The sequence below is a fragment of the Perna viridis genome, chromosome 1 (genome assembly GCF_037379345.1).
Source record: "Perna viridis isolate PV_CMFRI_1.1 ecotype Kerala chromosome 1, ASM3737934v1, whole genome shotgun sequence".
NCBI lineage: Eukaryota > Metazoa > Mollusca > Bivalvia > Mytilida > Mytilidae > Perna > Perna viridis.
In genome coordinates, this window is record NC_142445.1 from 66,283,045 (window position 1) to 66,523,168 (window position 240,124).

General features: G+C 33.3%; 9 protein-coding genes and 2 long non-coding RNA genes across 31 annotated transcripts; 6 read left to right on the plus strand and 5 right to left on the minus strand.

Moving 5' to 3' along the window:
• Positions 1-10,280: 10,280 nt before the first annotated feature.
• LOC148629922 (dynein light chain Tctex-type protein 2B-like) lies at positions 10,281-11,678 on the plus strand. Its single transcript, XM_088559787.1, has one exon. It carries the CDS (start codon positions 10,522-10,524, stop codon positions 11,140-11,142), a length of 621 nt encoding a protein of 206 aa, XP_088415913.1. The 5' UTR covers positions 10,281-10,521; the 3' UTR covers positions 11,143-11,678.
• A 12,443-nt stretch (positions 11,679-24,121) lies between these two features.
• Positions 24,122-28,375, plus strand: LOC148629923 (uncharacterized). The gene is made up of 4 exons (XR_015919370.1): positions 24,122-24,281; positions 26,994-27,037; positions 27,533-27,593; positions 28,122-28,375. It is a non-coding gene; the product is annotated as an uncharacterized LOC148629923 (long non-coding RNA).
• Positions 28,376-37,958: 9,583 nt separating this feature from the next.
• Positions 37,959-39,855, plus strand: LOC148629924 (sex peptide receptor-related protein 2-like). Its single transcript, XM_088559800.1, has one exon. The coding sequence runs from the start codon at positions 38,397-38,399 to the stop codon at positions 39,576-39,578; it is 1,182 nt and encodes a 393-aa protein (XP_088415926.1). The 5' UTR covers positions 37,959-38,396; the 3' UTR covers positions 39,579-39,855.
• A 448-nt stretch (positions 39,856-40,303) lies between these two features.
• LOC148629925 (uncharacterized) lies at positions 40,304-46,419 on the minus strand. Its single transcript, XM_088559869.1, has 3 exons — positions 46,068-46,419; positions 41,869-42,024; positions 40,304-40,822 (listed from the first exon to the last, which is right to left on the minus strand). The coding sequence occupies exons 1-3, from the start codon at positions 46,288-46,290 to the stop codon at positions 40,596-40,598; spliced, it is 606 nt and encodes a 201-aa protein (XP_088415995.1). The 5' UTR covers positions 46,291-46,419; the 3' UTR covers positions 40,304-40,595.
• Positions 46,420-47,722: 1,303 nt separating this feature from the next.
• On the minus strand, positions 47,723-95,506 carry LOC148629926 (uncharacterized). 7 transcript variants are annotated; one of them, XM_088559868.1, is made up of 3 exons: positions 95,165-95,503; positions 91,674-91,814; positions 47,723-47,751 (listed from the first exon to the last, which is right to left on the minus strand). In XM_088559868.1, the coding sequence occupies exons 1-3, from the start codon at positions 95,370-95,372 to the stop codon at positions 47,738-47,740; spliced, it is 363 nt and encodes a 120-aa protein (XP_088415994.1). In that variant the 5' UTR covers positions 95,373-95,503; the 3' UTR covers positions 47,723-47,737. The 7 variants fall into 7 exon arrangements, with proteins under 7 accessions (XP_088415994.1, XP_088415980.1, XP_088415991.1 ...); XM_088559854.1 differs by lacking the exon at positions 47,723-47,751 and adding an exon at positions 54,254-54,506 and having other exon boundaries at positions 95,165-95,506; XM_088559865.1 differs by lacking the exon at positions 47,723-47,751 and adding an exon at positions 69,906-69,958 and having other exon boundaries at positions 95,165-95,505.
• Positions 54,415-78,457, plus strand: LOC148629927 (sodium- and chloride-dependent glycine transporter 2-like). 2 transcript variants are annotated; one of them, XM_088559823.1, is made up of 16 exons: positions 54,415-54,521; positions 54,629-54,765; positions 57,551-57,703; positions 63,871-64,039; positions 64,708-64,839; positions 66,325-66,616; positions 66,947-67,079; positions 67,410-67,544; positions 68,339-68,442; positions 69,346-69,470; positions 69,785-69,897; positions 70,389-70,520; positions 71,083-71,182; positions 74,111-74,211; positions 74,758-74,925; positions 75,377-78,424. In XM_088559823.1, exons 4-16 carry the CDS (start codon positions 63,925-63,927, stop codon positions 75,503-75,505), a joined length of 1,779 nt encoding a protein of 592 aa, XP_088415949.1. In that variant the 5' UTR covers positions 54,415-54,521; positions 54,629-54,765; positions 57,551-57,703; positions 63,871-63,924; the 3' UTR covers positions 75,506-78,424. The 2 variants fall into 2 exon arrangements, with proteins under 2 accessions (XP_088415949.1, XP_088415938.1); XM_088559812.1 differs by lacking the exon at positions 57,551-57,703 and having other exon boundaries at positions 75,377-78,457.
• A 16,948-nt stretch (positions 95,507-112,454) lies between the features above and the next one.
• Positions 112,455-113,988, minus strand: LOC148629928 (uncharacterized). 2 transcript variants are annotated; one of them, XR_015919372.1, is made up of 3 exons: positions 113,451-113,988; positions 112,918-112,999; positions 112,455-112,506 (listed from the first exon to the last, which is right to left on the minus strand). It is a non-coding gene; the product is annotated as an uncharacterized LOC148629928 (long non-coding RNA). The 2 variants fall into 2 exon arrangements; XR_015919371.1 differs by lacking the exon at positions 113,451-113,988 and having other exon boundaries at positions 112,918-113,444.
• Positions 113,989-119,953: 5,965 nt separating this feature from the next.
• LOC148629929 (required for excision 1-B domain-containing protein-like) lies at positions 119,954-129,851 on the plus strand. The gene is made up of 4 exons (XM_088559870.1): positions 119,954-120,120; positions 126,439-126,643; positions 127,026-127,114; positions 128,356-129,851. The coding sequence occupies exons 1-4, from the start codon at positions 119,996-119,998 to the stop codon at positions 128,459-128,461; spliced, it is 525 nt and encodes a 174-aa protein (XP_088415996.1). The 5' UTR covers positions 119,954-119,995; the 3' UTR covers positions 128,462-129,851.
• A 7,206-nt stretch (positions 129,852-137,057) lies between these two features.
• LOC148629930 (regulator of G protein signaling 17-like) lies at positions 137,058-178,461 on the plus strand. 13 transcript variants are annotated; one of them, XM_088559918.1, is made up of 8 exons: positions 154,905-154,963; positions 158,443-158,587; positions 158,943-159,042; positions 162,760-162,941; positions 169,169-169,240; positions 174,517-174,578; positions 175,614-175,780; positions 176,533-178,461. In XM_088559918.1, the coding sequence occupies exons 3-8, from the start codon at positions 158,947-158,949 to the stop codon at positions 176,707-176,709; spliced, it is 756 nt and encodes a 251-aa protein (XP_088416044.1). In that variant the 5' UTR covers positions 154,905-154,963; positions 158,443-158,587; positions 158,943-158,946; the 3' UTR covers positions 176,710-178,461. The 13 variants fall into 13 exon arrangements, with proteins under 13 accessions (XP_088416061.1, XP_088416034.1, XP_088416081.1 ...); XM_088559935.1 differs by lacking the exons at positions 154,905-154,963; positions 158,443-158,587 and adding an exon at positions 137,058-137,458 and having other exon boundaries at positions 174,517-174,572; XM_088559908.1 differs by lacking the exons at positions 154,905-154,963; positions 158,443-158,587 and adding an exon at positions 137,075-137,458.
• Positions 178,462-188,137: 9,676 nt separating this feature from the next.
• Positions 188,138-191,233, minus strand: LOC148629931 (uncharacterized). Its single transcript, XM_088564787.1, has 5 exons — positions 190,776-191,233; positions 189,509-189,679; positions 189,089-189,184; positions 188,547-188,631; positions 188,138-188,273 (listed from the first exon to the last, which is right to left on the minus strand). Exons 1-5 carry the CDS (start codon positions 191,167-191,169, stop codon positions 188,210-188,212), a joined length of 810 nt encoding a protein of 269 aa, XP_088420913.1. The 5' UTR covers positions 191,170-191,233; the 3' UTR covers positions 188,138-188,209.
• A 22,692-nt stretch (positions 191,234-213,925) lies between these two features.
• Positions 213,926-215,929, minus strand: LOC148629932 (uncharacterized). The gene is made up of 5 exons (XM_088564789.1): positions 215,611-215,929; positions 215,389-215,514; positions 214,971-215,081; positions 214,595-214,679; positions 213,926-214,085 (listed from the first exon to the last, which is right to left on the minus strand). The coding sequence occupies exons 1-5, from the start codon at positions 215,870-215,872 to the stop codon at positions 213,992-213,994; spliced, it is 678 nt and encodes a 225-aa protein (XP_088420915.1). The 5' UTR covers positions 215,873-215,929; the 3' UTR covers positions 213,926-213,991.
• Positions 215,930-240,124: the final 24,195 nt, after the last annotated feature.

The following is a 240,124-nucleotide window of genomic DNA, read 5'->3' on the forward strand; positions in this document are numbered from 1 at the left end:
CTATATAATTTCTAATAATAGCAGTGATAAGACCTATACTGCTACCACTCTCTCCGAAGAAGAGATTGTGGAAAACCATAAATCTGTGATATCCTCTTATAGTCTCTCTACCAAGGACGATGATTGTGATTTACCGTCTATGTACTGGATTCTTAAACTCCACAAGAACCCATACAAACAACGTTTCATAGCTGGATCTGCAAAATGTAACACCTATACTCACAACTGTCAAAGAGGGTCTGCAGTCCTACCACAACATTTGTTACTCCCGTAGCGGTATTAATTCAATGTGGATCCTGAAAAATTCGAAAGATCTTTTGGAGACAATCAGTTCAATACTATTATCTGAATATAATAGCATTAAAACCTATGATTTTTCAACACTGTATACTTCTATTCCCCATACTCAGTTAAAGTCCCGACTTAAAAACATTATACATCGTTGTTTTTCCAAAAAAGATGGTACACCTAGATACAAATATATAGTTCTTATTAAAGATTCCTCATACTTTATAACAAATAATTCCAAATCATCTTCCAAAATATACAGAGGAAGATGTTTACAAAATGCTGGAAATTGTAATCGACAACATATTTGTCCAGTGTGGTGGACGTGTTTTTCAACAAACGGTCGGCATTCCAATGGGAACAAATTGTGCTCCTCTACTTGCTGACCTATTCCTTCACTCTTATGAGGCTGACTTTATAGCTGATCTGATCAGAAAGAAAGAATATTGTTTGGCTAGATCCTTCAATCTCAGTTTCCGCTATTTAGATGACGTATTATCTTTAAACAATCCTAATTTCGGGGATTTGATATATCGCATCTACCCAAAAGAACTTGAGATAAAGGATACTACAGACACTGTGAAGTCAGCCTCATATCTTGACCTACACTTAGAAATCAATGGTAAAGGAAAACTATTGACCAAACTTTACGACAAACGTGAAGTTTTTTCATTCAGAATTGTCAACTTTCCTTTCATCTGTGGCAACATCCCTTCAGCACCTGCGTATGGAGTGTTCATATCACAACTCATACTTTATGCCAGAGCTTGCCGAAACTACGCAGACTTTTTGTATCGCGCTAGAACTCTAACAAATAGGCTTCTGGAACAGGGTTATGTTGCTACAAAATTGAAGTCATCACTACAGTAGTTTTATGGTCGTCATCATGAACTCGTGGATCGTTATGGGTTAACCATCTGCACCATGAAAGCTGATTTATTCAACGGGTCATAGTTTTCCTTTCCTCCTTTGTCTACCCCGGACTTAACTTTTTATGAGCAACTCGGCGGGTTGAGAAAAGCAGAGGACGCTTACCCTACCGGTGCACCTGGTCCATGCTACCAGTTTTTAGTGGAGTCCGAGTTGCTCATTTGCTTCTGTTACTTTGTATGTATGATTTTAGTTACTTTATGTTCTTTGTTGTGTAATATTTCAGTAATATCAATGATTTCGTTCTGGAAGTCTGAAAGACTTGGCATTGTAGAAAGATGAAAGTTCAGTACAAGAGTATTTTCTGCTTTCCAATGAATGAAACAATTAAAATTTCTCACATTTAAAGATTTTACCCCAATTGTGACCTCGAAACTTAATGTTTCGTTGACCCATTACCAAAATGACATAGATGATAATGTGAATAATTTTCTGTTTTTGTTTGTTTTTTTTTACAACGGCAATTATCTGACTCTTATTTCAGAGTAGCATACATGTAGTTTGACTGTATAATTACCAAATAGTTTGGCTAAAAGCTATACAAAGGAAGGGCACAAAATGCAGCATCCATAGAGCATAAATATCTTGCCAATCGATTTTTTTCTCCCTTGTGTGTATTATATCTTAGACCGTTTGTAGGAGGGAAAGACAGTTTTGTTTTATCTGGTGTCCATTTCAAACCAAGAATTTTTTTCTGCGAATTATCCAAAGGTTTCCCAATAAATATAATGGGTCTGGGGGTGCTTTTCTGAAGGTGTAGATAAAGGTAACAACAAAATTACTGAATACTAATTGATCCATAATCAAGTCACCGGAGTAGAAGGTACCGCAATGGTCCTGATTTGGTATTTATACAGGCATTCCGAACGAAATAGTCCCGATTTGGTATGTATACAGGCATTCCAAACGAAATAGTCCCGATTTGGTATGTATATAGGCGTTCCAAGCGAAATGGTGAGTTAAATATAGGTTTTACAGCGCACATTCGTGTGAAGTTTGGGAATCCAACCCAAGTAAAGTAAGTCCTCACATTTTGTTTCGATGTTGTGAGAAGACATAAAGGACTTATAGTTGTCTAGGATTTACATCTTTGTCATCATTAGTGCTTTTGTATGTGGCATTACCTGGGGTGTTACTATCAATGCCCAATTCCTTGATAAGGTAATGGACTTAATTACAAACAAATACAATGTTGTTTGAAGCTTTGTCCGCAGGTACGACAAGATATTCGTCATGCAATGAGGAAAGGCATCTAAGTTTAATATATATTTGATTAGCTTGTGGATGAATTATCACCCTGTGTTTCAGTTTGGTCTGCAATCCAGAAAATATTTTTTTTAAAATAATACAAGAGCGATATACAGGGACAAGGCCTAATATATGTGGATGGTGTTGGTGACAGGTACAAAATCATTCTGTGGTAACCGGTTTAACTTTATCTAGAAGCCAAGACGGGAAATTATGATAAAATAGAAAATTTGACCGACAGATGAACTATTGTCATAGGGGCATCAAACTGGATTAGTTACATCAATGAGTGAAACAATTTTGTTACTATTAATCGTCTATCCAGCACGGTTTAATTACAACACTTAAACATTAAACATGACATTTCATGTCGGCAGAAATGTTACGGAATATCAAAGTGCAAGTCATAAATTAGCACTTACCACATTGGCGGATGGTCAATAATTATTACTAACCGAATGCAAGTAATGCAAATTATATTTGTCATTCATAAGTTTGACAGACTGGTTACATGCACATAGGTTTACCACAAACTAGGAGAATGAAAACCAAGTAACACGATAGACAATGACCTGTCATCGGAAGAGAAGCCACAGACTGCAGTCTTCCTTTTTATCAACAAATTTGTACATTTTCTACTTATAAATTTTTAACACTAGACAACTTTCTTCTGGTACAATTAAACGACACAGCGACTACCGACAGTGTCTGTAATCGGTAAATTATATATTTTATACAGGAAACGTTTCATCCTCCAGGTTGGTATTTTTCATTGATAAAAGACAGTTATAAATATTTAAAAAAAAATAATAATAAAACTAGTAAAGCAGTTGCCTCATTGTCTCAAGGAAGCTGTTTTCCAGTAATCTATTTCATCCATTCCTACAATGTTTCCCTCGTCAGACAATGTCAGTGATGTTTTCATATCAAGTTTTGATGAAAAATAAGAAAGGATAGTTTGCATATTTATTGTAATATAATTTAATTGTCTCTATTTATTAAGACTTCGATGCATCGGTACCTAAACTTTATATTCATCATGCTCGTGTTGACTTTGAATATTCGTTCAGATTGAGAAAACATTATGTTGAATCAGCTGTTTACCGATATATACATGTATGTCTGATAGATTAAAAAAGGCTGCTGTTTGTATTAAAAATTAAATGTAATGGTACAGACGTCATCATTTAATTCAAAAACCTATACGAAAATAACTGATACCTTTAAAATGAAATATTTCCTAAGTACATTGTAAAAATCGAAATTTGTTTTCACTTAAATTTACCTCATATATATGCAATAAAATGAAGTTTCTATTCTAAAAGCTCCATATAGACAATTCTCTACTTTGTATCATCGAACTAATGAACTCCAGCTGATAGTAAAATGTCTGTATAACAAATATCAGGGGGAATATCACCCAGCTGAAGAAAGTTAATGTTCTTTTTTTTTAATTCTGCTTCATCACGTGCACATTCCTTGGCTTTTTTTATGAAGTCATATAGGAGGGATATAGCGCCATCGTTACTTTGTCATAACATTCAAAAGAAAGTATGCCCCTCTGCTGTTGGTGTTTAACATATAAGGGCTCCAGCTTTAAAATTTAATTTTCATCAAATTTGGAAAAACTGAATTTACGTGTACTTAATTGAGGTCTTCGTTATGTAATGGACACCGTAGAAAAAATTTCTGTATGTAGCTTTTAAAATAGGAACTTCATTTAATTGCATATAGATGCAGTTAATTCAAGTGATAACAAATTTCGACTTCTACTTAAAAAATATTTCATTTCAAATCTTTATTTCTATGAAAAGATATCAGTTATGATTAAATGTTTAAATTAAATTATGACGTCTGTACCTTTATATATAATTTTCAATGTAGACATCAGGTCTTCATCGATGACCACGTTCCTCGCAGATCTTCCAATGGTTACAACATTGATGTATTGGATGATTTCTGTCTTGGTGACCAAAAAAAAAAAAAGAAAAAACGGACAGGATATGTACCTATGTATTAGAAGTAGGGAGCGACCGTTTGCATTTTGTTTTATTGTTATAGAATGTGTTTCTATTGATCAAAACCCGTCGTAATCCAATTTCAATATTCATCATGCCTATTGGCTTTATAGATCAGTTTAGATTGAGCGCACATGCCTTTGAATCATTACATATCATGATGAATATAAATTCTACTGACGATATTGAGAATTAAATTTACTGGCACATTCTTCATCATTTAATTTAAAAACGTATAAAAAAGAGAGAGAAAAATGAAAAGAAATCTGATATCCAACGTAGAAATCGAAATTTGTTATCACTTAAATAAACTAATTTATATGCTTAATATTAAAGTTTTCCTTTTACAACCTACAAATAAACAACTCGATAGTTGGTCTATACAATATCTTATAATTCACATTGATGATTACATCAGACATTAGATTGTTAATAGCATTAGAAAAATACAGTTAACTTCTATCATATATTAAGCACAAAGACATCTGATTTTGTGATGAAGATTTTCATGTCTACTCATGTAACTGATTCGTCGTAACTTAAAAGAGAAAAAATGAATGGGTATGAAATATATAGCTTTATAATTAGCAACCAAAATATCTAAAATATATACTGAATATTACATGTCAAAATCTGTATCACATCCGGTATCAACCCGAGACTCTTATATCACCCAAAGGGCCACCGCCGATTGATATAGGTCAAGGGTTGATACAGCATGTGATACAGATGTTGACATTTCATGTTCATTGTATCATATATTTTAACTATACTTCAAGTGTATTCTGTGTAGGGGTGCGATATTGGGTATGCGATATAGGTCTAGAGGTGTGATGTCGGATATGCGATATAGGGTTAAAGATATAGGGTTTAAACAAACACTTATAATGGATATACAAAAAAGGTATATTTTAATCTAAATATATGATATACGGAAATCTCATACACTCTTGGATTGGATATAATCCTTAAAATTTTTGTTTACAGGGAATGGCATTCCTTTTATGACATAATTCTTATAAACAAAAATATATTATTTGTTTGTGCAGTCCCTGGGTAGAGCTGGTGTTGGGTATGATACAGGAATCGTTGCATTTGTTATCATGTCTATTTTCACATCCACAAAAAAAGTAATTATCATTCTCCCTCCCGCAAAATCTAAAATACGGGGAGGGAACATTCTCTATTATTATTTCTACTCGACACTCAGAACTACCAAAATAATAATGGCCGGGTTCTTGATGAAATCGACACTCAGTACTACCAAAATAATAATGGCCGAATTCTTGACTTGATGAAATCGACACTCAGAACTACCAAAATAATAATGGCCGGGTTCTTGATGAAATCGACACTCAGTACTACCAAAATAATAATGGCCGAATTCTTGATGAAATCGACACTCAGAACTACCAAAATAATAATGGCCGGGTTCTTGATGAAATCGACACTCGGTACTACCAAAATAATAATGGCCGAATTCTTGGTGAAATCGACACTCAGAACTACCAAAATAATAATGGCCGAATTCTTGATGAAATCGACACTCATTACTACCAAAATAATAATGGCCGAATTCTTGGTGAAATCGACACTCATTACTCCCAAAATGATAATGGCCTCAGTAAGTAAGTACTACCAAGTAATGATGGAGCACTCCATGAAATTAACTTTCTAAGGTGTTTCATCCGTCAAACGTTACTGGTAGAATAGTTATGTTTTTCTCTCTGTATAGTTGTTAACAGATCTGAGTTGCTGTTTTGCAGTATGAAATTCTTTAACCTTTGAAAAAAATGATTTTTTGAATTTGTAATTTATGTGTTTCTTAATCATCTCTAACTATAGAGTTTTTGTTTGTTACGTAATTTGTGTAGGTTTACATGAGACGTACATCATTTGAACATATCCGATTTGAGAAGGGTTTAATCGACTTTAATTTGATCTTTAAAATAGTGGCATTAGAGTACAATTTTTAATTACAATAACCGGCTGTATTATTTACTTTTTTTAGCATCGGGTGGAACAGCGTATTATATGTATTTGTGAGTTGTGATATATTTAACCTTTTCTCCATATCTCTCTAAATTATTCTGAAACGACTGGACTCATCATCTTCGAGAGCGAAATCCATGTACATCATAGAGTGAATTTTTAATTTATAAGGACATACAACTTTATAATTTATAACTTTTAGCACTTTGGTATATTGTGTGTCGTCTAGAAGGTATAATGCGTGATTTCTTGGTATATTGTGTGACGCCTATTCTATTTGTAAATATATAACTTAGTGTCGTTTTTTTTCACACTTTCTGTACTAAATATGAAATCTAAGCCAAATATGTTTACACTCTTAAATGTAACAGACATAGATATCAACGGAAGGGTCTTACATGTGATGAATACTTCTATATTTTCTTTTAAATCTATTTAGAAATTATGAATCTCAAGTGTTTTAGTTGTCAGATGTACACATCTACTTTACACTAGCAACGTATGTGTTAGATTGACAGTTATGACAACTACCGAAATCTTATTTAAAAGAACACCAATTTATAGTTGTCAAATACATGTATTCTCAATCTTTACTGGTGGCTTTATTGAATTTCATGGCCATGCTTAATGGTAGATTTGATACAATGACATGCACATTAAAATTTTATAAACCCTGCATGTGCTATTGGGTAATATAATTACAAACTATTCAAATACTATATATATACATGACACATAATTTAAACGCAGCCTTTCTCCAAAATCAGATAACGTAAACGATCTTAAACGGACTAAAGACTAAGGCATTAGTTATTAAAGAATTGTTTCCATTTGTGGTTAGTTTTCTTTTGATAGTTTCGATCACCATTTATATCTCCCACAAATTATGTAAGTTATAGGAAGACATATTTCACGTACTTGACGTTTCTAAAATCAAAAGAAACATAATCCAATCCACAAGTAGCTAAATTTAAAGGCCTATTTCTATGGTAACATAGATATAATGCCATGGTTGCAGCAATATTTTGAAATGCTTTACCTTTCGTTATATTGTCAGAAACAAAATACTTGATTGATTTTAACAAAGTACAACCCCGTGTGGAATAGTCTCGAAGCAAACTCATCTAATTGCCGAAGAGTACTAAGAGTACTTATACATCTGGCCAATAAGACTTATACCACTGAACAACTAAGGTGTAAGGAAGACTGATACAGACTTAAGGGTTAGACAAAACGTCCTTAAAGAAATACAATTCTTTCTGTGAGGCGGGGAACTTCAACACACAAAAAAATACAAGCCGGGAAACGATGTGAAGATAGATAACTTGGCTGGTTGTTAAGAAAAGTGAAACAAATAGAGGAAGAATTTGAAGGGATTTTTTTTTAAATTTACGTATGAGAAAATATTTCCGTCACGAAAGATCTGCACTATACAGTTTAAATTCATGAGGAAAGTAATAATCTGGTCTCATCTAAACAATACTGACCTATTCACAATATTCATTCTGGTCATATTATTGTCATGACCAAAAAAAAAATAAAAAGTGAAAAACAAGAACAAATACAAAAAGAGCACTTAAGATAAGACTTATGCCAACACCATTGAATACTTTCGTATAGCTCATCATAAGGGAATATTTCACCAACTACAATATCAGTGTGATGGTTTCGAGATTATGGCTGGAAGCCTTGTCATGAGTACCATTTCATCAACTCAAATTTTCTACCTGATACATTTTGAAAGATATCAGCTAAAATTTTAAAACTGTCCATTTGTGTTTGTCAAGGGACTACTACTTCGACCCAATGGAGACTTTTGAATCTAATGAATGAGAGTCGCCTTAATTCTTTTTATCTATCTCTCATACATGTACATGTACTTTTTATACTTTTAAACGAGTTGGTGGTATTAAAATTACCTTGACCGTCATTCCGTCCGTCTGTCCGTCCGAACTTCGTCGCAATTATATCTGCCCTTAGTGGATGGATTGATTTCAAATTTGATGTGAAGCCTTCGATTAATGGGGTATATGTTGTAGACAATTTCGGTTACTTTCGGATATCAACTTTCTTTACGAGTGGAGATAAACCTAGCACGATGACGCGTGTCACTTCATGTTTGCGAGATTTTTGAGATATGATTTGGAATAAGTGTTTTGACTACTGTGATCTGTATGTTGACATAGTGGCCATGTTTGAAGAAACCACTTTATGAAAGATGTCCAAATATGAAGTTAATCTTTTGGGATTTTCAAAAGTTTACGACAACGTACACCAAGTAATGACAATAGATCACCCGTGCCGATGAGTTTATATGAAATTCGATTAATTAAATTGCTTGGATAATATTAAAGTCCATTCAAACGTCGACAAAAATTAACGATTTATCCCCTTGTATTTGTATAGTTCTACGGTGAACCTGTGAACTTTAGTTTTACAATGACCACAGCAATAGCGTCATGGCAAGGGACAAAACGAAGCAGAGAAACTAAGATACAAACAACGCTCGACGGATATATAGAATAAAAGGAAAGCTCAAATGAGCAGTCTGGATTTTACCCTAAAACGAAAAATACGATTCCTCCGCATAACGCCCGTTAAAACACCACAAGGGAAACAAGACAACGAATGGAATAAATCTATGTTCAAATTGATACACACCCGTATCAAAAAATGACGGCTGAGCGAAGTTTCAGTTCTTCAATGCACAGTTTTTAGACTAGCCCGTGAAACAATTATGCATACCGGTTCAGCGAAATGCCCATTACACTATATTTACCCTAAACATTAAAAAAAAAAAAAAACTCAAACTCGTACAAGATTTACAAAGGCTTTAGGTTCCGGACTTGGTTTAGGTTCCGGACTTGGAACAGGTGTAAACGATTGTGCAACATGCTCTTGAAACTAAAGGTACAAACTGGGGAACGGGTTGAATGTGTCAACAGAGGAATGGCGGCCATTTACTCTGTGAAATGAAAAATCTTCATTTTCAAGTTTGGTCATTATACAAGGAAAATTATAACATGAAAAAGATGACTAATAAAATGTGAGCAATGCTAACTAAGTAAAAGCCCAGTCACGTCCCCAAAAACCATATAAAGAACCCCTGAAGTCATTTAAATAAAAATTCATTATAGGATACAATTGCAATCAGTTGATGTAGAAAGTGTACAAGTTTCGTCGAATTCTATTCAGCGGTTTCAGAGATTGGGAAATGCCCCCTTTAACGATGAATGACCAAGTCCGTATTTTTCACCAGGAAACACCAATATTTATTCAGATTGTAATGAAAAATGGAAGGTGCACAATGGCTTCTTCTAAAATAGATACAGAATGTGTAAGTTTCTTCGAAATCCATCAAGATGTGTGAATAGAAACCGACACGGACGGACAGACAGCACAATCACTATATAAATTTGTACGCAGGGGTATTCCAAAAACTGAAATGTATAAATATCTAATTCCAAGGATTGCAAATCTTCGAGTACACTTATTAAGTCAGTCTACTGTTTAAAACATGACTACTGATTCGTACAGTACAAACTTTTGAATGTGTCTCAGATTGAATTTTGTGTTTAAAGGGATTCCAATAGACACAACTGAATAAATGAAGGATAAGTTGTATACAATTTCAATAATGGACGCATTTACCCATGTATTTAGCTTATTGATGGTATTTTAAAAGTTTATCAAATAGGTTTTAGATTGATCTATATGCATTAAACAATAATTAAAATCAATGAGGGGTTTTAGATATAAAAAAACACGTGACTTAATGTGTCAATCCTATCAGTTTTAAAGATAATGTTGATATTGGGATCCACTGTTGTCACTACTGGCTACTAGTATCTGAAATATTACTGATCAGATGAAGCGTTTTGGATTGGATGAGCCGTGCACGGAGATTAACTTTTAAGGGTTTTAAACATATTAGTTTTCATAATTCAAGGCAGGTGCTTTAGGAGGATATTTAATAATATTGGTTTTTAGAACAATTGCTTAAGAAGATATTTGTTTAAACTTAAGCTTAAGGTGTGAGGTGAAAATGACATCTGTCGACAAAAAGAATGCTATGGCACGGAAAAAATCGATAGCGCCACCGGATGTGGGTAGAAGAAAGTCGATAGTACCTCCAGACTTCGATAAAGAACGGAAGAACTCCCAAGACTTTGGAAGAAAACATTCAATTTCACAATCATCTGATATCTCTAGGAGAATGTCAATGGCACACAGGAGACAATCTGTTGTAGAATCAATAACGGGAAAATCTACGCTAATTCTTACGTCTAACGCTACTCAAAAGAACATCAAATACGAAAACACATACAAACTTGAACCGGATGTAAAGTTCCAGACAGAAAAAATCAAGGGAATTGTTAGAGATATATTTGAAAATGACTTGTCGGACCAAACATACAAGCCTGAGAACTGCATTAGTCAATCAAAACTATTGGCAGAGAAAATAAAACAAGCCGTGAAAGCACAAGACTTCGATAGATACAAAATAGTTGTTATTGTTGCACTGGGAGAGAAGGAAGCAAATCCCTCTGTGGCATTCACTAGTAGATGTATATGGAACGTTTCTGCAGACAATTATTCGGAATATGTTTACCATAACAAGTCATTGTACGCAGTTGGTATGGTATACGCCGTATCTATAGATTGATTAACTCTATTCAATTTTAGTACTATTCATCCTTAAATTTAAAGAAATAAACATCAAAGTTGTGGCTTTAATATTCTCTTATTGAGAATTATCTACATATGATCTTCTGTACCCGATTACTGTGTATTTTTAAGCCAATAATGGAAGCATAAACCGATGCTGGGTTTGGACAATGGTTTTCAACAAAATTAATGGATTTAAAATAACAATGGATTTTTCTTACACAAAGGGGTATATAGAATTTAATCATTATTGAGGTATTCAAATTAAAGCATTCTAGTATCTGTAATTTGTATTCATGTATTTTTAAACAGATATACAAGATAAATATAACCATTTCAATTAAAATATAGAACCACTATGAATATTTAACTATGTCATTCCTTTTCACAAATTTGAACGAATATGCAAACTGAGGTTGAATTGTAATCTTACTGGATCGTTTTACTGGTATATTAAAAGGTATAAATTAACATTGATTGGCATATTGTGTACCATGTTTGCTCGGAAATCAATAAATTTCTACATATACAAAATACCTGTATGCTTATATAACAGGGACAAGAAATGACAATGTTGTTATTCCTTAGTTACAACGTCAAATGAAAGCGTTTTGTCTGTAAACTATTCCCTTTGAATACAAAAAAGACCTCTGAGAAGGGTTATAAAGTACTAGAAAATTGAGTTGAAAAGTTCAAAGACTAGCATATTTCAACCAGTTTGTATTGAATTGTATAGATCAATGTTTAAAAATCTGACAGAAAACACATTCAACAAGACCATTTATATAGTGTAGGCTTTCATAACGTCTTACATTTATTGATATAGCTTCACCAGTATATGACGTATATCTCTTTCAGGTGCAGTACTTAGGGACAACATTAGTATGTTTGTGTACACTGTAGCATGTTTGTTATTACCAACTTATCATTTTGGTTTTTGTACACTTAAACAACGAATTAGTAGATACTCGGTCTTGAAAATTGGTCCTTATTCTTATGTTCGTCTGTCACTTTAGTTTACAAGTTTTAAAGAATTCAAGCATTGTTTTTAAAGAGAATTTAAGGTCTTTTAGAACTTGGTCGCTTGCTAATGTTCTTGAAATGAGTTTTACCATCCCGGCGTAATGCTAGGGTATGTAGAAATGTTTTAGGATGTTTCATTTACTTAATCACTTCAGCCTTCTTTATTGATTTGATCTTTAAGTGTATAGTGTCGATCCATAGAGTTGGAGGGCATATTGAAATATGCAGCAACACTGCGGCCTATGTCTGGCACCAAGATTAATGTTACCTCAACGCCAAGATTAACAAATAACCTATGCAGAATCAACAACTATCCATAAATCTTATTCACACATATGGTGCCAAGTGATTTTCAGCTTTAATGTTTTTTTACTTTTAATTCTATAATGTAATTTAAGGGCTTTAAGTGCAATGCCAACTCCTCAAGGTCTCGATTTGCATGTACATGTATTTGATATTTAGGTCTGAAATCCTTATTAATCAGTTAATATCTTCGTTGCCAACTTTACTTAATCCCCGATCAATGTATGAACAATTCTGTATTTGACGCAATCAAAATTTGATCAACTTGAAGTTAATGATTTTATATTATTGCAATATCTTGACCTACATTTGGACGTACAAATTAGACTAAAACAATGGTCTAGGAAAATAAAAAGTTTGCTTGGGGATTACACATGTCAGACAGTGGGATATCTTACATATTTACATTTGTCATGTCTAGTGAGGTTTTAATACCAGTAGTGTCTCTTCTTTTGGGAAGTTTGACATGTAAAGACACCAGTCGCAGTAGGGTATCGATCATGTGTCATATCAATTTTAAATGTTATATACAATATGAATGTACGACCTCCAAAAAAAGAATGCTATTGAATTAAGATATCGATGTCCGGTCGTCTGTTATATTTTATATGATGATTGATAGTTGTGTATACTCTACGGTTTGTACAATTGTTCTCCTTGTTTGTTCTTCGCTATTTGTTTATAGTTTGGGACTCTAGTTTAAAAGTATAATTATAATGCATGTATTGCACAAAAACAAGGTTGAGTAGTTTGGTATTTCTTTTTTCTTCTAAAGTGTTAAGTGGCTTGCGAAATGATATTTTTATTCTTAAGTCCAGTCATGCTATGACATATTTAGATTTTATGAGAAAAATATGTCGTGGAGTGTGCAGTGTAACAAATATTCTTTTGAACCAAACTCTGTGTAAATCTGTCTTCAACCGGAAGTCCAATACAGAGGTTGTTACATATATCTAGTTCTATGATTTACATCCTACAATAAACCGGTCTACTTCGTCCGTCCGTCCATCCGTTCGTCTTCTGTTGCGTGATAAAAGTGTTTGCCACGCCGAGAAAATAAATTTTAAATAAATATTTTTAAACAATTATGAAGACATGTTCTTAGATTTGCTTCCCTTCACTGGACATTGCCTTCATTCACTGGACATTGCATGCCTGTAACAGGTATAGTATGATGTGCTTTTTAGACTGTTTCTGATCAAATATTACTCAGTTGACTGTCATACGATAATATATGATTCGACTTCTTTTTAAATGATCATTTCTTTATTTATTTATTTATTGTTTGTCGAAAATATTTAACTAATTGATCTCCTAGTGACACACACAAGTTGGATTTTCATACAACATTAAAGTTACGTTTTAGTCATAAATTTTATACAAACCACTTATGGAATTGAATTTTTCGTTTCGGATGGATTTTAATATCAAAATTATTTAATGTTAAAGATATTTCTAGTTTGAAAATTTTGTGGAAATAAAAGAATTTAACGAGCTGAATATAAATTTTAACGTGTTACGTGCAATATGTACAATAAAAGGAAAAAAAGACTATCAATCATACACATATAAAGAATCGTTTAAAGGACTTTTAATGTTCAAAAGCATTTAAATTCACATTTATTTCATTAATAGGATACGGATTAAAGGCAAATTATGCTAATGTGTGTCATATCAATTAACGTCTAAAGACAGACATGGCATGGGGTAATACAGTCAAGAATAAAATGGGAAGAAGACCCCAAGGCTGTCAGCCTACCCGCCTGATAAAATTAGAAAATTAGAGGACTAGACCCCTAAGCCCAATAAATGAGTCTGTGCCCAATCTCAATTTACTGAAAAAGGAATATGAAAGCTGTTGCCTTTCCCAGTATGCTATAAGAAGGGGAAGGGTATTATCGACGGTCCATCGGCTTTAAAGATTTCTTGCAGTTCACTGTGTGCCTGTGTGTGTTATATGTATGGGGTACCAGCACTGCCTATGTCTGTTACATGTATGGGGTACCCCTGCCTGTGAGTGCTATATGTATGGGGTACGAGTGTGTCTGTGTGTGTTACATGTATGAGGTACCAGTTGCCTATGTCTGTTACGTGTATGGGGTACCAGTATGCCTATGTCTGTTATGTGTATGTGGTACCAGTGTGCTGTGAGTGTTACATGTATGTGGTACCAGTATGCATGTGAGTGCTACATGTATGTGGTACCAGTGTGCCTATGTCTATTACATGTATGGGGTATCAACTTGCCTGTGTCTGTTACAATGTGCATGTATGGGGTATCCACTTGTAGAAATAATGACTTCAGTACGGCACAAACCGTATACAATAATGTGGGAGCGTTTTTAACCAAGTTTTATATACCTTTAGAAGTCTTTAACAGATAAATCAACAAATTACACCATTAACATTGTATGAACATAGCTACATAATTTAATAAATTACAAAGTTATCTCCCTTAATAATGACTTTTACAGTACATTCTATATATATTTTTCTCCTAAGAACAAAGGTTATATGAAAAGGCATATATTAATTTCTGTTTACAATAACATTTTTAACAAAATGTCAAAAATAAAGATATGTAGGATTTCCAGCCATGAATGACATTTTGCATGATTCTTATCTGGAGTGCTACTTCAGAAGTCAAGTACCACTCAAGTCAACTGGTATTTCTCTTGAATGTGTCAATGTTTTCATTTAAATGACAAAACATCTTCTCTCTGCACGAAGTGTTACTGTTCAGTAATTTGATTTCTACTTTAATACCACTTAAAACATTTGTTAATAGTATCTTTGAATAACAAGAGAGGTATATAAATTTCTCAAGGACATCTTAAATGCAGGCACTTTAACATATCCTTGTACTCGTAAAGGACCCCCGCCTCGACTAAAAAACATTAAAATACTGAGTACTCGAAGAATAATATAGTATCAACTGGTCAAGAAATTGTCCTTAAATCATGACAAACTCTAAAGCGACACAAACTGAACATATTCAATATCAGTTCTGCTGAAGGATAATTACCATGCCTTGGAGTAGTGACCTACGCCTGGACAATATACATTTTGCAACTAGAAAGAGATTTGAAAAATAGCAAAACTCACGGATTTAAAAACATGATAATCGAGACGTTATAGCGTGGTAATAGTTATTTTCAACATTATTTCAATTTTAAATTATACATTTATACCTATTTTGTCAAACGTTAATTGTCTTAACTTTGTTATGACCTCTGGTCTAATATTCATTTAATCATTTAAAAACCCATTTGGCAAAGAGCACACATTTAAAAGACAACACTTGATACACTAAGTATAAAACGTCCTAGATCTTGGATAAGTCCGAACATTCTCATACCTACAATATACAATGTGTTAAAATCAGATGGTGGAATTGATTTCACGTCTTCTCAGTTATAGAATATATTAACATTTTCAGACAGAAGAAAAATCCTACAATAACGACTTAAGAGAGACTAAAATTAAGTACCTTAGAATTCAGCAAGCTGATGCCAACGAGAGAACGCGTCAGGGGACTAGAACATTCCGCATACTTTATTTATTCAAATACACCTGCTAAGCATCACACATACAAAATGTACCACATTTCAACTTTTAATTTCAATTTTACAAATCAGACCGGTCAGTATTGTGTCCGAATAAAACTGTAAAGTGTATCTATAAATCTAGTCATTCATGTAATTCCGCTCAGAACATCATTATTGTGTCAATAAATTGCATGTATATTAGCCCCTGGATAAAGAGCTTTGAAAGGTAATCACACTTACCAGATTATTAGATTATTTTTTCATAAAACAGAAACTAAAATCAAATCAAATTCACTCGAATAGTTTAATAACTGCAGAATAACAATGGAATGTCTTCTACACAATACGCAAGCTTTAAAATTAAGATTATGGGGAAACTAATATTTTTACTCCGTTGTAGAGGATATTTATTACCCACCGATCTATCTCTAAAATAAAAAAAAGATATACAATTATGTATGTCCAAACTAATGCCTATTTTAAGAGACGACCTTTATTGTCCTGGTTATTTGAAAATTTAATTTAAAATTTTGCAAAACTGCAAAAATTGTCTTTTTTGTAACTGCTGCCACCAAATGGAGTAATAACCTAACTAGATCAAGCGTATGTAATAAATGTTTTTTTTAAAGCTATGTTTATTCCATTCGGTACCCAGTGGATCGATGTTAATTTCATTCGGTACCCAGTGAATCTAAGTTTATTCCATTCGGTACCCAGTGAATCTGAGTTTATTCCATTCGGTACCCACTGAATCTCTGTTTTATTTTTTAGGTTCCCATAGGATCTACTTGTATGTTTATTCCATTCGGTGCCCAAAGGGTTTAGTTCAAGAGGTTACGTCGGTAGTTTGTGTAGAAATTCAAACGAAATAATGGTCATTTCAATTGTAAGCACATGTACACGACGCATTTAAAATAGAAGATCATGCTAAATAATGTACCGAGTACACTCCTTGAAACGTTCACGTTTCCCATTTTAGCGTTCGTGCATCGTTTATCGTGCGTTTACACATCGTTATGCGTTCGTTTAAACGCACGATAAACGCACGATAGAAGCGTTCGTTTAAACGCACGCTAGGAGCATTCGTTTTAAAAAACGCACGATAGAAGCGTTCGTTTATACGCACGATAGAAGCGTTCGTTATTTTTGTACTTTGATTATTTCCATGATTTAAGGTAGGAGTTACGTAAATGAACGCCCCTAGCGGATTACGAAAAAAAAAAAAAAACGTTGTCGTTGCCGTTACTATGCGAGTTATTTCCCTTTGACCACTGACTAAAAATGTTCGACGGCAATCGAAATTCCCGTGAATATTTCGTTCGTAAACTGTACTATACTAAATAACATAACCTTTGCGGAAAAGAGAGGCCAGAAGATGTTGACGAGAAAGAAAAAAATAATGCACACGAAAGTAATAACTACAATTTGGAATGGAGACAGAATAGAAAAGTATATATACTGAAAGGGTGTAAAAACTGCATATAATTCTCCTCTAGCTGTGTTCGCATAATTGCGAAGATATGGTCTTAGGAGCATTCTTATGAAAAAAAATGGAAATATCCTCCAAATGAAATAAATGACCAGTCTTGTTTCGACGAATAAAATATATATGAAAACAGTATTTTCGGTCGTTCTTGCATGTATGAACGACCGAAAAAGCTGTTTAATTCTTATAATTCAATCCCGACATTTGGAATTTTTTGTTGAAATGTGTTGAACCGGTAAATGTATTTATAGATTTAGTTCTGGAACGAATTTACTTGTAGTTAGATTTTAAGCATTTGTAAGTTTTTCCCCGAGCTGTAAATTACTGTCTGTAAACAAACTGTATCGGTAAAATTAATGTGGATGTAATAAACTATTCTTACGGCTATATTATGTCGTTTAGTTCGTTGCCATACTCTTTCGAACTACGCGGCCGCCATATTGGTTTCAAGTTGACTAGCGTTCATGCATGTATGAACGAACTGGCGAAGTTCATGCAAGTATGAACTTTCTGGCAAAGACGTTCTCGACCAATCAAAAACGGCTATTACCATGAAGAATCTTATGATTAGAATTATACAGTGATATACATACAAAGTTATTATGTATATTCACCGCGCTTCATAGGAATAAATAGGAGACCGAAAACCACAAGATATATGAGACCAGGGTGGATTCACAGATATTGAAAAGTGGGTTGCTCTTGACAAAACATTGCGTGAAATTTTTTATCCGACTTTTGATCCACCGCTGGTATAAGAAATCAAACTCAAATAATGTGGTAATCGGAAAAAGGTGGGGGTCGAGGGAAAAAGCACAAGATATCGACATCCCAACAACAAACTATCAAATAAATCAAAGTACTCTTGTACTGAATCTATTTACATCGATTGTTTAAATTGATCGTCAAATTGCAAAAATAGGGTTAAGAAGGAAAGAATCTAAATCGTTAACACAAGCTTGATGTTGTGTAAATTGTCAAAATTAAACTCATTTATTTAAATTCACCATTCTGATTACAAATGACGATTAATTTGTCTTTAAAGTAGCACAATAAAATTCAATTGGCACCGTACCAGTGCGCCAGTTTGTGTGATATTCAGGTTCGTTGTCAGTTTACATGGAACACCTATATATATAGATGAGTGAACACAAAACCTACTGACATCTTGCATAGTTGAACTACAACTACTAGTTAGCCTTTTTTTAGTTTTTCAAGTCAAAATTCAATTTAGCGAACTCTAGATGCCCTTTTTAATATGTACTTCTCATAATGCAACTTGTTATCAGTTGATAAACTATAACTTAACTGCTACAAATAACACCATCACATAGACTGCCACCATTCCTTAGAAAACTGCATAATCAAAATTAATATGCCCCATGAAATGACAGTTGCCTTTGACAACGGTTTGCAAAAGAGGGGAAGTGGACGGGGTTACAGTAGTTTGACAGGTGCACATTACACAAGTAGAATGCATTTTTTTCAAGCCCTGTGTCAGAAAACAAACCCGAGACCCAACGTGAAAAAATGACATGAAAAGCTGTTATTATGATGTATTTCCAACAAGATTGCTATAGTAGCTATACGTCCCCTGTCGCCGCAAAAAAAAATGACCTGCAAAAGTTCCATAACTCCCATAAAATTTGTTGAAATTAAATGGCGGCGCAATGATTAATTACATGTGTTGGTAAACAATCCTAAAAAGGGGTGACGGACAGAAGATTTCCCATCTTTCCTATCACTGTCAGCTGGTGTCTCCTTCAGTAAGAATACAATGACTTCATTAAATATCACGCCTGCCAAAAATCACATATATTCATTGAGCATTTTTATCGTTGAATATACAGAAAATGCATTCATAAAATATAGCAATCTGAAATAGAATGGTTAGACAATGCTACACGTATTTGTAAATCGCCTTCTTGAAAAACTTTGTTTCTCAGACTTTTCGGTATTTAAAGTCCCTTTTCCAACATATTTGAAATCATTTGAAACTGAAGTAACTGTGTCCAGGTCCTTCCGTTCACTAATTTTGCTACACGTAGTATACATGAAGCAAGTGTCGTAGCAAGCCTAGCGTTTCATTTACAACCTTATTACATGTAAAGATAGGTGACGTCGCCGAAATAAAGTTTGACGTTACCGAAAGAAAAAAAAAACGAAAAAAACGGTAAATACTCCCACTTAAGGAGAGCATGACGAGTTAACGAATCCCGTTGTCATGTGATTTTTATACATATTTCGATAGCTATTACAGCTGATAATTATATTCTATTTTTTAAAGAAAATTCTAGACACCGTTATTTCACAATAATAAGAAATGATTTAATACCTGCCGCTTTTTAACAATTTCCCTACTTATCCTAGTATGTATTTTCATCATTGTACTAGTATATTTCAAATATATGTACTCAGAAAACGAAATCCGATACGATGTAATTTTTTTCTGTCATATGATTACATTTGAGTCGATCTTTCCATATGCAAATTTTCAGAAAAATTGTAGGACGCGATATTTACATATCTCCTACCTTAACTGTTATTTTTTTATATATATTTTTGCTAATATCAATTTATATAATTTCATTAATTTTATTTTCTATTTTTCCTGTTTTCATTATATGTCAATATTATTATTTTTCGTCGTTCGTCTATCGTGCGTTTAAACACACGCTGGAGGCGTTCGTTTATCGTGCGTTTAAACGCACAATAGAAGCGTTCGTTTATCGTGCGTTTGGTGACCGTTTAGCGTGCGTTTGGGTATCGTACGTGCGGGAAACCTAAACGTCTCAAGGAGTGTATGAATAATATGTCGTGTGTATATATAGTGTCTTGGCACCGATCCACCCCTGCATTAAGACATTTTATTGCATTTCATGAAAGGTCCGATGGAGGAAACACTTTTTTGTGTTATCAGTATCATATTACGATATCTGTATTTGTAGCTGGAATAAAGGATACAAATGGATGGAAAGTCTATAAATGGATGGAAAGTCGGAAGAATCATGTCATCATTATTTGGTAACGGATTGTTACTTAGACTCTGGACCATAAGAACTAGTCAGGTAGCCAGGACCATAAGAACTAGTCAGGTAGTCAGGACCATAAGAACTAGTCAGGTAGCCAGGACCATAAGAACTAGTCAGGGAGCCAGGACCATAAGAACCAGTCAGGTAGCCAGGACCATAAGAACTAGTCAGGTAGTCAGGACCATAAGAACCAGTCAGGTAGCCAGAACCATAAGAACTAGTCAGGTAGCCAGGACCATAAGAACTAGTCAGGTAGCCAGGACCATAAGAACTAGTCAGGTAGCCAGGACCATAAGAACTAGTCAGGGAGCCAGGACCATAAGAACTAGTCAGGGAGCCAGGACCATAAGAACTAGTCAGGTAGCCAGGACCATAAGAACTAGTCAGGTAGCCAGGACCATAAGAACTAGTCAGGTAGTCAGGACCATAAGAACTAGTCAGGTAGCCAGGACCATCTGGGTTTGGCATTTAATAAAACATTTGGAGTTTTTGTTTCTTTCTCCTCAGCCAAATATTTCCAAGCAATGATAGAATATAATATCTTTACTTTTTGGAAAAACGTAGCCCTATTACAATGGGCGCGGCTTCTGTCTGAAGTTGTTCAAGTTTGGAAGCATAACCATCCTGACAATCATCCCAGATATCAGAGGTAGAGGCATATTCAGAGATTATTTAAATTTTGTTTGTTTACTATTCGTGTTTTTGTGGGTTTTTTTGCATCCTTCTTTAAACAGGTTTACTCGTTTTTTTTTATATAAAGGTAAATCGTACTTTTTCCATTGCTACATGTACATCGATGTTAATTATGTAAAATCTATCAAAGTGCATGGAATACCCCGTTTAAAGAAGTGAGACAAGTAATTTGTACCACTGAAAATAATTTCTGACACAAACAAATGTTGAACTTTTGACTTACGTTATCCATAATATATTTTTTTAAATGTCTTATGATGATTTTGTTTAAATTTTATGTGTTCTTTTGTCAACGTGATTTCAAGAGTTTATTTTATGCCAGAAATGATGAAAATACAATGCAATATTTGTTAAAAATCTAAAAGTATTGGTATAAATTTAGGACAGGTGAAAGTAAAGAGAATTCTATATTCTGTCTCGTAAGTAATTGGGGATAGAAAAACGTCTTTGAACTTTCTTGCAAATGTGAAATATTTGGTTTTGTATTGCAGTTAGCAAACATGGGTCTATTGTTGAAACTGAACTTGAAATGCAGATACACGTATCATTTAAATTTAATTATGAGATGTGAAGAACTAAAACAATTAATCTTTGCTTAAGATGTCAATTTAAAACTTTATATTTGATCAAAGTCTATGTATTACCATTAGAACTGTGTAGTCCCTGATTAAATAGAAAGGCCTAGAAACATGTTAGATTTCTACCATAGGGAATCATTTTATGTTTTAGACAAAGGCATTGTTGTGTTTTGAATATAAATTACGTCGTGTTCATCGAATTCAGTTTTAACACATATTTTATTTTATGTATTCAAAATATATTTTTGTATGTTATTTGCCTTCGAGCATAGACATGTGTATGTTATCTGCCCTAAAAAATGTATTTGCCATGTTACAAACAACACGCGAAAGGAAAGTAAAACATGCTGAAAACAGGAAACTGAAGTATGCAGACCAATTCGATTTTTGATATTTTGATTCACACATTCCTTTGTCAAAGAAAAAAATCATGATCTCTATTCGGTGACAAACTTTAAAAATATATATAATTCACTTTCCTGTTTAATCGTTTGATTACATCTATTGAGTTCGATTTCAAGATCTTGATTAAAAACCAAATGTAGAGCAGTACATGAAAAGGTAATGTTCTAAAAATTATTCTTATAACTAGATTAAGTGGTTGTACATCTTAACTCTGGATGGAAGAGTGGGGAAGCAAACAGATGAAGCTTCTGGTCGGATATGGAGGAAGAGAGTGGAACTGTGGAAGAGGATATGGAGAAAGATAGAGGAGCTGTGAAAGAGGATATGGAGGAAGAGAGAGGAGCTGTGAAAGAACTAGCTGGTTCCTGACTGAGCCTGATCAACTCAGTCGATGCACCCCCTACAGATTGTCGAGGACAGTGCCGAAATAGTCGAGAAGACAGGGATCCACCAGATGATGAAACCAGTTCAGCATTGTGAACACTGTATTAAGGTATATCCCTTAACCTTTCTGACTTTGTATGTCCGTCGAGTAATCTTCGGACATAGCACACCACATCACCTTACCATAACCAAAAGGTGCCTGACTTTAGATTTTAGATTTTTCTTGAGGTGTATACTTTAATCACAAGAAAGAAAAAAACCTAACGATCTGCAGATCGGGACAATATTTGTAGCAGCATAATAGCAACACAAAGATAAGATAACAATGTTTTGTTCGTCAAATACAAATGTATCAACAACAAATGATCACTTTATGTCGATGCCCTTTTGTACAAAGAAATACAAGAAAGCCACACAGTCATCATGTTAAACGTAAAAAGTGCCATTTCCCATAACTCCGTAAGTAATCGACCTGCCTTTACCAAGTCAGGATCATAGTTTTATGGTGTTTCCAGCTATCCGGCTTTTACTTTTTTTACCATTCCTATTGACTATTGCTTTTAGTTTATTAGTTCGTAAATTGGTAATGTTTGAATGTTGAATATCGAACATCGAATATCAAACGCACTTGATCTCGTTTAGCATTTTTTTTTATTTGACTGTAGACGGTTTAATTTATCCATTAGATCATTTGGTTCTATGGTCTACACGTATCATTCAACAGAGATCATCTAATGAACGGCTTTTAAGGGGGGTCCACTCATATCAGATATCACAAACATTTTTCATGAACATTTAATCGAAATTGGATATTAACTTATATTACTAAATATCTTTATGTTCCAAACTTATCTGTGATAATGATTGAATTACTTTCTAGGGTTTAAATACATGTACTACTATTTGAACATTAAAGTTCTGTCTTTAGAAAATGAAACCAAACGAAATCATATTTTACTTCAGTAAATACCGTAAAAGACAACACTATATAGGCTAGAAACCACTAATTCCACTTCCCATAGGTTTCTATGCAAATTTCACAATATTCAATGGCTTCTCCGGACTTCACCTTAACTTTAACCTGCAGAGGACTATATATCAGCATGATTCTACATATGTCAGCTCACAATCTTCACAATGGCATGAGCGGTTAGCAAACTTGCAGTGCAGTACTGGTCACCGGACGTGAAGTGTCTATAAATAGCATGGGAAATCCCAGTGTTTTCACAAGATAGGGGTATACTTAGAAATCATTATGCAGATTAGGCTTCACATCACAAGAAGCAAAATGCACCTATAAAATACAATGCTTACTATCTAAGCACAGTAAGCATTTAAAAATTGATTTCCTCAAAGAAAATCTGCTTTATTACTTTCCTTTAAAGAAAGTCTTATTTCCTTTGAGGAAATTTAATTTTTTTGGTTCGACTAGTGATAGACTGTGGTTCCCTATCGCAATATTCAGTATGTTACACATATTCCCTACCTGCGGAGCTCGGGTCGCAGCCATATTTTACCCTGTTTTTGCAGAGTTACCTCCCGTAAGAGCAGGTGTAATTTCGAAGTCTCTCTAATCGATGTTCGGATTCGGGTGCAGAAAAAAGAGGTAACTCGAATGAAAATGGAATCCCCAGCAGACAAACACAACGGTGTTTCTAAAATTTACAGGGTGTTTCATTTTGTTGGTAGGTTACATAAGGATGATTTTCATTTGTATCCCGGGTAAAGAAAATTTATGGCTGGCTTAGTAGAACGAGAAGTTCCCTTTTGACTTTCGAGATTTTCTAAAGTATCGTTGATATCGGATGGAAAACCTTACGTGTTCTGAATAGACATCTGCTCCAAAGGGAAATAAATGTTGGCAAAATGTTGGTCCGCAAGTCGGGAATACAAATATCGTGACACTGTATGGCTAGTGGTTAATACCTAGAACGTAGTCCCGGGGAAACATGATAACCTTGTGACCTTTCAGAAAGGTCAAGTTGCTCTGGGGTACATAGCACCGAGTAGTTTCGTGTCTCTTCCAGTATTGCTCTAAAATCGCATTGCTTGTTCACGTATTGTACATGTTCTACAGATTATCATACAGTTTACAGATTTATTCCCCCAAAATGGGTTGAAAGAATCTAGTCAATGAGATGAAAAGTCGTAACGTGTGCATTTCAAATATAATTATAAAATTTCATTTTACCTAAAAGGATCTGTTTGGGGTTTATAAGTGCAAAAAGCTAAAATGTGTGAATGGTTGCATCAGTTCAAATATATAAGGCCATCAATTGCAAGTGCACATTACCAATATAACGAAAACCGTGACATTTGCATTTGACACGGTCAACAAGTACAAAAAAACAAAAACAAAAATGTTTTAATGTGTTAGGTTGTTATATATCTAGTTACTATTTATTTGTTTGTTTGTCATTTTTGTTTTTGTTTTTGTTTTTGTTTTTTTTTTTTTTGGGGGGGGGTGGGGTGGCTGGGGGGATTTCTTCCTTCTTGGTGTGGTTTGGTGTGTGTATGTTTATGGTTGTGATGGGTGTGTGGGTATATGTGCGGGTGGTTGTGGTCATTTTAAATTAAATGAACGGACTTCTTAACGTTCCTTTCACTTTTTTTATTGATTTATCTTTAAAGCGTGTTTAATCCAAAAACTTTATGAACAAAAGTCTATAAAACAATATAAAGCCTATTCGTTCCACTATGAAAATGGTTTTCTTTCCTAAAATAAATAGTGTATGAAACCTTTGACTATAATTAAATCATAAGTGGGTATTCTGCGGAACTGATTGTCTACTGGTAATCTTTTAATTGATATACAATTGTGTAATTATGTAATATAAGTAGGAAAGAAGCGACGAAACTAAATCATTGTACAATGTAAATGCATCACTGAGAAGAATACTGCACTCAATTAAAACCTGTTCTGATAAAAGGCATTTTAAGGTCACCAAAGTCAAAAGGAGAGAATATCCATGATTTTAAATACCACACCCAGAGGTAGTTCAGCTTACTTTAATGAGCATGACCATGCACCTTACTTGAATAACAAATACTAAGATTTGTATTTTATTTCCCTTTGCAGTAAAATAATGTAATATATAAAACTGGAGCTGTGCTGATCAAAATATAACCCATTTGTCACGTAGCGAATGGGAATATTTGGTTTAATACTGCAGTTAAAGTCTTGTAATTATTGACTTTTAAGTCGAACCATCGGATACAAGAATACGTATCAAATGATCAATAAATGAGACTAACATCCGCGAAGGATATAGAAGCTACCTATCTATGCTAAATGGTGCTGACAGGGTATATCACTGTTTCACCCCTGCTAAGCATTAAGGAGTTGTTTTGAAAAATCGATACGTCGAAAAGAATAAAAAAAAGCATTTTTCTTTTATACCATTGTAATAATGTATGGAAGACAACTGCTCATCTGTGTTTTGAAATAAGTTATATACTACATATAATACTATGTTATAGATTAACAACTAAATTTATTACATGTATAACTGTAACAGTTTCATTCCTTTGGGATGACTATCACGCTGATTCCTCCTTCCGATAGAATATTACGCCGGCTATCCCCTTCCGATTGACTATATCACCCGGCCAGGCTAACTCCTTTGGCATCACGCCGGCTCAGGTTCGCCCCTATATTCCCTATACATATGTAATGTTTCCTGTATTAGTTTATCGTGTAATAAAGGAGACACATTTTATTCCATTTAACAAATGAATGATCTAGTAAGTATGAAAAAAGGGGGACTGCCCAGACTCTATCGACCAAAATTGGAGAACTACCTAAGGCATATAATTGTGAATTGCCCGAAAATCAATACACATAGCTCAGTTTGTCATTCTCGATACTATATATAATACAATCTAATAGTGATGAGTTCGAATTCTTTGCTTCTCAGAGCCCTACAGCTCGTCACAATTAATCCAGCCTAAATGATAACCCTTTGAACCAAACTCCAAAGCAGCTCCAGGTCCGAACCGTTGACGTTCCTCCACTAATCACTGCATTCGGCTTTTTTCGTTTGTCGAACTTCGCCGAAGTGAGCTCCAAGTTGAACTCGGGTTGCCAGTGAAGCCAACATGGCTGACGACGTTACAGGCAATACATCCTAGCTTCAATATTACGATTTTGATTGTATTCAAGAAATGTAAAGTGTTACGAATGTTTGACGATGACGAATATTCGTTTTATAAAAATCTTTTAAAAAAATCAATTATACAGATTAGCGTTCTTGATTGAATACAGCACATGATGCATCGTCTGCTCGACTCTAATGCAATATGCAATAAATAGTAGTCACGCCAATGTTAAATTCAATGCCAATTTATAATTCAGTTTTTTTTTTGTCATTTAATTTTATTATATTTTTTCTTCGTAGGACAGATATTATGCAGCAGACGTGTAGCTATTATTTACTTGATTGTAAGTATATAAGCTTGTATGGTACACTATTTTTTATAAGAAAATATGGCCTAGTGAGAATCTGTTGAAAGTCTTTAATTTTTTTTTACTTTGTTCTGCCAAGTTTATAATATGGCTAAAAAATATTGCAAAACCTTTGATATGAACATACTTGTATTGATTTCTACAAAATATAAGTCAGTGGCAGATCTAAAGGGTAGCAACTGGCCCCCTATTAATTTAGCAAGCATGAAATCAAGCCTGGCTCTGCATTGAATAATATTTACATCCCTCTAACCAGAAGTCAAACTTCGCTCTGCATTGAATTAAATTTACATCCCTCTATTAGAAGTCCTGGATCCACCCTTGTTTATTTACTATTGATAATGAACTTAAAAGTAAATTGTCTTTACAGATTGTCCTAATTTTGACTTAAAAGTCATGTAAGAGTATGTAGTTGGTCACAACCTTGAATAGTAGCATGTGACCAATTTTTGTAATGCTTCTCTGTTGTAGATACTATAGGAGACAGGAGTGATGAATATTTCTTGAATGACTTCACAATAGACATTTATTTGTAAGCAAAATTTACTTGTTCATATCAAAATAATGAAATAAATGTTCAAAGCTGAATTAGTTTGATTTGTTTGTACAATGTGTTATGTTTCTTAGATGTTACTCTTCTTAAATGAAGGAAATAAAGACATATATACATGTATATTGTCTATTGATCTGCAGACCACTATTAACATACTCCTAAATGAAAATAAGATTTGATTACAAGTGAATTCTTCACATCTGAAATAGAATTCTTTACAATTTAAGGAGGAACGATTCAAATTTCTCAACTGTTTTATCGTTTATCTTGATTTGAACCAAGTTAAAATTTGTTTCGATTGCTTCAACTCTGAAAAAGAATACAACAGCGAATATTTTCTTTTTACATCAGCTTGCAGTTCGACATGCAAAGTAAAGAGGGTTGAACAGGTCTTGTATTTCGAAATCTTTGTAGAACAGTCTTATAATATTACACTTTGAAAGCTTTAAGAGCAGAATGTCTACAATATTGAAATTAATTTAGTAATGTAAGTGTACATTTTTGTAGGTTTCAAGGATCTAAAGGTAACACAAAGAATGGAATGATGATTGAATTGGCTGTTGAGTTATTTCGTTTTGAAACCAATTGACATTTCAATGTTTTTTTCTTTTTTTGTTTTTTTTTGTGAATGCAATGCTTATGTTATGTTAATGAATGTAATGGATGTAAATTTAGTTTTCTTAGTGAAGGCAATTGCCATACTTTACAGATTAATTGTGAAATGAAGAAAGTCAAAGTGTAATTAAATCAGGACTTCAATATTTACTTGAATCTTTAAACTCTGATTGCCATTAGACCAGAGAATATGAATTTTACTAGAATCAAAGTGGGGCCTAATTCCTAAATAAATGGTTCCAGTAACCTCTAAAATCACTGACGTTGGGCTGTACACATCAAGGTTTAGACAAGAAAAAAAACCCTGAAATGAAAATAACTCAAAAACAAACTCATTAGTTTTAAAACATAATTCTCCAATTACACATTTGAATTTGGGAATGCATTGTAATGCCCTTTCTACATTTTTACTCAAATCGCCTGCACTGAGTCAAGTTTCCTAGACCAGACTAATTGACCAGCTGAAGGAGGTAGACCTAGGTTAAGGGACATAACTCATGAAATCAGTAATATGTTTGTATCAAATTAAATTTCACTAAAATCTTTCAAGCTTTCATTTGAAACAGAATGAAATCAGTCCAAGTTACTTTGATGCTTACATGAGATTGTTGTAAAACGGTGAATAGAATCTTTCCAATGATTTTTAAGAGTTGTGTCCCTTACCCTAGGTCTACCTCCATAAAATATAGATCCAATTTAAGTCAAGTTATTGTCTGCACAGTTTCTGGCCCATCACAATATTTCCTTCCAAAACTGTTATATAAATAATTCTATAGAATGCTTACCAGTACATGTTTTAGGCCCACAAAATCAATACCAACCTTTCTTGTTTTGAACAAATATTCAAGTAATTGCACGAACATAAAGTATCCACAGATGACGAAAGTGCTATATCATCAGAAATGCATTTTTCCCCATCATATAAAAAGTATATGAGCAATCTTGCTCTACTGAAAAATGAGAGCATAGACCCTGTACACTAATGTCATCACTATATGCAATCCATCATTTTCGGTTTCTGTAATTAAATTCTACAGAAAATATGGTGTAACAGTCTCACAAAATAAATTAAGAAATCCATATGAATGTTAAAAAATTATATTCTTGATTTTATAGTATTACGAAAAACTTAAGTAGCACTCCAGCTAAGGATCATGCAAAATGTGATTTATAGGTAAAAAGCCTACATATTTTTATCTTTGATATTTTGTTTGAAATGTCATAGTAAACAGAAATTAGCATGTGGTTTTCATATAACCTGTGCTTTTTAGGAGATAAAAATTATATAGAATGCACTGTAGATTTCAAAATTAAGGGAGATAACTCTGTAAATGACGCTGAAATACAAAAGAATCTACTGGATTTCCAATGTCGATTACCGCCTAAGAGCAGGCAGATTTGAATGAATAATTACACATTTCATAGTATAGACCCATAAAACAACTTAATTACAAAAATAAAAATATGTAGCCTTTTTTTGGGGTGTATCACATTTTTCAGATTTTGCATGACTCTTACAAAGACAGCTTCTTAACATTTAACCCGATGGTCAAGGTCATCTGCAAGAAAAAAATGGCCATACATTTATAATTATAAAACCGAAAACAGGTCTTAACCTGCGTCATAGTCATATATTTTTCTGCACATTAATACAATGTATAAACACTATGCAAGTTAAAGAAAACTGTGCGTTACAAATTATATTAAGTATCTACAACAGCATTTATTGTATAAAAAATAGCTAAGTTCATGAGGTAAAACTCAAAATATTATTCATACTACAAAGGAGGTTCACAGTGCATGGGAAATTATTAATTGTACAGCACACTTTAATTACATGTAACAGGTCATACAAAATAACCTGCAGCCATTTTCACAAAAAAATGTAAGTGTGGAATCAATTGTAAGTTTTAACATCACAATACATTCTTTCATTGTTCTCTCAGAACTTACCATTGATTTTACACATACTCATTTTTGTGAAATTGACAGCTGCTTTGGAACAACTTACATTTATATTGTAAGATTCATCACCAAATTTTGATAAATACAGGCTTTTCCCTCTTTGACTGTTGACAAACCTATGCACTTTGGAATAATACACAGCATGGCTGGACATAGATAATTCAAATTAAAACTCATTTCTATCTAGACATATTAAAAAAGTAACTTGTTTTTGCTGCGCATTTTTTCATTTATTATGCAGATAGTGCCAAACTGAACAAAGTTGGGGTAGTGATTTGAGATTTCATCACACATTAATTCTCTATTCAAATAACTGTGCTGATCAATAGAAGAAAAATATTCAACCATACACAATACTGTTAAAGTACTTGTATTTGTGGTTTCCAATTTTCATGGTTCAGGAGAAAATGATTAGTTCGTAAATCATTGATTTCATGGATTTGAGAATTGTCAATGGAAAATGTCCTTTTTGTTGGGAACCAAAACCATGAAAATTGGTACCCCACGAACAATAATACTTTCACGGTAGTTGATTTAAGCTGTGAGAATGAGTTGACCACATCAAGAGAAACTCATGTGTTTATTTTGTCGGCATTGAACTAGATGTCTGCACGACACAAATGCCTCCACTTGCAGTACAATTTTTCGAAGTTCAATGGGCATTATTACATACAAAAAAAATAAATAAACCAGAACAGAACTCAACATATGTGTATAACTTATCAATATAAATCTGCATACCAAACATCATGTCAATACTGTTAAAGTACTTGTATTTGTGGTTTCCAATTTTCAAGGTTCAGGAGAAAATGATTAGTTCGTAAATCATTGATTTCATGGATTTGAGAATTGTCAATGGAAAATGTCCTTTTTGTTGGAGCACAGCATGATAAGACCACAGTGGTAGAATCCGTAACAGTTAGGGCAAGTGTGGACACTTTCAGTTTTTCAAACACATAAGCATACTAGGGACTTACAATACAGTTCATTATGGAAACAACAACTAGTTTAGACACAATATAGTACAAGATTTGAAAATTAATTACAAATTTGAAAAATCGGACCAAAAAACAAAAGTAAAATTACCTTTTGCTAGAGTTAAATAAGTTAAATTCTACAAAAAGCTATTTTTCTTCAAAATCCATAACAGTTGAAGCAATAAACCCCTAAAAATCAATACCAATAAAAATGTTATTTAGATAAACGGTTTAAGTAAACAAGTTAACCCATGTACACCACATTTTTAAGAAAAAACCCTTTTGTTAATAAATAGTTTTGCAATCACTGCATGGTAAAAACACAGCATCTTGAACTCAGTTCATTTGGGACAAGTGAATAAACAGTATTTATTTTTAGTAAAGATAACTATAGGAACTTACAGTCCATTATAAAAACAATAAAAGAACAGCGAGCAATCTCGCAAAAAAGTGCTAAAAACTTCGGAAAAAACATTCAACGGTGACCAAAGGGAAACTTAAACTTTAACTTCTCATAGCAAGACCACATACAAAATATACAATCAACTGATAGAAGCACTACAAAAAAGTGTAGAAAACTGTAAATTCACTGAAAATGTCTAAGTCCAAGGACTGTAACTTCTGTAAAAATCATTCAAAGGTAACCAAAGTTGAACTTAATCTGTAACTCTTCATAATAAGTCCACACACCAAAAACAAACTTATTTGGTAAAAACACGGACGGACGGATACCCGGCATTTGGGACCCCTCGAGACGCGTCTTGGGAAACTATAACTTCTTTCTATCAATATAGCACAAATAATAGATACAGATGAAATAGAAAAAAAAAGTCTGCTTAAAGGGTGCCAAGCAAAGAACTTTGCGTTTGATCCTTAAAACTAAAATAAAAAAAAAAGGAACACAAGAAATGTAATTTTCATAGTAAGAAAAACACATGCAAGTATATTTATGAGAAATTTGATTATAAAGAATGCAAAATCTGACCAAAAACCTGCAAAAAACTATATGACCCTCTGTCATGTACAGAGGTTTTCAAAAATGAAAAAACCTATACTCAAGTTATCATAAATAAATAAAAGTTAACAGATAGCAATAATGATGAAGACGTGATATTACCTTATTTTTTCATCTTTAATTGTCATTAAAAAAATTGAATACAGACCTATTCAATTTTTTCTGACAGTTTTACAGAAAGTAATAAAAAATGATATTTTTACCACTCATGTTGCTACAACTATTAAATGGTTTAAAATTCCATTTTAGCTTGTCAGCAGTGATGTCTCTGAAATCATGTATTCTTTGTCTTGACTCTGAGAGACAGTCATTTCCTCTCGCTGGAAAGAAAATAGAAGACAGTTCCTTCATTAAAGACATAATAAGAAAATTCTGCTGTCTATCAGAGAACTGGATAGATCATTTTGACTAGGACAGTAGAATATGTAGAGTGTGTTTCAACAAACTATCATTTTTTTATATTTATATTTCAAAAGCAGAAGAAAATCTAAAAGAAATTTTGGCTAAACAGAATTTAGAAAAATCTCAAAGTATACCTGAAGCAACAGGTTCCCAAGTAGTAACAACTCAAAACACAGCTTCCAAAAGGTCACATCCGCCATCACCACCAGTTTCAATTTTAGATGATGGAGAGTCTTCTATGACACCTTCAAATGGTAAACCTTCTGTACATAGAAATTTAAAGAAAAGGAAACTAGTTTTCCCAAATGCCTCTAACCAAGAACACAGTTATTCAACAAAGCCTTTATCAGGTAATAATTTAATTTAATTTGTAATAAACCAAATTGGCTGCACAATATTATCAACTACGTATGGTGACTAACACTCCTACAAAGTTTGAACAAAACTGTTGGACGCTTTCCAAGGAGTTGTGTGCATTAAGTGTGACGATCGAACACAAAAACACCAGTATTTCTATATCCCCTCTACATCTTCCAAGCTAAGACTTCAGGATGAAGCTGCAGTTGCAAGTAAAGAAAAGATTGTGCAAATGTTAAAAGAAAACCCCATGCCAAAGATTACTGGAGACAACCTAGATGTCTATATTAGGAAAGACATTGTAACTTCTACCAAGAAAAATTTGGATCACCATTTGTTTGCTTCCAATATTATCTTTTCTAGGTTGGCCAATTAATCCATATCTAATATTCCACCAAATATTGCTGAAATAACACCAGACAACATTTCATTGAACCGTCAACAGAAAGCAAACATTGTAAACTATCATAAGGTGTGAATGAAAGAAAAGAACAGATACATTAAGATACTTTGAATATTTCATAATGCAAATAATCGGAAATGGAATTATAAATACGTTTTCTCTGCATTTATAAGTAACTTTTCTCTAGTGACACTGTCATCTTTTGATCAGATGAACATATTTATTTTTAAGTTATAAAAATTTTCATCAGAAAACCAAATGTGGCAAAAACATGAGTTAAATATTAAATACACTAGAAGAGTAGTCTGATGTCCAAGGCCAGTTGATTTCGATTCGGACTGGCGATTTTCTTTTGGACTAGTAGAGAAATAATACCTTTTCTTGATAAATAAAATATATATAATATTCATCATTCAGTGCTTATTTATTTCGGAAACAATTCAATAAACTTCTCGCAACTTTTCCTAAAAAATAAAAATAAATTATAAATGTATAGTCTTAGTAAATGAGATTTGGGACAGATGAAAAATTTTGTATACTAGCCCTTTAAACTAGTTTCTTAAAAAGTTTTTGGCACAGACTGAAAGAATTAAACTTAGATCAAAAAATTATTTTTTCACATGTTTCAGTCAATTATCGCAGGAATATTAAGTGAACATTTGGAAGATTGTAAATGGATGGCAGACGTCAAGAGAAAAAAAACATGAGTATTACATCACAGCTGCCCATAATAGATGCAAATGAGGCAAAGCATGAAGACTGTCTTAAGATCATGGATGAATATGAAAAGATAATCACACAATTATTCACAGAAGCCAATGGTAATTGTCACAACTACAGACATCTAAGTTTTATTTTCCAAATGCTTAGTGATGTTTTGATTCACACATTTTTTATGAGTCAAAACAAAATGGTACAACAAAAATGTTCTTTTTCTCTTTAATAAGAATTTCTTCAAGCGGTCAAGGTGTTGCATCCATGAAGTGTTCCTATACTGTTGCATGAACATATTTAAAAAGGTGTGAATCGCACCGTGGTATTTCTATCTTCATCTGCATTGTGGTTCCAAAAAGATCTAGTGGTCAAAATAATTTTCACTAATCCATTAGCCGTTTAATTTGTTTTTATTACCTCTCAGAATAAATCTAATCTGGTAGAAAAAAATTGAACATAAATTTTTTTTTCAAAATTAAATTTCTTTAAAATACTGATTCGTTTTTGTCTTAAATCGACAACAACTTCCTGTTTACCGAGGACGTTGTTTATTTCTGACTTTTACATTATATTTTGTCAGTTAAAATTTTCGTCGCTCATTTTTAAGTATCAACTAATCACAGCTGTTTGAAATTTAATATATTCTTCCTGTAGTTATGCCATATAGTGGGATCTATTTTCGTATATTCCTGTCTACCGAGGACTTTGCTTATTTTAACATTATATTTTGCAAGTTGAAATTTTCGTCGAACTTTCTCAGCAACTACTCATCAAAGTGGTTTGAGATTAAACACAATATATTCGTACTTGGGTATGTCATATGGTAGGATATATCATCGGAAAAATCGACAACAACTTCCTTTTAATCGAGGACTTTTTTTTACTTTATATTTTGAAAGTTGACATTTTTGTCGCGTTTTTCTCTGCAAGTACTCATCACAGTGGCGTTTACCGAGAAGTTTGTTTTTTTTTCTTTTTACTATATGGTATGATCCTTTTTTGAACAAATAAATCGACAACAATTTCCTGTTTACCGAGGACTTTTTTATTTTTCTTATATCATGGTTGAAAGCGTGGGTATCACTAGTGAGCCATCGATCACAGATTTCTTGTTGAAGTTTTACTCTGTTAGGCACAAAGCTTTTTTTTTTTAAAGATGGTTTATAAACCGAGCAGTCAAGACCCCTAGACAAAACAAATGAGAGAAAATTACCCACAACTTTTTCAACTTTTCAGACACATGATTTGATGATACAAATTTCAAAATATACATGTTAAATCATCAATCTCCCATGTTTTTTTCTGTTACACTAATTTCACTACAAAACATTTGCTACTGCTTATCATAGGATTGAACCAAATTTTTTTTAAATGTATGTCTAAAAGACTTTAAAATTGGTGTTCTCCCAAAGTCATATAAGTGCATTGTAGACTTTTGTAGCTAAACAACTGTTGATTCCAGTCAAAGCAAGTCCCATTTTAATTAACTGCATTGGTGTGAAATATTCCAAATGCACATAAACTAAAGACTTTTGGTGAATGAGATCTTTACAAAATAAGATAAGGACTAATATGTTGCACATTTTGCAACGGGTGTTGTTAATTGTTAGGTGTTAATAGGCAATAATAATAGGAATATAATTATAGAAACTGAGCTTGCTACAATGATTTTGATACTGTTTACAAGTAACAATATGTAATAAAGAGCTTTGTGCAGCATGTTCCTTGGTACATATGTATGATATACAATATGTTTAAACCTTCTTAAGTTAGTAACATGACTTTATTCATGTTGTAAACAGCAAAGAAAAAAGGTATTTGAAAAAAAAAAGAAATGGCACATTTGTTCAAAAGTATGAAATAACAGTACTATCTAGTGAAGTACACATTTTTTACAGAAGCATATATGCTGCATCATATTTCAACAATTTAGCATTACATTTTCGCAGAAATAATGGTACGTTTCTGCATAAGAACCTTTGTTTAAGGCTGTTTAACATCTACATCTTGGAATAATCCGGCAAATTAGAAAAAAAACATATCAAAATTTGACATGATGCTCATCTGGTGAAGGGTGACGCGAAGGTACTAATTGACGGTTGCCACAGGTGTAGAAATAAATTTAGATAATCAAAACTTATTCGCAACTGATGCAGGATTTATGAAGAAAGAATGATGTCTACATTACGGGATGCTTTTGTGAAGTTACCCATCTTCAAATTGTAGCAACTTCTCTCCTTAACCTGACAACCCGGTAATATTTTTGTTCCACAAGTTTCTCTCAAATATATATATATTTAGCAATCCTAGGGTCGCGTATGATATTGATCTGCAGGGAACCAGTGAGATTACTTTTCTCCTAAGGTCACGTGTGAAATTAATACGCATGGGATTGTTGCGTTCGACTGTTCGACTGTCACCACGTGATCAACAGTCCGATGAAATAAGTCGTAAATTAGTGCTAACATATTATATGGACTTCTAAATGAAATGAAAGATGCGGAATTTCTCTTGCATGCTGGTTTTGATAAACTATGTATTTTATGGTTATTTTTAATCCTTCCCATTTCCCGTTTCACTCCTTTCCACTGACTATGGTCTGTGCCTAGAAACTTGATCGCGGATACATGTGAGTGCTACTGTAAAATACCTGAAGTACAACAGACCAACGAGTTATGATGGGTACAAAGGGAAGGGAACATGGAACTTCTGAATTCTGTTAGCCGAGCAAGTTGGAACAATGCAAGGCTGCTGGTCGTCCCTTCCAAAGGTCTACACAGGCAAATATATTTTTTAAATAATTTATTCTCATGCGTACAGTTCGTCTGAATATAGCTGAAATATTGCTGCTCGGACGTTAAACCCCAACTAACATGCGTACAGTTGTGACTTTTGTGACTTTGAGGTCAAAGATGACGGTGGTCGAGTTTGTAGATGTTTGTAACTTAGAGGGCATTTACCTTTGAGTTGTTGCATCTTTTGCGAGCCCTCTACGATTTCTTTTCGGTGAATTAATAGTAAATTGAAGGGTCGATTGCTCAATTCAGTCGAATAATGTTAGATTTTGAAATGGAATTGAAAAGGGATGCAATGGCAATTTTGTTTTCAATCGTTGCAGTGTTGTAACGCTCACGTATAAAAAAAAAATAAACGCATTTCTGGAACAGGTCAAATAAAAATTTCCGGAATTCTCTTTTATTTAAATGGTTTATCGCTCAGTATGATTAACCTGAGTATCAGATAGGATTAACCGTCTTAAAGAGGGAATTCAGCGTCAATTTTTACAAAAGAACGAATAAGTAAGCCTGTCAACAAAGACTCATAGCATATGGATACAAGACGTGTATATTGCATTAAATGTGTATGATGGATATCATAGTAATGCATGCAAGAGGAAGCGATAAGTATATTTTTATAGTGGTTATATTTGTTTTAAACTGAGGTCAACAAAAAGCTATCAAAGAAATGTTAACTATGGCACTTTTCACAGTTTCCTAAAACCACTATAACCAAGCGATCTTATATGAACAAAGTACAATAATATAGGTTGATCAATTAACAGAAGTTCACTCTTAACTTATTTGCTTTCAATTTCAAGCAAATATATTATCATAAAATGTTTCACATTTGCTATCAAAATTTCTCAACTATCAACTAAACAATTAAAAAGTAGATATAAACAGACCCAAGAATTCGTAATGAAATTATTATCGGTAACCACTTACACTATCTAGCCACTAACGAGATCAAAATTATAATGGTATCAACAAACCCATGGCATGTCTTTTGTTCAAAGCATGTTTCTATGTACAAACCAACATTTATGAGATTGTACAGTCATGCTCTTTCAGATTCATTGCAAGTTTGAAAGTTGTAGAATTGACCGTGGATTTAAAAGTAATTTTGCGCTTTGAAATAAACATGTTATGAAAGGGTGCAGACGTCGTAAACTAATTTCTTATTTAACATGGATTAAAAATCATAATTCATTTAAGTTGTGTATACTTGTAATTGTATACGTGCAAATATTTAAAGTGTGGAGACGGTTTATATAGATATATAAACTATCATGCACGTTTAACAGCATCCTTTTGAAAGCCATGTTTAAAAGTACAAACTATGGATAATATTTAGTACTATATAAGCGTGTACCTGCATGTCTACAAGAATCTCTTGAAAAGGCCTGTTAAAAGTACACATTATGGATTGTTTATACGAGTGTACGAGAAGCGATATCTTTGGAGTTTCTTTATCATTGTAATTGGAATTAACCGTGCAGAGTGTATGTTAATTCAATTTGAAAGGATTACAAAAACTACACGTGTCCCAGAAAAATGAACGCCACAGCTCACGTACTTGGACGCTTGATAAACAACTATACGGAATGTGACCTTGGCCATACATCTACATGTAACAATAGTGACATGTATTACTATGAAGATGAACCTTACAACGTACATGCTCTTTCCAAGCACATTACAGTACTTGCAGTAATCTTCCCCTTGATCGGTTTACTTACTATTTTGGGAAATATTCTTGTAATTTTCATTTTTTGTAGACAGAAGTTACGGACACCAACGTCAGTGTTGCTCATAGAGCTAGCTATTGCGGATTCATTGGTGTGTCTACCGATAGTTGTACTACATATATACCTCTACTCCATGGGTAATCATAAAACCTATTTGACATATGAATGGTGTCTGGTTCATCATGTAGGGTATTTAATTCAGCAAGTGTTTCGGTCCACTGCTAATTGGCTTACTGCTATGTTGGGAATACAACGATTCATTGCCGTTTCATATCCATTTCGTGCTCAGAAAATTTGCACTGTCAAAATGTCAATTATTTCGTTTTTTGTTTTTATTGTCGCTTCAATGGGGTTGTACGCCAATGAAGCTATTTCTATTGAAATTAGTCCTTTTGTAGTTAACACTACACTTCCAATAGGGTGCATTCGGAGCATACCGTCCTGGTATGAAAAAAGCATAACCAATTTGCGCCTCTCTGTCATGTTGTATTATATATTCAATGGAGTACTGACCAGACTACTGCCATGTTTGGTTTTACTTTTCACCACGATATCTTTAGTGAGGTATCTATGTTTTAAAATGGCAGGACTAGTAAAATCTGTACAAGACTCATATTCCTCCAATCACAAGCTGAGACGAACAAACGTACTTGTACTTGTAATACTTATAGTATTCCTCATTGCAGAGCTACAAGATGCCGTTGTCTTTTGTATATATGCGTTCGAGTTAGCTGTAGATAAACCGCGTTCAGTATTGTCCGTTGAGGTAGACGATATCTGGGACGTGTATGGTATGGTCGTCACTTTGTTAGGCTACCATTGTATATTCTGGATCTTCTTTAGTATGAGCTCACAGTTCAGATCAGCAATGAAGCAGGTGTTATGTAGATGCAGATGTAAAAGAGCACCGAAAGAAGACTCTGTAGTGCGAATATCATTTCTGAGAAATAGTACTCGATCTGGTGGAACTAGTTCGTCACAATTATGAGTAAAACTTGGGCATGATTGTCGATGGTGGGGTGCTGTAATTTCTTTGGAAAAAATCTTGCCCTGATTTTATCAATACAAATCATGAAGAAAAACATATGTGCTGGCCGCATTTTGCACCTTGGGGAAAATTAATATTCCAAATAAAATTTCTTGTCACCAATTCTGGTCTGCACGAAAATTCCTCCCATTTTAGAAAATCAAATCATGGCCCGTGCCTTACGTAATGTTTATATGTTGATGTACTACATGAAATTTTATTTTAAAATAAAAGCAATACTACCGTTGTTATAATCAATGGGTTACACCAATGTTACGCCAATGTCTTTAACAATATATATCATGGTGGCGGTTAATGGAGATTTTCACGATGTAGCTTTTTTTAATACTTTGTAATGTCGTAGAACACTATACATGAAGGACACTTTCTTAATTGTGTAATCTTAATCTATCTTTTTACAGTTGAAGTAAAGACAGATATTTGAGTATGGGTGACCTCTTAAAATGACTACAAAATGTATGTCCCAGGGCGAGCTAACAAAAAATATTTTAAAAAAAAACATGTCTTGTTGTGCACTGGAGAAGCAATGAATGCTGTACACGGTTTTTATTGGTATTAAAAATTTGTAACATGCATTGGACTCCAAACATTTTAGTCTTCTAGCAAGAAATTACTTGGCTTTAAAATATTTCAAAACTCTGAATTGCACACGAAATAGCAGAGACTCAGTTTTGTAAAATTTATTGAACATGATTGTCTTACTATTAAAGATGAGTCAAACTATTCATCAAATTGTACGGAAACACATTTACTTAAAAGAACACAAAAAACTAGTACAAATGCTTTTGCTGTAATCAGATGCATTCCAAGGAAGTTATTGAGGCTCGCCAATTGCAAAGCAGTTACTCGAAGAAGACTCCACTTTGCAGTCAGCTTCAACTGCAAGACAGAAATAAATGCGTGAGCAGTAAGTACTCGAGAGCTGTTCTATAAAGCTACATGTATTGAGCCGTCAATCTAGAACATGGCTGGAGTATTCCCAGATGGTTGAATTTCAATAGGGTGTATTCTGTGTTGGTCCTGGGTGTTGTTTGATATGACAGTGCATAAAAATGTGGTTGTGACAATGTCCAGTACAGCACACGCACAAGCTAGGTAAAATGACCACCCAATACCTCCGTCTATACTTACATCATGGTAGTTTCTTACCATGTAGTAGCTTAAACCAAAAGCTATGGTAAACACTGGAAAATAGAGAAAGAAGTGTTAGTATTCACAATATAATTATATTATTAACCAACTACCCAAAATACGCTAAAATATGTCAAAAACTGACCAATTGATATGAATTCAAACCAGGCATCTATACGGGGCCAATATGGATCAAACCTGGGCCAATACAGCATCATAACTTCCGGTCGTTTGACACCGCCATTTTGAGAATTGGATTGAATGAACTTTGATCATCAGGACTAAAAGCTGCAGAAACACAAAAAAAATCTTCCATTTTATACAAAAAGGATATTTATAAGACTGATTAATGCAAAATAAACCTACATGTTTTTGGTAAAACATGAAAACAACTGTGTACAAATCATCTAGTTGAGTTGGTTAATAAAATTGTCAATAAATATGTAATTTCATATTGGCCCTGTTATAAGTTTCGGTCAATCATATTGGCCTCGAGAGCCGTATTGGCCCTCGACGATGCCTCGGGACCAATATGACAGACCTCAAACCTATAATAGGGCCAATATGAAATTACATATTTATTTACATATAGCATAGGTTGGCAAACACAATATGAATCAAAGGTGGACCTAGAACATCTCAATCTTTCCGTTTAAAAGCTTCTGTATCCGCCTCTGTCTTCATGTTCGAACGTTTCAAATGTCTGATAGATATTTTCTCTTAAGATAATGAAGTTATATAAATGCAGAGCTTTGTTCTTAAAAAATAAAGAAAATGAAAAACAATTATCGTACCTACAAATAACTGATATAAGTAATAAGTCCCAATAAATTTGAGCATTTTGTAAAAATGCAAACATGTCTTAGTAACAAATAATCAATGAAAGATTTCAAAATTTTGAGCACCAAATAACTATTGTAAAAAGGTAAAACTTCATAAAAACAATCTATATACATTTTCTAACGTTCTCAAATGTAAGTTAATATATAATATAGTATATTCAGCAATTATTGGCTTGCATATTTCTAGGGAATTAAAACCAGCATTTTAGAATAGAGAATACTTTTTCGTATCTCCATGTTTCCAACACAATACATACGTCTTCCAAACCCAATGAGTCCTTGTGTCTTTATTACAGCGTAAACTGTGACATTATCTGCGCTCTGCAATTTCATTAGTCCGACAGCACTCGACACAAATAAAAGCATACAGTTCACACAAAGAAATGCTCCTGGCACGAATTCCATAACTGATGCTGAAATGGTGAAAGAAGCCGTTATTCTACCATCATCCATTTCGGTTTAATGTCAAATTTTCAAATGTAGTAACTTGTAGATTTTTTTCATGATGCTAGATTTAACTTTCGTACGTATATACACGTCATGACAAGAGTTTTTTTTCCACATACAACGGAAAAAATGCAACATTTATTTTTTTTTAAACACCTGAAAACAGATGTTTAGGACTAGCGGATCATTTCATTGAAAGACAAGTTATTCATGTCTTTATTTCCTCTAGTAGAGATTAAAACGTGTGTAGCTATATACAAGAATATACAGCTACATGTAGCAGTTATAACATATATCAAATGCATCAGATACATTTTAGCACCATGTATTGTCGACAATTACGCCTGTAGCGATCGAGCACGAGATCGACTTTATATAGAATTCAACATATGGTTTTAGTCTGCGGCAGATCAAACCACATGCGTGAAACACAATGTACGAAAATCGTTCAGTTCAGTAGACGGTTGTTTCCCAAGCATAACACGTACAGTATACACTTGGGTCATAATAACTCAACTCAATATATAGCTCTAGAGAAAAAAATTCGATTATTTGTTTAAAGAAAATATTAAGTTGATCAGCAGTATGACTACATTCGCATGATGAATACATAATTACGTCCAAAAATGAACGGTGACATAGGTTACAGCCTTTAACTTCAGTATCAGGTACTGTGACGATTAATTTCGCAAACAAAATTTCCGTTCTTAGATCAAAGGATGACGTCGGCCAACGCCATATATCAGCAACAGATATGTTCGAATGCATTTGATGGAACCGTGTGATTTTACGATCAGAAATCACACGGTCATGCCACGAATCATATTGGACAGAGTTAATACGGCAGTCACTATGTTTCTCCATTGATATTTACATTGAAAATTAGCGAAGTTCAGATACACAGAATTCACAGAGATTGTATTTCCGTATAGTCTGTAAAGCGTCCGGAACAAAGGCATTTCAGGGGTTGATATTTGGTAAACCGGTAAAAGTCTAATTAGAAAAAATTGTTTCGATACGCTCTTTGGTTCCATTCAACAAAGTTTCGTAAAAAGCACACTATTCGTTTTTCCACCTCGCATATTAATGGGTTCAGTCCTAGCATACTTTCACACATATCCGACCTTGTTCGAGGCTTGAGCCTCTGAATGTTCTTTACAATGAAATGTTAGAGACGATTGAGTTGAGCAATGTCTTGATTTTTCAAACCAGATCAAAATTCACAGCCATATCAGCATGTAGAGACAACAACAAGTATTGCTATTGGATCGATGTATTCTGTTCGAATGTTTGTGATTGCAAAGTACGAATTGGGACCGGCCTTTTCTGCAGGCGGAATTTATTCTAGCTGTAGATTGCCAAGATAAGTATGTGTATCCGTTATAGGAATGCATTGTTTGTTAAGTGTCAATTGAAAGTTCGATTTAAATCTATTATTGCTGAAACACATAATGCATGATTTTGTGGCACTAAACTGGAATCTCCACTTACTGGCATAATTAGAACATATATCAAGCATCTGCTGGAGCTTAACCGGCGAATTGCTAAGCAAACGATATCGTCAGCAAGACATTGTGCACAAGAAGGTACATTGTATAAAGTCAACACCCATTTTTGGATTTGATGTTTCAAGTTCATTTAATAAATTATTAATGAAGACAAAATTTAACATGCCAGATAATACTCCCCCTTGACGCAATCTAGATTTGCATTGATTCATTACATCTGCACTTTCAGTTTTTGAGTACAAATCATTAATGATATACCAAGCTTTGCCCCTTACTTTCATATTATATAATTTATACTTTAGGGCTTTACGCCAGGCTGAACATACTGTTTAATTCCATATTGTGGAATATAGTTTCCTGAAAAATAAAAGAGGCTGTCAGACATCCTAAACCGCTCTGAAATCCCTGTTGGAGGGGGGTAGGAAATATTTTAGGCGAAAGAACATGGCACTGTTAATGAGATAACAACAGTTTCTCAAACACTTTCAGTATACAGGAAAGAAGACATACAGGTCTACAACTGTCAGGAGAAGATTTATTCTTATTCCCACCTTTTAGATCGGTACAATGAAACCGTTTTTTTCCCACTGCATTGGAACGTGTGTTTGAGACACTATATTATTAAACAGCAAACTAAATGTTTTTACAATTTGTCCACCATATAACAAATGTTCGTTGTGTATCTTATCGGGACCACACTCCTTCATTAATAATCAAAGCTGTTTCATCTTCAGTTATAATGCCTCCCGGAAGTAAGTTATGACCATTATTATAGATATTATGCAGACCGTTGTAGGCACGAGACCGCAATTAATTTTAAAGTGCATTTCAATATACACATTTGAGCAGATTAAAAAAATTCCACCGGCGCAAACTGAATAAAACTTCTCTGGCCTAAAGATATGTACATACAGGATTTTATATATAAATTGTAGAAAATTTTACCATCATTTTCTGAAATTAATACATATAATTCGGAGATGGGGTAAACATGACAAATGAACTGAGTTAAAAGTCCTAAACTTTAACCTTCTTCCACTGAACCAAATCACAACTTTTAGTCAGAATTGATTAATGAAAAAAAATCCCATGTAATTTTTCTACCAATTAGAGGCAAAACTTCAGCAAATAAGTTTCCAGTAAAAATATGAAAAAATGTGGAAAGTACCTACTACCAAAGTTGGAACTATATTCGAATACAACGAAAACCAAGGGGAATTAATTGTGTTCTCGTACCTGTACTTGTTCAAATGTCTTGGAATGTTTCATCATCGAAAGATGGATCGTTTGATTATGTATATAATTGTTCAAAATACTGAGCGAATTCCTCTGTCACAGATTCAGGGTTCTTATACGTAACGTCAGATATGATTATCTCGGATACATATTGTCTTCGTTTATATAGGCTTTTGGCGATTTATCATTTCCAAAAAAGTCTAATGTCACATTCTGCTGCATGGTTAATGTTATCGAGCGTCTCGTTGGTAAACTTTTCATACGCTGCCTTCTGAATATTTTGAAAATCACGTTTGATTCGTTTATAATAAAAACAAGTAGTAATAATATGTTTTTCATATGCCCTTTTACATTTGTATGATTTTGGAAATCAAATGTTTTTATGTGTTTTTTTCCTTCAAAATGTGCACAAAAACGAATATTTCAACATTGATTTTTCACAGAATTATGTTACCATGCATGTATGTTGCATTTTTTCTTGCGTAAAATCAACTGATGGTAAAAAAAAATTAACTCGACGTGCAAAAATATACATGTATGTACGGATTAGCTTTGTGTTAACATTGTTGACAAGGGGAACGTATTGTATGGTAAACTTTATCTCACGGAATTTTTAGTTCCAATGTAATATTCATATCATATATACGTGCAATTGTACAAATATATTTTTTAAATCTACAATGGCTGGCCCAGAAAATGATTTTACAGTTCCCTAAGAAAGGGACCAAATTTTGCATAAAATTAAAGAGTTATCTCCCTTGTTCAATGCATTTCAATGCTTCCTACACTTTATGTAATTTATTTTTCTTCAATCGTTGCAGCTAATCAAAAACCAACATGAGAAATGATACATTTACGATATGAAATACAGGAAAATATTTTGAAAACAAAATTTTTCATGTGCCACCCATTGCCTGGTTTTTGCGTGGACGCCCTATTAAAATGTGATCCAAAACTTAAATCATACATACAAAGTAATAAAAGCAAATGAGCAACTCGGACTCCCCTAAAAATGGGAGCATGGACCAGGTGCACCGGTAGGCTTTTCTAGAAACACCCGCCGATGTGCTCATAAAAAGTCAAGTCCGGGGTAGACGAAGAGTTGGTTTTGCATAGCCAAGTAAAGGTTTTTATATATGTATAGGGGTAATAATACCTTTCGATGACTGCACGGGATGTTATATTGGGAAAATCTTCCACACATCTTTACCTCACTTATTTTGTTTATGATTTTGTTACCTTTGAATACAACTTAGGGATCATACCTGGGAATTCCAGATTCTTGAGAGCAGACATTGAGACGCAAACTGTATAACCGGTGTCTAGGTGGGTTACACAGCCTCTGAAAACTCCTACGTGCCATTTCATGTCTTCATCTTCAGAAACGATGTGTCCATATATCCAATGCGTTGTTCCAATAGCAACACATAATAATATAAAACATACTCCATAAATACCGGTGCTTGCAAAAGCGATAGTTTTCGACATATTCAGGTGTATGTGTACATGCACTTCCGAAGTTCCATTGCAGTGCTTACCTGACGTCACGATGTCTTTGGAGGGAAACAAATGTGCAACGTTCAGTGCGCATTCTATGCGAACCAAACACAAATTATGATGGATAAATCCACATTGTAACAGACGTTTGAGGTCGTTTCCTTAATTACTTACATCAACAGAAAGGACTGGTGAAGTGTTAAAACTTTTTCGAGCTTAAATTTTTAATTCTAATTTTTGCAAATTCCAAAATCCCCACTTTCAAAGTTAACATAATACAATTGTAGGCTTTGCTTATTTGGAGACGGAGCTATTTGTATTTGTTTCTCCTGGGATTATTTAAAAAAATATATATTAATTCCAAATTTGAGCAAACATTTTCTTCTTCTCAGCCATGACTCCTATTACTTAAAAATGTAAATTTTCACATTTTTCCAATGTGGCCAATTTAAAAAGGGGAGGGCCGCATGCAGTACTTTCACCCTTACTATGCCGAAAACCGATATATCGGCTTTACATCGGCTTTTTAGACGGTCTCAAGAAGTGCCATGAGTCATTTGTCGAATTTGTTTTTTTTTTCTTGCCCGGTCGATGGTCGACGTCATAAAGGCGATTTTGTGGTCATGGCGTCATATAAAGCCCACCTGCAGAGGCGTCAGCGGAGATGGCGCCCGAAAATGGCAATCAGGACAACCGGAAGTGCATTTTAGACCAAAATGTGATCCGTCCTAATCAGTGACCGTCTGCAACGTTTGGACTATTTCGTGTTTATTGGCCATTCGGAAAATGTCGTTGAAAATGACAATGTCATGTTTAAGCGATTACTGTATTGCATCCACTTGACGGAAAACTATGATTTTTTTCGCCATGGAAAATTTTGATATTTTGAAAGTAGTCTCTCTACTTTTCTTGTCTAGATTTGAAAAAAAAAACATATGATAACAATTAAATTTGTTTTCGTGCAAAAAATCCAAACACTTCCCTACATGATCAGAAAATAATTTACGCAAATTAGGTACAAAAAAAATTACCTCCTGGATTTAAGCGATTATGGGCTCATTAAAATCTTTGGAACCAGAAGATTTCATTGCGAATACACCTTACGAGAGTCACAAAACTTCGTCGCTTCGATTTTTGCCAAATAAAAAAAACTATTGATTTTTTGCACGCAATTTTAGCCAGTTATTAAAAGATCATTCTTATGCTACTGGGTTAATACTGACCTAGTTGTGGCTCTCTGGTGTCCCATGTTATGATATTCTAGCAGGCACAACCAATTTTCTATCTAAGCAGTAACAGTCTGGGAATTTGGAAAAAGGTGGGTTCCGAAATTTTCCTCGAAAACGCCGCCATATTGGCTTCCTCAGGAACCACATGTGATTAGATATTTTCCTACATGGGGGCTTCCGATTGTCCTACTGAATGGTTGGTTTTGTGTCTATGCCCCTGAACCTGGAGATGATATAAATAAACACAGAGATGCTCCGGGTGTGAAAAATATGCAAGACAGAAATTCCATGCTTATTGCTTTCTTTTACCTAATGTTCTCCATAAATTTGTTAGAATTAAAGAAACAAACAGGTTAGAAAAGTTACTGAAAATAACGTTACATGTAAACAGATTCGTTTTATGTCCATATTCGGGATTCTTCCGTTACTTTCATATACGGTCCCTATTTTCATGCGATATTTTTTTTCCGACGCAGTCGGTATTAGTTTCACTTTTTACCCTTTCACCTAAAAGACGCTCTTCCATGGAAACCCAAATCACCTGATCGCAATTCTGTTTCCCGATTGGCCAATTACTGATAACTTAGTGGCTTCGAAAAAACTGTTTCGAAATTGCGTGCCGTGCGTTATTTTCTTGAATGAATTGTAGAAAATTAATAGTAACAAAAACAAAATTTTACTGCGTCGGCTATTTTTTTTTTAAAGATAGCACTTGTTTAAAGACGAAATTCACATACGATATACAAAAAAAAAAACATTAATTCTATAAGAAGTACTGTCATAACGATACATAGATCCAGCAAGAATCAGAACTCAACAAATGCTGGAAAAAACATATGAAATTTCCGCTCATAGAAATTTAAAACCAATTTGCAATTTAAATACGTTTATTAAGTGTTAGGATAATTTATCTTAGAAATAGGATATAGCTTATAGGGAGTTGAGCATTTTCCTCTTCATATGAACTTCCGTGAACATGGATATTACCTACATGCAACATCAAATTGACGGCGATTTACATATGCGCGGATTTGTCATACATCTGCGCAGATTTATTTTTACTTTTTCGCGGATTTTTGTTTACGTTTGTGCTGAATTTTATCTGTTGATAACTAACACATAGTAAAATACTTACAGTTAAAAGAATAGATATGTTTTTTTCTTTGTATTATAATATATAAATAAAATAACAAATGACAAGGATTTTCATTTCCCGTTTTTACGGATAGATAAAGATATACATAATGTATTAGTGATTGGATTATGGCCATCTGGTATATTACGGTTTTATTAGTGTTTTTTTTATCAACTTAATAAAATGTTTTAATTAATTGACAGTTTTATTTCAGAACAGATTATTTTTCCCTATCATGAAACATTTTAACAATTTGATTTGTTATACTTAATAAATTATTTTTTTTTTATAAAGAAAGATTATTTTATCAAAATTATGTAATTGATATTTACATTAAATCTCAGCAAAAGCTACTGGTAATATACTGGTAAACAACAGGTAAATCTGCGCAAAAGTATAGACAATAACATTCAAAATCCGTGCAAATGCCGGATGTCCGAAACTGATTCGAAAAGACCGGAGACTGAGAGAATAGGTAAGGTTGTATCTAATTTTAGCTCACCTAACATGCCATGTGAGTTTTTTCATCACTTTTCATTTGTCGTCCGTCCGTCCAGAATTACAAAAAAATCTCATCTGAAACTGCGTCTTATCCATTGTGATTAATATTTGCTTAACTTCAAAATACAATATCTTTTTGTGTTTTATATTTCCAGATATGCAGGACAACTTATTCAACAAGAACGCCGCGTGCACCAACTGCACAGATCATCTAGGTAAATGTTTTGGCAGCCTACGACAGCATCCAAGATTAAAGCTTTTTTTGGCTCTTATATTCAACATGGGCCCCATTCGTAAACCACATATTAAAGATTATTGGTCTAAAAATACAAAAGTCAAGTTACACCCTGGTTTTAGAAAGTACTGTCAAGGAACAGATTTTAACCCTTATTACGATGTTTTCATTTGGTAAACAACAAAGTTGTTCCACATAGTTTGTGTCTGTCCAAATTCTAGTTTTCTGCCCTCTGTTTATCTTGTTTCGTTTTCACTTTTAGTTTACTATATGTTGCTGGAGTATATGGAGCCAACTATTTCGCAGTACCTGCATGTGTAGAATGTTATTTTTGGACCTGCCCAGTTGTGTGAGGGTTTCCTCGTCGTTCATTGAAGACCATGCATGGTTGGCATTGAGCTGACATTTTTTTTTCATCTGGGTAGGGTTGTTGTCCCTTTTATATATGACAATATCAATTATGCTTATATTTCAAATAAAATCTGTGGCTGCTGCTAATAAAATGAACTATTTTTGCGCTTGCTATCTCAACAAAAGATCCCAACCCCTCCCCCTTCGAAAAGAAAATGGTCTGTTCCAAAGTATTTATTTTTGTGCACCAAATATAGGTAGTGATAGAGCAAGGTTACAGAGAACATTAATCCAGAAAAATAAAACGTGGTGACTTGCGATTTTTGCGGTCTATTTAAAGGGTGCTAACTGATTTCTATAGCAAATTATTTACATCGAAGGGGGGATAGACATGCAACAAACGGAGTATTACAAGATATAAATTCCTAAGTAGAGAACATGCTATAGCGTGTGAAGAACCTATCAGTCGCGAGGAAGTAAAAAAAAACGTCACAATGCTGAAATTAGATAAATCGGCAGGTGAGGGAATTTTATAAAGTTATTGGTACTTATTAGCAGATGACTCTACGAAAGTCGTCCAACATAGCTATTAATGATAAACTTTCGGACTCTCAATATAGTGGCGTGATAATCATTGTAAAGGAAAGATATAAAACATTGGCGACCAAATATTGTGTTTAATACTGAATACAAAGATTACAAGTACTTGTGGAGAGATTAAATTGGCACTGCCATTCACAAAGGGTTTGTGAAAGGCAGAAACATATTTCAGAGGAATAGATTATTACAAGACGCAATCGGTTGTGCAGAAGTAGGGAATGGAGAAGGAGCAATTACATGTATCTTAGAAGACAATAAAAAGCCTTTGATAGAGTAAAATGGGGGTGAATTGATTTATGTTTAGAACAATTTGGATTCGGGCCAAAATTTCGAAATTGGCTATCGCTAAGGGTAAATTAATGCTGCATAAATTATTAGCCCGTGGTAAAACAATGATGAAGTGGGGTTTCCGTGATTTATTTCGATTCTGATAGAACAATTACGGTCCTTTTTTACATGTTCATGACCTATTACGGTAACCTTATACCAGCCACTTTGTGCTAGCTGTGTCAGTTGAAATGGTCGGTAGTGAAACTAATTAGTGCTTTAGTGCTTTGTATTATTTATAATGAAGGAAAGGTCGAATTAAGTAGATACACTTTGTATCTAACTGTCAAACTAAACAGAACAGAAAGTAGCATGTGGCTTTTCATATATGTATGAGACAAACTCTGTGACAAACGTATATATAGAATGTATTGTATAATTCAAAGTTAAAGAAGGCAACTTTGTAAATGACACTAAAATATGATAGAAACGATTGGATTTTTCATGTGGATTGTCTTCTACGAGCAGACAGATTTGAATGAACAATTATATGATTCATTATATATACCTATAAAGCAACTTAATAACTAAAAAATATGTAGCCTTTTTTGGTGAATCACATTACAGAATTTGCTTGATTCTTACAAAGAGTGCTACTTAAATATTGCTTTATGAGAGATAAGATTTATTGGTACAACTATTGGTAAAACCAGTGAAAATATATATACAATATAGGTACACTGTCGAAAATTATTGAAGATATGTGATGAGGCGACGGAACGGGTAGGAAATGCGAGGCTCCGTCGAGCTATTTCCCCCGTTCCAAGCCGAATACAGAGAAGAACATTAAGGTTTTGAATTTCGCGAGGAAGGTGGAAGCTGACTTGTTTCTGTTTGGTATATGGCAGTAGATTTCAGGGGTGAAATTTGTGCAATAGTTTCTTTGGGATTTGAAATATTTGTTTGAGATTTTTGAAAAAGAGGAGGCAGTTGTATGTTCAGATCTATAATGTAGTGTTCCTCTGATTCATTATCTTGGGGTTTAGGCAGTAATAAATCCAAGAGCATAACAGTTTCCTGGTCATTTGTGTCTTCAAGAGTTTTATCATATTGTAATGCTTCAATTTCAAAAAGTGGGGACCAGTTTATGTTAAATTGTGACGGACACTCTGGCACCGAGTCCGACATGACTGAAATGACAGGGGAAGTTGTCGGCAAACTAATAATAATCAAATCTGAACGAGATTTGGGATATGCCATATGTATGGCGGTGAAAAAAATACAAACAAAATAATAATTTGGTTTACATAAAATCTTTTATTTCATTCAGCTAAAAAAAGTGAAAACGAAACAAAACAGCGATAAAAAGATTAACCGGATACGCAATCGCAATTTGTTTATAGGTGTCATACCACTATTTCTGGTCTCCATTACTTTCTATGTTAAATTCAGGTTTTTATAAGGCTCAAAAATTTTTTTACATTAGTACTGATGGTGCTAGAGGGGTATCATTATGATGGTCACCCTTTACCTTAACTCTCCTAAAAATATCAACATACCTTATGTGCCTTCTAAGAAAGAACGGTAAAGTGAAATTTGACAGGTGCAGAAATCACTACTTTCGTTTTGAAATTTAGCCATATCAAGGGGCCTAGAGTTCTTGTTCAGAATTGTTTTACCCTACACTTAGTAAAGAACATGAAGTTTTTAGAGTATTGCCGATTCATTCAGCTTTCAGATGACACCAAGTTTGTATACCTCTACTAAACAAAGAGAATGATAGGGTGCAATATTGACTACTTCGTGTCATTACGAACTACTTTCTTGTATGTTTAGTCGACTGGTTTCCGAAATAGTGGTATTACACCTATATTGTATCTATGGTGGTGGCCATGATTAATTTATGCATACCAGAAAAAAAGTAGCTCCGCCGATCACGTGAGTGGGAGGAGCCAGAAAGTCGATAACCTGCTAATGTACGGATACAGGTACGAGACCCCAATTGTCTGCCCTTAGCTTTTCGTTGTATATAGTTCCTATAATGATAGGGGATTTTTCAAAAAAATTTTAGAAATACTTCCTTCCAGAATTTTTCATACTTTTTGTGCTCAAACGGAAGAGGAATAATGAAATTATTTTAGTGGATGTGTTGAAATGAGAAATTTGACATTTAGGTTGTGATTTGGTGAGGTCAAAAAAGGTCAAGTTTGTGACATCCGGAAGTCATTTTGGGTCATTTTTTAGGGTATCTCTGTGTTTATGCATATAAATTGAAAAAAATAATGGTAATTTTTTTATATATTTTTTTTATAAGTTGTTGGAAGGTTCAGATTAACATCCCTGAAAATCTGAATTGAATTGCGCCGGTGGAATTTTTTTAAATTACAAAAAGGCCATAAAAAAGATAAGTGGGAAAATTAATTGTGGTTTCGTGCCTACAGCAAAAAATAACCGTATACCTTTATTCGTTTAACAAATAGCCTCATCGCAGGATAAAAGTATATTTCTGTCCTTGAGCGAATTATATTAATTCAATTTCACACGAGCTTTCAGGTACATGCAGACTATTTTCTTTAGAATTCGTTTACACAGTTATGGCCTAGTAAGGAAGCGCAATGTTAGTTAGTCAACCTTGTAAAGTCGATCCAGACATTAAATTCAAATGATTATTCTGTTCATTCTGCAGCTTTTAATTTACACCGCTAATCAACCGTTCCTCCTTTTTCATTATGTATGAAGTAAATTTTTCATAACTTACGATTGAGGTTAGAAATATTCCATACGTTATTGGAAAATAATGGAAAAATTTCAAACATTAATTATATATAAGGTAAATATTCCTAATGTCTTAAAGAATGATGTCCACAATGACATTCTTTTTACTGGCCTGTTCCTAACTTTATTTTTTTATAAATGTTGTAAAAAATCACTTTTACAAAGTCTTGTTTGTTATGATGTTGAAACTAAATAACTTATTTTAAAAAAAATATTTAACTTTGACTCATTATGAAACCTGTAAATCCACACACGAGGATTTGTTTTTCGAGTACAAAAGTTGATATACATAGAAATTTCCCAATGGTGGATTATTTTTTATAATGCCTAGGTAGGACCCACTCCGGTGATTTTCAGAGGTTTTCTTTCACACCAAACAAAATTTTGACACCCGGTCCCCCACCCTCCTTGGATCTTTCTATGTCTAATAGCACCTCGAAAAAAAAACATACGACAACTGTTTAACTGGGCGACAAAGCAATATTTTATCCATCGGAACGCGGGAGATGAATTGAGCTTAATAGCATGAGAAATGGGAAGAGAGATGTATAAAACACCAAAAGACTAGTATACCAAATATTGAGTTGTGACTGAAATAAACAAAGTACATTGTCATGCTTGAATTACAGTAATTAGTAATGATTATTATATCAGAATGATTCATTACTACTGAAACATAATTCACTACACCTAAAAGTCCGAATATTTAATCATAAATAAAAATGTAAAGCTGTCTGGATACATATTACAAATACAGATTAATAGTCACATACTAAAGATAATGAGTTATGAAAGAATTCGATAGAAAAAAAATATTTTAAAAAAATATATATTCAAAAATGAAGAGAAAAAAAATGCCTATTGTTATGGATAACCAAATGCACATTTATTTCACAATAAACTATAGCTGACAAATCATAAATTAACAATAATCATAATTCAATACACATATACACACTGTATTTTATTGTTTTGTATTCTGATTAACGATTTAAAATTACGTCCCAGTCTATGAAACACACATGGCACGCATCAGATAGAATAATTTTAGTGAAGTTGCTTTTTCATAGAGCATATCCTGTAAGCCATTGTAAATTGTTGTACTTTCTCATGTCTAGAAAAAAAAACGGTAAGATTTTGGTAGTTTTTAGATTATGAATGACTTCGTCATATATTAATAGAACCATTGATATGGGTACTATTTTATTGTTAATCGGACAATGTATTAATTTCCAGATCCCGAAGCCAAGATTTTGCATCATTGACCAACCGTTACTTCTGTGATAGGCACCTTGACTCGTGTATTTAGGTTGGAAATATTCCATAACTTTCTCAGTCAAGGTACAGACGTGAGAAAAATAGAATTCTAAATGGTAAGATCGTTTATATTTTTCAAAATGACTAATTAAGGCTTAATTAATCTGATTAATAAAACCATCTGTTGTAGGAACTCTTGTTTTTGTTGACTCTGTTTATATCTCTGACACATAATCTTCTCGACTCTTTTACATTATATATCTACATTTTGATCCAACAATCTTTGTATCTATGAACAAAGATTCTTCAAATATATATGTAGTTTCAAATGACATATATATGTATATATATATATATGAGGGTCTGAAAAATTCCCAACGGTGTTAGAACTGTCAAATTTGCGAAGCAAATTTTTGGTCTTCCCTCCGCGGGACTCGAACTCGTACCGCTGTGACATCTATGGCAACACCGCCTGCACTAAGTCCAGCGCCCTAGCTTTCGCTGACCGGGTCATTCCTCCTCGTAGGATTAATCTAGGGCTGTATCTAAGTACACGATGTATGGTAGTACGGGACAGTTCATCTAGGTGTTATTATGTAGGATAGAGGATCAAATTAATGATGCATGTCACAACAAATCAATATTATACAACGTCTCAGAATGTGACGACTCTATTCACTACACTGCTCCATCGGATCAAATTGATACAGGGAAGATAACGTAAACTTATAGCTGGCCGAGTGGTCTAGGGCGCTGGACTTAGTGCAGGCGGTGTTGCCATAGATATCACAGCGGTACGAGTTCGAGTCCCGCGGAGGGAATGACCAAAAATTTGCTTCGCAAATTTGACAGTTCTAACATCGTTGGGAATTTTTCAGACCCTTCTATAAGTTTACGGTATATATAGAGAAGATATCACTCTGCCTTAAACTCATCTGTAAGAGTAATCAAGGGAACAAGGTTATAGTGGTAATCAACAGAATGTAATCCAGGGACAAAGACCAGACATGGAAAACAGACATACACAACAAAGAACATAAAGTATCTAAAATCATACATACAAAAGCAAATGAGCAACTCGGATTCCACTAAAAACTGGGAGCATGGACCAGGTGCACCGGTAGGGTAAGCGTCCGCTGCTTTTCTAGAAACACCCGCCGAGTTGCTCATAAAAAGTCAAGTCTGGGGGTAGACAAACGAAGAAAGGAAAACCATGACCCGTTGAATAAATTAGTTTTCATGGTGCAGATGGATACACCATAACGATCTACGAGTTCATGATGACGACCATAAAACTTCTGTAGTGATAACTTTAATCTTGCAACAACATAACCCTGTTCCAGAGCCTATTTGTTAGAGTTCTAGCGCGATACAAAAAGTCTGCGAAGTTTCGGCAGGCTCTGGCATAACGTATGAGTTGTGATATGAACACTCCATACGCAGGTGCTGAAGGGATGTTGCCACAGATGAAAAGAAAGTTGACAATTTTGAATGAAAAGTCATCACGTTTGTCGTAAAGTTTGGTCAATAGTTTTCCTTTACCATCTATTTCTAAGTATAGGTCAAGATATGAGGCTGACTTCACAGTGTCTGTAGTATCCTTTATCTCAAGTTCTTTTGGGTCGATGCGATGTATCAAATCCCCGAAATTAATTTCCGGGTCCAGCAGTTTTGAAAAAGGGGGTCTGGATGGTTTCCCGAAAAAAGGGAGTTTCCACGCTATTTTTTTCATTTTTGGCGAAATTTTGCACGGAATTAACGAAATTCTCCAACGAATAGGGGATTCGGCTCCATCCTGTGGATCTACTACTGACTATAAGATTTAATTTCCCTTGTTTTGGTTACTCACCGTCATACAAATCAACTTAACAAAGTCCGATTTAGAATCAAACATCCAAGTACGTGTTGAAATTGATAGTCATAGATGTATGTACAATGTACATGTAAACTGAATTGGTGGATATTTGGAGCTTCAAGAGTGATTCATGCTTGATTGTGTTCTTAACTGAGAGTTTAGTAAACAGTTATTAGTTACCATTTAAATGGTACTAAGTTTTTTTCGATGAAAAGTTTTTCATTCAATAACATAGTCTTTACACGGAGAAATAAAATACTATATATTTTGCAAATTGTTTATCAGTAGTAAATCAGTGGGAATCGATAGTCCTTAAGTAGGCCTAAAATCTCATCCCAGTCCCAAGATGGACTAATAGACCATGGTCCCAGCCACCGACACAAAGTTGGTACATAAGTGGGAAGTGGCCCTCTTTTTTTTATTTTCTCAAATACAGAGGAAGATATGAAAATTCCCAATATTTTGGGAATCGATAGTCCTCAAGTAGGCCACAAATCTCATCTTAATCTCAACGGGACTTTTGGCCCCTAATGTTTTCGGAAAAGGGACCAAAAAGAGTAAAAATATTATTTTTTTATTAAAACCCTTGTAGAATATTTGTTTTATTCCGATTTTGATTGTTTTTATTGTGTTCTTTATAGAATTATTGTAAACAACGCCCAAAAAATTCAACTTTTTTTTTAAATCCGATTTTAATTTTTTTTTTTTGATTCCATATAAAAAATCTTGCCTGCATTTATCAATCAGATTTCAGATGTCTCTCAAGGTTTTCAAGTGATATGGGGCCTAATTAAGTGCCCAACCTTTCACGGTTCGAACGCTGTGGTCGTATCATGCTGCGCTTGGTGATTTAAAAAAAATTGTCTAAAGGACAAAGAAAGATATGGAAATTCCGAATATTTTGGGAATTCATATTCCTTAAGTATGCTTAAAATCTCAGTCCCTAGATGAACTAACGGACTAATAGACTTTGGTCCCCCAGGTTGACTTCGAATTTGGTTCATTATTTCATTTTCGAAGTTTTTTTTATTTTTTTTTTTTTGCAGAAGCGATACAAGAACTTACTCCTTTTTACAAAACGAGGCGAAGTACATGTATCTTTGGTTGCATTATAGGTCACCAGTATATGGAAGCTTAGCCCTAGTAGGGACCCAGGGGTTAAATCCTAAGCCCTCTGTATAAATTGAACTTGAATAAAAGTAAGTATCAGAATGAACCAACTCGTTGTTTTGACTGCAAGAAAATATTGATACAGATTTGTATTAGAAAAAGGAATTGAAAAAAAGCTACACATATTTAATTTGTCATGCTCGAGATTTCAACTGGATATTAAAAGGAATTATTTTGGTAACAAATGTGTATCTTTTGTCAAAATCTCCGCCTCAATACATGTACAACCGAAAGTCTGAAATGCAATCAGGACTGGAAAGTATCTTGAATAGTTTACGTTTCTATATATTCCAACGTATTTAAAGAGTTACCATCCAATTTTATATGTCTCATATTATTGAAATCACAGATCTGCCCATGTAACTTGTACATGTAATTTTTTGTTTCATAAATTTTATTTATTAGACTTTTTTTTCTATTCAAATATCCCGTAAAACTTTTCAAAACGTTGGTACTATTTACCCTTTCCCCTGTTTCAAACCGTGGGGAAAGTTCAAAGAAAATAAATTTATTAACTGTGAAAATTTATGTCTACATCTTAACACGAGATGAATCAATATCAGACAGGTGTTACTTCCACATACATGTATTAACTTCATGCAATAAATTGTAATGTTTATTTTTGAGGATTTACAGCTCTGCCAACACAAATTTAGTTGCAGAAATGAATACTTCCTTAATACAATCATTTTGAACACTGAAGTGCATGAAAACTTTAAATCTTCCAAATATTTCAAAATTACGGCTAATTTCATGTAGAGTACTTTATTATTAAAAAGACATTATTTCTCTTTTAAAGTTTTCAAAGAAATTTTGAAGTTTATTATTAGTGACAGGGTTTTTTTTTCTATTAGCATAATGACCTTTAAGGGAGACAATAAGCGAAATTATCATAGTTCCCAAGATCTAAGTATTTTGTTTATTATCATTCAAAACCAACAAGATATTGAATATTGTTTAGTTTACTTAATAATCTAATTCTTAGGATTAAAAGATAATTTTCAGAGAAATATACACGACTTTTTAAAAACTCTAACCAACATAATTTTCTTACTTAGCGTTCTTATTATGCTCCTAACCTGAAATCCTGGGTCAACCTCTATTGCGTATTCGATACATTAGTTTATTATACTTCATAACATCATTACAAATGTATAAGTACGCCATTGTGAACAGATTTACACGTACGTTCTATCATTATTTTTATTTTCTGCACGCAAAATATTAAGAATAGCGAAATCGATTCGCGTCTTTCAAATTTTAATTTTTTTTGTTTGAACGCACCCAAATCTTATGAATATCCATGGCTATTATTGACGGCTAAGTTATTGACGGCTAGCTTCCATGCGGGCTGGTATTGACGGCTAACTTCACCCTGGTGAGACGGTTTTGCTATGACTTAGATAGCTTTGTTTTGTTTGTTTGTTGGGGTTTAACGTCCGAGCAGCAATATTTCAGCTATATTCAGACAATGAACATGAAATGAATGATAAAATGAACATGAAATGAAAAAAGAGGATGGGTCACAAGGATAATAGGGTCGACAAATTTTGATTGCCACAGAGCGCCTAACCCCCGGCTAGGTTTCTGAGCACTATTTAGTCGCCTTTTACGACAAGCTTAGCGCTGCTGCAGGCCTATTCTTTTAACACCCGGACCTGCACGGGGCTTTTAGTTAGGAAAATGAAGACTTTACTGGAAAAAGGCTGTTTATAGCTCCGTCATTGTTTTAAAGGTGTGAATTTTTCAAAAGTTTCACTATGGTCGCCTATGGGAAATAAATAGTACTGTTCTACTTATATAGTGGTCAGGAATTATTTGATATACATGTATGTCATGAATTGTTCGAATCGTTCTAAAACGGGTATAACTCAATCTAATATTGTCTGGAATGTTTCTAAAAAGGTCTTGAATTTGAAAAAAAAATTCAACAGTTGTTCTTGAAAAGTGCAAAACATTTTTTACCTAATATGCAAAACATTTTTAACCTAATGGTAAAGAAATCGTTCTACCTAAATTATTATGCCGGGATGTTTTAGTAGAAATGTCAAAAAGTTGTTTTAGTAGCCTAGAACTATTGTCTATTGTAATGTGATCTGCATGGGGTAGAATGGTCAGAAAGGAAATCAACTTAGAACTTTCAGGAATTTTACAATTTAACTCCGAACATTTCTCATTTTTAAAAGAAGATGAAGTATGAATTGTTTTGTCGTGCGCGTCTAAGTGTGTTGTTTTTTTATGATTCAAATGATATATTTTTTTCTTAAAACAGATTATTTTCAAAGCTCAAATTACAATTCAAACACAAAACTAAACGAGCGTCCATCGATTTTGGTGTCTGAATACTCGAAATAGCCGATTAAAATATGTATGCATCATACGAAACGTTGCAATAATTTGAAAGCTGGCTGAAATGACAATAATTATTTTAAAAAATCAGTTTTTTTTATCGTAAATCTCATTTAACTGTCGACAGTTGTCATCTAGTGTCTGTATGCTTGGAAATTACTGGTCACATGACAATATATTAAAACGAGGACAATGTACGTTGACATCAATAACCTTTTCTGACTGGTCCACATTATAAGAGAGGTAATTATACATAATACGGTGGTAAATTAAACCTATAGGTTCAAGTTGATTTCTAAATCAGAACTGTTTATTTCTGATCGTCCGAATAAAACTGTCTTATTTGGTCATGGCCAGATCTGTATCCTTGAAATGCTTATTGAACGTAGAACTGTAATGAATCATCACTTAGTAGTCATTTCTCACCTTGAACACGATGACATGGAAACATCTGCATACATATAATAAATATTTGACAGATGATTCAGATAATGATGGAAAATTCCACTTCTTTAGTGTTAACTTTTAAATAGAACAGGTTCACATTGGTAAATGATCCATAGCAAAATAGAAAAAAAAGATTTAGTATTCTGCAACATATCCACTTCTGCATCATTGCACAATATCAGAAATCCTTCACCGACTAAGTAAAGGAAATTTAAAATTAATATAATTTTATACTGTGATATTAATTGGAAGAGGGATCAATACGTACTCTATAATATTGAACTCATTGTGAGCGCACATAACTTACCAATGATATCTTTAATATGATTTTCCGAATTAGTTCGAAATCGGCATTCTCATTTCTTTAAATTTGCTAAAAAAAATCATCAATTAAGTACATGTATACAGCATCTAAACAAAATGAAATATCTAATTAAAGAACGCTCGCAGTTACTGGAAGTTAGGTCAGAATGTATTTAAGAATGACAATGCGACGAAAATTACAAGCATTAAGAATAAGTGATAATTACATAAATCAAAAGAAGAAGCAGTGTACATCGATATGGACGTAGATATCTTGTGTCAGAGATAAATTCCAATACAGAACTTTAACTTGATACTGTCAAGTCGGATTTGAAGTAAAAAAAAAAGAAAAAAAAAAGCAGAATGTACAGTTCAAGATTATTGTTGTACACCGGTTGGATATAGTATTTGTCGATGAATATGATGGTCTTCTTTTCGTGAAAAGTAATTAGTATTGTCCATATTTGTGTCTGAGTTTTGTACGTGATATGTTTTCTTCCTCTTCACAAACTGATCCATTGAAGATGGTTCTGTATTCAATTCTCTATGTTTAAGTTGATTGAGTCTATTATGTCCAGTTCTGAGTGCTCAGATTTGCTCAGCTGATATTAAAGGTCACGTGGTTGAGTGCTTTGTTGGTTATGCTCAATGCTTGGTTATGCAGTATTTCTAGAGTAGTTATTTGGGTTTTTTTTACAGCGATCATCCAAGTGCTGGATCCCTACTCCTGGTTTTCCTGGTAGACAGTTTTTTTAATATTTTCATTTGCACCCCATTTATGATTTAGGTCCATCCAGTTTTCTCATAATGTTTAGTTTAAGTCTTGATTTAGTCTCTGCATTAGACATGTGATGTTTCCATGTCACACGCTTATAGAAGGTTACTCCAAGGTAGCTTCCTAGATGAACTATAGACTGTATAGAAACTAGTTAAATGATGAGCAGACTAATGAATTATCACCCTCCCCTTATCGGCTTGCAATACCTGGTAAATGGTAAAGCCCAGAAATTAGATTATTTCCGTTTGCAGGAATATGAAAATAACTATCTTGCTTTAAACTCATCTACTTACTGGGCCAAACTTTTTAAAAGGGAAGCACAGCACTCTTCAGTTCAAAACCTTAAAACATTTTGGTCGATTCTAACAACGTTAGAGACAAGGATGACGTGGTTATTCCTATACACTAGTACCCCGGTGTTTGAAAGTAATAACAATTTGAACATGTTAGGCTTAATGAAAAATTTAGGTTTAGAAAAGTCTGAATTTACCATCGTAGATTGAAATATTGTTCTCTAGAGTAATGCAGTCTACGCTGTATAACTTTGAAATTTAAGTAGATCGATATTTTTTTTTTTGTATTTTAATTATGTTATCGCGATCTACATTTTTAATATTAAAGAAATATGACATTATATTTCGGCGCAAATATTTGAAGACACAATTTTGCTTGTATAAGCTCGCAAAATCTATTCGTCGGTAAAATGATTTTATGTCCCAGTTAAATTACCGAAGTTAAAGTACACGTGCACCTATAAGACACTTTCAATCAAAATGCTTCGTGAAATACGCTTAATTGTCACGTTAGTTTGATTGCTTGTTTTTGTTTGTTTTGTTTTGTTTTGTTTTGGTTTTTTTTTGGGGTGGGGCGGGGGGCGGGGAAGGTATTTTGGATTTTATATGGAAAGATATACAAATGTATGATGTAAAGTGAAAGTAAATGATCGTTATCTTAGAATTGACACATATACATTGAAACTTTATAAGACATCTCAACTATAGTGTTGTTAAATGTTTATAGCATTCCTCAAATTCAGTTGATGAGAAACATTTCATTGTTTATTGTCCTTTATATATAACGACCTCAGAAGATGGATTAAGTCAACAGTTTTTGTTCTTACGTCAATGTATTACCCAAAGAGTCGAAATACCTCTTGCTATTAACACACATCAGCATTCACTAACGCTCGTATGCTTAGGAAATCACTCAATTGGAACATCACTCTGCATGCCTATTTCCGGGGGAAATTTATTATTGTTTCTTATTTTTTCACTTTAAATCATATTAACATATTTTTTGTAAAACAATGCCCTTTTATGGGTTTTTAATTAGAAAAAACAAAACTGAGTGTTTTCAAATCATCTTATTTTATGCATCTTTGAACGGATACATGCACCCAATCTCATGATTAAACCCCTTATTTTTTAAATATATTAACATGGTTTTCCTCCTAAAACCTGCCTTTTATTTGAAAATACAGTTTTCTTCTCACTTACCCATATCCTTTAATTTGTCCGTATTGAAGTTTTCTATGGAAATTTCATCAAAAAGTCCATTTTGTCTCCAAATTCAAATGTAACATAGTTGAAGTATCATATAAAACATTATTAAACCATAGCATATCTTAGAGTTTATTAAATATCATACCTTTTTGACATTTTCAATCTGTCGTACCAATCAAATGGCGGTATATGTACTTACAGTGTAAGTTAATATGAAAACTTTTTTTTCATTTTATTATAGAGTAAAAACTGTCGAAACGAACCCTGAAAGCCCGAAAATCTGTCTAGTAAACTAGATACATTTTAAATTCCTTTTATTTTAGTTTAAATGAACTTTGAACCCGGGTAAACCGAACGCCTGTTTTAACCAAACATTTTTTTTAATCCAAAAGAGATTGTTTGGGACAAGTTTTAATGTACAGATGAGATCTGTCCTAACCTCTCAAGGGAACTGTCAGAAGAGCCGGCTCCAGAGCAGTTCTAAACGTGACAAAGATCAGTTCCAGATCCAGCTCTCCTGATATTTCTAGTAGAGCCGGTTCTATGAGAACAATTCTACTGGTAGAGTCGCCTCTGCTAGAACTGTCAGAAGAACTGGCTCTAGAATTGTCCGAGAACTGTTTTAAATCTGTCATATAACTTCTTCTGACAGTTCTAGGACAGTTTTGTGAGAGGTGAAAACTGATCTTATCTGTATATGTTGTAAGCTTAAACAGGTTCTAAAGTCCCTAAACTCTTTTAATAAACTGACCATTGCATGCAAAAAAGAGGGTCGGGAACACCCTTTCTTTCTAAATTAATATTGGAACAATTTTAGGATAAAAAAGCACGTTGTGAGGTACAGTCGTCAACCGACACCAATGAGGAAGACATGGAACATGAGACATGGGGTGGGCGATTGGACTTTTTATTTACGTCTATAGGCTTTGCTGTAGGTCTGGGAAATATCTGGAGATTCCCGTATGTGTGTTATAAAAACGGTGGTGGTGAGTTTAAAATGTTTCTTGTCGCAGTAAGTAAAGTATTCAGCACACACCCATTTAAAATAAGTATATTATTTCTCGTTCGTTGTGACTGTGGATCACCTTTTTCTATAAACTTCACATTTTGCTTCTGCATACGTGATATAGTAATACACTTTCGTCTATATCATTACGAAACATTTGTGAAATCGTAAATCTACAATTTTTGAGTTTGTACAGAATACTAAACCTTTTACATTCTTTCAAACTAGGTATTTTTATAAAACCACAACGAGTCACAAAGAGGTATTCATACAGGAGATTCACAATTGATTTTTAGAAAATGTGCGTACTGTCTTTTAAGACAATGAAGTTGCATGTACGCATTAAGGAGTCCCTACATGGTCAGTTGGACAGAAGAAAACAAAATTGAATTAAGAAAGATGAGCATTTTCCACCAAACATCAAAAGACAAACACTTTACTCCTCTCCCAAAGATAAAAAGAAAAAGCCAAACAAAACAAAACAACAAAAACAAAAAACAAAAAAACAAAAAAAAAAAACAACAACAAAAAACCAAAAGCTACCACTTACAAAAGTAAGAAACAAAATAAACCTTAGTTGCGAAGCAGTTAATTTTTTAATGCTGTTATTCGTAGGTTCGTTTTTTACACCATACATTGTATTTGTAGGTTCGTTTTTGATACCATACACTGTATTTGTGATACTGGGAGTTATACCATTGTTTATGTTGGAGTACACTATCAGTCAGTACTCAAGTCTAAGTTCAATCAGAGTTTGGAACCTTTGTCCGTTAATGAAAGGTAAATAGTAAAGCAAATAAACTAAAATCTACAAACAAATAAGATATCAGAATATGTACGTTAGTAACCATAGCAACACTTGAACTAATACATATTGTATTGAAGCCCCCCTTTTTTAAGTCGCCAATATTGTTAGCGACTTCTTGCTCTTGTAATTTCAATACTTTAGCATAATTATATATTACTACTCCACGTTATGCTGCAGATCTGTGCCGTATTTAACGCCACAGCGTCTATGTTCTAGCTTCATACGAAATAAAATTGTATCTCTTAAATATCATACATGTGGGTTCTACTTGAGTTCTTATTTGTACGAGAACGGGATGTTCACATGAAATGATCGGTTAGCATTGAATATTACCCAGTTTGTGATTCATGCACAGGGGCTCGTTACAAGACTATATAGGCCACATTCATTAGCAGGACCCGATATCTATATATATGCATTACTATTTGTTCAATCTGGTTCCTAATCTCGTTCCCTGGTCTATATCATAAGCGACTTAAAGATCGCCAAAATGTAACCTCTTTAAAAAAAAATGTTACACATGTCTATGTGTGCATTTTTGCTTGTATGAGAAAGGGAAGTTTACATTAAAAATGAAATGATCGGTAAGCATTGAATTTATGTAATATTACCCAGTTTCCGTTTCAGACACAGGGGCTCGTTACAATTGAGTATATATGTCATATGCATTATCAGGGCCCCATATCTATATATAGCCATTTCCAGTTGTTTAATCTGGTTCCCGGTAACCAGTTTTATTTATTGAAATCATTAGGTTACGAAAGAGTAATCAAATCAAGGGAACCGAGATTCTAGAGGAAGTCACTTGACTTTAGAGCATATCGGATGTTAAAAGTAAGCCAAAATCAGTGGCAGGAAATATTTGATGATTAGCGACTTTGAAGACTTCAGTCTTTGATTTTAATTCTGTAAACCAGCTTATGTTTATTAATTCGTTTTTTTTTCTTCGCAATCAACGTCCTGTTTGACCCGTAACACGGTGATGTATTCTTGTTCGCAAAATTATCGAACAAATCCCTCGGGAAAATAAGTTGGTTGATTTACATTTTCCTGTTCGTATACAAGTACCAACCGCAAAAAAGATCCAGACTTTACCTGTGAAGAAATAGATGATGAATACTGAGATGTTTGAACGTTAGTGTTCATACTAAAATAAATTTAAAACATTCACATGAATTTTGTTACGATTATTGTACATGTGTGTGAACAGTTCCTTTTTGTTATACCGTTGAAATGTGACGAATCGGTCGAACAGTAATGGCTAGATCAATGAGGCATCAGCGTGATATAAACTGTTTTCTGTTTAATTAGCCATTATATATATACAAGAACAATACCGAATGGCCAGCACTTGAAGTTAAGTAAAAAAGAACGACATTTGCAGAAGTAACTTTATGAATACTATTTGACAACAGTTTTATTTTTAATTTAATCAGTAATAAAACTACTTATTTTAGGTTTGGGTTGGAGTAGCGTTGTTGCTTCCGCCATAGTTTGTACTTATTACAACGTTATCATGTCCTGGGTATTATATTTCCTCTATCAATCATTTACGTCCGTCCTTCCATGGAGCACCTGTGATAACCCTTGGAACACAGCAAACTGTTACATTAGTGGTCAGTTAAATGTCAACCAAACTGTATACAACAATACTCCAGTGGATAATGTGACTATTAGTTCAGGTCTTTCACACATTACCTCAAACGTTACCAGTGTCTTGAAAGAAACTGCTAGTGAGGAATTTTGGAGGTATGGTGACAAGAAAAAATATTCTATATTCAACAATTCGAGACAGGATATTCCTTCAACTGCACTTACATTGAATGGAATGTAATTATAATATTGGTCCGATTGCGTTTTTTTTTGTTTTTTTTTGTAAATTTATGATAAATAAAGCCTGATAGCTGGTTGTCTTATTTATTTCTGGTTTTCTTTTGTTATTTCATTAGTTGAATTTCGGCGTAAACAACCCAAATTAAAGTTATAGAATTATAAACGGTCATAACTTGGTAATTATCATTTACATATATCTACCAAAATAGGACATGGATATGTACATGTAATCATTTGTTATTGCAGATATAAAGTGTTGCAAATAACAACTGGTATAGAGAATCTTGGTGGACTGAGGACAGAACTGTTGGTTTGTCTGTTAATATTTTGGACTATACTATTTATATGCCTTTGCAGGGGCGTAAAAGTCGCAGGGAAGGTAATTTAATTAATCATACAAATATTTCATAGTTTTAAACACATTGTTTCATCCATACTGTTAAAAAGAAATTAGGCATAACTTACGCATGTATAGCATTTTGGGAGGCCCTACCTAAACACATATCCTTATAAATGTCATCATTGAAGCGTGTTTGTGATATTGTTTAACAGTTTAAGATACACTATACATATAGAAGCACAATTTACTCTTTAACATACATGAGCCACCCATTGCCTGATTTTTACACTAATAGTACTTCATCCGATTAGAAAGCGTGTTCCTTCAGATATTATTTTCTAATTAATAAATGCCATAATATTTTCGCAGATTGTATATTTCACAGCATTATTTCCATATGTTGTTCTTACGGTTTTTTTGATTCGTGGAGTTACTCTGCCTGGGGCAGTTGATGGACTTGTATTTTATCTGAAACCTCGTTGGGACCTGCTTCTCACGACTAAGGTAAACGACATAGCAAAAATGTGATATTCATATCAAAGAGCATGCATGAAACGTCAAACTCACCAAAACAAATTTCTATATAATTATACGTCTGCCATTGTTATAATTCTTAGAACTGCTGTAGATTTTAACATCAAGACATATAATAAAAATGAATAGGGATGCATCACCTGTTACAGTCAGGTATCTAACAGACACATTTGTACCAGCAAATTGATCAATATGGCGATTCGCGAAAAAGTGAGTTGTAATTGCAGAGATGGAGAAACTTGTATGAGTTGATGCCACGCGCCGAACAACTTTACATCCAGGTTTATAGACACTGTAGGCCACAGAGACTTCGTCTAAAACCAACACTTTTTAGAGACAAGAAAACAAAAGTGAAATTAAATTCCCTACCGCCGTTATGGTATGTAAAATTACAACGCGAAAACTTGTACAATCTGGGTTTTGAGCAAGTCGAAAAATGTCTTCTATATTGGAACGGAATCTTCAGTTCAAATATGTTGAATCAAAAAGGGTTAGCTGTAATTTCAAAACGTGCGCTTTAAGGTAAGAGAAAGTGAGAGATGGGATCAAACAATAATAAAAACCTCACTCCGTGAAGTTAATTGCCCGTAATGTACAATGTATAATTCAAGTGTTTTTTTAAGGTGAAATCGATTGCTTTGATCCTTCTTTTATAAATCTGTATTTCTTAAGGTATTTCTATAAGAAAATCACATCGATAAAACAGTTGTACTTGGAATGAGTTTCTTGACCTTGTATAAAGAGTTTGTAGTGACTGATTTTAGGTATGGGGAGAGGCAGCACTACAAGTATTCTTCTCGTGTTCTATCGGATGGGGTGGCCTCACTACATTTGCAAGCTACAACAAATTTCACACGAAATATCACAGGTATACAAAGAATATTCAACCATAAAATTTTAAAACAATCTACTCACCATTTTACTCATGTCTGTCATGGTACAGAAAGGGATCGAGATTTTTCTTTAAGTGGAGGGGCTCCAGAAATTTATGAAAAGGGTTGACCTTGGCTATCATTTGTTTTTTTTTTAACAAAATTTTGCCTATAATCACCCCCGGACCCCTGGATCCGCCACTGTAGTTGCCTTGCAGGTTTTTCAGAACAAATTTAAGCCATGAAGATGACTGGTATTCATTTGTATTCTAATTATAGCGAACGAATTTAACCTTTGACCTAATGAAGCTTTGAGTCTGACAGGTTTACTCATCTTTACTAGTTCGGTTTTTTTAACCAAGCCAAATATATATACACATCTAAAAGGTTTGTTAAACTATGAAGAAAAGGAAATCCTTTTTTATGTAAATCTGTAGAGGCCCAATTATTTATAAAATATGTGTATATGTCAATGTAAAAAATACAAAGGTCTGGGCGCAAAGAAAAAAATGAATTGAATGAACTTTGATCGTGAAGCTACCATATTCAATATACAAATGTACATGGCTGTCAAAAGTATACCGAGTGATGCTGCTGACAAGGGATGACAAGTATTTACTTTTACAATGTACTTGATAACAGAATAGATTTCTTTGACAAAAAACTGACAATACATGGTAACCATGGTTACAAAGATAAACATAAGTTTCTTGCGATAAATGTATGTTACAGAGAATTCATATTTCATCAGACATCAATTAAGGACAGAGAAAATTATTATTAACAAATATGTAACTAATTTGTTCTTAATAACATTTCAATAGAGTAAAATCTTCTTGTAGAACCCTGTCTCTGATAACGCACATGCACGTAAGTCTATGTTCATATTTTCTTTACAGGGATGTTTTTATTGTTCCTGTAGTAAATGGCCTAACAAGCTTCTATGCAGGGCTTGCAACATTTTCTATTGTTGGCTTTGTGGCAAGAGAAAAGGGAATGTCAGTTGACACGGTTTTCAGACAAGGTAGGATCACATGCTCGTATAAACATAAGGTATTTATTGGTCCACAAAACGCAACTTTCATTACTTTTGACCTCTGCATTAAGGCTTACGTGTATATACATGTAATTTTCACAGCTGCAAGTGAATTTGTGTTTCCAATTATAAAATAGAGGGAAAGTCTGTTCAACTACATTGTGCAGGTACACGCAGTGTACTCTTTCAGTTTTATCGTTCTTAACAAAATGTCAAGAAGTTTAATCAAAAGGAAACTGCGTAAAGAGTCATAACTCCTGTGTAATTTTAAGTACTAATTCAATGACTTGCTGTTACAACAGGGCCAGGATTGACATTTGTAACTTCTCCAGAAGCAATAGCCAAGTTACCGGTGTCACCGTTATGGTCCATCCTATTCTTCCTGATGTTACTAACTGTTGGTATGGATTCCTCGGTGAGTATTGTCTAACCAGTACACTACGTCCCAGCTTTACAAAACTTGAAAGACTGTAGACCTAAGATATAATCATTGTGATTGGAGTTACCGAGAAAGTTCAGAATATTTTTTGGCTTAAATATTTTGGTATTCAAATTTAATTCGCTTTGAAATACTTTATTTACAACTTTTTTTCAAAGGATCCGTCTGCAGCCATTCATATACAGAGCTTCAATTACGTTTCATTGTTCTTTATTTAATTTGAAAAAACCTCGATCTCCATAGAAAATAAGGAATATAGTATCACGATAAGCACAATGAATGAACTTCGTGAATATTTACGCTTTGGCTGTAATCCAGTAACAATACAATACTAAGGACAACATGGAAAAGTTAGTTACATTTATACGTGATACAAACAAAACCATACAGTGGTACAGTGTAATAACAGTAGACATGAACTACATAATAATGTATTGAACTAGTTAACATTTTATGTACTCTTTTAGTTCGGTTATTTGGAGACAATAATTGCTGGGCTGACGGATGAGTTCCCTCGGACTCTGAAAAACAGGAAAGTCTTCCTTACAGGAACAGTGTGTGCGGTAGAGTTCCTCCTCGGTATCGTATTTATAACACAGGTAAAGTCATATAACACAGGTAAAGTCATATAAGAGCTTATAGTTTCTGTCAGTACAAATATACGTAGCTGTTTTCGGTGTACTCTACTACTTTGGGATGGGATTCGGCACTGAGTGTGGCAGGGGTGTAAGTTTTTGGGATAGGATTCGGCACCGAGTGTGGCAGGGGTGTAAATTTTTGGGTTATGATTCGGCACCGAGTGTGGCAGGGGTGTACTTATTGAAATAGCGAATGTACCGTCTGTACTGGAGAGTGGGGTAAAGCTTACTTAAATTATGGGTATGTTCTTGTACTATATATGTGTGTTCTCTTGTCGGATTGAAAATTTATATTTTTCACTTTATTTGTATGGAAAAGTATGTATTTTGAAGACGACGTTTAAAACTTATTTACCAATATTAAGATCAATATTCCAACGTTTTATGTATTTTATTCTTATGTTCAGTATATAATATGAAGAAAATTAAGTTTATTTATGCCTTTGACATGTGAACATGAAAAAAAAACGGTCACACTATTTTTTGGGTTCTTTAAAGTTAACTATTTTTATCTTACATCTAGGGTGGAGTTTATGTTCTACAACTAGTGGATTGGTATGTTGCGATGTTGAGTATCATGATGGTATGTGTCCTGGAATCCCTAACTATTGGGTGGATATATGGTGAGTTTCATGATGGTATGTGTCCTGGAATCCCTAATTATTGGGTGGATATATGGTGAGTATCGTGATGGAATGTTTCCTGGAGTCCCTAACTATTAGCTGGATATATGGTGAGTTTCATGATGGAATGTGTCCTTGAATTCCTAACTGTTGGCTGGATATATTGTGAGTGTCATGATGGAATGTGGCCTGAAATTCCTAACATTGGCTGGATATATGGTGAGTGTCATGATGTAATGTGTCCTGGAATCCCTAACTATCGGATGAATATCTGGTGAGTATGATGGAATGTGTCCTGGAATCCCTAACTATTGTGTAGATATCTGGTGAGTGTATGACGGTATGTGTCCTCGAATCCCTAACTATTTAATGGATATCTGATGAGTGTATGATGAAATATGTCGTGGTATCACTAACTATTGGATGGAAATCTGGTGAGTGTATGATGGAATGTTTCTTGGAATTCCTAATTATTGGCTGGATATATGGTGAGTGTCATGATGGAATGTGTCCTGGAATCCTTAACTATCGGATGGATATCTGGTGAGTGTGATGGTATGTGTCCTGGAATCCCTAACTATTGCGTAGATATCTGGTGAGTGTATGACGGTGTGTGTCCTTGAATTCCTAACTATTTAATGGGTGTCTGGTGAGTGTATGATGGAATGTGTCGTGGAATCCCTTACTATTGGATATCTGGTGAGTGTATGATGGAATGTTTTCTGGAATTCCTAACTATTGGATGGATATCTGGTGAGTGTATGATGGAATGTTTTCTGGAATTCCTAACTATTGGATGGATATCTGGTGAGTGTATGATAGTATATGTCCTGGAATCCCTAAGTATTGGTTGGTTATATGGTGAGTGTCATGATGCTATGTGTCCTGGAATTCCTAAGTATTAGTTGCATATATGGTGATTGTCATGATGGTATGTGTCCTTAAATCCCTAAGTATTGGTTAGACATATGGTGAGTGTCATGGATCGATGTATTGTGAGTGGATAGGTTGGACACATATTGGTTACATGGTTGGATACATGTATATTGCTAGTGCGTTTAAACAGGACGAGTTAAAGTGTGTACAGCAATATAAATAAGTTGTTTACACTTTTGTGCATTAGGAACATTCTCCTTGGCTCAAATTGAATTATATAAAAAAGGCTCTAAAATCATTTGTAAACTGCGTAAAGATTTCGTATCTTTAAAACCAAAGATACAAACATGTATGTATGTTTTCGATCACACTATTAAACCAATACTGTGGGATCTTTTAAATGATTACTAGCAAAAAAAGGTGTCCAAACACTATTAAATAAAATATATGCGAACTTGACATGTTAAAAACTACATTCCAAATTTTGTAAGCACTTGGTGTTCACAGGAAGCCCACAAACTTTGCAGTACTTTCGGAGCATGGAAGATTTTCACTTCATTTTGACATTTTTATTCATTATCATAAAAAAATATTGTCAAAGATTTGAACATCTTCAAGAATATTCCTCTTATATTAAAAGATTCCTATTAAAAAGTCCAACTCAGCAAAAAATTAATTAATAGACTGTTAAGAAATGCATATATCTAAAATTGAAGAAAAAAATCGACCAGTAAGGAATTATGATGGTAAACTGAGAACCTATTTGAAATACAAATCTACATGTAATTTTGAGTATGAAAAGTATCTCGACATTACTAGTAATTTTGAGCCCTGGAGAAGTGTCGGCAAACTCAAAAAAAATTCTCACTACTTTGAAATAGAAAGAAGCAGATACCAGTGTATACCTCCACACGTCAAGCTTTGTACCAAGTGTGGTTCGAGCGAGATTAAAGATGAGTTCACTTTATTTTCAAGCGTTCAAAGCAAAATGAGGAGCGGAGAGCGAATACCATAACAGATCATGCTCCAACCTTGCTTATCTAAACAACTCAACAAAATGTGTTTGGCTGATGTCATGTGAAAATGCAGGAATACTGAAAATATTGGGAAAATTTATTGCAAAAAATGAGAGCTGTTGAACGTTTTTAAAATTTGAAAACAGTAATTTTATGAGCTTGTTCATTGGTAGTCAAGAGATATTTTTGATAATAAATACCGCTTGTTCAAAAACGCTCCTCGGTTCATGAGGCGTAAATTGTCTCAAAGTTGCTTATTTCGCATAACCTTGTCAAAAATTAAAAACGATCCTAAAGTAAACTATGTGATACATTTTGTACGCATTACATGAGACTCGATGAAGTATACAGTATACAAAAAAAAAAAAAAATGGTATGGCATGCTAAGAACCCTCGTGTACACGTACTGTTAATGACACTTTCCAAATTCAGAAATTGCATCAACACATTCATCAGAAGAATGTAGGAGGGCTTGAAGTATGTGAAATATAGCTAATGTGTTTTATTGTGTATGAGCATTAGTTGGTGTCGGTTTTTATATATTGGCTGAATGGTAAAGAGTTGATACAGAGCAAATTAAAAAATACAAGATTTAAAGTGTTCAAAGTCATTTCTATAAGGAAAAAAAACCCATAATATTAGATTGTAACCGTTTAAACAAATATGCCTTTGATTGTATACATCTCTAAGATTTGCATTATTTAAAACGTACCAGTACTGACTGCAGGTAAAACGTACCTAATACTGACTGCAGGTAAAACGTACCAATACTGACTGCAGGTAAAACGTACCTAATACTGACTGCAGGTAAATTTTCTTACATTGGCAATTATATACTGAATATTTGTATTAATTTTATTTCTTTTTAATGATGTAAGTGATGTAAGAAGACGAACGAAAAAACAAAGTTGAGGGTGATACATTAATACTGCTATAAGCATATTTCTTTGAATTTAGATTTTCAATTAGTCATTTTTTGTATTACATTACACTACATTGTAAGTCTACCATACTTTGTTTATATGTATTTCTCCAGGTATTGATAGAATTAACAGTGATATAAAAATGATGTTAGGCTACAGACCAAGTCTAGTGTGGGCTATCAGTTGGAAATTCGTCACTCCATTGGTGCTTGTGGTGTGTATTCATTCTACAACTTTGTATGGCAAAATCTATTACATTAAATCAATTATTGCATTTCATTTTATTAATTAAAGTAGAAACTTGTTTTCAACTATGTTTATTTGTGCATTTAATTTATAAGACAGCTGTTCTTTTCTATTGAGTAAGTTAAATGGGATAGAAAAGATAAAATTCAAAAATTAAAAACAAAATATAATACAACCCTTCCACGCAAGGTTTATTTAGTACATGTTTCTATTAAGGACATTTGAATCCTAGTAGAAATAGTTATTTCTTAGTATGCGTTTTTAGAATGCCTCTTATTTCCTACCGTTCTCAGTGGGTATTCAGTTGTTAACCTCCTGGCAGTGATAAAAGGTTTCTCGTCATTTCATATTTTCCGAGTTTTCTACTGTAACAGCATTTCCTTGATTTTAAATGAATATTTCTTCCCTCTCTAAAGTAAAATATAAATTTTTAAAATGCCCACTAATTTAAAGAGTTCGTGTTGTAAAAACTATCCCCATACCAGGAGAAATAATTTTAACAATACAATTGTAGGTAGTATTGGTGTTTAACATGACCCAGATCAAGCCTGTGTCATACGGTGATTATCAGTATCCATTATGGGCTATAGGTATTGGATGGATTGTGGCCTTAGCCTCCGTTTTACCAACACCAATTAATGTCACCTACAAAATATTAAAGGCACAGGGATCATTTATTCAGGTATTTTTGTTAACAATACTTGAACTGTCAACTCATTGAATCAAAACAAGAAGTAGGTCCTAATGGTATTCAACACGAAGTTTTATATGTCGTTTTAGAAGTCTACTCATCGATGAAGAAATCTTTCGTCCGGTGCTTCTTTTAAAGAAAATCAGAGGGCGCCTACCATACCTGCGCAAATGGTCTCTGCTGTAGTTAGATTGACTCGTCTACCTTAAGGCTAACATGGAAATATGTTTCCGAATAGTTTCTATGTGGTGTTGTTCTTTTCCCCGTTTTCATTGCATTTGAATCAATTTATTTTTAATTTAACAGACCAAGCATGTTCGTTATTTTTTTAAGTAAATAGCATAAACCCTATCTGACTTGTTCTGCAAATTGTTATGATCATTATAAAAATAGTTTTAACAAATTTTGTAATATTACTTTCTGATTTTTTATAATGTTTTAGCGAATAAAAAACCAGCTTAAACCCGAATTGGATTGGGGACCTTCGTTACAAGTGGAACCTTGTAAACATTTGGCTTTGGATCAACTCGGTAAAGATGTTTTACACGAAGAAAAACAGAACATGATATAAATCTCATTTCAAAGTGTACTTTGAAATTGTCTTGCAACTGGAAGTATTTGTCAAATCGCTGTTATGAGATGTTTAACGTTTGACTCTTAGTTGTTAAGACAGTTACCTATACGGATGACAACTAGTTTTATTGTGTTTGGTAAATGGAAATAGGAAAGTTTTAACAGCATGAGAAACGTGACAAAATGTTCCATGTGGCCTTCAAGTTGTTTGTTTATGCATGTATCCGTACCACTTTATGAGATACAAATTGTAAATACACGTGTGTAAAGTAAGGTCGTTTTATAATAAGCATGCATTAAGTTTTCATTGAAACCTTTTTACGTATTGCAGATTTGAAATGCACTCTTAAATATATCAAGGCTCCTTGAAAATTGGTAAACCCGCTTCAAATATGACCCTAGTTCACCCTCTCGAATTTTGATCTGGTTTTCTTTTACTCATTTTTAAGTAGCAATCTTTGTAAGAGTCATGCAAAATCTGTAATATGTGATACACCCCCCAAAATGCTGCATGTATTTTTAATTTTGTTATCAACTTGTTTTATACACATGTAAGTCTATATGATGAAATGGATAATCATTCATTCCAATCTGCCTGTTCTTAGGAGATAATTCACTAACTCCTAACAACTGGGGTTATATGAAAAGCCACATGTATAAATTTCTGTTTACTATAACATTTTAAACAAAATATCAGAAATGAAAATTTGCATCACATTTTGCATGATTCTTAGCTGGACTGCTACTTAAATATATGTATAGTACCGGGTCTACTTTGGTTCGTTTGTTTGCTTCTTAAAAAGAAATGCATTGAATGGTTTATGTGTCTTGGTTATTATTTTCAACTCACAAGGAAGTATCATCACTTATCCATTTGTTTAATAAATTTTCTTTGTTTTTTTTTTGAAATTGTGTTAAAATTTGCAATTTTTCATTGGGATTAATATATAACTCTCAGTTTTCATATATTTGTGCTTTAATTATATTTTCTATTTTGAATTCTATTTTGTACTTGTTTTGTTAGTGTCATTGTGGGCTGTATTCTAAGTAGTTTTGAGTAAAACGAAAAATTGACAGAAGTAATTTGTTTGCTTGCAATTCTAGTATCTAAATTTCAACTGAAGATGCAGTATTTTAATTTTATTCCAAATACAACAAGAAAAATCTTACTATTAGCAACAGCTCTAGACGTGAATTTGTTTTAAGTAGCACTCCAGCTTAAAAACATGCAAAATGTGATTCATGGGTAAAAAGCCTACATATTTTTATTTCTGATATTTTCTTTAAATTGAAATAGAAAATAGATATTCAGTTTTTCATATAAACCGTGTTCTTAGGAGATAAAAAATATATAGAATGCACTGTAGATTTCAAAGTTAAGGGAGATAACTCTGTAAATAACACAAATACAAGAGAATCAATTGGATTTTCAATGTTGATTACCTCCTAATAGCAGACAGATTTGAATGAATAATTATATATTTCATAGTACAGACCCATAAAACAACTTAATTAAATAACACTATAACGATAAAGTTGAAAATGATAGCTCTTCCCGTATATCCGTTACATCCTTCATTTCGTGCATTATAAAGCTAGAACAACGTTAATTCTAGAAAATAATTCGATTGTCTTTGTGGATATAAACTATTAAAATCTAAAAAAAAAACATATTTATTTCGTAATGCAGTGTTAGCCAATCATTTGCACAATATGAGTGACGTTGGCAATCAGCTGACTGTTCCTATATGCTTGGTTTAATCTCTGTTTTCGTGCTAACATATAATTATACTTAATACTGATAGACCCGGTTTGCACTCATATGTGCAATACATGACGGACTGAGGTGTTTCTCAACTTCCTTAGCTACCGTTTGTAGTCTCTCACGGACGGTGTAAGACATCAAAGCGTTTACACAGTCCCCGGGCATAGTCAAACCCGTGAATGTGGGTCATTGTGTATTCCGGGAAATTAGTTGTCATGTGACCACGTTCATTCATTAAATTCATTAAAATTAATGCATTATCAGGTGATTTAATGTTGATCCGATTTATTATGTGCACGCTGTATAAATAATACAGCCTTGTATAGCCTGACACAGCAAATTTCTTTTTGGAATAAAATCAACACTTTCCAGTGCATGTAAGACAGATATTTGGTGCAGTGCCAGTCAATTGATGAGAAATTTCCAAGACCGAAAAAATAATGTTATGTTTCCGAGCACTATTCTAAAATTTTGTAGGGTCGGTAGGTAGGGATTTTTATTTCAATTTGATATTTTTGAAATGAAATAAGTCATAAAAATACAATGAAAACCAAATATGCAAAGTATTTTTTTTTGTTTTGACGGAGGTGGCAAAAGCTAAAAATATCTCAAGTGCCGAATTCCAAAAAGAGATTATCCACGACCAAAAGCACACTCATGGCATGGGTGTTTTCAATTTTCTTCTTTTTTTTCTGAAAGACAATCGGCAGAATTTTCACGTTATTTTTTTTTCTTCAAAAATTCAAATAAAAACTAATGAGTTAGCGGTCTGAGGGTGGTTCAGTAGGGTGACCGGAAACATTTTTTTAGGCCTAAACGGATGGTCTATTTATTATTCCAGAAGTCCTAGCGATTGTCTGGCAAGCTTTTTTCTGACTTGGCTTGGGGTATGAAAGAACGAAATTCCAACCTCTTACATCAATTGTCCTAATATATAAAAATAAAGATTCAAAAAATAAGTTATTGGCAGTGTTGTGAAATGCTGAATGTACATACACGTTATGTTGGTTCTGAAACCAAATGATACTGGCAGTGCCTCTTGATATATTTTATACAGCTGCAAAACAAGTATACAGTTTTTGTCTAAGGAAATATTTTTCAGGCTACAAATGAATGTGACTACTTAGAATTAGATAAAATTGTTTGATACAAGATTTAGTTGAAATATTAATTTTGAAGTGTTCATTGTGAGTCAATACCGATGCATTTAGCCTTGAAGTCCTTTATATACCGGTATTGTATTTTTGTTTCATAAGAATTTCGAATGATTTTCGTTGAGTATATAAATGTAAGTGGGAAATTTTTCCATTATGCAGTTTTATTCTCCTTTGCTAGAGAACTGTTTAACTAGGACTAAATTAAATATAAAAACAAAGACATTATAGATGTAAATTCTTAGCAAATTATTCACTACTACTTTGGTCCTAAGGTTGAAAATGGTGCTGACAGCGACGTCATCGTCGGCGGCGGCGTCCGTGTCGTCGTCGTCTACATTCACTTGATTTTCATGCTATGACTTTATGGTTATAGTTGACCAATTGTTATGAAATTTTTACTAACTACTAATTAATGATTGGCCCTATTCAATTTTTTTAGTTTATGCCCCCTACAGTCATAAAATTATTAACATGACATAGCAAGTTCAGCACATTTATGCAAGTACGACTTCAAGGAAGAATATGTAAATGACATGCCTTATGGTTGTGGCAAGTCGTTGTGGAATTTGTTCCTCATTTGTCGATATTAGTAGATATTTAGTAACACATATTAATATATATTTATAAACATGCATTATGCATAATTCAATTATTTATTTCAGTAAATGGAGGAGTTTTCTTGAGGATGCAAACACGTTCATCCTACCGCGGTGCACCTGGGCCATGATACCAGTTTTAAGTGGAGTCCGAATTTTTCATTTACATTTGTTACTTTGTATGTATTAATTTAGGTTACTTATGTTCTTTGTTGTGTATGTCTGTTTTCCATGTCTGGTCTTTGTCCCTGGATAACATTCTTTTGATTTCCGCTAGAATCTTGGTTCCGTTGGTTACTCTTTCAAGACAAAACGTATGTATGTTCAAATTTGCTCTTTTGGCAATACAAGTCTGGGCCCATACTTGCCCCTCGGGCAATATCAGTCTGTGTCCACACTTGTTACAAAAATAAAAATATGTAGCCTTTTTGGTGTGTATCACATTTTTCATATTTTGAATGATTCTTACAAAGGCAGCTACTTAAATGCTGAATGTTTTAGATTTTGCCCATGAGATACATTGTTAATATATTAATAGAACTAGTGAGTCATGCATGCAAATTACCCAGTTATTCCCAGTTAAAAGAGTTCAAACACTTTTAGCAAAAGAAATTATATTAAGTGGTTGTTATTTTCACTCGTACAAACTGAACTTAGATAATTGTAGTTTTAACAAGGGTCGGAATTATATCCAAGACTTAAAGACGTTGGTCCGATGTGTCGCCTTTTTGCTGTGATTCCGCTAGACGCCTGCGTTAAATCTGAATTACACGAAACACACCAGTTTTAAGCCATTCATTTTTCAGACCCGTATACACATAAATTAAATATGTTATAATAACATTTGAATTTTTAAAATTTTAAATGTTTATATAATATGTATATATGACTATATATGGCCTGTACAAAATCTCGTCTTAACAGTAAATGGCTTTTTAAAAGCACATCTGTGATAAGACTGGCACAAGGTTTTCCACGATATTAGTCATTCTCTGTAGGGGCGCGTCGGTAAGGAACTTGATCTTTTTTTAGCCCACCCACTTTGAAAGGAAACTAGACAAATATCAATCTTTCATCATTATGGTCACTCATTATAAGATTAAACACTGTATTTCCAGAATTTATCGATGCGTAAAATCGAACTATTCACTCACAAATCTGACATTTATATTACTTCATACTGAAACGACTTGAGTGTTGAATGAACTGTAGTATATTTTTTTTAAGTTTGTGATACTTGAGTTTGTTTATAGTATAGACCTTCTTAAGAGAATGACAGTAATTTTGTCCTCATCCGTGTCTGGAAGAGTATCTATGTATACTTGACGCTGCTCGATGTATAATGGGCATCCAATTTTACACTGTGACTTTTATTTCAGGTTTATGAGTGAATAGTCCGAATTTACACATCGATAAATTCTGGAAAAAAAACTGTTTAATCCTTATAATTCCAATCCCTAACTTTCTGAAATACATAGTTTGTCAATCAGTGAAATTGGCACCCGAAATTGACATTACAAATGACTGCATTCAACTGACAACTTCATATGGTTGTCAATTTCAATATACAAAGTATTTATAGGCTACTGATAACTTTAATTTGCTCTTTCAAAACATATTGTTTTGCATACACAATGCCGAAAATTAATATTATAGAGCAGATAATACCGGTCTAAGCCTCTAAACGGCTCTTATGTTTTGCCGAAGTGATGGTACTATCCATGTTGTTTCCGATACATATAGAATGATTTATTAAGGTACAACTAGGTTTCGCCAACTCTGCAACAGTACGTGCTAATAAATTCTATCACCCTGGATATGTTCAAATTCTTTACGTACTTTGAATGTTTGTATCACATCTACTCGAGGCCTTCGATAAACTGTACTGGATAATCTAGATGACTAATATCTAAAAGAAGCTTTATTGTTCTATTAATTCGAACTTTTTTCTACGGAATCAATATATTTACGTATATGAGGATACCAAATTGTATTTCCATATTCAATAAGTGGTCGTACAAGTGACGTATAAAATTCAAGAAAAGAGAAACTATCTATAATTCACAAAACGTTCGGCTTATTTGCAAGTACACCCATGACTGTTAGCTCCATTTTTGCAGATTTTTCACAATAAACCATAAGTCCAAAGCCCGAAGTTAAAATGCTGGTATGACTATTAAAGATCCACTCACAAGATGGTAATACCTATCTCCTTAATATAATTTTGACCTGTTGATAAAAGAAGTTAACCGTGCATTTAGCAAAGAAAAAATGCCCAGGTAAAGGACGATTGTAGGTTTGGGTTGATATCACCTCAATACACAATAATAGAAATGGCAATATCAGCTGCACAATTTCCAGTAATTTCGTGTGAAATTTGTGAAGCATCATGCGGAAACAAGTATTGTAAGAACTGTGAAAGAGTAATTAAGGGAACCAAGGTTATAGCGGTAATCAAAAGAATGCAATCCAGGGACAAAGACCAGACATGAAAAACAGACATACACAACAAAGAACATAAAGTAACTAAAATCATACATACAAATTAAGTAACAAAAGCAAATGAGCAACTCGGACTCCACTAAAAACAATACTTTCGTATCGATTGTAAACTTTCACATCTCGAAGCAAATATTAGTAAAAGTCACCTCTTCGAAGACGCAGATAAAGTAAACCCGGAAGAAATCAAAGACTGAAGTCTTCAAAGTCGCTAATCGTCAAATATTCATTCTCACTGGTTTTGGCAAACTTTAAACATCCGATGATACAAAGGCGATATGTTCTATAATCGGGGGACTTCCGCTGAAATTTTGGTTCCATTGATATTATTGCGAACTATTTCGTAACCGTTTGGACCCGAATGGCTATTTATAGATATCGGTGTACTGATAATATATATGAACTCTATATAATCAATAGTAACGAAGACCTGTATTTGAATCGGGAACTGGGTAATATTACATAAATTCAATGCTAACTGATCGTTTTATCTTTTAATGTAAATTTCCGTTCTAATACAAGCAAAAAACACGCAAAGACATATGTATATGTTTTAAAAAGGTACGTTGTAGCAATCTTTTGGTCGCTTATGATATTGACCGGGAACCAGTGTATGAACCAGATTTGGCAGCTGGCAATGAATTTCATAAATATAGGGGCGTGCTAATGTATATGACCTATATAGTCTAGCCTCAGTGCCTGAATCGGAAACCGGGTAATGTCCAAAGCTTACTGATCATTTCATGAAAACTTTCCGTTCTCATACAAGCAATAAACACACGTAGAACACACGTGTAGGATATTTAAGAGGTACATTTTTATCTCGCATGAATCTGGAACTACGACACTTTTGTGGTGAACACGGCGAAGATCTGCTGAATTATGTGGCGTATGATTACACATTAATGCAAATCAAATGCGAATATTAAATAAAGAAATTACGCGTGCAAGAAGTCACTGACCGACAAATATTTCACTGACAAAAGGGAATCTACTGGATTCAATTTTACTTTTGGAGATAGGAGATAACTAAGAAATACAAATTGTATACATTGTAATTCAAGAAAAAACTTTCTTAAAGTACGATAATAACAATATGAAGGTGATGAGATCCTGATTTTGCCCAGGCTCGCTCGTTTTGTAAGCCTTTGTATATGTTAGTGTAACAGTTGTCTTCCTTGTGGTGACACTAGTACTCCATTGTCCATAAGCATGTGTATTAAATTGTTCATAGGTGATGTTTATTGCCATAGTTTCTTTCTTCAGAACATGCTTGTATAAATGAGCAATATATATAGTCATACAAAGGACGCACTGTTTAGGTATCAGTCGATATTTTTTTTCAGTTTTGCTTCTTTTTTCATGTTTTCAGTTTCATGGAATATTCTGTGGTCACAAGGATTCGTTTTCCTGACTTACAAAATTCAATTTAATAAAAAATGAATGTTTTTTTAAATTCAAGGCACGTATAGCCTAGTATGCCCAGTTCCTTTTCATGTATTGATGATCTGTTCGCCTGTTTCTCGATCAACTTATTTGGTAACTCAAATGCTTTCTTGTTCTATATAGTATTCTCTGGTGTATTTGGTTAGTGCTTAATTTTGCTCGGTAACGTTTACGCACTCAAAAATCTAACAAGTTCATAACAATATTCAGAAAATACAGACACTTCCGCTTTGGACGCTATCTGGTAAATTGAAGAAAATTTCCCTAATCAACTAAATTATGGACAGTTCACAGTCCATAATCATTTAAAAGTTTTTAATTTGTTTTCTTCTTACCATTTCAGTAAAATTCAAACCAACATTCATGTTTTACAACAATGAGATATCTAACGAAATAAATCAAATTAAAAACATTTGTTTTTATCTGCCACCCGCTGCTTGGGTCTTACGTTGACACCCTCTTAAGAAGCCTCCTTCAAGACAAACATTATGTCATTCAATGAGTTCTGTTTGACTATAAGTACTAATGCATAAATGATACTTAGCACGAAAATTATAAAAAATGAATACTTTATTGTCTGTTTTGGTGAATTAAACAATCAAAACAAATACAATGAAAAGTAAACTGTCAATATGGCAAAGTTACGTAACTACGGCCAAACACTTTAGTACCTCAATCACTGACATGTAATAAGAGTGCAAGAGCTTTCGTACTAATAGATATTACTATATTTACATCTAGTTTTGTTACATTGTAATATATTTGATTTTCTTTGTGATATTTCAAATATCTATAGTAGCGTGATTTTAATCAGATTAACCTGTCGAGGAAAGAGTAATCATGGGAACCAAAATTCTCGTGGAAATCAAAGAACATATTCAAGGATGAAGATTAGACAGGGAAAACAGATACACACAACAAAGAACATGATATCACCAAAATAACAAGTACCGAAAAATCAAAAGTAACTTTGACAACCTGAATTCCACTAAAACTAGAAGCATGGACCAGGTGGTGCAACGGCAGGGTAGGCGTCCTATGCCTTTATAGACACACCCACCAGGACACTGAATTAGCCGATAGAAGTTAATGAGTCTGGTAAATAACGATAAATATCAAAGATTTATCTTGCATTGGAAAATACATCATTATTGTAATACATACACTGTATGAGTTTTGTTTTTATTTTAAAGAACTGCTTTAATGGCTAAAATACAGCTTGTAGTTTAAAATAAAATAAACAGAAAGCAATATTTTTAAGAAATTGCTCTACTCCAAAGATCAACTTCTACCTGACTATTTCTGGACACTGAATTAGCCGATAGAAGTTAATGAGTCTGGTAAATAACGATAAATATCAAAGATTTATCTTACATTGGAAAATACATCATTATTATAATACATACACTGTAGGAGTTTTTTTTTATTTTAAAGAAATAAATATAAAGAACTGCTTTTTTGGCTAAAATACAGCTTGTAATTTAAAATAAAATAAACAGAAAGCAATATTTTTAAGAAATTGCTCTACTCCAAAGGTCAACTTCTACCTGACTATTTCTGATTATCCACGCTTAAATGCCAGCCTTCTTTGGTATGTACACGATAGACAAAATTTATTTTGAACAAGTTTCAAATTTAAAAGTACACGAGAAAAAATTATAAAGAATGCTGTAAATGTTAAAAAAGGACTTTGGACATTTCTGCTGCACTTATCCTGATTGCATAAGCATTTTACTGTAACTTAGAAATTATAAGTAAAGTATTGTTGTTCTTGTATGTAAATGTCCTTTAGAAATGTTTGTTCAGTTGTTGCATGTTTTTGTGTTTACACAGGCAAATGTGCCACACATGAGAATCATATGGTTTACATCATATGATTATCATATAAATCGAGTACCATATGATAATCATATGTTTTTCACAAATATATGATTGTCATATGTTTTTAAGCCAAAATTACCATATGAGAATCATATGATAATCACATGACTATCATATATTCAATATTATATGATTGTCATATGATTATCATATGATTATCATATGAATCGAGCACCATATGATTATCATGTGTGGCACATTTGGCTGTGTATATTCAACCGACCACGTAATTCGGAAAATTGTGTTCTATTCGCGTTTGTTCTTTGAGCGAACAAAAGTCGTTAGAACTTGCAAGTTGCTCATAAAATATCACGTCCGAGGTTGACGAAAGAGGAAAAGGGGTGGTAATCTAAAATCATCCATGCCTAAAGCTACGGTATTTACTTACTTATGTTTACAAACATGCACTTAGGCGCATGAATTTATGAACTTGTGCGTAACAGTTTTCACTTGTGTGTATGGATGAATCATTATACCATATTGACTTAAGCTCTAACTTTAATACTCGTTCGTTACAACTTGTGTAGACCAATAACTAACACATGGATTCCAGTTTTTTTTAATTCGTGAACGAATATCACGATACATAATAGTAGTCTTTTATCACAAGAAGGGTCCAAGTGAAAAGGGAAATTATTATACTTTTTTTGTATTAACTTAGTGTTTTTACCTTGAAGGAGATCAACATCCCATAACTGTAATATGCATGTCAAAAACCCAAGTTCTTTGCGATATGTATTTACTGTTCAATCAATTCTTTGGAAAAAAGAACACTCATTTCATCTTTACAATATTAGCAACGAAAAAGGAAATTATGTAATGGTTAAATAACAGAATCAGAACTAAGAAATTACAACGTCAAATTATGTATTTATTATTCTATTTCAATATTCGAATGTAATAGAGAGTGCTGTTAAAAACAGCGATAAGTTTATCTTGGCAAAAAATTAACGTAGAATACGTCACCACTGTTTCTGAGTTTCTCATTTTAAAACCAACTTTGGGACAATTTACGTTACAGTACCATGAAGTGGTTTATGCACAAGCATAAATTGTCCAAAGTTGGCTATGCAAGCATAACTAGGCAGATCTGAATGTAACACAACAAATTAAAGAGTGAATTCATACAATGCAAAGATCCAACAGTTAATAAAACACAAATTACAGCTTTTAATTTATTTCTTCACGAACTACATTAAAATGTAAATAAATCTTGACTTGAGTCATTGTTAAAGGGGAGTAAAATTCCATCGTTTACATGGTATTGCGTCGTATTTAATTTTCTTCTTTTTATTTCACACAAAAGCCATGTATTTATTCTGAAAACATTTAGTTGAAATAAACTGAATAGTGTCGGTTACGTCTCCGCCTATTTGCTTTAACATTTTTAATATCATTATGTACCTAACGACTAAAACATAATAGTACACTCTTTGAAACGTTCACGCTTCCCATTTTAGCGTTCGTGCATCGCCTATCTTGCGTTTATATTTGTTTTGCGTTCATTTATAAATGCACGATAAACGCACGCTAGAAGCGTTCGTTTCAACGCACAATAAAAGTGTTCGTTTATTTTTGTATATTCATTATTTCCTTTATTCAACTGTTACTTTGATATTTTTTGCTATTATTATTTTCATTAATTCTATTTTCCATTTTTTTCTTCATTATTTGTCGACATCATTTTTCATCGTTCGTCTATCGTGCATTTAAACGCACGCTGTGATCATTCGTTCATCGAGCGTTTTAACGCACGCTTGGAGCATTAATTTATCATACGTTCCAAAGCACAATTGAAGCTTTCGTTTAAGGGGTTAGACCTAGGGTAAGGGACATAACTCTTGTATCATATTAATTTCAAGCTTTCATTTGAAACAGAATGAAATCTGTCCAAGATACTTTGATGCTTACATAAGATTGATGTAAAATGCTGAATACAAACGTTCCAATGATTTCTAAGAGTTGTGTCCCTTACCTAGGTCTACCTCCTTAAACGCACGATAGAAGCTTTCGTATATTATGCGTTTGATTAGCGTTTAGTGTGTGTTTCGGTATCGTGTGTGCGGGAAACCTAAACATTTCAAGAAGTGTAGCATTCAAACAACAATCCCTCTTGAGCTGTAGACAGCCTTAATTTAACTGGTCATCGTCGGAAATCTTAATTATACTTGACTCCACTAAGCTTTCTTGTAGTCTAAAACCAGTCATACCAAAAGTAACACAATTCTTGCAATGTCGGGGAAGTCTAAATGAATGCATTAAATATCCGATCAATTGATTTGAATACTGTCCAAAATACTGACAAAAGGGTCTGTCTGCAGCGACAAGTAAGAAAGGAAACGAACGTCCGTAGATGTATGGAACTGAGAAAACATAATGCAGAAACCTCTGAAGATAAGATATGGACGGAATGAGCATAATACTGAACAAAATCATATACAATATTTATGTAAAAGTCTTTGTGAGAAGCAGGCAACAATATTGAAATCTTACACATTCATGTCAAAAACCCAACAATACAAGGGTACAATCTCACTCATAATAGTTCAATGTAATTTTGACCGACATGTTAATTGCTTCTGTTCCTGTTTCAAGTAATTCCGAAATTTTGCATTTCCATAAAGTTAGATATACTTAAAATGTTAATGCCATTTAATTAAATTCTAAATCATAATGGTACTGCAAATCTGAAAGAGTCGTAAGTTAAGTCGTCACAATTTTTTTTTGCTATGATGACGTAATAACGAACGACTATTTATTTGTGTATGAAATCAACCGCCACACAGTATACCTTTGTTCTCATGGAACAAATAGTGGTGTTATAACAATGTTGCCCACTTCTTATAAAGACTAGTATTTAAGTATTGTTCTAGCCTCACTTTCTAAGTGATTTGTAGCATGAATTTTGATGTCTAAAAGAAAACAAAAGCACCGTTCAACTGTAATGGTGTTGATCAAATATTCTTTTTTCAATGTTTTAGTTGTTGTTTCTGGGCTTGCTAATTTTTCACTCCAACCCATCAACAGAATTTTGTCAGGTATATGAGGAAGTTTATATTTGACAGCATCAGATTCTCTTCTAAACTCGAGGTTAATGTCATGAACGTTGGGGACGAAATATAAAGACTGGATTATTCTGGTTCAGATCATTGAACAAACTGTCCATCATTGTCTTTTTTTCACTGTGATTTATAACTACGTTTCAAGACAAATTTGATCATTTCTACTCTTAAAAACAGCATTTATGTCCGTGAATAAATCTAGCAAGCAATGAAAGCACATTAGTCAAAAATAATATACGACCACTTCAGTGGCTTTCAGCTTCTTGTATGTAAAAATCTTTCCTTAGTAAAAGCCTTGTTTAGGATTCGGATCAAATGGGTCGTTGCACGCCGGATTTTGCATGTTATGGGCTGTGGACGGATATTGATGTTGCATTTGCCCTCCATTGACAGCTATGACATTTGTTGGTTGTAAAGGAGCAACCATGCCGTTATTCGAAGGCATATTGCAACCAATTACCATGAGAATTATAGAAAGGATTAATGAAGCTCCTCCTGCTGCGCAACAAAGATAAAAGGACCACCCTGGTCCCATATCAACGCCAAAGTTGGCAAGTATACTGGAAACATCGCCAAATGTTCCTCGTAAAAAATACAAAAAGTACCAGCCAGCACCGGCACTACAAAATAACCCTGAAAGACATATCAATAAGGTTAAGAGAATGGCGTTTGTTTTGTATGATGAAACCTTAAAATTCTTTATCTGTTTAAGTACCAGTCAATGTAAAAATATAGACACTGCCAAAGTTAAAGTGATTCATGGTGTAGAAAAACCCACCAAACAAACGATTCTTTTTCAGTGTAAATATGCTTTACTTTCACATAGCGGTTATCATTTATGAATTCATATCTGCACTTTTGGAAAATCATACATTCATCTACCACAAAAATCAACCAAATGAAACCAAATCAAGAACGATGACTCTTGCAAAATGCTAATTTCATGTACAATCTATATGATTTTTATCTCAAAAGCGCAACAACCAACTGAAAAAGTAAGACTGGTTATGTGATGAGCAACTGTTACTGAACAAGAAATGAAAGTAAATTCAGTGGGTTTTTGACATGCATGAATCACCTTTTGTCTGATTATTATAAAGACTGCTACGTAATACGCCACACCTCTGCATCTTGTTATATCGTTTATTTAAATGGTTTAAATATACAATATTACGTAATATGAGTATGCTAGAAATCAAATTAAAGAATTAATGATTTTTTTTCTCCAATCTAGACTTTGTACTGATGCATACAAAGCTGCGTATCCTTTGCGTTACGTCATCATTGAAATTTTGGCTGACAAAAAAATCTTTCTCTAATAAATATACAATTACGGTTATTATTGTATATTACAAATTACCGCAAGGAGTTGTCGCTTGAATATTCTTAACTTAAAATGGTTTGAGCTGTTGATATAGACAGCTGATTTTCTGTTATAACTTAAGCACTCAGTTTATGTATAGCAACAAAATTACCACAAAACTCCCCAACCACTAAAAGTAAACCATTTCAGAGTTAGGGTCAAAACTGTATTTTAATATAAAATAGTCCATGGGCTAGGAGGATTCACCAAAAACGACAAGATTTCTGTGACTCAATCGGTCAAGCGTCTAAGTCTTCTTAGTCCCAGGACAGTACGTGTATGGAAACTAAATATTCATATGAATCATCATATGTCTCAGTTTTCCAAAAGTACAAAAAAGTTGCGATAGCACGTTAGGCATTGGAGTAAACTGAAAAAAACGTATCCCTACCCAATCAGAAAAACGCATTCACATAATTTTCCTAATTTATGCAACTTGTTATGGGAAAATCAAATAATTTATTTATCTGCGATTGTCTTTATACATTCTTACTATGAAAATCACCACAGTTCATCAAAAGAACACCAGAAGTATTAACTTTGATACATGTAGTCTTAAACAGAAAATGCCATATAAGCCGTTTCTTCACTGATGCACAAATACTCTAGGGGTTTTGACATTGAAAAATATGTCAATTTAAGCGATTTATCGGGGAGTAGGGGTACATTTTTTTTTATATTTTACTCCGAAATCCCAAGTCGTTAGTGCAATTGGTTTGGTACCAAATGGAAAGATATTCCTTTAGTCGCTTGATGATACCTAATTATGTAAATTTACTTCGTTTTGTAAAAAAAATAAAAGTTGGGAAAATAAAAAAAAAACAAAAACAAAATTTTTATCTTTGCCTCAATGAGGTTAAAAAGTGACAAAAATACCAAAATGCTTCAGTTTATTTTTGGCGACAAACTGATTAAAGAAATTGTGATCATCATTTTATTCTTTACTTTTTCTGCTCGGACAATTTCATTTACTAAAAAATTTAAAAAAAAAAGATGAATCAGTTGTCCTTCGAATTTCATCATCAAGCATCGAAAATTGAAACTTTAATTTCAAGTCAGTAAATATACATGCACATTTTGCAGAGGATGAAACAATGAGACACATAACAAGTACTGACCTACGTCACATATTTCCAATATATATGAACACTATGTTATCGTTAAACAATTATAGTTTCGGGGATTTGATACATCGCATCTACCCCAAAGAACTTGAGATAAAGGATACTACAAACACTGTAATGCCAGCCTCGTATCTTGACCTACACTTAGAGATCGATGGTAAAGGAAAACTGTTTACCAAACTTTACGACAAACGTAATGACTTTTCATTCAGAATTGTCAACTTCCCTTTCATCTGTGGCAACATCCCTTCAGCACCTGTGTATTGAGTTTTCAGATCACAAGTCATACCTTATGCCAGAGCTTGCCGTATCTACGCATACTTTTAGTATCGCCATAGACTTCTTACATGTACAATTAGGCTTCTGGAACAGGGTTATGTTGCTACAAGTTACAAGATTGAAGTCATCACTACAGAAGTTTTGTGGTCGTCATCATGAACTCGCGGGTCGTTACGGTGTATCCATCTGCACCATGAAAGCTGATTTATTCAACATGTCATAGTTTTCCTTTCCTCTTTCATCTACTCCGGACTTGACTTTTTATGAGCAACTTGATGGGTGTTTCTAGAAAAGCAGAGTACGCTTACCTTACCCGTGCATCTGATCCATGCTCCCAGCTTTTTAGTGGAGTCCGAGTTGTTCATTTACGTTAGTTACTGTGTGTGTATTATTTTAGTTGCATTGTGTTCTTAGTTGTGTGTGTCTGTTTTCCATGTCTGGTCCCTGGATTACATTATTTTAATTTCCGATTCTTGGTTCCCTTGATTATTCTTTAATAATATCTAGATGTACATTTACTAAGAATAGCATATACTGCTGAAAATGGACAAGTTTAACAGGTACATGTAAAACATTATATTTCTTTTTAGGCGTTATCCACATCTTCAATATATAACTTTGGAAGGATTGAACATTTATTTGTTTAAAAATTTTTAGCTACATATTTCACAGAGTAAACACTTTAAGGTGATTGTCGGACGAGCTGACGAACAGACGGTGGAGTCAAGTGACTACTAAACCTGTTTTCACCGTTGATAACGAATGTAAATGCACAATCCTGTCCAATACTTGTGTAGTAGTTTGTTACAATAATTGAATTAATTAATATGATTAGAATTTACGAGAATTTATTAAAGTTCTGACAAACTGACTGCAACATTTTTTTTTAGTTTTGAACTTTTTTTCTTGGTATACATAACATGTGACTGTGGTTATACTGGTTCAAAGCATATTAATTATGTTGGCCAATCGAAGCAATTTATATTGCACTTACCCCCGAAAAGTCCTACGCCAGATATATTTTGGACTGTTGATTTGGGGTTTGGATTACTACATCCACAGAACCCAATAATACATGCTATGAATAGCAAAAATGTTCCCACACAGGAGCAGCCGACAATACCAAAGTAGTGGACTGAAATAAGGAGAGTAATAAAATTAGATAGCATATAACTGGAATTTATCACCATAATTTGTGAAGTTTAATGCACATGATTGTATATATGAAATATTTCTTATGACATTTTAATATTATCAACGAACTCCTGTCGATATCACCGCTATTTTATTACATGTAAGGAGGAATGAGGGGGTTGAAGAATACATGAAATACTCAGCCACAGACAGAAAAAAAATATACTTCAATGTTTCCCAAATTACTTAAAACTGTGTAGATCTTCAATTTTAAAAAATGGCTCAATGACTCCAGCTGCATGCTGCTGAAAGAAGAAAAATATATTAACGCACAACAAAAACATCCGAGCCCCCTCCACGCTAGTTAAATTGTCAGTGCCTGAAATTTACTTGGGCGTATGTGCCGGGCGAAAAAAGAACAACTTTATAAAATATCAATCTTCATGTGTGGTTCAGGCGTCATGCGTAGCGTAAATGTATCCATAACGACGCAAACAAGACAGCTTAAAATCGTTTGAATAATTTCAGGCTGACATAACAGCAGTGTTACCTTGCAAATAGTCACCAACAAAATTTTCATATGACCCACCATGCTCATTAAAATGACGGGATAAAAAATGAATCCATCAATATATTTAACAAGTGCTTAATAATCTTCCATGTCAAATGACCAGAAAAATATTGTTTATTGATATTAAGTATTTGATAAAGGCAATGAGTGGAGTATCAATGTAACAGATCGATATCTATCCGCCAGAGAATGTTTCCACTGCGTCGCCTTACATTACATACCTTACATAGAAACACGTCTTAAGTACTACATAGTTTGGTCACGTTTGAAAATTTTATCTTATTTTTTAAAATAAAGCTTTTTACATATAGTCATTGCAAAATGACATTTTCCCTTAATATACTTCTGATATATATATTTTGTAATTGCAGCTAAACATGTCCATTTTAGAGTGTGACAGGCGAACTTGCTCCCTAAAATGGCTTATTTCTATTGATATCCTGATTGATATTTTGGTTTTCACAATGCCCCACGCCTTAATTATCAACAATACGATACAGACTTTAGAAATTTTATCAATTATATGCTGCATTCAATATATAAATAAGAAGTCAGTTTCCAAAGGCAAAATGTTATTTAGTTAATGCAGGTATTTGTATGCATGGTTTTACCGCATCAATACTATATAGCTCCTTTTATACATTAGCAATATTAAAACTACTTGTGCATTGTACATGTATTCAAATCCAGATATTGGACTAAAGAACCTTCTAATAAATTATGTGTCTAGAGGCGAGAACAACTTTTTAAATTTCATTGTAACCATCTGATGGTTGTGATCATTCAAAGTTATTCAATCAGAATACGCTGGGTAATGTTCCCAAGCGCAAATTGTCATCACTGTGTCAATCATTTTTGCAACAATCTATGTTTATGAATTGTACCAATCCAAGGTATTTTGATGATTTTTCCCCAAAGCATCATAAAAATGATCATTGTAAGAGTTGTTCTTAGACCTAGATAAGAAACTAATTAACAAAAAAGACACGTACCGGAGTAGATAAATACATAACTGATTTTCTGAAAACTTCAATCGATTAAGAATTCTATTTTCACTTTACAGTGTACGTTCTTTTCAGCAGTTTCACTCAAACGTGCGTAGTTACATTTAATTGCATGCTCAGGTTATTGTATGCAAGTTATCCTGAGCGACTTACTTCTAGTAATATGATAAGATTAGCATTTTGTTATCTAGTAAAAACTTGTATTGCTGGAAAATAAACACTTATCACGTTTAATTTGGTGTCTAAGACAGCTTTATACGTATATATTAGTACGTGGGCGAATACATGAGATACATGTAACCCCCCGTGCTCCCCCCAATCATCAACCAAAATATGATTTTCAGGTACCCTATAACCTTTATCATGTTTAATTTATTATCTACGACAACTTTATACGTATATATTAGTACGTGGGCTAATACGTGAGATACATGTAACCCCCCTCCCGCCCCCACCACTCATCAACCAAAATATGATTTTCAGGTACCCTTTAACCTCTCATTAACGAATCTTGTCGCCAAAAAATAAGCATTTTGTATTTTTTGGCTACTTTTTATACCTCGTTGAGGCAAAAATCATGCAATTTTTAAAGTTTTTTCTACAGAACGAAGTAAACTGACGTGTATTAAACATCATATAGCCCAGTGTCTCAGCTTTACAATGGTTCCAAGAAACACTTCGGGTTTTGTGGTAAAATGAAAAAAAAAAACTGCCCAAAAAATCGCTTAAATTGACATATTTTCAATGTCAAAACCCCTGTAGTATTAATGCTTCAGTAAAAAATGGCTATTTTGTATTTTCTGTTTAGTATTATCACGATTTATACTTCTGGGGTTTTTTTGATGAATTTTGGCGATTTTCGTAGTCAGAATTTATCAAAAAATGCAAAAAATGGGATTTTCGATTTTTCGGTCAAAAGTCACATAAACTCTACAAGTTATTGCTCAACTAAAACGTCTCAAATTTGGTATCATTCGATAGATAATTTAATTTTCTATATAAATAAACATTGAAAAACTAATGTTCAAGAAAATATTTTCAAAAAAATGTTTAAAATATTACCCCTACCCCTAAAAAACTGGTCTCAGTATCAAACAGAATTCTCATTCACAGCATTCTGACACCATAGAATTCATATTTTAGGCATTCATAATTAAGATATCAAGTAAATCAATTTTTGGCAGATACAGGTTTTTTTTTATTTTTACATGTCTCATGTATATCCTTTGAATTGTTCGACGGGAAGTATAAAGTAAGACCAACTTAAATCTTATTTGGGGGCAATTTATGGAAGCTAGGAGAAAAAATCCACGATCATCTTCCAATTGTTATATCTAAATTCTGAACTTTTATTTTTCATTATAAACGTTTTGAAGTAAACTGGATCCCTAGTTTAGAACTTTTGTCCATGAGTTTTGCCCCGCAATATTCCTCCCTTCTTTTCTGTGTTATAGAGCGATACATATAATGACATATCTAGACTGAAGTGCAATTTCAATTTAAAAATTGAAACAAACAGAAAAAGACGGTATATATAATATGAACTACGACAATAAGGTGATTTATGGCAAAGTTTGTGTACTTCTGAAGTATCTTGAATTTGATATTAGGATACTTATTTCTACTAAAGCCTGTTGGTTCTATGTCTGTCCAATAAAATACATACCATTTGTATCTTTTAAATTGGTGTACATTTATAATGTAACAATAAATTTTGCAAAATGGAATACAAACGCTTTGTTTAAAGTTTCAATTTCAATGAAAAAATGTACTTACTATTCCGAAAATTTTCACTGTAGGTGATATATAGGACACATGATTTCACGGAAAGAACCTCGTAGCACATCTTGAACAATCCAGCGTGTGATTTCACTGACCCTGTAAAAACTGACACAACCATCCAGTATTCCGTTGCTACTCCAACACATTGCATAATAAAGCAAGCAACAAGCAGAAATGTTCCTATAGGCACCGCAGACGACATTTTGTGTTCAAAGAGACGGTCCACGGTAGTTTTTCGGAAATCTAGTTTATGCGTCTCAACACATTTACTTTAGTGCGCAAGCTTCAAATTTTAAGTTACATCCGCGTTTGATTCAAGCTGTGAATATGCGTGCATTCTTTTATAGGGATTGTAATGAGAATTTAAATAAATTTTCTATCCCTTTTAACTCTCGATATTTATTCAAGATATCTTTCCAATCGATCGATTGACAATTGACAAGAAAAGTATCCATCAAAGGTGAATATCATGTTTATTATTCAACAGTTGTATGTTTGTTGTTTAAAATATTTTATGGCATGACCCTATATTTGTTTAACGTCCATAAAACGACAAAATCGACATGAATTAAAAATCGAGTGTAACACATTGATCGTTAGTAACATTCTATCTTATTTAGAGGCATACTGCAAGCACCTGAGAAATTATCATTTTTATATTGCCTATAAAATGGGTGTTGGCAGTAAAAATAAATATATGCATGTTAGTGAATTTAAGCCTTTTAAAAAAGGTAATGAAATGTTTTGCATTGTCCTACATACCATTCGCAATTTGTATATACAATAAAGGTACATTGTCGAAAATTATTGAAGATATGTGATGTGGCGACGGAACGGGTAAGAAATGCGAGGCTCCGCCGAGCTATTTCCCCCGTTCCAAGCCGAATACACATATCTTCAATAATTTTCGACAATGTATCCATATTGTTTTTATCCTGTTATATTAATAGTTTTGTGCGTGTGTACATTTTTAAAATGAATTTTAAAATGCATATCACCCGAGGAGCCCTGATCGTTAAACCCGAAGAAAAAAAATTAATACACATGGCGTATGACTCAGTAAACATTGAAATTCAATCCGCACCATATAATCCGTCAAAGCTGTTTGAAGAAAATAAGCAATGTATCAAAATTTATTCAATTCCAAGAGACAAATAAGTAAAATGAACAATAAATACAAATATTTTGAATGTTGTAAAGTCGATTTTAAGAGCATTAAAGGTTTGAATTTCGCGAGGAAGGTGGAAGATGACTTGTTTCTGTTTGGTATATGGCAGTAGAGTTCAGGGTGAAATTTGTGCACTAGTTTCTTTGGCATTTGAAATATTTGTTTGAGATCTTTGAAGAACAGGAGGAAGTTGTATGGGCAGATCTATATTGTAGTGTTCCTCTGATTCATTATCTTGGGGTTTAGGCAGTAATAAATCCAAGACCATAACAGTTTCCTGGTCATTTGTCTCTTCAAGAGATTTATCATATTGTAATGCTTCAATTTCTTTAAGTGGGGACCAGTTTATGTTAAATTGTGACGGACACTCTGGCTCCGAGTCCGACATGACTGAAATAACTGGGGAAGTCGTCTGCAAACTGATAATGATTCAAATCTGAACGAGATTTGGGATTTGCATATATATATGACCGTGAAAAAAAATACAAACAAAATCATTATTTGGTTTACATAAATTTTTTATTTCATTCAGGTGAAAAATAAACAAAAGAGCAAAAATAAAAGATTAACCGGATACGTAATCGCAATTTGTTTATATCGTATCTATGGTGGCGGCCATGATTAATTTACGCATACCAGAAAAAAGTAGTTCCGCCGATCACGTGAGTGGGAGGAGCCAGAAAGTCGATAACCTAATGTATGGATACAGGAAAAAAATAACCGTAAACCTTTATTCGTTTAACAAATAACCTCATTGCAGGATAAAATTTAAAATGTACACTTACTCCAGTACCTGATTAAGATTATGTTTAACCAAGAAGTTGATAAAATTCTTATAACATTTTATAGCTTTAATGCTATGGATGTATGTGTCGCAGGACACATACATCAAAGGTACACTAACTTAGTCTAGTATTTAACATTTAATGAAGTCTATGCTACTCAATATAATCTACATACCTACCAATTTTGTATATCTACATATCAGAATTTGTAACATGAGACTTGTGTGACTTCCAATTTTTCATTTCATCATCATTTCATGTTCATTTTATCCTGGTGCCGGTGTTAAAAGAATAGGCCCGCAGCCGCACTAAGCTTATCGTAAGAGGCGACTAAATAGTGCTCAGAACCCTGGCCGGGGGCTAGGACGCTTTGCCCACAGAGAAGCTGGGTTGTGTTCCCCAAGTGGTGGAATGGGGTACCCCTAGGCATGTTACATGCTGGGGTCGTAATTCTATACCTTCTGAAGCTTGATCTAATGCTTGATGTCACAGTCCTTGAGACGTTCAGGTTTCCCGCACGCACGATACCCAAACGCATGCTACATTTTGTAAACACTCACCAAACGCACGATAAACGAACGCTTCTATCGTGCGTTTAAACTCACGACAAACGGATGCTCCCAGCGTACGTTTAAACGCACGTTAAACGAACGCTCCTTGCGTGCGTTTAAACGCACGACAGACGAAAGATTAAATATAATATTAACAAATAATGAAGAAAGAAAGAAAAGAAAATAGACATAATGAAAATATATAAATTAATAATACGAAAAAAAAACACAAAGAAAAAAACAGCCGAATCAGGGAAATAATTAATCAAAGTACAAAAATAAATCGGCGAACGCTTCTATCGTGCGTTTATCGTGCGTTTAAAACGCACCCAAAACGATGTGTAAACGCACGATAAATGATGCACGATGGAAAACGTGAACGTTTCAAGGAGTGTATTTCATCACTTGAAGTGTAAACTAGTTTCTCTTGTTAAAAAGGTTTGTGAGTTCAACCATTGGTTACTTGCATGTCAATACTAACGAAACACACAAGCTGAAATATTCTATAAAATTGAAAACACATACACGACTTCTCGAGTTTTGTTGCTCAACATAACGATGTCCATAATGAGTGGCAATACATCTCCCATACAATCGTTGTTGCCAGACGATTGAGGTTGCCTTATAAATGCGTCATAAATGCGTCATATAGTGTTATATATCAAAATACTCATGTACTGAATCAATTTATATCGAATGTTTGAATTTTTACGCCTAAAATTCGTCAAATTGCAAGGATAAGATAAGATAAAAGGAAAGAACCGGAATCGAAATCAAACTAATATACAGTCAAGCTTGTTAAAAATTGTTAACATTAAATTCTTTGATTAATATTCACCATTCTGATTACGAATGCACGGAGCCCTGTTGGTCTCACAGAGATAAGAGATTGCAATTTGAAAAGTCCAGCGCTGTAGATTCAAAGTGTGATAATAGAGATTAAAAGCGCTGTAGATTAAAAATCTAGCACTTCTTGATGCATAGTCAAGCGTTGGAGGAAATTTAACGCTAGAATTCGTGATAAGCATTAAACGTTTATGACTTCTTCACTTTTACATGCATAGAAATGGATGCAATGCAAGAAAGGAATCAGCTTATTTTTGTTTATTTTCATCTTGGTCTTAACTACAAGGAAATAGTGGAAATCTTACACGAGAAACATGGAATTTCCATATCTTTGTGTCACCTTAAAAGACTGTTGGCTAGTTTTAGATTATTCAGAAGAAAAAATTTCTCCGATATACTAGATGTAGCTATGTTTATTCACTTTTTGTCATTTATGCAGGAAGACATACTACCTTACTCGGACACATTATTCTGACTCCGAAACAAACAGCCTTTGCTCTTACTCTTTAATGCCAAGCCCATGGCGGAGAAGCAGCATGTACAAATTTTACAGTCTTCGGTTTAGCAAGGCCTTGGACCGAACCCACGACCTTCCGCATTCGAGGCTAGCACGCTGACCTCGCGATCGGGCGACTAATTTTAAAAGCGTCGTCAAGGAGAACACAGCTAATGCCATGTACGGAAAGGGTATTGTGACTGTTTTCACTTCGTATTTTCATGTACAGTTTATAATTTGCCTTAGTCTTCGAACTGATACTTTTCTATTATAACTAAAACTACAGTTTGAATGAGCTTAAAGAAATGACATCTTTTCATTAATGTAACGATAGGCAGAAAATAGCCGATTTTACATTATTAAATATTTTTTCTCGATACATAACACCTGTCCCGAAGTACTCACACTATGTACTGAAAGTCTGTCGGTGTACATGAATTACAGGGAAGAAATCAACAAACTGCGACCAAACAAATGTAACAAAATATATTAATCATGCTATGTTTAATACGAATTCTTTCTCTGGTCCAACAAAAATATGAAATAATTTTCAAAAAATTGAATGAAAATTATTGTTCATTTACGGTCAAGGACGCACGACATGCACATGAAGTACTTCAGGGTCACTAAGGCATACGTGTATTCCCTGCAGCACACCAACATATTTTTTTTTAAATAATATATCGTGTATTTATGAACTGGGGAATGAACCAAACCTGAATAAACTCAATGATGTCAGTGCCAGGCTTCATGTGTCAAACACGTACTCCCAAATACTCAATCACTTACCAAATTAAACTTATGCAAAATTAAAATTACGTCATTATACGTATGCAGATAGAGGAAATAAACCTTAAACCTGAATGCTTCAGATGGTTATTTTTTAAATCATGCAATGCTCAAACGTTGACTCATTATCTTACATACCATTTTGATCACTGCCAATGAAAAATATTGTATTCAACAATAACAGGACGAAAATGTTAGGCTACTCATTAACGCACTTAAAAAACTGAACATAATCATTAATGGACAAGGTTAGGCTTTTTTTTTTAAATCTAATTTTTTCAATGTAAATTTACAAAATTACAAATTCTTGGCATGTAATTGAAATATATCCTTTTTGTGGCTTATGTGTAAATACAAATATGAAAATACCTTTTTGTTTTTTCTTTCAAACGTTAATTTTAGAATAGTGGGTAGGGTTGCGCCTTTCCGTTTTACAAGAAGTCACAGAAGTAAAGTGGGTTTCTTTTTACGGTATTCATTTTATCAATAAATACCATTATAATGACAGATATATAAACCTTTCATCAAATCTGAAAAATTTTGATTCAAAGGCCAAATGTATAAGACAATTATGCGATGTGAACGTTTCACGAACAATTTTCGGACTTAACCTTGGATAATTACTCTTTAACGCACAAATATCTCTAAAACCCGCTACTATAAACTCTAAAAATGTAGTTGTGCATCCGCTTCCTGTTTAGGACTTTTACTTAGAGTATTTACATGCCCAAACACAACTAAATTTGAAACCATTTATTGGAATGTTTTGAAATTTATCATGCAGCTTTATCCTTAAAGTGACGCAGCATCGACGTTCTGTGAGGCGGGGACATACGCCCTATGAACGCATAGCCCGCATAATCCAGTCATTATATTGCGCTCAAATACGATCAATCCAATGAAGACGGAAAGAGCTTGAATTATTCGAGTTAATGGACACAGTTTTTGTTACTAACAACGATAATAAATCGTGAATTAAATGAACTAATTGTTCCTAGTTGTTTATTTTATACAGTTGATAAATATAAAATAAAAACTTAGATTTATTCCTATAAATATAATAATGCGTATTCATTCATACCGCCGACTTAAAGACCACAATTTACTTATTTTGTCAGAGAAAGAAAAGCAATACGTGAACTGTTTTGACTAGTCGGCTATCCTGAATTTAACTTTAGGAAAAATATATGCGTAATCAAATTGAGAATATTTTCTGTACTGGCCGGACCAGTGAGCTTAACCATTTATTTTTGGCGAGGTAATATAGTGTAGAAGATACCAAACTAACTTTACCAAAGGCAAATTCGTGAATCGCACTGGAAAGAACTGTACAGGGATGAGGCAAACAAACAAAGACATGCCGAGAAGAAGAAAACGCCACGAACAAAGAACATCGAAAAAAGTAAACGACAGACCCACTTACAAACAAAAGATACACCACAAACAGTAAACATGTCTCACGACGGTCAATCCAGAAAAGGACTTCACATGCAATTGAATTCATAAAGTAAATTTGTAACCTATTAAAGATGTGACTTGCCGTCTTTCCGGCATATATTTCATATTCCCCTTATTTTACAAAAAATAAAGCTTTAGGCAATAAAAACTCCAATAAAAAACCGGGAGCGATACCAGGTGCTCCGGGAGGGTAAGCGTATCATCATTTTCGCATACGACACCGGTCATATTGCCCAGAGGTCAAAGCCAGTAAATTGTCAAATTTAGTGAAGTCCTAATTTTTTTCCAATTGTGAACTTTCCGTTCTTGAGTAGCAACATTATTGGTAAATTTGCTTATGAAGTCTACATTTCCAAATCAATACGGTTTTCTAGGGTATGCATGTCTTATTATGACTCAGGCTTTAGTTTGCAGCGTTGTGCTTTTGTCATGATTTATGCTGGTCATTTGGTCCTAGTCATAAATTTGCCCGTGGCCAGGGTCTTTATTATTTGGACGTGTATCCCTTCCGTTGCTTTTTTTATACCCCTTCCCCTAGGGGGGGTGGTATGTTGTGATCCGCACGTCCGTCCGTCTGTCCGTCACACTTTTCGTTTCCAGATGATTAAGAGAAAACGCTTTAACATAGCTTTCTCAAATTTAATATGTTGCTTCATAATACAAAATGAAGGTCAAGTTCGATTTTGACATAAATTGCTTTTGTCGTTCAAGAGTTATTTGCCCTTAATCATTTGAAAAAAGCATGTTTACTTAGTTTCCAAAGGATTAAAAGGAAACGCTTTAACACAGCTTTCTCAAATTTTAATTTGTTGTTTCATTATATAAAATGAAGGTTATGTTCGATTTTGACCTAAATTGCTTTTGTCTTTCTAGAGTTATTTGCCCTTAATCGTTAGAAAAAAGCATGTTTATATCATTTCCAGATGATTAAAAGAAAACGCTTGCACATAGCTTTCTCAAATTTTAATACGTTGTTTCATAATATAAAATGAAGGTCAAGTCGATTTTGACCTAAATTGCCTATGTCGTTTAAGAGTTATTTGCCCTTGATCGTTTGAAAAAGCATGATTATTTCGTTTCCATATGATTAAAAGAAAATGTTTTTACAGAGGTTTCTCAAATTTTAATATACTGTTTCATTATATAAAATGAAGGTCAAGTTCGATTTTGACATACATTGCTTTATGTCATTTAAAATAAAACCAAATAGAACCAAAAACAAAGAAAAAAAAAAGAAAAAAAACACTCATGTAATACCTTTATAACAAGTTTAACCAAATGTTGAGTCCATGCACTCCACAAAGTTGTGTATATGAAGGAAAAGTCTAGTCATGACCTTGCATATCAGTAGGGTTCCAGATTTACTCAGTACTAAATTGGGTAAAGTTCCATTGATAATGCTTAGTCGAGGCTGACCACAAGCTTTCATGATTAAAAAAAACAATCATGTCTAACCATGACCTTGAACTTCATCACACGATTTTGAAAATTAGTATGATTCGAGCTCTTACAGAAGTACTGTCATTTTACAATTTAGACCCACCAATGAATGTTGAGTCTAGTCTGCCAACAAACTTTTATGACTACAAAAAACCAAGAAAGTCACACCACGACCTTAAACTACCTGTCATGACCTTGAAAATAAATACTACCATTGTACCAATTTTGTAAAGGATCCATTGATAATTGTCGATGCTAGGCTGCCAAGAAGCTTTTATGACTAGATCTTATCAAGTATTATCATTGAACAAAATTTTGTAAAGATCCATAAAAAATTATTGAGTCAAGGCGTATATACATACAAAGTATACAGAATTCAACAAAATTTGGAATACTGTCCTTTTTATTTTCTATGAAATATCATTTCTTTGCAAGAGACCTATTATCAACCAAAATATGAAACTAAAAATAATCTGAAAAGTTTGTATTTATTTTTTGTTGTTGTTAAACATATGTACAACCCAAGAAATTGACAAATATTAACGTAGCAAATGACAGTGTAAAAGGAAGTCTACCGAAGGAGACCTTTATATGCTCTGAGAGTAGTATAAAGTTGAGAGTATTTCTGCAATTCAAATTCAGCAAACACACACTGCATTGTACCTCCACAAGGTAAATTATGCAATAAAAACACAGTACAGAATTTTCTGCATTTACAACATTCTGTTAGGACGGAAACGGGTCATGATATTATCAACTTAATGAAAGCACTGGTATTACTCAGAGAAAGAAAGACAGACAGAGAGAGAGAGCGATTAGTCCATAGGGAACGACCAATGCAATGACAACAAATAATAAAGAAAATGTTATAGCTATTTTTCCTATAAGACATAAACATAGCATCAAATGGAAAAGTAATTCTTATTATCTTTTTCCACAATTTTCATACCTTTAAAAGATGCATGAAACAAAACTGGAGAAGGTTTTTGTCGATGAAATCCCCTGTGTAAAAGCCATCTTTCTTAAAAGTTTAAAAGAGTGAGATCCAGTAATCCGTATCTTCCTTTCGAAGTAAACTCAACCAACTTTCGATACGCAGGTTATATTGGCTACTACCATATATGAACGAATTCCGGTGGTCATTTCGATGAAAAAATGATTGCATCTCAGCCGTGTGTATGTTTTCGGTCCCCTAGTCACCACGCATTCTCAACGGCACTCTATTATTTTGTATTACTGTTTTTATGTAATATCCCGCAATTACTCGAGGGTCGCTGCTTGTTCTGCCAACATGAAGCCAAATAATATACCTAGAATAACCGTCAATACACCCATTTATACAAAATCCAAAGGGCTTCAACTTATCATAAGAGTCCAGATGCCATATGAAATTTGGACCTTGTCCATTATAATCCCGTCGTTTGGGCCTTCGTTTCAATCTGTTACGGACACCATCAGGATTTAAAACACGCATTAAATGTGAATAAACATAGCTACATCTAGTATATCGGGGAAATTTTTTCCTCTTCTGAATAATCTAAAACTAGCCAACAGTCTTTTAAGGTGACACAAAGATATGGAAATTCCATGTTTCTCGTGTAAGATTTCCACTATTTCCTTGTAGTTAAGACCAAGATGAAAATAAACAAAAATAAGCTGATTCCTTTCTTGCATTGCATCCATTTCTATACATGTAAAATTGAAGAAGTTATATGAGGAGCAATACGTTTAATGCTTATCACGAATTCTAGCGTTAAATTTCCTCCAACATTTGACTATGTATCAACAAGTGCTGGATTTTTAATCTACAGCACTGGACTTTAAATCTACAGCACTGGACTTTAAATCTACAGCGCTGGAGTTTGAATCTACAGCGCTGGAATTTCAATCTACAGCCCTGGACTTTCAATCTACAGCACTTGATTTTTAATCTACAGCGCTGGACTTTAAATCTACAGCACTGGACTTTGAATCTACAGCGCTGGACTTTGAATCTATAGCGCTGGACTTTTTAAATTACAATCTCTTATCTCTGTGAGACCAGCAGGGCTCCGTACGAATGACATTCTATTTACCTTGAAAATATCAAACAAAAATTCACGTTGCATCGTAGCAGTGCGCCAGTTTTCTTAATATTCAGATTTTTATAGGGTTAAATGGGAAACCTAGAAGAATTATCACAAAACTCTCCCCATCCTGCATAACTGAATTACAAACTACTTATTGACAAATAAGTCGAAATTCAGCTTAGGAAATTCTAGGTCGGTACCTTTGTGTCCAGTAAAAGCGCTTTGTTTCTGGGCACCTAGTTCCAGAGATACGTACATTAGCGTTATTGCCGAAGCCTTAGAGAATGATTTAAACAATAAGGTCTGATAAAGGAAACACTATCTGTGCATTTTTAAGTCCCCTGCACGCCTACAGCTTTATTATCCTATAAAATCCTAGATACAAATAGTTTTGAAATAAAATATTTCTTCAAACATGGCAAAATATCCAAATAGAATAATTATTACAAATAGCAATGACACTAAACCGCAGACTTACAACATACCAGAGGAAAATTGCAGATTACTATATGTGACCGTCTAAGCAAAGTTCTATTTTTATTTTTCACCTCCTTTCATTGTCATCAGGCAATAACCGTAAAAAAAAAATCTGAAAAGATTACGATCAGTATATACTTTGTTTTCACCTACTTGTAAGTTTTAGAACATACCCTTTTTACGTAACGGATTATTGCAAAGAAAGGTTCCATTTTTTACGAATGCTTCTATTCTAAAATGAACGAAACAGTGACGGATACATCAGGACGGTTTCAGGGGTTGAGTCAGCCTTTTGTTTGTAGGTTTGTATAGAATTTGGCGAAATATTGAACAAGTAATAGCATTGAACCCCTGGAGCGCCCGTTATATATGCTCGGTATTAAGTTTATCATTTTGAAAACCATGGGAAATCACAAACAAACTGCACTCCAGTAAATTCGTTGCTACCAATACGGTGCATATCGCAAATATGGTTGATAAGTGAAACAAAATATCAATCATAAAGAAGAGTGGGGCTTCTTTTCATGAGAGCGCCACGTCATTATAAATGACAAATTAGTAGCAAGAGTTGTAGCCTTTATTAACAAGGTTGTAGTGTACCCGGTGCTACACCACTTTATTTTCTTGTAGTTTCTATTATTGATGATTGATACATTTTTTTGTCAGAATTTGTGCTAGCATATGTAAACTTAAATATTAAAAAATGAGTCTAAAAACGAGCAATTTAAGTGCAATATCATAAAAATGCATAATACATGCGTCTTATCAACTTGCAGCATACAACCTATCAAACTATTAGAAAGTCTGATTCAATGAGAGATATAGCAGTACAGTAATTTATGTTTTTTTGAATTTCATTCGAATATATAAATAAATTGTTCAATTAACTTAGTTGTTTCTAAAGCGTATGACGATAAACCTTTCATCTGTAGCAACGGTATTCACCCGGTGACTGATTCCGTGTATGTATTGTAGTGTTTAAACGTCTGTCTGTATTAAATGTTTAATGAATACCAAATCTCTAAAAATGGAGGAAATAAAGATATATCAATCAATCAAGTGCAGGCGTGATATGACATTTCTATTAAGTGTCAGTCCCTGTGCGTAAGAATCAGGCAGTAGGTGAAACATGGTAAGACAAACGCATCATTTTGAAAGTGTAATTGGCCATCGTAATTAAGGAAAATAAACCAGATTTTCCATATCATGCGGGACCATTGAGTTAGAATTTCATTAAAACGCATTGAAAATTCAAATAAATAAAGCATCCTTGAGTGAAATAATATTGTCAGATCGGTGGGGTTTTAACATGCATGTTTTTGATTTGTCTAATTTTGCCTGATTCTTACAAGCACTTACACTCAAATACTTCAAGATTATTTCATTGTGTCCCAGAGCATTATCAAATATTTTTATCTACAGACTTTTTTGAAGTTTATGTCCAGTGAGGGGTCAATAAATAAAAGAAAAAATCTGAACCCCTATTACTAACATGTACATGTAAGTGAAAATGAAAATGTGGTGTTGGTCTTTAAGTTATTTCGATACATATTTGCTATAACATAAGATAGAGCTAAAACTAAAATGATTTCTTAAGAATGATAAACGTGCTTTCAATGATTTAAGGTGTTTTGAAAACTGTCATATTATAAATCTTGTCAGGGCGAAATTTTGATGAAAAAGGGGTTGCATACTGACGAATAAAGTTTCAATATTGATAAAATGTGTCATGTCTGTCAAATATTGTTAACAGTTGGTACAGAAAGTGTAATTGAACCAGTTGAAAGGTTTGGTTATTTAACTCTCAGAAAAATATATATTTCACAAATTGATAAATTGGTTAAAAACATAAAAAAGCTCCTCTTTCTGTGAACTTGATCGTGCGGAAGTTAAAGGCTAAAATAAAAGTTAAAATACTTAAATCAAAGGACCCTTTAATGTCTGGAAATTATAGAGGCATTGCTTTAATTTAAAGCATGGGGCAATTTTTCAATACCATTTTGAGCCATAGATTAGATAAATATTTAGAGGAGCATGAGATTATAAACAATTGCCAAATTGGATTTTCCAAAAATACTGTAGAACATCTGATCAAATTTTTGTAGTTAAATCCCTGATTGAAATAGGGCATTATATTACTCCTCTATTTAGATCTCTGCTGGTGTAAGGCAGGGATATGTTATAAGCCTAATTTGTTCAAGATTTTTATAAATGACCTGCCAAATATCTTTGAAAACATCCCCGACCCTGGTAACCTTATTAGTCGTAAAAAAGACTTATGTATACTGACAACATTGTTTTTTTAAGCTGAAATGTCTGGTCTACAAAAAAGCTTTATAAATACTGTGAAGAATGGTGCATGTAGGTTAACTAACCAAAAGAGCCGATTGCAATTTTTAACAGGCCTGGGAAATTTACTGAGGATAACATTAAATATAATAAGGAAACCAATGAAACAAGATTGAAGTCATCACTACAGAAGTTATATGGTCGTCATCATGAACTCGTGGATCGTTATGGTGTATCCATCTGCTCCATGAAAACTGATTTGTTCGACGTGTCATATTTTTCCTTCCCTCTTTCGTCTAACCCGGACTTGACTTTTTATGAGCAGCTCTGTGGGTGTTTCCTGAAAGGCAGAGGACGCTTAAACTACCGGTGCACCTGGTCCACACTGCCAGTTTTTAGTGCAGTCCAAGTTGCTCATTTACTTTTATTACTTTGTAAGTATCATTTGTTACTTTATGTTCTTTGTTGTGTTTGTTTTTTTTCCATGACTGGTTTTTTGTCCCTGGATTACATTCTTTTGATTTCTGCTAGAATCTTGGTTCCCTTTGATTACTCCTTTATTGTACGGTAGCGAAATAACAGGAATGTTTAAGATCAATTTCTCTGCACGCAGAAAGAAAAATGATTATATATATGTAAATGATTTTCTTGATAAATCTCACTTAAGATACATGTATCTGAAGTATCTTTTAAGTGTTAATAAAAATTAACAAATACAGCTCAAACAGGTCGTTATCTGATTTAATTTCTCTGCTGTCATTTCAATGCTGAAAAACTGTTATGATGTTGCGTACGTTGTTGGCGTCACATTCGACTGAACCGGGGCGGGTTACGAAAACTTAAATGTTGCTATTAGAATGTGGAGTTATCAAAGGCAAAAGCCTTAATTATTAAAATTAAAATTTTCGAAAATGGTTGTTGTTTTAGGATTATAATCATAAATCTTTGAAAGAGGGAAGCATTTTTCGATCACAAGAAAGTCCATTTTCATATGTGGACGGGTAACATTAAGAAATACTTGTTTCACATTTCACCAATATATCTAAGGTGTTTCTTGTCGTATTTAAAAAAAAAAAAAACTTTTTTGGAAAGAGCAGTTTGTGCTGCAGACGATGCCATATTTTTCATGACGTAATGAGAAGATCAAAGTGTATTACAATATCACAAATATCCCCCGTCTGATGTGGACATTGTAAAAATGGAAAGAAATCGATTTGAGGACAAAATATTAGACATTTTTTTTAATCGGGACTTTATTAACTATATTGACAATTTATTACATAACCCCAAATGAAGTTATATATAAAATGTTCAATCAGTCTTTTTGTTAAAAGCCTTTTTGTCCGTATTTCAATTATGTCACAAATCTTTTTTTCGACGTTGGCCTCTGGCTACTTTCTTGCTTACGTTTGTAAAATATAACAACGAATAGTATTTTTTTACCAAGTATATTCACGCTTAAAGGACTGTATAATTATTCAGAATATCATGTTTATTCTAGAAATACAATGTGTTTTATTGTCTAATAGTAGATAAATACGCACGTATGTTGTGATGTCACGTTGTCTTTTCCCCGACGTTTTCTACACGTTGCGTGCTACCCGGTCTTTATCAAAAGCTTTTTTTCGTTACCTTTGAGTGAACTAATAACTATGAAATTTTGAGTTATATGCTTCAGATAGTATGTTCTAAAAATAATGGTACTTGGTTGAATATGTATCTTAGCGCAGCATTTTGTCTGTGTCTAACCAACATGTCACAACATCTAAAATTTGTACATTTTATTTATTCACGCGTACACCATGCAAAATCGAACGAATTGTTCAAAAATGCAAATGGTGTTGAGCCGATTTCTTCATATACTTAGAAATGTATTCATCCTCCTCTATGGTTTTATCATTTCATTTTTCTTTGGAGTAACGTTCTATTTTGCAACGTAAAAACTCTTTTAACGTCAATTTTAAAAACAATAAATAGTATTGAAGAGTTACGATACTAGATTTAATTAATACGACTGTGGATGAGTAAAAGTAATCAAGGGAACCAAGGTTATAGTGGTAATCAAAAGAATGTAATCCAGGGACAAAGACCAGACATTGAAAACAGACATACACAACAAAGAACATAAAGTAACTAAAATCATACATACAATGTAATAAAAGTAAATGAGCAACTCGGACTCCACTAAAAACTGAGAGCATTGACCAGGTGCACCGGTAGGGTCAGCGTCCTCTGCTTTTCTACAAACACCCACCGAGTTGCTCATAAAAAGTCAAGTCCGGGGTAGACAAACGAGGAAAGGAAAACTATGACCCGTTGAATAAATCAGTTTTCATGGTGCTGATGGATACACCATAACGATCCACGAGTTCATGATGACAACCATAAAACTTCTGTAGTGATGACTTCAATCTTGTAGCAACATAACCCTGTTCCAGAAGCCTATTTGTTAGAGTTCTAGCGCGATGTATCAAATCACCGAAATTAGGATTGTTTAAAGATAACACGTCATCTATATAGCGGAAACTGAGATTGAATGATCTAGCTAAACAATATTCTTTCTTTCTAATCAGATCAGCTATAAAGTCAGCCTCATAAGAGTGAAGGAATAGGTCAGCTAGTAAAGGAGCACAATTTGTTCCCATTGGAATGCCGACCGTTGTTGAAAAACACGTCCACCACATTGGACAAATATGTTGTCGATTAAAATTTCCAGCATTTTGTAAACATCTTCCTCTGTATATTTGGAAGATGATTTGGAATTATTTCTTACAAAGTATGAGGAATCTCTACCAAGAACTATATATTTGTATCTAGGTGTACCATCTTTTTTGGAAAAACAACGATGTATAATGTTTTTAAGTCGGGATTTTAACTGAGTATGGGAAATAGAAGTATACAGTGTTGAAAAATCATAGGTTTTAATGCTATTATATTCAGATAATAGTCTTGAACTGAATGTCAGTGAATAAAAAAATGAATAAAAAAAAATATTCGGAAATATCATCATACATCTACATCAGAGTTATAAAACCGGATAGGAAAGAAATAAATTCACTTTATACGCATCCATAATTTGATTTCCGGGGGGGGGGTGTTACTGACTTTTTTGTTTGACGGTTTGTTGGCTTTCTGTTTTAGTGAGGGTGTTTTATTATGGAATCACGAATTTTTTTTTCATAATTTCTAACCTTTTTCTCATAGGATAAAATTCCCTTCAAATCATTTTTAAATGGTTGTCAAACTATTGACCATATCAGAATATAATCTGATCATTTCAATAGACCAAAACGTACGAAAAATTGATATATCGAATCGGGCAATTAAATAAGAAAACATGTCGTGTGTGTTATTTTATGTAAAAAACTAAATAAGCACACTTCTTTTCACATATAACAATTATAGAACGATGTACGTCGCAATACAGAAAGACGTCGACATTTTGCCGATTTCGACGTTACCAAATATGACACCAAAATCGTACGCTACGTCTATAGAATTAAAACTATTCTGACGGGCTTATTAGTTGATGCACTTACTGCTAACTAGAAAATGTTTTTAGAAAACACTGATACTTGGTTATCATTTATTATTTTTTTCTACAAAATCTTGATTTAAAAAAAATCAAGACTTGAGGCTTCTGTATTTAGTCAAAAACAAACTGTGTCACAGTTTTTTATGTTATTGAAATATTAGATACTAATTATTCAATAAAGCATTCCTTCTCACAAGAAACTTATTTATCTATTAGCAATTTTCAATTGAGAAGTGCTTAATGTAAAATAAGAATAAGTGCACACGAATTAAAGATAAAGACCGTTATAAATAAACACCCTTATAGAACGGTCACAATGTAAATGTGAAAAATGCTATTTAAATGTAACTGAAGATGAATTTCATTTCATTTTTATATGTCCATTATATAATGACAACAGAGAAAACTATTAAAAAATAAACACACTGTGCCAATTTTTTATCCTTTGTTACAGGAGGCAAAATGAAGATATATTATCAAAGCTTGGATTTAAAACGTGGACATGATTCTTAAATTATGTTATTTATATTTATATTGTATTAAAACAAATACAGATGTGAATTAATACATAATGTATGTATATTTAGGAGTTAATACATGTACTTGGTATATTTAATGCATTTCTGGTCCTGTCCGGTGCTTCATTCAATACTGGTATAATTCATGTTTCCTGTCATGTGTTGTGTATGTTTTGTGTGTATTTACATTCCCCTAACTGGGACCTTTATGGAACGATAAAATATTCTTATTCTTACACTTAAAGCTTGTACTGATATACAAATTTGTTCACTTTGGGTAATTTAAAGTAGGAAAGTCTTCTTACTGTTATTTTTTTCACGTCCTGTTTTTCCCCCAACCCTTAAATCCTATTTGATTGATTTATAAATCACCCCTCCTTTTTCTTGGAAATTTTGTTATTTTCATGTGTAAAATTGACAAGAAATGGCAAATAATGTCCCAGCACCCCCTTTTCGGAGGAATCCTGTCTGGGTCCGCCCCTGTATCGTCTTTATTTATATGAGATTTGAATTAGATATGATGATGATGCACATTAAACTTTAATTCGCTTATTACTAATATTTGTAAAAAAAAAAGCTGCAAGGCAATTGAATGTTTTGTAGCAGATATGCACAAATTTGAATCGTATGGGCAAACTAACCATTTATCGTTCTTTTCTTATGTCTAACTGCAGCCATTGTCCGCTTACCTAGCATTTCTGAGGAGAGCAAAATATCAAAAAGGTCGAAAAAATTCGAGACCGTGCTCCTCGCTATGATTATGAGGATTATACCAGCTCATATGAAGAATTCTGAAAAAAATCAAAATTACCATGTGTGACAATGCTGTATTTTACGGTCTTTAGAAAACAATAAACACTATCTCAGGTTCTAATAGGTTCTTTATTCATTCAAAGAAAGTATGGTTATAAAACCCTGAAATAACAATAAAGATATTCTAACTATCTATTCAACAATTACTATAAAATACCTTATAAATCTAGTAATTATATATGATACAGGAAAAGTACAATATTCCCATAATTACCAAATATGAATATATTAAAAATGTATACGGTAATATCGGATCTGTTCAAAATGAGTATGATGCATTCTGATTGTAATCTATACTTGTTTTACATAGTTAAATGCACATCTTAAAGAATGCATCTGCACATCACAGTAAATAATATATTTGCTGTATTCGATCTTGTTTTAAATGTTGTGTAGTAAAAATATAAAATAACATATTAGTTAAGCAAAAGCAAATGTTAAAGCAACATTACACTATGTTAATAAACAATACATAAGCAAAGCAAAAGCACACATAAGTACAACAAAACATACCTTGCAGGTTTTGCAAAGGTTAGGTTTACAACCCAAGATAATCTGCTACATAGTACACAGTAATAACGTACACTGTATCCACCTGAAGATATAAATATTAAGCTACTAAAAATCTAATCAAAAATGGACAAAAATATTATCTCCCTTGTCTATGTATCCAGTTATTTACATATTGAGTTTATATGCTTATTTAAGTATTAAAATCATAATCAAACACTCATTCAATATGATAAAATCCTAGTTAATGGTTTTTATGTCAAAATTATCATTTTAACCATTATTTACAAAATTATTTACAACAATCAAATAATTTATATACCAGATTTAATTGATTTATCTGTATTAGTTACTTTATGCAGTTTAATATATAAGTTTAAAAGTTTATATCAAGTCACACACACTTACACACACTTTTCATACAGTCAATCAGCCATTCACACTATGTCATTTATAACTCTCAATCTCACAACTCAAACCAGTTAAAATAAGGTTTCATAGATATGTTAATAAAGGATTGAAGTAATAAGACTAACCTTCAAAAGAATAGGAAACTATCCATAATAAGAAGTCCAAAATATGAGTTAGACAAACAAAATAATGGCTTCCATCGGTCAAAACATATAAAGTCAAGTGACCAAAACAAAGACAAAGGATTCCCGCCTAAAATATGACACATGACTGTCCCACAATTCCTAGCACCAAAACTGACCAATAGAAATAAATAACCAAAGGTACTGTTATAAATTACTACTCTGAAAATAATTATTACAAGATTAGAATTACTAAATTAAGACTAACTGCTATCAGGAGAATACTATCAGCTGAAAACATGAATACTATAAATTAACTGTAATCAGGTAGATTCAATCAGCTGAAAACATAATTTCATAAATTTAATTAAGAATAAAATTAATGAAATACTAAACTATAATTAACATGACAATTAATAAAAATATGTACAAAACTTGACTCTGCCACACCATGCATCATTACAAAGCCGTCAACGAGATCTATTGCCTTACTGGCTTTTAAAATAATAAATAAAGAAAGCCATGCTTCACTACATTAAAGAAAATGCATAAAATTTTAGATATGGTAAAACAGCTGATATCCCTAGACCAAGAACGACCAGGTACATGGCAAGTTATCTTTCAGGTACGAAGCAGCAAGGCTCTAGAACAATTTACCCAATGAAGCCACGAATATAGGCTCCTTTAATGTATTTAGGTCCTATATTTCTACTTGGTGTCTGTGGTGTTGAAAAATGTTTTGTGGCTCTTGTAAATACCAGGCCTTGCTGCCCACACCATTATTCCATCTGGTATGATTTCTAATATATTATGCTTTAGTTCATTAGCATGCATGATTATTTTGCTTTAATTTGCTCTCTTTGTGTTACCCGTGATTTTTATTTTGCTGTATATTTTAGTTATGCGTGCATGTCATGTTATGTTTGTAAACATGATGTGTTTTTACTGATGTATGTCTTGTGAATTATATGTTTATATAATTTATGTATTTATTGTATATCGCTTGAAGACCTTAGTTTTTTCGGCATTCTAAATAAGCATACACCTTTTGGTAACTAAAATTCTAACACTATCAATTATCAAATTTGCACTTCACTTTTGGATATTCACTAAACCACGTCCATTTGACTCTAAAACGCATACACTATTTTGATACCTAAATCACACAGTTCTTTCGCCTTCTGGGTCCGGCTGGTTGTCCTTTTGCTCTATTCTATCCAACTTGGCATTTTCTTCCTTTACATGGTCCAATTTCAAAATTTCATTTTTACTTTTTAAACCATGCAGTAATTTTATTTATTTATTAACTTTTATTATTTAATTATATAAGCTTATTTATTTCTTTTATTTTGCAAATTAAATAAATATCAAAATTATTTAAAGACCACTAAATTGGGCCGTCCGTGCGCGACCCGAGAGGGTTATCAAGGACATTAACCCCCACCCCCTAGTAATAGCGAGCGCCGCGAAGCGGCGTGAACTCTACCGTTATTACGTGTACTTTCTAAATTTCCCTTAAGGTTCCCCAATATACTAACGGAAAAAAAGTCATGTCCCGGAAGTAACAAAAAAAAAGTGCCTGTCCTTACGGAGAAAATTCATTATTTCCTTCAACCTAACAAATAAAAAAATATAGGTTAATATTACGCTTCAGTGAAAAAAATAAATTAATCTTTTCTAATAGTCTTCAAGTCTTTTTTCCTAATTTGTTTTACTTATTTAAAGAAGTGAATGTTATGTTTATAAATATTTCGGGAAACACGTGGATGTACGTACGTGTATCTCTGCTGTTCCACTGTTGCTGTTGTCAAGAACCTAACCCGTCCCGGAAGAAATATAACTCCGATTATCTTATCAAAATCGAAGCATAGCTTTTCTAAGATAGGAAAGGCAATCATTTTCTTGTTTGGAATTTGCAGCTGTCGTCTGAATTTTGTTTACGTCACATGGTATGTGTAAAATATTCCGACCATCCGTGGAGAACTGTAATATTTCCGGTATCTGTACAGATTGATCTGACAGGCCAAAACTGAAATGGATGTTGCTAGAGATGCCCTTAAGGGATAACAAATGTAAAGTATTGCGAAGTGTTATAAAGTTATTGACCTTTTTGAGAGAGAGGGGAAAGGGGGTATGCTCATGGGGTTGGTATTTTTGGAAAAAAAATTGTTAAAGTTCTTTATTTATTGTAAAAAAAACTCCCCCATTAATTAACAAGACATATTTTCGAACAGATATATTGATTTTGCTTGCTGCTAAAATATAAATAAAAATATTGCACTTTTTATCCGGGTCGACCCCCGACCCCCCCCCCCTTTGAAATGTTCTTTATTATTATTTTTACAAGTCTCGCACAGACGGTACATATGGTAAAGCTCACGGTGCTCGCTGATTTAGGCAATGCCTTCCCCATATTAGACCTTAGTTAAGCTCATTTTTTGTTAAGGAAGTCTATTTACAGACTGAACTTGACTTAGAGATCGTCGGCAACCAAATTACGTAACCAAGGTAGACATTTCAACATAAAACTACCAAAATAACACTCCGCGGGTTATTTTCCTTAATTGCAAAGTTTGCATTAAGATATCGCTCCGCCGCCGATCACACTCCATGTCAAATATGTGATGTTAACTTTACGTACGACATGGGTGTGTAACGATATTAAGGCTATTTAATATGTGTAGAACTGCAAGATTTCAATGATTATATGATATTAACTATTTTGACGCAGAGAGCTGGACTATTTTGTCAAATTGACCCGAACATTCGCAGGGAGGAAAGCTCAATCGAGATTTGCCAATTTACAATGTATTTCTCTCGATCTGACCCTTTTAATGAAGATGTCGGGAGCTTCTAATGACAGATTTTCGGAGCTGCAATGTAACCTTTTCGTGTAGTAAGTATAGATTACAGTGGCGGATCCAGGGGAGGGTGCATGGGGTTGGCACCCGTCCTTTTATTGGAAAATTTCATGTGTGATTAATTTGATCCCAGGAATTTAACTTCTGTGCATAAAATGCAAGCACTGTGTACATATATGTTAATTACTACAAGTACATAAATAATATAAAATGGTTAACACGCATGTACATACATGTAGCAAACAAAGAAGTATTTAAAATAGAAAATAAACAGAATTGTTAAATTATTATGATTTCAAAGCAGACACATAAACAATGTTTCTGTTTCAACGTAGGATGAAAGGAGGTCATGTGGCATATTCATCACATTCAGTAGGTAATCTTGAAATATCAAAAGGAGTGGTATCCAGTGAAATAAATTAATGTCTTTTGGATGCGAGTAGACACATGAGCCGTGACATTACACATACACTTGAAAATATACATGTTCCTAAAATCCAAACTTCCACACCGACCATAGAGCTTTATCGCATATCCTATATCATGCACTTAGACCTATATCGCATACCCTATATCACACTCTTAGACATACATGTATCTCATACTGTATATCACACCCCTAGACCTATACTGCATTCTGTATCACACCCTAGACCTTTATTGCCTTCTGTATATCACACCCCTAGACCAATATTGCATACCGTATATCACACCACTAAACCCATTTCAAATATCCTACGTATCACACCCACAGACATATATTGCATACCTTATGTCACACGGCTAGATCTATATCACATATTATATAGGACCTATATCGCATTCTCTAAATCACACCCATAGACCTATATGGCATACCCTATTTCACACTCCTAAACCCATTTCAAGTACCCTTTATTAACCAACTACCCAAAATATGTTAAAATACATGTATGTCAAAAACTGACCAATTGATATGAATTCAAAAAGGGCATCTATACGGGGCCAATATGGATGAAACCAGAACCAATACGGCATCATAACTTCCGGTCATTTGACACCACCATTTTGAGTTAGAATTAGATTTCATGAATTTTGATCACCAGGACTAAAAGCTGCAGAAACACAAAAATAAATCTTCCCTTTTATACAAAAAGGATATTTAAGACTTATAAATGCAAATAAACCTACATTTTCTTGGTAAAACACGAGAACAACTGTTCTACAAATCATCTAATTGAGTTGGTTAATAAAATTGTCAATAAATATATTGGCCCTGTTATAGGTTTCGGTCAATCATGTTGGCCTCGACAGCCGTATTGGACCTCGGCGGTGCCTTGGGACCAATACGACCACCTCGACCAATCTGACAGACCTCAAATCTATAATAGGGCCAATATGAAATTACATATTTACTAACATACAATATATCACACCCACAGACATATATTGCATACTTGATATCACATGTCTAGACCTATATCACATACTGTATATCACACCCATGGACCTATATCGCATTCTCTAAATCACACCCATAGACCTATATGGCATACCCTATATCACACCGCTAGACATATATATTCCATATCATATATCACTATGCAAAATCTTCTATTTCTATGATTTTCTCAACATTTTTATTCAGTAGAACTAGATATTTGTCATTTTTTGTCAAAAAATATATTTTGCTTTTAACATTGAACTCAATGCTATGTTAATGACGAATCTCTATGCATATGAGGACCCATTTTCATGAAATCACGGAGTCACGTGACGAGACTTACATACCCTATTAATAGTTATTGAAACAAAAATGTGCTCATGAAATACACTGTACATTTTAATATGTTATTTCAGATAAGTTTGAATTTTTTTAGACAAAGAAATGTTATTTTTTTCTTAATTAATACAGTTGATAGAGATATTAAAAGAATAAAATCTTAGAACACTGAAATATAGTAGATATATACTATATTAACATTTTTAATGTAGGACAAAAACTATGAATAATGACAGAAATATCGTTTGCAAATTTTTAGTCCACCAGTATTGATCACTTTGGGAATATTGACCAGGTGGTTTAAAAACCAGTAAAAACCTGGTACTGTTATAACAACCCAGCCTTTATTTTTGCCTGATTTGCACGAAATTATATGTACATGTAACAATATTTCCAAAAATAGGAGGTTTCTCCATATCATATGGTTAAAATACATGTATATTTTCATGAATGTACATTGTAACATTTTGCAAATATCAAACACTGTTATGATTTTTTTTTTTGATTTTTTTTCAGTGGTTATCACTTAGATGTTTCACTAGATGAGGTGAGAAGAAAGCAAAAGTAAAACAGACCGTTTCTGTGCTGGGAAACTATTTAACAAAGTTTAAACAAACTTCATGATTCTCAAGTCTGGTACATGTGTGTGAAGCATGAAGCAGCTGTAAATGTTCATGTCAACATCTCTTAATAAAAAAACTATAAAAAAAACATTAGCACTTATATATTTGCAAAACATAAGAGTTACCTGAATTGTAATCTTATATATATTTGTGAAACAATCATGCAGAAAAAAGTGAAAGAATTGAAGGCAGACAGGTATAAAACACTCAGCAAATAGTGATTCATCATAAAATAGTGGTACTCATGAGGTATGGGTTCACTAGTAACTTTTTTGTTTTGGAGAAAAAAAAATGGATTTATACTCAAAGTGCATGTGTGATTAAGACATCATGTACTCTGTATTCACCACATACCATTGACTTTCCAACTTAATTGGAATTTTAAATTGCTCAAATCTATGAGCTACAAAGTTGTTTTCAGTTTAATGATCTTTAAACTACATAGTAATTTTTATAAGAAGAGTTTTTATCCTTGTTTGAACTGAAAAATTCCTAGAGGAAGGTAATCATTTATTGTACATAACATAGCCTAATCTGGACAACAATGACAAGGAAAACATTTAGTTTTAATTTATTACAAAAAAATTCTACATCAACGGAAGCACAAGCAAGGAAACGTGTTTTGCCCTTGAGATTGGGCCTTTGTTCAACTTCCTCCAGTCTGCAGGATTCATTTCTACTTCATGCATCTCCAAACCGAAATTTCAAGCTGTGGGTCCAATCTTTATTTGTAAATTCATCGAATATTGATAGTGAGTGATTCTCAGTGGAATTCATATTTTGTAAGGAATGCTGAAGTATTAGGAAATCTGAGGACATCAATGTACGTGTACAGCCAGGAATACCAAAAGCAATAATACAAAAGAAGACCCCAAAATATATACTGATAAACGGACCGTATAAATACACACTGCGTTAAAACAGATGGTTATTCTTTAAAAGGACTAAGTTTTGATCGGTTTATTTAGCTTACAATTTGGTTATATGAATATTTTTTATTACTTTGAGGTCTTCCTTGACTCAGTGCCTCAGCACTTTGACTATTGCTATTTGTAGGATGGGTCTACCACATGTAATTTTTGGTTTATATAAGCATAGAGTGGTGTATGATTCATACAAAAGTAGTATACATTGTATTTCAAATATTATGCTTCTTAATATATATAAAGTGTAGCGAATAGACTCGTCACGTACATATTTCAAACTGATAATAATACCGTGCGGAAATTACCTACATTGCCCGTGCTCGTACATCGATTTAGAATTAAGATATCGAGTTGCCTCCCATGGAAAAAACTGAGAATGAGTGGAGGAATTCAACTAGAAGCCGTTATCGACAATTCTCTGCAGACGACACCTATTCTGCTCCTTAAACGCTTCCACCTTTTGCAACAAGAGAGAGTAGAAACATATTCATTATTCGAGGAGTAGGTATTTTTGGCTTTCCATTCTAACAAACCCCTTAATTCCTTCTAGGATTCGGCGCTGGAGAGATCGGTGGTGGTCAAAACAAAAAATATCTCCAGCGCCGAATCCCAAAAGCGATTAACAAACTCCTTACTAGCTATTTCACTATATTTTCAGAAAAAAAGTCAAAATCAATCTTTAAATGCAAAATTATTTCCAGGAGAACCTCACCGTTTTCCTCTCACAAGTTTTTTTCCCCCATTTAATTTATTGCATATATACAGTTAGAAGATATTTGCATTTCTAATTAATAATAGTTATCCAAAAACTTGACTTTTCAAATAAACTAACAGAGAGATACTACTCTTATGTACTTAAGGCACTTATCTTGATTCATTCACACTATAGTATAGCCTTTTTCATCAATGATATATAGAAATACCTGATAAACACTGTACAAGTTAAGGTAGATCATAAGTATCACATGGAGCATTCAACTGCTATCTTGCAAAATCATACAGATAAGTAGCAGTGTTTGAAATGATTTTAAAATGATATATTTAAATATTTTTTGGTTTTAAAAGAATTTTTGACATAAAAAAAATTTATGTTAATGGTAAAAATATGAAAATTAATTGTAGAAATACTTCTTTCAAGGGGAGGTAATTTGCAAGAAAATGATATATGTTCTGTAGAAATGTAACAGGGATTTTAGTTTTTTTTTTGGGGGGGTACAAGAAGGAAAATAGTTCTGATACAAGCAGGAAAAGAGTTCTGAAACTAGAACTAGAAAATTCCACAGAAGCAGTATTAAGTATCTTCTACCTTTAGGCAACTTATTTGCTGATACTATGTAATTCATTCAGGGTTCTCGTTAAGGCATGTACACGCGTTCAGGATGCAAGAAAAAACTAGCTGGACTCGCCAAGGTAAAACATTGTGCGTCCACAGGACGCCTCTTCACAACATCAGCTGCATCCTTACATCAGTAATTTATTTAAAACTCATTAAAACTATCCTAAAAATCATTAAAAAAAATCCCCTTTTTGACAGCCCAGACAACCAAAAGTTTACAATTGTTAATTACACATGATGTTCATTATATGATTTTTTTTACAAAACAAAGTTAAATTACAAAGTATATGATTAAAAAATGTGACAAATAATTTCAATCTCATTTCTTTGATTAGAAGAGTCATGAATCTGACAAAAGGTGTTAATTGCTGTCTAAACAGGTAAGGGTTTGATTTATGACAGGTAAATAATCTCGGAGGAGCAATCAGCTGACTAGGGAAATGAATTCTGATTGGATATACCACTATTTTGTGAACATCCAATCATTTTTTAAAGATTAATTTATACTCCACAATTAATTTGAAAATACTGTCATTGAAACAGGTCTCAAATTTGTAGAACCACATGTGTCAACAAATTTTAGAATTATCACTGTTTATACAAAATGAGTTACCTCCCCTGCAGTCTTCACATTTCCTGTACACATCTCCTGTAATTTCAACAGTGCATTGTTTTCCCCATAAGTTTTGTTTTCAATAATTAAAAGAAATAATATTCCATTAAAGTTGTGATGATTTTGGAAATTCAGTATCAGCATTCTTGAATATTTGTTAGATTTTCTCATATTCTGCACCTCATGGTATGCATTTAATGGAAAGTTAGAGTTGCCCACCTTTCCATCAGTATATGGTGTGAAGGCTTTACAGCATCTCAGTGTTACATAATCCAAGATAAGTTTATTTTGAAAAGTAAGGTTGCAGTACTATAGCTCCTCAATTTGGTAACTTGAATTCTAACTCCCTTCAACTGACATTAATGGGTAGAAGGAAAAAAAAATATTCTCAATTAGTAGAAATAAATTTGAATGTAAGTAAGTTTTCTCATTTATATTTTTTTAATTTGATAAAACATAGGAATTTTAATTAGGTTTGGAGGAATCCAACACAAAAAAGGAGCTTACAAACTTAAATCTATTGAAGTGCATGCACATGTAGTTCAACTGAAAAATGCACTATAATGCTATAGTGATTGTCTCATTCATACATTACTACAGTAAAACCCATGCAATTTGCAAAATATGTCCCGAAAATGTCAGTTCACACATTGTCCTGCACACAGACCCCCATGGGGATTTTCACAAAAGTTGGCAGGTACATTTTGTATGTTAGTGTTATAAATGTAGTTACATGTAAGTACATGGAACTAAATACTGGTACACATTATATATTGAGTTATGTCTTTAAGCCAGCAAACAGAATAAGTTTGTTTTCAAATTAAAAAAAATAGATGCTGAGTTTGCTGTACACAATTTAATATGGATGACTTGCATAATTGCAGTGAGATATGGTTTTGTATGATTGTACATACATGAATGTAGTACTATGTAAGCACTAAAGTAATGAATGTAGCGTTTGAACTGGTTTTAAAACAGGAAAAGGGTGGGACCTACCAATTTCATATGGGAGTCACCTTTCCAAAAAGTGATGAGTCCCAGGACTCACCATGTAAAAATCATAGTGAGAACCCTGTCATTTTAACTTTACTGCAAGTTCATTGTTTTTGTCATTTCTATTTTTTTTTTTATAAAATAAATTTTAAACATGATAATTGATAAACTCATGGTGGCCACCACAAAGTTACACACACTAATTCTTCACAACACATATATACCAAACACATAAACAGTGAATTAAAAAACACAGCATGTTGGAAGTGCAACCTAGTACACTTGCAAAATGACTTAAATTTTGCAAGTGAGATGAAACACAGCTGAAACAAAACTTGAGAATTTCACTTATTTGACTCCTTGTTAAACCTTTGAACCCTACTTCTTCTTATACTACTGTATGATTATAATTAATCCAAAAACTTTCAATCTAAATCAGATCACATATTAGTATAAGAATAAGCAAAAAAAAATGTTAGCCACATGAAACTTTGAAGCTTTTATTTTCACTAATGGCCTCACATGAGGCATAAAAGTACAATTAATTAACAAACAATAATAATGCGTGAACTAACTTTTATACACATCATCACACGAAGTAGTTCTATGCAGATGAAAGAGTATTATATCTAATGTATCATTTTAATACAGACATTACAAGTTTGCAAAATTTTACCAACCTGACAAGTATATATTTATCATGACTATTCATTAAATCTGACAGACTAACAACAATTCATTTACATGTATTATAGATATGAACAGGTATACATTTGTGTCTTTCTTGACTGAAAAAGTTACTGTTAAAAATATAGTGGAACTCATCACCCAATTCTTGTTTATTACAAAGATCATAAATCTTTCTGCTCTATTGATACTGTAAAATGTACCTGCCTTAATTGGCAATTTTTGAATGCCACATCTGAATCTATGCTTCCACCAGATTTGATGTATGATTATACATCAAGTCTGGTGGATGCACAGTAAGATATTTTTCAAAACTAAAATCAGATTTATAAATTTTATAATTTACACACTTAGGTGAATAAAATATTTGTGATTTCTGATCCTCAACAATTTTTTCATGAAGAAACTGCATTACATTTTTAGACAGATTTACATTTCTTAACACAGATTGGTGATAACAGTAATTACCATAATTACATTCATTTAAAATATCTTTTATACATACATTTTTATAGCCATTTAGAATGGTACACATAACCTTCATCAAGTTTATATAACATGTCATACAATGTGTGAGCTATTTTCTCTTTTTTCTCATTTGTAATTCGTAGGCGGCATAGAAAGCAATTTTCATGTAGAGTTATCTCCCCTCTCCAGGATGGAATTCACTGCTGGAGATATTTTTTTGTTTTGAAGTATTTATAAATTGCCAAATCCATGAAGGAATTTCTGGTCTTCTGAAATAAAGAAAGACATATAATGTGGTATTCTCTAGCATAGAAAATAACTATTATTTCAAAGGGAAGAAAACTGGCAAATTCTAAAGTGTTTCAGTTATGTCATGTTTAGCACAAATAATGATGCAGCCTTAAGGTTAATTTTTTTTTGCTTTGCTATCCCCTTAACACACAAACATCATATGAACAAAAATCCTGAGCAAATTGCCCAATCTGTGCACTCCAAAGTGGCCTTCCTTTCATCTGAAAAGGAAAAAAGAACAGATAAGGTGAAATACAACAAATGCTTCAGTGTATAACCCAGCTGGTATAACCTGACAGTTTTGTATTAACATACATATACAATGTCCATGTACATTACACCACATAAAAAAACACCTACCTACCCTGTTGTGAAATGACATGTAATAAGAAATGCACATATTTTAAAAATTTTTTCCTTATGGTGCATCCATCTGCACCATGAGAACTGATTTGTTCAACATGTCATAGTTTTCTTTTCCTCTGTTGTCTGCTTTGAACGTGACATTTTATGAGTAACTCAGAAGGTGTTTCTAGAGAAGCAGAGGATGCTTACCTTACTGGTACACCCGGTCTAAGCTCCCAGTTTTTAGTTGAGGTTGCTCATTTACTTACTTTCATTTTACTTGTTATTTTGGTTATTTCATGTTCTTTGTTGTGTGTGTCTGTTTTCCCTGTCCAGTCTCTATCCTTGGAACATATCTTTTTTATTTTCATTGAATCTTGGTTCCCTTGATTACACTTCCAAAATAGAAAATTCCTTCAGAAATCCCCCTTGGATAGAGTACATCATTGGAGTATCTAATGCATAAATACTTTCATGTACAAAAATGAACATATACTAACATTTTTCATGCCCCAGCGACAAACTGTCCGGGGGGGGATATTAATTTACCCCTGTCCACCCATCTGTCCGTCCGGATTGCACATGATCATTGCTTCTCTGGCTATCTCCTCAGACAGTTTTTGAACTACATCTAAAATATTTTACAGGATATTTCTACACATGATTAAGGTGTACAGGGCCAAACGATTTTTGATTTTTGTAAAATATTATGGAAATTTGTGATAGTTACACTTAGTCATTTTACTTGGAAAGATATGGATCATGGCTTGTCCAGCTATCTCTTAATACAATTTTTGAACTACATCTAAAATATTTTACAGGATATTTCTACACATGAAGAAGGTGTGAAGGGCCAAAGGAATTTGATTTCGATAAATGTTACGGAAATTGGTGATAGTTACACTAGTATAGTCATTTTACTCAGAAATAGGGCTATATGGCTTGTATCTCCTCCTGTAGTTTTTGAACTATATCTAAAATATTTTTTGCAGGATGTTCTACACATAATGGTGGTGTGCAAGGTGATAGGATCTTGATTTTCATGAAATATTAAGGAACTGGGTGGTAGTTGGACTTTGGACCATGAGTATCACAAGTCTTGGACGGATTTCTGAATCTGAAAACCATGTCTTCATACAAAAATAAACATGTTCCTAATTTGGCAAATCTAGTGAGCGGGGGCATCATTAGTGTCTTACTGACACATTTGTTTTACTAAAAAAAAATCACTATTAACAAATGATGCGGGGGCTCCTGTGATAAACAGGGCTTCTAGTTTTATTACCTCAAAACGCAGAATTTCAAAATGGCATTATACATTGTGTTTTTATTATTTCATAGGAGTTAAAATAAATATCTGATAGTCTGATTCCCTTGACTTGAAAATTGAAACTACTTTGTACAGTCTTGCCTTTTTCACCTACTTAATGATCCTGATAACCTTTGAATATGATTGGGAAAGGGAAACTGGAAATTTATTTCCTTTCAGAATAGTGAATTTTTCTGAGAATGCCTGCAAATACTGCAGAAAATTCCTACAATTGTCATTGATTATCTGACAAACTAATGCCTTTAAAGAACCACTTTTATATATTTTTTGGTTTATTTAAGAAACAACCTCAGTATTGTGGTGTACCGGTACACTAATAACCTGCAGATTATTTTCAAGAGTGTACCACGGGCATTGAAGTTATTTCAAATAGACCAAAAGATATAACAGTCATTCTTTATAATTTAATTTTAGTATCAAAATTCAACAAGTAAATCATTAAAAAAAGTTGATGATATCATGGTTTTGGTCTATGAGATGACAGACACAATTTTTTTTTAATCAGAAAGCATGTTACATCTGTAATGAAATTATAAAAATTTGTGCACCAAAAATGTTTGCATATCACTTAGATATGAATTGAGAGATTGATGGTCTTTTAACAAGTTTTTCTTTGAAAACAATATTACTGTTTATTTCTTAATGCACAACTTTATATGGAAATCTATGAAAAATATCTTTCTACGCAATATGTTTTTTTTTGTTCATAACTATTATATGTAGCAAAAATCTACATCAATTTTTGTTTATTTTCAGGGGTTTTACAGCTTACTTGAGGGGCCATCCTAACTATAATTTCTCATTGTACAGACAATTAGTACATGAAATTACAGAAACATTCAATAAGATCTCCAAAGACATTATAGCCATTAAATGCAGACTTTGTGATGAACACCGACAAGCTGTTATTGGAAGTCTCATTGGTAAAATACAGGATCAAGAACAGAAAAAGTTGGAATTAGTAAGGACCTTAAGATAAATTCACTTAACTCTAACATTGAACACTGTTATGGTTTTGTTATTAACTTGTAAATATAAGACAGGAATGGCAGGTATGGCAGCTGTCATGCCAATATTTTTATAGATACAGCATTATTTTGCCATCCCCCTTTTTTCACCATTACATGGCAGGATATCACTTAAAATTACATTAAAGCCCTATTTTAAAATATTTATTTTATTGTTCAGATTTCAAAAAGTTCCAAAAGACTGACTGACATACCAACAGAAGTTTCAATATCTAACATAAATCTTCATACATGAAGAAGATTAAATTACTAGTTTGACCAAATGAAAACATAGTTACAACTTTTACAGAACTTTTACATGGTTTCAATTTTCAGACTGTTGAGCATCAAATATCCAGGCAGAATGAGGTAGACAACCCAGATATTCCAGAACATAAAGAAAAATGTATAGAACAAAAGGGGCGGTAAGAACAAAACACGTTGGTGCTCAAAATTGTCAGAAACATATAATTTCACATAGGGTGATGAGTATGTGTAAAATAAATAAGTTATGATGTCATGATAATAAATAGTGTTGTGACATCATTACTAAGATCAATTTCTCACTGCTCAGACATGTTTTCTTATAATTGTTTAATCCATGTGCATTTGTAGTTTAATCATTTATGTAACAAACTTCAAGGATCATATTTGTAATGTAAATATATAACCAGTGTATTAAAATCAAAGACCAAGTATATGGACTTATAGGAGAAAAGCAAGTGTAAAAATGTCCAGGCAGAAATGTCATGATGAAACTTAATGTTTGTGACCACAGCTCACAGAAGTCTAGCCCTGCATACCTGTGTTGTGTATTTGTGCTAATACTTTCTAGAATTTCCATCTTATTCTTAACATTAAATTTAAAATTTCACATTAGAAGTTAATATGAATACACAAAATGATTACAAGTCTAATACGTTTTGTATATATCAATGCACCTCGTTGGAGTATGCCTAAAATTTGTTCACCGGGGTAGATACACAGTGGGTAGATAAAAAATTTAAGGAAACATTATTTGCATAATGGTATTACTTGCTATTTTCAGTTAAATTTGTTAATTTGTTTAGGAAGATTTGCAGACGCAAAACAGGTACTCCCACCATCTGTTTGCATTTATGGCAAAGACCATGTTCCACTTATGGAAACCTTTTAATAAATAACATTCAAAAATAAGGTGCTCTACACCATTTTACACATCATCCCCAAAAATTTCATAAATCTTTCTAGAAGTTGAGGACGGCTAGAAGAACAAATTGACATCCTGATCACTTTATTCTTCCCAAATTTAAACCATGTGCATTTAATTGAACTTCTCGTCATTAAAACCCATTAGTGGCGTCTTATTTGCAAAATGCAGAAACTTATTCATGACAAGTACCAAGTATTAGACAAGTTTACATGCAAAGATTTAAAAGTGTCAGTGGTTTTTATCAAGGAAGACAATGTCTGATCATGAGACAATATTAATATTGACGAAAATGATCAATCTTATTAAAATTAGACCCATCAATTGTTTCATTCAGTCCATGCATGTGACTGAATTGAACAATTGATAGGTCTGATTTTAAGTACACTGGAAAATGATGAAAAATGAGGATTTAAAGAAATCACTGATAAACTTGGTATACATGTAACATTAAGTTATGCTATTTTGTGATTTCAGGCTTAAAGAAATTATAGAGAAAATCAATGAACTTTTAGAAGAGTTAAAATATGAATGTGAGGATATTTACAATGAAGAAGATGAGGAAGTGCAAGTGGACAGATAGCTTATAGCATGGCTGTGAACCCTGAAGGGGTTGCCCTATTCTCTGCTGAGCTGAAAATTTTATCCTTTAGGAATGGAATGCATGTACAGATTAAATTATTTGAGTTCAACAAAACTTTGATTAGACTAGGGTCAACATACATTGTACACAGGCAAATTTTTTTCGTGTGAATTTAACGTTTATTTCTTGTGAACTTCACAAGAAGATCTTCTTGTGAATTTTGCCTTTATCAAACTCGCACATGTAGTTCACGTTAAGTTCTTTGCATGAATTTCGTGTGAACTTGACATGATTTTTGGGAGAATTGAATCATATCTTTTAACTTTATTGATTCAGCAATTGGAGAATGTAAAATCATACAAAACATGAGATTGTGAGGGCTGTTGGTAAACAGAAGGCTATATGTAACTAATCTGTTCAGCATTAATTAATCAAGATGAAAATCAACATTATAAACAAACAAAACATAATCAACTTCCCTCAAGATTGTAAATTGAAACTATTTTCCATTCAAGTATTTCCACTGTATTCAGACTTTTCTCTACTGTTTTTCTTCATTTCCTGAAAATGAGAAATTCATGATTAATAAAGTATATTTAGTTGTTTGTTGGTCTGTCAAATTGTCCATCATACTTTTTATTCGATAATTTAAGAGTTTCCTAAACATCTTTAGATAAGTGACTTTTGTTTGTTGATGTTGTTTTTTTGTTGTTATTTTTCTAATTAGATGATGTTAATGGTAGGCAATCTAATTAGTGGATGTTAATGATAAGCAATCTAATTAGTTGATGTTAATGATAGGCAATCTAATTGGATGATGTTAATGATAGGCAATCTAATTAGATTTGAACCTACTTATTGTTCCAGTCACTGTAGGGTCTGATGTATAAAATCTAATGTGCTGATCTGAAGTTCATCTGAAATCCAAGTAAAATGGAAAGCTATTAGGAAAGAAATTGTTTAAGTGTTGAATTTGGACATTGTCCTCTATTATAAAAGTCACTCGGTTTTGGTTGGTACATGTATTAGTTTGCCAGATTTAGTGCACTTATGTTTTGGGTTTTAGACCTGTGAACAGAATTTTTTTCATTTTGATTAATAGTATTCTACAATTGATGTTATCAGAAGACAGGAGATGTATGTGTTGCATTTGACCACTCTAATATTGACATCGCATGGAACAGTATAAACAGTGTAATGTTAGTAATACCTTTATATACCTATCCTTTCTTATAGAAGAGCAAATAAAAGCTGGTTTTGGTTTTACCAAACCCTAGATTATATTTTAGGTACATGGTTTGATTCTGTATATTGATATACACAATAGATTTGGTGCTCTGTGAGCTATTTTAGTTATATTATTTGTTAATAATAAAAATGTTCTCATTAACTAAGTTTTCTTTATCATTGTACAAAAACGCAGAATGTAATCTATTGTTTTAATTTCCGTAAATTAAGCAGGATACCCATGGCCAAATCTATGGATGAATCAAATCTATGAAGTTAGACTTGCTATGATAAACTTAAAACATACACTTTACGTTTCACCATATCCGTTTTTCCCTTTGTATAAGACTCATGTTTTGATGTTTGTTTTGTTTTGTTTGTTGGAGTTTAACGTCCGAGCAGCAATATTTCAGCTATATTCAGACGATGAACATGAAATTGATGATAAAATGAACATGAAATGATGATGAAAAAGGGATGGGACACAAGGACAATGGGGTCGACAAATTTTGATTGCCACTGGAAATAGAGATGGGTAGGGTCGGGCAATTTAGCCTCCTGTGGCGGAGCCTTATGGTTCCTACTCCGGGAGAGTACCACAGTAGGGTTCTTTAACGTGCGAGGAACGTGGCATCCTTCCACACACGGTGCACCACTATGGTTTGCGGTCAGGTTTTCCGTATTATAGCCTGACAACCCCAGCATGTATCGCACCAGGGGTTCCCCATTCCACCACCTAGGGCACAAAACCCAGTTACTCTGTGGGCAGAGCGTCCTAGCTCCCGGCTAAGGTTCTGAGTACTATTTAATCGCCTTTTACGACAAGCTTAGCGCTGCTGCAGACCTATTCTTTTGACACCCGGACCTGCATGGGGCCTCATGTTTTGAATAACAATTACAGTAAAATATAAATTATTATTTGTATTCACCAAAATAGATGCAAAAGTTTTGAAAAAGACCCATAAAAATACTAGTATATAGGGAGTTCCTCCAGAGGAGTCTTCTAGCATTTTCGTTAATCTTGAGTTCAGAACAATACAGTATTTTTAATGGTGCTGATATTAACCTGATTCAGCGATAATTGATTAAGCCGCTTCCTATCATCACCGGAATGTGGCTAAATAGTGCTAATGGCACTAATTGTTCACTGGTACGGTACAACTCATAGGTCAAAATACACGCAGTAAATCTGCTGAACTGCAGAGTTGTTCTTCAAAACCTCAGTTTGAATATCATATATACATGTTGCTTTTTTTCTTGCACCCACTATTGTTAATTTCAATTCCTGTCGTGTACACAATAGTTCATTTGAAATAAATCCCCGCGTACATTTACATTTTCTTGATTGTGTGGTCCATCAAAACTTTATTAAAAGCAAAGAAGATTATTAAATCGTCTCGCCAGCACTTTGTTTAATTTGTCCCATTAGATCCATCCTCGTTTACAAACATGCCATACATTCATATGATCCTTCATTTTAGAAACTTCTTACCTTGAGCAAAAATAATTTGTAGTTTTTTTCCAGAGCCAATCAAAACAAAATATTTTTTTCACTGTCTATTGAAAATAATTTTTTTAGTCATCTCTCTACTGCATAGCATGATTTGTTGTTTTTGTCGTTTCCTATGGCTATCAGAAAAAAAGACGTCAGAAATGATGTCATTTTGTTTAGGTTTCTATGTCAAGAACCGTTGACCTAATTTTACAGAATCGTGGAATTAAAAGCCACATTAACCTAAAATAGATGTTAAATAGCTTTCATTTTGGATTTTAAAAAAAGCCTGATTTGCCATTAGCCATAGGGTTCAAAGGATCGTATATGGTACAAAAAGGTACAAAGAATGTTCCCTTGTATACAATCTTGGCTATCATTCTATATTGGTCTCTTTGACTCACGATTAAAACATGTTACCTAATCCTAAATGGGTATGGTATATTTTGATAGTATTCCACAATTTGTTTCACTTACCTCGTAACGCCCCCTTTTCAGCTTTAAAATTAACTTGCATAACTATCAAGAAAACATTCAAACACATTAGAAAATAGCAGCTGGTGCTGTTTTTTATCCGCTAAGGCAGCAACGATTTGATATATTTTACATTTTTTCTTTGCCTTGTACTGTAACAGACTACTTGGGATATTGTGAATTTTTTTGATGGTCTTGTATCTATATCCCCTTCTTTTTAAATTGTTCTTCAGTTGATCTAGACGTTTTGGTAAAGATTCGTCATTTGAACAAATGCGTCTTAGCCTAAGAGCTTGACTAAATGGTATACTCTTAATCAGGTGAGATCGATGACAGCTCTTAGGCATATGATATTGATGTGTGTCAGTTGGTTTGGAGTATAGGTCCGTGGAGAGCTCTCCTCCCGATAAGGTGCTGGAGGTATCAAAGAATGAGATGATGTGTTCTAACATACCACCCCTGCCTTAAAAACAGCCACAATACTATTCGTGAGCACTGGTCCTCTGTCGGGAGAAAATCAATATTATCCGAAGTTTTTCCCGAACCACCTATGATTGCTTTCAGACAGCCAGACAATTTGCGTAGTCTGCTTGTGAGGGCTGAAATATCTAAGCCCAACTTGGCTCCAGGCGAGAGTCGCTGTTGTGGTGACAAAAGGTGCAAATGTTGCAACCAAATGCACCACTCGTCATCATTCACCAGCACAGTCACGGGGAAACGCTACAAAATATATTGCAACGTGCACTGCAAGAGTGCTAATGTAATATATTTCCTCCACTGTCCCATCTGTGGCCTTCAATATGTCGGTGAATCTAAACAGCCTTTTCACAAGCGCTTGAACGGACACAGGAGCGACCTAACAAAAAATGCCTTTACTCCCAGTGAGTCAACACCATATTACCAAACCACTGCCTCGATAATTTCAACAAAATGAAAATCTTCATCTTGGAACAAAACACGGTCTGGAGCGATCTACAGAGAGTGAAGCGGGAGGGATTTTGGATAAAAGAACTCCGTGTTTTACACTCACACGGAATTAACAAGAAAACATTTATAGTTCAGTATTCACAAGTTATGGTTGCTGCCTATAATTTAATTTTTAACCTTTAGCATGAGAAAAATACAACGGATGCTTCATATGTCTCATGCGAAAAAGGTGTAAAAATGTTCGCCAACATATTTCAGGGTATATAGACTTATAAATACTCTTAAATCATACCAATACATAGAGCATACCGTTCATTTGATTCACGAAAACTTCGTGGCTTCGATTTTACAAAATATCAACATAAAAATCTATGCCTACATGTATATAGCAAAATTGTTTTTTACTAGTTTACCATAATTTATTCTTTATACCTTGTGACATTTTTAGCTTAAATACTTAGAGAACGTGGCGAGAACAGGAATAAACAAGTGATAACTGAATCGTCGGAAAACATTGTTAAAAATGCTATATTGCGAATGGTTGAAGTAATTTTATCTGGTACATAGTTAATGTTGCTAACGATTTTAAACATTGGGATAATCTTAATATCTGAATGTCTCCGTACAGGACGCACATGTAGTCAACAACTGATTTTCCAGTTGCCTGAATATTCAGAATCGTCAAAAAAAAAATCAAGGGAACCAGAATTCGATTGGTAACCAAAAGAATATAATCCAAGAATAGCGACTAGACAGTGAAAACAGACACCAACAACTAGGAACATGAAATAACCAAAATAAGACGTACAAAGATATTAAAGCAAATGAGCAACCTAAACTATTGAAGCATGGACCATTCAGGTGCAACGTTATAATTTATAAGCGTCCTCTGCTTTCCTAGAAACACCCAATGAGTTGCTTTTAAAGTAGACAACCATAAAACTTCTGTAGTGACTTTAATCTTGTGCCAAAATAACCCCTGTTCCATAGGCCTACATGTCAAAATAACCCCTGTTCCATAGGCCTACATGTCAAAATAACCACTGTTACAGAGGCCTACATGTCAAAATAACCCCTGTTCCATAGGCCTACATGTCAAAATAACCACTGTTCCAGAGGCCTACATATCAAAATAACCCCAGTTTCAGAGGTCTACATGTCAAAATAACCCTGTTCCAGAGGCCTACAAATCAAAATAACCTTGTTCCAGAGGCCTACATGTCAAAATAACCCCTGTTCCAGAGGTCTACATGTCAAAATAACCCCTGTTCCTGAGGCCTACAAGTCAAAATAACCTTGTTCCATAGGCCTACATGTCAAAATAACCACTGTTCCAGAGGCCTACATGTCAAACTAACCCTTGTTCCAGAGGCATACATGTCAAAACAATGCATAGTCCCTCACATCATCCGTAAAAATGTAAAAATCATAATACCAGTATATGGGACCTTACGGGGAGGTTGTTTTGTTTTTTACAATGTCTAAATCAGTTTTCTTCCATTCATAGGCTTCATTCACATCGCTCCACTCACAGGATTTCTCCACTCTCGATAGTTAAATTTTAGATTTTAATCCACTCGCTAAACGCTAAATCTTGTAGTTTAAAATCTAAAATTCAACTATTTCGAGTGGAGAAATCCTGTAATCTCCTCGAGACTGAAGGAGAATTTATATTTCTAAGCGGATTATCAAAAATGCAAGTGAATTTTTAACCACCGAGCGGTGATTGAATTTCCGCGAGAGTTTTCCCGCCATTTTACACGTCCGAGTTTTCACAGATTTTTCGAGAGAAACAGATTCTCCTCCAATCTCTACGGGATTATAAGATTTTTCTACCCTCGATAGTTAAATTTCAAATTTAACTATCTGGAATGGAGAAATCTTGTAATCCCGTCGAGACTGAAGGTGAATCTATATATCTCCCGAAATAACGGATGCGACCAATCATCGATTACGAGTTACATTTCAAGTTGAATTTCTGGTCAACTCGAAATGTTATTTTTCAGTCATTCATCAGTTTTTGCTTTGTTTTTGTTTTGTTTTATCTTCAATCGTTTTTTTTATCATCAGAAAATGATTTTTAAGTCGATGATAGTGCTAGCGACTTCTTGCACTCGTGATTTCTGTATTAAAAATGTACCTCTTAAATATCATACACATGTGTTCTACGTGTGTTTCTTGCTTGGGGACGGGAAGTTTACATGAAATAATCAGTTAGCTTTGAACATTACCCAACTTCCGATTCAGGCACTGAGGCTAGTCACAAGACTTTATAGGTCATATGCATTAGCATGCCCCGATATTATAAATATTCATTGTCAGCTGCTTAATCTGGTTCATAAACTGGTTCCCTGTCAATATCATAAGCGACCCATAGATCGCTACAACGTACCTTTTTCAAAACATATCATACACATGTCTATGCGTGTTTTTTGCTTGTATTAGAACGGGAAGTTTACATTAAAAGATAAAATGATCGGTGAGCATTGAATTTATGTAATATTACCCAGTTTCCGATTCAAACACAGGCGTTCGTTACAATTGATAATATAGGTGTCATATATTTTATCAGTACACCGATATCTATATAGCCATTTCGGTTATAACGGTTACGAAAGAGTACGCAATAATATCAAGGGAAGCAAGATTTTTGCAGAAGTCCCCCGATTATAGAGCATATCGCATTTGTACTATTTCGGATGTTTAAAGTATGCCAAAATCAGTGACAGTGAATATTTTACGATCAGCGACTTTAAAAACTTCAGTCTTTGATTTTATATTAAAAAGTATAAATTTTGTCCGCTTTGGCATGGCATAGAAATGTGCAGTCATGTAGTTGTCGCTTTGGTCAGGGACACCCGTGGGTATTTTTTTATTTACATGTATATGACAACAAAACGCACATCCTTGCTTTTGTCAAGGGTTTGTTGAAGATAGTGTGCGTGTCATTAAAGTATGCTTATAAATGGATGATTTGTAGTAATACGCTGTTCGTTTTCGTTTAAAAGTTTTGTGTTCCCGTTTGTTTGTTTGTAACACACAGCAGATCTAAAATTATTATGAAGATAAATATGTTTGGTGAGCTAAATGTCGCTCGTGTATAAAATTATAAACTGTCTTAATAAAAATGTCACTAATGGAGCAAACAAAACGTTTTTTTTTGTATTTCTGACTAATCTGGTTAATTTCTCTGTGTTTGTTAATGTGGTATATGTTTTATGAATAATATTTAATATTCTTACACCATACTGGTATGTACATTTGTATTTCGCTTTTCAGTGTATGAGAACATTATATGTAAAGAATCCTGAGTCTTGTGGATCATTTGCCATGATCCAAGCCAAATTAGGTCATTGCAAGTTTTTCCACTTCTTTAATGTCATTTTGAGACTGGAATCAAGATTATTGTTTTATGTGTGTTCTTTAGACCATTGAAATATTTTAGCTGATAAAACATCACGTTTTAACCTGCAGAGAACACAAAGTGGCAGAGAAGCACCAACATTACGAACCTAGTAAGTTGATTTCAGTACCCGCAAGCCTTCTTAACACACTGTGCTCTAATTATAATAATGTGATTCATTTTAGATATTACAAAAATAAATTACAGGATATTATTAATTATATTATATATTTTAACCATACTTTAAGTATGGTCTGTGAAGGAGTGTGATATAAGATATGCTATATCGCTCTAGGGTGGGATAGAGGGTATGCGATATAGATCTAGGGGTGTAGGGTATACGATATAGATCTAGGGGTGTAGGGTATACGATATAGGATAGGCGACATAAGGTTTAAAAACTACTTATAATGCATATACAAACAAGTTATATTTTAATATTATATATGTCATACTGGAATATAAAGGTATCATGTCATACTTGTTTGAACTTTTCTATAATCCTTGATCAATCAATAGAAGACATGAAATGCTTTTACAATATTTTCAGTTGCATTCAATATACAGTGTACGTCACCCGTTTCGTTAAAACAGTCAAATTTTTGGTTTTTTTTTTATACATACATATTTTTGCGCATACGTATTTTGCGCATGGACTAATTAACATTTTTATGAATTAGATTATTTTTTTCTCTCCCCATTTAATGGCATCGCACAGTCCATGCTATCGATTTTCCGTTATTTTAGACATAATCGGGAAATTTGTTTCACAAAGCTGTTATATAGGAGACCATGTGTTGTTTATCTATTGAGCTTAAAATTGATGTGTAAATATATTATAACAATGATTTCATTGATTATTGTTTTACACAGAAATCGTTCGGCTTTACCAATTGGTATTATCATGATTAATTTTCTCTATCAACTACTAGATGGTATGTTCCACATTATCATCTAGTATCGATCAGTAGCCTTTGCACATGTCAGGAACGTATCTTTGAATAAATAATTTATTTTGTAGTCGCCTTTCATTGTATTTCTTATTTTATTGAACAATCATATTCAAAACCCTACCATCATATGGAAAATCATTAATTTGACAGATTTTGTATAAAGCAGTGATTATTATTTACAAATTGGATTAATCGATTACCAGCCGCACGCGCTTAGATAGCAGCAGTTCTGGCAGACGACAAGCCTCGTTCTGGTGCTGAGGGTGATTTATGCATACATGTAATGTTAAGGCGATGAAATATAAAGAATTAATGGTGAATAAGTATCATTTTTTAGACAACTGTAATTTAAATTGCAAAAATGTGCATTATTCATTGTTATAGTCGGATAATATGAACCGTTTGACATGTGGATCTAAGATATTGAATTCGATTTAATTCGTAACATGAACGATTCCGACTATCAGGTGCTATTCTGATGTTTATTAAGAAGAGAGTGATTTTCCCAGCTGGCTCCATCGGTAAGTTTAATTATAACGTAATAGTTTTAATTAAAACCCACTTTATATTTGATCGCCTGAATGGCAAAAACCCCAGAAATGCCTATGTAAAAATATCTTCTGATTGAGATTCGGTGGCTTTGTTAGTTCTTATATTGACATCAGCAACAGCGGAAGCCGGCCTGTTTATGAATGATAACGTATATACACCAGCTGATCGAGTGTGTGTGTAACATCAAATGGCTATGTAGTGTCTCGGGAGTAAAATGTCCTTAATTGACCCGTGACTACTGATGCACTTCGAGCAATATAACTTCACTATAAATAATTTAGGGAAATCAGCGGGCATTTTGGATCATCTCATTTTCCTCTTCAACAAGGGATTCCAGATTCGTTGAAGAATTCAATCTTGTGTTGTACTTTTTCTAGCCTATTGATTTTTATAAATACTTGGTTGTGTGTGATTAATAGTAAATTATTTGGTTTATCCCTGAAAACGACATTATACTTTTCAATATTGATGCCTTATATAAAAACAATAAAAATAAATGTCTTAGATAATATTCATTGTACTTTTCTTTGTCACCATGATACCTTAATATATTCATATCTATTTACACTTTGTGAAAAATAGTGATAATAAAGCAATCTTCCTACATGCCAATATAAATATTATTAACGGAGAAAAAAAAAATCAACACTTTTGTGGACATAATTGAAGTTGTCAATTAGCAACAGAATTGATTACCATTTTGTCACCCAGCACATTTTTGTGTTACAATGCATTGTTATGATTCGTTTACGTCATGACATCGAACTCCCCCGCATATTTTTAACCCTTCTTACTCTAATCGATTTTACCGAAATGTATCGTTATGCTGAGATTTTCTGATGATCAAGCCATTTTAAATGCTGAATATAAGCTAGGTGAGTTCCTTTATTATAAATTAAAAATCGCTTAAAAATTGATTGAATACAATCAAAGTTTTCATGGTGTCTTTTTAAGTATTAAACATATGTTAACATTGTAGACGATTCTTTTCTTAACCCATCCTTGGCAGTGAAGTAAGTCATTAAAGTGTGTCTCCCTTAAGTTATACAAATTGGTATGAGGGAATAAAATAGCTTTGCTCCAAGATGAAGAAACAGGGAGTGTTATGTTTAGTCTATGGTCATATTATTTGTACCTACTTTTGAATTATTATTGAATATAGTACTTTCTCTAGAAATCGTGCTTTATTTTCATCCATTTGTGTAGTGGTTTTTACATGTATTCTGTCATTCCATGAGGGAGTGTATAATTGACTCCGTTCAACGATCTTACTTTGTGAACGTGTACATGCTTATACATTGGTAAATTTAACTTTTTTGAAATAATAATGGACAACGAAAGTTATTCGCGTATTTAGGGACCGTTCAAAATTCATCAGAATGCTGAGCCGGTGCAGTTGTATACTGGACACTTATTTCTAAAAATCCTCGTACAGATCAGCTTACATTTCTTTTTTTAGAATTATACAGGTGCTTGACAGGAACTTTTATGAAGTAAATTGTCGAAAAAAAAACATACAAACAAAAATAAACAAAAAATTATGTGGAAAAGATAATCATGCAAGTACAGTAGAAGTGGAACCATATATCACTTAAATGCGCTTAAGTTTTAAGTATATTTTAGGTAGTTATTGTTGCAAAGCATTTCAACAATAAAGTTGATAGTAAATGAATCTATTCAATGAAACATGTAAAATATCTTGCTGGGCAACTATACTTTTTTCTGCTTTGACAGTTAACTTGGCCTGTAGATTTTTGTTGCTGATGGATATGCTTAGTACATAGATATTACGAAGAGAGAAGAAATAATGCATCGGCCCAGTAACTCGATAAATATTGGACGGTCTCTAGGCTGTGATTGTTTTCGATGAGAAATATAATTGTAAATTTATAACGAATAACCTTTTCGTTCATATCATACATTACCACTTATTGAGTATTTCAGTACCAATATAGATATAAATATTAAAAATGTTCACATTACTCAGAAACGATAATTATGCTAACCATAAAAATAGATATATTGGAATATAACAGCGGAAATCAATTTCTATCGAAACGTACCATCGTAAAAGGGAGTGAGAAAAGGTTCGGAATTAAACTTCAGATGTCTATGAGTTTTACTTCCGCCTATATTCACGCATTCGATTCAACAATAACATGCAGAAAACGTTCGTATAAAGCAAATCTGGGTAAATAAATTAGGTAATAAAAGCAAATCGCAACATTCCAATTACTTTCACCATTTTTTGCGTTCATTACCTTGACTATATATAGATGTACTTATGCTATGTTCCTAGTAGAGCTATACTTCATATAGGTATATCTTTCTCCCGAAAACTGTTTTGTTTTATGGCAATTTTATTTATATTTAATTCCTAACAACAATACATTATATCAATGGCACTCCAGTTTTCGTTCATCTGCACGTAGTGACTAAGAAGGCTTAAGTACATAGTGTAGTTGTTATTGTCACACTATTATTATATTTCACTATTATGTGGTGGTCTTGTGTTATTGTGTTCGCCTCGAGTAGAGGGGTTCATGGGTAGCCTTAGCTTCTTCCTGGGATAGTGACGACTGGATCGGTAGTCATGTAGTAGTGGGGTAAAATGTACAAGTTTACCTGGGTTGTTTCTTCTGTAAGCCGAATTCCGACTCAGGATGCCAGACTAGAACAAAGCTGGATCTGTTCGATTGATCAATCGTTCTCGCCCTAAGATACATACAAAATCTTCCACAGGGCGTATAAATGTTATCAATCAATCAATCTGTTTATCATATATGTGTGTATGTTTGTGTTAGAGCATCTCGATGGCTAAATATTACTCTACCGATAGGTATTGAATTGAATCGCACAAATAGCTGCTAGTACATTTGAACGATATGATTATGGTACAAAACAACAAATTATACTTGTGCCATTTCTCTTTGGTAGTAATACAGTGTCAGTCTATAAATATTGATGGCAATGTTCTGTTTATCATCTGTAATGCATGCATGTATGTCATTGATTGTATGTCGTTTTACATAAAGCGAACTTAACGCGTAATTTTGACACAAATTAATTCAATCGAATATGGTAAATTTAGTATACTACACGTACCTTGTCAGATGTTACGTTTTGAGTTGAATAACAGAATTTATTGAATTTTACTAATTTCATGTTCATTGCTTGGTACCACTACTTTCCGATCGACTTTTGATGCCTATCATGCCCATTATTAAATTCTCTGGATAATTTTGTTTGAAGTATGTTAATTTTTAGTGTGCACATGTTATGCTACCTTTAACTGTTACAAAGAAACATGAGACATAATTTAAACAGAGTCTGTGTCAAAGAGAATACAGATTTACCAAAGGGACTTATCATTTTTACCTGGCAGGGTGGGGCTGGTCAAAATGCAGGGGGGGGTTTCTGTAAGTGGAAAAGAGGGTTTAGATTTTTTTATATAAATTCAAAGAGGGGGGATCTTTTTTTTTTTGCACATGGACTTCAAGGGGGATTAAAAATTATAGTTAGGCAGAGCATTACACCAGTCAAATGAAAACATATCTTACCACCATTAAACATTTTATTTCATTGTCGCATACATATATGTATTTTATATGTCACTGGTAAAATCAAGTTCACATATCAACATAAAAATCAGGACATAAAACCTTTATGTTATTAAATCAAATGGGCACGACTCATCTCCTGACGATTCAATTTCCTTATCTATATCTTGAATTTCATGAGCTGTGTCCGGTTTTGCTTGATTTTGATCTGACTTTTCCAAAGTATTCAGTTTTGGAATTGAAGACATTATTTTTTTATTGTAAGAATTCTTTAATCTTAACTGTTTCTGCTTAAAAAAAATCAGAAGCAGAGAGTTTTTTTAATGGCAGCCAATTCCTGCCTTGGTTGAATTGAATCTAGACCATTTGTTAATAATTCTTCAACCTTGATTCTATATTCAGAATTGAAAGAGAAAATCTGAGGGCAACACTTGATACATGTTTCCTGTGACACTAATCTTTTTAACAATTTCTCACCAGCTGTGAAAAGTCTTCCTCCTTCTGTTTCTTAATCTATCTTTTGTTTTCCTTTTTTCTTCTGTTAATAAATATGGAAGGAAAGCAACAAAATTTCAGTTTGAATAACTTGTGAGATTCATTTGGATCATTAAAATGTGTCTTTTTTTCGTTTACTTGCCTTATCTCTCTTAAATGAACCATTTGAGAACTTATGAATCTTCAAGCATATCCTACATAACCTACATATCCTACATAACCTACATATCCTACATATCATGTGTATCAAAGATAAGTGTTCTGCATGTTAAAATTTTGACATGTTTAATGGAGGGGGATCACATTTTTTTACTGCTTTTTAAGGGGGAGATTTAAAAAATAGTGAAATATCATGGGGGGATCAAGAAAATAGTATATGTTTGATTTCAAAATGACCAGCCCCCTGCCAGGTAAATAATGATAAGTCCCTAACTACTACTTATTGAGTCTATCTGTATTAAGGATGATTCGAGACTTAATTTAGTTTTTGTGTAAGGTGTTAGTTTTCTTGAAACGGAAGTGGAAGTGATTTTGCGGGTTTTTTGGGGGTTTATTTTATGTATTGTTTTAGATATCAAAAAGTGTTTAATTTGAAAATTAAGCAAACATGAATTTATTCCATGTGTAACCTCTAAATAAGAGCGTCAGATTTTGAGGGATTTAGTCGTTATTCAACTTCATTTTACCCTTGCAATAAAAATAACACTAAGGTAACCGTTTAGGTCCCAACGTTGAAATGACTTCGCGCTAAACAATCAACCAGCATTTAGTTATAACCTTGGAGCGTTGGATTTTAAATTGAATTAATCCATTCTCATGTACTCCATTAACTTTGTCCTAAAACTTGTTAATTACCATTTCCTACATGACAAGATTATTTCTCTTGTTGCAAATTGGGGTATTTATTAATATCTTCCGTCCGCCCCGTCCGTCCGCGCTTCCTTCCGTTACACAGATTGGTACCATTTCTTATCCGTAAATTATCCGTCATCAATGAATAGAATTCAATGAAACTTTCGCAGAATTTTTATTACACATTCCTTTTGTGCACATTTTATTTTAGATTTTGACCCGAATCAATTTTGAGGTTTCACATAGCAAAATTGATTAATTCTGGGGCCCGGAGGTTTGGCAATTTGTTGAAACTTCCACAAAAGCTTCATTATATATTCCCACTATGCACATTTTATCTAAGATTTTTACCCAAGATAATTTGGAGGTCAAACTATGCATGTTTTAAAAAGGAGAGTGGGGTATCAATTTAGTGAGCATTACTTACTGGTTTTTGCTAGTTTTTTTTTCATTTATTCTTGGCCGTTCACGCTTAAGCGTGTTTTTAAGAAGAAGACGTACGGATCGGTGCACATGAGCAATTGCCCAGTTAAGAGTCATCGGTTCATCCATGCATTGTCTCAGTTTGAGAGCACCGATACATCCGAGCAATTTTCCATTTGGGTTGCAGACAATGTGACAGTTTGATGTCGAATCAAGATTTCTTTGTGTTTGTATAAACGTAGACTCCTCAGTCCTTGATGATGTATTCCTACTGTTATATTTTCAAGTTTTCAATGGATAGCCATAGGTACCCCGTATTAAACAACTCAGACAAAAATGTGCATTGAGTGTAGCTATCTGAAACCACTGTCTACAGATTAATTGAACCTGCGGATTTTGACCTCTTTGTTATGAACCATGGGATTATGAACGTAACATGTCAAAACTCATTACTAGACCCATATAATGTCGTAATCAAATTGGCCTCAATTCGTCGGTACGATCCATTCGCTACATTTGGTCTGTTAACAAGGTAACGGAAAATAATAATATCTCCCTATCGATTATTGGATAATTAGGAGAACGATGTAAGAATACGGAGAAAATCTATAGATACAATATTTGCATTCAAATAAGTTTGTATGTGTTCTATCCACCTTAAGTACATCGAACGCGTTGAAGTTCTCTATGATATTTACATAGAAATGTGTTGTAACTATTAAGGTCCACAATTAACGAATGAATTGCCCTTTTACTGATTAATACTAGCTAATATTGGATGATTAAAAGAATGAAAGGAAACACAGTCTTAACTGGTGGTATTAATAACCTCTTCATATTACAAACTACATTAAAAGAAAAAAAGCCTGCACAAAGGCCAACGTGTCTGTCATGGGTAAAATAGCCAAAGTAGTCCAGTACAGTTCAGAGGGTCAATGCAGAAATTAATCCAACATGAACGAAGGTCCAAATCTTTGTGTGACAATGTAATTATGTTAATAAATTTAAATTATACATAAACTTAAGAATTAATTACTACAATGTAGAAGGGAATTTTCAAGGTGATTACTGTTAATCGCACGTGGTTAATCGGTGTCCAGTTCATTTACATTTGTTTTGATTCCACAGCTTTGGGCTGTAAAACGCAAGAACTTGTCATCTTTTACAGATCTTGGATTTCTTCCACTCGTGTGAAAACCTATTATAAGTCATAGACGGTATCCCAAGTGACCGTCTATGATTTTTTAGACAGTCAGCTGATTCTGTTAAAGGGTGTTTGTTTGTTTGTTTATTGGGTTTTAACGTCCGAGCAGCAATATTTCAGCTATATTCAGACAATTGTTAAAGGGTGAGGAAAGCCTTGAAATTGCTATAATAGCGAGCATGTTTCCCGACTTTCCCATTGTAAACTTTTCAATCTTATGAAGCAAGACTTTGTGTAATGCTCTTATTTATTTCAAAAGTATACTTCTATACTGCGACATACTAGAATTATATCGATACATTGACTCTATCAGGTTTTGTGTATTTTATCGCGGTTAACTCCAGTTGTTGCGAAAAATGTGAAGTCGAATATGACGAGATAAATATGATGAATTATGTCTGGAACCACAACAAATAAATGTCCGAAATACGTTTCCATACTCGTCATCTTCTCTGGATTGTGTGCTGTTTTATTAACCTTCGAATCCAGCTTCCCATGATTTAATTTTTGCTTGTTCTGTGTGAATTTTATAAAAGATTTAAGTATACTAAGTATACGTGTTGAGGATAGCTTTTACTCAACTCTTGGTCATGTCTATTTTTTTTTATTAAAGTTAAATAGAAAGTTTCTTTTTCTTCACACAAATTACGGCGTGTGATATGGTAGTGAAATAAAGGCCTCCAATTATAATCTATTAAGCCAGTACAGCCAACCCGTAGATCAGGGAAGTAAAGTTATTGGTAACTAACAAACATGCTTTATGCTTCTGAGTGAAAGAAACCGCATGAAGTATATTTATCGGCGATTTATAGATTCGGTAGCTGATATTGTTTCAACAATAGACCAGGAAGCAATCTTTCACAAGTTAAAAAAAGAGTTAAAGTTCCACCGTACTTCATGAACGATTGGACACTTGTTTGAGTGCTCCCGCTTACGGGACCTATGGAATTTTGGTCCATATATATATCCGTCAAGTCTTACGTTTGTTGAGATACGTTGAAGCTTTTTTTTGTATACATATGTGGAGGTGGGGTCAAATTATCTTGTACATCATGACTTCAAAAGCGTTTTACTGTACAAGACTTATTCTCTTTCGGCAATCAGATAGATGGTGCATAAGATATGAAGTTTCACCTCAAAATTTCTTTCAATGTTGTTCTTATTCTTTATGATCAAAACGGTATTGGATTTCGTCTTTTAAAACATAATATATGAAATTAATTGACCTTTTGATCATGATTTAACTAATATACAAGTACACCTTTTCATGAAAGAGTTCTTGTACATATTGTTATTTCATTTAACATTTTGGTCGTTTTAAAATTGTATACATCCTTTTCAAATTAGAAAGCAATTAAACGTTATCATTAACAAATAGAAGACGAAAAAGCAAATATCATCGAAACCCTTTTCTCACCATGAACTTGCATCCTGATCATTTGTAGCGAGATAGTGCTGTTCATGCATATTAAAGGTTTTGTATAACCCTCCACATTATGTGAATGAAATTGTCGGTAAAAGCTGACACAAAGAAATTGCAAAATCCCATTGATTTGTTTTTTAAATATATTGTACTTTCAAGATGTCCAATATTTCTCTGTAGAATATATTTAACTAACTCTCTAATGAAATTTTCTGTGAAGAAAGTCATTATAGGTAATTAAGTTTAATTCATATGGCAATACATTACATATAAAAAATTGGTTTAAAGTGGGAACAGGCTGATGCCTTCAAAATTATTGAGGACAAATTAGCTTTAAATGTTACAGTTAGGGTCTGAGTTCGTCTGTCAGGAAATGATTGCTGTGCTAGAGAAAATTCGTTTGTACAAAATTATCGGACAAATCGACCTACAGACACATTGTCCCAAGTCTAATAGAAGTAACTTAAAGCTAATAACTTCGTCCTCCTACGAGTTATACTTGGCTCATGTAACATCTGCTCCAAATGAAGATCGTAATAAAAAAAGAAATTTTTGGACTTTTATTATAAAGTCCTTTAAAGATTATATGGTATAAGCATATCAATAGAACAGTTATAAAATTGTACCGGAAATACCGTGAAAACTTTGGTCTATTTAATTGCTTTTATTGTCCTAAAGAGGATGTTCATGGACGACCTGGGTAATGGGTGGCACATGCGATATTTTGTTTTTAAAACAGTTTCATTTATATTAAATGACAAAATTTGTAAGCTTTTTTGCAGATCATGAAAATGTTTGCCTATTCATCTAATGTTGGTCACTTAACTAATCATACGTTTTCAACGTGACAGGTCGAGGAAAAATTGTGGATTGATGGGTATTTGATTTAAAGAGAGTCCATATTCAAAACTGTCGAAAATTAAAAGCAAATACTTTTTATATTATTGATGTTTTTGAAAACTACATTTAAGTTCTCTTTTTAGTGATGTAGTAAGGTTTTCAATGGGGAATGAATATTTCTGTGAGGATTGGGATTTAGGAATTGTGGAAGGTATATGTATACTGTTTAAATTAAAAGTTTAAACATGAACACACATACAATATATTTGAAATGAATGGAAGCCTATGCTCGTGTTTCTGACTTAAGTATGTGGGGAAATAGACTACTATTTAGTCGTACGTTCCAATATATTTTTCAGTCAACTTTCAGTAATTATTTGTATTGAATTGACATTTGGACAGTATTGTCTATTATTTCTGAAATGAAGACGCTGTCTACAATACCTTTTGCCTTTAAGTGATCAGGTTGTCCATCTTTCTTTTTTTTGGCAAACTTATGTATGCTCATCACCTCTAGATATCGAATTGCCTGATATATTTATAATACAAGTTTAGGGATTTCAGTTTTTTATAATACATTTGTATTTTGAGTAGTTATTTATTTAATATGTAATACATGCACATACATGTAGTACCCATGCGAACTTAAATGTATTTACATGTAGCACTTAGTGGGAGGATAGAGCCCATAACATTCCATTGTCATTTATGTCATAATATTCTGTTACATATGAACATCGTTAATCTATTTAAGAATACCTCATTTCTGCTAAACCATTTATCATGTTTGTTGTAAAAACTGAAATCGAAGATCTGAAATTGCTCAATTACGGCATGATGTCACTTAAATCAAAATGGGTCATCTATCCTATTCTTGGTATCAATGTTTCCATTTTTAACCAGGTTATTGCCAATCGAACGTCAAATACCCGTTTCTATTCTATCAGACTTCGTAATATAAAACGTCGATACGTTGTGCCAATAGAGGACCTTCGGATGCAAGAGCTTCCATTATGTTAATAGGAAATTGATGAGAATAGTCGATATAATGAGTGTCTATTTTTAATTTGTCAATAGTTCTTACGTATTGAAAACTTAATGCTGATGCTGACACTTCTACGAATTTCACTCAGAACTGAAATGTTTTTGGATGAAGAAAATGATACAGATGTAGTGAACGGATTTACTTAATTTTTTATCAAGAGTAGATTCTGATTATTCCGTCTAGATTTAGGTTTGTATTATTGATGTACTGTGAGTTATTTTGCCTGTATTGTTGTGTACACAAATTAGATATGTCGTTCGTTCTTTCTTACAGTAGTGATATTTTAATCGTGTTAAAAGGATACAAGAAGAGATTGGGTTTCGTTTTCTACTAAACGCGTCTTTTTATAGCTAACTACCGTTTTTTTCTGAATCCTTGGGGTGTTATTTATTAGCTATTCTAAAACAACTTAACCATTGCATACTTATTTTAATATATGTTTTGTCATTAACCCGAGATTTTTGGTTATTATTTTTACTCCATATATTTCAATTGATTGCAAGATACGGCTTATTTAAGAATATATTAACTTCAAGCAAATATACTTATATGGTCATGTTTGCTACCAGCGACTTTGACGTACTGTCTCCAAATTAAAATGTGAAAAAATGACAGGTCAGTATGGGGTATTCGATTCGATCAGCTAATTTTGGTGACGTCATTGCTTATATTGAGACCACATTCATGTATGAAATATGACTGTCGTATTCTATTAATGGAATATGCGGGTGTTCATGACACTATCTTCCCGAAATGCCACCGCGTCATTATTTACCCGACCAAAGACGTTCATAATGTAAACGAGACAAACTATTCTCTAAATCATGATTTACTGCTTTCATGTTTGTTGCAAAAAACATTGGAAAGCACGACATCCAAAGTACAGAATGTAAATAGTATGTATGTATTTTAATCGGTGATTCAGTAAATAGTATGTATGTGTTGTAATCGGTGAGTAGGTGAATAGAATGTATGTGTTGTAATCGGTGAGTAAGGAAGTAAGATCAGTTACTTCTACAGTAACAATCCAGCTGAGTAATGTTATTGGTACATATATATAGGTTTACTTGTATTTTGTTCGAGATTGTTGTGTGCATTTTTATTCATATATTATCATACAAAAAGAACGAAAAGATAGAAGTTAAATGTGATGAACACGTCTACACAAGAAACTGTTATTTCGCCTGTCTTACATTGTACATTATTTTTCTATTGAAAATTAGTCTAACTAATGAAGACGCATGCAACCGATCTGTTTAGTTAATAATAGCTTATAGAGTATAGCGTTACCTACACATTGGAGCATTTCTCTTTTCATTGATCGTAGAAGTTAGTAGCGTTTTATATACGTGTAAAAATGTACTTGTCTCATGACATTTACCAATATTTTTCTTTTTTTTTTTTGTTTTGGTTTTAAAGTATTCTTAGGTTTCAAGAGCTCTACAAAAGCTCATTTTACATGTATTATTTGGTATATATTATGCCGACTTTGAAATAATTTTCTTAAATAAGAAAACATATTTACTTACTTAAATAACAAGCTTTGAAAATAAATGAATAGAAGTTAAGTTTTAAAATTACAATTCGTCAAAACTGTAACAAATTGAAAAAGTAAAAACGGTAATGGATAAACAACTGGTTGGAGACTTCATTGGTCTTTCACTCGGTAGCATGCTATTAAATAAGATGACACACAACCTACATGTACCTATAACAGTGTTCAAACATGTACAGTCACATTGCTTGAAACAGCTTTAAAATTCTGTTACATATACTCCTACAGAAAAGATCAGTTCTAACCTCTGAGGGGAACTGTTGGGTGTGCCGGCTCTAGGGCAGGTCTAACCTCTGAGGGGAACTGTCGGGTGTGCCGGCTCTAGGGCAGGTCTAACCTCTCAGGGGAACTGTCGGGTGTGCCGGCTCTAGGGCAGGTCTAATAGTGTCATAGAACAGTTCTTGAGCCAGCTCTTCTGACAGTTCTGCTACTAGAGCAAGCTCTTTTGACAGAGCCGGCTTTACGAGAACAATTCTACTACTATTGCTAGAACTGTCAGAAGAGTTGGCTATAGAACTGCTCTTAATCTGTCACAGAACTGTTCTTCTGACAATCCTGATGTGTAATACGGACATGTATCTCTAAAATTAAGCATTTTTGAAAAAAAGAAAATCATTCTCATATTCAAATGTGAAATTTAATAAAGCATATATTTCTCAAAATGACACAGTCATCAGCCTTCATGAAGTAAGAAATTTTATATTTATGTGTGTGTGTGTGTGTTGTGTACAAGTTGTTATTTTGTACGTGTTATAACGTGTACAAACATTCCGTACATTATAACTTGTATGACCCAAAAATACAAATTATAAAATGTACACTTTTTTGTACAGGTTATAACATGTACAAAAAATGCCAAAACTTATTTTAACTTTAACAATATTTTCAAAATGACATTGCATTTAAGTTTTATTCATGCTTATCGACTAAGCAATGACTAAACACTTACATGATTGATTTACATCTGTACTTATTGTGCAAGTTGTTGACATATGTCACCTGGAATTGCACACCACTTATCACTAATCCTAGTTTCGGGGTTTTGATACATTGCTCCTACCCCAAAAAAATTGAGAAAAAGAATACTACAGACACTGTGAAGTCAGCCTCGTATCTTGACCTACACTTAAGAGATCGATGGTATAGGAAAACTATTGACCAAACTATATGACAAACGCAATGACTATTAATTCCGTATTGTCAAATTTCCTTTCATCCGTGGCAACATCCCTTCAGCACCTGCGTATAGAATTTTCATATCACGGCTCATACATTTTTCTAGAGTGCCGTAACTATGCAGACTTTTTTCATCGCGCTAGACTTCTTACAATTAGGCTTCTGGGACACGGTTATTGAAGTCATCACTACAGAATTTTTATGGTCGTCATCATGAACTGGTGGATTGTTACGGTGTAACCATCTGAAAATGTCTACCCAGGGCTGGACTTTTCATGAGCAGGTGTTTCTAGAGGAGCAGAGGACGCTTGCTCTACCAGTGCACCTAGTCGATGTTCCGAGTTTTTTAATGGAGTCCGAGTTGCACATTTACTTTTGTTACCTTGTATTATTGTTGGTTATTTTGTTCTTTGTTGTGTGTGACTGTTTTCCATATGTCTGGTCTTCGTGCCTGGATTACATTCTTTTGATTTCCGTTAGAATCTTGTTTCCCTTGATTACTCTTTCATTTTTCTGCACTTACACCTTCCACCCTTACAGTCTTTCTTACAATTACAATGGAGGTGTTCCTGTCCTCCCGCAGTGATAACTTACCAACATTCTCTCTAACACACTACATTCACCAGACACTCCAAGTGTAGCATTACATTGTTGGGAGACCTTTAAACTGGTTTCGACTCCCATAGCTTTTAATTTTCCCCATCTTTGTTCCTATCTTAATGACCGTAGTTCATTTACTTCTAGTGCAACACCTGTTATATTTCTAACACCAGTTGGACCCCTATGGACGGAATTGGCAATTTATTTATAGCAGGATTCGAAATAGAAGGAAACGCATTGTCAATCTCAGAAATGACTCTTTTACGGGGTCTAGACTGATTGTCATCAAGCTCAGATGCCGTATCAAATATCTCTGGAATGTTAATTTCTGGAGGCTCTGATTGAACTTTGTTTGTCTCGGAAGGTTAATTGGTCGAATATTTCCTGGTTATTAACCTCCATCTTTACTTACCTGTGTCCTAACTAATAATTGTAACCTTACAAGCTCTTTCATATTAACTTCACCTTGTCGATCAATTTTCGATAAAATCCCGATTGTTCAGTATGATAGTTGGTCATCTTAGCACTGAAGATTTATGATAAAAAAGACGACTTTAATTTAAATATCATAAATTTTCCTTACCTATGCAGCAATATATCTTCATCTCATGCATATGGTGTTTATATTTCACAATTGATTCGCTACGCTTGAGCGTTATGTTTACTAATGAACGTCAAAGAGTTCGCCCTTTAATCAGTTAATACGTTTAAACTGAATTTTTTTGTGAATGCCTTTTTTCTGTTATTGTTTAGTACTTTAATACCTAGTTATCATTTAATCATTGTTATCACATATCTATTTCTTTTTCATTTGACAATACTTCGCATATTAAAAAAAATCATTTTAATATGGTACAAGTTAAAAATCATTTTTTGGGGCATTTTTACATGTTATAACATGTACAGGCAAAATTTTTACATGTTTATCACTTGTATTCTTTGGTCATACAAGTAATAACATATACACATTTGTTTACATGTTATAACATGTACAACATAACAACTTGTACACAACATATACACTGAAAGAATCCCCCGTTGTTTACAGCGGAAGACCCTGTGTATTATCCCGACAAATGAAGTTAACATTTATTGACACCAAAGTTAAATAAATCCTTGTTGACACCATGGTCACGTGATTTCATCGTTGTTGACAAATTCCAGCATGCACGTATACAGCATACTCTTAATGAATTATACCAGTTTAATACAACTTTCTGTTCGAAAGATTAAGGGCTGAAACCTACGAAAGAGAGCAGTGAAAATCTAGAATGAATGTGTGGTTTTAGAACAATATACTCATAAATGATAAATCAAATGATATAGGATGTAGAATCTTTATTCATTTTAAAATCTTCAATTAGTTTAATATTTGTTTACAAGAAGCCCTCGAAGTACGTCATAGAAAAAAACGACGACGTGTGCAGATTTGCAATGTGAACAAAAGAGCGTATTGAATATGGATTAAATCGTGCTTACGTCTAAAATGCAACTTCTGCATGCATGTTACTTTCAAAGGGGAACAACTCGTAATGCGACGTTTCCCATTAACGCATCCACATCAATTATGATTATATTAGAATTTGAAATTATTATTTCAAATCGAAGAATGTAATTCTGAAACTTTCTGTGCATGTCGAAAGTAAAACCTCACTAAAACTTCCATATCTGGTAAATTGGTTCGTTTGTTCCATTTTCCCAATATCCATTGTTATTGAAAGAGTAAATGCGTTCCTCAGGTATTTCCTTAAACCATAAACAATGTTAAATTGAAAAAAAAATAATAATAAACAAACACCTATGTTATAAATATCGAAGATTTTTTTTCCTGATTTTTTAATTATTATTATTTTTTTAGTGATTGTATAAAAAATATTAAATCTTGCTAACAGTAATTTTGAAGGTTAAGTTTTTTTTTTTAGGAAAAAGGACTATTAAGGAATAAAGAAATGCATTGAAACATTGAAATAAATGTATTTGCTGATAACGATCAATATACTTGACGCGTTCCTGTGAAACATTGATTGTATATATTTATCGATGCTCTTATGATTGATCTTCCAAAGAAGTAACAAGATTAAGTACCAGTTTTGGTAAGAGTCAGGCGGGGGTCTAAGATAAACTAATATTTTGCCAGTGTCAATTACTTAATGAAACTATTATTACCATCGGATCTACGAAATTAGTTAATGCGTTACGTTGGTATTACAATGCAATTCAGAACATTTTAACACAGTTGTAAATTTCTCTCTCTAAAAAAAAAGCTTTTCTCACATTCTACTGGCAGACATGTATATACTGTCAGATTTCAGACACTGAATATGACATATACGTAGATGTATAATTCCGTATCATCGAAACAAATAATCACAGATGTGTTTCACTACACCAGTCATCTACTGTAGTCTAACGCTGAGTTGACCACTGTTTTACGGAAGCGCAACACAAACTTACATCGGAACTCCGGTGGCCGCTGTGGAAGCGGGAGGTTTGGCTAGCCATAAAACCTGGTTTGTTACTCTACATTTCACTTCGAAATTTCTGTACCAAGTCACATCTCTTTTATTATCGTTCGCGATGATGAATTCTACTTTCGTTTTATAACAAAACCCGTATGTAAAGTGTTCATTTTTAAAAGTACATAGTTCTAAAGCTGTTTGTGGTTGGTTTGATGCATTTTACCGACAGCTAAACAGGTTTTTTAGCAGTTATAGAAAAGGTTTATAAGATTCAAAATTTTAATAAAACACATTTAAGAAAGTTTAAGTATGTAGTTTTATTTGATAAAAAATTGTTTTTTATAGACTTTATTATTAAAGGAAATCGCACGGAAGCAATTCAGTTGTGTACCGAAATATAGAGCAGCCTGACGTTCATTGTTTAAGTAAATATACTTGTCAAGTTAACGGCTCATAGTTATGCTGAATTAGTTGCTTTACAGACCAAAGTTTAAGGAATTATTGATTTTCCTGGTTTGATATTTATCTTTCATTTGACCCCTGAACTTATCTTTAATATATCATCAAACTCGATACAGACTCTTCCGCACGAAGAAATATATCTCCCAGCATTCATACATGCCGATTTTTAATGCATTGGGAAACATTTTGTGTATGACGATAGAAAACGTTTTGAATAGTCTTTTGGGTTTGCGTAGTGAATTCGAAGTATTGTTAATTTCGTGTTAATTGTATAGGTTTTCCTGATAGTTATCATTCTTTCCTGCTTAGTTTCCAATGCGAGTCATATATGGGACAATTTATGAAAAAAAAAACATTCATGCTTATAGGTGAATTTAGCATTGTTCCTTTGGATGTTTTACTCTGTATGTCTGTAAGGTTTGAATTTGTTATTTAGTAATAATGTGATGGATATTATAACCGATGGTAGATACTGAGGTAAAGTGCCGAAAATCCCACCACAAAGCCGAGGTAACAAATCCCACCACAAAATAATAATGAGACAACACCGTCAGGCATTCAGCATGGAACACGATGATTAATTTGGCCTTATGTGGAAAACAGTAATACTAAAACCTTGTTATATTATTACAATGATTACGAAAAGAAGACCGGCTAGCTTTATTCAAATATTCCTGATGTACATCATGCACGAGTTAGAAGTGTTTCATCTGTTAATTTTCCTTTAAGCTTCTATTTAAAGTCATAACTTGTTCAAAATTTAAGGTAGTGGTTGCATAAAACATGGCATGTTTTGGCTCTCTCAGTAATCCAGATTAACAATATTGAAAGGATAAGTAGAAAATGCTTTTGGTCTGTTCTGAGATTAACTCACTTCTGAACATATCACTCTAAAATGTAATGTTAAAATCCTCTAAATATGGCAGTATGATACAGATTAAGTTTGTAAGTTTATTCCCTTTATTACAGAAATTACAATGTTACTAAAAATTCGTTAACATGAACATCTACCATCGGTAAAGACTGTCGGAATACACTTTTAAACGCTGTATTCAATTCGTATAGTACTTACTCTGAGGCATTTACTTTTGCCATGCAGACAGAGGCATCTGCACGATACAACTATTTACATACACATGTACATGTAATTCGTTCTTCATCTGTTTTAAGATCGAACTGCTTATTTTCACGAAGCCCATTTCAAGGTTGCTAGGCACAATAAGGTAGTAAATAACATTTAGCACATAATATTCACTTCAATAGGGAAGAAATTTACTAACCCGGACTTCCCGGTATTACGGGTAGTTTAAATATGATTTCTATATAGTTTACCGTTATGATGGGTAGTTTTCTACCTTGTGTTGAAACTATATGTAATAAGTGAGTATTTTTAACCTAAATGTCTCATGAAAAATCTTATTCTCATATATTTTGTGGTAAGCGCTGTCCGTCCATCAGTTGTACGAAAACTTAAAAGTGCTGTGATGGATCTCATTAATTTTGTACAACATTGAAGAACGTAAAAGGAAGCTTCTTGTCGTATTTCATTTGTTTCCTTGTCATAGGACTTGAACACTTTATAAAAGGGAGAACGGGTTTTTTTCTGCGCTTTAACGTATCCGTTTTTCAACATGTTCTCTCATGATTGATCCTTATGTTAATCGTTGTCATGGTTTAACGGTTACATAACCGGCTAGATAGAATGTAATAAATTTTAGATTTCTAGACATTTTTATAGTGCATTGTTTCTATCTTCTTTTTCGTTAAGTAGTGGATTATTTTTAGAATGTCCAGTTTACGAGATTATATACATGTAACTGTAAATGTGTTATCGTATCTTACCCCTTTTTGTAATCTAAAACTTATTGTTGAAGACATTGTTGAAAGAGCGAAAATAATCAAGTATTGATATACAGCTCATGTAAATATGCTTATATATGGAAACATTAAACTGCGACTTTGAAAGACCAATACAATCGCATATATGAGGGTCATATTATTAACCATATTTAAACAGACCTGATAGAATCAAGTGAAAATAAACTGCTTTAGCGAACATTTAGCCTTATTTGTAATACTAACTACAAATGACGTTGGATTTGTGGGAAGTACATATGCCAACGCATGTAATCAAATGTGTTTTAAACAGATCTAAATTTAGATCAAATCATGTACGACTGCTATTTTGAATAAATCGGACTAAGTAAAGCTGCAAGATGTATATATTGTAGCATAAAGTAAAGTTCTTATATCACTTATGGTTTAGATATGCATCAGTGCAACCTTTTAAAGCTTGACTTGAAGACTTGATCAATTAATATCAATTAAATATTGTATTTCGAAGTAGTATTAACATTTTTTTTCTCCAAAAGTTGTTTTACAGGACTACGACATGCAAACATCTGTTTGAAAATGTTTTATGAATAGATAGTAAAGAATGTCACATATTTTCGTATATCTAATACATTTCTAATGTAACTGAAATCGAAGAACCGAGCCATCTTTCAGATTGCAATTTTGGCAATCGAGCGGTCAAATAAAAGTAACCTGTATAGAGAGTAATAAAAATTACTATGGATCATGGAAATTTCGTATTGTCTCACATAAGAGTTCTCTTAATGTTGGACTATAAGTAAAATTTGAACAATAAAAATGTAACATGTTAGAAAACAATATCTATCCGACACGGTGGCACTGACCAGCTACCTTGTGAATAACAATATCTATGCAGTGGCTGTATCATGATGAATCAAGACCACTAAGAACGCATGTTCAGTAAAACCGTTTATGTTCAGTTGTCGCGACAGTTCATCTCTTGATGAATGGATTAAACATCATTTATATTTTCTAATACTTTCCGTACTGATCGTCAAATTTATACATGACATGACCTATATAACGAAAATCAATAGCTTCAGTTATAAGAAAACGCGGTCAATCCTGTAGACAAGGCAGAGTTGTGGTTTGTTTCGACAATGAGGAAGGTTCTTGCCAAGGGTAATTGATATCGACCAACGCATGCGCTTTCATCATATCTTGATATCACATCGATCATAAAAACGTGATGCATCTATCGATTTGGAAAAAGTGAAAATGTACGTTGATTGCCTAAATGATAAATATACAAGATTTTATAAATTAATCCCCAGGATCGATCTCTGGCACATGGATTTCTCGTAGTCGTTTAGAGTCAACCCATCACAATAGATGGGAGTATCAGACCAAGTCTTCAACCGATATAGATTCTTGTCATTTCATACTTAATAGAATCTCTCCTTTCATTAGTGATTTAATGTATATATGTGATGAATTGATCGGAAATTCAATTCTTATTTTTTGCCAAGTTTTCTTTAAATTGCAAAGGACTTAAGGGTGATTTGTATCATTAACCAGCCTGAATTTATAACGTTACTTACCAATTTTTGTTCCAGGATTTTAAGGACTTGATGTATAGTAAACCACACACTACCATTTTAGATATTTGTAGTTATTGTTAAGCAATGACACATCAAATGGTGTCCAAACGCAAGGTTTTTTTTTACATAAATAGCTAAATTTTGATTTAATTTACGATTCCTGTGCTTCTTCCATGTTTTCCAACTTAAAGAACACTGGCTATTTTAACCAAAGTGTACAGTACAGACAATTAAAAAATATATCCAATTCTACTTTTGATTTTTATGTAACTCATTAGTTCAGCATGTAAAAAAAGTCAAACAATAATTTTTACAAAAATAAGGGGCCAATTTCACCCATATATGAACCTCAGTTTTTTTTTTTATTGTAATTATCTGAGTAATACCCGAATTAAAAACACAAAATGATATTGTTGATAGCAATTATATATTCTGAACTATATATAAAAAGTTAATTGTAAACTGCCACATTTGTCCACCAGATTTCCTGACTAAAAAGTACTGGTCATATTTTAAAGCTAAATTGAATGCCAATAGTATCCTTGCATACGTTTATCAGTTTGAAATAACCACCATACTGCCAACATGATAAACAGCTTTGACGTATTTAATGTATATGTCACTGCTGTTAATGGCCCATGCCCTCAATGGGTTATAAAAGGTCTATACATGTATATGTTGTTCGGCGTCCTAAATTGTAGGAATTGGGTTACATTAACGTCACTTTTTATTATGCCACGAAAACGCCGTGAGTTCATAAAGCGCTTCATATCTCGTTTTATAAACTTGGGTACATGGACATCACTGTCAATAAAGTTAATGCTGTGTGACATTCTATGAAATTACCATTAGTCGTTGTATTAATGGAACACAATGTATTTGGGGAAAAGACATTAAATACTGTATGTCTTATATAATGTACACGATTTTATTCAATGAGCGCATGATAAGGTACATTAAGGATTTAAATGATTTAAATAAACCGTCTTGATTATTATACGTGTATTTTGCTAGTATAACGAGTCCGATCTCGAAGGGCCATGTGGACTTATTCTATCACTTGGCGTCCGTCGTCGTCGACTTATCTACTTCTCTGAAACTATCGAACAGAATTTATTGAAAGTTGGCATTATTATTTCTTGAGTTATCCTGCACAAATTTGTGTTTAGTCTTTTTGATCCGTGAAAATACATGACCGTCATGTCTATTTATAAAACTAAGTGGTCAAGGCATTTGTTTAAATGCATATCTAAAAAATATAAGAGATAGCGATACAATATATAGATCTTCCTTTTTTTGGCTTCAAAAGCTTAAATAAAGTCTCCATTCGGACTACTCCTTATAATATTTATTATCATAGAAAGGCGAAGGGAGACATTTCCGAATAATCTAGATTTGTAAAATCTATAGTGAAATCAGAATTCATAACAATATTTTGTTAAGTTGTAGGAAAACTCATTGTTAGAAATTTCCCTTCAAAGACGATAAATGATACAGATGTAGAAAAAAGTGTACAAAAACCCTCCTGAAGTCGTAGTTGTATGATGACTCTTCGTTAGAGTTATTGTGCTTGGAAGACAAGACAGTTGTATGTTTTTATGCATTTTTAGGCAATATAGTTAACGATGGAAAGGAACTTTCAATTTCTGAAAACATCTTACTAATTAGCCACACAAAATATTCAACTGAGTTGTAGTAATTCCTATCAGGAGTTACTGCCGATGAAAGGTCATTTTAAAAATTGTCATTTTCGAACTAGGGTTTTTAGACCTTAACCGATAGATAAATGGTTTCAATTTTCGGAATATTATTTTACTCCTTGGATTTATTCATAAGGCAAAGAGGTGAATGATACAGACCCTCTAGTTTAGTATATGCTTCCATATCAATCAGTAATGACTGTCTCTCGTAAGATATTAATTTATCTATATTTTGTATTTCAGTCAAATGTCTGAGTATCCGCCAAATGTCAGTTTTCATCGGATCTGTTTAACCGGCGTCATTAGCTGTGGGGACAGAATCACATCTAGAATCAAGCAAGGAGTGAGTAACTATATCATACATTGTATCCTATATAATGAAAAGAATGGTGGTTACATAAAAGTCAAAATCTAGGACATTACTTATACAATTATTTTATTTATCATTTAAAAAATGTATCAAATATATTCCCAATAACTTTGCTTTCTGCTATTTAATACATAGCAATGATATGTTTGTAATAAACCATGTTATTACAAATATCATAAACGTGAAAACATATAATTTCAAAATAAAGCTATAGCTTTACCAGAAAAAGCTCCCACTGATCTTAAAAAATCTGCCAATTTTGATGAAAACTGGTAGAGTTGCATTTCAGATGGACTACTGAATAAAATCTCATAATTTATTTAATTCTGAATTCTTTGCTATCTGTGTAAACAAACTGATGTCAGAGATTCAGAGGTACATTTATGGCTTTTATGTAAGTAAAATCATAAATGGAAACATGTCAAAAAGATATGTCCTAGATTTGACAGTAGTGGAACTAGAATAAAACGAATGCAACCTAGAGTCAAGTGACATTATCTCAGTACTTCATTGTCCAACATAAATATCACAGGTTACAACTCTTAAGACCTGTGTACATTTCTCTAAAATGACATATGCGTTCTTCGTTTTTATTAACAGATACATGATGTTGTCTTTTTGTCACTTAAAAAGAAAAAAAAAGTTGTCATCACTATTTTATCAATTGAGGATGTAATGAAAACTCATTGTAATGGTGACAATCAATTTTTCGTTGAAACTGAACGTACTTAAAATAGAACATGTGTCTTTTTATAGGTTACATATAGTTAAATATTTATTTAAATTTAGTTACTTATCTTCATATTTAATATTGCGACTGTTTAATTTAATTTAATTGAATTAAGGTTCCCAGTGTGATGTGGGGTATAACAAAATCTAACGTTGATGTTGGAGTCCTGAAATTAAGTGAAATGGCGGTTTCATAACCAACATGTATCATATCGTCAAATGACTTATGGTTAAATGTTATGTTTTGTAACCCCAGCGCCATACAAAACTGGGCACATTTGTGGGATGTTGAAGGAATATCGAAAATAAAATGCCAAAAACCAATTTACAATGATTATAATTTTTAACAACATTTATATAAGTTTGCTTTCTATTTGAGCAAAAACAGGAAATAATTTATGACAATAACTGCTTTCATAGGGAAGCTTATTTTGCATACAAGGATTTGTAGTTGCACGATCACGCTGGTAAAAAACTATTATCAAGCTTTGGTTAGTTTGAAAATAAAGGAAATTAAATAGGGAAGTAGTATAGTTATAAAGTTTTATCAGTTTCAAAATGACCGATACTACAATCCGAACTCAGGTGTTTGAGTACAATAGCGCAATGGTAAGTTTTACATTTTTATTTTACAATAGCGCGATTAATAGTGGATAAAAACTGCCGGTGTAGAATTACCAGAAAGAAATCAGGAAATTTATAAAGTATCTATGCAATTTTTATGACTTTTTACCTTCACAAAAATATGTTGTGGTATTTTAATTTGATGCACGTTTTCACAAAAAGCAGATCTTTCTGTCTCGATTATTGATATCTTGTCCTTTTTATATTCTTCATTTTATATACATGTAGTTTTATAGCTGTAAATATACATATAATTATTCATTGTATGGGTACAAAGTACAATGGCCATAAAATCGTTGCATGAATTACATTAGGGATTAGATAACTTCCTGGCCTCGAATACCGCTGTCGCTAGAACTGATCTGAAAACTTCTCTTTTTAAGTATCATGCAGTATAAGATACCATTTAAACGCTAAAAACAATTAACTTGAATTAATTAAATCTTAGTCGAAACAGACCGAATTGAACTTGTATGTAACAACTTTTAGTTCATTGTCTCCTCTGACGTATCATATGGTACCAGTATTGTCATGTTAATTACTACTAAACTATGTTAACAATGATTAACGGTTGCGAAAATTAATTGTCCTCATTGCATACAATGTGTATTATCGGAGAAGTTGCAGAAAATGACAGCATTTATAAGACCTATACTGCTACCACACTCTCTAAATACGTCCTATACTCTTTTGGTCCTTATACCAAACACTATGATTTTGCACTATCAACTTTCCATAGCTGGATCAACAAAATTTACTATAAAACCTCTCGAAACTATTTACTTCATTACTTACAGCTGTCAAAGAGTGTCTAATTTGCCATGATTCTTGTTACTTCCATAGTGGTATCAATTCAATGTGGTTTCTAAAAAAATTGAAAGATTTTTTGAAAACCCCTAATGTTTGGTTATTATCGAAATATAAAAGCATCAAGATCTTTGATTTTTCAACTCTTTATAATACTACTCCACAAACTCAGTTGAAATCCCGACTCAAAAGCATAATAAACCGTAGTGACTCAAAAAAAAATTGAGCACCTAAGTACAATTCTGTAGGACTTGAAGATTATCCATACTTTGTGAAAAATGATTTCAGATAATCTTCTATGTATACAAAAGAAGATGTCAAATTGCTGAAATTTTTGATGGACAACATATTTTGCCAATCCACCTTATTCGTCTAGTCTGGTGGACATATTTTATAACAGGCGGTCGGAATTCAAATAGGAAAGAATTATGCGTGGCTAGTTGCTGATCTTTTCCTTTACTTATATGAGGCTGACTTTATATGGCTGATCTAATCCGAAAGAATCGTTCAGTTAGACCCTTTGATATAAGTTTCTGTATATAGTCTTTAAACAATCCTCGTTTCGGGGATTGTATATACTGCCTCTACCCTAAGAACTCAAGATTAAGGAAAATACAGACACGAAGAAGTCAGGTTCACATCTTGAAGTACTCTTAGAGAACGAAGAATAACTGATGACCAAACTATACGACAAACTTAAAACACTTTAACTGTGAAAACCTCCTCTCAGCACCGTTTTCATATCTCAACTCATACCTTATGTTGCAGGTCTTTTGTACAGTGCTACACGTCTTACTATTAGGCTTATGTTTCTACAAGATTTTAAGTAATCACTACAAAAGCCATGTACTCATGGATAGTTATTTAATATGTATCCATCATCAGAATAAATGATTTGTTCTTCGTGTCACAGTTTTTCTTCCTTCTTTCGTCTTACCACAGACGTGACATTTTATGAGCAATTTGGCGGGTGTTTCTAGAAAAGCAGAGGACGTTAACCCGACCGACGCACCTGTTCAATGCCCCCAGTTTGTTCGTGGAGTCCGGGTTGTTCATTTACTTTAATTTGTTTCTTTGTACATCTACCTGTTATTTCATGTTTTATATTGTGCGTGTTTATTTTCCATGTCTAGTCTTTATCTCTATAATATATTTATTTGATTACCGCTCTGTGATCTTGTGTTCCTTTATTACTCTTACAAATGTAGAACCGCATATGGTGTTAAATTGTTTGTACTATTTTTTATTAAGAATCACATATTAAAATTATTCAACCTTTATAGGAAAATTTTATGGTTATACTGCAGTTAGTAGTAAGCGTACAATTCCTACAGAGACCTTTCCATGTACAACCATATGTCGAAAGCATCTTTACATGATCAAATTAAATATTACCGATTAATTTATAAACATTCCTAGTTTAGGTGACTATTTTATCTGACTTTGATATTTAATATTTAACAACTATTGTTGTTATATATATTTTAGTTGTAACATCATTTAAATAAAAAGAATACTAATTTTTTTCAGATGACTTCGGTGTTACGAAGACAATCATCGACTTCAAATGAAAACGATGTGAGAATGAGAAATAACCGTAGTAGTGGCCACGGTGTAGTCAACGACTCTCCTCCATCATCCCCTGCCCAAGCCGGTGACCGAGGGACCAGGGCTTGCTGCTTTTGTTGGTGCTGTTGTTGTACTTGTTCATGGTGAATGCATGTCTCTTCTTAGTCACCACATGTTTTGTTCCCATTACGGTTGAAATCGGCAATAAAACAACAGTTACTTTACCTTATTTTAATGTATGGTAGACTTATCACATTTCTCTCTAATATCTTGTGTTTTAAAAAAAAATAGCATTTTTCATTATTAAATTTCAATATAAAGAAAATTCATTAAAACATGTAACTGTTGAATTGCAGTTTTCCACCTTTACTTTTTAAAACAACCCTTTATGAATCGGTGTTGTGATGATGATACCCACTGCCATATTGTAACACATTTTTAAAATATATAAGGGTAACAACAAACTTATCAAAACACTTATCCAATCCATATTCAAGTCAAGTACCAAACCAAATCTGGCAAAATAGATATTACACCACCGGAGCAACTGGTACTGCAATAGTGCTGACTTAGTACTGGCATTTCAAACGAAATGTTTGGTTAAACAGCTGCTTAAACTCCCTCTTCGATTGCGATGTGAATATATATTAGTGATGACTATATAGTATTTCCATGCTATTGCGTCATAATCGGTAAATCAGTGGTCACAACAGCTCAAAGAACAATTTACAAAAAGTCATTACTGTTTTAAAAGACACTAAGTATATTTCAACCATGGACTTTATACATACCTACTGCCGAGTAGTAGTTATATGGTATCTTGCAATTACTATATACAAGAATCAATCAACCGGTAACATTTAGTAAGCCATATAGTCTATGCTCGAATATCAATAAACGGGTTAAGCAGGGATAATGTGCTCATGTAGTTTCAGTTCCCAAATTAATCGTTCAGCTGTTAATCTTGACATATGCTAATATTGTTGTAATAACTTTCCTTCGTGGCATATGTACATTTACTCACTTACTTTGATCCTATTTCTTTCAAGCATGTAGCTTATGCTGAATATTACATAATATCTATAACGTCAATACAAGTATTATATATGCAAATATAGTACAGATATTTTTTTTTACTTTTAAAGATACTCGAATTTAAAATAAGTATAATAAAGATTATGTACATGTGTTAAGTTGATAATAGGACAGTTATGGTTTTTTTTGTAACCTGTTAGTTAGGTGGTGACGCCTCAACCAAACTGTTACTCGTACGTTACTTACATTCATATTTGTCTTCGATAGCTGTTCTGAGAAAAAAAAAAACATTCTTACCTAAATATGCTATTGTCTAGCTCCAATCATTTATTAATTTGAACCCGATCAATCAAATATCAGGTTTTATCCATAACTGTTAAACATCTTACATTAAGAAGCCGTTATGAACTAAGTATCATATTTTTCTAAAATTTCCTTTTATAGTGTCTATACATGTAGAATTACGCGTTGTCCTGCTACCAAGGAACAAAGGTGATAATTGACAGGATAGTCGTGTATTGATAAAGTGGTTCAATTCATGTTTAATTTAATAACAATTTTCGAATGGAGCCATGGTTTTCCTTTGAACCGTAAGATCTGTTTATTTTTCTTTACTTAGATAACCTCCTATGTATTTTTCAAAACAAAAACAAAAAAGTATATTGTTTATATATTGTCTAGTTAACACAGGTTATCAATCAAGCTTGCGCATGCTTATTGATAATACATATTATGGCTAATGTCAATGGAGTAAATAAAAACATCTGAAGCAGAAATTAGGTGGTGAATTCTTAATGATTTATTTTACTTATTTATTTTTTTATTTGATAATAAGGAAAACTGTAACTGGAAACCCTGGCAGTGGGTGGAACATGCCAAATTATGTTTAAAAACATGTTTTTATGAATGGTTTGTAATTTACTTAATTGGTAAGGACAAAAACTTATAGAAAGTACTAGACATTTAAAAAGAAATTAATCTTTGATCTGTTCATAATTTAGTGGATTTGTTAGAGAATTTTGATAATATATATAATGACTTATCTCATTCTGATGCAGTAAAATCACTTTAGTTCGTGTTGTTATGTTTATAACTGAAACAAAAATAAATAAATAATGTTTTGGTTGGATAACATTAAGCGTGTGTCGGCCGTAACATATAATCTGCCTGGTTTTGTGATGTAGCTTATTAAAATGTTTTATATTTTACAAACAAACTCAGTGCATTGTACATCTGTACTTTTTAAAATGTTTGGATGTTATATTGCATTACAACCTTACAACACTGTAAAAACCTTTTGATGGAAATGTACTGTTTTAAAATACAACGTATTTGTTATGTTCGTAATTGATTCTACGATTTGACGAACTCACATAAGTTGACATAGAGAATCATTAATTATTATGAATTATAGAGAGATAATTATATCATTAGATAAATCTAAGGCAAGGTTGGTCAATTAAAGGTAAAATAGTGTTATTTTGTTCAAAATATTCAATGACTTCAATTTCATGTGTGTACTGTTGAGAAATTATTGTGACAGAGGTGCCAAATTTAGTGTTTTGTAGGGATTTGGCCATGGCCAAATCTTGAAAACCCAAACGGAATTTATTTTCATGTTGCCTAAACTAAAGCAAAAGTTATGTCAGATTCGAGAAAAGAAAACTGAGAAACTTTTTTAAACGCTGATAAGTTAAACACGAGTAAAAAATATATTTCTCACATTCTAAGCCTGTGATTTCAAATGCATTTAACCTTTCACCCACCGGTCAATGATTAAATATCTCTAACGATTCCATAGAAGAAACAAATTCTCATTCAGCCTATACTTGATTTTGATGATTCACCTACTCCTTATGATAAAATTGTATATTCTAACATAACTGAATAGAAGCAATATAGACTTGAAAGTCATTGACCAGACAAATATCACTATTTATTTTGTTTTGTCTTGACATATATTCAAAGAACCTTACGTCATTGATAGACTACACTTTTTCTACAGACGTCTCTGATGCCCTTTAATCTCTTTACACCGCCATATCACGTTTCATGTTAAGACTCCTCAAAAGATTGTCATGTTAAATAAATGCTATTTTATAACCCAAGACACAAATGTGTTAACAAAAGTTTGTCAGTCCTTTTCTTGTCACCGCAACTCTTCTAAAACTACTGAAACATTGACACGACATTACACGAAAAAACACCCTTACAATTTGTTTGATTTATGCCCAGTTATTCTTAGTATTTGGTTAAGTCATCTTGTAATCAAAATTCTGGATATCGTTTCATAAAACTCTGTATTGGGAAGGATACAATATACAGATGTGTATTTTGCAGGGAATTTTTTTATTCTTTAAATTTGGAGGAGTTATGCCCATTTGAACGTAATATTCTGAAGTACTCTGCTGAAACATCTTGTCAGTGCAACTTAATTTGAAACTATTGAAGAGATTTTCATGGAACATGGTCTGTAGTAGTGACACAATATGTAGATGTTCATGTAACAAGACGTCTGGGTTTTATATCAAATTTATTTGAAGTATAACATTACTGAAAAATCTGTTGAAGTGAAAGTCCCCACTTCATACACTCAAAGGTGATTAAATTGTTTTATTTGCACCATCAATTCATAGAGCTATCCTACCTTAAATTCCTCCTTTAATTTTGTGGTGTGGGGTACGTTAGCTTGATCACTAATACGGTTTTTATTACCAATAATTTAGTCAGTATTGTTATTAATTGTATATGGGCAGCGATTGCACTAGGGTATATTGCAACTTTGGAAACGAAGATACATGGCATGTGCGACGTTGATCGACGTACGAATATCAGTTTCATGCATTCGATATTATTCACATTAAAAAATAAAAGTTTTATATTATAGATATTTAATGGCATGTTTCGTGAAAAAATTCATAACTTATGAATTAGTTTGTTTCTTATAGAAACAAATTATAAGAAAGAGCTTAGAAAAACAAAATAAATTTAAATCTTTCTCTTCGTTTTCGTCAATCGTCTTTCCCAGCATTCAAGTTATGAATAATGCTTCCAACATTGTTATTGGTACTTTAAGATAATTCAAAATTAAATAGTATAGCAATTATTTTTTAATTAATGTTAACACTGCAGTGACGATATTAAGATGAGTATTGTAGGGATAAATCCTTCAGTAGTATGTTACAAAAAGTTCAGTTGGTGCTGAAGTTTTCATTTTTTTTTTATTTTAGATGCCAAAATGTGTTCTGTTGGAAGCATCCTGTTAAAAAGTAGTATTTCTTTATTGTGTTAAAAACATAATCATCGACTTAACTTTGAAGTAGCATTAGACGTAGAGGCTACACTAATCAGTTAAAAAGGTCGTCTTAAGTGGAGGTCGTGATTTCTAATTAATGAAAAGTTTTATAAAAACAAAATTTGGCATGTGCGACAATATAATTGTTATACGTATATATGATTGACGAAAAGGAAGAGAATTATTTAAATTTATTTTGTTTTTCTAAGTTCTTTCTTATAATTTGTTTCTATAAGGAACAAAATAGTTCATAAGTTTTGAAATTTTCACGAAACAAGCTATCAAATATCTATAATATAAAACTTTAATTTTTTAAATGTGAATAATATCGAATGCATGAAACTGATATTCGTACGTCGATCAACGTCGCACATGCCATGTATCTTCGTTTGCAAAGTTGCAATATACCCTAGTGCAATCGCTGCCCATATACAATTAATAACAATACTGACTAAATTATTGGTAATGTCCTATTGGTTGTTATACTGATTACAAAATTGGAAAACAGGCTAAATTTCATTCATTTCTTGAGGCTGTGTCTTCATAAAATATTGGGTAAAAGCATCAAAATAGGAAGACAATTCAGACACGTCAAAATCCAAGGATATGACCAGAACGTAGAAGCAGTTTTTTCAATAATGAATATTCTTGTGATGACTACTTTTTTATCATTTATTTCATTTAAACTATAGTGTGGCAGTGAACAATAGGTGGAAGTTAATAGGCGCAAATACATATAAATAGATTAAGCATTATATTGTTACTGATAAACTCATAGTAAGCATCCTGATGACAAAAAATATATAATGTTTCCAGGAAGTTAAGGTATATATGTGTGTTATGCTTTTAACAATGGTTTATTGGAAACATAGGACTTTTGAACATCGTGAGATGGTAACAACTTGACTTAAACGTTTGAAAACGGACAAATAGTTACTTGATGTAATAGCAAAGATTTAGACTATAATATATGAAAAGCGATTTCTTACGGTTATAAGTCATACAATTTTTAATGACAATGTGAGGGTGGGAACTTAAATTGCTAATAAATACACTTTCATGTACCGTATAATTATACACACACGTTTACCGAATTTGGTCTCACAGAGAAATCGACTTTAAGTCACTTGCGTAAGAAACAAAAGAATGAATATGGATACCGGTATTGATTACAGCATTATTTTGAAAATAACCAACATGGATTATCTTGTTTAGATAATATCTTGTAGGAGTAATAATTGAGTCTTAGTTTTCTCAAGTTTATTTAATATTCTCATGCCTTTCATTGGTTCAGGTACAAAAATGATTTCTATAATTTAGTACAAACTAGTTCCAAGCTCACTTTCTATGAAAATGGATTCAAATTCTATAGATGAAAGGTCAGTACGATTTTGCTCTATAGGCGATTTAATTTTTTATATTTTTTTCTTTTATGATTATGAAATGCAGTTATGGAGCATGGTACAAATCCAGAAAACCTTAAAATTTTCAAGTCAAACATTTGTTTTATTTATAAGAATTTCTGATAGATCTTTCCAAATTTCAAAATAAGATGTTGTTGATTTTTCGCCGACCATAAAGTGTACCCTTACAGACATATTGTGGGTATTGTGTTTTAAACAAGATTTGTTTTTGTTTTAAATCTAAAAACAATAGGAAACAAGTTGATGTAATCCGTTAAAAATCCCAATTAATTGGAACTTATAACAGAAAACTAAGATCTAAGAAAAGACATCATACACTACAAGCTTTTGTATAAATATTTTGAAAGCATTCTCATGTGCTGTCAATAAATGGAGTTTTGTTTGTTTTTTATTTTACATATATTATCATCCTGTACTTATTTTAAATGCGGTAGATTAGACTGTTGTTATTTTAAGTTCATCCTGTTAATCATAGATTTGACAAACAAATTGAGATTTATATGTTAGAAAAAAATAAAGAGACATGCATTTATCTTTTTTAAAATTTTCTTTAACTTGTATTAAGTCTTTGACGAAATTGAATACAGAAATGTTTAACATTATTTTTGTCTTGCAGTTTGGCAGTAAAAACTGGAAACGGTGCACAAGGTCCAAACAGCAGAATACCTTTACCAGAAAGAGATGACCCGTATGTATATTTAATTCATTTATTGTTCAACAAAATTAAGTCGTTTTGAGAGATCTGTCTAAATTACATGATAACCTGGCTAATTTGTTGAACATGTTTCTTTGTATCTTGCATATAATGAGAAGAGCGATGTTCAATTATAAGCCTGATGATTGGAAGTTCACCTTTCTATCTCAGTAATGAAATAATTCATTTATAAACGAATAGTTAAATTATGATATAGATATCATAAATAATATTGGAACGTATTTTCATTTTCAATAAAGCTTCAAATAAATACCGAAGAGTTGATGTATTCACCAAAATTCTATATGACTTTAATACTGTTACAGATTTGAGTAAAAATTGCATGTCGTCCCTTTGTTATCACATTTGATGATTTTCATTGCTTGTGTTCTGTGTTGTACTCTTTTTTACCTTGTATGATAACATTACTACAAATAAGATAGAAGACAGCATTTGTCTAATTCTTTGTCTGAAATGCAATATAGTAGGCATGAGACATTTGTTGGGGGATTTGTTCATTGAACTACCGTGTTGTATATTTACAAATATACAGAAATGATATAACATACATATTTTGACAATATTGTCGAGTTAGGATATTGTGATTATTGTTGATCTGATTGTTTTTTATAGAAAAAAAATAAATCCACACTTTTCTCTTGTCGTTTGTCCGCAATTTAAAACCAGAATTAAAGCTAAACGTCAAGCCAACTGTTTTACTAATGGGGGTCAAAATATTATAATACTTAAATCAGTGAAAATTGATGTTATAAGTTTCGGTTCCAAACTTTGTAAAATAAAGAGCAATTTACAACATTTTGTTCAATCATTGTATTTATTGTTTTCCTGTCTGTGCAGTACATAGTCTAACGTTTTATTTTGACATTTTGATGTTTTAATGGAAAAGTTTAACTACATTTAATTGTACTTAAATACAAAAAAAGTCAATTAAGGCGAGTATACTCAGCAAAGAATAAGGTTGTCAGATTATTGAGGAGATCATTACATAGAATACAAGTTGAATTTGATCCTTTGCGTTGTACCGAAACGAAATACATCGTTTGCCTAGTTTCAAGATGTTATTGGTATTGTTATATCATTTCAATAGGTTTTCATCACTGACATGAGTTTTACCCTGTACAAAGTGTTGGATATAAACACCAATTTATAATTAATAAACAACTGGTTTTCAAGAATACATATCCCCCTAAAATAACTCCTAGTCCATTAATGTTCATCATCACCATTGACAAATATGAGCTTTATTTCTGACTGTAGAAAAACCTATGCACTTGGAAATAGATAAAAACATGGTTCGACCTTGATAATTAGAATTAAACAAAAAGTCTTGTTTTAAAATATGAAGAAAATATCTTTATGTCATAGTGATATGCATTTTTTGCTCACCTGTTTCCTCTGACACTACTTGACCAATTAGAACCAAACTTGGTATGATTGTATCCTGTATAGAACTGATATTTGAATTTTGATCTGTAGAAACATGGCCACCGTTACTAAAAATAGAACATAGGGGTCAGACAGTAGATTCTTGTATATATCTCCAAAGCCGTTGGGTTTTGCCAACATATGATGGGATAAAAGTGTTCAGCATGATAAGATCTGTCTGTGGTCAAATTTTCACCATAATCCGTTGAGCAGTGTTGGAGTTATTGCATATGTTGACGCATTTTTTTGCTATTTTTAATGTTATTTATTTAAAAACTCTTCTTCTCTGACACTACTTGACCAATTGGAACCAAACTTGGTGTGACTGTTCCTTAGTGTATCCTGCATAGAACAGGAATGGGGATTTTTGATCGAAAAACATGACTGCCGTTACTAAAAATAGAACATATGGGTCAGACAGTAGTTTTGGCATATATCTTCAAAACCGTCAAATTCTCACAGGAGGAAATTGTTGAGTATGATGAAATCTATCTGTGGTCGTATTTTCGTTTTAATCCATTGAGCCGTGTTGGAATTATTGCCCTTTTTGACGTGTTTTTTTTTTTTTTTTTTTTGACTATTTTTAATTTTATTTCTTTCAAAAATCGATCTCCTCTGACACTACTTGACCAATGGGAACCAAATTCGGTATGCATATTCCTTGGGTTATCCTTCATAGAACTGATGTTGTGATTTTTGACCCGTCGAAAACATGGCTGCCATTACTAAAAATAGAACATAAGTGTTGTTTTTCGCATATTTTATCTCAAGAACCGCTAGGATTAGCCAAGTTCATTCATTGCTGAAATGATCCATATTATAAGGCCTACAAAAGTCTCCGAGGGATGAAAGTTGTCGGATGACTCATAGTATGAATTATTGCCCTTGAAAGGTGAAAAATGACGCATTTTTGTCAGTTTTCAGCCAATATCTTGAAAACTATGATGATAGAAAGAAACTTTCAATTGCTGAAATAATCCTTATAATAAGTCCTACCAAAGTCTTCTTGAGTCAAATTTATTTGGACGACTCCTTGTTAAATTGATTGCCCTTCAAAAGCAAAATTTAATCAGGTGAGCGATTTAGGCTCCTGAGAGCCTCTTGTTATCAGTTATGCTGAAAGTGTCAAAATAAACCAAGTTGAGTTAATGTTTGGAGATGTCCCCTATTCAAATTGATGTGCGGTTCAATAGAAGAAGACAAGACACTTAGAAACATTTGGTGATTTAAACTGTGTAAATGAACTCAGCAGTTTATTTTGTCATTTTCTGCAGATTGAAAAAGAGAAATTCAGGTAATTTCATTCCACATCAAATTTATGGTACTTTCTAATATATACAGCATGCGAGGACTGAACATTTTATAAATACACAGGCTTGTAGTCAGAAGGGATTTTGTGTTGAAACCATATTTGTCGAAAGGTAATGATGAACTTCAATTCAGTTAAGATGTTACTGAAAGACGATGTTAATGATGGAGTGCGTTTGTCAACCTCGATTTTTTTTATGGATATTATATTTTCTTAAACCCTCTATAACGGCTGCCAAAAGTTTCATCGATGAATTGGCTGTGCTGTTTCATATTTCTTGAAATATATATAATTTCCATATCTAATTTAAACTTACCGGAGTTACCTTTCTTATACCACTTGCTTTTTCTTTACGGATTAAAAATAGAGATTATGAAATAGATGTTTCAAATAATAGAAAGAACTGCTTTAAAACAAAAATTAATAAAAAAAATGTTTAACAGCGAATAACATGGTCAACTCCAGGAAATAAGTATTAACGTAATGCTTTGTACCTGATGAGTCGTTTTATGCAGTTTAATGGACAGCTTAACTTTCTACACGTCGATTGAAGCACTTATGGAATGAATGAAAGTTCAAATCACCTTGTCAGTTGTTCCATTAATAATCAAGGGTCCATTCAATTAACGGAACACCAACTCTTTTTCATGAAGTTAATTATGTTACTCACTGTTAAGTGAAACCTTACGTTCAGATGATCGTGTAGAACAAATGTAATATTGCGATTAAATATAGGGGGATAGGCATTTATTTTTATGTCATTGTTAAGAAGTTGCAAAATGATGTAATTACGATGTCATCAATCCATTTTTTCTCTTCTTTTCCGTAAAACCATGGGACTTCATAAACATCTGTATCACTTACTATATTTTTGCAAAATTTAGTATATACACAACCTCATAATATAGACCATACATTATAAGTCAGTTATTGGGGTTAACGATTTTAGCATTTACAGGGTAGTGTTATGCCACGTTCTACGTTAATTTTGAAAAAAAAACTGGTTTTACATATTTTTTTACGACCGCAAAAATATGCGGTCTTCTAATTGTTTCGCACTGTCGTCGCCGCCCTTATACACACAGTTTGTTTGTGCGATAACTTGTTTTTAACAATGTTTCAAAGCACAAAAGGAAGGTTGGTATTGACTTTGGCGGTGATAGCCACAACGGTTTCAGGGAAAAGTTGGGAAGTCATAGATTTCAATGTTAGCATAGGAATGTCCATATTATTATTCCAGAATATCTTGTACTACAATGGTCAGACATTAATTAATTTTGTTGGATTAAGACTGGCATATTTTAGAAATTAGGGGTTAAAAAGGGTGATCAGAAACAAGCGTTGTCCTGATGCCAAGACAATAGCTTGACTATTAGTGGAGAAATCTCTCTGAAAATGCATTAAAAAGTTCCATTCCACCATTCATTTTCCTTATGATAAATGACAGTAATATGAGCAAAGTGAATGGATCACGTATAAGTTTATCTACAGGTTTTGAATTTTGGAATTGTGACTTGAGCCAAGTAAGAATGAGGGGCAACACAGGGACTTGAGACAAGAATTTTTAAGATTTGTTTTTCTGATTTTTGGATGATAACTTGGGTAAATGGAATTGCTTTGAACATATGTGTCAAGTGTGGTGGACGCGTTTTTCAACAAAGGGTCGGCTTTCCTGGGAGAACAAATTGTGCTCCTCTACTTACTGACCTATTTCTTCTTCTTTTGAGACTGCCTTTATAGCTAAACTGATTCAAAAAAGAAACATCGTATTGCTAGATCATTTAACCTCAGTTTCCGCCATATAGATGATGTATTATCGTTAAACAATCCTAGTTTTGGCGATTTAATTCATCGCATGTACCCCAAAGAACCTGAGATAAAGGATATAACAGACACTGTGAAGTCAGTCTCATATCTTGACCTACACTTAGATATCGATGATAAAGAAAAACTATTGACCAAACTATATGACAAACGCAATGACTTTTAATTTTGTGTCCATACTTGTCCCAGCCGTTCAGGATTCGACGTATGCGGTTGTATCAAGCTTAGCCCTGCGAAGCGTTTTATTTTAAAGATATCAAGATAATAAGATATCAGCTTTAGCTGGTTTCTTTTTAAATTACCAAGTAAATGAAGTATTGACGAAAATATAAGAAAAAAATATATGAAGAAATTCGTAGAATTGATATAAAATATTACTTTAATTTACTTTACTTTATTAAACTTGCTAAAAAAATATACGTTTTGGGTACTAACTGTTATTTGATGTCACTTAAGCAATCCAAATAAATGTCGAAGCTTTGTTTGATGTTTCATTAGGTAATTTATCAAACCTTGTTTTCCTTTCTCTCCCCGAAAAAGCATTTTTCTATAGACAACACGATTATAAAAATGTTCAGGTTATAAATGAAGTTATTTTACATTTAAACAAAACATACTTCGGTGAATACTCGAACACTTATCGAAATGTGTCACTTAATATATATTCGACTATTCATTTATTTTTTTCCAGACCAACGCACGAAGAAATAGAAAGTTGGGGAGAATCATTCGATAAGTTAATGCAAAGTAAAGGTATATTTGGTATTATCACACACACGTAGATATTCACAAATTAATATTAATGAATTGAAAATTGGATATAAATTAAATATCGAAACCTGCAAAAAAGGTTTTGTTGATATAGAAAGTGTATGTCTGTAAATGTTGCAGTGCGATGTAGTTACAAGGATATCGAAACGAACAACAGGACATTTTAGTGTCAATACTTATTGTTTGGTTTCTATAATGTTCATAATTTGATATATAAATATGTAAGTATTTTTATGTTAATTTCAATGAAGTAAACATTGAAACAGTATTTAAGATTTGTTTTGAGCACAAAACACTTACATCTGCTTTCTGAAACTTTAGATCTATCTAAGATTCAATTGGCTAATTATTTTTACAATTGGTTTTATTTGTTCCTCTGTAAATTTCTCCGTGTCAAAAGCATTGTTTATAGACATTTTTATAGTTTGATAGGTAGTGTGGTTTTCTGTCTGTAAATCTCACTGAAAAGAAAATATTTTTTTAAATTGAATATTATTAAAAAGAAATCTTAATCTGCAACTAACTCACCTTTTCAGTTATATTTTATCTAGTAAAGTACATTTCTTAAAGTACGCATTTGAAACATTTGATCAATAATCTACGTTTAAAACTGAAATAGAGGGCTCAACTGGTCCCCATCAATAGACTAAATTTGTTTCCAAAGCAATGGAGAATAAATGCAATGAAGTTTGGTAAGGGTGCAAAATGAAACAAACATTATTCGTCGTTTGTATTGTGGTAAGGTTTTCTAAAAATAAAAAGAAGGTAGTAGCATATATGAAAGGATGCCCTGTATAAACTTGAATAAATGCTAGGTAAAACAAAGATGACAAAAAAACTGGGTCCCTGATGTGAGGTTTCCAAACAGTAGGCGTACTAGTACTTACTCTTAGAATATAAACTTGTTTGTTTATAGAAAATGTTTGTGAAATAAGCAGTTTAATGTTAGTATGTTGTTTTATTTCTATTCTGAGCACATGGCTGGTACTATATGGAGAATTTTACTGTGAATTTCAGGCGGACGCAGGACTTTCCGGGAATTTTTGAAGTCAGAATATAGTGAAGAAAACATTCTTTTCTGGCTTGCATGTGAAGATTTAAAGAAAGAAGAAAACCCAGAAATTGTAGAAGAAAAAGCTAGATTAATATATGAAGATTATATATCTATACTTTCTCCTAAAGAGGTAGGATAAGCATTAATGTACTTCAGTAAATGAAAGAATTACAAAGTTTTGTTTGTTTTAAAGAAAAGGTTAGTTTTGCTTTGATCAGTCGACAAGATGAGTTTGGTCATTTTATTCATTTTGCAACATTGAATATTTTAAAACTGTTATTCCCTTTTCTTAATACATCGGATAAGAAATGTCAGGATAAAATTGGTGTCAATTTGTTCACAAATAATTGTCAGTGACGATGATGGGGGAAAATATTTATATTTAATTTAAGCGTGCCAGTTAAAAACATTTCAGTAGTGTCACGTACAAACAAACAGAAATAAGCATTATAAAATAATGCTCATAACATTATGTATCAATCTATATTTTTCATACTGTATACGTAGACATACAGAATAGCAAAGAATTTCAAAGCGTGGAATGATCAAAACGTTGAATGACTCTTTAATATCAAGATATAAACAAATTTTCAGCGAACATGTTTAAGTTCAAGCTAAGATTCTCGGGTACTTCAAATCAAGTTCTTTAGTCAATTCCTCAGTTTTAACATGTGTTTTTTTAGTAGAGTTAAAAACTCGTGAATTCTTTATTTTAAAAAAAAGTCCTGACTTTTATGTGAAACGGTGGTCAATATTAGTTACTTCATACATGTAGCAAAATATATGTTCTTATATTCCAAATGTTGTCTACTGAAAAAATATCAATTAAGTGAAATGATTTAACATCTTATATACACATATGAACATTATCTCTTTTTCTAGGTTAGCTTAGATTCCCGAGTACGAGAAGTCATTAATAGAAATATGGTCGATCCTACACCGCACACATTCGATGAAGCACAGCTACAAATATATACTCTAATGCATCGAGATTCTTATCCACGTTTTTTAAATTCTCAAATGTACAAAAAACTGCTAGAAGAGTCACAATTATCTTGAACCTTAGGAAATTTAAATAATTTAAATCCACTATAGGTCAAATAAAATTCTCACTCGATCAATATAGTGCTGTGTTTAAAACCACGTGATTTTACGTAGAAGAGGACCTGGTTGTACAAGAATCACGCGATATGGATGGTGAAGACTTTGCTCATCCAATCAAAGTATGGAATGGTGTAATTGATTTTTTATATTCCGTCATCGAACACAAATTGGATTGCCAACAAAGACTTTTTCCTAAAATATTTTGTTGGAAATATTGTGATATGTTCGTTGTTATAAGAGCTGTGTGTTTAAGTTTTAAATGTCTGAGAAGCCGTTTTTAATAATTGACTACCACAATTAGGCTTTAATAATACTCACGTGACCCACGATTTCTGTACATTATTACAAATGTTTAGATTCAACCAGTCAGAGATACATGTTCCATTGTTGTGCAATTTTAATTTCGGAGTATGTGCAATAAGATTTTGTCCCATATCAATTTTAATTTCTGTAGTCAAAATGTCATTTTAAATACCGAGTACTGCTCATTGAAGCAGTTAATGTAACTTTATGGTGCTCCTATCCTTCGTAAAGTTTTCCGTCACACAATTTACCCATGAATAACAGGGTCGAACATAGTTCAATAATAGATATATAATTTGTGTTAACTATTCCAGTATTACCAGTTCTTTACAATAATTAATTTTAAGCAAAATAATACGATTATTATTTGTTCCGTTCCAAGTGGAGAACATTGCCCTTTATTCACGCTGATAATTTCAAACGTTGCTCTAAATACATACCACATTGATAATATTATAGAACATAGTCATTATTGGGCCTTGAACATTAGTAAACATTAACAACATGCAATAAGCATTATACTTATCGAAGTAAAAATAAATAAAAAAAGGAATATGATACAAAGTTAGTTTATTTATTACCCAAATGGACGAATTAAAGAACCCAATAAAATGGGATTTCTAGAAATCAAAAGACTATCCTTGACAAAAACGCACTTTTGTAAACTTAAATACATACCATGAATGTTTGTCGGGGTTGAAGTAGATGTGTTTTACCTGTTAGGTATCGATATTTTGGAGTTCTTACTAAATTTTCTGTCTGGTTTGTAGTTCAATAAACGTGGAACATTTCTTTCCCATACATATTTGTTTCCAGAAAACGTTAAGATAATGACTGAGATTTATAATTACTCAAATCCAACCAATTACAAAAATATAATCTAAACAAATACTATATGAATCACTGTTGCTTTCTATTTATTAATTTAGTTGTGTATGAATTAAACATAGTCCGGATAAAAAGTTATGTACTCCTTTTCGCAGTTTTTTTAGTTAGTTTTTTTTTTGTTCCATTGATAGATGAGCTCCTCTGTCACAGCAAGAAGAGCGACAGTGCACAATGATCAAATATGATAAATAGATTATCATTGATCAAATTCATTTTGATTTATCCTCTCTTGTTTGAGCTGGTACAGCGAAAGCGAAAAAAATCATTCTTTTGAAGATGTTCAACGATATTTTATAGCTAATTATCTTAATCAATTCAGCATATGTCCTTTTTAAAACAGTATTTTGTGTTTGGAATTAGACAAAACAAATATAACATAGTTTATACTTGTACATATGTGCACGTTTGTTTTTCTTTTGCTGTATTTGTATAAATGAGTGATCGAGGCAAACAATTAATCTTTTAAAAGCATCGTTTTGAAACTTAAAGTGCTTCAAATAAATGATTATAAATGTGTCATGCTTGTGTGAGTAACAATAATTTCTGGTATACTATTATGACAGGACAATGTTTCACCAGAATAAGATGGGCTGATTGGAGTACTTCATTTTTGATATAACTTGTTCGCAAAAACAATCTCGTCTTGTGTCAGGTTTAAAGAAAACAACCCACACAAAGTGCAACATTTCTCCTTTATTTGTCAGGATTCATTTTCAACTACTTTAATACCTACAAAAATGTTCCACTGTACCTTTGATATGATTGTAAAAAATGTACATCATCTCATTGACCAAATTTTATAATGTGACTGCGTCGTCATCAACTTTTTTAACGATTTGATGCTAAAATTAAATTAAAAGGAAGGACTGTTACACTTTTAGATATATTTGAAATTACCTTAATGCCCGTGCACTTCGTGCACACTTAAAAAAACCTGCTTCGTTGTGCAGGTATTTTGATATGTACAACGTGATTGAGGTTATTTCTTCATAAACCGGAAACAAAAACTTAGATATATTCTGGTTTTAAAATATAGATCGAAAGTTTGCAATATTGGTGTTTGTGGTTGTATTTTCCTTTTTTAAATAATAGAAAATAGATTATCAGCCATTTATTTGACAGAAGTCTGTAAATGAACCGATTACCAATTGCGGAACAACGGGTATTGATTGCCAAGTCTTGTTAATCTCAGCGATACCTTTAATTAGCTGAAGAATATATTAAAAGGGAGGTTACTCTAAGTGTGCAAATGAATAGTGACATTCTCTGATTATTAAAGTTCAATACTTCTGAATTATTTGGTTAGTGTGATTATTGGTCTATTTTTTAAATAGTTGTTCTTATTGGGAATTCCTTTTACTGTTCTGAAAAAAACTTTTTCCTACGGTCTATTTATCTTATTCATTACAATCTTTTATTCTATTTGAATAAACTTTCTATGATTAAAAATGATAGTTCCCTGAAACTTAACTGCATAGAAACAATAGAATCGTTATAAGTTTTAGATTATGTATAATAATTATTTATAAAAAAACAAAGTAATTTACAATGTGATCATATATGTGTATTTTGAATTTTGTTTTAAAGTTTTTTTTAGATCATTGATTTCTAAAACGGAATTTAAAACGTATATTTTAACGAATGTAGATCTGTAAATAGAGTTACATCTTTAAAGCCCTTTAAATTGTCAAACGAATGTTAATTCCGTAGTCTTATTTTTTACGTTTTTAACCGTAGTGGTAATATAAATTCTGATTTACTACATGAATTGAATATTAAGTGATGTCAAAATTAATGTCTTTAAACTCTTATAACGCTGTACCTTCTTTCTATGTAACATTACTTACGAAATTGATACTAAATACAGACCGTCCCCATTGTTTATATATTTTTACAAAAATGGGTTCGGTATTTTGAATGTGATATTACCTTAAGCTTATTTTGACCGTTTCTTTCGAAATACAGAACAGCGTTGAATACATCCTAATTAAAGTAATAATATTTTTATGATGTTTAGAAAAGCCGTTATTGCACCCCTTGCAACATTTTAGAAAACATAAAACTTTTTTTAATGATTTACTGATACCAGCAATTTTGTGTCTCTTTTGAGTATGCTATATTTTACACAAAATGTTCTTAAAATGCCTGATTTTACCATTATTTACCTTTATTTAAAAAAAAACATTAGAAAATTAAAATAATTCTTCTAATGCAATCAAAAATTTAAACATTTAAACGAAATTCATAAGGATTCCAATCCAGAATAGTACTGAAAACTGGAAAAAAAACAGTATTTGAATTTTGTTTTCGCGTATGTATGAGAATTGTTGCTGAATTAAATACTTATTGATAAATAAAACATTAAGTTCAATAATCCGGAAATACAAAGTACTATTTCCTAGTTCCTTCCCAGATGTTTCTTAACAATAGTGCAAATATTACTGCAAATGTTTGAGTTATTAAATGGACGCATTTGAACAAGGTTATTTAAAGAGTAGTTTCCATTCATACAACATTCCTTGCCTGGATATTATATATATATAGCAGGAAAACATGTCAATCTCCATATTTATTGAAGCATTAAAACAAACTTTATTTATTCTTCTAGCATGTATTACAAACCCTCAAATGTTGTTTAAATGAAGTGCTAATGATGAATGTGTGGTAAACTTAAGCTGAGTGATATATGTGATTATTTTTTATCCTTTAACTTTTCTGCTCGTACTTGTCTCTTCGTTAGAATGTTTAGCCAACAGGGACCAATACGTATATTCGTTACTTCTAGGGTATAGTTGAGATGAAATCGGGCGATATCACCGATATTTTTGTACTATTTATTACATTCTCTGTGGTGTGAATTATAGAATTTATTTTGAGCAATGAATATTTGCTCATATTTGTTTTGCAAAGAATGAAATATTTGTTTGGTACCCCGTTACAGTATAATATTTTACACTTTCTTTTATTCGTGGTGTAGACTATTTCATACAAAATATTTACGAATAAATCTAACTATTGTGAGCAAATGTTGTTTGTTGTCCATCTCAATGTATCAAATTTTGAAATACTCTTAAAAATGTCTTGTTACTTTATATTTTAACCATTGCCATATCTACTTTACTATTTTCTGATTAATAACGTCATAGTAAATAATTTAAGCTAACTATATAGTTGTTCAGACTGTTGTAAATATTGAAACAAAGTCATATTTTCAAGGGTTTCGTAATTGTAATATATAAAAAGCAATGCTTCTTAGACGTATGAACTGAACTTATTCTTGGTTTTTGATAGCGACTAACATGGATAATTTTACTCAAGTATACGTTCATTGATTACGTTACATTGCCGGAAAAGTGAGACGGTATCAATGTCCATGTTATGGTAGGTATACAAACTTATGATACATATATCTTCCATTGTTCCGTGTAAACAGTTCCATTTACAAAAAATCATTATTCCAATCCATTTCACAGAAGGTCATGGAGACCAGCTTGGAAAGGTATAGCAATACACACGAATGACTGTAGTTGAATCTGTTTTCCACTTACGACGTTTTCCTATTTAAATCTCCTACCGGCGTATTAGCTATAGGAATCGAAGACAGAGGACTTACGTAATTTTCCATCTTTATTTGATTTTTCATTGTTTCCGCCTTATTTTCTCAGAACCAGTTGCTTTGTCCATTATATATTATAAACTCGTTTGATTATGTATGTCAAAAACTAATTTTATATCTATCCACAGTTGCCCCAAGTGAACATATTTCAACATGCTGCGGTTTGTTTAGGCATAATGAGTTTTATGAAAGTAACATTATCAAATTTGTGCAATATATCCTGATTGGAGAAACAGCCTTCGAACAGCAAAATGTAATGAATTTCTTACTTTTGACTGGTGTATTGCCATCATATGGAAAACTTTATGCTGAATTTTTGCTTTAAAAACTATGAAAACTATGATAGATAAAATAAATTTTCAACTTAATCGTCATTAATTCAATCTAAATTTTGTGTGATTATTTATTACAGAAGTTCTTAAATTTAAAAGACGTATCCGTTTTGAAGCTTATACCTTGATAATTATGATATATGAAACTTTCAATGCAAACTAAGTACCATATTTATTCAAAGATTAAGTATGAGTACTTGTTAGGAGTTGCTGTCATTAAAAGGCAAAATTTTACAAGTGAAAAAGTTGTAATACATACGTCAGTAAATGCTTTGACTAAAATGCATGTTTAAAAGTCAATATAAGAAATTATGTTTCATCTGAGATCAAAAGTCATTGTAAGAAAATGGAATACTTGATTACGCAATGATAAACAACATGAAGCAAAACAATAAAAATAAACAACAAAATATAAGAAAACAAAAAAAAAACCCAAAACAAACAAACGAACAAACGAAAATACTAAATAAGAGTCTCAAAAGAGCATGAATCGTTCACATCCTTTTTTATTGTGTAAGTAACGGCGGCAATGTTTTTCACGGATCAAAATTTGTGCAAGGAACAAGTTTTGTACTGCTGTCTCGGAGATTTGCCAATGGTCTTTGTTTTCCAACCTCCCCTAAAATGTACTGATATACATGTTTGAATAAATGAACCTGGTGTACATTTAAGAATTCTCCTGATAAATAGACAACTATTGTACTATCAGCCTGGTCAATTTTCCAGGTAAAAGAGAAGAGTGTAGTTTGATATGTACAACTTTTACAAAGATTAAATAATAAGTAAATAACTAATTTATATTATTCACACATTAAAAGAAAATGTATTTCATATGAAATCAAAATGTTATGTAGAGATCCATTTTTAACAGTCTTTTGGAATCCTTTTATCATATGAACAGTTTATGTGAATGTTTCAGTTATGTAAACAAATACTTGCACGGTAAATTATACAGATAGATGTTTGAATGTCACAAATGACAAATCAACACAGCAATAATGATGTTCGTCCGTTGAATGTTTAATGTTTCAGGCTTATGCTATAAACAGTAGGTTATATACATAGTTAATATGTTTATCACCCAGTTACACATGTTGCTTCCGAAGCAGTGCAAAAACGGTTGATAAGCAAGATTAAATATAACTTCCATGAGTTAACAATAACTGTTTATTAAAAGTATGTAACTTTGAATTATTAGATTGTTTCATCAGTTGTAATGCAAATGGTCACTTTCCAATCGTTTGATATATATGTTAGTTAATAAAACGTTTGTATAGTACATTTTTGCAGACAGTGCAAATATCTTGTTCATTTCAGTGTCGTGCAGATCAACCTATCTTAGCTCAATACACTTAGTATGATATTTAATACAAATGAATTAGTTATTCATAATAATATTTCTTAAATTCTCGATGAAGTGGTGTAGCTTTTATGAATTACAATTGTATACTTGCATGAAGCGGCTGTTATCGTCAACTTAAATTTGTTTTGATGACAAATGTAGCAAAGTTTCAAATGAGAAAATTATTTTGTCTATATCATTATTCAACGAAAACACATCAAATGATTTTTACATGTATATACAGGGCATGTGTATCTCTAGCACGATTGTAGCGTAAATAATAAATATCTCACATGGACTGATACCGACCATAAAACTACCGTAGTCTGTAGTTGTGAATTTAACAGCATAACCCTGTTCCAGTAGCCTAATTGTATGAGGTCTAACGCGGTAAAAAGTCGGCGTAGTTACAGTAAGCTCTGACATAAACGTATGAGTTGTGATATAAAAACGCCATACGCAGATGCTACGGGGATATTGCCACAGATGAAAGGAACATTGACAATACTGAATAATAAGTCATCGCGTTTGTCGTATATCTTGATCAATAGTTTTCCTTTTTCATCGAAGTGAAGGTTCTGATATGAGTCTGACTACCTATTGTATGTAATATATATTACCTCAAGTCCTTAATGTTAAATGCGATGTATAAAATTCCTCCCGAAACAAGTATTATTTAACGATAATACATCATTCATATAGCGGAAACAAAGACCAAAGGATCTGGCTCATTTCCGATCCTTCTATACCTCTCACTCTACTACACTCCCTTTACAAAACAAGTCTTGACACTCCTGTTTCTGACCCCACCTCATCATTATACAGACTTGTTGCCATCATTTTGGATATTGGTTTCCACAGACTCTTTACACCAGTTTGTGTGACAAGTCAAGATGAAGAAAAACGATCATTTTTTCCACTACCGTTTGTCAACAAAGGTATAGATGCAATTAATTTGGCTAACATCCTCCATCACAAGGACGATGATTGTGCTTTACCATCTATGTACTGGATTCCTAAACTCCACAAGAATCCATACAAACAACGTTTCATAGCTGGATCTGCAAAATGTACCACCAAACCTCTCTCAAAACTTTTAACTTCTATACTCACAACTGTCAAAGAGGGTCAGAAGTCCTACCACACCACTTGTTACTCCCGTAGTGGTATTAATTCAATCTGGATCCTGAAAAATTCGAAAGAAACAATTAGGTCACGACTATTATCTGAATATAATAGCATTAAAACCGATGATTTTTCAACACTGTATATTTCTATTCCCCCTACTCAGTTAAAATCCCGACTACGAAACATTATACATCGTTGTTTTTTCCAAAAAAAGATGGTACGCCTATATACAAATATATAGTTCTTTGATACATGATGTCGATTGATGGTCTTCTTCCTTTCATACGAAAACCTGTTGCACTTCATTACATTCGCACTAATCTTTATTCTAAACCCCTAACTCTACTACACTCCCTTTGCAAAACAAGTATTGACAGTCCTGTTTCTGATCCTACCTCACCATTATACAGACTTGTTGCCATCATTTTGGATATTGGTTTCCACAGTCTATCTAAGCCAATTTGTGTAAAAGGTCAGGATAAAGAAAAAACGATCATTTCTTCCACAAACGTCTGTCAACAAAGTATAGATGCAATAAATTTGGCTACAATCTTCCATCACAAAAACGAAACCAACAAGTTTCCCTATAATTGAAGGACAAATCTATACAAGTTATTTTATATTTCCTATACTTCACCAATATATTTCAAATATTTTCAATTTATAAAAGACTATTGCACTTCGGGATTACGGACTTCAAGGCTAAACCACTTGAGTGTGCTTGCAAAATGTCTCCATTCAAATATGGTCCTTTGGTCGTGTCATTACGGGAGATGTAAACATCGTCAAAAACAAATCTCTCCGTAAAATCCTTTCTAAAGGTCCCAAGTACCGTGAACTACGCTCCATAAATTGAAATTATAACTTTAAAGTTCTTATGGATGTCTTGGAGAATTACGCAAGACAATTGTTAAAACAAGAACAAGAAGACATTGATTTTCTGTCAGAGTGGGTAAAGGCTGTTAGGTCTTAAATTTTGAAACATATGAAAGTTTTAAGTAGGTCAATGAGTTTTCAAAGATCCAGATGTAGCTAAAACATTGTCAACTATTCATGATAAATATGTTGTCGTATGAGCAGAAAAAGCCCGAAACAACATTGTTTTTTGTCTGCAAAACGAAATACATCCAATAATCATCATCAGATGTAGACGTAGAAAATAATAGTAATGACAAGACCTATACTACTATTAAACTCTTTAAAGAAGAGATAGTGGATAACCATAAATCTGTGCTTTTGATTTCTCTACAAAAGACGATGATTTTGATTAACCATCTATGTACTATATTCATAAACTCCATAAGATTCCATACAAACCACGCTACATATACATAGCTAAATCTGGAAAATGTATCAACAAAACTCTTTCAAAACTGTTAACCTCTACACACACAGCTCTCAAAGAGGGTCTCCAGTCCTACCACAACACCTGTTACTTCCGGAGTGGTATTAACTCAATGTGAATTCTAAAAAATTCGAAAGATTTTCTGGAAATCCTCAATTCCAGGTTATTATCAGAATACCATAGCATTAAAACCTATGATTTTTTCAACTTTTTTTACTTCTATTCCGCAAACTCCCGGCTCAAATACATGATACATCTTTGTTACTCCAAAAACGACGGTACACCTGGATACAAGTATATAGTTCTTGGTAGAGATTTCTCCATACTTTGTAAAAAATAACTCCAAGTCATCTGCTAAATATACGATAAATATATAAAGAAGATGTTTTAAAAATACACAAATTTATTTATGTGGTGGACGTATTTTTCAACAAACAGTCGACATTCCAATAGGAACAAATTGTGCTCCTCTACTTGTTGACCTTTTCCTTCACTCTTACGAGGATGACTTTATAGCTGATCTGATCCGAAAGAAAGAACTTCATTTAATTTAGCTAGATCCTTTAATCTCAGTTTCCGCTATATAGATATCGTCTGAATGTAGCTGAAATATTGCTGCTCGGACGTTAAACCCCAACAAACAAACAAACAAACAAGCTATAAACTATTAATAAACTATTGACCAAACTATAAGACAAACATAATGACTTTTCATTTCTATTGGTATACCTTGCTTTCAATTGGGCAAGAAACTGATTTGTTTAACCTGTCTTAGTTTTCCTTTCCTCTTTCGTCTACCCCGCACTTGACTTTTTATGAGGAACTTGGCTGGTGTTTCTAAAACAGCAGAGGAGTCTTACCATATCGGTGCACCTGGTTCACGCTCTCAGCTTTTAGTGGAGTCCGAGTTGCCCATTTACTTTTGTTACTTTGTATATATTATTTTGCTTATTTTTTTGTTGTATTTGTTTGTTTTCTATGCTTGGTCTTAGTCTCAAATTACATTCCTTTGATTTCCGTTAGAATCTCGCTTCCCTTGATTGGCCGTCCTTCCTTTGGATCAGACCAGCTATAAAATCAACCTCATAATGTGAAGGAATAGGTTACAGTTTGTTCCCATTGAAATGCCGACCATCACACCAGACAAATATGTTGTCGATAAAACAATTCAAGCATTTTATATGTGAAAGATGATTTGGTATCATTTTCTACAAAGTATGCGAAATCTCTACAAAATACCATCTTTCTGTATCTATGTGTATCGTCTTTCCTGAAGTAACAATAATATATACTGTTTTGGACTTTGGATTTTAACCGAGTGTTGGGAATAGATGTCAAAAAGGTTGAAAAATCACAGGTTTTAATGCTATTGTAATCTGGCAATAACCTTGAAACGAGTGTTTTTAGATTTGTCAGGATCCACATTGAATTTAAACCACAACAAAAGTAACAAGTGTTGTGGTAGGACTTGATACTTTCTTTGACAGCTGTTGGTGTAGATTGAGTTTTGAAATAGATTTGGTGGCACATTTTGCAGATCAAGCTATATAGCGTTGTTTTCATGGTTTGTTGTGGAGCTTAGGAATCAAGTACATATAGGCTAAATAACAATCATCGTCTTAAGTAAGGAAACAAAAAGGGTATATGTATTATACTATTTCTTCTTTGGAGAGTGTGTTTGCAGCATAGGTCTTATTACTGATTTAATTTTATCTACGTCTACCTCAGATAATAATTACTGGATGACGTGTGTTTTGCAGAAAAATTGAAATTGAAAATTATTGAAACTATAGGTGAAGTATAGAAATATGCAATAATGGGTATTGATTTGTCTCTGAAATACAGCAGAATTTTGTTCGTGACGTTTTTGTGATGAAGGATGAAAACCAAATTAATTGCATCTATACTTTGAAGAAATGACCATATTTTTCTTCACATTTGATCTTAACGAAACTGTGCAAACCATTATTCAAAATGATGGAAACACATTATTTTGTGTATATTTCGTGTTGTAAAGTGAGATGTATAGAATAGAGTTTAGTTCGGAATCCGAGAAATTTTTGAAAACAAGGAGGCCGTCTATGGAGACGTCTTGCATCTTGGTGATGGTCATGACTCCTTATCCGCCTTGGATTTTTGTCAAATATAGTTACATGTATCACATTTACGTTTGTGTTATATTGACTTAAAAGAGAAACACTCATGCTTGTTTAAAGAAAGATAAGCACCAGTTACAAAAAGAATCAAAAGCTCTGATGAGATATAGCAGGGTTAATTATGACGTCTAGTAAAAAGCCTAGTTTACATTTATCTCATTCCAAATAGAAACCATCAAACCTTTCTTGATAAAAGAAAACCTGATACCGCAATTATATGAGTTGACATCAAGTCTTACAGAAAGAACAAAACCTTTAATTTAACTTTTGTTTTATACGTATGTTTTATAAAAGCGAATGAATCGTGTTAATATTAATGACTTAGTTTTGACAAGTCTTTCTTTCTTATTTTGATATCAGATTGCTTCCTATTGGTTCAACTTTACTCTTTGCATCAGATTGTTTAAACCTGAAAATTAAAATGGAAATATAAATTTTAGATGTTTAAATTCCTTAAAAGATAAAAATGAGAACGAAAATCAACGAAATACGAATTGCTCTGTTTCGTTTCGCTAACTTTCTTTATAAAAAATTAATAGTGAATAGAACAATAGATTATTGCTTATTTTCTTACATCTGTTAATGCAATTGTTTGAACTAAAATATTTCAGAATACGTTGAGCAACATATGTAGCCTATTTCAATTAAATTGAGAATAGTTTAATTGCAGCACACTTCTTACGCAAAAATATATCTAAGGCCAAGACAACATGCCAGCAAGAGAAGTAAAGAAACTGCTGCAATCGTTCCGATCATCCATGGTTTCACTGAAAATATCCAAAGAATCCATTCAGTGTTAAAGTTCATGGTCACGGTATAAATATAGTTTATTTAATATTGTATAATAGATTTGGTTTATTGTAAATCAGAAACATCATTAAACTACACTGTTTTGACTGTTTACAGAAATATCCCATGGCACAAAAGTTGCTACCCAATAAACTCTGAGATTCATTCTCGGGGCTACAATATTGCAGATTCATATTTTGGGAGAATTCATCGGTGCCGGATTTTACTTCCTATTTTAATATATTTTGGTTTCAGAGCATTGCTTGTATATTATGTTTTAACATTCTAATTATTTGGTTGAAAAGATGCTGATGAGAGGTAACGTCTTGAAACATGTGTACAGCATATCAAAATCGACAAAATGTATTCATTGATTGGAATTTTGTATTTTTATGACAATATTGAAAGAGGGTTAAACTTAATATGATACATTACGTTTCAAGTTGGAAGTTTTAACATTTCCGGTTATTGAAATGTTAGTACTACTGCTCGATGGTGATGCGGTCGTTTTTGTTGTCGACATTCTTCTCTCTAAGAAAGGGTTCAAACAATATTTCATTACAATATCAATAGTTAAACACATTAACATAAGAAACATGGTAGCTATTCGTACCGAAAAATTGTAATAGCTTTCGAGGCATTATTTATGATAGTTGCTGTTTGTAAGGTATATGCGACAACTTGCCTGAAGATTTTTTTATTTCCCCGAAAGATGATCTTACAAATTGGTTAACTTTATTGTTTTATCACAAAAATCATAAACCTTATAAAACTTACATATAAAAACTGAAAAAAACTATCAGTATCTTACCGTTTGAAAGCAGAGTTAAACTTTTAAGAGGAATGTTACTTTACTTTTCGATGAGTTATGTTTGATGTTTTCAGTTGTAGAACTGGTAGTATTGGTCGTAGGTGATACAGTTGTCTTTTTTGCGGACGTGATTCTCCCTGGAAGATTGGTTGACCAACCTACTGTAGACAAATGTCTTATTTTCGTTGCCGCAGCCGTTGAAGATGCCATCCTGACTAAACATTAAAATATAAAGTTAAGATGTTAAGAAACATGTTTTATTTGGTTTTGTTTGGGATATACACTATTAACAAAAAAATCCGTATATCGTCTTCCAAGTGAATAATTTATCACATCATTAATAGTTCCAGAAATTTCTGTCCTCGATATTTATCTTTTAAGACAAAGTGTATTGTATTTAAAGCATCCGTTTTAGATTTGTAAATTTGAAGTTAAGTACAAAAATACTACGCATATTAATGTTAATATAGTATATCAAAGTAAATCAATATAGAATACTAATATGTAATTTTGAATACTCTTGATGATACAAATCACGAAATCGTTTCAATAAAACAAGAACGGCAGCTTGGCCGTCTACTCAATATTTTTTGTAAACGGACTGAATATATACAAACCCTTTTTATGTTTATCACAAAGAGGAACATAAATTTTAACTATTGTACTTTTTACGTTCAGATGAAACCCTCTCATAGCTCGAGTGTGAACAAATGGTTAATATCAATAAAACGAATATTACTTGTACATTACTTAAATGAGGATAACTTTCTTTTTAATGGTGTATTGGGTCTAACGAAAAAAGAAGGTGGTTAGAGGGCAATGGAGAATATTTCATAGGGCACGGAAAATTTGAACTGGAATAAATTAGTCATATTCTGCTATAAAAGCAGTTTTACTTTGCCGTCGAATGTAAAATTCAATATTCTATAATAATAATTATTAATAATTATTAATTTTTTTGTTAGATGCAAAATTACGTTGGTTTCCAACATTCCGGTTTACAACCTGTTATTGTCATTTGATACACGAACATTCCTTTTGACTATTGCCTAAATTTTATCAATTCGATAATTTTGTAATTAGCCTTTATGCAAAATCAGTGTTAATTGGGTTGTGTAAATTAAGACCTGACATTGGGGATGGGACAATATCAAATGAAAAAAGTGAGATTATCCAATGGAAGAGCTTTACATAAAATGAATTAATATAACTTTTTTTTTATTTTGTATCTAACATTCCGCATTTATCAATTGTATATCCAAATCCTGATTACTGACAATACGTACATTAAACAAATAATATACAGCCTACCATTACAACATTTACCACCGAACCCATCTCTACAGAGACAGCCTCCCAACGTCTTGTTAAATTTTCCATTATTCATGCATATTCCACACACTTGTTCGTCAACCCCATTTCTTTGCCACCATTGTTTGGTTAAATTACAACCAACTAAACAAGAATCCAAACTTTTATATTGCACATCGCAGCAAATAATCCGTTGTCTTTGCCTAGTACCGGCACCACATGATGCAGAACAATTAGACCATTCCACCCAGCCTTTTACAACACATGTATTAGTTTTAGTGCATGAAGCACTAGCTTGAGCAAATATTTGAAGAAGAATTATAAATGAAAAGAAATTAAATATTGTTTCCTCCCTCGAAGTAAATGTTCCGGTGTGACTGAATTTTCCGCGCATTTTGTGTATGCAGTAACTGGTCACAAACCACCAAATTGTAAATCTCGAAAGTCAAAACCCTCGAAAGTTATGGTTACAAAACGTGTGATTTAACTAGAAAGCAATTTATTTTAAACATGACACTTTTCGTGACTTTTTGGTGTTAATCAAATAAACTTTTATCGATTTTAAATGACAATCTCGCATATGCAGTCCGTATCACGAGAAGAATTGAACAAATATTAATAAAGAATTTTTTCATTATATTTCATTTTCGGACAATGTAACGAAAACTGTAAGATGAAATTTTATCTAATAACATGTTTGATTTAGTATTCAGTCAGGAAGTATTGAACCCAACGGAAATAATAAAAACGCTAAAAACAAGAAACTGATGTTTTATCAAATTACAATATCACAAATAATTAATACCTACATAAAGGAAATGAAAATTTTACGTTTATAACCTGCCTACTTTCCTGATCAGTTAAATCCCACCTGAAAGAAAATGCCTTCATATGACATTTATTGAATTTGGTCGAAGATAATATATTACCTTAGCATTAACCTTTTTTATTACATTACATTTTTATTCATTAGTATTCTACTGACGATTCATATTTGGCAGTTTCCTTTCTTAAACAGTCTTAAAGGGATGGAAGTGAAAAATAATACAGTTTTAAGGTATTGATGTAGTATGCATAACATATGCTCACATTGATTTTTTTTCCAAAACAAGATATTATTATCTTATTGTTATTATCATTACAATTATCATTCTTCTTATCATTATTAAAAGTAAAACAAATAAATAAACAACATTTGTCAAACATGTGTACGTATTTTGTATAGCTCCAGTATATTGAATAATGCCAATATAGTAACTGCAAAAGCTGTAGAAACTTAATAAAGCTTTAAAATGAAATAATCATATTTTCATGGCACTCATGTAAAATGATCAGTACGTGTTTTTACTTTTTTACTATGTTATTCTGATACATTATAACGTTCTGATACAACCATCTTTATCGTATGGTAGTTATTTTGATGCATTTGCAATAAAATACCGGTATACAATACATCTATATAATTTATTCCTGTGAAGAATCTAGCTGAATTTTACACTTTAAAAACCAATTCCACTAACCGTGGGATGAGGGGTAGATCTGAATTTTCTTTTACATATTTATATTTATCAATCTTAATGTTCATACTATTACACTAAACTACGTTTGTGTTTTGAGTTTTAAAGTTTGTAAATTGTGTCTCCGAGATTGATTTAACCCCCTCGTCTATCGAGGGTTCGTTTATTCTATGATTTTTTTTATCTTTTTGGGGCATGAATTGTGGCCTTTCATTTTATAACTTATATTTAGTTGATATGATCATGGATTAGCTGATACTAGCATCCCTTTGACTTAAACAATTAAACAATGTATTCTTATGTGTTATGTACTGAGTTTAAACGAAATTAGATTGATAGTTATTAACGCGATTGCCACAACACGTGGAATTAGTATCAAACACCTTATTGGTCATGCTCTTAAATTTAAAGCCTATTTGTTAGAATTCTAGCGCGATACAAAAAGCCTGCGTAGTATCGGCAAGCTTTGGTATAACTCATGAGTAGTGATATGAAAACCCGATACGCAAGTGCTGAAGGGATGTTGCCACAGATGAAAGGAAAATTGACAATTCTGAATGAAAAATCATCACGTTTGTCGTAAAGTTCGGTCAATAGTTTTCCTTTACCATCGATTTCTAAGTGTAGGTCAAGATATGAGGCTGACCTCTCAGTGTCTGTAGTATCCGTTATATCAAGTTCTTTGGGGTAGATGCGATGTATGAAATCCATGAAATTAGGATTGTTTAAAGATTATACGTCATCTTTATAGCGGAAACTGAGATAAAAAGGATCTAGCTTAACGACATTCTTTCTTTCCGATCAGACCAGCTATAAACTCAGCCTCATAAGGGTGAAGGAATAGGTCAGCAATTAGAGAAGCACAATTTGTTCCCATTGGAATGCCGACCGTTTGTTGAAAAACCGTGTCCACCACACTGGACAAATATATAGTCGATCACAAATTCCAACATTTTAAAAAAAAAAACATCTTGTTCTGTATATTTGGAAGATGGTTTGGAATTATTTTTACAAAGTATAAAGAATCTCTACCAAGAACTATATATTTGTATATAGGTGTACCATCTTTTTCTGAGAAACAACGATGTATAACGTATAAGTCGGGATGTTAACTAAATATGGCGTATAGAAGTATACAGTGTTGAAAAATCATAGATTTTAATGCTATTGTATTCTGATAATAATCTTGAATTGAGAGTCTCCAGAAGATCTTTCACGATCAACATTGAAGTAATACCTATACGGGAATAACAACTGTTGTGGTAGGACTGGAGATCCTCTTTGACAGCTGTGAATATAGAAATTTTGAAAGAGGTTTGGTGGTACATTTTGCATGTCCAGCTATGTAACGTCGTAAAATTCTTGTAATACAAAAATGCAAGCAAAAGTCATCAAAATTTGCGTACAAGACAAGAATTGATGTGCAACATTTCGAATTACTGTCTGTAGTTAAACTTCATGCATTTTTGCAACCCATATCATATAGTTTATATCATAGTTTAGCGATTATTTCAAAGAAATGCCTCAAAAATGGTACAGAAAGACTTTTTTTTAAATAAAATGATACTCTGTATCGGGAATGTACATGATATACATTTTACAAAGTACATCCCAGAATTTGTATCATGATCATATCTTAGGTTCGCTTAACACCACTATCTATACAAAAGCATTTATCCTTTCAAAGGTACATGAAATATGTCAATTTTGACATTTTTAATCAAAAGATTTAAATATTCTCATAAAGTTCCTTTAGTATCTTTTTATATTCTATAACATCATGAATTCAACTTTTGTTTTATTTTTGCATGAATACAACTTTTGAATAATAACAAAAACCAACCCTCCAATTCATACTTTTGGAGTGTTGTCAATTAACATGAAACTGCTTTTCTTCTTTGCAATTTTCCGCAATAACCGAAAGAAAGAAAAACACTCCTTGACAGTTCCTCGTTGAGAATCATCACGGAAATTGTTTGCAAGCCATACTTTGTTTTGGTTTTCGTTGGTATACTTTTAAGGGGCAATTGCCACCATATACTCAAGTAACAGGTATTGGTACAATGTATCAATATTTAACAACTGCTTAAAAACCCTCATACACTATCACGAATTGAGCTAACGAACTGCGACCGAATTGAAAAAAAATAGAATAGATTCTTGTCAATTACCTGTCAGAAGAAGAGTTTGTTATAAACGAGCTAAAAACGAATATGTAACGAATAAAGCGCAAGAGAACGAACGAATTCTTAAACACAAAAGCGAGTATGGAACGAGCACCAACGTACTGGATACCTAATGCTAACGATCTAAACGAGTATTTAACGAATGGAACGAACCTGATAAATCTGGATGTGATTTTGAAAAAAACGAAATCGTATGAAAGGAAAGAAACAAAAAGACGGTACGAAAAAGTAACGGAAATTGCAGGATATCCAATGGTTGTCTCCTAAAGTCTCTAAAAACTAATGATTTATCTGTTATACGGAATTGTCGTACTGGTTTGCTGTCTTCCAATTTTAATATTTCTTTAATTAATGTAAATGATTTTGTGTAAAACCACAGTCTGTATACACGTCGATCCCCATTTGTAGAATTTTTTGTATTGCCAGATTGTGTAGTTGCATAATAAAAACTCTACTATCATTGTCTTGTTGACGATTGCAGGAGTTTTCATTGATTGATTCCTTGTATAATTGTTATAATTGTTAACAATTGTATAATTGTTAAACTTTTCCATATAAGACAGTCACATACATGTACGTTAGGATATAGATATGTTATCTTATAGCTAAAGTAAATAAGGCCGTCTCGAGTTCTTCAACAATACTTCGTGATGGTAGATACTACTTAGTCATGCATTATTCATCATAAAATATCGAATGTTAGTCGAATTAAACAGGCCTTACTAAAAAGGAGTCCATTTTGATTTAAAAAAGTATTATATTTCAACTTGGAGTTCATTATTAGAATAAATAATGATTATGGATAGACTTTTTCCACTTTCAGTCCCACCATATGTCAGTGTAAGTTTTACTGGTACATGTTACACATGATTTTCTGTTGTTCTGTTTTTCTATTCGTATAAATAAATATTTAAACTTATTTGCTCTTGAAAGCTCATTAACTTTCGTTCTTGCTCTCGATTATAAAAGAAATACTTAACATACGAAAAATATATTTAGTATAACGAGATTAGGTATGGTGTATATTTAAAAAAAACAACCCACCGGGATGAAAATATCAGCACGAGGCCACACTTCTTCAATGATCGACAATGAAACCCTTATACCACAGGACAGTCTGTAGCTGGCCCCAAAGCATCATTTTACAGAGGTACAGAGACAGAGTTGCCCCTATTTGCTCAAGTAACATAAACATAAAGGTTTGTGCATGTAAAAGACTTACTCTACAAGTGAAACCTGAACGAAAATAAAAGCCTCCTTCATCTCTACAAAGTGTTTTGATATCGGAATAAAAATACTGAAAGTAACCTGATTATTTTAAAATGAGTTTTGTGTTACAAAAATAGAAACAAATATTAAACGTGTTGAAAGCACGCTGTGAACCGGCTTATATTTCTGATAATGAGCACCCCGTGAAATCACAACGAATAGAAAGCGTTTTGACAACCTGCAAATCGATCACCGAACGTTGTCTGAACGTTTTTAGCAATTCTATGGCGTTCGTCGATAACTATTATGTTTGAACAATTGAACATTGTTGCTTATTTCTTTATTATATGACTTATTTTATTCACTTTTCATATGGCGAAAGAACAAAGGATTACGAAGAGTTACAAATACTTACTACTATAATATTGATCCTAAATTCATTGATTTAAAGTCGTGTTGAATATACTACTGTTGTCGTTATATACAATAGCAAAAGTTACTTAGTCTTTTAAAATTAAAATAAAAACACGATATTTTGGAAAGAGAGTTCCTGACAAAATATATTGGCTGAAGCTCTGATTACTTCCACATACCAATAATTTTGTCTTATTTAAAAAAAAAATAACGTTAGCTAGGCAAAGCTGCCCGAGTGGTCTAGGACACTGGATTGTGTGCAGGCATTGTTTCCATAGATGTTTCAGCGGTACGAGTTCGAAGCCCGCGGAGGGAACAACCAATCTAAGAAACTAACATCGTTGGACATTTTCATGATAGATAGATAGATAGATAGATAGATAGATAGAGACAGAGAAAGCAGTGACTAAAAATGAGATATAACTTTTGAGATTTTATAGTAACAACGACTTCATTAAGTACAATAAGTGTTGGATCTTGTCAAAGAGCAATCAAGGGAACGAAGATTCTAGCGGAAATCAAATATATCAAAGGAAAAAAGACAGATATGAAAACAGACACATAAAAAAAGCAACATACAATAACCACAATAAAACGTACAAAGCAACAAAAGTAAATGAGCGACTCGGACTCCACTAAACTTGGAGGATGGACCGGATGCACCGGTAGAGTAAGCGTCCTCTACTTTTCTAGAAACACCCGTCGAGTTGCTCATAAAATGTCAAATCCTGGGTAGATGAAAGAGGAAGGGATAACTATGACACGTTGAACAAATCAGTTTTTATGGTTCAGATGGAAACACCGTAACGATCCAAGAATTCATGATCACTTCTGTAGTGATGACTTCAATCTTGTGGCGACATAGCTCTGTTCAAGAAGCCTAATTGTAAGAAGTCTAGCGCGGTACAAACAGTAGTTATGGAAAGCTCTGGTAAGAAATGAGTTGTGATATGAAATCTCCTAACGCATGTGGTAAAGCCACAGATGTAAGGAAAGTTGACAATACGGAGTGAAAATTCATTGCGTTTGTCGTTTAGTTTGGTCAAAAATTTTCCGTTTCCACTTATCTTTTAGTTTAGGTCAAGATATGAGGCTGACTTCGCAGTGTCTGTAGTATCCTTTATTTGAAGTTCTTTGGGATAGATGCGATGTATCAAATCCCCGAAACTAGGATTGTTATCTATATAGAGGTAACTTTGAGCAAAGGATATGGCTAAACGACGGCCCTTCCTTTGGATCAGATCTGTTATGAAGTCAGCCTCATAATAGTGAAGGAATAGGTCAGCGAGTGGAAGAGCACAATTGGAGTGCAGACAACGAATAACAACGATGTAGAATGTTTTGGAGTCGAAAGTTTAACTGAGTATTGGGAATATAACTATAAAGAGGTAAAATATCATAGGTTTTAATGCTATTGTACTCTGATAATAATCTTGAATTGGGGTTTTCCAGAAGATCTTTCGAATTTCAAGGATTCACATGGACTTAATACCACTATTGGTACATGAAGGAGAACCAGTTATGTAGCATTGTTCGTATGTATTTTTTGTGGAGTTTAGAAATCAACGGTAGATCACAGTCACCGTTTTTGGTGAGCAGAGATATATGGTTTTCAACTATCTCTTCTTTGGAGAGAGTGGTAGTAGTATAAGTCTTGTCACTGCAAATATTTTCTATTACTTCTTTTGATGATAAACATAGGATATAATGTTTTATTTGTAGACAATTTTGAGCTTTTGTCTACCAGTACAACAACGTGTTTGTTATTTTCCTTCTTACAAAATGTCCTTTGTTTTTGCAAAATACCCCTTAGACTATTGAGAACGACTACTCCAAAATTGTCAAAAAAGCTATTTTTACCTTTACCCCATTCATTTACTCAAGGAACAACAAACAGAAACCCCTTTACATAAAAAGAAAGAAAACAAACCTCAAAGAATGTTCATATCTTTTACAAAGATTTTCAAGGACCATGAAACAGGGATTTTTGTGTGTGTCTTTTTATGCGGTTTCTGAGTCGTAAAAGGGATAATAATTATTTTAACACCAATACCTGTATATAATTTGTAAAAAAAAACATAGATATCTAAATGAACGACCATGTTATAAAAGTTTATCTCCGAACTTCAGGTGATCCAACCACACAGATTAATAATATAAACATTACATCAAAGTCCTGCAATATCATAGTCACATTTACAGCATTGCATTATTGATCCGGACGCAATCGAGAGTCGAGAGTTCTTTTTACTTATTGTTGTATTTCCTAAATGCAGTTGCTAGCATGATTTAAAAAATAGATTACAAACTTGTTAATATTTAAATTAACGATGCAATTTTTGAATTTAGTTATTGTATTATGTGTCCAGTTTTAAATCCGTTTGTGACAGAATACCTATAGGTAGATTTCGATAAGCGATTGTATTCTACACGGTACCCTTTCTTCACGAAGTCAACATCATTCACGATTTTCAGGAACAGATTGAACTCATACTATTTATTACCAAGTCCAGGAGAACGGTTCAAGTACCAACAAGATTTAATTCCACCATCCCTCAACACAACTTTAAAGAATGGATTTGCTGGCTATTCGATCTATTTTTTCATGATGTTATTGAACAGTTCAGAAATCAATTAGTGATGCATTTAATTTATGACATTAAAACAGTGGAATTCATCCAAGCAAGCCAATGCATTTGAATTTTCGAAAAAAAAAGTTTTGTGCGGCATTGGACTTTCTGCTGTGGATTACCCAAGCATAGAATAGGTTTTCATTGACAAGATTCTCTTCAGTGATCTATCGTCATTTTGTTGAATTTTTCTGATAAAATCTTGTCAAGTTTAATTCATCAAATGCCTTCACAAATAATCAATCAAATTTACAGCTTATTCATGAAACAGATAATAATTCAAAGATTTTAATGCAATAAACAAAAGATATAATATTGCATTAGATATTATCTTGTGCATTTCCCTAATTTAAGTTACAGTAATAAAACACAGACGCGCATATATTTCTGCTCATTTTGGGTCTTTGAAATGTGTCATAGGTTAATTTCTTTCCGCCACACGAAAATAAAATCAAACGGCCGTTTTTTGAAAACTTTTATTTAAATTAAATATTAAATTTAATATCAAAATATCACTCATGCATTGTGCTAAATAAAACTACCATGTTTGTATTGAATCATAAATTTAATATAACTTGTTAATTCTTCATGTCAAGAATAAATCATGTGATAAAGTCAGTAAGACGGGAGTACAATCATTTAATATAACCAGCTGATTTAAGTAGATAAGGAAAGAGACCATATTAATACCAAACATGAAAAGCAAACCAAAATTGATGATTTAAGTTAGACACAAAATCACGTTGAGGTTTCAATAAATTCGTGTTGAATTGATCCTTATAAAATAAATTGTCATTTTTGTAGTACTTGTTAAAGGTCCAGACTATTTAAATCCATGAAAATAAAAGTTATACTTAACCGAAAAAAATATAGCACAGGAACAATGAGATCACGGTTAAAACAAAACACCAATTCACAAATGTACTTTATATCTGTTCCCTTTTCAATTTATTATTGCAGAGGACATATAGCGTGCTGTCTTTGTATCGGACGAACATTTCCTCTCAAAGGCATATTAGCATTTCTCCTCTTGTCTTTTTTACAACTGTAAGAAATAGTAGCAAATCGATTTAGTACACATATTTAAACAATGCGAGAGATAACTCCTCACACCTAACCGTAAGTCCATGAATTGTTTGTATCACATGTTTAAATTATATAGTTCAGCAAATATATTTATGCAGGCAAATCGTGCTTTTCATCGTGAGTATTTATTTTGATTATATGTACCTACGACAACCATAAAAAATCTTAAGATATAGGTTAAAACTTGATGTATTTGTGAATGAGCGGACATTTGCCACTGCAACATCTTCAAAATTCAATAAAATGGTTAGATAAATTATCTTTCAGCAATCATTGTTTTCATCCATGTTTTAACTCGTAAAGAAAAACTCTTTTACAAATTTTAAGTACCAGAAGTGTAACTTCTACAATTAAATCCCAGCACTTTGGGAAAACTGATTTGTTCAATGTGTCATAGTTTTCCTTTCCTCTTTCGTCTACCCCGGACTTGATTTTTTATGAGCAACTCGGCGGCTGTTTCTAGAAAAGCAGAGGACGCTTACCCTACCGGTGCATCTGGTACATGTTCCCAGTTTTTAGTGGAGTCCTAGTTGCTCATTTGCTTTTGTTACTTTGTATGTATGATTTTAGTTACTTTATGTTCTTTGTTGTGTATGTCTGTTTTCCATGTCTGGTCTTCGTCCATGGATTACTCTCTTTTGATTACCGCTACAACCTTACTTCCCTTGGTTACTCTTTGATTTGCTCCATTTATATTTCCGCTAATCGAAAGTATAACTGTTCTTCAAATCATATAACTCTATTGTGTAAATTTGTACGTATTAGTTTGGTAATGTTGTGTTCTTTGTTGTGTTTGTCTGTGGTCTATGTCTAGTACTTATCCCTGGCTTACATTTCAGCTAGAATCTTGATTCCCTTTACTACTCTTTTAATGTTGTTTGCAGATCAATGGACGTAAATTATGCATACCGTATAACAATTAACCAAAGACAACAGCAACACACGCAACACAATATTGCTAGACCAAATATAATCGACCAAATGAGAAAAACAGAATCTGAAATAAAAAAAAGTATCAACTTTAACATCAATTAAAATCCGAAAAAAAAACAGTGAACGTTGAGACATATTTTGTAATCTGTGTTAAGGTGTAGAAAAAGAAAATCAGATACCAAACTTATCGGAAATCTCTGATTTTGTTTTATTTCATAAGTGGTAATTTACTAAAATATTGTGCATATCCATCCTTGGTGAGCTGAGTCTGTATTTAAGCGATCCTGTGGTCGCTTATGCTATTGACCAGGAACTCATTTGTTTAGACGGACCATCACAAACTTATTGAAAAATCGTTCCAATATAGCATCAACTATTGTTGTTGGTGTTGTTGTTTTTTTTTTTTTTGGGGGGGGGAGGGTGTGGGGCGGGGTTGATAATTACATCACAAAAAGCATTTCTCAAGTCTCGTTTTGTGTGTGGACTGGCAACACCCTACGATTAAATTTAACTTAAAAGAAGAAGTCAAACATGAATAAATGTTCTGACCTTTTTGATAATATGAAGTTGTTCCTATTGTTATGTTGTATTTCCAATTCAGGCTTGTGGTGGTTGCATGTAGTAACCGCTCTGTTGATTCTGACAAAACAGAATATTTGACAAGTTTTTAGAATGTCTTTTTTACAATATACCAATAACACATATTAAATATTTGTATATAGTTGAACAATTTGAATCAAACGCATTTTGCACATAAAATGTCTACCATGTGTATATATACTTTGAAAAATGTATCATGTTTTTATAATCTTACTTTACTATATGCTGACCAAAATGTCTGAATCGAAGCAAATTCGGATAGATAGTTACTTGATATAGGATAAAACTACCATGCCATAAAAAATGTTGTGGCTCAACATACATATTAAAATAAAACAAAAAACAAAAAAAGAAAACTATTTAATAGACGCTTTGGGAAACTTAAAGAAATCTCTCCTGTCTGATCACGCTCATCATAGAGTATATGCACGTCGATGATAATCCGAAAAATCTATACATTGTCTCGTCTTTAACTTATTTAAAGTATGTAACTCAATGATAAAGATAATTGCTAATAAATCTTTTGTGACTAAAAGTGCAGTTTATTCCTATATAATTTAACTTTTCTGATATTGACTGGTTGTCTTTGAGTAACACCAGGCTAAAAACCTAAACAGGAACAAAGCATTTTATACACAATTAATTGAGATAAATGGACTCTACTGAAAAAAGCATGAACCGGGCATATCATTTAAAATTGGCGTCCTCTGTTTTGTTAAAAATTAGATTATAAGGAATATTCCTAATGTTTGCCAAGTTTAACAAAATACCCATGATTGCGGCAGTTTACACTTATTGACTGCTAAGTGTAAACTGGTCCAAACCAGGTTACTTCAATAAACTTTTTAAAAAAGTAGAAACCTTTGGTTAAAAATCGTTTACCTACATCCTTTTATTTCTTTCAATTACAAAATTAACTAATGTATGTATATCAGTGTATCACAAAATATATCTGATTAAGTTATGTTTGTTTTCTTAATAAAAGTTGACATTTTGAACTGTCCCAAATAAACCTAGACATAAATTTACAGCAATCATCTATATATTATATATTTTACAATTTTTCGGAAATGAGATAAAAATTATTGAAAACCAAAATATTTCCGAAAAATGATTCATTTCATTACTTAAAATTATCATAAGAGCCCAACTGAATGCAAAGGAGGTCTACCTTTGCATTAAGTTGGGATCTTATGATAAATCATACCGACATAAACAAAAATAAATAACCTTTAATGCAAATGCGCTTTCATAAAATGCTCAAGGCTATGCAAAGTTCGAAATCCTTGAAATATAAGTGGATAGCCATCTTGCAGAACTCTCCTATCTGAAGGAAGATCATAGCCAGATTTTATTGATTTTTACTGATAGCTTTCGATTGACTCGTGGCGTCACTAAGTCGGATTGTTACTGATACAAAGTATTGCAAATAATATGTAAACAAAGAATATTCCGTAAATATTTCTACGATCATGTTTATCTAATCACCAAAACACGATGACTTGTCAAGCTTACGATTGCACGAATGGTAAAAGAGAAATATTATAAAAGTTTTTTTTTATACCAGCAACACGAACATTCTTCGAAAGTAGCCATACGATTTTCCTTACAAATACTAGTCATCTGACTGCAAATTCCGTTGTTCGTCGATGATGTCTGACATTTGCTTATACATGTTGTACCTCAATCTCTTCTTCTATTTAGTTTGGGTTGAAATTAAAGGGGAAAAGTAATCAGTTACCTATTTACTTTCACTTTACAAACCGACTTCGTGACGTCACAGTTCAACCGGTCATGGTGGCGTCCATAGGCGCGGGAAATTCAAATGTCCTAATTATAAATCTCGATTTATTAATTAAGAAAAGGAAATTAATTTGTTTCAATTTAATTTTTATGAATATTTAACAAATTATTTTCGATATTTATGACGTTCACAACGACATGGTCTTTCCCTTTAATTAATTACAAAAATACTTCTATAAGTGAAAAATAGGGAGGTAAGTTCACACATCTTCAATGTTTTCAGACTGTTAAATATGTCAATTTTAACATTATATCGTCACCGTCTAGTGGGTACAGATACTAATTAGCTTTCATATTATTCGCTAGAACTCTAACAAATAGGCTTCTGGAACAGGGTTATGTTGCTACAAGATTGAAGTCATCACTACAGAAGTTTTATGGTTGTCATCATGAACTCGTGGATTGTTATGGTGTATCCATCAGCACCATGAAAACTGATTTATTCAACGGGTCATAGTTTTCCTTTCCTCGTTTGTCTACCCCGGACTTGACTTTTTATGAGCAACTCGGCGGGTGTTTCTAGAAAAGCAGAGGACGCTTACCCTACCGTGCACCTGGTCTATGCTCCCAGTTTTTAGTGGAGTCCGAGTTGCTCATTTACTTTTGTTACTTTGTATGTATGATTTTAGTTACTTTATGTTCTTTGTTGTGTATGTCTGTTTTCCATGTCTGGTCTTTGTCCCTGGATTACATTCTTTTGATTACCGCTATAACCTTGGTTCCCTTGATCACTCTTTCAAAACAAACTGTCATTCAAATTCTCACATTGGCTTCTAGACCTTATTTTCACATGTGGCGACACAGGAAATTAAGTATATAAATTGAATACACCTTAATGCCAAAAAGATACATTAAAAAATTAAAAGAAATTCCGTTTGATCGAGACAATTCTTTTCTTAATTTCATAGTTTTAGAAATGAAAGATCACTTAGACAAAATAACATTTTTAAAGAAGCATCCATGTCCATGTACCGGTTTAATTATGAATTCATACTGTCAAGCTAACGCCATAATAGTCATTGTACGATTTTGCGTTGTGATGACCACTCGTCATTGGATAAAACCATTCGTCCAAAATAACCGGAGCAGCAACATGCAAATTAAGAAACATCCATCTGCCATTGATGAAAATATTTGAATGAAATAGGCAAATGACCATAAAAGAAGATCACAATTATTGCAGAATGACGCTAAGACTGATATTGCTCTATTAATGAAACAACGCACGTTTTTAACAAATTGACCTGAATAGTTCGATCACGCCAACGGCAATTATATACATTTGACCTGGACGCCAAGACAAAAGTAGATTAAACCTATGAGCCACTAAATGATTTTCAAACTAATTCGAAGAAATTCGATTCAAAGTTTAATTTATTTCCCCATGATGTAGATAAGCAAAATCGTACAAAAATGTTATAAGCTCCGTTAAACGTCTATGATTATTCAGACAATCAGTAGATCTGTTGGATCCAAACGATTGCCATTTTATAATTGCAAGGTACTATAAAACTCACCATTACAGCAAGGACCTCCGAAACTCCTATTACATACACATCGTTTCAACGTTGAATTAAATTTGCCGTGACGTAAACATTTCCCACAACTCTTTGACTGCACTGCATTGTTTTGCCACCACTGTTCTGTTATATTGCAACCATGTAAGCACCCATATAAACTATTATATTTGTGCATATTACAACAAATATACTTTTCTCTACGAATTATTCCTGAACCGCAGGTTGCATTACATTTCGACAATGGTGCCCAGTTTAATATAATACAGTATGGTCCAGATGAACTGCAGCCAATGCATGCACAGACATTACAAATGGCTACGATTAGAAACAGAACAATATTCATGCTATTATTGAATTTACACATAATTTTTTACAAAGAATAATACCAGTTACGGTATTAATAATGGGTAGTTATTTATCGGATGTATCAATCTATCGCAACCAAAGCATGAATAGTTTATGAAAATCAATTTTATTTAATAACATATATAAGTTCCTACAGTGTCTAAATTATGGAAACGCCTTTGGGTCACTTTTTAAATTTTTATTGCTTCATCAACTTCAGGGCAAATTGATTTATGACAATCTTTTCAATCAAGTGACCTTAACAAAGAGCTGTAATCCTTAGCCTTTTCATTAAATTGTCCGTCTATTTGATATTAAATATTATGTCAATAGCGTTTGAGAAAAAACATATCCGATATAGACTGTCTTTAAATCCATTTAGCAGTGTACTAATTGTATAAAGAATTGTATTATTTTATTCATATAAAAAATGGAAGTAGATGTATTATATAATGATATACTTAAAAGTTAAAATTAAATTTTCACGAAAAATCAAATATAAATGAAATTACTTTTTTGAGACTCAAGAGCAAGCAAAAGAATTATAAGTTAGACAGATCAGAGGAAGATACCAAAGAAGTAACAAAAAAAGACTCATGACATTTCCTATCTTTATACAGGTGTGTCATACTATTTGATTTCCCGTCTTTTCACATTAAAGTCAAAGAAGTCAAGATCTAATCACAGCTTCCCTTAGACTGGTTCCCGATCGCAATATTCAGTATATTACACATGTTTATAGCTAGTAGCTAATACCTGGAGCGTAATCCCGGGAACCAGGATAAGCCTCAAGGAATCAGATGCATCAATGTGTGTTATAGGGAGAAGACAGAACAACTGAAACTGATACTGCGAGACGTATCGCCAGTGAAGAACTAACAACAACAACAACAAACAAAATAATTCGTAAGTTTAGTGAAAAGTGTACACTATAAAATAAAATATTTAAACTAACTGATATCCAATGAACTAATTTAGAGTTTTTAGGGACTATGCATATTTCACCATCATTCCAAGATAAAATATCAGTACATTTAATTATGTTCTAGCTAGAAAAGCAGAGAAGATAAAACTCGAACTCGTACCGCTGTGACATCTATGGCAACACCGCCTGCACTAAGTCCAGCGCCTTAGACCACTCGGCCAGCTAGGCTATATATATTATATAGCCTAGCTGGTCGAGCTGGCTTCGCAACTTTGATAGTTCTAACATCGTTGGGAATTTTTCAGACCCTTCTATATATATATTCCCCTTCAGAAACATTCCAATTTATGCCTGTAAATGAGACATGTACATGTACAGAAGTAAATGAGCAAAAAGACCGAAGAGGAAAATAAACTATGACACGTTGAACATATCAGTTCCAAAATTACATATGAATACATCGTAACATCAACGAGTCCATGATGACAACCATACAATGTCGGTAGTGATGACTTTAACCTTGTGGCAAATATATCACTGTCCTTAAAGCCTTATTGTCAGAAATCTAGCGCGTTACATAAATTCTGCGTAGGTACGGAAAGCCCTGGTATAACGTATCAGTTTTAATATGACGTCATACGCAAGTGCTGGAGGGATGTTGTCAAGATGTAAGAAAGGTTGACAATACGAAATGATAAGTTATCGCGTTAGTTGTCAAGTTTTGGCAATTGTTTTTCTTCTTCATAGATTTCAAAGTGTAAGAATGATACAAGGCTGACTGTAGTATCCTTTATCTCAAGCTCTCCTCGGTAAAGGCGAAGTAAAATATCCCCGAAACTAGGTTTGTTTTACGATAATACATCATTTTCTATAGCGGAAACTGATATCAAAGGATCTGGCTAAATGATGATCCTTCCTTTTGATTAGATCAGCTATAAAGTCAGTCTCATTAGAGTGGTGGGAAAAGGTTAGCAAGTACAGGAGAACAATTTTTTGCAATTGAAATGTCGACCGTTTTTTGAAAAACACGTCTACCACACTAGACAAATACGTTTTAGATAAACCAAATCCAGTATTGATAATAAAATGCCTGAGATTTACAAAATATCATAACTATTGTGATTAATACTTTTAACAAGTTTTGAATTGGAAGAAGCCTCAGCAAATTATGTTTAATGCTTTATCCATAATTCTCAATCAACTCTTATGACCAAACTTTACGAAAAAAGTGATGACTTTTCATTCAGAATTGTCATTTTTCCTTTCATCTGTGGCAATATCCCTTCGGCTCCTGCGTATGAAGTGTTCATATCACAATTCATACGTTATGCCAGAGCTTGCCGAAAATACGCAGATTTTTTGTATCGCTCTAGAACGCTAACAAATAGGCTTCTGGAACAGGGTTATGTTGCTACAAGATTGAAGTCATCACTACAGAAGTTTTATAGTCGTCATCATGAATTCGTGGATCGTTATGGTGTATCCATCTCCACCATGAAAACTGATTTGTTTTCCTTTCCTCCTTTGTCTACCCCTGACTTGATTTTTTATGAGCAACTCGGCGGGTGTTTCTAGAAAAGCAGAGGACGCTTACCCTATCGGAACACCTGGTCCATGCTCCCAGTTTTTAGTGAAGTCCGAGTTGCTCATTTGATTTTGTTACTTTGTATGTATGATTTTAGTTACTTTATGTTCTTTGTTGTGTATGTCTGTTTTCCATGTCTTTTCTTTGTTCCTGGATTACATTCTTTTGATTACCGATATAACCTTGGTTCTCTTGATTACTCTTGAGACGTTTAGGTTTCTCGCACGCACGATAAACGAACGCTCACAGCGTGCTTTTAAACGCACGATAGACGAACGATGAAAACAATTATTAACAAAAAATGACGAAATTAAAATAGAAAATGGAATTAATGAAAATATATGAATTAATAATCGCAAAAAATATAAAAATAACAGTTGTATCAATGAAATAGTCAAAGTACAAAAGTAAATGTACGCTTCTATCGTGCGTATAACCGACGCTCCCAGCGTGCGTTTAAACAAATACTTCTATCGTGGGTTTAAACGAACGCAAAATGATATGTAAACGCACGATAAACGATGCACGAACACTAAAATGGGAAAAGTGAACGTTTCAAGCAGTGTACGTTAAAACAAATCAAGGCACTAATATTTCTTTCTCCAGTCAACTTACATCTGCCAATTAAACGCTATGTTTTAGAAGATATATTATATTCAGTACAAATCATTTAAACACATATCCGGTAGCACTCGCCACGTGCCACGTGCGCCATCATGTATGAAACCAAACAATAAGAATCATCACTGAATGAAGCATTGTACCTGTCCATGTGGGAACACTGTGACCTTTTAATGCAAACGAATACTGCGATATCTAACAGTTCTACTATATTCGCCCTTTCCATCATTATAAAAAAAAATACAAAGCAAAGTTTCACTATATAACCGCAGACCATCTATTCCAGTACTTTAAGTTCTTTGTTGTCTATGTCTGTTTCCAATGTTTAATCTTTGTCCTAGGATAACAGTCTTCTGATTTCCGCTAGAACCTTGGTTTCCTTGATTACTCTGTCAGTTTGTATATAGATACTTGAAAAAAAAATTCAATACATGTACCAATTTTCGGAAGATTTTACAGCCTAATTGATGTTTACTTAAAACATTGTAAAACATATTCATTTAGTAAACATTCAACTGAATTTTCCATGTAGTGACTGAGTGTAAGAATTATATAAGATAGTAGAGGGATAACGTTCCACAAGTGAATGAATAATACTGATCGTAGGAGGGCTATTCGCGTAGCGTATCGTCTGTCAGGAATGGAGTTACCGAAACAGGGGCACCTCAATAGCGGAAGTTGTCTGATTAAATAGGGATTGTATATTAACATTTTAAAATCAAATCTCTGAAAGTTGCTTATGTTATTAGAAATAATAAAAAGTCTGTATAAGTTCTGGGCAACACGAATCGTGACATTTCAAATGATACTCTACTAGCGTAGCAGCTCAACTCAATTTTTCACCACATTATTTCACAATTGATAGAAGCACGAAATGTGACACAATTACTCATTAGGTAGTACTGAATTGAAAATAACTATTGTCATCGCAATTTTCGCCATTTTCAAAATGGCTGCAATATTTTTAAACATTGCACATCATGTAAACCAATATTAGCCCTTGAATTTTACACTTGAATTGTAGGTACTTAGTAGTTGGATAGTTTTGTATCTACGTGATTCTTCATCTATTTTAACCACTTTCTAATCCAAAACACTCGGATTTGTAACCTTTGGGATCGTGTTTGATCATCGTGGGAATGTTCTGTGGTTTGCTTTCTATTCTCTCCGTTCTGTTGTCTGTGTGGCTTTGCCCTATTTCTTATGGATGTTCATAGTCAAGATGTGTAATTTTCTACATTTTCTGAACAGTTTATCATGTTTTATTACTATGAATGCAACCAGCGTTGTCTAAGTGTATAAAAAAGTCTTTCATTGCAGCTTCCAATGTGACTAAACAAAGAAGACCCACCATATAACTGCCTGCTGTATGTTGAACATGCTCAAAAAGCATATATATACTCTGTGAAGCCCATCAATTCACTTTATGTAGAAGTAGATGAGATGTTTAGTTGGTGTTCAGAGCAAGAAAACAATTCCACAGTTCAAATGTTGGACTTCTATTTTGAACCTAGAACTCCTAGTTCTCTCCTTTGTTAGTAAGATTTGTTAGTCGAGAGTCAGATTTCAGGCTTTACAAAGAAACGTTGTCACAACTGATACCGTATTTATTTGCTTTGATCATTTTTCAAATATTGCCATTGATCAGGTGCACAAACAAAATAATGCTGTAGTGAAAGGTGATGGTGGTGCGATAGATTTAACAGATGACCCAGCCGCTTTATGACTTTGGATGCTTGCCGGACCATATATTAGTAGACTGAAGAATTCAATGGTATATGTAACAAATCACATGAGAAGAAAACGAGACATCATGATGAAACACGTGCTGCACAGAAAGATTTCATTACGAAAGTTCACCAGCTTGAAGCAGCTGTTACGGGAATGGGAAATTCTTTTGATACAGCAGGCCATATTGAAGTTATCAGAAAATGGAGGACAACAATATAAAGCGTTCTTGTTGACAAAGCATGATGGTAATTGCTTTTATGATCCTATTAAGAAGAACAACTATCGCTTGTTTAGTCCCAAACCAACGACAGATTCATCCAAGTCATCATTGGCAAGTATGAAAGATGATGTTAAAATCTTTTGCTGTCAGAGTAGGCAGTGTGATCTTCAAGAATTATGAACACGAAAATCAGATATGTCCACCCTTACGTTCGTTCGCATAGTGCAGGCAGTACTCTGTTGGGAAGTCTCAATTAATGGTGATATTAGAATCTGGTCGAGAGATGCCAATTACATTGCCATTGGTCGATTCTTACATCGTTGATGGTGGTTCATTAGTGAACTCAAAGCAGCATGAACACATATGTTGTCTATGCCAACAACAATATAATTCTATACATTTTATCTCCTGCGCAAAACTATCCGAGAGTAGATGTTGTCTTTGATGTATATTAGTGTATATTAGTTTGACAGTTTTAAGGACGAAACGAGGATGAGGCGTGGTAAAGTGTCCAGACGTAAAGAGGTGGGAAACAATAGACTTCCAAAATCATGGAAAACGTTTCTTTGGTGTGATAAAAGCAAAACTGAGCATTTCGGTTTCTTAGCAGACTGGATATTAAATATTGATACAGATGCTGTAGTAGTTTGAACAAAACAAGAATATGTTGTATGTAAAAAAGTTACATATATTGACCAGATAACACCATGCAATCATGAAGAGGCAGATATGAGCACGTTCCTCGGGATCCACGCAAAACATGCATTACAATTTGGTATCAAATCATTCAATATGGTTATTTCTGATACCGATGTGGTTGTTATAGACTAGACTACTCTAAACTGAATATCTTTTTTTCCTTTGACATTTTGAATTTTTATATTTTCATGTTTGATAAAATTCAAGCATAATTCTGTTTTCTTGGTGTCAGTGGCTACGTCATAGTTTTAATAGATTGATTAAATATAAATTCTTATATTTTTTATAAAACGGTTTTAAACTTTTATTTTTATTTCTATAAAAAATTGCACTTATTTATCAGGAACAGTAAAACGTTTTCCGACTTTGTTTTGTGGTATTCAGATATGTTTAAGTAATTTTATTATTGTAATGTGAACGCATAGAATAACATTGTTTTAAATTAAACGGTATAGAAAAATTAAAATAATAACGAATGATAATACTTAATAAAGATAAATTATTCGCTTTATTGAAAAAAATGGAGTTTACTTGTAGTACCTTGAAATTAATTCCAACATTCTGAAAAAGTACACATATCAACTCACCATATTAGGCAAAAGTGCAATACAAAATATCAAATCATTGGAACTTATTTAAGGTAAATCCTTGATCTAATACGTCTCATGATGATGTACTTCTCTTTCAGTTTTTTTTTAAATTCTATAACAGAACACAAATTATCCTTAATTTTCACTTGTACTTCTACCAGATATTGGTATTATAAGCTTTATTGAGACTTTGCATGTCTTTCTTGGTATTTTTGTGCACCCTTCTTCGGTGGAATATAAATGACTTGAGTTAAAATGTGATCTTTGTTTGCAATCTGATAAAGAATTTAGTATAGTTTTCAAGGTTATACTTAGTATTATTATATTTTTCTGAGTATCGACTCGTGTTCTGAGTCTTCCGGTTTTTACTTTGCCAATTGTAAAGTTTCATATATATATAGGAGACGTATTGTCTTTAAACATTTAAGTTTCGAGAATATTTCATATCGCATATACTCCAAAAAATCTGAGATGAAGGACACTACAGATACTTTAAAGTCAGCCTTATTTCTCGACCTTTACTTAGAGATCGACGGAAAAAGCTCAAGACAAAACGCCCCGTGCATGTCGGGACGTCAAAAGAATAAGCCAGCTGCAGTGCTAAGCTTGTCGTAAAAGGCGCCTAAATAATGCTCAGAACCCTAGCCGGGGGCTGGGGCGCTCTGCTCGCAGAGCAACTGCTTTATGTGCCCCAGGTGGTGGAATGGGGTACCCCTGGCATGTGACATGCTGGGTTGGTCAGGCTAGAATACAGAAAACCTGACTGCAAATCATAGTGTTGCACCGTGTTGGGAAAGATGTCACGTTCCTAGCACGTTAGAGAACCCCACTGTGATATTCGATTGGAGTCTTTGCGCTCCGTCACAGGAGGCTATATCGCACGACCCTACCCATCCCACCCTTTCCCTAATGGCAATCAAAATTTGTCGACCCTCTTATCTTTGTGTCACATCCCATTTTCATTTCATCATCATCATCATCATCATCATCATCATTTCATGTTCATTTTATCATCCATTTCATGGTCATCGCCTGAATATAGCTGAAATATTGCTGCTCGGGCGTTAAATGCCATTAATCAATCAATCAATCAATCAATCAAGACCAAATTATACGACAGACGCCATGACTTATCATTCCGTAATGTCAAATTTTATCATGGAAACTTCCCTTCAGCACCTGCATAATGCCAAAGCTTTCTGTAACAACGCGGACTGTTTGTGCCGTGTATGACTACTTACAATCAGGTCCTGGAACATGATTGTTTTGCTACATCATGAGGTCAGCCTCATATCTTGACCTACACATAGAAATCGATGGTAAAGGAAAACTATTGACCAAACGTGATGACTTTTCATTCAAAATTGTCAAGTTTCTTTTCATCTGTGGCAACATCCATTCAGCACCTGCGTATGGAGTGTTCATATCATAACTCATACGTTATGCCAAAGCTTGCTGAAACTACGCAGACTTTTTGTATTGCGCTAGAACTCTAAAAAATAGGCTTCTGAAACAGGGTTATGTTGCTACAAGATTGAAGTCATCACTACAGAAGTTTTGTGGTCGTCATCATGAACTCGTGGATCGTTATGGTGTATCCATCTCCACCATGAAAACTGATTTATTCAACGGGTCATTGTTTTCCTTTCCTCGTTTGCCTACCCCTGACTCGACTTTTTATGAGCAACTCGGTGGGTGTTTCTAGAAAAGCAGAGGACGCTTACCCTATCGGTGCACCTGGTCCATGCTCCCAGGTTGTAGTAGTTTTCGAGTTGCTCAAATGTTTTTTTTTTGTCGTCATCATGAGTTCGTGGATCGTTAATTTGTATCCACAATAAAAGAACTAATTTATTCACAATATCAAAGTGTTCCTTTCTAACCCCGGAAACGACATTTCATGAGCAACTAGGCGGATGTTTCGAGAAATCCAGATGACGCTTAGCCTACCAGTACAACTCGCTCCCAGTTTTTTGTGTATTCCGAGTTGTTTATTTACTTTTGTTTCTTTGTACTTTTTTATTTGGTAATGTCGCGTTCTTTTTTTTGTGTGTGTGAGTCTATTCACCCTGTCTTTTCTTTATCCTTGGTTTATTTTTCTTGTAGTTTCCTTTTTCATCTTTGTTCCATTGATTACTTTTCAAATGAAAAAAGCCAGTTAGTGTCAGAAAGTCTGACCCGACTTTTATTTCAAACTTAGCTGTATTAACTAAAGTTCCTTTCCCTCTACCATAATCTCAAAGGAGCCTGAGTAACTTTACTGTCCGTAGAGAATATACATTTAGTGATTGCGAAGTTTGAAATGCCCATGTAGATAAGATATGCTTTGCATTGACAATGTATCATGTGAAGCACTTTATCTTTAATTAGTATTATTGGAACATTTAATTTGACGACTATTAATTAAGCTCTAGTGAATTCCTAATAAACATAAACACCAAAACATTGCTTATAGAAAGAAACAAAATTATAATGAAGTATTTATTTTTTTGTACACAAGCGTAAAAGACTATGTTTCTTATAAAAAATTTTAATCATGTGTATCACATATTTTGAACATCTCTCTGAATTCAGACTAAATATTTAAGAAATAAAATTCATCAATTTAGTTTATCCAGTGGTTAACTTTCTCAGTTGGTGACGGTCTGGTTTGTCCTTTCCACTGAGTAACTCTCCTGTCTTTGTTCCGTTTAATTTTGCTGAAAGATATTTAAATGAATTTGACCTTATTTTTGATTTGAATTATTTTTCAAACGTCCGTTATTTTTTCCACAAGAAATATTTTAAGTCTACGAGAAGAGATATCCATGTATATGTAATATTCTACACAATCTCTTCAAAGTTACAGGTTGTAAAAGAAAAATCAGAAAGAAAAAAAATGATTGCTAAAATAACCAAATCAAAAACTAGAACTGTTAATAATATCACCGAATGAGCAGTCCACTCAATACTAAACGCGTAAAATCTTTATATGAAACTCGCAATATCTTGCTTCATGCACACTGCCGACTTCAAACCAAACCTTTAAGGAAAGATTCATCGAACTCTATTGAATGTTCATGTGGACTTTGAAAGTCAAAAAATTAATCCTTCAGTCCGACTTACAATACTTGAATAAAAATATATCTCTCTGTATTGCATGCATATGGCGACTGACTTCAAACTCCGATAACAAAATTGAAAATAACATGTATAATTAAATACTCACAATATTATACAACCAGTAGAAACCGATGTTAGCACAACGATTAGAATGCTTGACAAGATGACAAGCACCATGCCGCCCGAACTAACTACAAATAAGATTTGTGGAGATTTGACACATTGTAGCTTGATACTTAAATAAGTGGATGATTAAACGTATGAATTGTTGTGGTCAACACAGAAAACATAGGAAAGAAGCTGCTTTCTAAAATGTAAACATAATTTATAAGTTAAATTTAATTGGTTTAACCACCACAAACAAATGTACTTCCAGTGCTCTAAATGCATGTAAAAAGATTATAATGAGACAGATATTGCTACTAATCTTAACGCTCTTGCCATTGACAAAACAGGCTAAATTACAGTTTATTTGTACTTACGTTGTGTGCATTTTATACCAGTAAAGAAATACTGACAATGGCACTCAAAGCCATCAATCAAATCAACACAATCCCCATACATACATGGGCTTGTTGAACATTCTTCTTTCTCTAAAAGAATCAACAATATGAATATCTACATCAAAAAGTACCAAATGGAAACTATCTAGCAGTAACTTTTCATTCTGTATTAGATACGAATTAATTCGAATTAGTATTCATGTATTTTTTTTATATATTTGATATTTCCAAGGTTGTGGTGCAACTTCAAAAATACTAATTATATAAATTGCAAATTTTGATATGCTGTACACGTGTTTCAATGAGTTAACTCTCATCATGTGGAATTAAGGTAGCATGAAAACACCAACTGCTATCCAAATAGTTCAAATTGTCTTATCATTATAAATATGCTGACCTTCATCACAATGTTTCCCTCTGTATCCCGGGTCACAGTGACAATAGTAATGATTATCAGTTTCCAAACATTTCCCTTGTTTACATGGATTGTCGAATGAGCAGGTGCTGGCGACCGTCCCATTCCCTAAAATATAGTTAAAAAAGCGTGTGATACAACTATCTCGATATTACATAAAAATGATCTATCTAATATGAAAAAAAAATAATTATGTCAAATTACCTTGGTCACAACATCCGCCATAATATCCAAGGAAACAGCGACACATTTGTGTGGTTTTATCAAACAATCCGTTTTTGCATTTTGTCGGGCACGGCTTCTCCTCGATTTCATAATTGTTTTTCACATAAGATTCAATGTCAATATTGCATATGTGAACACATGAATTAATGCTGAACCGTGGGTCACAATCTAAGATTTTTATTCTAGTTTGCGAACCATTTTTGCATCGACTGTTACATCCCGACCATTCAGTCCATATCATGTTACTACATATTTGTTGGGAAAAATTGATGGAGTAGAAAAATAAAATGAAATGATGGAATTTGTTTCGCATCGCTTAAGTTTTATATTTTGCATTTAAGATGAAACAAAAATTAAAATAGATGTTAAAGATAACATTTTCTTTTTTTCATTAAAAACATGAACTTGACTTTGATCTCATAGAAATGTGTTTAATCTCATATGGAAAGTTATAAGTATAGAAAACACAAAAATCTTTTGTTGAATTATTACCCTTAATCCATCGGTTTTGATCAACAAAATGATCTATTGTGTCCGTTCCTTCGTACAATTATCACTAAGTACGGTTTTAAACTTGGGCGTACAAAAACTGAATAAAATTAAACCTCGTTCGTTGGTTTATTAAAAGTATTCGCTTTGTGAGAGATGTTTTAGTTACAGGCTTAGTATATCTGACATTTAAACTTGACCAATGCCATGTAAGAAAACCAAACTGAACACAAAACAATAACAACGAAAGTAAATGACCAAACAAGTCCGATTTGAATCAACATTTGTGATGTCTAACTTTATGTGCTGTATATAGATTTTTGCAACGACCGCGAAATTGAGGTACAATAATTTCTTACTTAAATTTGTATTCACCAACGCTCGCAAAAAAGTTTGAGTGTATATAGGAATTATCCAGTCCGTCTATAAATGTGTCCACAATATTGTAAACGCAACTCCTCTTAAACCACTCAAAGAATTTTGAGGACATTTTACAGGAAGGTATATAGTTTCTGTCTGATGACAACAAAGGGGTATAATCCACCTTAAGGTTTTTACATGTTTAAATCTCATATGTTCATCTTTTCTTAAACCACTCCGAGAATAGAATTAAATTTCAAGGGAAGAATGGGCATCGTTTGTAAATGTGCATGAAAGAATATTATTCCTGCCGACGGACTATAAAGGGAGATAATTAAACTTATGGGTTATGTATCTTACTTTACTTAAGCAGAGAGTTTTCTCTTTTTGAGCTTATTATTGCTATTTAATTTTACCTTGAGTGCAACACTCGCCATATTGTCCAATAGGACACTGACAAATCCATGTTTTAGCATTGTATATTCCATGTGTGCAAGGTTTAAGACATGCCTTGTGTTCTATTTCAACATCCTTCAGAAAAACTGAAGTTGCGTCAAGGCCACAAATACGTAAGCACGTGTTTAGTAGTGCATTGCATCTCATTAGTTTCATCCGCGTTTGTCTCCCACTACCACATTGAACGTTGCATTCTGACCAAGCACTCCATTCCATCCAATAGCATTTCTTAGAAAAGGCATATTCACTAAATATTCCATATACGAACAGCAATAATACAATACGAATATTACCCATGGTAAAGTTTCATTATGACCCAAAAAATTAAACAGATTGTAATATTTCATGATACAAAAATGCTATTTATGTTGTGATATCTTAGTCCAGTGGACCTAGTGAGAGATTAACATAAAGAAAATAAGAAAGTGAATGATTATCAAACAAAAGACGTTTGTGGTATTACAATACATCGTATTATACAAACAATCGTTTTAGATCATTCTTGGGATTGTTTGTTATGCATTTAGAATAACACCCTCGTTTGTACTGGTTTACTAACAAGGAATCATGTATTCCATTGACAAAATTATCTATTTCGTTAAAAACTTTAGATAAGCATACATATGTTTGGCATGTGAGAATTCAATTTTTAATTTGACAAAATATTTCATATTGATAATGCCGAGTACGTTCATTGGAAAAATGCAGTGATGTTAAAAAAATAATCTAATTGTAAATGAAAAAAAATACTATCTCAAAATCAAGAAATGTTTAAGCAAATTTAAGGGATTCTTCAGGTTTATTTTTAGCAAATGTTTAAGATATATCTAAATACTCTATATTTAATTACATTATTTGTCTTAAATAACTTGCTCTGTACAAAACTATATAGAAAAACTATCTATGTGGTCTGATTTTGATATCGGAGCTAACTCGGATGTATACCAGTATGCCAGTTCAACTGCAGAGAAATGCTTTCATGCTAGATGCTGTGCGAGTCCTTCAAGTAGTTACTGTCAAAGATACGTAACAATGCCGATACTACAAACACAATATAAGAAATAGGAGATGTGGTAGGATTGCAAAAAAAGACAGTCATCAAGCTAAAAGCTAAGCAACGAATAATTTAAACTGTCAAGGTCACAACACAGACTCCAATAATTGCAAAACCCTAAAGCAAGCTGTAAAATGTCCCAAAATAAATGAAATGAAAGTATTCACGAAAGACAGAAATCGACGTAATCTATTGTAAAAACGTAAGACGAATAACAATGTACTTAAAAAAAAACGACCACTGAACTTAAGGTTCTTAGCTTGGGATAGGCACATAAAGTAAGTGGCGGGGTTAAACCTGTTTACGTGCGCTCAACCCTCCCCTTTCATTGTACGTGGGACAGTGGTGGGAAAACACTATAATAAAACGAACTATAAAAATCAGTTGAATTTGGATTTATCGATATAGGATTAAAACGCTTAAACTAATAGCACAAAAGACTACTAAGTTGTATGTATCACGAAATAGTACTCGCTTTTTCTGTAAGCTAGTTCAAAATCCAAAGTCAACAGATGAGCACACCTTGTTTACTCAAACAAAATGTAAAGTCTACTGATGAGCACACCTGGTTTACTTAAACAAAACTATCAACAAAAACACTTCAAACTGAATTTAGTGAGAATATGTCATAAAATGTCGAGGTAAAACAATCTCTTCGTGCAAATGCCAAAATAAATAGCGATGACGTTCACATGCACATTAGCAGTGATTTACTATTATTGAATGTACATAATATATATTCCTTGTATTTTGAAAGTGGGACCAATAAAATAAATTATATATAACTCGGTTATAGTAAATTATGACACATCATAATTATAAGTATGCATAAGCAGCTTAAAATCCAGGAGCTTCTGACAACAAAAGGTGCCTAACTGCTCCAACATCGGCATAAATTGCAAAATTCATGTCTTCAAAATTTTGTGGCTAATGTTGTTTTATTGGCCAACATACATACAATTTTCTAGCATAACAACTTTTATATAGACCATGTTGTCTGATTGTTTCGATTGCAGTGTTTTGGATTCATAAATAATCTCGTCAGAGGACCAAAATTATCCTACAATAAATCAAATAAACCATTTCCGATATAATTTAAATCAATAAAACAAAACGATTATTATAGTGTCCAAACAAAACAGAATGTGCCCATAACACATGTATGCGCTTACTGAGTATAAGGGGATATATTCAAACATGTGACTGAAAGAAGCGTCATACCTGATTCAGATAATTCTTGCAATCGGTTATAATTACAAGGTAGTTTAACGTCGGGTATACAGTAATTACATTATAATAAAGTTCGAGGAAAAGTGTCGACGTCTGTGGAGCTAGTGTGTTTCTGACATTAGTCAATGGTACTTTAGGCCTTTATATCAGTCTTCGAAGTCTTTCATGATCATATACTGAAAAAATTTACTCAACTCATCAGAGTTATTATTTTATCATAATTTTTGTTCTTCCTAAGAACTTCAAGGTAAGCTTATCCAAAGCGATGGTCCAATCAATGAAAGTTTAGTTTCTCTGGTTGAACATGGTGACATGAGCATCGTTGTTAGTCCTTCACTAAAACCAAACATACTTAATGCATCGCTGTAAGCAGTTACAAAGAACTAAAACAAAAATTATACTGTCACAGCAACACAAGTTTATTTATCCAAATTTAACTATATAAAAATGCAGTTTTAAAAAACTCCTAAAAATTAAATACAATGTACATTCCGATATCAACATTCAGCAAACCGACTGAATATTCATTGATGAGCATCCAAAAGTAAACAGCTTACAAGACATAGCTCTTACTCGTTCATGATCTATCGATATGTCAGTCTATATGGTAAACTATTGGTGTAAATAAATGGCCCACGCCAACAGTGCCACTCTAAACTGATGAAATGATCAATAACAATAAGATTAATCTAGGAACCGAAGTTAATCTCCAAAATGGATGAAGTTTGCCAAATTGGAGAAAGCGTTGACAAGGCAGGCACAAACAAATATACCCTTATATCCGACCATTGTTTCGTTTCTTTGTAATGTTAAACTTCTAATGATGCCCAAACAAAACAGGGATTTTCTGTACAAAAAGTGGATGACTTGGAATATTTATTAACATTCATTTAACATGTCAAGTAAATTACAGAAATTTATTTCCCATTGTTAATAAGTTTCACGAGATTTATTTCTTTCCAAACGTAACTTCTACAATGGAAGATGTCGCAAATTCTATTCATCTATACCGCAACGGTATAGAAACCTCTTACATTGTATGAGAATGCAAACATGAGTAATCTCTAACAGATAACAATATGTTAAATAAATTCTGGAAACAAACTTTTGCATATCCATCCACTTCCCTCACCCTAGCGATTGAATTGATCGTAGCTAATTTTTGACAATCAAACATGCTCTGGTACGCCAGAACAAGTATGTCAAAGGAGCTGCATTATTGTAGTTTATTCAACAGTGTAAGAATAAAGGGATGACCATGTCCTATGTAATATGTTCAAGAATGTCGTCCACAAGTGTGAATATGTCTATTTGCAATTATTTGACATAAATCTGTGCTTGCAGAAAGGGGACGACCATTTCATTCTGGGGCTGGCATTTTTTGTTATGTTAATATACATTTTGCAGTTTAGAAAAAAAATATTTTCAACCAAACCGGGAACTAAAAACTGGGCACCGATAGGGTAAGCGTCTTCTGCTGTTTTATTAAATCACGCCGAGCTGCTCATAAAAAGTAAAGTCTGAGGTAGACGAAAGAGCAAAGTAAAACAATGATACATTAAACAAATCGGTTCTCATGGTCCAGATTGATGCACCATAACAATGCTATTTTTAGGGAAAAAACGTTCAACAAACGAAAGGGACAAAATTTAAGAGATCATCGATCTAGAAGCAATATTGATATGGAGCAATCGGACCCCAGTTAATGTACTCAACTGTGCACTGAAGCGACAGACAGTTGCGCTTGGCCACTTCCCAAACCCTTATTTATACTCTCAGTGTTGGGTCCTGCAGACACGGTGTTTCCAGTACAAGGTTAACTGCATGTCTGTACTTTTTAAGCTGTTATTGATAGAAAAAAAACATGTGCTGTTTAACCTTTTAAAATTCTATCAAAATAAATATATAGTGATGCCTCGAAAGAGTTGAAATTATTACAACTCGCTTGCAATGGTTTGCGACTTGCCTAACGATAATGATTTTCGGTAGCGTTTCAAACGTTGCCGTGGTTCATCACATAATATCTCAGCGGTACATGTAGGGTATCGATTTACCTGGCGATAGAAAAAGATGCCTCACCGCTCGCCGCTGCCGAACTATAAACTCACCCTTAATCTGAAGAACTGTGTCAAAAAAAGATCAAGAAATCCCCGCAATTCGTTCGGATGATTGATGATATGACCATTTGGGGTTCGGAAGATTGATGATAGCACCATATGGGTTTCCGTCCAGCAGCATCTACAGGACGAATCGTGAAATCGGGATATTTCACACAAAGGGGTGTTATTGATAAAATATGGAATGATTGGAAGTGAAAGGTCTGTGAGGTCATTTTGGGACAGGAATATAGACGAAGTTATAACATCGCGAAGGACTGCAAATCGTCTTATGCCAATCCAGGACAAATCGCGCTAGCACGACTTTGAGACAGGCAAAATTTTATCAGCGGCTTTGAGGAGGCGGAAAACGAGGCAATTAGGAGACACGAGCAATGTAATAAGCTCCGTATATTTTATAGTATATGTGCGTCGGCCAAAAAGAAATCAATGGGCTTTTCGAGTTTTCTTAAAGGGGACCGGTAAGTAATGATATCCAATACGTTTAAATCCGGATGATAAGACGTAATTTAATTTTAATTTAATTTAAGTTAATCAGTGATCATTGTCACAAAATCCAGTAGCCATGGTAAATGTTTTACATTTAAACGATTTATCTACCAAATTACACCTTTTAATCTTAATTTTTTACAAAATTAGACCGGGTCAACTTGGAGTGCAAAACAGTGAACCGAAACCGGCCTAACCTAGCTTCCACTAAATAGTTCACTGCAAATAACTTAATGACAATTTCTGGAAATAAAGCTATATTGAGACATTTAAACAAGCAAATCCAACGATGTGTTCCTGTTAAAGGTATGTATTTTTTAAAACATTACATTATGGAGATCCATGAAAAAGATTCCAAAATTAATTGTCAAAAATAAAAAACAAAAACAAAAGGTTATACCAGTAATCAAAAGAATGTAATCCAGGGACAAACACCAGACATGGAAAACAGATACACAACGAAGAACATAAAGTAACTAAAATCATACATACAAAGTAACAAAAGCAAATGAGCAACTCGGTCTCCACTAACAACTGGGAGCATGGACCAGGTGCACCGATAGGGTAAGTGTCCTCTGCTTTTCTAGAAACACCCACCGAGTTGCTCATAAAAAAAATCGAGTCCGTGGTAGACGAAAGAGGAAAAGAAAACTATGACCTGTTGAACAAATCAGTTTTCATGGCGCAGATGGATACACCGTAACGATCCACGAATTCATGATGACGACCATAAAACTTCTGTAGTGATGATTTCAATCTTGCAGCAACATAACCTTGTTCCAGAGGCCTATTTGTAAGATTTCTTGCCCTACACAAAAAGTCTGCGTAATTTAAAAAAAAAAATTAAAAAGTGTACCTCTTTCTGCTCAGTTGTTCATGATTTTTATTCTTAAAGTTCGTGCAAAAATTTGCAATTTTGAAAAACAGCAATTGAAGGGAAGGGAATCCAATCCGGCAAGGACCTGCTTTACCTTTACAGTATTGCATCTATTTATGTACAGATACTCTACTACCCACAATCAACATTTTTACCAACTTTCTAATTTTATTTTTACGTTTTACAAAATTAGACTAGGTCAATTTTGTGTACGAAACAGTGCATCTCATCCACATCTGTATAGTGCAACCTAGTGAAACATATAAATGACATGGATTCCAGTGAGATACCAAACAACGATTTCTTTTCCCTGAAAATTTCACATGAATACATCAAGGATATACAAGGTTCGCTTAAAGTCAGAAAGATGATATTCCTGACGAGTTTTTAAAATGGGGAGGTGTAGCATTGAGTGATTTCTTGGTTGACCTTTTCAGTATCATAGCCTACACTAAGCGTATTCCTGCTGATTGGCACAAGGAAATTGTCAAACCACTATATAAAGCAGGCTCTATCTGACCTTGATAACTGCCGTGATATATCGTCGAATGTTTATAAAGTTCTATCCAAATTCCTGGAAGAAATTACAGTGGCCTTCCCTGAGAGCAGAAATGTCCTCGGCAAATGACAAAGCGCTTTTCGTAAGAACAGAAGACTAGAGGACAATATCTTTACCATCCAGGGTGTGTGTTTTTTACAAGAGAGACGACGAAAATATACAAATGCTACATTCCTTGACGACTGGCGGAACGGGCTATTTTATACCATGTGGCAACATGGTGTCCAAAGGAAATACTGGCGTTTGTTGCGTAATCTCTATAGTAGCGTCCGAAACTGCATCTTATTTATCTAATTTGAAACTAAATGGTTCGATTATGAATATTTGTTTTATCCTAATGAATGATCTGTTTAGTATGCTAAACAACGCAAAGGTTGTACTTTGCGTCACATCACAGTTTTTAAATGCGCTCTTGTTCACTAGTAACATTACGCAAATGGCCAAATCCGAGCAGAATCTTCATACTTTGCTCGATGTGTTCCCTATGACCTTACAGTGTATCATGATTTCCCACCTATTTGTATTTATGTTTCTCTGTCAATTAGAAATAGAGCTGCTAAGACGTGTTCTGACGAAATGCAAAACAAATTGTGGTCAAAGATGAACCGCATTTACGAAAATAACACAATGTTGATCAGAGACAATATACGTCTTTAAGTAAATTTTTATTTAACAGGTTGAATTTGTACGTTGATATGCTTACTCGTTTGTGTATTCATATTACTTGAAGAACATTCTTTCCATAGCTGCAATTTGTATAAAATTTGTGCTGCTGTAAGGTACAAACAAACAAAGAATTTTCTTTGAAAGAAATAAATGTTTTACATGGTTAAATATTTTTTCTCTGAAATTTAAATATTTATAGAACCCCCCCCCCCCCCACTATTAAAATGGTTAAGGTGCCTAATGTTGGTACAAACCAGGCTATGTAGCATTAGAAGATAATTGACCCAGTTTGTTAAGTTTCCTACATCTAGAACTGTTGGTGTGCACTTTCGTCTGAAGCGCAAGCTGCATCCGAACCCAGATCTATTTCTATATGGCAATAAAATAAAAATAGTAGAAGAAACAAAATTTCTTGGTTTACTCTTTGACAGTAAACTTTCCTTCCGTCCCCATAACAAATTACTGAAATCTTGGTGTCTTAAGGCACTGGATATTTTGCAAATAGTGTCCAGTACCGATTGGGTTGCTGATACCATAATTTTGTTAAACTTGTATAGATCTTTAGTTAGGTCTAAACTTGGCTATGGATCTATTGTTTATGGTTCTGCCAAAATGTCCTATCTTAAAATTTTAGACGCTGTTCACCAGGGTTTGCGACTTTGTGAATTCAGAACCTCTCCTACTAACATCCTTTGTGCCTTGGAGACAGACGCTTAAAATAAAGTCTTCAATATACAAGTAAACTTACCGCCTACCCTGAAAACCCTGTCCATGAATGTGTCATTAACCCTGCTTATATTGATATTTTTCAAAAAGCATGTAACCAAAACAACGCCTTTTGGATTTCGTATAAAATCTCACCTGATAGCAATTCATCTTGAGACCAATGCAATGACTCCTGTTGTGGGGAGCTTCCACACCCTTGTTTCATGTTTGATTAATGTGAGTATACCAATCCTCTACTCTTACACATCAAAATTCTGAAAGCTAATTATCCAGGCTTTTCAACAGTGTATACTGATGGCTCAAAATATTGTGATAGCGTTTCTTGTGCTGTTGTCCATGGTGACAGAACTGCAACTGAACAGTTGCAAACGTTTCTATCTTCACAGCGGAAGCTCGAGCTATCCTGTGATCACTTAAATTGAATATTGATTCTAATCTCTTACAGTTTTAGACTGTTTTGCTTTGACTCTTCAAGCTGTCTTTTGGCAAATATGAGTCACAAACTTAAAAACACACTTATCTTACAAATCCTTTATTTTATTCATCGTCTTAAGGAATTTGATAAAGAAATTGTTTTCCTTTGGGTACCCAGTCATGTGGGTATTCCGTGGAATTCATTTGTAGACAGTGTTGCCTTGAAGGCCTTAAATGAAATAATACAGGACGTAAGTGTACCACATACTGAATTTAAACTTTATGTAAGGAAATATATTTTGATGATGTGACACGACCGATGGGACGGTCTTGAACACAACAAGCTTTATTCTATAAACCCGATCTAGGCGTTTAAAAATCTAAATCCGGCAATCGCAAAGAGCAAGTGGTCAAAACTAGATGTCGCCTTTGACATTCCAAATCTACACATGGCCATTTGCTTGTTGGTGATCCTCGACCTGAGTGCATCCCATGTGATTTTCCCTTTTCCATTAATAATGTTCTTTTAGATTGTGTGGAGTTTGCAAATACGAGGTAAAATTATTTTGACTGCGACAATATCTTTAATATATTCAAGACCGTTTCATCCAAAAACATAATCGATTTCTTGCAAGGCATTTATTTATTTGATAAATTCTAATTTTTGATACTTTTTTTCGATTTTCTAATATTTTAATGTTTTATTGAAATAATGGTCTGTTTTTATGTCTACCTTTTTACGAATGTTTACAGATAGTTTAATGCTATTGCCATGATATGGCCATAGTCGCCGAAACGGCATTAAAAACAACAATCAATATCATTTAGTAAATTTCAAAAATATTGATTGTGGGTAGTAGAGTATTGTCTCTCAAATCCTGGTTGACCTGAATTCCCTAGAGTGGATCAGGAATACATGTTGAAGAAAACAAATGTGCAAAATGCATGCTTTTAACTATCCAGAAATATTCAGAAGGAAATGGGTACTCACCATAGCTATATACATTATTGTTAAATATTAATTATCATTTTATTGATCTCTATAAGGTCAGGGTTTTAAAAAAAATGTAAACTTTCTATAGGAAAACATTTTAGTCTTAGTGTTTTAGTTTACCTATGTATCCACAACTTAATATAAAATTATCTGCAGTGGCCAATCTATAAGTACGTCCTCGTTTGTGATTATCTATATATAGTACGATGGGGGCTGCGATAATCTCCCATTCATCAACCAAATTGATTTTCAGCTACCCGTATACTCCCATCTACGAATCATTTTGTCGCCAAAAAATACAAAAAAAATAACCTGAGATATTGTTGTATTTTATTCCTCGTTTAGGCAAACATCTTTTTTCCTTTTATGTTTCGAATTTCTACTTTATACAAAACAAAGAAAATTCACATATATAGGTATCAAGATGTAGCCAAATGTCTCAGCTTTACAGTTGCGACAACACTAAGGTTTGGCAGTAAAATGAACAAAAATGTATCCCTACACCACCGAAAAAGCGCTTAAATTGACTTAGTTTTTAATGTTAAACCCCATGAGTATTCATGCTTCAGTAATAAAATGGCTTGTTTTGTATTCTTCTATTTAGTGTAATCACAATTAATATTTCCGGGGTTATTTTGATAACTTGTGACGATTTTCGTTGACAGAAGTTATCAAAAGATGCAAAAATTTGGATTTTTTATTTTTCCGTAATAGTCGCATAAATTTGACTCTACAAGTAATTGCCTGACTGAAATATCTCAAAATTGGTATTACTCAATAGATTTAATTTTCAACATAAATAAAGCACGAAAAATTCACTTTCAAGAACGACTTTTCAAAACATTTTTTCAAAATTTTACCACTACCGCTAGAAAACGTGCTTCGGTATCAAACATAATTCTCATTCAAAGCATGCCGACACTGTCAAACATATACTTCTTGATCAAGATACTGATGTTCATGTGTAACCAATGTCTGATCAATTCAGTTGCTTGGATTTTCTTTCTGGGTTGCGATTCTTATAAACTTGTAAGGAGGGGAATTTTCAGAATTTCTTCTATATCATCCGATATTGTCATTTTTTTAGAATACCGTAATTCAAACATATTTTTTGCGATAAAGTTCATGTATATAGTTTGTAGGCTTTTAAATGGGCCGAAATAATAAATATATGAACTTTTCCAATTCAATTTAGGGCAGAATTGCCATCCCTACTCATGAAAAAAAAATCAACATGAACCAAAATTTTAAGTTTTAGCTTGTAAAACTTAGGAGGCTAAACCCTACCCCCTCACCCTACTTCCAGTAGCAATCAACATTTATTGACCCTACTAGCCTTGTGTTCCGTCCCATTTTTTCTTTCATCATAATACCATGGTCATTTAAGCATTAATTTAATGTTCATTGCCCGGATATACCTGAAATATTGCTACTTGGACATTAAACACCAACAATCATAATAAATTCAGAATTCTAATGGGCCATTTTTTAACATTTATTGTGAAAATCTTAACTTTAATGCGATATGCTATGCTTGAATGTAATAAATAATGTATGGTGCCTCTTCCTAAATTACTACATTGATAGAAAATCTAATAAGCAACTCAGTGAAAAGTTGAGTGTCCGTTGTGTTGACTTAGTTTTATAAGACAAATATTTCATTTGTAGAAGCATCATTGGTGTCTCCCTGACACAAGGATGTTTCTAGGGATAGTTGTTCTTTGAGTGTTTTTGCAGTTGTGTACATGTAGGCCAAGGATCTAGTCAAGTTTCTTTTGTGCATAACTTTATAGCGGTATAACCACAAGAAGAAACACCTCGTGCATTCGGAGTGGCGGAACTCTTTGTCGTATTTTACATTGAGTTTACTGAAGAAACATTCTTAATCAACAGTGCTTATTAACATAATGACCAATAAAACCTTTAGAGCACACTGTTTTTAGTTCAAGAAAAACAGGGTGGGTAGGGGTAATTAGAATTGAACAATACCTTTAATTTTGTTTTACATATCACCACATATTTGACTCCTAACATTTTTGTATATAAAACATTAAAACATGTGTATTTTAACATTTATATAAAAAGGTGTGTGCATTTTGAATTGCATTGAAAAAAAAGAGCGTCACAACTGGGTCAAGTAATGTGATGTCTTATTATTAACTATTTCAATGAAATTTCATTTGGGGGTAAATTTAATAATAATAAAAAACACTATGCAATGCATTAGATATGTGGGCACCTGGTTAAGTTTTGTCTTTCAAGGGAAATAAAGTTAAGGAGTTTTGACTCATAAAAAACTTTGATTGGATTTATCTTAAGGATCATTTCAGCAAATGAAAATTTCTTTTTATCTATTATAGTTTTCAGGAAATTGGCTGAACACTGTAGAAAACAAAAATAAAAACGTAATTTTTCATCTTTCAAGGGCAATAACTCTGACAAGGTTTCGCCTGACAACCATGATCCCTCAAAGACTTTTGTATGCCTTAAAATAAGGATCATTTCAGCAACCTGAAGAATTTGGCAAAACCAAAGGGTTTTTGGAATTATAATAAGCGTAAAATTACTTTTTGACCTTCTATTTCAATTTTTAATAACGGCAGCAATGTTTTTTTTAACGGATTAAAACTCCACATCAGTTCCATGCAGAATACCCCAATTAACATTCATACCGAATTTGGTTACAACTGGACAAGTAGTGTCAGAGGAGAAGATTTTTTAATGAAATAACATTAAAAATACCAAAAATAATTGTCAAAACTCAACATGGCTAAACAGATTAAAATGAAAATTTGACCATAGATAGATCTCATCATGCAAAATACTTTTAATTGGAAAGGAAATTGGCAAAACCTAACAGTTTTCGATATATATGAAAAATACTGCTGTCTGACCTCTATGTTCTAGTTTTAGTATCAGCAGCCATATTTTTCAGCGGATCAAAAAAAACCCTCATCAGTTCTATGCAGGATACCCCAAGAAACATTTAAACCAAGTTTGGCTCCAATCGGTCAAGTAGTATCCAAGGAGAAGAGTTCTGAAAAATTGTTAAAGACGACGACGGACGCCCAGTGATGGCAATAGCTCACCTGGCCTTCGGCCTTCGGCCAGGTGAGCTAAAATGTTTTGACATTCTCCAAAGATACCCAAGATGGCAAACTTACAGTGAAATCGTCGTTTAAAAAAACAAAAGGATATTTCGATCTCGGATATAAGAAGGACAAATTATTGTAAAAAAAAATCGAACGAAAATTGTTTTAATGACTAAAATGTTTTTTGGAAGAGACCGCTGGTAATAAAATAAATAATAAAAAAAAAACAAATAGCGTCTGTAATAGTGCTTTAGTTGCCACAATCCCAGGTGGTAGGGTTCTGACTGTTTATAACGTCTGTAATAGTGCCTCACATAATCCTAGGTGGTAGGATTCTGACTGTGTATAACGTCTGTACTATATTCGAAGTCACATACAGCACATTTTCGATTTGAAGCTCTATTTTGTAAACTGTCGGGACTTACCGCTAGAGTTGTCTCTCTTTTATTTAATTTGAAGATATTTCGCAAATATGCATGACGTGATAGTTCCAACGAGTCGTTCATTGGCTGAAATCGTGCGTAACAAATCCTTACGGGAAAATCCTATATTAATATCCGCCATGTTGGTTTCTACGGGACGATTTGTTTACAAAAGAAGTTCGTAAGTTCCCGTCGAACTCCGGTGACAATTGTCTGCTTGATCAAACCTCTCGGTGTTGTACAATGTTCGCGTAGAATAAATCCAAGATATCCGAATTAGCGCCGAAATGCATTCTGGGTTCTTCGGTTTTTGGATAAACCATTTAAAAGTAAACAACATCTCCTAGCAACCCGATCACTGTGAACATGGCCGACTTTTGATAATGTAAATATTGGGACCGAGAATTAAAATCTCACCGGAATTTAACGATTCAATGTTTAGGGAGAAGCCGTTTGGCTAAAGGAATGAGCAAGTCATTTAAGACAATTTAAACGACGGTAGGTGTCCATAAAGTCGTATAAAATATTTTTATTCAAATTTTAACAGTATCTTATTTATGTGACGCAGAGTATAGTGCTTCACACAATCCCAGGTGGTAGGGTTCTGACTGTTTATTATCGTATAACATCAGAAGCATAGGAAAACAATGAAAAATACCCTGTAATAATAAATAACCATTGTAAATACACGGTATAATCAATAAAAAAAGGTGATCAAAATATGAAAAATATAATAATGTTTTCCTTATAAACTAATATCTGGTAAGTCTCTAGTACATACATATCCCATTTTAAACTTTTAATTCAAAATGTGTAGATCATATAGATAATATCATGTATAATGTATGCTACATATTAATCAAAGAGAAATTAAGGGAACCAAGATTCTAGCGGAAATTAAAAGAAAGTAATCCAGTTAAAGTTATTTAGTAGAAAGTATTTAAATCTCAAGTTTATATAAGATTTATGTAACTCTCAAATCAATTACAGCATTAAAACTAAATCACCAAACTGCTCCACAAAGATTACTTACTCTGAGAAGTAAAAGGATTGAATGTTAAAAATACTTAATTGTTAATTAGAAACAAACCTCATAATGAATAGAAATATATCATAAAGATATAAAATTCCAACAAGACCAAAATGGCTTCTTCACTTACTCAAAACCTAGAAACAACTGCCCAGATGATACGAATTCCCCACCAATAAATCACAAGAATGGAGTAGAAATGTCTGAGTAATAAGAAGATAGAGGACTAAATATACTGTAAAGGAGTAACATACAAAATTACAAGTACAAGCACTGAAACTGATAAAACTAACTTTTATTCATATACAAATTACACAAATAAATTATGTACAGCGATACACGACTACTTACAATAATATGCTGTACACAAATACAAAATAATAAAATACAGCTATACCACACGTCAACTTATGAATATCAATAAAATCAAATTAAAATCAAATTAAAATTTCAATTATCTCATGTACTTTCTCTGTTCACAATATTATTACCATTACAGCATTATAGATCATCATTATTATTTGTTTTATCATTTTTCCGCCTGTGAATCTTGTTATCGGCTTTTACGCGCGCGAGTCGCTTGTTGCATGTTGTGGTTTCCTCTCTGTCGTTTGAGATATCGGTTACATTATGTTCGACACGGGTTTTCAATACCTAGGGAAACACTTTTACAATCAGTCTAGTGGTCTCTTCTGTTCATGTTCTTTTTTGAGCAGATTGAACGAGTCTATCTTTACCCCAAATTAAATCGGTCATGATTTCAAGCTTCCAATTCGTGCTTGACGATTCATCATGGATTTGCACTATGTCCCTGATGCACATTTCTGTTCGTTACTGCCTGTTGTTCCACGATAATATTCATGCTGTGAACTAAGATATGCAGAGTTCAATGTCTTCTTGAACAGCTCGATAATCAAGGTTTGTCGTTGCATGTGCTTATTGGGTTTCTTAGGTCGTGCCCATTCACTTCATTGATATTTTCAACATCAATGTTCCGAAAACGGAATGTGGAAATCTGTCTGTATAATAAGTGTGCTGGAATAAACAGCCGATCGTTTCAAAATGTCTCTATTTTTGTCACTATTTTCACTAATGTTTTATTTGAGAATGTCACAGAAGTTTATTTCAAGCACCCCCCGTATCAATATGCGCGATAAAGTATAAAGGTCCATTCGATTTTTTGCGTAGGTAAAGTCTTTTGTACACTATCGGATTCACATATTCTCTTAATCTCTTCTGATACAGAAATAAATGTCCGATATAATTTTTGACGAAACTAGGAAAACCTTGGAAAAAGGAATGTTCTGTCAAGTTTGGTACTGCTTCAAGATGTACGGCTCTTGTAGACGCGCACGTGTATAGGCATGTATACGTTTTCTCTAATGTTCCATTATCGCCTCGAATAAGTAGTGTTCAGGTATAATCGACTCCGGTTACTGTGAATGGCGGTGCCTCAAGTAGACAAACTTTCGATAACTGTGATGGGTTCTGTGCTCCCAATAATTGACCGTTCACTTTCCTGCATTTCACGCACTTGCTGATTATATTCTTCGCGTGTTGGCGAAGTGAAATCATGTTTGTCGAATGTGGGTTAGAGTGGCATTCAGTCCTGAATGGAATAAATGTTTTTGTGCACCCATCACGACTAACTTCGAGAACGGTTCATTTGCTGGTAATAGATACGGAATCTCGCTGAGTCGGGTATAGGCCCATTATAAATTCTGCCTTTGCGTCTGTTTAGTCCTGTATCGTCTATGAATAGTTCAAGCTGTAGTAGATATTTTGTACTTTTCTAATGTTTCTCCTTCGAGAGTGTCATTTCTGTCGTAAAGGCTGAATGTTTACTGTGTGATATTCATGCTCGGGTTGCTGTATCTAGTTCTGTCGTTGATAACGCTCCATTATGTCGTGATTTGTTTGATATTGTTTGTCGATATTTGCTTATGGCTTATGAAACGGTAAACGTAAGCGGTGACATGAAAAAAGATCTTTTTAAGTTCCATACTTCAAAATCTCCATTACTTTTCCAACTTTCCAATATTTGGTTGAATTTGTAAGTTCTCAACGCTCACTGTGTTCACATTTTTGACTTGGTTTGTAACGCTGTCATAATAGTTTTGCAGTTTGGTGTTGGTTCTGGCCACTGTTTTCGGCCGTTTAAACATTTTGGTCAATTCCTTCATAATGAACTTTCGGTGAACTGTTCAGCTGCTATGCCCTTCGTGGGTAAATCGGCTGGATTGCACGTAGAAGGACAGTGTCTCAATTCGTCTCCATAAATAGTTTTAAGTTTTTTGTTTACTCGGTTTGCAATAAATCATGTTATTGGCTTTGTAATTTCAACAAGTGGAGGACGATACTGCTGTATTTCCATAATACTATATCTGTTACGTTTAACGTTGATTTGACATGATTCACTAATCTATTCAAGATCCTGTAACTGCGGCCATAAGCTCAAGTTATGATAATGTAAGTTTTGACCCGCGCTACACTGGTTTGTGACATAACAAGTGTAGCTTCAATTCCATTGGTTACTTATGCTGCTGATGTGTAAGCTTTCGGCAAAAACATGTAATCAGATTTCTTGGTTTGGTGACGTGTGTCTAAAGTATCAATTTTGCATGATTTCATCTATTGATCGTTTGATGTCCTGTACCAAATTTCTCCATTTTTGTTTTATGTGTTTCTGATGCTTTCTCGTCCAATCTAGTCCTCTCTTATTTCAGCTGGGCCAAGCAAAGCAATATAATTGACCTGTATGATCTACATGAGGTCAATCAACTTCTTAACATAGCATTTTTATCCTTTATGATTTATGAATGATAATAGAGAATGTTAAATTTAATGGAAATTTATTGCGTTAAGAAATTCATACTACGTTCACAAGATCTTATTTAGAAGAAAATATTTACCTCGTTATAGAAGCAGTTTCTGTTATACCATAAATGATATTGATATGGCATTTTCATCAAAATCATTCAAACATATCTTTTAGATTAACCAAGAGCATTGCCAACATTTTATTCGTAAAAAAGTGATCGCCTGTCCTTCTTATATGAAATAGATAAGCATTAATATTTTTAATTGTTTGTTATTGTATAGATCTTTCTCACCTTTGTCGATGAACATTTGTAAGGCATATTCATTGAGGACAAAGTTGATTGAAGAAGTCTTCAATTTTTATAATTATTGCGGATTGTTAATGCCTTGTCCACCTGCATGACCAAGTCAGAACGTTCATGGTATATAAATGATTTTATCCATAAACCAAAACACACACAAACAAGCTAAGAGAACGGATACTTACCTCCAACTCAACTATATTAATTGGTTATTAACTTACTAGTTGCTATCCCAGTAAGAAAAGAGTTAAACAAATCGGTTCTCATTGTACACCGGAACGATCCACGAGTTCATAACAACGACCTAAAATCTCCTATAGTGATGAATTCAATCTTGCAGCAATATAAACTGTTCTAAGAAATTAGCAAATACTTTTGTCTTTTTTTAAATGTTTTTATTATTATGCTAAAACTACTGCAAATTCTATTTTATTGGCTAATGAATACTTTATCTAAAGATATTTTGGATTATAGATCTTACAATGTTAGGCATTTTATTTTAGAAGTTTTCTGACGGCAGAATAATTCAAAATTATTTACTATGCAACTTTAACTTTAAAATGTGCTTTTAAAAATAACTATTTCACTTACCTTTTCTCTCCCAAATTCTTAATGAAAAGCCTGATTTCGTTAGTGGGGACAATATTGAAATCACCTTGTATTTCCATCTGTTACACTCTGCTGTAACATATTTCTCAGCTTCTACTGGAGACTGGAAGGAATGCTACGATATTTGATATGTTGTTTGTGCATGATGACTTTATCCCCTTCCCAGGTTTGTCGCTTATTTATTCCCTGTTTAACGATTGACGTATAAGTGTTTCTTTTGTTTACCATGTCTCACATTTTCAAGTTTGTCGCTTATTATCTCCCTGTTTAGCGATCGACTTAGATATTTTCTTAGTGAAGCTTGATGAATTTTATTGTCAAAGAGTTCTCAGTTTTTATTAGAAAGAATGCTTAGGTATTTGGAGTATTTCTTTTGCATCATGACTTTTACATTGTTTCCAATTTTCGGGTTTGTCGCCCTAATTCCTTTTTACTGATAATTTTATTTATTATTTAGGTCACGTGTGGTGGACATTTTTGTAACATATTTTCCAGCTTCTGTTTTAGGCATTTCCCGGATAACTTACATGATGAATTGTACAGTAGCTTCCTTTTCCAGGTCTGTCGCTTTTCTACTTCCTGTTTACCATAGATAGATGGGTGGAGAATTCTAGGTGCGACGTTGTGCGCAACATCTCGTTTGTTCCTAATGTATTTGTTCGCAAGAAATATAAGATATCAAAATATATTGATATTATAATGTAACGGGCCGAGGGGTTAGTGTGGTAGCGTGTAATGTATGTCTGTAAATAAAAGATAATAGCTAAATTAGACAAATGCGTATCGAAAATAAACTAACTATTTATTTAACGGAAAAGATTACACTTATTGTAACATGTTATGCAAATATCTTAATTTCAATCTTACTGCATATTCCGATAATTCCGCTAGACTCATGTGGTAGTAAGATATAGAGAATGTAACTAACGTAATGTTAGCGAAAACGATTTCAACCGAATACAATGGTATAGGGAGGCACGGACGAAATAACATGGTCAGACACTGCCCATACGCATACACCAAACTAATTCATATTCAGCAACATACACAATTGACAGAAAATATTCAACAGTAACCAGTAATAAATTATCTCTTCAATCGTAAAATAAAAAGGACAGTGTACGGGAAATTATAAATATCATTATTGCGGGTCTTAATAAGCTAGTCTCATTCAACTAGTATCAAAAGATTGTACTTTCTGGTCAGGAACAAGTTCTTCAATATACCGGAGAAATATGTATACAGTATTATTTATGCTGCTAACCTTATATAATCTGAATAGGATAAATCACTGGAACGCTCAGACAAAACGATAACTACAACAAAACAGGAACAAGGACTGACACCTGAAAGTTAACGCGTAAGTTATTTATAGTACGACGACAAAAATTACGTATCCGACAAAAAAAAACAAAAAAAAAACGACAAGAATTTACCGTTAACATGACGTCACGACAAAATTTGCGCTTGACAGATATGTTCATCCGGGTATTTTGCATTCCAGAGTTTCAAAATTAAACAAATGTCGGCGGCCATATGGTTTGTTTGTTGGGGTTTAACGTCCGAGCAGCAATATTTCAGCTATATTCAGACGATGAACATGAACGAGTAATCAAGGGAACCAAGGTTATAGCGGTAATCAAAAGAATGTAATCCAGGGACAAAGACCAGACATGGAAAACAGACAAACACAACAAAGAACATAAAGTAACTAAAATCATACATACAAAGTAACTAAAGTTAATGAGCCACTTGGACTCCACTAAAAACTGGGAGCATGGACCAGGTGCACCGGTAGGGTAAGCGTCCTCTGCTTTTCTAGAAACACTCGCACTCATAAAAAGTCAATTCCGGGGTAGACAAACGAGGGAAGGAAAACTATGACCCGTTGAATGATGATGAAATGAAAAAGGGATGGGATACAAGGACAATGGGGTCAACAAATTTTGATTGCCACTGGAAATAGGGAGAAATGGGTAGGGTCGGGTCTCCGAACATGAGACATTAAATTTTTCCTCAAATATGATAAATATGTACATTACATCTGATAATTCAATGACAATAAAACTATCTATTGCCTTATTCTCAATATCATGTCAACTAAACATAATAGATACTCATTGTCTAGAAGAAGTTAAAAACTTCTTTAAACAAGTCACATTGAGTCTCGGTGTCCACTGAGCCCCGTTGAGATACGGTTGTTTGTGGTTGACCTTCTCGGAGCAGACGGGTTGTATTATGGCTCTGTTTGAACTGCAGACGACCTTCTTCTTTGCGTGTTATGATCTGGGATCCAAGTTGATGTAAGGTAGTAAATTGTGCCATCCGAGAAGATAAATTTTTCCTCTTTACGAATTCCCAAATATCCTTCTGGGATTACGGAGACCTCACTAGGATAACTGCGGGAGCGGGCGCGTATCTTTCTTATTAACTCGACATCTTCACCAGCTATGTGAGAAGATGGAGGATGACAAAGTTGCTGCCTAGGATCTCGAATATTTTCTTCGTCTAGCAAGCTTGAATGGCACCAGTCATAAGTACGACCTCTCCTTGGTTTTGTAGTGTTAAGACGCCTAGGAGGATAATATGGAATTCCCTCTTTAAATTCCACTCTCCTATAATTTCCCATCCATGGGTGCTTTGGGTCATACTTCCCTTCTGGTACACATGCAAGATTGTCGAAGGTCGTCATGGAGGAAGCTTGAGTTTAAACCGAGATAGGGGTAGATGATGAAACTGTTGAAACTGAAACATTTGGTTGGGCTGGCTTGGACTAATTTAGTTGTGGTACTGTAATGGTGCACTGGCAGTGATGCAAAGGTCTGAGAAGACCTAGTTGTAAGAGGTTTATCTGCAGGCTAAGGCTCTGCTTCGTAAATCTGCATACTTTCTTCGGGTTTCATTTGTTTTGGCTCTAAAAGACTAATGAGTGGCACTGGCCTGCCTACTCTTTTTATTGCTCTCGTAAATATTTGCTCCTCTTCTGTGAGGTCTACCATTGGGGCATCAAAATAACTTGGCTCAGGGCTAGCAATTGGAGTCATTTGACAAGACTGTACCAGTGGATTCGCAAAACGGGTGTCATTAACAAACATGGATCACCGACTAAACTGCATATACTACCAGTAAATATAATGTGACTAGTTTCCACACAATCACTTACGCAAAGTTACTACCGAATAGTGCCGGTGACGCAAATTAAAACTACTATTGTTTATAAATGAAATGTTTTACTCAAGATACATAATTTCGTTTATGTACACGTATCCTTGCGTAGTCGCATGAATATAGCTGAAATATTGCTGCTCGGGCGTTAAACCCCAACAAACAAACAAACAAACAAACAAACAAACAGCATAGTCCCCAAGGGGTCTAAAGTTTTAACAGCAAATTTGAACTGAACTTATTCTCGTTTCAGGTCACTTACAGAACAGATGCCAGTATTAGAAGGCTTTAATCGGTCATGGTGTATGACAGACTCTTTGGTGCCACCCACCTGCTTTATCTTGTAGATTAAATTTGTGAATATTGTTATTACTTCATAGGGTCCAATCCATGGAGACTGTAATTTTGGACATTCTTTTAGACTTTATTGGATTGTAAACCCATACTTTATCTCCAATTTTGTATTGTCTTGCCCTTATTTTATGATCATAATATCGCTTTTGCTTGTCGCTCGCTATGACCGTTTTGTCTCTTGCAATATTATGAACTTTAATCATTTTATTTTGTAACCCTGAAACAAACTCTGGAATACTCTCGTTTTTTTCGTATTCGTCTGGGGCCCTCCCATATAAAGATCAAGGGGCAACTCAATTTCACGTCCAAGCATTAGCATACACGGCAAATAGCCAGTACTTTCATGTACAGAACTACGATATGCCATCATGGCTGTAGGTAAATGTATGTCCCAGTCACGTTGATCTCTGGTAATAAATTTACTAAGCATATCCTCAATAGTTCTATTCAATCTTTCTACCATACCATCGCTTTGAGGGTAATGGGGTGTAGTCCTAGTCATCAATTTGCAACAATTGGCACAGGGACTGGAAAAATTCCGATTCAAATTGACGTAATATCCGTATGAACTTGCCTAGGTACCCCAAACCGGCAATAAATGCCCCTACAAATGTATTAGCTATTTTTCCAGCCTCCAGATTTGGCATGGGATAAGCCTCTGCCCACCGTTTAAAATAATCAGTCACCATAAAAAAATATACTTATTTTCCAATTCACTCTGTGGGAGTGGCCCAAGTATATCTAAAGCGACTCTCTCCATAGGCGCCCCAACAAGATACTGCTTCATTGCCCCTCTAGATCTGAGTGTGGGCCCTTTACGTGAACAGCAAACTGTAGTTTCTGCACCATGTTTCGACATAAACTTTGTAACCCGCCCAGTAAAACCGTACAGAAACCCAAGCAAACGTTTTATGCGTACCAATATGACCACCCGCGGGATCATTTTGGATTCAGCTCAGGACTTCCTCTTTCCAACATAAAGGTAAAACTAATTGTCGTATATTTCCATTGGCCTCGGAAACCCATTCCCGATACAATACCATGAATTATTTTAAGTTGGTCCCACTGTGACCAGCATGATTTAAACTTCTTACTTAGAACTGACATACTTTCCCAAGATGGTTTGTTTTCGCTGTTTATTTTCATCTGCCTAACCATCTTAATAATATTATCATTCTCTTGTGCATGTATGAACCGTCTGAAGGTCGAATATCGACCCATTGATTACACTATGTCGCGTTTTCAGAGTTCACTTTTTCACTAAAGACTAAATTAGACTTTATTGGTCTCATAGGTCTTAAACGACACGAGTTGTCGTCCTCGCTATCGTATTTTTTTCTTTACGGCTGCAAACTGTACAATCTGTGCTAGGGCGACGTGACAGCCCGTTTGCATTACCGTGTTATTTGTCCGGTCTATGTTTTATTTAAAAATTGTAAGATGCCCAGATCTTTAATCAGAGAGCCATCTGTGCTTCAGGATATTTAGAGGAAGTTTAAAGGGCCGTGATCTGTTCTGATTAGAAACTTCACACCGTATAAATAATGGTGAAAATGTTTTACCGAGTTGACTATCGCGAACAACTTTCGCCTTGTAACTCAATACTGTCGTTCCGGTTTACTAAGACTCTTGCTGTAATGAGCCACCACATGCACGCCATCACTATGTATTTGCGAGAGAACGCTACCGATCCCTACGCCGGACGCATCGCAATCTATTCTAGCACGAACTGTTTTGTCATGTCTGGATTACTCATGATAGGGGACGATGTTAACATTTGTTTTAATTTATCAAAAGACGCTTGACATTCATCATCCCATGTAAATTCTCGGTTCTTCTCTGTTAGTTTGTGCAGCGGACGCGGTATTTCTGCAAAACCTTTAATGAAGCGCCTATAATATGAGCAGGTGCCTAAAAAACTGTGAACCTCACGAACAGAATGCGGTTTAGGCCAGTTGAATATAGCGCTTATTTTCCCGGGAGTCTGTTGATATACCCTCTTTAGATACCATATATTCCAAAAACTTTACCTTTTCCTGGAAGAGAGTGCATTTATTTTGGTGAAATCTTTAGACCTGCTTCTTTTATTTTTGATATCACTGTTTCTAACCTTTCTAAATGACTCTCATAGTCTCCTGAAAATATCAAAACATCATCTAAAGCTGCCAATTCAACCCAGCCAGAACACACTCCATTAATCGTTTAAAAGTTGCCCCGCATTGCAAAACCCGAATGACATTACTCGAAATTGAAATAACCCCGTATTCG

Excerpts from the sequence above, each read along its gene's own strand:
- LOC148629922 (XM_088559787.1), top strand. The coding sequence starts at position 10,522 with ATGACATCTGTCGACAAAAAGAATGCTATGGCACGGAAAAAATCGATA.
- LOC148629929 (XM_088559870.1), top strand. The coding sequence starts at position 119,996 with ATGAGTGGAGGAATTCAACTAGAAGCCGTTATCGACAATTCTCTGCAG. Across the intron at positions 126,644-127,025 it reads AACAGAAAAAGTTGGAATTA|ACTGTTGAGCATCAAATATC; the intron begins GTAAGGACCTTA and ends TTCAATTTTCAG. Across the intron at positions 127,115-128,355 it reads TGTATAGAACAAAAGGGGCG|GCTTAAAGAAATTATAGAGA; the intron begins GTAAGAACAAAA and ends TTGTGATTTCAG.
- LOC148629926 (XM_088559834.1), bottom strand. The coding sequence starts at position 95,372 with ATGTCGTCTGCGGTGCCTATAGGAACATTTCTGCTTGTTGCTTGCTTT. Across the intron at positions 91,815-95,164 it reads CAGTGAAAATTTTCGGAATA|TCCACTACTTTGGTATTGTC; the intron begins GTAAGTACATTT and ends TCCTTATTTCAG. Across the intron at positions 88,547-91,673 it reads TGGCGTAGGACTTTTCGGGG|GGTTATTTTGTAGTGCCGGT; the intron begins GTAAGTGCAATA and ends TATGTCTTTCAG.
- LOC148629925 (XM_088559869.1), bottom strand. The coding sequence starts at position 46,290 with ATGTCGAAAACTATCGCTTTTGCAAGCACCGGTATTTATGGAGTATGT. Across the intron at positions 42,025-46,067 it reads CAAGAATCTGGAATTCCCAG|CATCAGTTATGGAATTCGTG; the intron begins GTATGATCCCTA and ends TCACCATTTCAG. Across the intron at positions 40,823-41,868 it reads ACTCATTGGGTTTGGAAGAC|TGTTTACCATAGCTTTTGGT; the intron begins GTATGTATTGTG and ends TCTATTTTCCAG.
- LOC148629931 (XM_088564787.1), bottom strand. The coding sequence starts at position 191,169 with ATGCGCGGAAAATTCAGTCACACCGGAACATTTACTTCGAGGGAGGAA. Across the intron at positions 189,680-190,775 it reads CGGTGGTAAATGTTGTAATG|TCAGGATGGCATCTTCAACG; the intron begins GTAGGCTGTATA and ends TTTAATGTTTAG. Across the intron at positions 188,274-188,546 it reads GGCCTTAGATATATTTTTGC|GTTTAAACAATCTGATGCAA; the intron begins GTAAGAAGTGTG and ends TTTAATTTTCAG.
- LOC148629927 (XM_088559812.1), top strand. Across the intron at positions 67,545-68,338 it reads ACCTGCTTCTCACGACTAAG|GTATGGGGAGAGGCAGCACT; the intron begins GTAAACGACATA and ends GACTGATTTTAG. Across the intron at positions 74,212-74,757 it reads TCACTCCATTGGTGCTTGTG|GTAGTATTGGTGTTTAACAT; the intron begins GTGTGTATTCAT and ends ATACAATTGTAG.
- LOC148629924 (XM_088559800.1), top strand. The coding sequence starts at position 38,397 with ATGAACGCCACAGCTCACGTACTTGGACGCTTGATAAACAACTATACG.
- LOC148629930 (XM_088559874.1), top strand. The coding sequence starts at position 154,920 with ATGATGGGTAGTTTTCTACCTTGTGTTGAAACTATATGTAATAA. Across the intron at positions 159,043-162,759 it reads CATCTAGAATCAAGCAAGGA|ATGACTTCGGTGTTACGAAG; the intron begins GTGAGTAACTAT and ends AATTTTTTTCAG. Across the intron at positions 174,579-175,613 it reads TAAGTTAATGCAAAGTAAAG|GCGGACGCAGGACTTTCCGG; the intron begins GTATATTTGGTA and ends TGTGAATTTCAG.
- LOC148629932 (XM_088564789.1), bottom strand. The coding sequence starts at position 215,872 with ATGATATGGACTGAATGGTCGGGATGTAACAGTCGATGCAAAAATGGT. Across the intron at positions 215,515-215,610 it reads TGGCGGATGTTGTGACCAAG|GGAATGGGACGGTCGCCAGC; the intron begins GTAATTTGACAT and ends ACTATATTTTAG. Across the intron at positions 214,086-214,594 it reads TCTACTGGTTGTATAATATT|CAAAATTAAACGGAACAAAG; the intron begins GTGAGTATTTAA and ends AATATCTTTCAG.